The 282635-nt window shown below is 50.3% G+C and overlaps 4 protein-coding genes across 14 annotated transcripts; 3 read left to right on the forward strand and 1 right to left on the reverse strand.

Moving 5' to 3' along the window:
• Positions 1 to 73025: 73025 nt before the first annotated feature.
• On the reverse strand, positions 73026 to 150881 carry ANTXR2 (ANTXR cell adhesion molecule 2). Its single transcript, XM_084205133.1, has 17 exons — positions 150587 to 150881; positions 149895 to 149966; positions 147963 to 148034; positions 142215 to 142296; positions 141162 to 141269; positions 140996 to 141064; positions 140087 to 140167; positions 126786 to 126846; positions 125709 to 125804; positions 122960 to 123029; positions 109828 to 109906; positions 107479 to 107574; positions 103052 to 103093; positions 102371 to 102466; positions 99416 to 99583; positions 98461 to 98541; positions 73026 to 74863 (listed from the first exon to the last, which is right to left on the reverse strand). The coding sequence occupies exons 1-17, from the start codon at positions 150715 to 150717 to the stop codon at positions 74825 to 74827; spliced, it is 1443 nt and encodes a 480-aa protein (XP_084061259.1). The 5' UTR covers positions 150718 to 150881; the 3' UTR covers positions 73026 to 74824.
• Positions 149955 to 177763, forward strand: PRDM8 (PR/SET domain 8). 11 transcript variants are annotated; one of them, XM_084205123.1, is made up of 9 exons: positions 149955 to 150078; positions 151116 to 154892; positions 156517 to 156632; positions 157710 to 157792; positions 167285 to 167622; positions 168950 to 169102; positions 174838 to 175058; positions 175285 to 175516; positions 175720 to 177763. In XM_084205123.1, exons 7-9 carry the CDS (start codon positions 174840 to 174842, stop codon positions 177099 to 177101), a joined length of 1833 nt encoding a protein of 610 aa, XP_084061249.1. In that variant the 5' UTR covers positions 149955 to 150078; positions 151116 to 154892; positions 156517 to 156632; positions 157710 to 157792; positions 167285 to 167622; positions 168950 to 169102; positions 174838 to 174839; the 3' UTR covers positions 177102 to 177763. The 11 variants fall into 11 exon arrangements, 10 of the variants coding, with proteins under 10 accessions (XP_084061249.1, XP_084061252.1, XP_084061251.1 ...); XM_084205126.1 differs by having other exon boundaries at positions 151116 to 154715; XM_084205125.1 differs by lacking the exon at positions 167285 to 167622.
• Positions 177764 to 184454: 6691 nt separating this feature from the next.
• FGF5 (fibroblast growth factor 5) lies at positions 184455 to 190183 on the forward strand (the record flags this gene model as incomplete). Its single annotated transcript, XM_084204831.1, has 3 exons — positions 184455 to 184734; positions 186887 to 186990; positions 189842 to 190183. 3 exons carry the CDS (start codon positions 184455 to 184457, stop codon positions 190181 to 190183), a joined length of 726 nt encoding a protein of 241 aa, XP_084060957.1.
• A 68674-nt stretch (positions 190184 to 258857) lies between these two features.
• BMP3 (bone morphogenetic protein 3) lies at positions 258858 to 271774 on the forward strand. The gene is made up of 3 exons (XM_084204593.1): positions 258858 to 259834; positions 267000 to 267892; positions 270052 to 271774. Exons 1-3 carry the CDS (start codon positions 259519 to 259521, stop codon positions 270241 to 270243), a joined length of 1401 nt encoding a protein of 466 aa, XP_084060719.1. The 5' UTR covers positions 258858 to 259518; the 3' UTR covers positions 270244 to 271774.
• Positions 271775 to 282635: the final 10861 nt, after the last annotated feature.

Consider the following 282635-nt stretch of genomic DNA (forward strand, 5'->3'; position numbering starts at 1 on the left):
ACTTGGTTTGTCAGCATTTACAGCCTTAGATCTTCCTTGAAGTGCACGAGGTGCCTTACATGTTCAAGAACTAGCAGTAAAAATCAGTACCAAATAAATATTCCGGTCCCATTTCAGCTGACTGCATGTTTCTGTTTATGACAGAGGGGAAAGGTTGTTCTGATCTGGGAAGAAGCAGCTCAGATTTCTTATTGCAGTTTTGCACTCCTCCGGGGTTTTTTGCACGCAGTGCCAGCACTCATGTGCACGCTACCTGTGATCCCGTGTGAGAGCTGTGGTGCACAGTACAGGTGTGAGTTCTTTAGTGGTTACCAAGTGAAGCTCTGCCCAGAAGCCAGGGCTCTCTGAATGCACCTGGAGCTGTCAGGCTCAGAGGGCACACCCCAGATGGTGAAAGGAAGACCCAGACAGCCTCACACTGTGGTTTGTTCTGACATTTCTCTCTTGTTGTCCCTCAGAGAAGGTGAAGAGGGAATGCTGCTGCATGGACCTGTGCACCTGATCTAGCTGAGCTCAGCCTCACCCCGTGTGTGTGGCAGTACGTGTGCTCGGCCCTGTGCCTGGGGGGATACCTCTGAGGGGCTGCTGTCCAGTCCTGTGCAGAGGGAACTTGCTTTCAGGTGTGCTCTCCTCGGGGTGAGGGCTCCTGCGGAGCTCTGTCAGAAGGGTTCTAGGGTACTCTGGGATGCTGAGCCCAAGGGGGGCTTTTCCAAGAGCTCATTGCTCTGTTTGGAATGGCAGTTTTTCCTGTTAGGAATCTTCCTGGAACACAGGGACATGTGAAAAGTCTACATGCGTTGGCCTGCAGGGACCATTCAGCAGAGAATGAAGGCAATTTCTTCAATAGTCAGTGTGCACAGTCACACAGACTGACCATGTGGCGCCTCAGTTGCTGTTCTGCAAGTATGCAATGCCTTGGTTATATTGGTGTGACATTTTTCTGTCCTTTGCTGCAGGGTTTGGTGTGGGTCTGAGCTCCTGCCAAAGGGAGTGCTGAGGACTTGGGAGCTCCTGCAGCAATGTGGGGCTTAGGTCCGGGAGCTGTCCCGCGTCACGGTAATCTGCACGTGACTGTGTCCCCTGCTCACCGAAACAGGCTTTGGAAATGTGCCCAGGGCCCCGGTGCAGAGGGGCATTTGAGGCTGCTGTGCTCTTCCACTCCCTCTGATGGTTGTGATGCCCTTGCTTGATGGGAATGGCTGTGAGCGTGCTGCTGGTGCTGTGCACAGTCCTGCCCTCGGCACTGTCACGTGCCACACCAGGGAGCGTTCACCACAAACGCCAGGAATCCATTCCTGCTTGTGTCTGTTGCTCTCAGCTCCTTCTAACCTTCATTGGATTTCTCCCTGTCTCTCCTCTCTGGTTTGTTTCCTTCATCTCGTATGCACTGGCATGGAATACTGATGAGGAAATATTTGGTCTAAAGCCAGCTAGTCAATTTTGGTTAATTAATTGGAATGGTGATTGGCAAAACCCCAGCCCAAATTTTTGTAGGTAATTTATAGCCTAGGTAATCGTTTACTCGCGGATAATTATCTCTACCTGTAGGTAGCAGAAGGTAATGGTTATGGAGATCCAGATGCATCCCTAACAAACGCAGGCTGAGGAAATTGCAAACACTTAGTCTGAGTTATCTATTTAATTACTAGAGCTGTGCACTAACCCCATCCTTCTTGTATTCCTGCACCTCGGGCCAGGTGAGCAGAAGTAAGGGGGAAATGATTTACACTTCCTGGGAAAGTCAGTGTTCCTGTCTGGGCTTGCCTATTAGCTAGCACAGATGCGCTGGCTCCTGGGATGTCCTTATTTTCTTCATATGAAGCGGCAATGAATCCCTGCAGCTCTGCAGGGTGTGTGAGGCACCGGATGATGGGAGAGAGCAAAGTGCTTTGGGTTGTAACCTCTCACGGGCTGCAGATCATGTGTGGGTGTGGGGCAGCCTTTGGCCAGGTGCTTAACTCTTGGGAAGGGATGAGCTCATCAAGCAGGGGCATGGAGCGCCTGCTCTAGAGCTCTCTAGTGCCAGAGTGCCAGCCCATGCAGATGTTTCTGCAGTGCTTGTGGGCCAGGAACACTGTCCCTTGGTGTGTAGCACTCTTGGACCTGGCTTCCAGTGTCACATTCTGCTCTATGAGTGACTTCCTCCTACCACGGACGTAGGAGGTTTATTTTGGAGGGCCATGCCAAGTTGGTGTCACTCTCTACAGGACAGGGGATATCTTTTGTTTGCAGTGACAGTGCTGTGCCCTCTCTTATAGGCAAGAGAGAGGAGTGTGTCATCTCTTGCTTTGGCACTGCTGGAAAATTTCTCTTGGTGTCTTCAAGTGTTTGTAATCCCCCCTGCTACAAACATACCGGAGTTTGGAACAAAGGAGCAGCATATCCTAGTGCATGCTCAGTACTTAAAAGTGACAGCTACATGAGAGGAAGACCAACCAGCTACTGGAATTCCAGACAGCTGTTCCCTTCCTCTGTGAATGGGCTGGACCTGTTTCTTTGTTTGCCTGAAGCTGCTTATTGTGCCTGTGGACTCTGCTCAAGTTCCTGTTCCTTGCTGCAGTGTGAAGCAGAGCCCCAGTACCATCCTGCTGCAGCAGTGGGCTGAAGGGTTGTTTTTTCCCTTGTAAAATCCTTCGAGTACATGGTGTCATTCCCAGAAGGGAGCAGGCTGGATGGCGACATGCCTTGGAATAAGAAGCAGGTCTTCATGCTGTCAGTCTAATTTTGCATTAGTGACAGTATGATTTTCAGCTCTGCCCCTTAAGAAGAGAGCAGAGGCTTCTCCAAAAGGAGGAGAGAAAACCCTTCCATTTTGCCTAGCAACAGAGCAATATCTCAGTTTTGAAAACCAGATTCTACGAGTCCTGTTGGGTTTTTAGCATGCTGGCATTTCAGTTTGGCTGCCTTGCTGAGGGAGTCAGAAGAGAGGCCAGGGGCTGTGCTCAGGTTGGGATGAGGGCTGATACTGCCCCCCAAGCTGTGTCACACCTGCCAGGTCTCCTTTGGTGCTCAGGGAACATTCCCCACTGGCCCCTCCAGGCCTGGTACAAGGGGGGGCTGTGTCAACAGTGACCCAGCAGTGCTGCTGGGCACCCAAAGCCCTTGGGACCACACTCAGAGAGTACCACCGTGTCTGCGCAAACAGATTGACATCCAGGGTTTGGTATAGCCAATGGGATTTCTGTGGATTTTATAGCAGGCACCAAGTTGGGTCTATAGGAAAGCTGCTGGTTTGAGGGGATTGCATATGGCCCAGGAGAGTAAGGAGAATGGGAAACATATGCTTGGCACCCACAGGTACTGCAGAACCAAGTGAGTGTGAATTGCTAAAGCGTAGTTTACATAATCTGGTCAATAATATGCACAGATGGAGCCTTACTGTATCGCATGAATCAGGAGATGCTGAGCGCCGTAAGGGATGGCACAGCAGCAAACTGGAACTTTGAGGGTAAATTGAGAAATTATTTTCTATTCACTGGAGCAGAGGGTAAGAAACCCAATAGAAGAATTAGGAGGTGTTTGCTATGGACAGCAGCGCTGGCCGCTGATGTGCATAAAATGGGTCGTGTTGGGAAATGCTGGTATAAAACCAGTTGGGGTGGGCACTGTGCCCAGTCTGCAGAATTTCCTCACACTGCCTCCGGACTTGAGTGGTTGGGGGGCTTCAGTTGACAGAAATGGTGTTGGCAGATAGATTTGGATGGATGGGAATTCTTCTGTCCTTTTGGTGAACTTGGAGTTAGAGCAGAGCTCTTTCCTTGGTATTGCTGATCCCAAATGTTCTTTGCTCAGCTTGAAGGTGCTTCTTCTCAGGGTTGGCCTGTGATGTCACAGGAAGGCAAAAATGGAAGGCAAAAAATGTGTGTTAAGGCTTGGACTAGAGCCGTGATAAAAACACATTTCCCCCGGTTGTTCTGAACACCTGTGCTTTTGCCAGTAGAACAGTCAGATGCGCAATGGATAAGTGAAAGGTGCTTTTGGGGCAGAGAGCCTTTAACTTGAAGCAGTGGTTTGCTGCCTGCTCTGTTAGTGATTCACAGTGGTGTGGGTGGCAAGGATCAGCTCCAGCCTAGTGGGTGGAAAGGACCGTTGGGTACCAGCGCAGGAACCACTGGTATGTTTGTGGCGTGTGGAGGGTCAGGAGTCCATCAGAAATTGAAATAGGAGACTTTGTGTGTGCAATTCCTTGCTAACATCTCAACAGAGATGGAAGTTGGCACATATAGAGTCTTTGCTTGGATCTTTTGTTTTTATATGCTTTGCCAAAATTTAGTTTGGCTATTTTCATTTTATCTAAGTGTGAAAAATGTTATCTGTTTAAGTTGCTTCTTTGCACTTGTATGAATAAAAAATGGCTTTAATTAAATTAGGGAAGAGCTTTGACAAGTGATTTGTCTATAATACGTACTTATGGTTTGTGGCATTTCAAAGAATAAATAACCAAGATGTTGAGGCTTAAACATTGGCTGCTGCACATGTTCTGTCATTCCTTCATGGAGAGAGAAGTGGTTTGAGTGTGGATTTAGGTCCCCATCCTGCAGATCTTGCATGCTAGGTCTCCCCTTTCCTTCAGAGATAGGGAAGGTGCCTGTCAATGACATGGGGAGGGAATTGAACTGGAAGCAGCCCAAAGGCAAGGCTGGGCAAGGCTCACATTGCGGCTCTGTGGCCCTGCAGGAGAATCAACAACAGTAGGAAACTCGGTGAACTCACATGCAAATGAAGCCAAATAACCTTCAGAAGGTTGTAGGGAATTGCAACTCTGGAGAGACTTTGCCACAGTCCCAGTGGCGCATCAGGTGCAGGGAGACAGGAACATAGGTGATTGGAGGGTGGGGGAAGGAGAGGAGGGGGATGGAGAAAAAGAGCTGATGGGTTCACAATGCCCAGCTCAACAAAGGAGAGCTGCTGAAAAAACTGCCTTCCAGGATTATTGCTTGTTATGGGATTTTTGCTTTGCCTTCTTTAGCAATTCCTTTACTTGGAAAAGACAGCAAAGCCAGGAGAATGGAAGGACCGGGTCGCCTCACCCTGTTGTTTTAGTGGCTGCATTGACATCGTGGGCATTGGCAAGTCCCAGCTCTGGGCGCAGAGGAGCCGAGGCAAGGTGACCTGTCCAGCAGAGCACGGCTGCGGGGCCGGCCGAGAGCCTCTGACCCGGGCTGTGCATGGAGCAGCTCTGGCAGCCCCGGGTCCGGGACTCTGTGGTCACTGTCAGCTGCAGCTCTGCTGGGGCACAGCCCAGCCTTTTATTTATTTGTAGCTTTTCTCCCTGACTCTTTGACACCCACCACCTCCCTGCCAGCCTGGTGTGGCTGATCAAGCTGTTCAAACAACTGGAAGACATCAGAAGTTAAACACTCATTATTTTAATTTGATGCTAATCATGTGTTAATGAGACTAATCCTTGCAATGATTCAGGTAATTTGCTTAATGGCTGCCCAGAGTACAGATTACAGCAATCAGTCACATCTGATAAGATGTCTGTTGTGGAGGATCCTGTCAGGCTGTCAGGTGAATGAGGTGGGAAAAGACTAAGGAGCAAGATCTGATCCCGTGTAAGTCAGGAACCTTCCTGCTGGGAAGGGCATAGGAAGGGGCAAGTCCCCCTGCACAGCCAGGTTTGTGGCAGCCAGGGAAAAGCACCTCAAATCTCTGTGTTACAGGGCTGTTCCATCGGGGATCCGGTCCTCTCCTGCCTGGAGAAGGACTCACACAGCCATCTGCATTGGACACTGTGTTTTTGAGGTCATTTGGGTCATGTCAGGGCCTTTGGGGGTAAGAGACGCCCAACTGATCCCAATGGGTAGTCCTCTACCATAATTACTAGTCTGTGTCTCAGATATTGTATTTGTGGCAGATCCCTTCAGCATGGCTTCTGTTGGCAGTGATGCTGAGGTAGCTCTGGAAAGCTGCTCATAGCCACCTGTTTTCTAGCGGGTCTTGGATGGACGAAGTGAGGTTCAACAGAAATAGTTACCTCAGGTGTAAAATCAGTTGTAATTTAGAGAGAACCCAGCCTGCATTTAAATGAGAGAGTGCAGGTACCCAGTAGTGCCGTTGGTGGGATGATGCTTGGGTGCTTGTCAGCATAGCCCCTGTCCCTGCAGGCGCATTAATTCTAAACCTCCACTTGCCAGGCCTCAGCACCTGCCCCTTCAGAGCAGCACTGGCTCAACCTCTCAAGAAAAACCCACTGGAGACAGTCTCTCATGTGGGAGATGTGAGCCCAACAGCTACCTCTGAACTAGGGGTTGGGGTTTGCTGTGTAAGCCCTGGCAGCAGGATATTGTGTGATTCCTAAAATAAAGACTGTGATAGATTTTAAAAACCTAGGTTGAAAATAGCCATTAAACATGTTCCTGTCTGCAGACTCAGGAATGGGAAGATGTCTTTGGCTGGTCTTCCTGATGGGTGGCAGAAATTACTGTTTGTTCAGTGGTATTTGGATTCCACCATTTGTGGCAAAATATGCTGGGATTTAATCAATTTGCATCTCTGCTCAAGGCCCAAATTGTTACAGGCTTTAGGGGGATGACATTGTCCTAAAGCACTCATTTAATGATTTAGAGCAAACAGATGGTTTTATTTTTTCCCATTAGAACCTTTCAGCTTTTCTAGTTACATAGAGATATAATTATTATCTCTCCCTTTGATTAAAATGCACAGTATTAATGCCTTACTCTGTCGGGTTCCAATTGCATTAGTTCTCTGTGGGTTTATTAAGTGCTGTTGAGTTGACATCATGTCCAACACACTGTGCTGCGCGAGTCTCTGGAAGTCAGCTGACAGGGAATACCAGGCACTCGGCATCCTGGCAGGGCTGCCAGTGTGCGAGCGCACGTTTGGGGCGTTCGAGCAGGAGGCTGGGCTGGGCTGGCCGCTGGCAGGGAGCTGCGTCCTGTGCAGGGGGTGTTGGTCACCAGCAGTAGCTGGTAATGGTGCCTGCTGTGACACAGGCTCATGTGGCCTGGCTTGGAAGGTGTGCGAGCTTCCGTCCTTTTGGAGCAGGGCACACAATAGCGAAATGCTGAGCACGCAGAATTTGGGATGGGAATTAGGCAGGAATTTGTTACGGTCTTGAATTTTTTTTTTTTTTAAACTGATGGCTGAACAGAAATGTTAATTCTGTGTCATAGTGGGTGGGGCTGAGGCATGAAAATCTTTTTAGCAGCTCAGAGGTTTTGGCTTAGGAATACCGTGCAGGAACATCAGCACTGGGACACATGCAAAAAAAGCCCATATGGTTTATTTACAGTGTGTGATGAGTGAGTGGCAGTCTAGTTTGTATGTTTTATGTCTTGTGCTGGGTAGTTTTATATGTTGGTCACTCAGTGATCACTTGACCTGTCATTTTTCAGTTATTTGTGAGCACTTTAGGTTTATCAATTACTTTCCCAGGCTATAAGTTACCTTTTTTGAGAGCATAATTTGTTTATAATATATATTTTTAACGGCATGATTTGTTTCATGTTTGTAATTAATTTTGAGCTTTGAGACTAAAATTGCATGAGAAATCGTTATGGAGAGAACTATTACCTCAAATATTGCTGCTAAGGACTTGTAATACACTGGGACTCTGTCTCTTTTACTGACTTGATTTTAATCATCTTGGTACTGGGATTTAGGATGTTGCTGTGGTGTCAGTGCTTTCCCTTCCTGAAAAGTGGTTGAAAGTTCCGCTGTGTTCCTCTGGCACAGCAGGAAGGATTTAGGGAATCCTAATTCCAACTTAATTTGGAATAGCAAAGGACCTGCCCTGTCTGACAATGTTTTCTTACACATTGTTCCTGGAGCATTGAGCAAAGCCCTTAGAACAACACAATCAATGCAGGAAGTGGGCGTTTCTTCCATTAATATCAGGTTTTCTCTCTTGTTATCTTCTTCTCAAAGACAGAAAACTTTCCCTGAGATGACTGAAAGTTTCTGTTTCCTGGAAAGACAATGATTCCTCTTTTTTTTTTTTTTTCTGGTTTTGTGGTTGTACTATCCGACAAGCCCAAGGAAATACTGAAAAAATTACAGTTTCAAACATTTGCTGGACATGCCCAGAAATATGGCATTTCTCAATGACACTCTGTGAGGCTTAAAGCCTTTTTTAAAAGGGGGTTGTCTGTTGTGGGGATGACTTGAGGGAGGCTCATAAATGGGGGTCTTTGTGAAGGGCTTCATGAAGAGGGTGAAAGACGGCAAAATTGAGTTTCAAGTTAAGTACTTCAAAATGTGACAGTTGTTTTCTGCTTGAGAACATAAAAAACCTTTTCCAGGTAGAACTGGGATGGAAAGCTTTGCTTCAGAGGGTAGTTCTGCACAGTAAAAATGGCATTTTCAAACAAAAACAGACATTGTTACAAAAGGCGTATCTGGAGGCAGTGTCTGTGCTGTGAAATTAGTGTCTGTAAGACCAAGTTGAAGGCAGGCAGCTTGATGAAAATCATTGATAGATACGTATTTTGGGTTTAACATTCTCAGCAGTGCTGTAGGTGGAGGTGTGGCCTAAAGAGCCAGAGGATCTGCTGTCTTCTTTCTGTGCATTTGTGCATGTTTGCTGCTACTGGATGATGGTAACATGAATTGCAAAACTTCTCTATAAGAAGACTTGAGATTTTCATTAAAATTTCATTACTTACCTTTAGCTTGACAGTACCTTAATTTGCTGGGATCATATCCCAAGGCTGGTGGGAGTACATGGAAATGGGAGTTAGAGATTATGTTATGGTTTGTCCTCTACTTCTGAGGTAGATTTTCCACTGACTTGTGTTTGGAAAAGCACACATTTGGAATGTTTGTGTAATGTAAACTATTATCCCTCTAATTCCCTGTCCATCTGTAGGACAAACGTTTAGGCTGTGTGCAAACTATACCAAGTGTATATCATCCATAATGTATGCCTGTATATGAGAATGTGCCACCAATGTCAATTTTTATTTTATTAAATATAAGCTGCTCTCCCATCTGCGCATTGGCGACCCCATATATTGTTTGCCAAAAAAAAAAAAAAAGGCACCATTTCCAAGCATTCAATAATTTCACATGGAACGATATGGAATGCCTCAGTTTCTTCTCTCCCTTACGTTGATAGAACTCCTTGAGTTTTGATTCTTCATTGCCACTTGTTCCTCACTGTGTGAGAGCAGTGCCGTGATGGCCGAGCAGCCGCGTGGGCTCCGCCCGGTTCACCGGCCAGAGCCACCCTCTGGCCCAGTCTGTGGTGCCGTGCTGCCGCCGGCTGCAGAGGTGCAGCTGTGCTGCAAGCAGCTGGGGTTCTGTCCTCCCTCCCAAGCCTTCTCCCACCACCATCGGGCGCTCCAGCCATGACAAGGCCTTCAAATGAGCAAGGAGACAAATGTTTGCTCTTTATGCTCTGGCAGATGAGCTGCTGGGACCTTTAGTTGGCACCTCTCTGTGGTTCCAAAGGAGGCAACCTTGTCATGGCTGCCTTCTTCCCTTTTTTCCCTCTGCAGGGATCTCGCACTGTATGTGTGTGTAAGAGCCTGAGTGTCTGTGTGGCTCGTGATACCCCGCAACAGAGATTGACAGGAACCAGAAGCCAGGTTCATCAAAGGCACAGATTTCTGATCCAGAATTGCAGTGACTGATCTGTGCCAACACAGACCTAGACCGGCCAGATAGACTGAACAGGAGGAAAACGCAATGCCAAAAGGAAGAAGCTGAAACCTAATTAATCAGAAACAAATAAGTCATCCTAATGGCAGCACAGAAGTGGTACCAATTTAATTGGAGAGTACCCTATGTTCCGTGAGGATGACACTGTGCAGCAATTCCACTGCCAGTTACTGCCGTCACAAGTGCTGAGTAGGGAGAACCGAGTGAGTTAGTGCCTCGCATGGGCTGGATTCTGCTCATTTCAGTTTAAGCCCCCAGGGACTGGAAGTTCAAATCCTACTTATGGATTTTGGCCTCTTTTTCTCTGGGTGTGACGTCCAGATCATGGGGCCTTCTCAAATTCATTAGTCCTCTGCATGGTTTAGAATAAAGGGAGAGGATTTCAGAGAAATTAGATCGATGTTATGGTGTGATTTAGGAGGTGTGTTCACCAGGCGAACAGGATGGGGCTGGCTGCTGTCTGAGGCACACCTCAGAAATTTGGGGTATGGCAGGAACTGAAAACAGGTACTTTTTCACCAGAGAAGGGGAGGAGGTGTGTGAAGCATGAGAACAAGTCACCAAAGGTCCCGGTGAAAAGGAGATGAGGGGGCTGTCTGTCCACTGTCTCTGTGGATCCGGCAGCATCCATCACACCACACTGTGCTCAGCAGCTGCAGTGAACAGGGAGGCTGGGGCTTGGAGGATCCCTGTCTTCGGTGTCCAGCAGAGTAGTCCCCCTCAGGGCTTGGAGAATGCTAACCAAGAGGAACCCCACGCAGAAGTGGCACGGCTGCTGTTTCAGGCCAGTGGAGTTGGATTGGTTTGGCGTGAGGAGCTGAGCCAGGCTGGGACAGCATAGCAGGACTCCTTTGCTGTTCCTCTGGATTTTCCATAAGCTCTTCATTACTGTCTTGGAGAAAGGCACTTGAAAAGGGACAGAGCCCTTCTGAAAGAATCAGTGCAGATGTCATGGCTAGGAGGGCAGTAGCCAAGCCCATGGCTACCAGGTATCTGTTTCCTGAAATTGCATGAGCATTTCCATGTTCATATTATCCCAAGGGACTGTGACTGTGTGTCATATCATTGGAGACAGGTAGGGTGTCCTGCTTGGGAGCAGCAGGTATTGAGAGATAGCACTGTCTGGGAGAGCTTGGACTTGAAATGCTTATGGTAGGAAACCTAGGGGAGGGCAGGCACTGGTGCTGGATAAAGGTAAAGAAAGGAGACTGGTATCCTGCTGCTGTGTCGGGAGTACTGGCTTTCTCTGGAGGAAGTTTGGCACTCAGTTTTCAACAGCTATTAGACCCCACAGATTTAGAAAACCCAACCCTTAACAGAAAATGTTGGATGAGAGAGAAAAATCACTTCTGTTTCCTTGGTTACAGAAGAACATGAATAAATTATATGGGGGGAAAAAAACGTCAGTACATTTTAAGTGGTCATTTGTGACAACTGGTCCTCTGAGCGTTTGCGCTTGGGAGGAAGAAGCAAGAGCTCTTCCTCTCTGAAATGGCCCCTGTGCATGGTGTGCAAAGCTGGACAGCTCACCTCTGTGGGCAGCCAGGCTGGCTGGGCCAGTGCTGGGGCAGGGAAGGTGAGGGACCCCTGCCACTGGCAGGGAACTCGGGAAGGGGGAGAGGCTCTGGGACCCCATGCCACACCTCCGCTCTAGTCAAGTGAACTCTGCATATCCAGCTCAGATTTCAGTGAGTTGAGGTCTGCAACCTGATTCATAGATCACCTAATTTCCTGCTAGCTGGGTTTGCAGAGCCTGCGTGTGACTTGGGTATTTCCATATGGAACTGTTTTACCAAGACGAGGTGTGAATTTAAAGTGCCCTCTTGGAACATTATCTTCTAGAGTACGTTATTTTCACAGAAAAATACTTTCTTTGCAATTTAGTTGATGTCACTTTAGAAACTGTTTGAAGGATGCCAGCGAGCTATTCTTAGTGTAGAATAAGGGATCCTTCTGGATAGCTGTGGCTGTTTAATGATCTGTGTTTATTATGGACATGCGCTGGTAACCTTCATTCAATTCAGGAGGATTATGCATGTCTGGGTACCAAACTTGCTTTGGAAATGAGTTAGCTTTGAATTTTCCTAAGCCCCAGTCCTGTCTCCCTTCTAAAGAAGCTGTTCTACAAAGCTGGGTCTGATTTCCTGTTGAATTACCTTCAGAGGCTTGTGGGCAGAAGCTCTTGGTGATGCTACTTTGCTTGTACAGAATGCTTCTCATTCCAGAGGAGAGTTTACCTGTGTATACAGCTTCTCCTCTGGAGGCTGGGCTAAAGGTCATCCATTTCAGGGTGGTGCTCTCAGGCCTGGTATGTGTAGAGGATTGCTTTAACCTTGTTATGACTGCATTCCTTGAACAGTCCCAGAGTGTTTGGAGGATTCTCTACATGGGATACCATAGAGCTCCTGCAGTAAGGGTGTCCAAGGGCCCCCAGGCAGCAGGAGCAAAGGCTGTGAGAGGGTTCACTTTTCAGTGCGTCCTGAATGGTGATTGAGGGGTCACTGGTCTGAGAATGGAATTCCTTCCAGAAACAGGAGGCAGTTCTTCAATGTGGCACTGCAGGAAACACAAGCACACTGTCCTACTGTGGTGGCCTCAGGGTCCTCTCCAAGTAAGGAATGGCTGGGGAGAGTGGGGTGCACTGTAGTAGCCAAAGCCTATTCTGTAGGGATCCTCTGCCACGGGGAAGCTTCTTGGAGCCCTTGGGAAGGCAGCAGAACTCGCTCCAGGCTCTAGGCTGGGAATGGCAGATTCCAGAGTCAGGGCCAGCTGTTCCCGACCCCCAGTATCTGTGTGGGTCCGGCAGCGTCCCCTCACTCGCACTGCGCTGTGCTCAGCAGCTGTAGCAAACGGGGTGCCTGGGGCTGGGGCTGGGAGGATCCCGGCCTTCAGTTCTGCCATTTACAATTCTGAGATAGGAAAAGTTAACACACTTTGGAAGAGTTTTTTTCTTTTTTTCTGGCACTTACAAGTTCAGCACGCTTTTGTGCATTCCAAGCAGTCCTGCCCAGATCGACCACCTGTTCCCTAATTCTGGGTATAGGCAGGCTATAGTTCTTTTCCATATGGGCAGTGTAATTCCATTAAGTAGCAATCCAGCACTCTTTTTTTAACATTAAACCTCGAGAGTTAATCATCCATCTGTGTGTAATCATTGATTCCATTAAGCCTTATGGCCTTGTCAGATTATCAAACATTTTAAACAGCACTTTTTTCTTTTTTCCTTACTCGACAGCAAAAGCATTTGTTGGGGGCACGATTCAAGTGAAGTTTTTAAGCCATACCCAAATCTTAGAGACATTTACATTTCCCAAATCCTCTCCCTGTTCCCAGACACAGAACTGGCCTGCATGAGGTCATTTGTGTCACACACTGGATCATTCAGGTGTTCTTGACAGGCAGTGCCAAGATGTTTACTTGATGTTGACAACTCCCCCACCCCCGAAAAACTGACAAAGCAACACAAAACCCAACAAAAACACCCAGACAACCCCCACACATGCTTTTTTCCCTGATTATTCAACACTCAGGGCATACTCACATCGCCTTGAATTTGGGGATATTACAGTACTTGTGCTGCAGTCAGAACAGCCCCTCAGACTGATGGATGCATCTGACCCTTATTTTTGTAGGAACAGGGCAACCTGTTGTGCGACGGCACGTAGAGTTTTTAGTATGCAAACAGAACCAAAAGCTGTTTCTCCCACGCAGGATTTGAAAAATAGGGACATGATATTCCTGGAATTAACCGTGTTCTGAAGACATTTCCTAAATGTGACAGTATAACTTTGTATAAGCATGTAATTACAGCCCGGTTATTGTCCAGAAATTCCTGAAATCAGAGCTCAGTGGTGGGTCTGTTGGATGAAGAGGAAGGAGATGCTTCAGAGCTGCTTACAAAATATTGAGCCAAGAGGGTGCTGGGTCACTATGGCAGGTAACAGGTTGAGGGGTTAATGGCAGGAGGCACACTTTGTTCCTTCAGGCTTTTCCTTCCTTTCATACTCATTTCTTTAATTGCATTTAGGTGAGCATTCCTGGCTCACCTCTGAGCCAGAAATGCAGTTGCCCCAGACACTGGTGGCTCTGTCTGGAAAAGCAGAGGGTTTCTGTGTCGCTGGAGACACGTCTTGCAGCTGAAAAGCCTTCTCAAATCTTTGATAAAAGCTGCTGAAACAGAGTGAAAGCTCATGGTACAAGGCATGCTGGTAATTTTGGGGTTTGGGCCTGGATTACATTTGCCCTGTGCTTGGGTCAGATAATTTATCCTATGAAAAGTACGTATTCCAACTGGGTTTTTGATGACACTGTTTACTCAAAACTTTTTAAATGAAAAATCTGTGAAGACACTAAGGTGGCTTGGGAGGTGAAGAAAAGAAGTTGCCAGAGAAGTGAGGAGGTTTTGATTTGGAAATATTCTATGAGTTTCAGAATCTGTGAAGTGCTGGCAAAGAATCCAAATACTATGTCTGATTCCAACCAAACCACTGTGATTACTACTGAACCTGATTTAAAACCCGACAAAAATAGCAAGGCGGGGGGGCGCGGGGGGGGGGGTTTGTCTCTTGGTTCCTTGTTAATTGCATTTGTTTCTTTTTTTCAGAAAAATATTAGAGTGATAATTAGGCCACACATCATGTGTGGTTGGATAAATACTAGTTACGTGTTGAGAAAGGGGGCAGAAAGTTGTATCTAATGAAAGGAGCTGGTGCCAAATAGTATAGAGATTTGCGTTTGTCTTGGATAAATGCCGTGTGTTCACCTCGGCTGAAGGAGGAGGTCGTGGGAGCGCAACACGCCCACGCAGCACTGACAGAGGCCGGGGACCATTCTGCTGGCCAGCAGGTCACCAGCTGGGCTCTGGGTAGCACAGTGGCTCTTCTGCAAGCCCTCTCTTTGGGCATGTTTGAGTTGAGGTGTCAGTTCCCTTGCTTCGTACAAAACTGTGGCCTGCTGGTCTCAGCCGTGGGTTGCAGTCGGGCACAAGGCCTCTGGGGTGGGATGAGGGCTGGCTACCTAGGAACAAACAGGAATATATATACGGGATAAAAGCCTGGTGTTTCTGCTGTGAGCGCCTGGTTTTGGCAGGGGTTTTGTGTGCTCTGGAGGTTGTGTCCAGTCTGGCACCCAGGGCCACCGATGGCAACACCGCAGCTGGCATGAGGGAAATGACTGAGCTGTGTTAGCAGGTGTCTGGAAACTCAGCGTATTGTGAATTCTGCATGGAATTTTGTGTACTTGTGCATCGCTGAATTGGAGCAACATGAGGCAGTGCCTGATGGGATGGAATGGGAGGCATTGGGCTGTGCCAGACAGTCCCACGGAGTTCAACATGGTGACTTCTGGCCTAGCGGGAAGCTTGATACTTGGGCCTAATGGATAACTTAGGCAGCAGTTGATGCGTTCTAAGTCCGAAGCTGTAAAAATGAGGAAGTGCTGGATGTTGCAGTTAAGAAAATTGATAATTACATCAGTGAGCTGTCTGGCTAAGGGACTTAGTAGAAGTGTCTTTAGCCCTCAATTTCAAAATTGCTGATTCCCCCCCACTCGCCCGCCCAGTTTCAAAAGTACAAGAGGGGAAGCAAGTTGAATTGCTGTCTCCTAGCATTTCCTTTGAGCAGATAGAAGGTACTTGAAAAGAATTTGTGGTGGGTTTTCCCTTGCTTTAAATCATGCCATAAATGTTAGGTCTTCTGGTGATCAAATAATTACCACACACAGTACATGTGTGGTAGGAAAAGCTGTCCAGTTTGTTTATACCCCAAATCTGCGCTGGGCCCTTTTCTGTGCGTTGTAGAACTGGGGTTTCCTTGTGCCAGCTCGAGGGAGGGCAGAGCCAACCAGTCCTGTTTGGAGCAATTAGAAAAGTTGCCTTTCTCCAATCAAAGAGAGGTATTAGCAAAATGAATGGGAGTAATTAAATCTAATTTAGTCATGTAAATGAGTTTAATTAAAAGAAATCTACCCTTTAATAACTTGAGGGGGAAAGGCGCTCCGCACGGAGTTTGGAGTTTGGTTAAGCTAACGAGACACAATAGCTGAGCTGATGAGCCCGTGCTGTTGTCACCTGCCCTGTGCCCAGAGGGCTCAGGGGGCCAAGGCCTTGGGGTGGGCCCCCTAGGAGTGAGGGCTCTTCCTTTGGCCTTGGAGTCCCACCTACTGACATTTGTCATCCTTGAGCAATTTGCAGAGAAAATCCTCCAATGATTTTGAGTAAGGATTGGCACATGGCTTGAGGTATGGCTTTTTGGGAAAAGAATCCTTGAGCTGCTTAGCTGCTCCCCTGTGTTGTGTCCTACCAGACCTTTTTGTATGAAGCTGTATTAATTCCTTAAATATCGAGTCATCAGCAATAAGCTTTCACTGCTTATCAGCGAATCCAAAGTTGAGAAGCAGTGTGGGGAATGGTGCCAGGGGAGCTCCCAGTTTTCCAGGAGTGGCTGTGTGAGCCACGTGGCTCCTTCCTGGCAGCCTCATCCCATTTTTACATCGCTTGGAGGGTGCTGCTGCCAAGGGGTATCATTTGAGCCCCTTCCTTAGTTGGGCGAGGCCATGGGGTGTTCTGGAGCAGGATGGGGGCACAGAGGTGAGGATGGGCATGGGGGGAAGAGTTCTGCTCCCCGCAAGATGTCATCTTCCTCCTTGGAGAGCAGCTGTCCATCCCCTGAATGTATCACTTGGAGCTTTGACCTTTATTCCTTGTGGTGAATTGGAAGTAATTGCCATATCACTGTGCAGTTCAGCACTGCTGGCAGGGCTGTGGAGGAGTTGTTTGTTCCTCTCAGTATAACAAGGGGACTGACAAAGAGGATTGAGGCCTTGTGCTTTCCACCTGGGAAATGCCAAGGTGTGTTGGAGCATCAGGGAGGGCTGGGGCTGATAAATGCTGGATAATTGCCGGATGCTACATGCCGTGGAGGCTGCTCAGAAGGCGGGTGGCCCCTCTTCTCACATCTGGGAATCCTGAGCATTACAGTGTCCATGTCCAGTGGCAGCCCAGGGCCTCCCAGCTTGGGAACTGGGCCTCTCGTTTGGCCAGGATATAGTGGCCTGCCACATCCACTTCCTCTGGAAACAAATAATTCTGGTGAATCATTCCTTCAGAGTCATTGGTGCTGTCTGTGTGTGTCGTCGGGAGCTGTGATTCAAAGGCTGGAGGCAAGTTAGAAAAATGAACTCAAACAGCAGCTGAAGGGAGCTGAGCAGAGGTGGGGAAGAGAGGCAGGGGCTGGTTTCAGCTCCCTGCCCAAATCTGGTTCCAGATGCTAAGATTCATTGAGATTGTTAAAATGGTCTGGTTTTATGTTCTTGCCCTATCCGAAGCCTGATGTGCACTGCACGGAGCTGTCTGTGCCAGGGAATGCTGCTCGCTGGGTTGAGTGTTCCTCAGGGATGTGGGCAGGTGTGCTGGAAGGGCTGCATCAAACAGGCTGCTTGGAAAAACCCATCAGAGCAGTGGCTCTCATTGGCATAGCTGGCAAGTTATTCCATTCCAGAGGCTTGTAGATTTGTGTGTTTATTTTTCTAACTTGGTTTACACCAGTTGGGACATGTTTGGCCTTTAATTTCTGTTACCTCTTGCCTGTTGAGTAATGCTGGCTAAATGGTGTTCTTGTGGCTTTATGCAGCACAGTTGTCTTGTGCTTAGTGTCACCTCTTCGCCCTGGTAACGTGCACGGTGTGGAAGGATTTTATATGTAGATCAGTTGTGTAGCTAAAAATTATTTCAGTAAGCCCAACTGTATGTGTCAGACCCAACTACAGCCATTAAGTGATTTTTAAATTTGGTTTTCCTTTGAATGTAGCTTTTTGACAACAATTAGCACCTGCACCATCCTATTGTATGTTTTCTCTTTCATGGTCTTTCTGTAAGTAGTCTCTCATAAAACACGTCATTTCTTCTTCAATAACGGTGTGCATTCTGCAGCTGGAATTTCAAGTGCTGGTTCAGATCAGCATGTACATTCTGATGGTATGAAGCAGCTTCTAAAGAGTTAGCATGTGGTTTTAAAAAACAGTGCTTGGGTTTAGCTCCACTCCTGATACTGTCTGCCAGATTTCCTTTCCCCAACAGGCAAATCCTTGTCCAGGTGGACACTTCCACCACCTAAATCCCCTCCCAGCCAGCTGCAGAGACTCTCTTTAAAGGAAAGAATATTAATAAGTCTGATTTGGGTTGAGCACGATGGAGAGTGGTTGCTATTGGAGGTGCTCACCAAAAAAAAAATTACCGAATTTGGATTCCTCCCTTCTTCCCCTTCTCTTTGATACCTCCTCTCTGGTATCAAAGCAGTTTTTTAGAAATGGCTGTTTGAAGACTAAATTAAATTCAGACAGCTTTTTTAATGATGCCCTGCACTGGTTATTTGCTTTGACTTGGTTGAAATTAAGACTTGTTTTCTCTGCAAATTATTTGCTTCTTTAGGGTTTTGTCCAAGCTGGTTCATCCGCACAGCAAGAGCAGTTTGAGCTGTCACGGCTCCACTGGATTTACTCAGGTTTGCCAGCCTGAAACAAATCTGCCAAGCAATCAAAGTAAAATTAAAATAAAAACTTGGGAAGCAAGGTACTGGAATCAGTTGCTAGGAAGAGTTGTCTGAGAGCTAAGCTGTGGGACTCAGCAAGCTTTTGTAGGCATTGTGCTGCATGGTGTATTGATCTCATCCTGTTCTGCTGGCTGGATTGGTGCTGGAAGTGCAGGGGCAGTGCTCTGCAGCACCCAAGGAGCTGTGGGAACGGGGCTTTGCCAAAAGAACCTGGAAACTGCGTGGAAATGTGCATGGACATTCCTCACGCTTGTGTCCATCCTGAGCTCTCTTGCTCCTTGCCAGGAGGCCAGACCCTCAGCAGCCAGGGAACAGGGCATGCACAGGCTCTGCAGGTGGTGTCTGCTGCCGAGCTCAGTGCTGCCATTGATGTTGTTTCTCTGAGGTATCCTCCATCCCAGGCAGTAGTGCCTGCAGCTGCCCTAGGCAGAGCTGCCCCAGCCTTGCTGGACGCTGTAGGGCGTGGGAGCTGCCCAGGAGCCAGGCGTGGGGATGCTCCAGGAGCAGCCATCACTGTGGTTATGGAGATGGATGGGCACTGGCTTTGGCTCTGCCGGTTCGGAGAGATGCCTCCTTCCTCCCAGCTGCTGAGTGCTTCTTTCAGGCACCACGTATGTGTAATGGCAGAGCTGGACAGTGATGGCAGCGGCCACGGAAGGCTATAGAATGAGACTGAAGCAGGAAATACTATTTCGGTAATTGCAGGGGGAAAGAAGTCAAATTGCTGTTATTTACACCCGCTGAAACAGGGATTAAATCCCATAATGAACTGCACTACTCTGGATTGACACCAGAGAGCAAAATTTATCCTGCTAACTGGGTGTCCCTCAGATTCCATCAGACTGTGCTGGCTCACTGATGATAGAGGGCTCTGAGCTTTGCTGCTGTTCCTCAGCCTGTGCCTTGCCTGCCTGACCCTGAGGCTGCTGGAGCCCTGCAGGGTCCCTGCTCGGGGCCTGGGCAGCGCACAGCGGGCTGGTGGAAGGTGGCACAGGCAGGCAGGGACCCTCCTGTGTGCTCGCAGGACGTGTGGGCCCATCCGTCACATCTTTGGGGCCGCCGGGGTTTGTAAGTAAGCCCTGCTCCCCCTCCTGCCGCTCCCCAAGACGTCGGTGGAGCAGTGTGCTGGAGCGGAGGATGGGTAATTGAGCACGGCTGTATCCCAGTGTGTTCGGGGTGCAAAACATCCCTGTGTACGAACAGCGTTTGTGTGTTAATGTGCTTTTCCTTCATGCAGGCCTGGTTCCATTAGGAAGGGAGGCATTGTGTAATATAATAGACATGATTAACTTTAATTGCACTTCTTTGTTGGGAAAATAGACATGTAATTAAAAACCTGACATGCGTTGTACTTTTTTTCTCTGACAATTTACTTGCTGGCATGTCTTCAAGCGGATATTCCGCAAGGCCCTCGCTACTTACTCATGCACGTCTCCACAAGTCTTTCCGAAACCCCAGTGTCTGATGCCCAGACTGAACTGGCTAGTTAGCATATCCTATCTAGCTGGTCATTCCCTTCTTTCCCAAGAGAAAAAGAGCTGTGAGTCTTAAAATGCTGCTCATTTTGTGCGATACTTTGGGGTATTGATTTACGGGAAAATGAGATGCTCTTGACCTTCTCACTGCTGAGGAACATTCCCAGTTCTTGCTCAGTCTTGAGTCCACAGAGGGTGAGGCATGACTCAGGCCAGGCTTCAGTTGTAGCAGTTAAATCATAATTCTGGTTTGTCTGGAGTCCAGACCCCTTTTCCAGAGTCATTTCTGTGTATGCTGCAAAAATATTTTGGGGGTTCTTAGTACCGTTCTTATTTCCCAGGGAAAAAAGGGGAAGTTCAGATAGCCCCAGCCAGGCAGCGTTACCCACGACTGATTTTAGTCCTCTGGCAGAGTCCTTTCCCTTTGGCAACTCCTGTCTCTTTTTCCTGCTCAGGTCCCCAAGACAGGGCTGAGTTACTGAACTGAACTGTTGTACCTTGGCTCTGTGCCATGGAGCGATATGGGTCCCTGTGCCTGGCAGCACAAGGACATGGGTGAAAACCTGAAATGGTCTCTCCTACCAAACACCTGTGGGTGGGTACAGAGCACTACTCAGCCTTACAGAAGCAGGTGAACAGACACCTAGTGCCCGAGTTGTACAGCATGGTGAAACACTTGGGCTGTGCTCCAGGGTTGTAACTATCTGCCAGGGACACTGCTCACACAGGGCAAACTCCAGCAGCGATCCCCCAGGAGAGCTTGGGAAATGTGTGGGCCTCTGTGTTCCTTTAGCTGGGCTGCGCTGTGGTCTTGACAAAATTGCTGCTGTCCTGGAAGACACTGTTGCTGTGCTGATGATTTGTGCTCAGCTGTTCCCAGCCTCTGGGATGATGGGGTTTTATGGACCCCTCATTCCGTTTGTTCTGTTTATCTCTGCCGCACTTTATTTTGTCCATCTTTCCATGGTCTGTGTTGTTTTCTGGTTCTTTTATTGTCATTATTCAAAACATGAATAGAAGTGAATATCCTCTAAGTTATGAATGTAATCAATTTTGAGTCTTTAATTGTAATTTTTTTTCCATAAAATTCTTTTAATTTAGTCTAATATAATGGCACATCAAGCAGTAATGGGTACATTAAATTGAATCATGATGTTCATATACACATTTTATGACACAATCAAATATCCCAATGCATTAATTCATGTCAATCAGTTAATAAAATCAAATAGGAAACATTTCTCTAGTGCTGTTAACTGTGCTTCTCCCTTTTGAAGGGTGACAAGATGGTGAGGGGGCCTCTATATCTTGCCTAGTTCATGTTTTCTTGGTTGTGTTGGAGTCAATATATTACTGACTTGATGAGTACAAATCGTGTCAGTTCCCGTGGCCCCCCACCGAACTCCAGTAATGGGGAGCACAAGGCCCCACCTTTACCTTGTCCTACCCCAGTTCTGTTGGTACAGTCCTGCCCCCAGAGACTCCCCTAAATAAGAAAGGAATATCAGTTGTGAACTCGGGGGATAACTTCTCTTTAAAGATGTCTTCCCTTCTGGTATTGACATTCAAGGACAAAGAGCTGCAGCGCGTTTACTGCACACACTTGTGAGGAAGGAGAAAAGGAAATTTCCTTCCTTAGCAATTGGCTTTGGAGTCAGCAGTTTTTTGGGCTTCTCATTTCCAGGGTGGGTGCCAGCTGGACTGCAGAGGGTGCTGAACCTGCAGTAGGACTCTTTCCCTCCTTCACTTGTAAGCACAAGTTTGCTTTCTAGTAGCCCTGTTCCTTTGCCTTGCTAGTAGCCTTCTGACAGGTGTTTTACCTTTGGTGTACAGTGCTGGATGGAAAATGGACCTTTTGTGCAGCAGCTACTCAGCGTACATTAAAGCTGGACTGTAACAAAAGCAGTGAGATACAAGCCTTGTGGGCTCTCCACATCAGAGGCTGGGGCAGTAGAGTGTAGGTGGTACAGCTCTTCCAGCTTGTGCAAAGAAAGGACTCATGTCGATAAGCAGCTGAGTAGCTGAATGAATTGTGTCTGGATAACCCAGCAAGTGTTCCTGAACTGACATTGCCATGTGGATAGGGTTTGCTGGAGCTATTTTCTCTAGAATGCTTAAAAAGTTTATTTCTTTGCGTTTTACTTTGCTTTGTTTTATGCCTATGTGCAGGCCTCCTAAATGTCATGTCTGATCTCAGAGTGAGAGCCATGATATGGCGACCAAAAGGGGGGATTTCTGGCTCTAGGGAAAGGGTCTGGCTGTGATTTTTTGATTTTATCAAAAATCATAGGGGACGTGTCTTGCTTGCTGCTTATTTCGGCCTGACTTGTCACTGAAGTCTGGCTCAGGGTGTGCTGAGCTTGGCTTCCTGCTCTTCAGTACCTCTGATGTTGTTAGTAAGGAGTAGCCACTGTGGAAATGCGAATGAGAGTGGAATTCAGAGATGAAAATAAGCAAAGCCTGAGACTTATCAAGGACAGGAAATGTTGAAGGCAGCTGTGATAGTCCAAGGTGTGAAATATCTGTAAGCACACAGCGTTTGAACACCCATTTTTCTGCTGAGTAGGTTGAAATCCTTCAAGCCCTTGTGTTTTGATATCATCTGATATTATGGTTGGTTTGAGAACAATGAAGAATGACAGCATCATGCATCTGGATCCATGTGAGTGTGTGTGAGCTGGGAAGGGAAGGGCTGGACTGCGCTGGTAGGCTGGCAAAAGCAAGGGGGTTCTTTGCTGATGGCACCATGTGCCCAGCAGTCCCCAGTGAGTATTTGCCTCTTTCCCCCTTCCCTCCCCATAACACTATATGAGAGAAGGATTTTTAGGAATGTTCATCAGCAACCTAGGTAGAAGCAGTAGATAAGGTTTAAGCTCAAACACTGACCCATGACGGTCACCCTGCTCTGTGCTGTGCCTGGTGGGGTGAAGGTGCTTTCAGAGCAGGATAAAATTCCTTCTAAATAAATAGCTTTGACATTTCCTTCCCTGTATATTGCCTGTGAGGAATAGTACCAGTGGCATCTTGGTATGTACAGCTCTGTTAGGCTGTTTCATGGCCCTGTGGTGTCCCTGGATTATGTCGGCTGTGGGAAGGAATCAGCACCTCGGGTTTGTCGTCTCAGAAGTGTCTGTAGGCTGATGGCTCAGCGCATTTCCAAGGTCTGCTCTGCCTGATGCAGGGGAAGATGTTTAATCAGCAGGAGCAGAGCACAGTTCATGGGCTGTTGGCATTTTATTCCATGCACCACAGTATTTGTTTGCAGGATTGTCACAAACCCAGCAAATCTGTTGGGGGTGCCCACTGTCAGAGGGCATTTCAGAACTGTCTGTTTCGGTACAGCTGGGATTGTGCTTCATGCTCCACTCTACCTCTGTGCTGGAGGGTGTGGGAGAACCTTTGAGAAGGGCTTAGATACCCTTCACTAGAGAGCCAAACTGCTTTCCTTGTCAGGAGAGAGACTTGAAGCCTGGGAGGAAGAGTGGCAGGTGGAAGGGGCTGAGGGACGGGCCTGGCCTGTGCAGTGCTGGGGCTGGGTAGAGGAGAACACAGGCAAGAGCAGGCAGTGAAAGCCCTCTGAGCTGTAGCTACAGGGAGAAATTTGGTTTAGGGAAGGAGGTTCCTTGTTTTATTTGTCCAGGTAACACTTGCGGGTGTCTAAGAGATGGTCCAAGGTGTTGGGTAGACCCTGAGACCGAGCAAAGTCAGGCTGTTCTGAAAGCAGCTGCTGCTGCTGCCTTGGTTAAAAACTCATGAGGAGGGACCAGGGCTGGTGGGAGGGAACAGAATTGGTTCGTAAAAGGACTCTGTTTCTCCATCCCTGTTGCAACACCCCTGCCTGTGCAGTGTGGAAGCAGGATGGGATCCCAGGAGAGCTGGAGGGAGGGATGCAGAAAGGGAGCAAGTGTCTGAGTGGGACAGGAGGGCTGGGAGGTCCCTACTCTCAGAAGTCTCTTTGCAGAGCACAGACAGATGCCGCTGGGTTTGTGCTGCATGCGTTTTGGAGTCCAATTCCCAGCTAAGGCTCCCCTTGGCAATGGAGTGGAGAGTTGTGGAGGCAGGAATAGCAGTCCTCCCACATCTGTGGAGCAGATAAACAGCTGCCATGGGGGCTGGGCAGAGCTTTTTGCCTCAGGCTCGGACCCGTCAGGCATTTTGTGGGAGCGTGCCAGCATCCACATTTGACAAGGCAGTGGGTTGAGGTGCTTTCCCTTCCTGGCTGTCCCTCCCCACTGCCCCTGGACTTAAAATATTTACGGAGCCGCATTGCCTTCCCTGGGCAGCATGAAAAGGCAGAGATGGGTTTGTTGGCAGTGGCGGCACCAGGAACAAGATGTGGCTCAGCAGGCCCATCCCCTCAGGTTCCAGCAGCTCCATTTGGGGCTCTGGGTCTGACCACAGCCCCACGGCAGCTGGAGTGGCTGGGAGCAGAGCACAGCATTGCGCCGCTGGCTCTGACAGCCCTTCTCCAGGTGTGCAAGGGAGCCTGGCTGTGACAGGTCTGTCTGTCTGTCTGTCTGTCTGTCTCGGGGTGTATAAGGGGAGCCCTTTTAAAGGAAAGCCTTGTCCGAGATGCAAAGTGCATATCCATTTCTGCCTCTAACCCAAATTCACAGCCTGCGGGGTGGCTGCAGCAGGAGAATGGGCCCATCTTCTCTCCGCTTCTGTGGTCTCCAGGAGCAGCATTTCCTTCCTCCTGCTTTCACCTCTGGCAGTGGGGACTGTGAGTAGGCCCAACACAGAGCTCTGGTGGCTCAGGCTTTGGGAGCCAAGGACTCGAACACTCCTCTTGGTGTCTGCTTCAGAGCATTGCAGAGGCTTTGAGCTGATGGAAAAAGATTATTGGGATTAACACGTGCTTACTACGTGCCATCTTTTCTACCTTCCAGCTTACCTCAGATCGTGAAGACCAAACTGAAAATGTTTCAGACACAATCCCTTCTTTCTTTCTTGGCGTGGCGTGGCATGGCATTATGGCTGTCATTTGTGCAGTGGTAGATAAACTTACTATCAAGGCTGTAAGATCAGTGAGGCACAACCTCCAGGGCCATGGTGCCTCTGTAGACCAGAGCTGAGGTTCCTCTTGTCTCAGCTCCAACTTCAACTTTGTGGTGTGATTAGTACATGTTCTTTGTTGTTAAAATCTGTGGGTTACCAGAAAAGAAGCCAGCCTAAGGCACTCTGGATCCAGAACTACTGTGATTGCATTGAAATGCCTTAAGGACAAAACTAGTTGTTTTCTAAGAAGCATCTCCAAAAAGACTTGAGGAAAAAATTGACACGATGTGCCCTTGAAAGGAAGACATGAGGTGAGGAGTTCCAGCCTAGATGCAGGGTCTTTCTGTGGGGTCTTTCCATTCTGTCTCTGGCTTCCCGTGAAGAGCAGGATCCCTGGGTATCAAAGTTAGGGAACGTTTCCCTTACAGTATCCGTCATGGTGTGTGTGTGTGTGTGTGTGTGGAATGCTGAGGAAGGAGGGGCATCTCCAAAGACATCACTAATGAAAATATTCGTTCTAAGTGAGAGAAAGGGTTCTAATCAGTCTGCCTCATTTTAGGTTATTAATGTAATTGAAAACACAGTCTACCTAAATCATGCAAATTATATGCAGGGTGAGGATTTTTTTCTGCTATCATAATGATAATCTAAATAAAATGTGGGTTGTAAGTGGAGTTGTGAAAGACTGGATCTGAGATTAATATGAAATGCAAAGATTAAAAAAAGATACGCGTAGTGTAGAGCTGCAACTCTGCTTTTATGACATTTGAAACCCTGATTTATGACCATTGTAACCAGGTTTTTAACTGTATGGAAAATGGAATGAGGTTAAACTTCTTCCTATTAGCATTAGAGTTACAATCACAACACATTACAATGGACTAATAAATGTGACTTTCTGAGTAATGAAATTGCCATCAAGGCCCCGTTAAGTGGAATGAGGTTGTAATTTGAGTTGAGGTGTACAGGTATGGGCAAAGGCTGCCAGAGCACCCACAGCATCCCAGACACCATGGGCAGTCCTGGCTCCAGTCTCTGCCTATGGAGTGCTTCCGTAACACCTGCGAACACCCAGATCTGCCAAGGAGTCGCAGGGAGCCAGAGCAGCCTGGACTCATTATTCCAAGTTGTCTGGGATCTTTTGGGAAGTGGATATAGATTGTGTGTGAAGAGGCCCACGACAGAGTTTAGCAACATCTCTGTGCCATAGGCAGAAAATTCGGGTTGTCACTACATTGGATTGGATTTCAGATTTTATTCCTGCAGGGAAAGGGGCTGAATTCTCAAGGCCAGAGTGGGGATCAGGTGTCCTGCAGCAATGGCAATCCCTGAAAATACCTATGGCTTAACCAGAAGTAACTCCCAGTCCATTCCTGAACAGCTCCAACACAAGGCATCGTGAAGCATCATGGTGAGCTCCCTGCATTCCTCTACTGTGTCCCGTGGTTGGAGCTGTGAGGGACACAGTAGGTGGTATCCAGGACCCCAGGGAGGGAGCGCTGCAGCTACCAACAGCACCTGTAATTCCGTCACAGCCTTGGGAAGCAAAGTGTTCAAAAATATCCATGTGAAAGAATCCGTTCTGTGGCTCTTCAGGGACACAGGTATCAATTCCCATGCATGTCCATGTATGGGAGGTGATCTGAAATGCTGGAGAGTGCAAAGGAACCTTTGTCGTGGGGAGAGCGGGGACCTGGCACCATCTGACAACTGGGTCCCGCTTGGCGAAGGTCTGTAGGCACACGGTTTGTGGCATTGGGAGCGGGGCTGTGGCCGAGCCTGATCCCTAACTGGGTACAGCTGTGAGCAGCAGGTGAACCTTGTTGAAGTAACGAGCCATGGAGTGCCCAGGGGCACCGACCGATCACCACAGGGAGCAGAGGGCACACAGGTGCTGTGCATGAGCCACAAGGGTATAAAAGGCTGGGCTAAAGAACAAGAAGGGCTGATGCCTGCAGCTTTCTGAAGTGGCATGGTGTTACTCTGTATGGGTTGAGGCTTTCTGAAATACTGTGGTGACACTGTTTATGATGGCCATCTTGACTGCGATGTTTGCTGTGACAAAGGTCTTGGTTCCTGTTCCTTTCCTCATCATGACTGGAGCTCTGGCCCACTCTCTGCTGGGTTGCCCAGGTGAGAGGGGATGAGGAAAGGCTGGTTGTGTTCTGGTATAAGTCATCCCTGGATTTTTTCCCGATTTTCCATGGCTGGATGGAGTGGAATCAGACCATTAGATTGTGGTGGCCTGTTGTGTTCAGCCAACGCTTAAGCAGGTAAAAAATTTATTAGATGTCAGTTACAATTTTCAGAGGTAATTAACATGAATTCTGATAAGTGTTCTCAGTCTTTGTCCCAGGATGTCTCACAGTGGGTGCACAGCTTGGCACCAGGTAGGGATAATTTAGCTTGGGAAAGGGCTCTGCCAAGCTGTGTCCAGCAGAACCAGGGTCCTCTGGGGGCTGTAGGGAGCCTGACTGCAGTGGGCACGGGCAGCCAAGGCACTTGGGGGTGCGAGAGGCAGAGGGTGAAGTGTTCTCACCATAAACCGTAGAATCACTGCTCTCGTGCCTGGACTGTCACCCTGGCCTTTTCCACGGGCCCTGGTCGCTAACCCTTGGTGTTCTGACAGTACTTTGCATCCAGGCAACCGCAAACCATCCCCAGCTCTGGCGCAAGCCCACTGCCATGGTAACGCAGCAAGCCCCAGCTCCTCGGGGAGATGCGGACTGTTATTGCGTGTGCTTGAGTGGGACTGAGCCCAAAGCAGAGCACTGACCAACTTCATGGCAAGCATCAGATGGAATTGAGTAGTCCAGGCCGCTGAGATTCCAGCATGTGAAATAGAGATATAATGAGAATAAGGTACTTAGCTGGATGAAAAAGGAAATGCTTTGGTAAATAAGGGGTTTAAGGCCATGAAAACTTGGCTGCCCTTGCTGGCAGCTGTGCTGGTACGGTGGAGGATGCTGTCTGGTTTTTCTCAGAGACTCACCCTATCTGCAGCTGTGGTTTAGGACGTGACCAAGGGTATTCCAAATTCATTTCTTCTGGAGCCTTTCTTTGTGTGCGTCAGATATTGCTCTTTGGACTAATGTCATGGCTTCTGTTATGGAGGAAGGCTGGTGGCTGCTTCCACATGGCTTGTCTCCCTTTAAAAACATTTTCACTACAAGGTGTTTGAAGGTTATGAATAAAATGCAGCCCAAATTGTTTTCATACATGGATCAGCCTGGATGCATTCATGTCAGTACTGCTGTTCCAGCCTGCTGGGCACTGAATCCCTCACAGTGGAGCCACAGCTTAGCTCCCAGAAAAGATTTGCCCCCAGGACTTGATTGTATTCCTGATTCTTTCCCCCAGGAGCCCTATGGGGAGGAGTGGTGTCGCAGTGCACAGCCAGGCCTGGGAAAAGGCTGTGGGAGCGTGTGGAGAATGAAGAGTAGTGTGTAGCATGCCCAGCTCCTTAGAGGTCTTTCCAGGAAAATAAATATCTAACCCTGAGTTACAGGGAGGAGCAGCACGTTGCTGTCCCTGTCTTACATGTCCCAGTGGTTTCACTGTCCCCCAATTAATAACAAAGACGCTAAATTTCCTCCCAGCTTGGCTCCCTTTATTCCCACACTGGCTCCCATTATGTTTGGAGGAGCTGAATTGAATTCTAGTGCAAGGAATTACTTCTGCCATGGAGGGTGGACTTGATTCTGCAGTTTGTCCTTGCTACATGGCCTCCTGCGCTGTGTCCCCCTCAGCTGTCATGTTGTGCTTCTAGCATTTATGGATGCATCTGAGGGTCACAGACCTGGGCGACTCTGGGTCCATCAGAGGATGTTGGGCTTGTGTCTCTCCTGAAATTTTTTCCTAGATGTTGGCATTCCTCAGGGTTGTGTAACACTCATCAGGGCTGAACTCCTGACTTATTAGAATCAAAGGAAGTTGTTTGATCCATTGCTGCTGTTCGGTGCTCATCTCTGTGTCCATTCCCTGGGTTTTTCTGAATGAATATCTTACAGGCATGTCAGAAATGAGCATTTTGTGGGTAATCATTTTGATATCTCCATCAGAGTATTGGTACCCTGTTTCCATTCCTGTGGACAACCCCCAAAGGTGGTTTGTTTTGTTTTTTCAGAAGTGCTATTAATTTACTTTGCAGTTGCCCTTCTAGGTCAGCATCAGGATGCTAAATTAGATCTGACCATACTGAGATTTTGTTTAACCCTTTTGCTCTCTGTTTTCTCCACAAAGGCAAGCCAGTGCAGTTGGTGCCCTGTGTTCACGTGGGGCTGGCTCTTTTACAGGGAACAAGGCAGGTATCTTACATAAACCAGAACCTCCTCTCCCTGCCTTTGTGTGTTACAGAGCAAATGGCCCACACACCTGACAAAATTATGCTGTTTAGTTGGAAACACAGTCACTTGCTTTCCAGAACCTGGTGGTACCGAGGGTCAAAAGGAGATGGTTGCCTGTATCTGTATTTCCCCTGGACAGATGCAGAAGTGAATGTCTGAAGCAGGATGGCACTTTGTGCCCCTTCCCCCTGTGGCCCAGACTCGCCATAATGCAGGCTGGCCAGGACAGCGTGGCACTCACTGTACACAGGCAGGAGGAGCAGGCTTTGTTTGCTCTGGGAGCTCTCCTGGGCTTCTCTTGGCATTCCCTGGGGCACCCTTGCTGCCTTCCCGACTCAGCTGCTGCCACCTCTCTCGCTGCAGGTCACCGCTGGCCGCTGAGCCTGGCTCTTTGTCACTACCACTCAGAGCCTGATGCGCTGCTCACAAGGAGCAGCCTCTCCCGACAGCCAGGCTCGCTGTGCTGCTCCCTTTGGACAGGTGATTGATTCCTCTGTAATAGTCTTAAATGGGAGCTGTATTGGGATCCAGGGCCATCTCCAGATCAGAGAGACAAGGCCTTTAGCAGTAATTGGGCCACCCTGTGTCAGGTGAACTGCCCTGCTTATGGGCCAAATGCAGATGTCACTTGGTGTCACTGTTGGTGGGGACGAGTGCAGCTGTGGGAGCGTCGCTGGTTTGTGGCACAGGTTCCAGCCCCACGCCCGGGAGAGCAGATCGTGCCAGCAGTGCTGAAATCATCGCTTGTGACACTGCTGGTCACAGATTATCAGGGCTCACAGGCAGCAACGTGGGCATTTTTTTGTCGTATGTTGGTATCCAGCTGTGCTCTGAAAGGTGTGGGGCCTCCTAGATTCCTAGCTCTGGTGGCTCTGCCGGTGGAGGAGCACGACAGGTGCTCTGGTGGCAGCCCCGGCCTGGCTCTCACGCAGCCACGCTGCAGTCTAATGTACAGCAGCTTTTTAATGGTATTTATCCTTTTAGTAAGTGTTCCAGTAAGTGGTAAGTGACAGCAAGAGGACACTGTGAGGTGGGAGCAGTGCTGACACTGGGAGAGGTGCTGGTTTTCAGGAATAGCGGCCTTGCAGAGTTTTGTCGTTGGGTCTGCACCAAGGACATGTCCCTGTAGCCCAGTGCTGCAGCCTTGTGGGATGTGCTGCTGTAGAAACCTTCCCAGATGTCTGTGTCCAAGATACCTGAGCTGGCTGTCACCCTGGCTGGCTGAATTTGGGTCTGTCTGTGTGTTCACAAGTGTAGTTACCTCTGCATGTATGCAGAGTGACATAAATTCATCACGTGGTCTCATATACCAGTCAGAGGAATAAACTTTTCTGGCTTCTCTGGTGGGTGCTGATGGTTACTGTAGGATCTTACTACAGTCAGTCCAGGCTGAAATCCTGGGACTGATGAACTTTCTTCCCTCCAATCCCAGGATAGTTCTAAAATCCTGTTTTTTTTTTTTTTTTTTTTTCTTATCTGAAAGTCTGCTGGCCCAGAAGTCAAACACCTGACTCATGGAAATAGAGGGCTCTGACTTTGGCATGTGCTTCGGTGTGATGATGTACCCCAAGCAGACCTGTGGGGTTTAAGTGGTTTGTTAGGGCATGATGATAACTATACAGAGGCTTTTAAAATTATTTCTAGTTAGGTCCCAGGAACTGTTCTCCCCTGGTTCATCCATTCAAAAAATAAATCCTCTTGGTTTCAGCTTCGTAGGAAAGTGCTCAGTGATCCTCACCTGCTCCTGCCCTACCCCTTTTCCTTGTTGTTTGCTCACTGCATCATCCCCTTATCCTGTAATATCCACACTGCTCTCTTTTCTCTGGATCCATCCACCAAGGTCTCTCAAGGTTTGCCTGCTGCACATGCTGCACACGCTCAGATGGGTGCTGGAGCCGTTTACTCCCATTATTCCTTTGCCAGTGGTGGTGATTTATTCAGCTCCTCTCATGGCTGACAGGCTGAGCCTCTGTCAGGTCAGGAGTGTGACAGAGATAGTGCAAATGGCATTAATGAGGGGAAGCTCCAGCTCATCAGCTGGAGCTCTGATGCTCTCTGGTCACTTGTTCTTGTTCCTTGGGCTGTAGGCAAGGCCAGTAAGTAAAATATACCTTGGATCCAGGTTTTGCCATGCTGTGGCTGGCATTCCAAGTGCTTCCCTCTGAGGCCTGGGAGCTCTCTCCTAGGAGCAGCACCAGGTGGGCAGCAGGCTCCCTGTGAGCACGCGTGCTGCTCTGGGCATTCCTGGCACCCTCCCCGGGCCCTGTCTGCCCTTCCCAGTGGCAGCAGGCTCTGGAGCACCCGAGTAATCCTCTTGAGCCAACAGACACCTGATCAGCGGGTCCGGGGGGTTTTTATGCAGGCTTATATCCGATGAAATCTCCCAGTTTTACTTTAATTGCTGTTGGCAACATGTGGTCTCTGATAAAAAACATATTTTCTGTCGAGATTGCATTCATCAGTTGGGCTAATTTTTCCTGGCCCTCCACCCATCAGAGCTTCTTTGGAAAGGGAAACAGCAGCTTGTGGGTTAGCGGATGCCAGGCAACTGAACAAAAAGAGAGAGAGTGAGAGGGGGAAAAGCAGCTCTGTGCCTGCTGCAGAGTGTTTGCGCAGAAAGCCCTGGAAGGGTTTCTGTTGCCCAGAGCCCTGCCGGTCCAGCGCACGCTCGGGTGGCAGGATAAGGGAGTGTGTGGTCCATGGGCCCCTTGGCCGGCGTGGACCCGCACTGGGAGCCCAGGAGGCCCGTCGGGAGCTGCTGCGCAGACAGCTTGCGCGCCTGACACGCTGCCAGCACCAGAAGCTCGCCGGGTATTTCTGTCTTGGCAGATGCACGTTCTGTTGTAAAGGTCTGTTCAGCTCGTGCCTGCCTCGTTCCCAGGTAATGCTCAGCACAGGCTTGCAGCAGGGGCTTTTCCTTGACACCGGGAAAAAAGAGGGGAACTGGTGTGTGATACAGCTCTGGGTGGATTGCTGTCAGGATGTGGTTTCCCAGATGTGCAGCTCCAGCTCTCCAGGCCAGCAGCTCCCAGGCTCGTCTGGGAATGCTGTGGGTGACTCTGTGTCAGCACGTGTTTAAAAAATAAGACAAGAGGAAGAATGTTTGGTGGGCAGGCACACTGCCACTCTCTGAGAATTGCTGTGTTGGCTTAAACTACCCCCTGGACTCTTGAGAACTCGCTCCAGAGGTAGCAGAAGTGGGGGGAAAAAAAGAAGTTAAAAAAAATGGACTCGCATTAGTTTTGAAGCAAAGCTGAAATGTTTGCAAGGTTTGCATGCTGGTCTCCATATGTCTCTTTTCAATTGCATGTGCTGGAAGAAAAAATGGCAACGTGTAAAGGGATCTGTTAAAATGGAGAGAAGGAAGCGTCATGTGCTCAGAGGCTGCGGGAAAGAGCAGGGACCACCCAGCCCTTCCCTTCGAGGAAAATGCATGTTGTTCTGAAGTCCCTAACTTGGGAGTAATGGCTTTTGGGTTCATGTGAAGCAGCATTCCTGTGCTTTCCCATGTCTGAGGAATGGAGGAGCGGAGTATTGTAGCCGTCTTCTCCCTAGCCCTGTGCACCGTCCAGACCGTTCAGTGAGGAGCTGGGAGACAAATAGCAGCCTGCTCCCTTCAGGGGATGGCTCCCACAGCCCTGCCTGTTTTTCCAATGGTTTTCATTCCTAGATGCAGACTGACTCAGCCCTGTGCTAATAAAGGCCCCTTTCTGCCCAAATGCAGGCTTCTATCGTGTGCAGGGGATGGCAGCGCTCCCGCTGACTCTGGGGAGGGCAGGCCTGGGCCATCTGTCCCTGCCGCTCCCGGAGCCACACGCACACCACATCCCGCATATCCCTCCCACAAACTGGTGCCGCTCCGTACAGCAGTGTCTGCGGTTCCTGAATGGATTTATAATCCATCCAATACGGTACATTCGGAATGTGTTACAAAAAGGACAGATTTACAGGAGACAATCTGCCTTCATGATGATTGCATATTGTGGCATTTCTAGTCCATATGGATCAGTAAGACTTGGATAGCAGGCATTTGACCTTCAAAATCATGCAAATGTGAAACCAGACTTCCATTTTTTACAGCTGGGAAAGTCACAGTGTAGCTTCTTCATCTGATTTGGGAGGCATTGATTAAAACACAGTTTGACTTCAAAAATTACTAAGATTTTCATACTGCCTTTTTGCAGAGCTGTGGCTCTAGATCTTTCTCCCTCCTTCCTCACCCCTCCTGGCTAAGCCTGACTCATTAACGCCTGTGACTCAATTGATCATTTCAGAGAGAAGTTGCTAATTTAGAGCCACGGGCTAGCTCTAAACAAGACTTTAAACCTCTTTTGCTCCCGCCATAGTTAATCTGTGATAATAACTCCTGAGAGCCTCTGAAAAGGTCTGAGTGGGGCTTTCTGTCAACAGCATTAGGGAGCTGTACATTTTCTCACTGAGAAACCTTGGCCGTGCCAGATCCAATCAGGGTGTTGGGAGCAGCATTAGCCTCCTAGTTTGCAGAAGAGCTCCCTGGGTTGCAGGGAGGTTCTGCTGTGGCTTTAGGATGGTTTCGTCTGGGCTCACAGTTCTTGTGTTGCCTTCGTGGTTTGCTGAGCTGGGCTGGGAAAGAAGGTCTCTTGGCTCTGCCCAGTTTGAGTCCCATGTACCCAGCCTGGGCAGGGCTCCTCTGTTTGCCTGCTTTCACCACCCCTGCACCCGCAAGCTTTGTCTTGCTGGTGGCGTATCCTCGCAAGAAATCCTACCCAAACTCCTTCATTGAAATCATTAGGTTTGCCCAGTTCCTCCTTTGTCAAGTGAAAAAACCCAAACCCAAGACAGCTTATTTTTCACAGTATTTTGGCTAGAGCCTGAAGACACAATTTACTTTTACCACATGGTTCCACAGAGCTGTCTTGTGCACTCCAGAAGGAATGTGTTCAGGCTGACATGAGAAGAATCTGTCCTGGCACAGGGCAAAGGGAGACCTGGAGATGCCCAAAGCATGTGTGGCTTTAGTTTGTCTGATTTTCCAGTTGCTCTGTGGGTTTGGATTGGTAATTCTGTGAGTTTCCTTTTTTGATGTATTTCTTTTTTTTCTCACTTCCTCCCTAGTCTTGATGCATCTACAGAACTTCATGCCATCTATATATGCTCTATATATGCTTCACACCCTTGTACAGGGACAGCCATGGCAGGGCTGGTGCTACAACCCAAGAGAGAGCGTGTCCAAGCCTAGGGAAAGAAGGAAGTGTTTTATGTGGTCTAGTGTAGTGTTTAAAAAAAAATAAATATATATTTCTTCAGTTTTAAAATTAACTCATGGACAGAAGTTTCTGAAGTTTCAGTAATTTAGTGGCCATATGCCACAGAACTGTTTCCTGCTGTGAAATCTGTCATGGACAAAGAATTGAAAACAGAAGGAAAACCTACACTAATATCACCAGCTCTGTGGAGAAGAAAGAATGAGTCCTAGGCTCTGGACGTTGGCAGTCCAAAGCAGTAATTAAGGGCCAGTATCTACCTTTATCAGTAAAGGAGCACTTGAAGGAAATGTCTTTCCCCAGCAGAAGCAGAGGGTCCAGATATTGCTGTCAGCTGGGTGTTCCCCGCAAACAGAGCCACTGTAGTTCAGGGTACACTCTGCAGTAAGGGCAGCAATACCTAAGGCACGTGTGCTTCCCTGGCCTAAGCAGGCCTGGGGATCTCGGCTGCTCCTTGAGCTCCCCGGACACAGTCTTGCAAAATTAAAAGGAAGAGATTCCCCCCAGACTGTGCAGGCTTTATCCCAGCACTCATTTACCTGGATTTACCTTGCTTTGTGTCCTTAACCACAGGCTTTTCCTTTGGGTCTAAATAATTCTGACAATTAGTTGGAGAAGGTTTGGGTTGATGGGTTTTCTTTTTTTTTCTTTCTGTGAAGTCTCCTTTTTAGAAGAATCGACCAGGGCTATGACTGGACAAAAATGGGAAATTAAAGGATCATTTTCCTTTGCATTTTCTTATTTCTGTCACATTTTGAGTGGCACAATCTATTTTTTTGTCATGGATTGAAGCAAACGGTTGTTTTTTTCTCTTAGTTCTGCCTCTGAGCTGGCAAGTGCCACCACACCATGCTCTCTGTTCCTGCCTCCAGGGCTCTGGTCTGGCACTGCCAGGAGGAACCGGTTTGCCTGGCACCAGAGCCTGGGAAGCCTTTGCCCAGCTCATCAGCACCAGCCCTGGGCAGAACAGGGAGCTGGCAGCTCCTGGTCCTCTGCGCTGAGGTTCAAAGGGAGGGTAAAACCAGGGGTGGGGGAGCTGGCACAGGCCCCCTGTGCCCCCACAGAGGGGCAGTTGGGCAGGGAGCGTCTGCCTTCCCATTCCCGCCGCACTGACACGTGGATTGGGCATTCAGCTGGTCACCGTGAGAGAGCAAGTAAATCAGGGCTTTTACAGGGAATAGTCTGTCCTCAGCCACTCACTCTCATGGTGTCTGTTGTTATCAGCTACCACTGACTGGTAAAGCAACAGACCTTAAAGATAATGATATTTGCTGGAACGTGTTTGTCAGGCAGCCAGCTTTCCTCTAACAGCGGCTTTTATTCTCCCTAAAGCACTACTTGTGCTTAACTCCTGCTGCTCCTGCTCTCCCAGAGCTGTTCCCGTTCCCACAGCCCCTGCGTCAGTGTCAGCACAGCAAACCTGGCAAAGCTGGGCAGGGCTGGAGGAATCCTGCGAACAGCCTTTCCAAAAGCTGAGGCCGAGTGGACACGCCAAGTGCTGTGTCTCTTAGTCATAGGAGTTGCTGATTGCAGTGTTTATTCAATCCACAGGTATCCGCTTTTACGGGAAGTGTTAGGATACCTGATGAAATTGACTCACTGAAAACAGAAACTTGGCTTTATTCTCTCTCTCTGTCCAGGAGAATCAATTCTTTGCCTTTTGTCTGCCTCTTATGTGCACACAGAAATCCATCTTTTCTGGGGCTCTCAGCAGGCTGTGGCTCACTCCCCACCATTTCACGTAAGGACACGGGTCACTCACACCATGTTGTGGCTCTCAGCAGTCTTTCTGCGTCAGTTCCCCCCATTTGGGTTGGGCTGTGGGTCAGTCACCGTTATTTTGGCCATGAGTTGGCCACTGAGGCTGGGGAGATGTGGAAAGAGGATGTGAAAATGTCACCAGTGGAACAGGGTGGAGTGTGGCATCAGCCTCAAGCTGCAAACAGTGACAGGTACTACAAACTGAGCACCTCTGAAATACGGCGCAGATGCAGGTAAAGTTTCTCATTTCTTACCACATCAGGCCGCCTGTCCCCTTTTCCAGGGCACACATATCACCCCTTTTAAGCTGTCCTGTATATATGTTGTTAGGAGAGCTACTCTGCTAGGGCAGCAGTGATCTAGCTCTTCAGTAGGAATTTGGTCTTTTGTGTCCTCTGAAAACGTGCTCTCTCTCCCAGCTCTCCTCAGGCATCCAAGCGTTCTTCTAAGTACAGTGGAAAAGGGTTTCTTTGAGATGAGTTCCCTGGGCTGTGATTCTCTGGAGGAGTGTTGCTGGCAGTGTTTTCCACACTGGTACCAGGACACGTCCAGTTGGCATCCCTCGCACTGCTGGGGAACATTGAGAGCCAGAATTGGTCTCAGGGAGAGAAATTGATTTGCTGGTGTAGATGGAGATTAACCTTTGGGTTAGTGTAGTGTCTGGACCATGCTGGGGGGAAAAAGCAGTAATTTTTTTCAGTGCTTAACTCCCTTCTGCTGGGCAAAATCTACCTTGGCAGATTCTGACTACTTCTGGCTTCACAAGTGTGTGTACATTTTGGGTGGCTGAGTTTCCATGGAAATACAGTGCACCCATCAGGTTCTGAAATGGTTCCACGTGCAGTCTGGATTTGAGAGCAATTGTTAGCCTGTCTTTTTTTTTTTTATGCCACCTTTTGATAGAATTGGCCTCTTCTTGTAAATTGTCGAAGAGCAGTTGGCTAAGTAAGCAGACTCCAGAAGTATCTGCTCTGCACACAGGTACATTTACAGGCGTTGTAGAAGTCACTGTGGGAGGAGCTGCAGGACTTCAGGGTTGGCAATGGGGATACTTCCAAGTGTTCATGTTTGTTTCTGAATAGCTTCAGAGGGGCTGTTTGGTTCCAGTGGGTCAATAATCTGCATTTTTAGAAGAACCTTAGTATATATTTATGTAATCTGCCTTTTAACAAATCCTTAAATTTGTATTTATGTGACAAATCATGACAGCACTGAAGGAGCTGTTTTTTCATTGTCTGTTTTGTCACTTCTAATAGACTTCCATGAGGGATGTTTTCCTGCTTCAGGTTGATGTTTGCACATCTGAAAGTGAAGGGACCAGCAGTGAGGCTCTCAGTACAGTCAAGACCTCTACACCAGGGCCGGGCAGGGAAGGGCTCCTCCTCCTCTCCCTGGCTGTGCAAAGCTGTCGTGCGGTCAGGAAGGTTGTCTTGAACCTGCCCTTGCTGCTGGGTTGGGTTGGAGATGTGTGGGCTGTTGTGCTGGAGCCTGGGCAGGGCCAGGGCTGTGTCTCTGTGGGTTAAAGCCCATCCTGCGAGGACTCCCCCTTCCTAGGCCTCATTCCCTGTTCTCCTGCCTATTACCTCCTAAGCATTGTAATAACTCGGGTAAACTGCCGGGACAACAACGCCGTCTGGAGATCCTGCATCTGCCTGCCTTAATCAGCTTCCTCCCTTGAACAAGAATTTAAATAATGAGTCAATTAATGTTCTCAAATGCCAATGAGATGCAGAAGAGATGGGTGGAGGTGGGAGCAGTGTGAGCTGTTCCAGCACTGGATTTTATGAGGAGTCACACACTAGAGCATCCAGCTGATTATGTGTCCCACACAGATGTGCCCGCCTGGCACTGCTCCTGCTCCCCATGCCTGCCTCACCAGAAAAGGCCCCTTTTCCACAGGGCTGTGCACCTTTCTGCACAGGGCAGACTTGTCACACACCCACAGGCAGCCAGATGGTCTTCCCACAGGGCACAGTAGCTTTGTTTTTTTAATGGGGGCCTTAAAAATGCAAAAGAAAGCCCAACCTCTGTATCCTCAATTCTGCTTCCTCCATGGTGAGGATCGTTTAATTCATCCCTGCAACCTGTACAGATTATTTTGGCAAGCACCTAATCTCTTGTTTGTTCCTTTGACTTCACCTGTGCTCTGGCAGCATTTCAACTCTTCTTACCCTACTTTGCTTATATTGAACAGTAGCAATAACTAATAACAAATAAACCAGCACCATAACTTGTGGGATTTGCTTTTATTTCACAAACTAAATGTAGGCTGGTAGGGCTGAGAAGGGATCTCATCTATAAAAATGGCTGGAAGGAAAAGAATGGTCCCTAAATTTTAGGTATTAACTTTGCAGTTCCTCCTCTGCCTCTCTTCTCCACAAAAATAATTTTGATTGCTTTTTGTCCTGCAGAGTACTTACATAATTTGTGATCCTATCTCGAGCAGAACCAGACAGGTAGTCTGGAGCACATGTTGCTTGTACTCCTCTGACTCACTGTTTTGTTATTGCTGTATTAGTGCCTGATGGGCCGAGTAATGTCCTTAATGTCCCAAATGCAGAACTGTGCTGGCTGTAAACACTGCTGGAGTGCTCTGTGGCTGGGGAAATTTGCCATCCCAAAAGAACAGAATATGGCTGTTCCCTTGCCTTTGGTGGCAGCCACCCATGCTGGATGAGTCTGACATCATCCTTGCTTGTGACAGGAGCAGGAGCTGTATGAGCACCCAGCACACAGGGGTGAGCCCCGTTTTTGGTCAGTAGTTCCTGTTGACCCCCAGAAGGACTCTGCCGGTGGGGTGCTGTTAAATCTGAAACCTCCTTTGCCCCTCTATCTGCATAGACACTGGCTAAAGGCTGTTTTAGGATGCATGGAAGTAAAGGCCAGGGGATGGAGCTGTGCATCACGACTGCTCTATCAGGTCCCAGCAAACCTCCCATTCAATTATTCCTCTGCTGGTGACTTAAAGAAGCCCAGTGCAGAGTTATTCCACCTGACAGCAGCAGCAGAGCAGCCAGGTAAATAAAGATGACAGCCAGGTTGAGAAATGAAGTTGGACCTCAGTCAGATCTAATCATGGTTAGCTCACCTAGAAACTTACCTTGTCAGCGTGTGCAGGACTCAAATACTTTCCCTCCTGGTGAGTTGTGAGCAAGGGAGTGAGGCTTTGGTGGGGGCTTGGATGGGAATTTGCTGCCATGCAGAGGTGCGATGGGGCCAGTCCCTTCAGAGGAGTCCCTCCCTGGATCTGTGGGAGAAACAGGGACACACCGGGGCCTCCAGCACTTGGCCCCAGGTTTATTGGTATCCAGTGGCTTGTGAAAGCACAGACTTTGCCAGCTTCCTCTCTAGTAAGTAACAACCTGTATGTGGAACACATTATCCCTGTCTGTCAGGAGCCCTGCCTAATTGCAATGGGAAATGTAACGTTATCCTTTAACTTCCCATTTATGAAGCAATTTGCAGTGGAAATGGGGGACTGTGTGATGGCCTTTCAGAAAGGAGCTGCAGAGCTGGAAAACACACACAATTTAATAACTGACACATCCAATTGTGAGGCAGAGGAGGAGGGCTGGTTAAATATCCCCTCATTTGCTTGCCCTGGATGTGGAATATGCTGCTGTGGAATAAGCATCAGTTGTTACTGCAGCCTTTGAACTCATAGGGCAGGTGAAGCCTGGGGTGCCCCAGCAGCTCTGCCAGGGAGCCTGTTTACAGCAGACAGAGGCAAATTGCTCTGGCTTGGATACTTGTGTTTGGTCTGAAATGTGTTCAAAGCATGTAGGGCTTGCTTCTAGATTAGATTAGAACAGAATGAACTCCTGATGGAGGCTAGAGGAGCCAAGCATGCCCACAGGTTGTCCAGGCCGCCCTAAGGCCATGAGCTGGGCTGTGTGCTCTGCAGTGGGAACATGGAGCTCATCTAGGATTTCCAGTGCCATTTCCTAAGCAGAAAATGCCAGATGGATTTCCTGCAGATAGGCAAAGCGGGGTGCTTACTCAGGTTCTGGTCAGCAGAGACAGGGGCTGGAGAGGCTGGGAGTCCCGAGAGCATCTGCGGGGCTGATGACCTGTTAACATTTGTGCCCTCACTCTTTGTCCACATTTTCCATCCTGCTCAGCATTTCTCGTTAAAGGAGTTGGACATTGTTGTGAAGCTGCCAGTGACTGAATATAGATATGTGGTGCTTTTCTCTCACCTGTCTGTTTCACCCTCACAGTGATCTCAATCATTTGTGAATGATTTGAGGCTTTCAGAAATGCACTTTGCATAGCCAGTAGCCAGAGGTGTTATTTCTACCAGGATAGATTTTCTGTCTCTTTTTCCTCTTTGTCTCCATGTGTCATTCCAAGGCAGAGTGAGTGATACACTGTGCCACAGCTCAGTGGATTAGTCACTGACCTTTTGCTGGGGGATTCTCTTTGATGTAGCCTCAGTTCACAATGGAAGCGCAGCCGTTTCTGTGCCCGCCAGTGAGTGCAGGAGCTGGCAGACTCCTAACGAGTTTCCATGTACCCTTCTGGGGATCTCTGCTCTTTACCCATGGCCTTGGGTCCGCATTTTTAGTAAGTGTTGGGGTTGCTGAGGCAGAGCAAGTGCAGGAGGTTGCTGCTGGGATTGCAGCGTTGAGAGGGGAGGGGCTGGTTTGGTTTGGAGTTAACGAGCCCTGCTGCTCTGCTTTGGTCACTGGCACTGCACTGCCAGTGGCAGCCCAGAGCCCTGGGCTGCACATGACAAGGTGATTCTCTGCAGCTACAAGTCCTGCTGGCCAGGGGATCTGAGTCTCTTGAGGAGCAAGAGAGCAACTCAGATGCAATCAGAATAACCTGCCTTATCGTGCAGCTTTTCTTTCCTTCGTTCAGAGGCTTAAGATAAACCCTTGGGTGAAGTAAACATGAAAGCCATGTTCTTGAGTGCAGGCTTAGGGGCTGTTGCTGTGCTTGGTGGCATTTCCGTTGTTTCATCACTGCAAAGGAATGTGTGGAAGAATCCACCTTTTTACCTGAAGCCAAGTGAAAAGGTTGGCACAAGATCCCTGTGGGATTTGAAGAAAAGAAAGGAGAGCTATAGTGGAGAACTTGTTGCCAGGAGGTGGGCATCCCATCACTAAACCAAACTCTTGTGCTCCAGAGCGTCTCTGTTGCAGCGCAGGACAGGCCAGTGCTGGGCTTCACTCCCACAGCCTTCGGACAGGAGGCATGGAATTCATGTGAGTTTGAATGGGAGGGCAGACATGGAGGGTGGCATGGGGCTGCTTGGGCTGCTGCCTTTGTGGAATGTCACTGGAGTCCTGGAAACCGGAAACAAACCTAGCAGCATCTGCAGGAGTCTTTAAGGAGCAGCCTTCTCTTTCCTGTTGAAGTACAGCATAAAATGGATGCCAACTTCCTGGCCTTTTCTTCAGAATGGTTTGGGAATCATGTGTTCCTGTGGCTGTCCAATACATTGCTAATTAGTCATATATATCCATAGTGACATGTGCAAAAGCTTTTTGTGATTTGAAAATACACCTCTCACTGGCTGCCTAAGTCACATAGGCATTTTGCAAATATCTCCCAAAATAATGTCTGAGCATCTCTTCCAAAGGGAAGTCGAGCAGGGGGTTTGCTCCCTTTGAGGAGGGGCTGCTGGAAGTGTGATTTATGGACTGTGCCTCCTGGAGTCCAGGGATCCAGGAACACACTTGAGAAGTGGAAGGACAGGAGCAGAGGGCAGGGCTGACCATCAGGTGCATTAATGGAGGGCAGTCTGTCATGTCACTAATGATGGCAGTGGCACTTCATTATGCTGCTGTAGTACCTGTGGCTGCTGCTGAGGGAGGAGATGCTCTTTGATGTGTCAGTGTAACCTCTGTGCCACAGTGCTCTCAGGATACCTCACTTAGCTGAGAACACAGGAATTTCCTCTGAGTATTGGCCAACAGATTTGGGTTGAGTTTTTTGCTACCGTTGTGGCTTAGACAACTGCAGGCATTAAAGGACCATTCAAATTAAATGAGGTTCAGCTAGCTGGAGAGGCCTTTGGAAAAGAGGCAAGCAAGAGGAAGCTGGGAGTCCCTGTCAGCTGGCAGCAGCAGAGCCAGGGGTCAGTTTCTCCACTGATGGAAGAGGCTGCAAGGCATCAGGAACCTGAGTCCTGTGTCTGCCTGTGGCCGTAGGCTCACAAGTCGCAGGGGCTGATGTGCTTTTGGAAAACCTGGACGGAAGATCCTCGTGCTGGAGTGAAATAGGGCAGCTGGCTTAGCTGTAAAATAGTTATGATGGCAAGTGTATCTCAGGTGAGCTGTTGGAGATCTGCAGGTACTGGAAGTGTCCTTTGTGCATGGCTTGGGGTACCATATGCCATTCAGTAAGGGCACAGTTGGTGTGCTGGTAACCCTCATCCAAGATACAGGTATGCCCACATCTCTTGCTCTTTCTGTGCCCCTTGCTGTTGACCCTATTCAGGAGTTAGTTTTTAAACAGGGCAGAACCATATACTCCTTTTCCTATTCAAAGAGGACTTGTGGTTAATCGTGCTTTGTTTTTATTAATAGTAAATCAATAGTGTTTACCTCAGCAGGTTTGACTTCCTTTTACTACCTGACATTAATTTGGTAGGAGAGCTTAGGTCAGTAACAGGTGAAGAGTGGCTGCCTTAAAGCGAATGGTTTAGAAACCCCTCTGATGCCAAAATGGTGGATATGTGAGAAGCTGCCCAAGGGCCAGAGCAGCCTGAATCATCCCTGGCTGATGGGCTCCAGCTCCGTGTTGTCTCCTGTCCTTCTCGTTGCTGGTGAGCTCCAGCTGTGTGCTCGACTCTGTCCCTGGGCTGGTGTCACGAGTTGCTGTTGGGCTGACCGAGAGCTCCACCACTGCTGTGCTCAGCTTTGGGCACCAGGAATGTGCTGATGGTCTGGCTGGGTCAAATGTTAGCGTTCAGCTGAAATCCAAGGGCACAGCCTGGCTCATGCCTTGCTTGCTGTGTTTCCTTTTCTCTGCAGAGATCTGTGTGGGCAGATTTCATGTTGTTTGTGTGCCCCGTGCCCCTGGGCTGAGACCTGTGCTCTCCGTCCCCCCTGAAATCAGCCCATGCGGACAGCAGATTTACAGGGAAGCTCTCCCAAGCTGAGCTGGGACGCTTGAGGTTTTACTGCCCCCTTTGGCTGCTTGTCTCATGCGTGATATGTGGAGGGGCATATAAAGACTGGAGATTAAAAATAGGAAAAAAGTTACCATTTCTATGCGGGAATAAATTCAGAGGCAAGTGCTCTTGGTGTGTGGGAGGAGGGCAGGGCCAGATGGGCCACAGGGGCCACAGCGCTGAGGGGAGCAGGGCTGCCCTCCCGGCCTGGGAATGCAGCATCAATGGACCATAAGTGCTCCTGCAATGGCTCTGGATCCGTGGCAGCTGTTTGTTCAATGTTTCATGCTTTTAGCCACATCTGTTCCAAATGAGTGTTAATATTGCAGTGGCATCCACTAAGGATGGGCTCTGTCAGCTCTGCTGAGCGTCAGGCTGACCCTGGTGACAAGGAAAGAGCAGTTCAGCCCACAGTGCTCCCTCTCCCTCCACTTCCCCCCCCCCCACCCCGTATCCATCTTGCCTGGCTCTGCTCCATCAGAACGCCTTTCCTCCCCACCGAGGGGGGAAAAGAAAAGGGAAAACTAAGGCAGTGATTCTCAAGGAGAAAGATTGCATTTATTCCTAGCACCCTGTCCAGCAATGTCAGATAACAGTTTATTCATCCCCTGGCCCCTGTATGACATTGAAGCATATCAACAGTGACAAAAGTATATTGAATAATTATCTTGAAATTAATACATTATCCCAAACTTAAATAAATGTCATCTGATCAATATATCTTGGAATGGAAAGGGAAGAGAATGTGAAGGGCATCGCTTCATTATTCATTAATTTTAGAGTAATGTAGGCAGATGAAATGGTTATTTCAGAGCACTGCTATTATACTCACTGGCATTTTAAATAACTCCCAAGATTTAACAGTATATATTCCCTTGTCGAAGCAGCTTACGCTCGTTAACACTGTGGGTTCCAGATTTCTCTGCTTGACTGTGCCAGAAAAGACCAGAAATACTGTTCCAGGCCCTTTTTTTTTTTTTTTTTTCTTCTTTTTTTTTTTTTTTTGTGGTTGTTGTTGGTTGGTTGGGATTTTTTTCTCCTTTTATCCTTTCTGTTTCTTCCATGGTTTAAGAGATCCAGTTCCCCCCTCACCAGTACAGCACACGCTGGGATCAGTCCAGCTGAAACATCTGGGCATGACTGTTGAATTCCTGGGAATGAGAGGTGACCCCATTTCATCCATATGTATGGCTCTGGCTCAAAATGAAGCTGCTGGTTGCAGATTTCTCTGCGAGGAGAAAATGGAAGCAATCTTGTGCCTCCTGGAATCAGGATCAATTGTTTGGATTCTGGCTGGCTTTCCCCAGGAGCAGGCAAGGTGACATCCTCCCGTGTGGCTTCACATGGATCAGACAGGTGCTCACCACAGACGTGGCCAGGGACCTGGCTTTGGCCCCTTCCCATTTCAGGGGCCATTGCAGAGCTATAGGGACCAGCAGGAGCCAGTCCTGGGCTCACATGTGTAGGATTATAACAAAACCAAGAAACCACTTTGGCAGCTGCTGTAAAACTGCTTGACAGAGTTGAGTTGATTAACTGAGAATTCTCAGCTGAGAATCCAGCTTGGTGGTGCGTAGTGCCTGTGCTGGCACATGCAGAGCATAGCCAGGACATGATTTTGGTTGGAAGTGGTGGGTATTTGGGCACAGTAGGGTTTAGATGACAGGGCCTTAGTGAAGTGAGAAGAGAGGCCACAGGCAGCTCCAAGTCTGTGCTTAACTCGGGCACATGTGTGTCTCAGCTCTGCCAAGCCCAGTCCCGTGTGGGATTCTCCTGGCCACAAAGGCCAGAATATCACGAAGACCATCTTAGATCAGTGTGACAAAAGCCCCAGCCATGCTGGTGCCTCCCTCCTCCATTGGTGCTGCCTTCACACTTGCTGTGGACACGTTCCCTGGCTGTGCACCCTTCCTCCCACCCCATGTGGACTGTAGTGCCAGGTGCACGCAGGTTGTGTGAAGCTGGGGCAGATTTGAACTGTGCCCCTCCTCTGCCTCACACCAACAAATGTCCTGTCCTGCGGTGCCCAGGGACAAGCATGGCACTTAACGACACACAACGAGGTCTGCAGTGCCAAATGAACCGGGTGGCCTCGATCAGAGATTCTGGGAATGGATTATCTGTGCCCAGCTCAGAGATACTGCAAAGTCATTAGCCAGTGTCTCAGGCTCATGGCTTGGAGTGGGGCTGGGAGAAGAATGCTCTGTCAGTAATTTACTTCATAAATTTAACCTTTCAGCGTATTTAGAATAGATCTTCACAAGTGTCCTGCATGTCACACACCCAGCTATGATTTTGAAGTTACTCAGTGACCTTTTCTGTGTTTCTCCTTCCCTCATCTGTGGCTGATTTCATGCAAATTTCCAGTCAAATTCACAACTGAATATGCTGGAAATTCCAGCTGTTGCTTGGTTTAGGGTAGTCATCTCTGTGGTTTGTGTTTTATTTCCCCCATGAGGGTCTTTGTAGGGGCATCACCTTGTTTGTCATCTAGCAGAAACAAGCCTTTTTTCTTTTTTCCCCCTATGGCTTCAGCTGATCTTTGATCTAGCCAATATAAATATTTTCTCTACCAGGAAATGCTAACTATATTTTTCTCTAGGAAAATAGTAAAACAGGGTGTAAAGTTTAGAGGTGTCATAGTGTGTGTGCACGTGCTTGTGCAGGGGTGTGTGTGAGTGTACTGGCAGAATGTTCCAGCAACCTGCATGCTGTCCTTAGAAGAACTGAGGCACGTTCCTCTGTGTGAAAGGAGAGAAAATTATTTGTTTCTGTGGGGAGCAGGGGGGAGAAAGAAAAAAAATTGCAGTGACACAGCAGAGTGGTGTCTGAGATGCTGATAAATTGGGGCCTTTTGGAAACATTGAGGCACATGTGGGGCGCCTGTGTCGCTGAGGTGTGCCAGACCCAAGAGTACGCTGAGCCAATGTGAGTGTGTTTCAGGACAGAATATCCAGGGACAAATAGAGTGAAGAGCCGAGCAGATGAGGCCCCAGAGCAGGATGCGCCCTCTGCGTGACGCACAGTGCAGCGGATGCCGTGGTGTGTGTGTGTGTGCGAGGAGCAGCCACAGAGCACCCAGAGCCCCGCTTCCCAAAGCCCTTGCTTTGCCTGGCCCTGCCTGCGAGCTGCAGTCGCTGCTGGAACATCTGTGTTTATTTTGCATGACAAACTTGTTCCTGGGCTCTGACAAAATGCGTGCTGGTCTGGGACTGGGGTTTGGGCTCCTCGGCAGGGCTGTGCCGTAGCGCGCGGCTGGCCCTGCACAGCTCTATAATACATATTACATTACTTCATCCATAGTTAATGACAAGTGTGCTATATTTTTAATCTTTATAGCTTTATTGTGTGCAAGTGGTTTTAATAATTGGTGCTGCAGGATGGTTACTTCCCAGAATTACCCTGCAAAATTGCTGTGTTTTCAGCCTTCAGTCGCGCAGGTTGTAAATTATAAACTTGGTTAGTAATAAACTTGGCTCTCCCTCGCTGCTCTGTGGAGATGCCAACCTGTAACAACAGCAAAAAGATAGATGCTGGCAAAAATTCCTCCCTGAAGCTATCCTCATCTTATGCGCATGGCCTGTGGGGTAAGGAGACCCTCTGGTAACCCCTGTTTATGCTTTGTGTGTGTGACCATGAGCAGGAAAATAACTGCAATGAGACAGGGATAGTGGTAAGGAGCAAAGGGGCTTGGAGACTCTCTGAACCTCCCCACCTCCTCCAAGCCATTCCTCAGTCTCCTACCCACGTGGAGCACAAGCACTTCTGCCAGAATTGTGATAAACAAGGCATGTGGTGTCCAAATGCCTCTGTTGGTGTCCTGAGCCTGCACAGCCCTGAAGTGGGGCTCTGGAACGGGATTGCACATGACTGATGCTGGGACTGTAGCTTTGTCTCATGTGGAGTCTCTGCTCATCCCATCTGAGAGCTGAGCTTAGGGTGCTGCCCACCAGTGCAGCACGTGTACTGTAAAACCTGGGGCAAGCAGAACATTTTTATTTAAGAAAAAGAGCGCAAAACTGGGTGACGGTGTTCTGGAGGCTTCCCGTTTCAGCTGGGTCATTCTGTTTGGCATTTCTCAGTTCTCTTTTTCTGGCCACATCCCCAGCAGGCTGATGGTAGTGACTCTCCTTCCCCTGTGTACTGAGGTGCTGAGGACTGCGTCCCTCCCTCCTGTGCTGCCTTGGCTCCCAGTTTCCAACCCAGAGAACCAGGGGCCCAGGTGCTGGGGCAGCCCCCAAGCCCCACACACAGACAGTCCCCAGCATCCCGAGGAATGCTGTCAGCACGGCAAACACACGGCGTCTCTCCGGAGGTGCAGCTCTGGGATGGCCTCAGGTAACAGCAGCTCCTTTGATCGGGCTTGTTGCCTTCAGCCTCCAGCTGCTGGCAACGTTCCGCTGCCTCTGAAACCCTGTTCACCCGTGGGCAATATCCACCTGCTGCCGTCCTCGGAGCCAGGCAGGGGATGCGAAATGTGCTCCTGGAGTGCCTGCAGGAGTTACTGGAATAGCCGATGATCAGCCTGCAGGAAGATGGGCGTCGGGGGGAGGGTGTCGAGGGCCAGGCAGCACTTTGAGCAACCACACAGCCTGCAGAACTGAGCAGTCCTCAGCTGGGAACAGGCTCGAGTCCTAACAGCCAGCTCTGGCTTAAAGCAACACCAAGACTCCCTTAAGTTACTGGGTTTCTTATTTTGGCTTGGGATGAAACTTAGTGTCATTGTCAGTGACATTTTTAAGTCTTACATGGACACAATGAAGTATTAATAGCTGTAGCAAGTCAAGACCTAAAGAGGTAATTAACAACAAATAAATTACTTTGTGCCTTTAGCTTCTTTATTTCCCTTTAGAAACACTGAAGATATGTGGCGTTCCTAATAAAAACATGTATCTTTAAGTCCCCGGGTAATAATGGGTGCAAACATTTTTCATTAGTTCTGGAGCCTTGAGATAGAAACATTTGGTTTTCACCCTTCACTCCGTGTGGGGCTGGTCAGCCTGTAATTGCTAGCAAGTGTCTGGCTTTGGAGGTGGCTGTGCATTTCCAGGGTACTTGTCCTCTGTGAATACTCAAGTGAATTGGGGAATCTTTATTGTTTGACCATAGTGCTTCAGTACGCTTGTGTCTTTAGGGCTCAGGCGCTTGTTGAATGAAAGATTTTTCATTTTGAAATGTTTGAGCATTTTCCTGTGACTTGGCTAACTCTGCACCATCCATTTGCTGGCATTGCAGTGCCTTATGGCCCAGCTGTCTCCTCTGCTTCTCTGGTGACCCAGCACAGCCACAGCGGACCTGCCAGGTGACGGCCATGAGGCACAGCAGGAGGTGAAGGCTAAGGTAGGAGATATTCCAGTCTTATTTACACATTAAACACACTGAAAGACAGTTCACCACTGAAGCACACAAACACGTGCAAACACTGTGATTCCAAGTGCGTTCAGGGACATCCACCTTTCTTCTGATGGCTGGAGCAGAACAGCAATCCTGTTTGAGCAGTGTTGGACTGAAGAAATTGAGGTAAGAGGGAAGGGATTTAAAAAGAAGTAAAGCAGCTTTTTTCTGCGCGTGTGCCTTTGTTGTCTCCTTTTGGATGCTGTGATTTCCATTTTACTGTGTGTCTATTGCCAGTTCTGCAAAACACTGGTTCACTGTGAGCACTTGTCACAATGTGTGTGATTTCTTACTGATGGTGTCCAGCTTGTTTCAGTTAACATATTTGTGGGCAAAGATTTCATTCAGATGTGTGTTCAAGACCACCTGATTTGACAGAGGCTTTGAGCAGGGTTTAATCTGCCTTGTGGAGCACATTGAGGGGGTGCCAGGCTGGGTGGGGAGGTGCCTGTGCCCATGCTGCGCTCAGCCAAGAGCTGCTCTGCTGAAGGCTTTGAGGGAGTTCTCCTCACTAATTAGCCATTCTGTCTGAAACAAATAAGATTATCACTACTTTTTGTTGAATTTTGAAGTCCCAATTATGGCTATGTTTGATGGAGGGGAGAGCAAATTCAACAGTCCTTGTTTCCACTGTTCAAGTGTTCACTTTAACACAAGCTGTTGTGTGTTTGAAAATCAGCGTGTTAATGCTGTGTGTGCCTCACTCCCCTGAGAGCAGCTGCAGTGCTTGTTTCAACCAGTGCCCAGTGTTCCTGGAACTGGGACCTATTGGTGACATGAGGGATTTGGACCCCGCACCCTGTAGGGGTGTGACAGTCCTTGTAACAGTATGTGTCGGTGTGCGGTATCTGGGGGAGGAGACCTTGGGAAATGCCTGCTGCTGTTAGTAAGGTGCTGAATCACACAGGGGAATTGTGCAGGTAAGGCTGGAGGCAACCCAGTGTGGGGCAGGGGCACAGCCTGAGCACAGGCTGTTGGGAGCTGAATGCGCTGAGCTCAGGGCAGGGCTGGGGCACCTGCTGGGCTGCCTAAGTCAGGGGTCGTGTCTCATTTACCTTTTGCAAAGAGTGTAAAGAGACAGAACTGAACAAGGTCCCTCCTAAAGGGGGGTGTATCAGCTTAACCCCCAAATCAGCCATGAGGTGAATCTGGTCTCAAATATTGGGACACCACAAAGCATTGTCCTTAGAAAGTGCGCTTTTCCTCTGACAGAATGCAAATTAGTTAATAGTTTCCAGCAACCATAAATGTACTAAAGCATGATTTGAGCAGGAAGGAAGCCACCAGCAGTGCTGCCACCTCTTTGACAGCTCTTCTAATCACCATAGCTTTATCAAGAAGTCTTAAGTTGTATTTTTTTATTGATATTTAAGAATAAATTCTTACAACATCATCTCTATAAAAGGTTCATCACAGACCAAATACCACTCTAACCTTTTAAGCTTCTACAGTAAAATCTGTCGTCTTTATTTATCTAAGTTTGGGAGAGATACAAATGTAATCATAACCCCCAAGGCAAAATTTTATGGCAGTTTTCAGAACTCCTCTCTATAAAAACTACTCAAAGCTACCAACATAAAAGCTCCCAATAAAATTTGCTTTAGATCCTAGTCGTAAAACATGAATTTTTTTCCTGGTCCTGGAACTACAGGTGTCCAATTGGCAGCACTGGTCGCTGCCGGATCCCCTGGCAATGTCAGGCTCCACGTATCTGCTGGGTCAGGTGGGCAAGGAGGGGCTGCTACCCCCGAGCTCTGCCTTGGCTCATCCCAGCACAGCCTGTGGGTGCCTGGTGGCAAGCATGAGCACAGGAGGTGTGGCTGGAGCAATTCTGGAAGTGAGCAAAAATCTTTGGGTATGCAAAAAGCTGTACTATAAAAACAGGCCGAAAACAAACATCACAGGCAGTAACGTAGAACACGGGACTCTTTCCTCTGTTGCTTGGCTCTTTAAACTCTGGGGAATCTGCCCTTGTTTGCAAGACCGGTGGCCCTCCAGGTCTTACTTTGGTGACATAGGAATCCATGCACCAGAGGTTGCCTTAATTAAAGATTCTTTACTGCTATTTGCACATACAGTGTTAGCAACAAGTAGAAAACCTTTTATGTGCATTTAGCTGAGAAACCTAATCTGGACTCATGGGCCATGAGGTTGGGCTGAGCTGAGCTGGAGGGAACAAGGTTGGGCTCCAGGGGACCCAGGCCGACTGTGTTCTTGAAATGCAGTGCAGGAATAAATCTCTACAGGCTTTAGTGGACTCCTGGCAACTAAAGGTTCACACTTTATCAGCCTAGATTAATTTGCTTTTACTGTGCAGAGTGGATTTAATCCTGCTACCTCACTCTGGATTCTTTCTGTTCAGAGACCTGAACCTGTTCTTCTGAATGCAATTAGGAGAAAATCTAACATAGCACAAAGCTGCTGCTGGTAAAGGAGAGCAGAGACAATTCCTAGATGTGAAATAAAAAGCACAGCCACTTTCTTTGAGGTACACACCTCAAAGCATCCCAGAAATGTCATGATAAGAACAACTTGATATAAAAGTCTGCTTGGATGCAAGTATTTTTCTGAGACAAAATGCTATTAGGTTGATTCCTAAAGCTGCTGTTTTCAGGGACTGCAGGAGGTTGGAGGTGGTCCAGAAAGCCTCCACCTGGTGGCCCACATCTTGTGTTTGTAGGCCTTGGCCTCGCTTGTCATTCTAAGCCCCCGCCGTGTGCTCTGACTATTCTATAGCTGGGAAAAATTAAGTGGTTGCTCGTCTCAGCTGATGGTCCTTGTGAGGAGGGTGGGAAGCCCACAGTCCCATCTTCTGGCAAGTTTCCTTCCCATGGTGGTTCCCAAGAGCTTTTTGTCTTGACTCCTTGTGCTCTTCTGCAGAGACATCCTTGGGAGCTCTAGGACTGCCAGGAAGGGATAGTCAGGGAAATCAGGTAGATCCAATAGTTGCATAACATGTATAATAAAAGCTGTGATTAATGACAGGGCTTTTCTGTTTATTTTAAAGTAGACTTAAATTACAAATCTGTCTTCCCAGTTGTGTGTGATGTTAAGAATTGGCTCTGGGAGCATTCCCAAGCTGGCTGTTAGAGCTGTATTCTGATCTCCCTGTGTTTGCTCCATTGGAGAGGCTGCTGGATACTTCCTCTCTGCTGGGTCTGTGATTACTGGTTAGTTCTGCTTTGTGGGCGCTGTCTGACAAAGGAACTTCTCCCCAGTGCCCATCCTGAGTTATCAGTTAGCTTAGGGCTGCTGGGTCTTTGCTATGTCCCAGCTAAGAAAAGCTGTGTTGAATGTATGTTGGTGAGAAAGGCCAGAGAAAGGATGTTTTTTCTTGTCTGAAGGACTGACAGACTGATACCTTCTCTGGCTGCATGGACAAAACTACACAGCAGCCCCCAGCTCTTTCTTGCCTCCCTTCTTCCTGATGGTCCTGAGGGAGTCTGAAGCATAGAGTATCCCATGAGTCCTAAATGGCCTTCAACAGCCATGTCCTCACAAAGCTATGTCCTGGCAAAGAAGTTAAAAATCCGTACTAAGCTAATGAGACTGTTCCTTGTAGTGGCAACCAACCATAGACTCCCTCTTATGGAACCTTTTAATTATTGTTACTAATGATAGGGGTTTTGGGTCACTGCTTTTGGAAAGAAGCAAACCAGGAAACTTGTTTCTCCTAGAAACAGACATTCCAAGTTCCTGAGGCACAGGCTTAGAGGGCACAGGAGATACAGGGCTCTTTGGCTGGTGCACTTGGGGACCCAGGGCTGTGTTGACTCTGTTTTGTTGATAAACACAGCCATTCATTCCCTGTGCCTTTGTACCTTTTCCCTCTCATGAGCTCCAAAGGCATTTTATTTTACTTCAGTTTTGGCATGGGATCAGAGGGTGGCTCTCTGCTTCTGATCTAAGTAAAATAGTCATAATTTGAGGTAGGTGCTGTTCACATTATTCATCGCTCCTGGCAAAACAAATGTTGGTTTTAAAATATGGCCATTAATATTTTGAGGAAATATTGAAGCCACCTGGATTTTGAGCAGAGCCAGGCTGCTGGGTGGGGCCTTGTAGCTCTCAGGTGCAGACGAGGAGGCCCAGTGATAGCTGGTGAGACTGCACAGCAGCATTCCCAGCCTGAAAGGTGGAAGTGCAGGTGGATAGTCACCACCCTCTACATCCTGTTCAGCTGCTGCTCAAGGGAGAGTGGCAAGGTCCAAGCCCCAGGTGCTCCTGGACAGCAACAGGCCTTTAATGGTTTTGACTTCCCTTGTGGAAATAAACGTGTTTGCAGCAGAGTGTGAAGTGATTGACTCTTGTGGGCATTTATTCTCAAAAGATTAGGGAAAGGGAGGAAGAAGCTGTTGCCAATCTGTGCTTGCACTGAGTAGAGGTTTCTGTGTGAGACTTCTGCAGCTATTGATGGCCTGAGCTCCCCATATCTCTGCCTTACACAGGGCTGTCAGGCACCTTTTGTGAAGGCTTGACAGCATCATCAATACTGGCATTAGAGCTCCTTGTGCAGCTTATGAGGATGGGATGGGTGTGATGGATACGGAGCCATGTGAGAAATTGGGCGAGGTCACTGCCATTTTTTTTCCTGGCCACGTTTGCTTCCCTGAGTTCTCACACAGGGACATGAATTGATTGGTGCTGCTCTGAGTCAATTGGCAGGATGACTTGGGAACCCCCAGGGGCTCTGCCAGATGGATGGAGGTCCGAACTGAGCTCTAGGATGCGGGGCCGTCCGACTTGGCATGCAGGGAACCCATCTGAAGGCTGTCTCTGGGGATAGACACTGTATCTCTGTCCTCTGTGAGGTGGAGTTGTCTGGCAAATTGTAGTGCCCACATAGGGCACTGCAGGAATTGGACTATTCTGTTGGTTCTCTCATCTCCAGTTTCATTTTCCTTTGCTACTGCTGCCTCTGCCTGTGGGAACAGAAAAGGATCCTTCCCCAAATGTTCTCCCAGTTGACTGGGAGAACTCAGGCAGTTTTTCCAGATCCTCATACTGCTCTCAGAGCCTGGCTGGAGCCTGAGGGGAGAGGCTGTGTGGATGTGCTTGAGGGGCTGTACCAGTGCACTCGTGGGGCAGTGAGAGTGGGGTGAGCAACCATATTGCAACTCCCAGAGTCTCTGTGGCTCCCTCGCTGCTCCAGCTGGGAAATAATCTGCACCAGACTTGTTTCCTGGCACCAGCCAGCTTCCTTGGTGCCAGCTCCAATGTGTAGGCTGGCACATTCAGGAACAGGGAATGTGTGTGTGGGGCAAAAGAAGTGGAAACAGTCCTGGCTCCGTCACTTCTGCTCTGACCTACCCTGGCCCCTGATGGCCTTGCCTTCATGGGGTGGAAAAACATCCAGGACAAGACATCCTGCTTTCCTCCTGGTTTATACCATTTCCTCCTATTCGTTTTACCAATGGCGCTTACAGGCACAGAATCCACCATGTTCCAGATTAAGTGCGAATTATTCCCATTCTGCCAAGGATGGTTCATACCAGAAGCGGGAAGTCGCTTCCACTTACCTGTCTGGGAAATACCCCCCCAAAGCAGCTCCAGTTGGGAAGAGCTAGTTTTGGTTAGATTTGGCCGTGTTCCTCACAAGCCAGTGGAGGTGCAGCAGCGTGTGTGGCTGCCGGAGCCGAGGCTGCCACAGGGACCTGACATGGGAGTGAACTCCCAGGCTTGTTTTATAGTAAAGGCTGGCTTGGTGCTGCTCCACGTGTGAAAGCTCCATGGGATTTGCCTTGAACTGTGTATTTAGCAGACAGACATTAAAGTGCTGGCCCCGTCCTGCAGCAGGGTGGCGAGCCTGTGGGAAATGGCCTTTTGCAAAATATTTCCACAAGATTTTTTAATGCTCCCACTCTTTCCAAATGTGTCCTGGTTGACCTGAGGCACAGGACAGGCATCAGCCGCAAGGACGGTGTTAGAGTGGGACGTTCCCACTGCACCAGAGCCGGGCTGTCTGCCACAGAGAGGAGGTGGGATGCTGCCTTATCCTATTAACTGTGGGACCTTCTACCTGGAGATGAAAGAACAAAAGCCTGGGCAGACAGTTAATTATAGCTTCAGCTTCACAAGCAGAGTTAATGAATTTTAACGTGCCTCAATTAATAACTAATTGGGTTTTGTGCCTTGGCTGTGAGTGGAACTAGAGGGGTGTCCAGGAAAAAAATGGTCTAAAGATGAGAGATTTTAATTGAAATACTGTAGGATTCTTGTACAGGGATATGGTTCCTGGTGTTACTGTACGGTTTGAATGCAGAGGGAAATTAAAGGGGAAGTTGTTTCCAAGAGAAAACAAGTGGCAGCCTTACGGTGCCAACAAGACACGGCATTATTGTGTCACCTGTAGTGTACTGTTTGGAGAGTCTCCGGTTCCTGGCATTATTGTGTCACCTGTGGTGTGCAGTTTGGAGAGTCCTCTATTCACAGCATTATAGTACCACAGAGAAGTGGGTCCTGCTGGCACACCAGGATGTTCTACCTCAGAGTTCCAGGAGTCAGAGAATTTAGGTAGCAAGAAATGATATGTAACATAAATATTTTTATTCTCTAGGCTGGAATGTGCCTGGTAGTGCTATTGGTCTAATGAGATATTTTATGTCTGTTTCTGTGGAAAGAGGATTATTTTTTAAGCCTACAGTTAGGAGAATGTCCAGTGTTTTGCTGTGATTGGCATTAATTCAGGCTCTGGTGGGCCAGAGGAAATGACCAGGGGTAAAGGTAGCAAAGGTTAAATTGTGTTTGCAGTAGTTTAAAAGAGTGATAAATCCTGGAGAGTGCAGAAATAGAGGAACACTCTGCATCTCAAGCAGCAGAAAATTGTTGTCTTTTGAATTTGATGCTCTGAGAGTGAAGGAAGAAAGGAAAATATATCTATATGCCATTTCCTCCTTCAGTACCATTTCCAGGGAATATTTATCAGCAGCCTCAGCCACCAGGCAGGAAAACACCCAGAAGCCCAAGTGCAGATTTAGTTTGTTTTGTTTTACTCTTTCATTTTTCTGGCTGTATTCAAACCCCCTCGGAGAGAATGTGGAGTAATAAGAAAAAGAAAAGAAATTAATTTATTCAATGCAGCATTGTCAGGCACCGACTCTCCACCGATGACTATTTACGCTGGGCTGCTCATCATGCCCTTCACAACTGCTGCACAATAAATAATAAAAGATTAAAACCTTAAACCTGGAAAACTTAGGAAAAAAATATTAGAAAATTTTATTTCGGATTATAAAAATCCGTGAATGATTTACTTTAAGGGACAATTTCATTGCTGCCATGTGCAGGAACTAATGATCATGGAGGGCTCCGGATTGGTGAGGAGGCTGCTTGGGAAACATAGTCATGGGTAGGTGATAAAGTCACCTTGCTCCTGCGCTGCCTCACTGTCACCGCAGTGGCTTTCACCATTTGTTACAAGAAAATGATGGTCCATGTACATATTTATACGTGGATGGCAATAACATTGGCAATAACCCTCCCTGAGCCAGCCACCTTGTTTTAGGGAGCCCGGCTCGCTTCCCGGTGCCAGCAGCCCTTGCCCGGCATGCGGGGAGGTGAATGGAGCTTGGGTGATGGACGTTTGCAATGGTAACTATTCTTTGTCACCAAGGATGTTGCTTAAACCGGGAGCAGGTGCCAAGTGTGCCAGGTTACCCCCAGGTGCTCCCGTGGCACCCCCTTAGCGATGAGCTGGGTCTGTAAGAGCCTTCCAGTCCGCTCTGGAGAACAGCGTGTCTGCTGGTACTTGGGTGGCTGGAGTATGCCTGGCTGGGCATTGCCCTCGTGTAAAAGTGGGTTTGTGCTGGCCGTGGAGAAAGGCTGCTGGGTGCAGCACTGGTTCAGCAGCAAACCACTGTTTGAGTTTTGTTTTGTGTTTTTAAACACCCACACACGCTGCGCAATTAGCACCTTCGTGTCAGGGCTATTGTTGGGCAGGGCTGTAAATCGGAGCAGCAATTGATGGTGCCAAAGCCTAGGAAAAATATGACTAAAAGCAAAAGACAATATAGGGTACAGAAGGTAACTGGCTGTGCTTTGGGGCACAGAGGGACACAGCTGTGCTGGTGAATGGAGGCACCTGGGAGGTTTAGTAAGTCTCATTTGGAAAACTCCTCTGTGTGTCCCAGCCCTCTGCCTTGTCCATGTCTTTCTGCATTTATCCAGTCTAGCATATACTAATTTCTTTGCTCCAAATTCGGGATTTGCCATTTTTGTGCCTTGATTTCAGGCGTTTGCCATGTTTTACCCCAGTGTGTCTGTGTCCAGTGGCAAAGTTCCCTGGTTTTGGTGACTTACTAGAGTGTGCAGTTCTGGCTAGGGTGCTTTCTTGCCTTTTGTCTTGGCCTCATGCTCAGGAGGCTGCTGAAACCTTTCTGGTTCTTCGTTACCACCTTCTGTTTAAAAAAAAATAAATCAGTGTGAAATGGTAGGAAAGAGGTTATGAAGCGATGCTACTGATAAGCGAGTTCCTTCCATGAGATGAGGTGACAGCAGATGGAGGTGTTAGGAGACAGTCCTGGTAGCCCACAGGCTCTGGAGCAGCCCAGTTCCACCTTCCCTTCACCTTCTGAAGCGCATGCGGGCTGGGCAGCATTTTGGCACCTGCCTGTGGCTGCACAGAAGGGGCCTGGAGCGGAGCCTGCCAAGTGCCGGGCCCTGGAGGAGCCGCCAGCCTGAGTCCCACAGGTCACCAGCCATGCATGCACGGCGCCCGCTCCCTGAGCGCGTCCAGCTCCGTGTCTCGCAGCCCAGCTCCTGGCTGGCGTCCCTGCTCCGCGTGCCTCCTCCCGAGGGGGCTGCGGCCAGAGGACAGCGGCAAGGTCACCGCTGCCGCAGGTTTGTCAGGTTTGCAGGCTGCGTGAGGGGAGCAGGCTGGCTGGGCTCTCTGGAGCCGTGGGAGCCTGTGTGAGGGAGGTGTCACGGCGTGTGGCTCCTGAGCCCAGAGCGGCAGCGTTTGCACTCAGAGGGGTGTGAAGTGCCCCTCGGGAACCTGTGATTTTCTGCATGGCTCCCGCTGCCGCTCCTCACACCCTGGAGGTGGCCGGGCCACGGGGAGGGCGGGCAGGGGTGATGGGCACAGCCCAGCAGAGCTCAGCCGTCATACGTGGGGAGCCAGAGCAGTGCACCGTGGCCACTGTGCTTGTCACTGGAGCCTGCCGGTGCCCTTGATTCCAGGGCCAGATCAGCATGAGCACACTTCTCTTGGGAAGCACACCCAAATTCTGGGCTGAGGCACAAGGCTAAAGGCATCTCCAAACAACCATGGTCAGGCATGACTGCCCTAGGTGATGCTGCTACTTGTCTTGAAATGAGTAAAGTAGTGGGGGAGACCCCTATCTCAGCCTGCTGGCCATACACAAATTACTTACAGAAGGTTTTACATTTCAGTTGATTCTAAATTTTTAAATTTTAAATTTCACGTTTGTGGCATGGCTTGTGTTTCTGCTGGTCTTAATGAATCATTGCTGATTTAATTTATCCGTGTTGAACGTTTGTTTCTCTTTTGGAAGTTCGATGGGAGTGACGATTTAAGGCCAGCATTCCTTGTTTTCTTAAAGCAAGGTTCCACATCTGCATTCACACGGAGTAAACGTGTAAGGTCCTTCCATGTGGCCAAACTGCAAATGTCATTCAGAGCCAAACCAATATGCAGCGTATTTTTGTCCTCTTTTCTTCTGCTTCGCTTAACACCTGCCAACCATTTCAGGAGAGGCCCTTGGTCAGATCAAACAATTCTTCGTGGGCCACCAAGCACCCTTCCCTGTCAGTTGCTGTCCAAACCCTCCATCCCAGTGCTGCTCTCCCCACTGCTCCCCCCACACCACTCACCCTTGGTTACCTGCAGAGATGGCAGCTGAATGCACTGTGCCCTTGTCAGCACAGGGAGGTTTTGTGCTTCTGTCCTCCCTTTAAAGCCACTCTTCTATTACCAGCACTGGTGGCTTTGCCTCACAGTCCCTGGGGGAGTGAGCTGCTGCAGGTAGGGGTGCCTTGCACTAGATCAGATAGGAGTATCAGTGGCAGAAAGGTGTGATTCAGACAAGGCAGCACTGGTATTAACAGGAGTAGTTGTATCCCACCACTCTGGTGGAGAAACTCTCACTGGCACTTACTGTAACCATGTCTGATACTCATGTAACTCACCCTGATCCCGTGGCGATTTAAGCTGTATTTGACATGAAGTGAAATGGATTTCCATTCACCCATACGCACACTTGCAGCAGTTTAACCAGCTCCATTTCCAAAGTAGTTTTAGGGCATGGGATCTCGGGCACAGCTGCAGGAAGGAGGGGGGGTGGGGCGGGAGCTGTGGTGGCTGAGGAGCCCAGAGGTGAGAGCCCCAGAAAAGTGATGGTGCAGGTACCTGGGTGCCCTGTCCAGCATAGCTGCCAGGTGCTTATCAGAACCCAGCTTTCCTGAGAGGAATTTAGGGCTGTTCCTGCACCCTGGGGTGGGCCAGCACACTCCGTGCTCAAAGCACAGCAAATGGGAATATTCTGCCTAAAGCATTTAAGGTTTCTTCATGTTGTTACTGCTCTGATACTGAGCAGAGATTTATGAGGTACTCCAAGGTGGTGATTGAATGTATCTGTGCTTCAGGACCTAATCATGTAAGCAGGAATTAAAAAGGGGATTTTTAAGAGGAATGCCAACTCCCCAGCGTTTGCCACAGTGGTTGGGGATTCTACCAAAGCCCACAGCAGAGCTGCATTTATTTAATTTATTTTGATATCCAAGTCTACTGATGGAAGGGAATTAGTTTGATTAAGTATTTATAAAAGAGAAACTGGAGAAAAGATGTGCAAGTTCCCCACCCCCAGAAAGATACTGCATTGGCTGTAAAAAGAGTTCCCAGGGTATTCTGTATTTTACTCCCCTGTGTCATTCCTGCTCTGTGCAGAAAGAATCTCTCCTGTGTGTATGTCAGGAGGGTGGCAAGCCAAAAGTGCCATCAGTGCCTGTAGGGAGAGAGAGGGCACTGGTCAGCCCATCCCAGAATGGGGAATCCCAGTGAATGGGATTGGGTTGAAGATGGGAACCACTTTCTGTTCCTACAAGCAGGAGGTGAGGCTTTATTGCTCGTTGATGAATACCCTGAGCTAGAACAGTTTGTAACCCATGAGGAAGGCACTGCCTTTGCTCCTTCTGTTTGCTGTCTTGTGTAAAGTGAGCGGGTGACTTGGAGTGCCCACAGAAGCCCTCCAGATGTGGGATTCCCCTGTGGGTGACTCAAATGTGACTTCTGTTTCTTTCCAATTTTGGTGGGATTTTCCTTGTGGAATCAGAACTCAGGTTTAAGGTCAGAGCTCTCCCTCAAATCACGTCCATGTTGTTGTCTTTCCCAGGGCAGCTCTCCTTCCGCAGCCCCGTGGAGAGAGCCTGAACCTTTCTGTCTTGCCAGGGCTAGAAAATACATGGAGTGACTGCCAAAGCCAGACACTTGTCACTGTCCCCTCTCCCAGCACGTCCCATCCATTCCGCTGTCCCTGGAACAGAATGAGATGGGAGTGGGAGCAACAGAGCATGAACCCCTTGCTGGGATCCCCCCGCACCCATGACAGAAGCTTCGAGCCGTGGGCTGCACCACTGCCGTGTTGTCACTTCTCACAGAGCACATCCCCAGCCCTACTGTTGCATCTTAGCAAAGGGGAGCTCTTTTTAGATCTGTGAACTGGGAATTCCCTTTCTAGAGGTGCTCTTGACTTCCAGTTCAAAACACTTCAGAGCACATTTCCCATTGCTCAGCGTCTTGCCACTAGTTTTATTAGCACCAGTTTTAAGAGCAGCAGCTTTCATATAGGTATGAGTTAGATTTGGGTATTGCTAAATGCTGTAGGGAGACATCCTATTCCTTCCTGTCATTCCATGTATACTTTGAAGAGCTGTGCTAATTGTTCCCTTTGAAGAGTCAAACCCCTTAACTTCTGAAGCACCCCTTCCCTGCCAAAAACACTGTCAGATCTGTCTCCTAAGCTTTTCTGACCACAGATTGCTAAAGCAGGTACTCATATTCCACGGTAGGTCATTCAGGCATTACAAAGCTCCAAATTGTGGGCGTGGAGACCAGTTTCTGGGTGCAATTTAGAGGTGACCCTGAGTGTAGTAACTGCTGCATAGCTCCATACAGAGTGTAGCCCACTGCCTGGCTCTCTGGGTGATCCCAGAATTGGCTCCAAGCTTGTGCCTGCAGCTCAGTAAAAGCTTGGAGCCGAAGTAGAAGTCCAGCAAGCTGGAGGAGTTTCAGGTGAGGTCCCTGCTTGGCCTCGGTGAGCAATAAAGCTGTTTCAGCTTTTCTCTTGCTCCACAGGCTCTTAAGCTGGAACCAAAATCCAGGAGCAAAGGAGAAAGGTGTTTGGGTCCCATAGGAGCCCCAAAAAGCAGAGCTGCTGTGTTGTCTCAGTGCTGTGCTGGCAGCCACTGCTGGGCTCCGCAGAGAGTTTTCACAAGGTCCCTGCATGTGGCACTGACTCACTGCAGCCACAGCCCCTGGAGCATGAACAGCTGGAGCCATTTCCAGCCCAGAGTTTTCTAAATTATGAATGTTTGTGAAAGGAGAAAAAACACTGAAAGTTTTTAAGGATTTGGTTTTGGAAAAGACATGTGGGTTGGAGGTTTGTGTTACCTTGTAAGCATCTGCGTCTTTCGTGTGCTGGTATTTCAGTGCATCACCTGGCTCCGTCTTCGTGTTTGGAGGTTTCTCCCATATGCCTTCGCTCTTACCCCTTTTTTACTGAGCCTTCAGCCTTCCTGAAGGAAAAATGGTTCCTAGCCTTTGTAAGCACCCTTAAATGTCCCCCACCTCCTCCCAGCTGTTCCGTTCTCTTTTGGCTCTGCTTTAGGAATGTTTTGGAGGAGCTAGGAGATGGGATCTTGTAGGACTTACCGGCAGATAAGCTCTGTGCACAGAAGCCCTTTTCCACAGAGGTGGAAAAAGGGTAGCTTCCCTACCTGGAAGTGGGAGGAAACAAATCCCAACTTTCAGCAAGGTCCTATAAAAAATCCCAAGCAACTTCCAGCAAACCAATGACACTGGCTTTTTTCTCATGCCTGTTTCTGAGAAGGATCAAGTGCCATAAGAAGCCATAAGAAACCAGTTCTTTGAAAGGCAGGCTGTGGTTATGTACTGGGATTTTTTGTGCTGAGCACAACTCCAGCCGTGACGTCACCTCTGTGGTCTCACCATCGGTGACACACAGGAATGCCTCGCCATTGACTGCAGCCATAATCCACCATGTGCTAGCTGAAATCCCAGCCTGGCAGCAAGCTTTCCATCATGGTGGCCCAAGGATGGGAGGAACCAAACCTGCTGCGTTTGGTTTACAGAGCTGGTCATTAACAGAGCCCAGCTCTGGTGATGAGCGCAGCGCGGCGCTGGTGCGGGGCCCGACACAGAGAAAAGGTCTTTGCAGTTATAATGAGATATCCATGCATGGCAGCTCCGGGTATAAACTCAGCTGTTACTGTGTGCTTAGCTATGGGAAATGGAGCAAAGCAGGGCTGAACTCATTGCGTCCCACCTCAGCTGCAGCTCACAAATAACAGCCTTGAACACCCTCGTCAGCAAGTCCATTTCCTGTGGCTGCCAGCAGCAGTTCCCAGGCCAGGTGTCCTCTGCACAGAGAGGCGGGCCAGGGGTGACATGGCGCGGTGCGGAACAGTTGTGAAGCATTCACATAGCCTGTTTATGGGAATGCTGATGGTGACAAGGCCATAACGGGTGTCTTGCACTTTGTGTCTCTGCCAGGGGAGGGGAGCTCTGTGGGGGGAGGCTGTGGTGTGCTGGGAACTGAGGCATCATGTAACCAAAGCCTTGTATGTCGTGCAACAAAGTTTGGAGCACCCAGGAAGCCATGGCAAGGGAAAAGCGAGGCTGGCTAGTACCTGGGGAGGTTCCCCCCAGCCTCACAGTATGCCTAGTGGGAAATGGGAGGCTGAAGGCAGTGCTCAATTAAGAGAGACCAGACAAGGGAGGGTGACAGCCTTGTTGCTTTGTCCCTCCTGTTTGCATCCCTCAGACCTCCCTGACTCAGAGACTTCTTGTGTCTGTCCAGACTTTTCTGATGTTTTCTTGGGGTTTGGGGTGGATGCGAGGCACAGGAAGTTAATTTTTCAGCTGAATTTGCAGCACAGAGCCTGACATCTTCCGCACCATTTTCCTGCTCCAGTCCCTTGCAGACTGAAGAGCCCTCCCTGAAAGGCTGGATGCTTTGGCAGTGCTTCTATTAGATAGAGCTAGAGGTTTGCTGCTGATAATCCTGCCACAAATTCAGAATTAATCACAGCATAATGGAATCTGGTAGTGCTGGTTGTTAATTCTCTATTGAGTCTGCATTCCTGTGTTTGTTCTCATTTGTTCTGATCAGGGCCATTGTCTCTAATATTGCTGCATAAAGGGTAAGAAATAAATCAGCGGTGTTTAGCTTTCCTAACCATCTGCTCTGGCTCCCATCCCAAACTCAGTTTTTAAGTTGGGCACAGTTTGTGTGATTTTGCCTTGTGACAGAGAACGTCTCTTGGGAGAGGAGGAAAAAGTGACTCCTTATCTCACCCCAGGGATTGATCATTCCAGGGACGCTGCACTTGAACTCACCAGGTTTTTGTTGTCATGCTCGTGATTAGGCTGGGCTTTGGTAGAGATGACGAAAGGAGCTCCTTTCTCTCTGGTATAATGGGATTAAGGCTTTTAACAGCAGTGTGGGTCATTGGAGGTGTGAAGCACTTGGTTTGGCCGTGGAGTTTGTGTGCTTGGGTGGCATTCTGTCCCAACAAGGTCAGTCTCCAACCTGTGTACACTGTGATGCCCCCCTTGGGTTGTTACTGAACCTTCCTGTGGAGCGCAGCCAGTTGGTTTTAAGAGGTGTTGTTAATGCGGTGAAATTCAGGGCATTTGGGAGCTGCTGCATCATCACAGATGGGACATACATCTTGTAAACTATAAATTTTTAAAAATTATTTAGCATCTCTGTTGCTGTGTGGGCCATGTGGCAGTGAGCATGGGATAATTCCACAGCTTTCATTAGAGCACACATCAAACATTTAAAGTCCACGGGTGGTGTTTTCAGGAACTATTATAATAATTAGGAAAGGAGAATGGGTTTAATAAGAGTTGTAAACAGTGATCAGCAGCCAGACCCCATCCCTCCCCGCAGACCCATCTGCACGGCACATCTGGGCACATGGAACAGGGAACAGCATGTTCCATCCCACCTGCCCTGACTCTCAAGGAGGGGGGGTCTGGGGTCACTCTGGGACACAGCAGTGACAAACTTGAGGAGAAAAGTCTGTAAAATACACAGAAAAGCCTGGCCATACCCTTCCTGTAGACACCTGCGCTCAGTCTCTTGGCAGCTGTCGCTGGGTGCTCAGGGCTCACAGGCACAGAGTCCTGTGGACCCTGGGCTGTGCTGGGCGGGCACAAAGGGATGTGCCCACCTGTGAGGACCTGGGGCCAGGTCTGGCAGCCAGTGGGATGCAGCATGGCCTCACCCTTCTCAGGGACCTGGACACGGCGTGCCTGAGCCAGGCTCTTGCGGTCAGGCCCTGCTGTCCCTCTGGAGCCCAGCAGATAGAGGTCCTCAGTTTTTTGGTGCATTTCAGCTGTCAAGATGAGACACGAGAGGTAAAATCATGAACTCTTAGTTTAAAGTCATAATGGGCACTCTAATCTACCTAATCGTGCCGAGCAGTGTAATCCCTAGGGGACACTTCTTTCGATAGGGTCCATTGTGGTCTGGAGGGAAGCTCTGACAGCTGGATATCCAGTCAGGCTGTGTTGATCGTGAGCATCTTCTAAGTGATGGGAAGTCCCAAATTATACCCAGTGGAGGAATATTCTGGAAAGTGGGTTCCCATGACTGAAGTTTGATATTCCATATGTAACAGCCATAGTCAGGATTGCTTCCTGTCCCTATGGGGCAGTTTGTGGTGCTTGTGCTCAACCAGTCTGGTCCCCATTCCCTAGTGCTCTCTGCAGACCTTTGGAATTCCCTGGGGACAGGCAGCAGCTTTGTTCAAGGTGATGGAGGTCCTTGTGTAAGACGCTGTGGATAGGAAGGATGGTTCCAGTGCAGCAGCGAAGAAGCTGTTGAGTAATTAGCTGCTTGCTGCAGCTGCATTGTGTGTCCTGCCAGGTGTTAAATGGGCAGTGCTCAAGTCAGCAGATCTGTTATGTCGTTCCAGGCTCTTGAGAAAGCAGCCAAGGTGCAGGCCTGGGAGCCAAAAGCTGGCTTAGAACACTTCTGCGCTGGATAGTCCCCACCTAGGAAAGGCCCTGGTTCAGGTGGTGCTTCCAGCTGAGCTGTCCTTTCCCTCCCTGAGCGCATCCTTCCCTGGCCCGGGTACGCAGAAGCACAGCTGTGGTGACTCACCCGTCACCCAGCCACCTTCCGGACAGGCCACCAGCCAGGTCTCAGCCGGGAGCTTTGCTGGAGCCACTGGTGGCTGTCACTGCTCTGCCACACCCTGAGGCGCACTGCCAGGCAGGGGTCACTGTGGGATGGAGGGAAGGCTTTGAGCTGAGGGCTTCTCACGGGGCGTGGCAGCCAGGCTCCAGATCCAAGGAAGCAGTATGGTCTCACCTGCCCCGCGGAGAGCAAGCCCCCCCACAGGGGCAGACACCCATGGCTGGGGTCCCCTCCGTGTGCGCCCCCACAGCCAGCCCAGCTCTCCAGCCTGGCATGGGACAGCTCTTGTCCACTGACCTAAATTGAGGCTGAGCAAAGAGAGCAAGCAGCTGCCCCACTGCTGCTGCTCTGTTTTCAGCACGGCTCGAGCCTCCCTAATCCCCTCGGATTTTGTATCTACCAAAACAGCTTGGGCCCATCAGTAAATTGCAGTGGCATATGGTCCAGGTTTATGAGTAATCTGGCACACGCTGAAGGCAAGGAGGACGTCATCCTTCAGCAAATACAGAAAATATTGGGGGGGAGGTTATGACTGTATTTAATATAGTTGATGAGAAAGCTGTGAGAAATGTTTACCTTTGAAGCCAGTCCTGTTTCAACTTGAGCTGCTGGGAGAAGCTGCTGTGTAACAGAAAACAAATAGAAGGGACAGGGGAGTCTCTTTGGTCTCTGGAAGGTTTTGTCACTTAAACTGATCCCATGGGGTGTGTGGAGTTGGAGGGGAAAGCAGGCAGCCGGTGCCACCAGCTCCCCTGTATACAACCAGTGCCACAACTGGAATAGTCCTCATCACCTCCTTGCAGGCCAAGTTGCTCTAGCTGGTGCATATGTCAGAGGCATAGCTTCATTCCTGAAGAGAAGAGGGAAGTGCAGTTTTAGCAGCTCTGGGAGGAGGAGCCTGGTCATGGACACCTTGGTGGGCCTGGCCTTGTTTTAGTGGCAGTGGATGTCCCAGCATGGTTTCCAGATGTTCTCTCAGGACACAAGAAACACCTCCCAGTGTCAGTGTACTCAGTATTGGCTTCATCAGGGCAACTCACCTGAGGAATTCCAGGTCCTGGTCGAGGAACCCTCTGTGCAGTCCTGTCCTGGCAGGGAGATGAAGCTGTGGATGTTTTGAGCTGCACCAGGCAGCATGACGGCCCTTCTGCAAGGGTTTGGGACATCCCTGGGCTCAGCTGACATCCCCAGAGACATCTGTGTGAGGACTGGGACATCTCTGCGAGCAGGAGGATATGGAGATTGGAAGGGATTGTGTTGGGTACAACGCAGCAGCAGCGCTGTGAGAGCTTTTCCTTGGCCCCGATTGCCCTCGGTGGCTCAGACCAGCAATGCTGCTTTTCCCTCCAGCTGGGGTGAGAGCTAAAAGTTTGTGTTCTCTCCTCCCCACTCAGCTGCTGTGGGCTCTGGAGCCCCATTCCGTAGAGGGCTTGAACTTCCTTTTGCTCTTCCCAAAATCCATGTTTCCTCAGTGTGTTTGGAAGCCCAGCTACAGGAACCTCACTCTCTCACAGCCTCCCTACACTGTGTAATGCTTTGGCAACAATAAATGTTTTCTTTGGTTGCATAGACGTGGCTGTGACATTCAAGGGGGAGTCATCTCCAAGAGGAGGTGCATGCGTCCTGTCCTGTGGCCTGGTCGGCAGCATGGGGAGGGAGAACACAGTTGGCTCTGAATGCACTCTTCTCTTGCTGCCAACTGCCACTTGGAAACACCCCAGACTTCAAGGAAGGTTTTGCTTCTTTAATCCAAGAAAAGGCCTCAAACAGCTCACAAATAATTTAAACGTTGGGCTTTTAAAATTTTAAACAGAGCCTTTGGGACCATTTTTGTTCAAATCTGAAATATCTTGGTGGTTCAGATTTTTAGCCCTTTGCTGCAAGCTTTGAAGCAACACAGTGTGCAATTTAAAAGGAGCTTTGCTTTTTAATTGGGAGCTGATTTTTTTAAGGCTGTGAATTGTGTGTTTTCTGTCTTTGTTTTGCATAGTCCAATTCTGCATTCTGGAAACTAAAGGAAATATCTCGTGTAAAAGGGTGGGATGCAAACCATGTGATCTCAGCAGCAAGCTGGAGCAGGGCCCATTGTTCCAGTGGGCGTGGTGTCTTCTGTGGGACCATGCTGAGACATTCTGCCACGGCTGGGGCAAATTGCTGGAGCCAGGAGCAGAAGTTTCCTGCAGTCCCTGGAAATCCAAGGGCATCAGCTCACAGTTCTTAGTTTAAGTGTGTGTTGACAGGATCTTCACGTGCTCCATTGCTTTGCTGCCGGCGGTGTTTGTGTGCTCAGATGGATCAGGGACAAGTGCCCCCCGCCCCTCCAGGTTGCCCTGGTCCAGCAAAGGCCCTTGTTGCCTCTGCCCTGCTCGGTGCCAGGGCCAAGGGCATCTCAGGATCCCATGTCACTCCATGCCTGGCAACGCTGAGCTGCATGCTATGCCTGGAAAACAGGCCCCACAGTGTCCCCTCATGCTGCCACTGTCATGAGAGAGGGCACGGCTCCCAAGAGGAGCCCACTGGGATCTTCAAAAGCAGTTTGGGGAAGGGCTGAGCTTCAGGCGTGCAGCAGAGCTGTGGTCTGCAGTTGTCCCTGCAATTCTTCTCTGCTTTCATGTGGGTGGGACAAAACCAGGTGATCTTTCCAGTTGTGATGACAGGACATCTCAGGTGTTTCCTCTTCAAGATGTAGCAGTGAGTGGTGGTGACTCAGAGTCTGCATTTGTAGCTGTGCACAGGCAGTGTCCTGGTGTCTTCTGCTGCTGCAGGACACATGTGAGGCCCTGAGAGCCGAAGGAGTTAAACAGTTTCCAAATAGGCCTCTTCATGCTAATAAAGTACCTTGGAGCTGGTCCAGCAGGCAGACACCTGGGTATTATCCAAGCATCTGACACCCCTAGAGAACCAGAGCCTTGATGAGCTTTGTACACTCTCAGAAATCTTGGAGAAGAAAGGAGGCTTTCCATGGAAAATGGATTTTCAGGGCCAGCTGAAGGACATGACGTTCAAGATCATTGCTTTAAAATAATTTCAGCTGCAGTTAATGTAAAGCAAAGAAGAAAAGAAAACCCAAGACAGTGAAAGGATAATTAATTCTGAGTTGGAGCTGCAATTTGTATTGTGAAGTGACCCTTTTCCAAATGATACCTGCACTGGCTCTTTTCGGAGAGCCCTTTGCAGTGAAGTGTTGTCCAGTTTTACTTTTACACTGAACGTTTGTTCTCCCCTGGTGTTACAGAGTGACCTTGAGTTCAGCCTTGCAGAGAAGGGCCCAGTGTAGTGAGGGGGTTCTGCAGGGAGCCCTGGCACAGGCTGGGCTGAGCGGAGCCCTCTGGAGCCAGCTCCCCTTTCCGTGACGTGGCAGGATGGTGCTTGGCTGTCCCCTGGGTTTATGGCACCCTGCCATCCATCCTACTTTGTTCCTGTCTTTTCCCTAACCACCACAGCATGCACCCTTATCAAGAGAAGCCCCTTTAGGATTATGGAGTATCCCTTTGGAGGGGCACAGTGTCCCTACTCCCAGGGTCTCACCCCACAGTGCTCTAAGGGTACTTGAGTCAGTGGATCACCCTATCTGGCTCCAACCTCCTCTTGCTGGTGCATCTCCTCCATTCCTAGCACGTGTTTACTGAATTTCTCCAGAACCTGAGAGATGCTTTTTATGAGGAGCTGTTCCAGGGACTGAAGCCTGTACAGAATATGATGTTTATTGCTGCCATTCCAATGTAATTTGAAAAATATTTATTTCTGGCCTACTTGCTCTTCCTTAGCTTACAGAAAAATGAAAAAAAAGCATCGGGGCCAGAGCTCTAATGAGATTCACATTTTGGACATCAGATCGGTACAATAATGCATTTCACACTGTTGTTTCCTAATTTGCCTAATCAAATAAAAGGAGATGAAGCATCACAGAGCCCAACCTCCCCTTTCCAACAAGGCAGCACTGAACCCATCAGTTGGCGCTCAAATTAATTTTCCCCACACAGGTTGGCCAAAGCACATAATTTAATCAGCGTCTTGCAGCTCTGTCAGTAGACACCATCTATCCCAGGGGCTGGCAATCCCAGGCAGCTGTCCCGTGGAACCAGAGGGTGCATGGATAGCCTGGAGAGGTTTGGGGAAAGAGGGGAAGGCGTCTCGGTCCGCTGCAGCCCGTGCTGTCCTGGCAAGTATCGAGCAGTCAGGTTCCGTGCTGTGCTAAATCCCAGGGAAATCCTTGCTCCAGTGCCACAGGTGGAGCAGGTGGGTCTCCCTGGGCCCTCAGAAGATTTTTCCAGGGAAGTGAGGGCTGTCATTGGAGCTTGGGCAGGTGCTCGGGGCCAAGGTGGGGCCTGAGTGAATGCTAAAACCAGTGGTGTGGTCAGGGAGGCATTTCTCTGTGACTTAGTCATGTCTTGTTACATCCCAAAATGGGCAGGACTCGTGCTCCAGGTAAATCCATGTCCCTGAAGGCAGCCTAAGAAGCAGCATGCTGTTTGGAACAAGTTTTCCGAAGCGTCCTGCTGAGCAGTGCTGCAGGGAGCTGGGAGCTTTTTGGGTACTGCCCAATTCACCACCCAGAGCAAAGCAGTTCCACTTAGAGAACCTGAATGCTGAGACCTGGGACCCCTCTCCTGGCTGTGGAGCAGACCTGGGAACCCCGCGAATGCTGCAGGATTGGTGTCGTTGCAGATGCTTTTCTCCTACCGTGTGTTGGAGAATTTAGCAGAATTTGAGATTGTGCTTTTAAAGGAGAACCAATCAATGGGATGGGTTTGGGGTTTTGTTATGATTCACTGGGAGTCAGGAATGGCATTTCAGTGCTGGTGACATCAGAGCAGACCTAAAAATGGTACTAAAACCCCCCAAAGTATAAAACTATGTTTGAGTTCTGTTTCTCAGGAGATCTGTCCTGAGCTCGGCTGTGCTGTACAGTACACCCAGCTTTGCAGGTGGGGTTTTTGTCTCAGAAGATGGTTTGTTTCCAATCCCAGTGAGGATGGCTGTGGTTTGTTGCAGTGGGTCCCTGGGCTCTCCTGGTCCCAGATCCCCGAGCTCCCCAGAAAGCAGCAGCAGCCACAGGCCCAAGCTGAGCAGTCCTGTGCAATCCCATGCATTCCCGTTTGGGAAATTAAGTTCGTTTACACAATCAGGCAGAGCAAGCAAATGAAAAAAAATTAGTGTGAATTGAATAATACAATTTGGTGCAAACATGGAAATCAAATTTTGCTTTTCCATGGGCTGTGGAGCCATCCTTGTAGCATAGGAAGAACCATTGTGAGTTCACTGCCAAAACCCAAAAAAGTTATCAAGTAAAGCAGTTTCTTGCATCCAAAGTCCCTCATTATATTACAAAAAATATTGCAGCACAAAATTTATAAGTGCATCACAGGACCCAATTGCACTGTTAAACAGATGGCACCTACACAGGACCCAAAAATATATAACAATTTTAATGGAGCCAATGCAAAAGAGGTTTGTGAAGTAATATAGGACATGCCAGGTCTAATAAGGCCCTCCCTAGAAATTGTGCTGTTAATTTTGTAAGGGCACAAGAGGTACTCAGAAGCTGCTCTTTAGCAGATGAAGCACTGCCTTGACTCGCCCACTGCAGCCTCTGGAGTTTCTGCTCAGCACACTACCCCTGCTGTAGCTTTTCCTGGGAGTGCTGTGCTGGCGCCCTTGACCACATGGGGCCATTTGCCCAGTGTCCTGCTCTGGTGCAGCTCTCTGGGCCCGAGCCCTGGCTCTGGGTGAGGGCAACAGCCAAGCCCCTCGCTTTGGCACGCAGGAAGGGGACACTGCTCTGGCCACACCTGAGCTTGGTGTCTGCAGCAGGTGAACTGTCCCCTGTGCCCATCCTGCTCCTAGGGCCACGCTGCCACGCCCCTTTTGGATACCCGGCAGCGCGCAGAGGGGAGGTCAGAGATGGGTCCTGCAGCCCAGCGCCGCAGAGCTGAGCTGCCAAATTTCTCCTCAGTGGCTCCTCTGGTGAAGGAGGGGTTCCCTAAGCTGAACTCCAAAGGCAGGTGGTGCTGGTGCCTTTGCTGCTTCCCAGTGAGCTAAGGCGAACGCCTGTCCTGCCGCAGAGCAGGGTTCCTGTAGTGATGAGGTACCACTCAATGACAGAGAATGGAATGGGGATTTCTCCCTCATCGGTAGCACTGGGTTTCCTTCCCTGCAGTCTGAATTGTGACCAATAAAAAAGCCACTCTTCCACAGTGGGAAAGGGAGATTTGGTCTGAAATGACATAATATACAATTTCCAAGTTCCTCCTACACGTGCAGGAGAAGCAGCAGAAAGGAAAAACAGAACCTCCCCTACTTAGAACTTTGACCTTTGTTTTTTCCCCCTGGAGTATGTCATTATGGTTTGAACCATGAGGACATAGTAAGGTGACAACAGTGACTAGGGCAGTCTCTGTCCTGGGAGTTTGTGAGAATCCCAGAAAGAGATGCAAACCCATGAGGACCTGCATGAGGTGCCATTGCTGAGAGGAGTCAAAGATAACTTCATCTTTGCCACTAAACCCCAGCACCTCCAGGAGTGGGAATGTGCCTGTGTGGGAGCATTCCAGTGTGATGAAGCTGATTCAAGTGTGTAAAACAAACTGCAGAGTGGGAAATGCAGAGCTGTGGTGTCACCTTAGGGATGATGAGAAGAAGAGGGATGTAGCTCAGAAATTTCCTGCAGGAAAATCCCCAAAAGGAATTAGTACCAGCCACGCAGGACTGTCCCGCAGTGCCTAAGGCTTGGGATGAGCCTGCATCACAGCACTCAGAATTCCCTTCCATTTTGCCTTGGATCAGCCTGACCCAGCTCCCCAGAGTTACACACAGCAGGCTCATGCCTGATGAATGCTGTAGTTCTTGTTAAATAAAAAAACTGAAAGGGAACATGGCAAAATTAATTTTTCGTTCATAGTAACTCCAGCTAATTAATTTCTGCTATTATGAAAATGTATAAAAATAATCATAGCCTTGTTATACTGAGGATCTCCTTGTTCCTGTGAGTTTTCCCTTGCCTCACTGGTTAGATGAGCCCTTTGGGGTTGCTTGGTGGCATTGCTGGGCTCTTTGTACACAGCTCTTTAGAGTTCTCTGAGGCATCCTGAGCACTCCTGCCAAGGAAGTTTCATTTGTGTCATCTGAATCAGTGGATTTTATATCACCCTATGCCTCTTGCCCCCCAAATTATTTGTGACAGACATTTCCACACTGTGTAATAAGGAAACTCTCAGGTATTATCTGCACCAAAATGCCAAGTGTAATGTCCTGTGATATTGTGCCAGTTAGATGGGAAAATCCATGTAGGGACATGAAATGCAGTTTTGCTTGGGATCAGCCTTTCTATGAAGAACTGCTTGTTTTCAATGGGCACAGGCAGGAAGGACAAAGAATGATCAGTGGATTTCTACTTCAGTGTCTTGGTTGGTTACAAATATTCTTTAAGAGGCAGCAGATAAACATGAGGGGAAAACCCTCTTCATCTGCATGTTGTCTTGTTACGCAGTGCAGCTCAGAACATGAGCCAGCGCTCCAGCAATACCTTGGAATGTCTCGTGTGTACACAGAAAACGAAGGCAAAGTGAGAGGGAGCCAATTGTGTTTTAACCTAGCATCTGGTGAGCTCAGCGCTTCCAGCTGTGCTGCCTCAGCACCTTGAGGAGCACTGCTGGACCTCACCTGTGTCCTGGCACACCTGCCCAGCGCTCGCTCTTGGTCCTGCATTGGGCTGGGCACAGAGATTTAGTCAGGTGCTTCAGCTCGGCCAAGGGCTTGCTGGCTGGGCTCTGTGGGTCAGACATCCCCAGCCCAGGGCCAGTGCCACCCACGCTGTGGTTCTGAAAGAAACAGGGCGTCACTGCGGGCACTTAGTGGTTCTGGTTGCGTGGCTGATGCTCCACAAGGCACGAGCAGCATCCTTGTGGTGTTGGAAGGGTTCTCGCCAGCCCTGGGTGGCCAGCACCCCGGGTGCGGCTGTGGCAGCTTTCCTGGCCACGCTGTGCAAAGGAGAGTGGGCTGCCTCTGGAAGTCAGTACCATGGGTCACCATGGCGCTGGGAAATGGAGGTCTGAGCTCTGGGATTGATGCGGAGGCTATGGGGGAGTAGAAGACGGAAATAATGACTGAAACTTAGATAATAATTTTATTTATAGTCTAATGTGTAGACATGGCTGTTGCTGATGAGGCTACCAGTGACATAAATAAACTCAAGCAGAAGATGTAAGCGAGTGGATAAATGTAAAGGCATCTTTGGGCAGTGCCACGGATTTGGACATGGACCAAGAGAATTATTTCTGTCCCTTGTGGTTCCAATGAAGAGCACAAAGGAGATAATTAGCCAAGGATGCTCCGCATTGCTCTTTCCATCTTGCGCACATTCATGCCCACCAAATGTGAAATGTTCGCCTTTTCCCCTCCAACGTGATGGTTGTTGAACTTATTTTTAGTGTCATTTGATAAGCCTCCCTGCTCGCAGAGAGACATCCCACTGACCCAGCCACTGGTCATTGTCTATACCAGTTCCCATCAAAGCGGGCGCGCTTTGTCAGGTTTCGACTCGAATATCCATTCTGCCTCTGAAGTACAGTATCGAAAGTGACTGGATCATTTGAGCCTTTTTCTTCAGCTGCTCCCTCCTTCCTCCCCCACAGTGTTTCCGCTCACGCTAACATAATTTGGCATCGTCGACGTGACACGACACTGGTTTTTCTAAAAAATTATAATACATACATTGTCGATGTTTGGTGATGGCCGGCGCTCCCATAAATTTAATTTCCGAATTGATGGAAGGAGGTCTTTCCCACTCGGAATCGTACCCAACGCTCGGCACCCCCTCCGCCGCTGAGGAACGCACATACAGTAATAGGTCATTCAATGTCAAAAGGCATAAAAAAGATGAGCAAAATCTTCACAGGCTGCTGCTTGCTGTTGCCTTTAATTATATTAATTAAACTTTGAAATTCTCATGCAAAGAGGGTTGCTGGCTTGTGACGCTGAAGAGCCCTTGGAGATTTGCGGGGGGAAAAAACCCTGAGATACCAGCGTAGTGGCTACTGCTTGTTTTAATCTAAAAAAAAAAATATACAAGCCTACAACTGCTAGGTATGTTTATAGATGATGATGTTTTATGCGCTACTGAACTGTGAATGCAGGAAAGGGGAAAAAACCACCAGCCACAGTGTCAAGGTCTTGAAGCATCAGTCCCTCCAATTCGGCTTGAGATCTCTGCTTACAGGCTGTCTTCCCGCGGAATAACGCTCTAGTAATTCCTTCCTGTCCCGGGTGCATAATGAAAGAAAGGTGTCTTCAAAAACTAAAGGGCAAAGTCTTGCTCGCTACCGATACCTCGAGGCATCCTGTCTACATTTTGTCATGCGTGTGCACTTTTCAGTGTTAGAGTGACAAGATTTCCAGTCAGAAGGTTCCCGTAAGGCACGAAGGAGGGAGCTGGCAAGGGTTGGGGATCTGACATGGCTTTGAGGCACTTGGCTCTGCGCCTGCTTAGCCTGGTGGGAATTGTTATCCTGTGCCCGTGGCGAGTAGTCCCTGTGTAAATACCACGTGCCTCCGCCGCAGCTGAGGAACGTCGTGTTGCCGCTAAAAGCACATTGCGTCCTGAGAATCTGTAGTCCTTAAAAAAACAGCAAATAACAAAAAATAGAAAAGCATTCTCATCTTTGGTGTCTGTGCTGTCCCTTTGGTGTCACACAGAGCCAGGCACACATGGCAGTGCTGCTCTCCGGGGCACGGGCCGAGCACCAGTGCGGATTTGGAAGGCGGGCTCCCGGAGCAGGAATGCAGGAACCTGTGGAGCTTGGGCTGCAAGATGGTCCAAAGGGATGTGAAGAAGGGCTCGGTTCTCTCAGCTGGGTAGGACAGTGGCAATGTGGTTGTCTCTCCTCCTGGTATCTGCTTCTTCTCCTCTACTGAGAGGGAACTCGGGTGAAGTTGATACAGCGGCCCTGAGGGAAGAGAGAAGCTGTTACTGGTGGAGTAGCGCACAGACAGAGGTTGCTGGATGCTAGAAGGAGCTGTAATTGAAATTCAGATGTTTGGGAAAATAACAAACCCATGAAAAACCTTTTAAGAATTAATGGAAATTACCCAGAGTGAGGCACCACATTTGCCTTACAAATGCAGGCTCCAGGCAAGCACGAGGACACGGGCGACACATTCTGACACTCCCAGGCCTTCTGTGAGCATAATTCACAAATTCTGTCAAGCTGCAGTGAGCAAACCCAAACCCATCTGACCGTGGGGAGGGAAGAGCATGGGGAAGGCAGAGCCTGCCCTCAGATCTCCCCTGAGCCAGGTCCTCACGCAGTGAACGTGGATGGATGTGACTGTTAGTTAGCAGAGCTGCTGCTGATCTGAAACTGCATTTTATTAGCAATAACCCTAGCTCTGCACCTACACACCCTGTACGTAGGAGCTGTAAATTGCTCTAAGTCCACGGAAGGAAAAGGGGTTTCTTGTGATGCCATAGCCATAAAGGGGTCCAGGTGAATCCTGACAGCTTTCAGTGTAGCTGAAATGAAACCATTCCAGCAGTGATATCTTCAACCTTTTTTATCCACTTGGAGCGTATTTAAATGCCTAAACTCTCACAGGGTCATGGGGTGTTGGATAGGGTGTGCTGCCTCAAAGCAGCTCTCTGGCACAGCAGCAATTCCTTCCCTTTGGTCACAGGCATCTGTCAAGGATGGTGCCACATGTACAGTGCTGGCTTTGGAGCAGGCAGCACTGCTTGTGCTCTGAATCCTTATTTCTGCTTTAAGAGATGTGCTGCTGGAGGGAAATTACTGCTTGCTTTCTGCTCAAACCTGGGAGATTTTGGAATTGCCAAAATAAATTTGGGCTGGGTTTCATATTCCTGTCATTCATTTAGTTTGATCTCCAGTTTTTCTGGGTATCAAGGAGGGTGATGGCACACGGTTATCTGGCATGACTCAAGCGGGTCTTGGCTGGCACAAGAGGGGCCGTGTTCTCATCAAGGGGTTTCCTGATGTTTCAGTTCCGTTTCTGTCAGCTGTTTAAGAAATATAAAATGGATGAATATAAAATGGGTGGGGACAGGAGCTGTAGGAACTTCTGGCTGGCACCATCTGTATTATAATTGTGGAAGAGATGCAGAGAGATAAATCATGGAATCCTTTAGGCTGGAAAAACTCTTCAGATCACCTAGTCCAACCATTCCTTCATCACTGGCACGGCTACAACCGTATCCCCAAGTGCCATATCCACATGGCTTTTCTGCCAGGATGAGTGGTTCTAGGCAGAGCAGGGAGAGAGGAGAACCTTAAACAAGCACTGCCCTTTCTGGTTCCCCTCTTCCGCATCTCTGCCCCACCCTTCTTTATTCCATGACTCATGGAGAAGGAAGGAGAGAATAAAGTTGTGTGGTCAGGCAGACTGTTACCTGTGTCACTGGCAGGGAAAACACCGTGAGCTGAGGAATCTCAGAGCCCTAAGAAACACCAGCTCTCCAAACACTGTCAGCATCAGACATGTAACATGTAATAACAAATAGACTGTCACTTTAAGTGGAAAGTTCATCCATTTGCATTCTAGATGGGCAGACTGAGGTAGGCAGAAGATGAAAGGCTGATGTTCACTTGTTAGGGGTTTATCATTTCAGATCAGTATGAGCTGCCAGGTTTTCATTACTAGAAACTCAGTGATGTGACCAACATCACTGTCTCCTGCAAACTGGTGTGGAGAAAAAGCTCTGGACTCATGTCAGTCCTTCCTCAAAAGGCATCCAAAACCTCCCATGCAGCAATATGTGTGTCATCATTGAGACCAGCTTTTAGCAACAGAATATTAAATTCTTCTTCTGATTAATCTGACCTTTACAGAGAGAACTATTTACTTAAGTAGAAGCACTATTTACTAAACATTAGTCTCACCAGTCTGGTTTTGGACTTCGCAATTAAAACATGCGTGTTCTATGTAACCAATTTCACCAGCGCATTCTCATCCTGGTGGCATTGCCAGGATACCCCAGTGTGGGGAGTTACTGTTACACTCGTGTCCCTGTGCTCAATTAAATCATCAATCCAACCAATTTGAGTTCTGACGTACCATGCCTTGTAAATCACTGGCTCATAAACCTTAACAATACCAACATGTAGTCCGTATGAAATTGCACTAAATTAGTGGTTTAGCACGAGAGTAATTAAAAAATGAGTTATGCATGTATTCTGTGATCTTTGCAGGGAATATAAGATGTCTCCATGCACCAGATCCAATAGGAAAAACCTCACCCTTCATGCTCACAGATGCACCAGAGGTACTGCAGGGGAACAATGTGGCAGGTCTCTTAACAGCAAGAAGAAAACAGGAAAGAGATCTATAGCAAGGGGGTTTACCTAAGAAGGAATTCTTTTACATAACATCAAAGCCATTTCTTTAGTTGTTGAATTTCTTACTGAATCTAAGGTACGGGTCAGGGTGGAAATTCTCACAGGGCAGGGGATCTCAGGGAGTGGGTGCTCACACCAAAGCCCAGGTTAGCACCTCACCTGGCAATGCCCAAAACAAGGCACCAGGCGCAGCTCTCCCCCTCATGTTCCTCTCCAAGTCCATAAGGCTCTGTGGGCAGTGCTGGGGGCAAGGGGGGAGGAGAAATCACTTCAGGACAGTGTCCACCCTGGGCCTGGAGCTTGGCCATTGACTGCAGCAATGCAGGTGTGATGAGCACTTCGGGGTGTCTGTGTGTGTGAGAGCAGACACGTGGTGCTGTCCCGCGATCCCAGCAGAATTCTGGGCTCCAGCAGGGGGAGGAGAACACGGCATGGGCTCCTCTGGAGCCCTTCCAATGTTCGTCAGGAATTAACAAAGGGCCGGTGAAGCAGGCTGGGTGTGGGATGGGGTGTGACTGCACTGAGCCTCCAGGCTGAGCTGCTCCGCCTGGTCTCAGGTGCTTGTCCTTGCGTGTTTCCTTTAGCATGCTGAGTAGTTGTACCTGTGGGGAACATTTCCATGGGTGGCATTGCTGGTGTGTTCAGCATCTGGCTCAGGACTAAGAACAATTGCTTTTCCCACAGGAGCACTTGGCAGTGCTGTCTTGCCCAGACAGTCGTTGCTCCGTGTGATACCCAATGTCCTAAAAGCTTGGTTTCTCCTGGCCTTGGAGGACTGAGATCCCCACTGCCCATTGCCGAGACTCGTGTGCTCCTACCTCAGCTGCAGCGTCCCATGAGGAGCACACGCCCTTTTGGGATTTGGCATTGATCCTGCACTCTGTGATCAGTGCCTGCAGAGCCACGAGGAAGGACAGGGCTTCAGAATAATGTCCCTCCCAAGACAAGTATTGATCGCTGCTGTGTCGTTTCTCTTGCCCCATCCTCACAGCACTACCAGAGCATCTTCCATCCCCCATGGGCACATGGCTGTGAGCGCAACCTGGCCCCAGGAAGCGGTCTGCTCCCAGCAGCTCCCCAGGACAGCCTGCCCAGGCTGCTGCTGCAGTGTGGGTCAGCAGGCAAGAACCTGCTCTATCTGATTCTCTGTCTTCTCACATACACCCTGTGGCCCAGCCTGCACTTTGCCTCCCTCTAAGGATTGGAGTTGAGGGCATTGGATTTTTCCCTGTAGCCCTTGCACAAACAGGACTGTGTACACCTCTTCCGCTTTGGTAATGCAAGGAAACAGGCCATTTCCTGCTTTCCACACCTCTTCAGATTCATTACCTCCCCATCTGCTGCTCACTGGGATAAAGCATGGGCGCTGGACTTGCACACTCATGTGCAATAGTGACAATAAAAGGGAATTCTATGGGAGTATTCAAAATGGGCACTGAGGTGCCAGTGCCTGGCAGCACCTCCACAGAGTCCTGCTTCCTTGCTGAATTGATCCTGGCACTTCCCCTGGGCAGTGGGAGCAGAACCATAGTGCCTGTGCAGGGCCAAACCCCGCTGTCTGACAGGACCCTCAGTAACCTTCCTGTTCCAGAGGTGGCAGAAGCAGCATTATCCACAGCTTGTGTCACCTGGCCCTTGTGGGCACTAAAATCCCTCTGGCATTAAATCTGACCGCTCCTTCCTGGCTCCGCTGCCTGGGATGTATTTCAGTTACAACACTCAATCACCCCCTAAATACCCACTGACAAGTGTACAGCTGAAGGGACGTTTATTTATTTTTTTTTTAAGACCACTCTTTACTGTGGAGAAGGGCTGCTAACCCACCCCATTCTCTGCAGTTCTGAGCAGCCCTCAGGGACTGGATGCTGGCATCGTCTCCCTCCCCTTTGCTCTTTGTCCCCCACAACGTGGGGACACCTGGGAAGCTCAGGTTTTGGGCATTTCAAACTGGTTTACCATCCTGCTGACACCAAGCCAAGGGCTGTGCTTCCAGGCTCTGAGCACTCAGACCTCCTCTGTGTCCAGGTGTGCTGCCACCAGCATGTTTGATGTCAGGCAAACTCATTGCCAGTTCTTCCTGTCACCTGTGGCAGAGCCCACACGCCGCCATTGTGCAGGTGGCACCTGCAGAGGTCCCAGTGAGCAGCCCTGAGCCATGGTGCGGGAGCAAGACTTTACCCCCGAGAGCTGCCTCACAGCACGACCTGCTGCTGGACAAACCGTCTGTCACACAATTCATCAGCAGTCACTCCTTACAGGAGTGCTCCTGAACCACTGATACTGCTGCAGGCACCAGGATCTGTTCCTGGGGCTCCTTGAGGCAGCTATTTCCTAGAATTCCTGAACTGCTGGCTGAAACACTTGTGACAGAGCTGAGGTGAGATCCGAAAACACCACAGGGTGGGCTCAAAGGCCTCTAAAAGTAACACAACAACATGAAAAGAAACAAACTTCAACTGAATGGTGCTATTTGGGCCCTAGCAAGAATTTGGTTTTTCACTTCAACAAATTTTTGCCAGCAGCCTCAGTGGAAAGGGACATTAATTTGTGGATTTTCCTCAGATTTATGTAATGTAGCCTCCTTAGCTTGTGTGCATGAACCTCATGATCTTTCCCCGCAATCCCACTGTCCTGGATGTCAGCTTCCGAAGGTCACAGGGTCTGGGGTCCAGGAACTGGTTTCCCAAGGGAACCCAAAAAAAGGCTGCACAGCTACAGATACCTCACAACCACCTTCCACCCCCTGGACCTGCTTTAGCTGCGGGAAAAAAGGGTAGGAAGACAGGATGGAGTTTTTTTAAAAAGTAGTTCCTATGTTTCACACCTGATAAATGCTGTATTTTGGAGCACAGGCCAACAAACCTAACCTGCCAGGGAGAGGTTCCAAAGAGGTGGTTTAATGATGCTAGGTTGGAAGATTTTATTTTTCAGTGCATGTGATTTAGATGTGTGTTTGGGGTACACACTGAGGAGGGCAGGCCATGTTTATATGTGAAATGCTGCTGTTGGCACGTGGGGCGGCTCGTACCCACTTGGTACTCACTGCATGGATGTAACTGCACACAGCTGCTGCTGCCCTGGGAGCCAAGGGTGTCTTTAGTGTGCTGGCAGCTTGGAGGAAATGCCATTAGAGCAGCTTTGTACCCATGAGCAGCACTTACTTGGGAGCTGGGCATACGGACAGCACAGTTGCTCCATCTTGGCAGTGCATGTCACCAGGGGTGTATCCCGGTGGGACCTGGGTGCAGGAACTCTGCAGCTCCCTGTGTCTGTGGCACCCAGCGAGAGCCATCTGTGCACCGGAGCCCTGTCGTGGGCAAGGCGGAATGGAGATGGCACAGGGCTGTGGGCAGCCAGGGAGCGGGCAGGAGCGGGCGCTAGGCTGGCGTCAGCACTGGCCGTCCTGCCCTGATGGGTTTGGGTAGCAAGAAAAGGGAGGGATTTCTTTCCTTTGCCAAGTTTTCCATGCCTGCTGTATTCAGCAGTTGTCCAAATAAACTCCTGCCTTGACCGAGAGTGGTTGTGACAAGCTGCCTCTCCTGCGAGCCGGCCTTCCAGGGCTGGGAGGAGGGAGTGCTGAGCTGCTGAGCGGGCCCGTGGGCCTTGGGGGAGGATAAAACTGGCTGCGTTTGTAGCATCTGCTTCAAAAGGAGGTTGTGGCAAATATTTTATTCAGCAGAGCTGGAGGTCTCCTGTCTCTAGAGGGCAGGAGTTTGTTGTTTTCCTCATGCAAGGCAAGCGTTGCTTATGCAAAAGGAAAGGATGTGGAAATAGCCTGCAGAGTCCCTGTTTTTCCAGCACGGATCCTTTGGAGCAAGGGTCCTAGCTCACGCTTCCTGACCCTTGGCAGTGAGCCTCTCTTACTCCCAGCACTGCTTCCTCCCTGGAAGTACCCCCCTGACCTGGCAGGGTCTGGCCCTTTCCTGAAGGGCACGTTCTCAGTTCCGCTGCAGGCACCTGCCAATGGAGGGCTCTTCTCCTTCATCTCTCCTTAGTCCTTGGAAGGCAGAGCGAGGCCGGGTCACTGCCCAAGGGAAGGTGCTCCGTGTCCTGGCGCCGGCCCAGCGCACACCTTGCCCAGCACCGACACTCAGCCGCTCGCACACGTGCTGCCAAAACCAGGACACAGCTCCTGCCATGTCCACAGTGACGCGCGGCACTGTCCCTGGGACAGCTCCCTCTCCTCCTGTGGGACACTGCGGGCTCAGACTGTGATTCATGCTTCCAGGTGAAGCTCCCAGAGCCACACGTGCAGCACTGCAGCGTGTGGGGAAGGACAGGGGAGAGGTTTTCTCTGAGACATGTCTCAGCTCTTTGAGCTCCTCCCAAATTTTCTGGGACAAATCCCTGCTGTGAATGGAGACCCCATTAAGTTATAGGGTGTCTCTAGACAAACTGACACCAGGCCTGATCTCGAATGCCAGTTTTCTCATGTCAGCATCCTGAACAACTTCCTGAGTTCAGTACATCTTTTTTAGGAAAAAAAGAAACAGCATCTGCTACTATAGAGGCATCATGCTTCAAGTCTCATAGGATCAAGCATTGGCCTGGTGAAACCATAAATTAGCAAATCCTAGTGCTTTGGGGCCTTTTTTTATCTATGAGGACAAAGAATATCAGAAGTATGGAGTTCCTAGGGATGGCACCTCTATAGCACAAGTTAAAGATTCTCATTATTCTTCCTTCCTCCCCTCTGTGCAGCCCCTGTGAGAAGAAAGCAATTTATCCTTCTTTGAAATCAGGTGTAGGAACAAAACAGACAAACCAAAACTGTCAGAAGACCCGTTCTCCTTAAACTCCTCTTCTGCTCTATCATGACCTCAGCTCAGGCCTCTCCTAAAATCCCTTTCCTTTAGGAATATTTCACCGTGTCCTTTTCCTGATCAGCTCTCTAATCTGGGCCTTTCTGAAGAGACTCTCCTCTTCAGATGGCCCCGAGATTTAAGACCCAGGCACTCTATGGCTTTAGGTGTGTAAGTCATCCAGGCACATGTTGTGAGCCCATAACAGAGCAATGGCACAGCATTCAGATCCTGGCCCACGGATTATACAGCATCTGACTGGCATGTGGCAGTTGCTTGAAGGAGAGAAGGCAGCCCGTGGTATTTAGGACACTATGGAAATCATTTTAAGCTAGTTATCAAACAAATACTATAACCAAAAAATCCATTTCAGAAATTCTGTGGGAAGATGTCAATCTGTTTGAAGCAGTAGGCAGGGTTTAAGTGGAGGCTCCTAGGAGGAAGACCAGCAAGGCTGCGGCAGGAGGGTGCAGCTCCCCGAGGTTGTGCCCACTTGGCTGGGGCTGGCTCTGGCTCTGCAGATGGGAAGGGAGAGCCCAGCAGGACCCTCTTTTTGCACACACACAGTGCACGTGGCAGCCCTCTAGATGCCACTGTCACCCAGCGGTCCCAGCCCTACAGCTGGTGACAATTGAGTGCTGCTGACACCAAGCACTGGGCCAGGAAGGACGCGGGTGCCAGGCTGTTCTCCACCCCTCAGCTTGCCTGATAACACAAGAGTAAACTCTTCTTCCTGCAGACAAACCCCCAGCACATTTTTAGGCTTTGGCTGGAATGCCAAAGGGATTAGTAATTCACACTTTTCAGGTATTTGGGCATCCCACTCCCCAGCAGCATGCTCTGGTTTTGTACTGCTGAGGCATTTGCTACAACTCCCCTGTAAGTAAGCAGTTCTGTTAATTTTTAGGCTCTGCTTCTCCTGTGCACCTTGCTGAAAATGAGGAATAGTTCCTTTAAAGGCAGCTGCGTAAGGCTCATGGCACTGGGATGTGAAGGTTCCTTGGACTGCGCAGTGACAGGGTGCATGCAGTCTGTCCGGGGCTCCCTCCTGGCCCCCCAGGATGGCCTGTCACATACAGTGCTGGGACCCCCCAGCATGGGTGCACTGGGATGTCCTCTCTTCCTGCCTTGGCAATGGGGCCTGGGAGTGGAGGCTGATTTCCCTGAGATGCTTTTTCCTCATTAGAAGTCACTGCTACAGATGTGCCTATGGAGATGCCCCTGTTCTCTAGCAGTCAGGAGAGGTGTTCTGTGGAACACCATCAGGCTCAGTGTACTCCTTTCCCTGTGCATTCTTCCTAAATGACTACTACCAGTGTCTACGGGAAAAAGGGATTTGATGGGGTGTTTGTGTGCTCCGAGTGCTGAGGAGGGACAGGGTATTTATGGAATTTACTCCATTGCTGCCAGACCCCATTCAGATCCCCTGACTCCCAACCCCTCAGTGCTGTGTTTCAAACACGGGAATCAGAGCAGACTGCTGAGTTTTTCAATTCCCGCCTTTGCCTTTTTGCCTTTTTTCCTTCGCTCAGTTTAATTTGTGTAATGAGTGAGGGCTTTGGAGGGGCTTTGTTACACATAAACCCAAAGACGGTGGCATTAAGTGCATTTGCTAAATTAATAAAGAAATCTGCGCGTTTGCTGTAGGGTCCTGTTGTTGATTTGGGAACACTGAGCTCTTGCAAATCTCAGCTTTCACCTTGCCAATCCCCGTATCCCTCTAAGTGCACTGCAGCTCCTTGGAACCTGTGGGGGGTTGGTGCTGGCATCCCTTCACTAGATCACATTTATGCATTAGTGCCATCTGTGCCTGCTGCACCTTCTGTGAGCCAGCCCGGCCAAGTGACTGGCAGTTATCTGGGACTACACACAAAAGGAGAGGGAAGAGAAAGGGGGAAGGAGGAAGAGTCAGTAGAGATGGCACCTGAAGCTTCCTGTGTGCTCGTGGGTCTGGGGAGCACAGACCTGCCCTAGGGTCCCTCCCTGCCGCTGCTGAGTCCTCTCTCTCAGTAACAGAGAATACCTGTCTTGTGGCATTCAAGCCAGTTCTCCCTGTCCTTGTGTTCTGGAGGAGAGACGAAGTGCCGGGACATGGGAAAAGAAGCTGCTGCAGTCTGGGGACAGTTTGGGGACAATGCTGGGCTTTGCACTGCGCGGTGTTTCCCTCGGGGCAGGGCTGTGCCCGAGTTCTGTGAGCAGGGGAGGAGCAGGAGGGAATGCAGGGGTGGCTGTGCTGGTTTATGCATTTGTCTTCTGTTTGGGGTCTGTGCTAGTAAAAAAACCTCGTGTGTGAAATGGCCTCTGAGGAGTTCTCCCCGTCAGTAACAGGAAAGGGGAGCATTTGCTGCTGTTCCTGTGCAGGGAGCTGAACTGCTCCCAGCACCCAGGTCCATATGGATGGAGTCTGGACACTTAGAAATCATGAACTCCCAGCTGAAAGTCTGGATTGATCTGTCCTACACAGGCAGGTATGAAGTACAATAGCAGACAGAAATACAGATGCAAGAGTTCTTACACTGAACATAACTGTGTGCTAAGAACTTAGCAGTGAATTATCTGGCTTAGAAATTATTTAAATCATTGCAGTGTCAGTCTGTCAGTCTGTCCAAAAAAATAAGGTGCCTTACCCAGCCTGACTTTCATCAGGGAAGGAGCACATGACCTCCTGGCAGGGGTGGTGAGCAGCCTCCTGAGCTGAGCACCCTTCCTAACAAGGCTGGGGAGTCATACCTTCCTCTCAAACCAGGACTCACCTCTGTGTGTGCCTGGACACTCCTCAGAGTGAGGGACCTCTCCTTCTCACAACTGAGTTTATAAATATTTACATATAATAAGTACATCTTCCTGATTTTTTTTTTTTTTCTGAATGACCACTTTCACACTGTGGAGTCTTTTCCACTTAGAATACGATACTTGAAATTCAAGATTTGCTTTTTCATTCTTTCCATATGTTCTGTGTTAAACATATGCTATACTTTATATTTAAAAACTAGCAGCAGCAGACTGAAAAAAATTGCCCACACCACACCACAAAAATATGTTTGCTTCGTTATCCAAAGCTTCTGGGTTTCTGTAGTTTTTTACCAGGCAGGGGGAAGCACCCTCGAGGCCACTCAGAATGGGAGATAACTCAGAGGAGCTGTGGAGAGAGGGAACATCTGGTTCTCACTAAAGCGTGGATAAGGCTGGCCAGAGCTTAGAGCTGGACACAGCCAGGCTGAGATGGTGATGGAGTTGTCAGCTTTGGGATTAAGGAAGGAAGCTCCTCCAGGTAATTGAGGAATTGGCCTTGAGTGCTTGGATAGTACTTAAACCGGCCTCTCCTGAGGGGCTGCACTGATGCAAAAGGAAAAGGAGCAGCGTGTGCCGGGTGTTTAGGTCCCTGCCCAGTGCCCTTCCCCTCCTGCCTGGGCTGACCCAGATTAGCTCCTGGCATGGGAGTGCAGATGGCTTGGCTTGGGGGGGCACACACCTGGGCACAGCACTGGGCCAGGCCAGGATGGGCATCCATCCAGCAGTGCTGAAACACCATGGAATGCACTCCCCACTCTTTGAGATCTGCCCGGCCTGGAAGGCTCGCTGGGGCTGGGGGATGGCACTGCCGGGGACAGCGTGCTCAGGGGCATTCCCAGAGCCTGGGGCAAGGCTGGGAGCTGATCCCAGAGGCCAGCCTGAGCCCTGGCTGCACTGGCCGTGAAGAAGGGCACAGTCAGATCTCCCCAAAGGAGCTGTGTACCCTTCAGAGGATGTGTGGGCACAGCACAACCCCCCCTCAGTGTCACTGGGAGCCTTGCTCCGAGCTGCCTCCTGCCTGAGGAGACTTGGAAATGCCACCAGGAGGAGGACACTAGAGTTCTAAAGGATTTGACCAAAATTCGAATTATCCCACCTAGAGAGATTCAAGCTGCCTGAGGGATCAGATTGGTTTGATTGGACAAAGGAGAGGAACAGCCCCCACAGAAATCCCTGTGTGAGAGCTGGGAAATGGCTGGGAACAGTTAACTGGAGGTAAAGTGTAGGAATGCCGTGATAAATGGTGAATTTGGGAAAGGTGGTGGGGTTTGTCACAGCTATTACAGAGCCGAATGAAGCATGGTTGCCATGGCAACGCCGTGTTTATTGTGCACAGAACTGAGCCGTGGGCTGCCCAGCACCCTGCTCCCCCCTGGTCTGGGGCTTTTCCTGGACTCTTGGACTCACAGTCTGGGAGACAGGAGGCAATGCCCCAGCATCCTCCCGCTAGGTATGGATATTTTGAGCTTTATGAAATCACTGATAATTTAGACCTTGTCTCTGGAATTACCTGGTAAATTACCACAGCAGCATTCAGGACTAAAAAGCAATGAGGTGTGCACAATTACCTTCCGAAGCTGCAGCCACACATGGACTGAAGCCTGAATTTAATTGCAACACGGGTAGATCGGTGCCTTTTCTACATCCTTTCACTGATGAGCATGTCAACTCTTCGGAGTTGAGAGCACAACAGAACCAAAGCCTGCACTGGCAAATCAGAAACTTCTATATAAAAATTCTCTGGCAAAAATGAAGTGCAGGTTCAACTGTTGTAATTCGTTGCATATTTCAAATTATATTTTCAAACAGGTGTAGTTAAATCAGTAAAAATAGCTTTGTGAACTGTCCTCAAATGGTTTACATGCATTTAACTGCAGTTAATGAAAGGCTGATTGAAGCTAAATGATTTCTAAAATTTTTTAATGACCCACGCATGTTGTAAGGGGCCTTGTACCAGCTGTAATCAAATTCAGTCCAGCTGGTCTGTCCTTGGCCCTTGCAAGGCCTTACTGACATAAACGGCCCTTTTAAGCCCACTTTGCTTGTGTAAAACCCCCTGGCTCTAATTGTACCTTCACGTGAACCAGAGGAGGTTTCAGAGTCTGTGAATTACATCTGCCAAACAAGTACACAAATTCAAGCCCTCTTTTTCCTGGACTGATCCCGGGGCTCACTTCACACAGTGCACAAAATCCAGCAGTGTCCTGTAACACTCCATTAGAATGTGTGAAATGTAAAGATAATGGGAAATACAGTTAGGAAATTACACTTGTAAAATCTAGCCAAACAATCAGGATAAAAAATTCAAACTTGAACAAACCAAAATCTAACAAACCAAAAATGCCAGCAAGAACAGCTGGAATGTGGTCAGTCTCTGCACTGATTCCAGAGCAAAGGCTGTTCTAAAGTAAAGGCCCCGCTACCACAGCATTATAAATTAATGCCAGAGATGCCAAAAGGCCCCTTAAGTAGAAAATGTCAACATGCAAATGTTGAGCAGGAGATTCACAGGAGCACTGGGAGCCTCCAGGTCCCGCTGGGACAGTTCCCGCCCCATGAAGCCCTGGGAAAGCCTGAGCCCCCGGCCCTGCCACGGCAGCTTTGCCGGTGAAGTGCATTCCCTGCAGACCGGGGAAACTCATGGAATGGCCACTTCCCTGCCATAGGCCCTGTGGGGCAGTCTGTGGAAAACAAATCTTCCACCCTGTGAGGAGCACACAAACTCAGCCAGGGCCTCCACACAAAGAACCAGCTCATGCCTGTGCAAAGCTGCAGCCTTTGGAGTGGCTGGCTGGGAAGAAGGGAACGGGAAACATAGAAAGAGGAGCACACAAAAATCCTTTGCTGCTAAAAGCGAGGGACTTACGCTTCATTGATGGCAGCGTTTGGTAAGTTGGGAAAGCTTAGTAGGAACCTCTAATGTGCTCAGGGCATAGCCTGTGTGATCTGTGTACGGTTTGCTGTAGGTGGAACACGAGCAGGACAGACCAGACAAGTGATGCCTCTCCGTGAAGTGTTCCAAGGCCTGTGCATGTGGCACTTGGGGACGTGGGTCAGTGGGGGCCTAGGCAGGGCTGGGAAAGTGGCCAGACTTGATGATCTGAGAGGGTTTTCAATGTGACTGCACCAAAAACTCAGTGCTGTAATGGGTCATTTCCTGGTGTCTTAGTGAAGTGAGAACTGTATAAGTTAGGTGGGAAATGACACCAGGAAACACTCAGGGAAAGCATTTCTGTGGAAGACTGAGGTTTCTTGTACCACAGCATTGGCTGTGCTGTGTAACCTGTCCAGCCCTGTTGGTACCTCTTTGGGAGGACATTCTCACCACGCCCTCATTAATACAACTAAGAACAGAAAAAAGTGTTGCTGTTCTTTATCTTTTTCTTTTTCTCCTTCCCCCAGACAAACTGATTTGGCTGTCCCTAATTAAAATGAAGAAAAAAGTGGCATAAGCTTAATTAAGATTTTAATTCAGATAGAGCCTATAGGAATAAATCACTGCAGACTTGGTAGTGACAATCAGAAAATACAGTTCCTCCTCTGCCACAGAGATGGTATAAATGATGGGAAATCCTGAGATAGGTATGCAAGAGCTTACAAGTGCAGGTGTGTCTCTAACCCAGGTAATAACCCTGTGTTTGCACCCACGCTGGATCAAAAAGCAGTGAAACTGGCTTTCCCAAATATAGGTACAATTCCCAACTCTGGTGCTGGATTTTTTGGTGGGATTTTGGGACATGGACCCGTTCTTTGTAAGCGTAGGTTAGAAACTGCAAAAAATGTGAAACACTGTGTTTTTCCTAAGCAAAATGATGCTTTCCTTAGGATTAAGTAGTGGTGGTGAGCACAAGAACAAAACACAAACACCTCTCAGCTGATGGCCTGACTGTGGCAGGTGGGGTGAAAATGGATAGAAATGAGGCCCAGGTAGCCTCTCCTCCTGAATCCGTACAGAAATCCTTTTACTGTGCTCACAGAATAAACCTAATGAAGATCCCTGGCACAGAGAGCTCCTTTGGGCAGCGCTTCACACTGTACGAATTACAGGCACTTTAAAACTGAAAACTGCAGTAATTTTAGCAGTTCGATAATTTTTTTAATATAGGACTGTATCTTCGCTCCTTGGCTAGTAGATTCTCTCCAGCAAGTCTTATTCTCAGACTTTTAGTATAAGTTTGCAATTCCAAATCAGGAATCCCTTCAAATTCCTTCCAAGAAATTACCAGCACGTTATGAAGGAGAAGGGACTGCTGGTTTCACAGGACGTAAGAATACACAAAATGCATCACAGAATATTGAACAGGCACAGGACAAATGCACTTCATTTTTCTTGACTGGGAACGGGGCTCCTCCCTTGGCTGCTAAGTGTTCAAGTCCAGGTTGAAAACTTTAGGCACAGGTAAACAGAACTGAAGCCAAGGGTGGCACCTCACCTGTGCAGGCAACAGCACAGGTTGTATCCCCAAAAAAGCTGTTCCCCCAATGCCTGGCCTCAGGTCCCAGGTCACTCCCTGCTACTCTCAGGTGGGCTGAACAGTCTGGCCGCCCCCTGGGATCATGGCACTGACAACACTCCCAGATCAGGCAATTTCATATAGAAAATGCTGTCCCTGAACAGTGACAGCGTTATTTGAAACCGAATGTTCCTTTGGAATCAGCCTCGCTGCAGTTTCAGTCACACACTCATACTCTGTCATGTGAATCACAGATCCCCGTTGGCTGGGTATTCCCCTCTTTGCTTTGATGAAGGGAAGAAAAAGAAACTACAGCAAGAAGAGGCAGAGGTAACACCCCCGTGCTGTGGCCTGTCCCCTCTGTCACTGTCACCCCCGTGTGGGAAGGAGGAGTGACGCCAGCGCGGGCTGTGCCTGGGCAGGCTCCTGTGCGAGCGCCGTAAACACCTCGGCCACTCACAGGACCCCTTCCAGAGGTGACACCCAGCGCCTCCCGGGGCAGGGACGGGCCCCGGCTGGCTCCCAAGGCCACAGGGCTGTTGTAGCACAGAGTGCAGTTGCATTTTCACCGTAATTAGGTGCCTAATTGTGCGCCTGGGCCGGCCTGCTGTATTTGCGCATGGACTTAATGATGATTTATCAAGGAGCTCTCTGGCCACACCTCGCTCTCCAGCCTGGCAGAGGCAGCCACAGGGTGAGAGGTGACCCCAAGTTCTGGCTTCTCCCCAGCTTTTATTTTAAACTGAACGCCTGTTTCTCTTGGGGTTTTTAAACCACTGGAGCAACGGGAGAATTCCAGCTCCCAGTGTCACTGGGAGACAAGCGCACTGCTGCACTCCCAGCTGGGAAAAAGAGAAATTCCAGGGAAGAGGCCAGGGCCAGGTTAATAAATGACATTTCCATGTGAGGCATCCAAACAGTGCTGATGTTGAACTTCTCCAGTGGTGTGCTGTCAGGCAATAAGAACCTGTACCAGCCAAGGTCAAAAGGGATCTTCTTTCAAGAGGGATAAATTCTCAGTCCTCTCTCAGGATCATCCAGCTGCCTTTTAACTCAGAACTGCCTGAACTCCAGCACTGGAGTTATCAGGGCCAGCTCAGCTGCACAGCCACGCAGTTGGATGCTTAATAGACACAGCACTGTGAAAATGTCTATTATTTCTCTTCCCAGTGAAACACTTTTTAACTACAGCATCCAATCACTCTTTATGGCATATGATGTCAAAAACACTTACTGCACAAGCAGAGATCTGTGTTTCTTTTGCCACAGACAATAAATCTTTAGTGTCTTCTCTTGCCACGCATCACTCCACTTGCTCTCAGGAGGCACCATACGTCTCTCTTCCCCTCTGCCTCTTCTAGCAAGGTCACTTTCCAGTGATGAAACAACTTTTCCAGAAGGTATAGTGTTCAATAATTAATACCTACTGATAATAGCTTCCCAAAGCAGTGCTTTAAAGCTCTAATGCTCATCGCAGACTTGCAGTGGGAAGAACTCCTAAAATAGATCTGAGTAGCACATCTGAAAATATCAGCCTCAGGAAGGTGGGGTGCGTGTGACCGAACTTACACCATGGAAACAGACAGACCTGTAGCCCTGGTGTCAAAGGAAGCCCAGCCCTGCCTCGTGCACCAGGCAGCATGGCTGTACTGCAGGCGTGAGCAGGTCACGTCACCCCCATGCGCGTGCTCTGGTGTCACCTACCGAACAGGCACATCTCCTGCTGCTCCCGCAGGTTCTGTGGGAACAGGGTCCCAGTGGGAGGATGCTCGGGAAGGTGCCCAGCTCTGTGGGTGCTCAGGCCATGTCAGACAGGTCGGGGGCAGACCCTCATCCCAGAGTGGCAGCGCGCCCAGAGCACCATTTCCCGCCGCTGTTGTGGAGTCCCTGTCTCCCAGCCACCTCATTAGCACCAAACTGGCCTTCCCAGGCCATCTCCAGTGACAGCAGCCTTTGGCAAAAGCATCGCAAACGCTGTCCCCGAGCATGCACTGAACAAACCAGTAGTTTCAGTGTTTCTCCTGGCTGACAGGGGGTGCCACGTGGCTCAGCCTGAATGCAACAGCTGGAACAGTTATTCCTAAAACTGCTCTTCAGAGCCATCTCAAGAACAAAGCCTTTGTGCCACAACTTCTTACCTAAGCAGGGCAGTCCTTGATAAATGCAGGGGGGCTTTGTGTAGCTCATTCTAAACTGGCATAAGATCTGACTTGGTTTGGCTTGTGTCTGTGTCCGAGGTGAAATCTCTGTGCCCTAAGCTCCGCAACAAGTAAGAGTGTATTGGTGGGAGAAAACCAGTTTTATGTTGCTCCTCTTTGGCCCCAAATGCCCTTGTCACAGTTTTTACAGTTTAACCCTCCCATTTTCATCCCCTAGAAATGCACTGTGAACCCCTTTAACTGCATCCGTGACCCTCTGCTCTCAGCTGATACTCAAGGCTCACCAGGGGCATCTCTCCTTCCCCCTTCTGGCCACGGGCTTGTTTCATTACTGGGGGCTCACACCACCTCTGCACGTGTGCCTCAGTTCCCCTTGTCCCTCGGGAGAGCCCTGCTGCTCTGCCCAGAGGACACCCTGCATTTAGGGATGTATGGCCATGGCCCAGTCCCTGTTGTGGGGGGGACACAGCACACTGCGTTACTCCTGACTTCTTCAAGCCAAAACCTAGTATTACTCTCCTTTCTCTATGCAGAGCATTTATTGGTTTATAAATCAGGACAGACTGACATCAAACATGCCCTCAGAGTGCCTCGGAGCATTCACAGACTGCCAGCTGGGCATGTGGCTGACTTGGGAGGAAAGGGCCTTAATTACAACCAGCATAAGAGGAATTTAAGGAAAGAGGACGAGTTCCTCCAGAGAATTCTCACAGTTCTAATGCACAGATTCCTAAGTACAATGGAAAAATTTTATCCATTATATTCTCCTAATCCTTCAAACACCTTTCCTTTCTATAGTAAATGTTGTTATCAGAGGGAAAAACTTTACTGAGCCGCTGTTATCATGGAGCCAATTGGCCCCAGTGACCTATAACCACCTGCTGGGGCACGGCCGTGTCACCAGAAGGGACTGGTGGCTGCTCCACTGTGGGAGCAGGTGGGCTGGGATGGGCATTCCCAGCGTTCCCATCATTGCCCTGGCCACTTCACTGGGAAGCCTTTGTCTAGAGATGTTGTTTTAGTAAAGGCATGGCAGCAAATGGCCTGTGACTGGTTGTGGCTGGGCTGTGGGAGAGACTCCAGGTTCGAGACAGGCACCCACAGCTCCCCAAGGGGGCAAATAGAGACAGGAACAGGGCAGCAAAGCAGTCCTGAGAGGCAGGGAAGCAGCCCTTGGGAGAGGGGGTGCTCTCAGACATCCTCTCTGTCTCTCCTGGGCAAGCAGGGGGGCACTACTCAGAGTTTCTGGGGGATTCCCAAATTCAGGGGTGCTCAGCTGGGCTGGGAATATCCTTCCCAGAATGGAGTGATATCCTCAGAGCCCCTGGGTGCTGCTCTGAATGTTTAACTCTAAATAACCAATTTACTCTTGGATCGTATTACGCTTATTCTGCCCATCATTTTACAGCCTTTCCAGATTTTAGTAGGTTCTGTGTTTTACTATAATGTAAAATAAAGAATCATCCATCTACCTGGGTACAGAAAGACGCAAACATGCTACAAGCTCCTGTGTGCTTTGTACCCTCACTTCCTCTCTGGTCAGATAGGCAGAGTTTGCATCCAGAAAGAGAACTTCTATTTCACTCTAGTAAAGAATTTCTGTTGTTCCACTGGAAAAAGGTGATAATGAACTCAAAGAAAATCTATTCCTTTTTCATTCGATCAAACTGTTCTACACTGCTGCATGTGGCCTGCTGGACTAAGAAATGAAGACAGAGCAAAGCTGTGGGAGAAAACTGCAGACAGAAATGTGTCTGGAGAACAACCATCACCTAGGAAGGAGCAGTACTGAGCCCCAGAGGACCCACAAAGCTACAGCAGGGAAGTGCTCTCTTAGGGAGGCTGCCACCCCATCCCCACGACTGTGTTCACAGCCAGATGTGTCACCCATCCTGAGGCTGCAGGCCAGGGACACTGCTCCCCTTCCTTCGTCGCCTGTCCAGCACAGCTTGGAGCCTGGCAGGAGCTGAGCCCACCTGAACTGCAGTGGTTGATCTCATGTAGCATTTGCCCACCTTTCCCTAGAAGTTACAGAATTCTTTTTGGAGTGACTGGGAGGGGACAGACCTGTGTGCACCCACAAACCCTCTGTGACAGGGAGCAGCATCGGTAACCACTGCTGCACATTGCATTGCCTTCCTTGGAGCCTGTGCTGAAATTGCAGGAGGCTGTGGCACAGCCAGCCCACAGTCAGTGTCAGGAAATGTTCTGGCTGGGGAACACCTGCCCAGTTTAAAATGCAGGCAACTCAAGTGTTATGGGGGCTTTGTTAATGCTTTATGGATCTGTAGTTCAGAATGCACTTAAACATGCAAAAACTGATTTCAGAACAAAAGTAATCTTGAATTATGGGAATGCAATAATAAGATTGGAGGCAATAAATGTAATTGTGGATCACTTTTCCTCTCCCTCTCCCCACTGTCTGCCTCTCCCATGCAGCAGTAACATCCAGCAGCATGTGTGCTGTATTTCTTCCCAACTTTTGAAGAGCTGTAGGGGAAAACAGCTCCCTCCCCCTGCCTTCTTTTGGATGATGTTGTGCATAAAAGGACTAACATATGCAACTGTTTACAGGCTTTAGAGCCCCAGGTCGGGCAGGGCCTGGGTGGGCACATCTGAGCATCCTCTGAACTCCAGTAGCTGCAGTTTAGCACAGGTCTGTAACAACTCGCCCAGGGTTACTAAACGAGCTCAGGCTGCCACAGCTATGGCTGGTGATAGCACAGCTGCCAGGTGAGACATAAACTCACTTTGCAGAAACAGCTTTTCCAAGGTGTTTTCACATGCCTTTGTTGTTGGTTAGAGGAGCAGAGCCCAGTGAAGTGACAGGGAAACCAGCCTAGTTCTGTTCACCTCATACTGTCACTGCCTCCCGTCACAAAGCCTCTCTGGCTCTGGTCACTTATTTCCAGCATCACCTGACACCTATTATATCAAGTATTTGTGCTGGTCTCCTCCAAAATGGCAGTGGAAGCACTACAGCCTGGACTTTCAAACGTTCCCTGTTGCTGTGGAAGAACACTGGGATCTCTCACTTAAATCTGCCAAACCAAGAATGCCATTGGTACACTAATCTAGATAAATGGCACATAAAATTGATCTGGATTAATACACGTATCAATATAAACAGAAGTATGGGAGTTCATCAGTGGGAATGCAACCTTTGTGCGAGGTGTTTTTTCATTTCCATCCGAGGTGTTTTTTCATTTCCATCCCCTTTTGCTGAAGAGTGTGTGAATGCGAACGCTTCCTCGGCGCTGCGTGCGCGTTACCCGTGCGAGCAGCTCCCATAGAGCGATGTATGTATGTGTAAATTGTGTGAATGTAAATATAGATAGGCCATATGTCCCCAAAGTCCCAAAAGAGCATCTGATGTTGATATGTAGACAGTGTGTTAAGGACCTTCCTAATTAATAAGCCAGATTAAAAACCTCTTGGCAATCAATTAAGATTAATGACAGAAGTCATTCTGTCTCCCCCTCCGCCCGCGTCTCGGGCTGTGAAAACCCTGGGTCGGGAAACTTTAATCCTGTTATCTGCTGCCTCCTTCATCTGCAAAGCCTGGAGATTAGCTCAGCGGCCATTCCCGAATCCCGGCCAGCCGCTCGGACAGCTGCCCTGCGCCGCCAGCTCACAGGGGAGGAATAATCTGGCCAGGGGAACAGGCCTGGTGCAGCTCACTCCATGGGAAAGGTGTCGTGAGGATGAGGAAGACAGATGTGTTTGTTGCTTGGGAATCCTGCGCAGTGAAACACTCGGTGATTGCCAGCCCCTGCCCTGCCCAGGAAAAGGTTTCCTTTGGCTCGGCTTGGGGGGCTGCACTGCTCATGGCCTGGCAGGGAAGCTGTGGGACACCTATGGCACATCCGTGCTGCCCCCAGCACTGGCGCTCCTCTCTTTGTGGCTGCCATCCCATGCCGTGTGGCCTTGGAACTGACCGGCAGGTTGGCTTCTTCCTGCTCTCTCATTCCTACCAATGCTCACAGAGGGATGAGTCCCCAGGGTTCGTTTAAGAGAGCAGCAGACTCATCTGCACCAAGGGAGGCAGTGCCAAGAACTGCTGCCTACGTAGTTGGGAAAATATCCCTGTTTCTCCTGACACCAGCACAACATCCTCTCTTCAACAAGATGGTCCCTCCCGCTTCCACTGACTGACAGCAAATCCGACTGCCAGGAGAGCCACGCTAGTCGGGATGGGCACCTGCCAGGCAGCCAGCCAGACCCTCCTGACAGCAGCTCGGGCTACAGGGAGAGGCCACGACTCAAGTGACCAGGAGCTTCCTTTTGGAGGGAGCACTGCTAGCCACATCTTGCATGTGCAGAATGTATTACTTTTGCATTATGCAAAGCTGCTCAAAAGTTTAAACAGATGTTTGTGGTAACTCTGCAGCCATTATTAGAGAAGACCTTTAAAGCAGGTAAATACTAACAGGCTTAAAAACATGTACAAGAGTCTTCCTGTTTAAAAGGCTTGTTTGTACATGGAAGTACAAGCTGGAATCATTCTATAGCTCTCCCCTCTTCTCATTCTTCTAGAATGAAGTACAGTCTTTCTTTTCTTTTACTACTGACTTCTATTTCCATCCTAATAGGGCAAAATCTTCACTACAAGTGCCATGGGCTATTTGTGAACTTAAAGATGTCTCAGCCACCATCACATTGCAGCAAGCTCAGACAACGAATCCAAACCGCTGATGATCACCTTGTGGTGCTAAACTGTGACTTGGAAAACAAATACAAGGATTTAGAGGAAAAGCCAGGCCCCTGAGGCTGGCGCTGTGCCCTATGCCAGGCTGTGTTCCTGGGCAGCCCCAGACTCCTGGGAAAAGAAGTTCAGTACAGACCCCTGGACACTGAACTGTTTATCAGAGTAGCCCAGACTCCTATGGCTCAGTCTTCTTTGCCCCTTTAATAAAAAAAAGAAGGAAGTCTAGCTAGGAGCACAGACACAGGGTAATGCATCATTTATAAATTACCTTGTTAGCGCAGAAAACACCACATGGCTCTGCAGCCGAAATCTCCTGCTGCGGACTTGCTCTGTTTGATGGGAGCCCTTCAAAAGCGCTCGTGGCTTAATGGAGGCTGTTTGTGGGGCCCTCGATCCATACCTGCTGTCCTCATCCCTCACTGGGAGCCCGGCGCAGCTGCCACAGCGTGCAGCTGTCTCTGAAGTGGCTGCGTGTCCTCGGCCCCCAGCACAGCCAGCCCGCGTTGGATCTCTGGATTTGTGCCTGAGGCGAGCCGGGGAGCAGCTGTGTCCAAGCCGTGCTACCTTTAGTGCTGCAGCCCCCGGGCCCCACGTGCCCCGGCCTGCCCCGTGCTCCCGCGGCCGCCGCACAGCTGTGCCCGCAGCCTGCTTGGTGCGCCCACACCTGGGCGCTGCCCGCCTCCGGCAGCCGCGGTCAGCTGCCTGATCAGGCACTCTAATTCAGCAGTGAGGTCTTTTACAAATGGAACTGACAAGTTCCTAAACAGTAACAGAAAGGTGATGAAATAGAACAACTCCACACCTCTGTGTGTGTGTCTGTCTGTCTTTCTGTGCACACTCATGCACTGACACACACCAGGGGCCCAGCACGGGAACTGCACCCAGTGTGCTAGGAACAAGGAAAAAGATACCATTTTTTCCCCAAGACTGCAAACACTGCGCTGACAGAAATGGCACTCTGCAGTGGCACAGGTCACACCTGACCCACCACTCCTTTAGGCACAAATATCACTCCTTCTCCCTTGAGCTAACACTCTGTTTTTCACAAGCTGAGGTGCTGGCAAGTGTTGCTCCTGTCAGGCCCAGGGAAGGCAGGTATCTGACTGCACAATGGCTCAGCAAAGCCTGCCCCCAGGGCAATCCTTATGGTAACTCCCTGCCTTTAGGGACAGAAATCCCCAAAACGAGTTCTGATTGACACTTTTTTAGCCTTTTAAGGCACCACTTTTATGTTCCTGTTTACATTGAATTCACCCTGTTGAACTGTATTGTGCTATGCATTTTGTGTGTAGATTGCTGTTCTTGCTGCTCCGTGTCACATGCATCACCCATGCAGTGACTAACCTGCCACAGTAACAATGGTAACAGCTGTATCCAGCTGTGCTCTCCACCTGCAGCAAGGCACTTGGCCATTCTGTTGCTTCCAACACTTGCCTACCTTAGTCTCACCTCTTCATGCTTTTGAACAGCACCAAACTTCATCCCAGAAAAACAATCAGAATTCCTCTTACCTCCCATTCCATCACATGTAACTCCCTCTCATCCTTTTATGTGGCCTTCATGTTGTATGGTGCACAGACAGTGCCCTGTAGTACGTGAGACTGTGACCTGCTGCTATCCTGTTTAAAGTAAAGCATTTGCTTCTGTGGCTCTTCCCAAGAGCCACAGACGGGAAGCTGAGTGGATGCAGGAGATAAATGCTGACATTCAAAGTGATACTTTCCTGAGGAGCAGCAATCAAAAATACTTGATCTGCTTTCACTATCAGAGGTGCAAACAGCAGCTCTGTGTCCTCAGCAGCATTTGGGGGAGAGGTCCCTTTTTTAGTGGCCACAGATGTTCCAGGAAAAAAGACTGTCTGAGAAAACACATTTCTTCACATTTTTCTTCCGTGAAAGGTGTCATTGGTGTGCAAGTGCAAAGCTCTAGGAAGCAACTTCCATGGACATTATTGCCAGCCTCTGCTGTTACAAACAGCAAGCTGGGTCTGAGAGCGATGTGTGTGCCTGTGACAAGAGTTTACCCTGCACGAGGCCGTGTTCCTGTTCTTCCCCTGAGCGCACACCACATCCAGCATCCGTCCCTCCGCCTCTGGCAGCCCCGTGCCAGTGCCGCGCATCCAGGCTGATGCCACGCCCCTTTTGCCACACGGATCGCCCGCTGTGTCGTGTCGCCTTTCCCCGCCGTGTGTCACCCTTCCCGCTGTGCCACTCCGGTGCCCCTCTGCCCCCCCGGGGCCGTGTCCCGGCCCCTGGCCGGCCGTGCGCCGCGCACCCACCTGGTCTCCTTGCTGAGGCCGCATCAGCGAGACTCTGTCGTACTGGCGCCGCAGCAGCGCCCACAGCGCGTCCAGCCGGCCCTGCGGGGACACGGGGGCTCAGTCAGGGGCAGCGGCACCCCCACCCGCACGGGGGCTGCCCGGGGCATCCCGGGCACCTGCAGTGCCGCAGTGCAGCACTGCTTCCCTGGAGCCAGGCGAGCAGAGCTAAGCCTGGCCTGCGTCACCTGCAACCTCTGTGGTGCTGCTCCTGCCCACCTGGAGTTCCCAGGGAGCAGAGCCGGTTAGGAGCATCCCACTCTGCACGGATGGTTCCAGACCTCGCCTGTATGTCTGGACATCACGGCTTCGGGGCTTTCTGGGGGTCAGAAAGGACTGGCAGGCACTTGGGAAGACAGCAGTATCCAGAGCCCCAGCTACACCTGGGTGTTTGCTGCTCTCAACACCTAAAGACAAGGTGTATTCAGACCTACCCTCTGCCTGTAGGCAGTGCTTGTGCTCTCTTGGCAGGTGACTCAGAGCACCGTCCTTATGAGCCAGACAGAACAATGCACTTTTTATCAGAATTCTTGCATTACATTGTTTTATGTAATTTTTTCTTTTCTTGGTTTGTCATGACAATGTGTGTTTAAAACTTAGTGTAGCAGCTACAAACTGTGCAGTTTTGGGTTTAATTAGCTCTACTAAGCCAACAAAGCCTCCATGGATTTTAATGCTCTCATTGTACAATATGTCCCTTTTTAAGGGGAGGCAAACAAAACGTGGCGGTAATGATCAAGTAATGCATTTAGGACTACAAACTGCTCCTGCCATTCCTGCTGAGTAGGTGTTCCCTTCGAGAATAGCACATTACACTTGAATGGGAACACTTGGGAAGTAAGGCACAGCTCAGCCTGCATAAGGCACAAAGAATCCAGCCCTTAGTAACATACCGTACCAAAGACTGAACAGATACCTTGATTGGTGTGTACCACTTCTGCTGCATGGCAGGTGAGGTAGGCTTTCGTTTAGGTGGTTTAGGGTGAAAAGGTTCTTCTGGTTCTTCTGGGAGTTTCACCACAGCATTCTTTGCTTTTTCCAACCTGGCCCCTTCTTCTGTGGAGCCTTTGTCGCCCCAGCGCACCTGAGGAAAGGCAGAGGTCAGGTGTGAGTGCACCTCAGGGCAGGGAAACTGCTGCAAATAACAGAGGATAAATCTGGAAGAGGTGCTGGATAAACAAGAGAGGAGGTTCTGAGGAGAACACTATCTCTTCATTATGGTAACAACAGCCTTAGGTAAATGTCTGTAAGTAAGTCTCAGTAGTGAAAGAAAATCCTATCTTGCTTCACATGGGCAACTGGGGATCTGTGAAATCTTCTCTAAGTAATGGTATAAAAATATAATTTCCACTTCTTATTTACCCTAAAATACCAGACCTTAATCTGGCACCCATGAAAGGCAAGATTTCTGAACCCATGTCTCCTAGCCCAGTGAGTTTTCAAGAACCCCAGTGTAGATTTAATGTGCTGCCTAGGGAGATTTGAGCAGAAGCTTCCTGAACCTGCTCAGGTTTCCATGTTGTCCTGCAGGAAGATACACAATGGAGAAGTGCAGGTGAAGCACTCTACCCTGCCTAAGTGCAACGCTGTGTATGTCAATGATACCTGTGTAAGTTACACTCCTCCAGGTGTATAAAATATATAGAGAGTTGAAAGAGAAGGAAACCAGGGTTATCACTGCCGGGGAGACAGACAAGATTTCCCACTTCCCTACAGGCTGTACTCACTACCGCGCTCTGGAGATGAAATACATGGAAGAACCTCCCTGCTAAGAGGGATAATACACCTTGCTGCAGGAATCCTTTCACCTTGTAACCGGAAGCACCATGCAGCAATCTGAGCAGGGGTGTTCCCTTCTCATCCGAAAAGGAACAGCTAAAAGATTGAGTCCTTAGTGAAAGTGGCCTGGATCATTTCAGCAAGACTTGCCAGAATCATGCCATTTGCTGTGATCTGGCCTGCCAGGAGGCCCCGTACACCTGTGTCTTTCACTGTCACGAATGGTACTTTTACAGGGCTTGTCCTGTGGCTGCTAAAATGTATTTTAAACACCGTTAAAACCATTAGCTGCTGCATCTCTCACTGAAAAAAATTACCTTCTCCTTCAGACAAAAGCCAGTTTACAAGAAACCGGAAGTGGTGGAGTCTGACCACCCAGTTTTGACATAAAAATGAATTAACTGTAACAGGTGGGGTCAGGCAATGACATCACAAAACTTTAAAGCAATGCCAAAAGACAGAGCTAGGAGAGCACTGCCCAGGCTATCTGGGATTATCACAGAGGGTGGAGCTAGTGGGGAAGGCAGGAGTGGATGACTACCCGCCCCAGCACAGGAGTGGGAAGTGCAAGGGTGATGGTTCAGTCCCTTCCCTTCTCCAGAAAGGGAAGCTGCCAGAGGAATCAGGCTGCTGAAGGAATGGCATAGGAAAAGAAGCCAGAGAAGCAATAAAAACCAGATGACTCCACATGGACTGCAAACATGGAAGAAATGTCATGACCAGCAAGCTTGTCACTGGCCATGGCACAGAAACCACCTTTACCTGCTAGGTAAGGAACAACCTCCCTTAAGGTGTGTTTTGTCTTGCTTCTGCCCCAACTACCCAAAAGAGCAGCATGCATTTCTGAGCCAGGGAGAGCTGTGAGGCCTGTCCTGCTCTCCCAACAGCCTGAGTCCATCTTCCCAGCCCGTGCCAGACACAGCAGGGCAGAGGTGAAGCTCCCCAGTCAAACCCAGAGGCACTGACCATCGGTGGGGTCTCAGGGACAGACAGAGCCACAGCCCCACACAAGGGGGGCTTTTTTCAAGGGCCCATGACTACGCTGGTTAACTTCTTTAGCCCTTAGTCCTGCACAAAATTCCTACCACAGATGAAAAGGTTTTCTAACCTAATCATCAGTTTCTACCCTTGTTTGCATTTTTGCCATGGGCCGAACATGTCTGTCTTTGTGGTCCTGATGTCACTTGTGTTCACGAGGTTTCTGCTCCATTGCGCAGGATCCCATTTGGGAGCCCTTCCTGGAGGCTATCATAGTTTCCCTCAAATCCAGGCTTTTAATTCTTGATCTTGGAAAGCATTTCCTAGTTTGCTTCTGAAAAACACTGCACAAAATGTTTGCTTTTTGTGAAATCTGAGGCTCTTCTAAATTAGCAATTCTGAACTGCTGAAGAAAATGCATGTAAGTGACACAGCTTCAAACCTGCATATTCTGCTTCTGCATTTAAATAGTACTCGAGCAAAGCTGATTAGGCCAATACCTTTACAGTTTCACCAAGACACCTCAGTATGGCCTAGGTGGGTGTTTCAGACAGAGACAGCTTCCTGGACTACAGTTAGGAACTGCTTTGCACATTCCATATAGGCTGACTTGACTACAAAACCTGCCATAAGGATGTGCCCATAAGGATGCACATTCTTCATTCTGTTTTAATTAACATGATGCTATCGTGTCTCTTCAAAGACAGGCTCTGTTGTCGCTGCGAGTCCCTCTGGGATCAAGCCTCTCCTCAGCGTCACCATTGTCAGCGCATTTGGCTGGCCCACACTTGGGGGACTTATGTTTCACTGTAATCCCTTCCAAAACACGCAGAAAAGGCTCTCACTCTCTCTTTCTCATTAGCGTGATGGAAAGAGCATGTCTTGAGGCAGCTATTTTAAGTCCCAGTCAAATGGAACTACTGAAAGCTGTTCTTTCAGAGGCAAGGTCAGAATTGTTCGATATGGTAACGAATTTTCCAAGGCTTATGCCAGTGGGAAGACAAGCACACATTATGGCCTTGTATTTTCAGTGCACTGTCAAGTCTTTGTTTCCTCACTTGCAGCCTCAGAGAGCTCGTGCTTGAGGGAACTGCCATCTCCAAATCATACCAACCTCCATCCTCTTAATTCCCCCAACTCCTCGTCCACCATAGTAGGAAGCATCCACCGTGGGCCACTTCTTGGAAGGCAAGGGCTCCTGTTCTTCTTCCTGTAAGTACATTCAAATGGTGTTTACTTTTAAAAGATGCTTCCACACCCACACACTGAATGTCCTTTCCATGTATTTCACTGGAGTTCCCAGAGTGTTGGTTGTGAAAGGGGTGCAAACACTGAGGACAGCAGAGCCTCCAGTGTGTTACTGCCTGTAAGAAGGAGAGGAATTCCCTTGTAAGGGGAATTCTTCAGTGTCTGGAATGACAGAGCAGGGGGAAAATGCTGCCTAAGTCCTACATGAATCTTTAGATGTTGGAAAAGGGCTATTCAAGCTTTCTGCTTTCAGTGCAGAATGTGGATAACAAAGCTATCTTGGAATAAAGGCCCTAAGTGTTTCTGTGGATCTGGGCTTAATTCAGGCCACACTGAGCTGAGGCCTGTGGAGAGAGCCCCAGATCCCGATCTGTGAAAGCAGAGATCTGGACTTTAGCAACCCTATTCTCCACTGAGGGCCTCTCCCCCAGGGTAGTCCTTTCTCCAGCAGCACTCGGACAAGGAGCCGGACATGCAGCGCGCAGGGAAGCACAGGGGTGGTTCCACGTGAGTGCAGTGCACTAAGATGAGCACCATCAGACCATACCTCTTTTGGGGCTGGCGGAGGTGGAGGGGGATCCTTGATGACCTGAAAGAGCCAAACACAGGAAAGAATAAGGTGCTGCACTGGCAGCAGCCAAAGGCAACAGACCACGGTAAGAGTGACCCGCTTCCACCCGAGCCCCCGTGACCGCCAGTGAGCTGGCAGCCTGTGCTGCCCGCTCCCCTGAGCATCCATCAGCGAGGCCTTCTGGAAATGATCACCATCCGTCTGCCAGAGCTGCCATCCCCAGCCTGCAGACACTCTGGGCAGACGTGTCTGCCACCGTGCTTCCTGGCCGGATGAACTTCAGCCGCTGTGAGAACAGCCAGTGCCGAGACCCCCCAGAGTCCATCAGCAATCCCGGAGGAAAAGCGTCCGAGGCCTGTGTGAGGTCCTGCACAGCCGTGGGCCGAGCTGCCGCTGCTGCTGCTGGGGAGTCTCTGGCCCAGTGTCAAGTGTGAAATGCCTTCTGGCAGCTCAGGCTTCACCTCTGGATGTCCCAGACGCTTCCGCAGCCCTCTCATTTCCCACCTCCCAGCTCCATGACTGTGCAGTGCCTGCACTGCAGTCACACTCCCACACTTCTGACACTGCTCCGGGTGAAGCCCACCCCCGGGAGCATTTCTTACACCTCTATTTAAATCTCCCTACAGTCTCTTCCCATTCCCTTTGTCACATCCACACTGTAAAGCTCAGAGAATGCCCAGCACTGACAGTCCCAGCAGGGGAGAGACAGGCAAGGGACCCTCTTCACTGATTTGGCTGCAAACTGAATGCACAGGCATTCCTCCACAAGAAAAGCAGGTTTGCAAGCTAACCTTGGTAAGTTTTTTGGTGACATTGGGCCATGTTTTGGGCTTGGGTATTGCCTGGAAATTACTAAAAAATACACCATGAATATCAAGGAGTCCGTTCCTGCTATGCCTTGATATTACACAAACATGTCCAAAACTGTGCATTGCTGACAAACAACTCAATGTAATACAGGTTTTAACTAATTTAATTGAAATATGCCTTACTTTAGTCACTCTGTGCTATTTAATTTTAGTACTTTCAATAAACACTGCCTATGAACAATACCGCTGCAGAAGGTCAGCATTATACATGAAAGAAACATATTTTTCTGATCAGTAGAGTTTTCCATCCTGATTTATATTTCAGTTATCCGTGCCACCCAGACATTTACTACTGACTGCCTAAACAGGCTGTGGACTTTCAGCAGTGCACAAGGGAATTCTGCCCAATAGCAGAAATAACTTATGGCACCCCTGGAAACAGTTTTCCACAGCCTTTCAGGTTTAAGTTACGGAATGGCACATGTCAAGCTCAAAGTGCTTTGGGTGGATTGGAAAGTAACCTGTGGATTTCAACTTTGAGATATCCCTTTGCTATTAGGATGTTGCAAAACCATGCCAGACATTGCTTTTCTTTAAATAGCTCTGAACACTTTTTCTTCCCAGTCATCAGGAGTTTCCAGCATACTTAACAGAAAGTAATTATTTAATTAGTGAAACATTCCTGAGAGCCGCACTGGAATCATTGCCCTAACTTTACATGAAACAGCAACACAGAGGGATCATGGGACAGATCCTGAGAGATACTTGGATGCTGAGTAGGATTTGCCAAAGCCTGGAGATATTTAATTCTCACTGAAAGCAATTGGGAGACTGGAGAAACAGTAGAGCAGGACTTTCTGCCAATGAAGGGACACCTTATTTAATTTCTGTCCTTATTTCCATTTCACCTGTCCCTAACCATCATCCCAAAACAGTCTCTGTCAGGCCTGCCAGCTGTACCAGAGAAGGTGCTCCTAGGTGGATCTGTATGAAATGCCACTGCCCTTCCCCATCTACAGCTGTGCCACTCTGAAGCCTCACATCTGTCTGAGCACAGACAGCTTTGCCCAGCAAACCTCTCCATGATGTGGGATAGAACTCCTGCGGGCCCAGTGCCCATTGGGAATGCAGGAATCACAACTCCCACCCTGGACAATCAAGGGAAACCCTGACTGAGCTTACTGTGACTTCCTAAGGCAATAGTCAATGGCAGCTTTTGCTCATCTCCTCAAGTGGAGGATCTAATCCTTTGCCAGCTCCTGAACTTGCTGAAGTTTGAGGGGAAATTCAGTTTAAAGCCAAGCAGTCCATTAATTAGCTGTTATTTCTAATGGCTTCAGAAAATGAAACTTGTTTTAAAAGTGACAGTGGTGTGAGAAAATAATCTGCTTTGAGTAGCAGCTCCTCACCCTGCTGACAGCACTGGAATGTCAATGCCTGCATCCTTATGCTTCCACAGGCTCTCACACTCACACACTCGAATCACACGTGCACACACAAGGATTCTTTTCAATCGTGTGATATTCCAAGTGAAATCAGTAGAAAAGCTGTTTATGAAAAAGAGAGGTCCAAGGCACACATGCAGCTCTGCATAGAGCAGCACCTAGAACTGCACAGAGGAAGACCTGAGTACAGTAAATCAACTTTCCCTGAGCTGGAATCAGATTGTTTCAATGATGAAGCCTCTGAATAATGCTGCTGTCTTATTATCCTCATGGAGAGATGGGCTGCTTCCTCACTTTGTTTGGTTTTATCATCAGCCTCTCCGGGCAAAGCTCCATCTCATTTAGTAAGTCGCAAAGAATGAAGGTTTGAGTTTGGAGAAGAGCTGATTTCTTTAAAAAAATCATTAAAAAAAGAAGTTGGTGCTTGAGGCAGCAGTGCCTCTGATCCACTCATTAACACTTCTCTGCCGCTCCACGATGTGGGCATTAGGAGATGTCAGCACAGAGCCTACAGCCAGCTTGTTGCAATCATATGTTCCACAGCGAGGGACAAGTGACAGAACTGTCACAGCGAAACCCTTGAAGGTGGGGGACAAGGAAGGAAAAGGAAGAGGAGTCCCCCTGGCCCACCCTCTGAGTGTCCATGGCACTCGCACCACGGAACGCTGAGACCAAGCCCCAGCCAGGATGGAGCTGGGTCCGTGCGCGGGGGAAAGCCCACCCGCGGGGCTACAGACATTTGCTGTGCCCACAACACCCCGACCTCTCTTTTCCATCGGGATCTGACTCCTGTGCTCCTGCTCCTTGTTCCAGGAAACCAGGGAAGCAGAGCCAGAGGAAGGGAAGAGCAGGTCCTGCCTGGCCCTAATGCTGCCTCGTTCCTCAGGGACGCTGCCCTGAAGCCCAGCACTACTGAGCCACAAGTGGCCCTTCCAGGTGATGGATGTCCAAGACTCATGTGCACGACAGAAAGGCAGGAACTGAGGAACAGCAAAACCAGAAGGAAGGATCAGTGCTCTGCAGTAGTGCAGTGCAACAGCGTGTGACTTGGAACTCAGCCGTGCTGTAGCAAAGAGGCCTAAGGTTACTTTTTCTTTTGAAGTAGCAAAATAGTATCCACAGTAGGTGGAAGGAAACACGGAGGGCACAAACATTTGAAGAACTATGGTTTTATAAGGCTGAAAATTGATAATATAGAGCTATTCACTGGGCTGCTTCATGTAGGAATTTTAACTTATGAAGCTGGTTTATGAATCAAGGTTAGGTTTTTTAAAATAAGATTAACAGGAGCTTGCTTCTTACTGATTTGCAATGTTCCTTTTCCACAGGGAGGCTCTTCATATGAAACAAAGTGGAGGTAAGGTGATAAACAGGAAGCTCCCTGGATTTCTGTTGGGCCTGTGCTGTGGAGAATGAGAACAAGCGAGGCTTTTTGTTCTCACCTCAGGAAGCCCAGACTGTGAGAGTGCAGATGGAGGCTGAGATTTCCTGCCCTTGGACAGCCAGGGCCCCGACGGACCCCCCCTGGGTCACAAGGGCTGCAGCACGGTCAGGTGAGAAGGCCGCTTCCTCTCTGCCCCACATTCAACAAGCCCCGGACAAGAAGAGGTACCCGGACCAGGGAAGCAATTTCCATTGCCCAAGTCCTCCATGCTGTCTTTGAGCTGAATGAATAATAAACTTCCCTGCTCCCCCAGAAAGGAATGGCAGGAGGCAAGTAACCAACACTGCTGCTGCTGGGGTGAGGATAGAGAGCACACTCAAATAAAGAGATGGATGTGTGCAGGGATTATGAAAAAAAATAGGGATTTCCAACCTGAGAGCCCATAATGGACTACAAATACCAATTTTCCTGAGAGCAGTTTTAAAATGGTCCGTCCTTGATTTGAGGGTAACATCTGCACACCATTAAGGCCACCCCATTCCCAGTGACAGCACCATGCTGGACCTGGTTCCTGTGCGTGTGACTCAGACAGGCGAGGCTGTGCCCAGTGGAGCCCCAGCGCTGGAGCTGCTCTCCCCAGCCCTTTCCTGCCTGTCACAAGGCCCCCCAGAGCTGCCTCCTCATCACTTCACCGGCTTCCTGCAGGATCTCTGTTTCCCACCCATGGCTCAGGGTGCAGGGGCTGTTCCCAGGGTCTGTACTCACCACTTTGCAGCAGAGGGGCCAGAACCACCAGAGCAGGCCGAGCGCCACCAGCAGCAAGAGCACGAGGACGGCAATGAGCGCTGCCACGCCACTGGACTGCAAAGACAGCAGGGACAGCGTCAGTGCTGCCCCACCCGCTCGCCCCACAAGCCAGCAACAGTTCTGCTCAGCTCAGGGCCTTCCTTCTGACGTAAAACTCGTACAATTGACAGCCCCGAGATCAGAACGAGGCCCAGCTTGAGGAAAAGAGTCCACTGCCTGCTAGGGAATGAGCCATCAGACACCGACAGGGGAAGTCTCATCCTGGGCCTGTGGGTAACACAGAGGTGCCCTGCTCCTCCATGAGGACCCAGGTCTCACACATGGACTGGGGAGCATGCAGGGAGGTTTTAGGGCATCTCTACAAACAGTACACCTGTGAGGCTTTGATGCTGATCGCTCAGACTCCTGCACAGACTGTGGCGCGCTGACTCTCTGCAGCCATGCTGTGGGAACCTGAAACTGAAGGAGGGAGTGCTCCTGCTTTCAGCAACACTTGAACTACAGAACTGAGCAGCCCACCTGCCACACGTCCAACCCACTTCCTGGGGGAGTCTTTATTCCTACACTTTAGGCTTTTAGAACAACACTGACAGAAACACAACAGCATCTCTAGGAAGATAAAAGTTATTCAGACTTCAGCTGAGAAAAAAACGACAGGAGAGACATAGAGGACCACTGAAACTGGAAAACTGTGTGAGCAGTCCTGACCCAGCGGTTCTGCACTGCACATGGGGGTGGAACAGAGCCATATCCCAGGTGCAGTCAGGCCCACAGGTACGGTGGCGCCTGGGTGCCTAATGCCATGTGATTTTGTTTGTTTTCACTGCAGTAACGTGTGTTTGTTGGGAGGCTGTAACTTGTAACTCATCTCCCAGTCAGCCGTCAGCTGCTCAGCTCCCAGAATTAGTGAGCAGTTCTAGCAGTGACCCATTTCTTGAGTTGCCCATCTGCTACTATGGAAACAGCAGTTCTTGTGTGGAGCTGCCTTTGCTGCAGCACAGGCCAAGAGCAGAAACCAGAAAGAGACAAAAAAGGCTGTGAGAAGCTCTTCCTGCTGCTGTGCACATCTGTAGCTCTCTGCTTCCTGCCAGGACAGGCTGTGAGCACAGAGCAGCAGAGCTGCCATGCAGCTCGGTGGGACGGCCGTGCCCAGCACCTCTCTCCGAGCTGCTTTGTGTCAGGGCTTTTCTGTTCCTCTCTGTGCACTCCTGGCAGCTCCTACAGGGGCACCATGTGCTGCCTTCTCTGCAAGGGCTGAGGTGCAGCAGGCTGCAGCTGGGCTGCAGCAGCTCATGTGCTGCACAGCCCTCAGCCACCCTGCTTGGGCATACGGCTGGCACACTACCGACTGACAGAGGCCCTGAAACACAGAACTGTGATTTGGGCACTGGGTGTTCCTTCGGCTCCCAGCTCAGTCAGGCTTCCCTCCTCAAACTGCAGGGCTGCACTGGATCTCTGATCTCTACAGCTGCACAAATGGAGAGGTTTTAAATTAATAGAATAAAAATGTCATTTTCTTTCGCTTTTAGGTTACTGATCTATGAGCAAAGAAATCCTGTTGGGAGCCATGCATGGTGCTGGGCCAAAGAGATTCTCTCTGTGCTCCACGCCCAATGGAAAAGCTGCTCTCCAGGCACACGTGAGGTAAGACACATTTAAAGGCCCACATGCACAGCACATGCCCAACACTGTGGGCTCATGTCTCTCTCTACAAATTCCAGCTGTCCTGTGTAATACAAAAGGAATTAAAGGACAACAAGAATGTGAGAGTAGAAAATATATGGGTTAAGTTAGAACGGTCACTGGCTGCACAAGTGTGTGGTCTCTCCCAGAAGCAGTTTTTAACTCTTTTATAACCCGTGATCAGACTTAGCAGGATGTTCACACTGCCTCACTCGCAGGTGTAAGCAGGACACTGGCCTCTGCTTGGACAGGCCATCTCCCCAGATGAACAAGAGCTGAGAGCCTACACTCCTCACTCGGGCCCCAGAGTTACAGAGCATTAGCAGCTCTGCGGGCCTGTAACCTCTCTCCACACACGGGCTCAAGGGCCAAGCCTGTGCCCCTCTGCTCCCTCCAGTCCTACTCGAGGAAGAGCCATGCCGGCATGGCACCCAGCTGACTGTCACACCTGGCCCTCAGGACAGGTCTCAGAGGGCAGGGAAGCCTCCCAGTACTTGGAAAGACACAGCTTTGCACAGCCAAGTGGAAGCGGAGGCCCCGTGCTCTGATGTCTTGCAATGGCAAAGTGCAAAGAGAAACGGGGTGTGGGGATTTTACAAAGAGTGACAGAAGTCATTCACTTACACACTCCGAAGCAGTGATGGTTAATGAGCTGGACATGAAAGACTGGCCTTCATTCAAACTCACCAAAACCTCCAGGGTTCTGCCAAGAGACAAAGAAGAAACATGAGCTGCCACGGGAGAGCCAAGAAGGGCTCATACCTGCTCCACAGGCCCTTGTACCTACAGCCTCTGCTCCACAGGGAGTGTCCTCAGAGAGGAAATTGAAGCCTGTGCTTATTCCTGTTTGGGAATAAGTTTGGTCTCCTTGACAAAGAGCTGTCCAAGTAGAGAATACCCCTTCCCCATTCCGCAGAGCAGAAAATACTCCCAAAAGTTTTCCATAAAATAAATTGAAGTTCAGCTGCAAAAGTAGCATTGTTTTGTCTGTTCCATAACCATCTCCTTAGTCATACACAGACATTATGGTTAAAGATGTCGGATAATTATAAATGGTCAGGACTTGCTATAAATAGCCCCGAACACTGCATACAAATAGTATGTGGTTTACATTTTACAAATTAACCCTACAAGAAAACAACACATGGTGGATGTTAAACAGAATAAGACTCCTCAGCTTCTCTGGCTTGGATTCCCAGGATTCAGACAGTTTATGTTATGCATAGATGTAATTAAATAAAAATGTAGATATCCATGAACTAAAATGATTAATCATTTACACCGTTCTTACATGTCATGAGTTTCTATTCTGGCACAAACACTGTAGTCAATATGGAGTTCAAAGCTATTTTAGCTAATTTGGCTCATTTCTTCTTCAGTTTTTTCAAAAATGAAGTGAGTTGCTTCCACTAAACTCATTTTTACATGATCTCTGTTCTGAATAATTGATCCAACAGAAAGAATAACTCTAATTTCCTTCTAATTGGAATTCACTGGAATAAGTGAATCAGAACTGATAAAAAACCCAAAACTATTTGATTCCCTTGCAGAGCAATAAATCCAACCACAGTGAAACTCTGGTCAATGATGACTTTTTTAAAGATGCGGTGTTTTTTATTATTTTTAATTCCAATTATTTCTTTTGGCATTGTAATGAGGAATGCTGGGGGAAATTGCAGCGTGAGGATTGTGCTCAGGTTTGGCCAAACACTCCTGGAACTGCAGGGCAGGAGGGTTTCCTGCTCCCCTGGGGGAGAGGAGGACCCCCAGGCTGAGCTGCTCACACACTCCTGCAGTTGCCCCGCCAGCCCTGTGTGCCCAGGCAGCCCTGCCTGAGTCCTGCCTGGATTGCCACTAGTGAGGAATTAGGCTCTTTTGGTAGATGGGCTTTGCTAGCAGACGGAGCAAAACAGGGACACCAAGCACACCTGGATAAAACACGTAAGCCACACTAAAGCAAAGGATCATTCCCTGGCATCCTGGGGACCCTGGCATGTTCTTGAGCTCACTGGGCTGTATGAAACATTTTGTAAAACAGCAAAGATTTCCCAGGGGGCTGGTGCCCCTTGTACACCTCACTGTTTGCAACACAGTACCCGTTCCTAGCTGTACTAGGTACCAGCCGGGATTGCATTTCCCAGCCCACGCTGTGCCCGCAGCTCTGCAGCCCCACTCCTGCTGTCAGCACGCTGACAGATCCCAGGGAGCAGGCTCACTGAGCAATCAGCTCCAGCACGGACACGCTGCAGGAGGGCAGCCCTGCCCTACTCGCTCCCACCCTGATACACCGCTGCAGGGATGAGCCACTGGAGATGTCACTGGAGCTGATCATAGCCGCTCCGTTCTGGAAGCCACAGAGTGAACTCACACAGATAATTACCTCATCTTCAAAAGGATGAACCTGTCAACACACTAAAGCACTCCTTCCCTGAGACTGTCATGGCTGTTGGGGATACTCAGTATGTCCTTTCACTTCTTGAGCAGCCACCTGTTTGCTGGGCTGTGGGTACTTGTGATTCATACAAACACTGCCCCTTCAACTGGGAGTCCCAGAAAGAGGTGTCCTGTTTCTGCTGCTCCTTCAGACACGCCTCAGAGACGGACACATACACAAACACATCCTAGCGTCTACCAGCAACTGGCCACGTGCATGAGACCTTCAGCTCGGCATTCTGCTGAAACTGAAAATATTCTGAGATGAAAATGACAAGCAGCAGCCATCCCATTTCTCAGCCCCTCCATTTCCCACTGGTGACTGTCACTGCTGTGCGAGGGCCGAGTCCCTCCAGCGGAGCTCAGAACAGCCCAGTCAAGAGAACGTTCCTGTCCCTGCAGCCAGGGACACAGCCCTTGGGCACAGCCCTGGTTCACCAGAGAAGGGCGAGGCTGTACTAGTTTTGTCCCAGCATACATCCCAGCTGCGGGCTGAGCTCTGGAAAGCTGCCACAGAGTGGGATAAGTCCTCAGAGCCCCTCAAATAAACCCCCTCTGGAGCCGGGCAGTGTTGTTGCCACAGCCCCCCCGGGCCATCCCGCAGGCCAGGCTCCGGGAAAGGCAGCAGAGCCCTGCTCACCCCTCCTCACAAGCCCAGCAGTGCCCACAGACAGTGGCTTTCCAGGGCTTTGAGGCAGGATACTCATTCCCACCCTCTGCTCCCTCCCGACACCGCACCTGAGCGAGGTGGAAGCCGAGGGCTGGCAAAGGAGCACGAGTAGTGACAGCGCTGTGCAGCACAAACCCTACTGCTCTGCCTCTACCTCAGCCCTAATGTGTGCACCTTCCTGGCAGTCTGTACTTCAAACCCGCCTCACTGTACCAGGAAAAACTGCCTTCCATTTACAGTTCATGGCCCTTCCTCCATGTGGAAGGGATTTTCCTATCCTCTGTCTGTGCAATATTACTTTTTGGATGGGAACCAATCCTGGAAAACTGAAGTCTGCAAAGAGCTTTTTAAAAATGTTCTGATTTCTGACCAAAGGTAACCACAAGACTCTTGCAACTTGAAGCTGCCTCGGTCCTGGCCCACTGCCCATCCTAATACACAATTTACCCAAAAATGTAACTTGAGGAGACCGAACAGTTGCAATTCCTTCCCTCATGCCCACTGCTGGTTTATTGTGACAGCAGAGGGATATGGCCCAGCGCCATATGTCCCTGCAACTCTGGTCTAAAGCCTCCCGTTCCCTGTGAAATACAGCTGACATTTCCATCCACGGTAACCTATTTGCAAAGTATTCATTTGCTCCTTACTTTATGGGAAGCTACTAAAAGACTGCCATTTTATGACCCATTAAAAAAGATGAAAAAATTAAATACAATTGTGAAAGACATTTGCTGTAAGTAATAAATAATTTACCTCCAATTTTCACGCACTGAAAATTAAACTGGCAACTGCTCAAAAAGTTACTAAAATTACGGTGACAAAGGTACTTCAGAATCAAATGCCTGTACTAAAATAGCAAAAATGCTGTACATAGGAGGAAGGCAAAAAATAGGTCTGTATATTTAAAGGGCACTTTCCCTTCCGACTCTGCCTTCATGAAATAATGGATAGCTTTATAATAGGGGCTCCATTTGACCAACCTCACTCTGATTTCTTTGGGGACTGCTTGCTGGGTGCAATTAACATTTACCCCTCCATTCTCCCTGACCCAATGATTCCCTGGGCTCTGCTAACAAACACTCCTGGACCACAAAGATGACTCTGCATCCAGGGACTCATCCCTTCCCCAGGAGGAGGCAATACACACAGGAAGGGATTTCCAGCCCAGGCTTCTGGATGTGGTGCTCTTCGCAGACAGCAGCCCCAGCTGCACAAGGACAGGGACAGCTCTCCTGGAGCAGGGTTCCAGCCCTGCCTGTCCTGTTAGGTGCAGTGCCACAATGCCACAGGCCAGCTGTGCCCGGGGAGCATGGGCACCATTCACCTAACTCAGGATGTGGCCTGCAGTTAGGAATGGTCAGAGGTGTTTTCCTCCCATCAGCCACACAGGCATAAAAAGGAGCACTGAGAATTTTCCTGAGGATAGCGAGACATGCTCATCCTGGAATTCATTATGGTGTTTGGGGATTCTGGTAAAGAATTAGTACAAACTCATCCCCCTGCCCTTCTTGGTGTAGCTTAGCACTGATATAAATTCAGATGATGGTTCTTTAGGACTCCCTCTTGTTACTGCAGAACCCTCTAGCTTTTCCAGCCACATATCTACATGTCTGGGCTTGAATTTCCACGGAACAAGACACAAACTTTCACTGCTGGGAACTCCTAGGGAATGTGAGAGAACTGGAAGCCAGCGAGGAACTAGCTCTGATCTTGTGGAACCATGGGAACCTACAGTAGCAGGGTATGAAACGTCATTATTCTGTCAAAGGAGACCATTAATTCAGCTCAGGATCCTATGGCCACTGCATGATGTGCAGCACTTAGTTCTGCTCACGCAGTCCTCGCTAATGCTCTGGGAACACTGCATGCCCTAGGAGGGACATGAAGGACTGCGCCAGAAATTACTACTGATCTTAACACCACATCCATATGGCTGAGGGGCCTGTTAGCCTGTACAATTCATTGAGGATGTTTCCATCTGTGAATAGGTCCCATTATACCCTAATTGTGTCAGACTAAATGTATTTCTAAAATATTTGCAGAAGTTAATATTTATGACAGACATTAAGCCTACTCTAGCTCTATTTCTGGCTTCCCCCCACCTGAGTTGGTTTCCCTGGCTGTTCTGGAGGGGGAAGGTTGTCCCACATGAGCACCAGAACATGAGAACTATGTCCCATGGGAGCACCAAACGCTGGGAACCATACTGTCTTCTATTTTTGTGGGAACAAAATGTTGTGTAGGGAAGTAAAAGACAATGCCTACATTAAACACTTCACCTCACAGTGAGTTTGGAACAGGAAGAATCGGTGCAGGTGGGAGCAGATCTGACCCCCTTGGCTGCCTGCCCAGGGCTGTAGGGGAAGCCCAGCTGTTTGCAATGAGGGGTAATGCCAATATCCTGCCCAGGTCTGGACTGGCCATGGGCACAGCAGTAATGGGGGGGGGGGGGGTATTGCCTTCACCTGAGCACAGGGGCTCTGCAACGATGAAAACAACTGTGAACAGGTGAAACCAACCTGACCTGGAGTTGGCATCCTACCAATTGCTGAGCAGCAGGAAGTCAAAAGAGACAAGCACAGGGGCTTCCTTTTTGTTTGGTGATGGGAATAGCTGTAACTCCTACATCAAAGAACTGCTGGCAAGGCTGGAAGAGGACTGAGCAGCTGAAAGAGCCCGGAGTTCATCCTGGGGGCTGGGAACTCCAGCAGCAGCAGGCTGCCTGCTCTCCTCCATTCAGCGCATCTCAGAGGACAGCTGGCTTCTGAGAGGTAACTGGGCTCTTTGTGTTTTTGCCTTCTCACACTAGTGACCACTGTTATGTGGAATGGGAAATATTTTAGTCAACAAGCTGCCTCTTAACTTGGCAATCCTATCGAATTCTCCTTTTAATTGGTCCCCTTGTCTGTGAACCATGTTTTGTTCCAAGTGGTATGTATTCACCATGTAGGTTTCACACTGAGGATGGGGCTTGGAAAATTGGTCCTTTAACCCACGCTTGCATCCTGACACCAGCTGCCAAGCTCTCGAGTGGCTCAGCACTCAGCACAAGCACTGCCCCTTACGTTAGTGAGTGAGTCAGCTCTGTGGCCAAATGCCACCTCTGTCTGCACTGCCACAAAGGCTGTGCTAAGGCTACTTTGTAAACAGCACGACAGAAAGAGCTCAGTGCCATTGGTTAGAGAGAACAGAAATGCTCAACACAGCCACAGCATATTAATCCTTTCCTGAGTGACCCTGAAAGACATGTGATACTGAGCTGCAGCTTGCAAACATTCTGACTGCCTTTGCTGACAACAGCTTTTCTAAATTTTTACCTTTCTCAGCAGAAGAAGAAGTGACAAAACAAAAATAACAGTAGTAAAGGTAACCATAGTAAGCAACAGCGCTCCTCCATCTCACTTCCATGTTATCAGAAAACTCACTTAAGTTCCACACACTTTTCTCAGCGCTCATTCAGACAGGCAAAGGGATGTTTTGCACAATTCCATGACCCTGACCAAGTTCTGGGCTTGTCTGACTAAGTAGGTGGTGACATGTGTGTGTACCTGTGTGCACTGGAAATCACAGGGATTTATGTACTTCAGTATTTGTGGGTGGCTTCTGTGGGAGAACACCTGGGGGGTTGTCAGGGACATCTTTTAAATGTGAGTTTGAACTTTGTGATAAGACAGACTGTCTCAGGTTAATGCTGTTGTCTGTTTGTCCATCTGGTAGAACACGGTGAGACAAAGGTGAGGTGTAACCTGCAGGCGTGCCTGAGGTTACCAAGTAACCCGGCATTGCAGAGGGGTGTTGGGTGAGCCCCCAGTGAGTTCCAGAGTTAGATGTGTGTGAGGGCAGTGGGGCTGCTGGATGAATCCTGCTGTGAGAGGTGTGGCTGGGCTGTTCTGCCAACACTGGGCTAGTGAGATATGACACTGGCTGCCAGGTCAGGTGTAATTATAAGCTCGTGGCCTGCTTGCTTTAGGGGCTTGCACTGTTAGAGGGAGGCACCACTGTGCCATGCTAACATGAGGCAGTGACACTTGGTGTGGCAATGTCAGTGTGTCAGCCCCAGCAGTTGAGTGCATCCTCTGAGAGCACTAATGGTGCCGGATCGGCTCGCATGCTATTCAGATATTTATTTTGTGTTTGCTTGAAGAATCAGGCCAATGTTTTTGAAAGCACATTTAACTATACCATATGCCTACTTAAATCATCCCTATCAAACAAGTTGTGGGTTGCTGCTCTGGTTCATTCTGTTCTGTTTTCCCTCCCTTCCCAATGTGTTTATGTGTATTTATCCAATTTGCTCTGTTCCTCGTGCCAAATGGCAGGTCTGAGATCCCAGCCAGGCAGGGGCAGCTGTGCTATTGTTGGTGTCTGACAAAACAGAGGTCATGGGCTGGGCCTGCAGCTCTAGCTCTAATGACAGCTTGTGTGGGACATGATGGGGCAGTTACAGTGTAATCAGGGTTCATGTGCCCTCAGAACTAGGAATAAACCTTAACTTGCCCCTTGCTAACTTAGAACTTAACTCTCATATTGAAGACGTAATTCCTGACCAATTAGCCTCTTGCAAAATATTCCGCTGCTTGTTTACTTCATTGCCATAACTGTTTCCTCTGTCTGGAAAACACCCAACTTTAAACAGCCCCACCACAAAAAGACAAGACCTGAAAAACCAGGCAACAGCCTCAGTGGAAGCAAGGGTCTCTCCCGCATGGAACTGATCCTAGCTGTTCTTGCTTCTAAGATTGAGGAGAGTTATGAGCTCTGCCAACTGCCCATAGAAAGGAGTAGGCTTCTGTCCTCCACGGGAGGACTCTTCCCTCCCTGGAGGGTTGTTCCAAGTCCAGCCCAGCAGTTCCAGGCACTGACACAGCAAGGCGTGATCATTCCCAGTGCCCGCTGTTCAGCAGGAGATCAATCTGCAGGGCTGGGTAATTCTAAACTTTCTGGTCCTTGGGTGGCCTGACGCTTTATCCCCTGTTCCTTCTGCCTTTCAGCCCAGAGGGCAGGAGCCTCTAAGCTATTGAGAAGGGTGTTCCTTGGAGCTGCATGCCAGCTCTGAGGCCCCAGAGCAGGCTGCCACGGCTGGGCAGCTGAGGAGAGGAGGCACAATTCCCTGGAGCCACTCGGGGAGCGCGCAGCTGTCGCGAGGCTGCCTGGCTCTGGCTGCAGCACTGCCGTGCTGCTCGGCGTGGAAAAGGGAGCGCTGGGGAAACAGCACATCTGTCACCCAACGCACAGCCACAGCCTCCACTCAGGGCAGCACCAGATGTGTTTATTCGAAGCATGTACTAACTAGCTACTTAATGGCTTAGAATTATTAGCCACAAGTTAATTAGGCAAACCTATTCACCATCAGTCACCTTACAAAGCATCGCTTCTTCAACAGCACTTTTACTTCCTGAGTGCCTTTATCAAGCACAGGAAACAGGAGGGGAAAACTACCAATTCCATAAAGGAACTGTAGCAAGAAATAAATGTGTGAAAGGGGTCCACGGGGTCTTAATGAATGCTGGAGTGCACAGGTAATGCCTTAGCTGAGCGCCTATCCATGCTGCCAGCACAGTGGCACAGGGGAGGAAGCAGTGAGACTCAAGAGGCTGCAGCTGATGGGGAAGAAAAGGGAAGTAACAGTGAAAAAATGTATTCCTCCGTATAGTTCAGTCAAATTTGCAAAGACTGACTTCCCTGCTGCTGCGTGTACTGGGTATGTGCCTGGGGATGCAAGTGCTTGCTTGGCATCCTGCCTGCACGATGAATTTGGGAGCCCCACTGTCCCAAGGGAACAGGATCTGGTTCCCCAGGATGCAAGACACAAAAGCTGTTGGTCAGTTCCTGGCTCCCAGGTCACAGGCTGCAGTGAATGGAGTCAGGGCCGAAGAGGATCTATCTCTGGGTACCAGGAACAGTCGGGATCCCTGGTTAGGAGCCTGCCATGACAACCACTCTGTAGAGCACCTTCCAGCTGCTGTCCAAAGGGACAGCTGTCTAGAAACCCAGTGAGGGCATCTGAAGGATGGAGCCCACAATCCATTCATCTTCCCTCTGTGTGTTTGCTTTCATGTGTCCATGCTCTTCCCCTCACATCTGCTGCTGGTATTAATAAAAATGGCACTTAGAAAATGGGAAGCAAGATTCAAGGTACTCCTGTTCCACTGTCATGGAAACATGTGGCACCGAGAAATCTTAGAGCCCCTAGAGCTGAATGTGAGGCATGTGATGGGTAACAGATTACCTCCTGCACTGCTGTGTGCTTTGTGCTAAGTGAGCTGCCCCAGACTCCATCAGCTCCTTGGAAACTGCAGGTAACTGTGGGGAGATGGAATGTAAGAAAATAGTGCAGCAGGTAATCTCACACCTGAGGAGTTGCTGCAGAGCCAATTACTAAAGATTAGAAACAGGCCCAGCTCTTAGCAAGCCATACCTGTATCCAATAAGGGCAAGCACTACAAAAGAGCAGGTTGGCTAGCTGTGGAGAGAGCTGCAGTTTGCTAGCTAGCTGTGAAGAGTGATGGTGATTTTTGGCTGTGCTGAGAGGAGAGATGGCATTTGTTGGCCGCACTGTGAAGCGAGATGGATATGTTGGCTGTGAGGAAGAGGAGTCAGATGATTGCTGCAAGGACCAGGGACAGGCAGCGCATAGAGGAGCTGCGTTGTGAAATAACTTCAAGGAGGTATGAGGCCCTGGAGATATAAAATCCCTTGCGCTATAATGACCCTAGAAGTCGTGATAAGACGACAGGTAACCAAGAATTTGGCAATACAGTAGTCTTTTTCCTTCCTATCACCCAGCAAATAACTCCTATTGAATCTTTGCTCTTTAAGTGCCACCAGCTGTTTGTGTTGGACCGGATGTAGGAAGCGATAAATGGAAGCTGAAGACAGCAGCATTTCAATAGAGGGCAAATAAGGTCACTAACAGCAGCAGTGTGGACTGTCCCACCTTGGCATGCAAGCTGATCATCAAGTCAAGGTACCTGTGAGAAAAGTTTCACTTAGACTCAGGTTTCGGCTGGGATTTTTCTTTTTTGGCTCTATTCTTTCTTAAGCTTCTGAGCCCAAGGAGAAGGACACTGCATTCTTCTATCCTAGCAAAACCTGAGTTCAAGTGCAGGATGCACAAAGATGGAAGCTGGCCAGCACTGCAGCTGTGTGAAAAAAGAACCTTCTGTAGTTCCCTGAACTATTTTAAGAACAATGACAATTGCTCAGCCTGTTGGTTAAGTTTGAATAATCCACTGCCTGGCCTACATCCATCCTTTCCTGCCTGGCTTAGAGGAGAGTCTGCAGAAGACTGGATGTTTGCAGTAGGCACCATTTGAAGTAAAATGTTATTGTGATATTCCAGTAGAAATGAGAGTTCAAATAGACTGAGATAAGTAGTAGTCACATAACTACGCAGTAGAAGCATTTCTGTAAAGCAGTGTTTGGTTGTGCTAGTTTGAGCTGTGGTTATTGTCACCCACTCACCTAATAAAAGCAAACTTGTAAGTGTTGAGGCAGTGCAAGAAATGCAGGTTTTCCCACTGGCATTTCCATGCAAGGCACAGGGGGTTTCACCAATGCCTCACCAGAGCAAAGCCAGCTGGAGGTGAAGCCAAGCCTACAGACAGATTGTTCTGAATGCAAACTCATGGAGTTTAGGGCAGCGAGAGAGCAGAAGTGAAACTATCAGGGAATGCAGACTTGTAAAATAGCACTGTTTTTCCTGTGCTAGTGTTCAGGGCTAGTGATCACTAGTAGTCTCTTAAAAGAGACAAGGGCTCTGATTGCCTTCTGAGGCACAGTGACAACACCAAGATGTACAGTAAGGGAGAGGTCACAGCCACCTCTGGCTTGGTTTGATTGTCTCAAGCTGTGCCAGGACAACAAATCCAAGTCCCTGATAAAAAGGGGAACTGATTTTTCTCAAATATTCTGAGACCTTCAAAATGTGACTTTTAAATGGGCAGTGCAGTAGAATCAGAGTCCTGTTTACTAACCAGCTTGACTGTGTTGTTACACCTGTCATCACAGTGCATAGGTGATCTCTCAAAGGAATTCAACCTGGGTTAGCCTCCTCACCTTCCTGCCAGGTGTATGTGTACTTGCCCTTTCTGCTGTATTTCGAATTCCTAATGTGTTTTATAAGGCATGGGGTGCTTGTGTGAAAATCGTGAATAGTTGTCAGCTGTTAGCTGATCAGGAGCCTTGTAAGTGGGCTGGGTTTGTAAGCAGACTATGGAATTTTGCACTTTAGAAGCAGCATGACAAGAAGGGATTTTAAATGGCACAGGCAGCACAGTCATGTTGTCACCCAACCTAAGGATGATGCATCCATCTGCTACAGGGTACTGTGGAAAAGCAGACTGAAAAAAATGCTTGGTTTAATCTACAGCTGGCACTTGGGAAGCTCCAGGCTCAATGCAGCCAACAGCTGGGAAGGAAGCAGAAACACAGCATGGCCAAATTCCAGGAGAGTAGGGGCTCACCAACCCAACATCCTGAATATTTTTGCATTTTATCTATTTTACACAGCTTAGTACTGCTCTGCATGTGAAAACTGCTAATTCAGCAGGCAACAAGAAGTGTCTCCAGTTAGGAAAAGATACGATGAAACCTGTTAGGTGAGTCTTGACTGGTCACCCACAAACTATGCTGCAGGTTTAAAAGCCACACAGTGCGCTAACTCAGACTGCTTGCATTCTCTTAAATCCACCCAAAAGAGCACTAGAAAAGAACAGAGCGGTTGTTGCTACATTAGTGACTAATATTAGCTCCACTACATGAGGAATTACTGGGAGATATCCAGCACTAGTCTAGGCTGTGCCAATGGGAAGTCAAGAGTTCAAGTACATACATATCTTTCATAGCTGTCAGTCTTCTACACAGTAAACTGCTCAGCTCTGGGGCACAGCTCCAACTCCTTCAATAGTATGTCAGAGAACTGTGTTTCACATGGTAGCTTGGGAAAAGGTGTTTTCCTGTGAACCTGTAGAACTCCAAGTGTTTTGTGCTGAGGTGCATATTATCCACACTGCAGTTCCAGGGGGGCAGCTCCCTGGTTCAGTACCACTCCACAGTGTAAGGAAAAATGCAGCATGTGCAACTAACTTCCACAGCTTTAACCTATGCAGACATGTGGTGTACTTGACACGCATTTGGCAGGACTGGCTGTTTATGTACCGTGGGACAAAGCGTGTGTGGAAAAGCCTTTACAGCATCAGCTTTTGGGGAGCTTCTTCCTGGGATTGTATGTAATGTATGCTTCATACTGGCAGTGTATGTGATTTGCTACTGCTCTTCTGTTGTACAGTAACTGCCCTGAAATACCTGGCCTGGGGGGGGAGGGGTTTAAACCTGACTGGTTCACATTGTCCTGATGACAAAATCAGTTCCATAATAACTGGTGGTGCTGACTGGTTTTAGCTGAGCCAGAAGCTGCTGCGCTGTGGGATGCAGGCCGCTCAGCCGGCACAGGGGGCTGACACCCTGCTGCAAGCGTCACGCGATGCATTGGTCACACAGCTGCGTGGAAAGCAGCATCGGGAAACAGCAGTATTGAATCCCTCACCCTCCCTCTGCTCTGCATGTGGCTCTGCTCCGTGCTTGCTCTCCCTGCCATCTATGATGCAGCTCGGGAGGCAGACCCCCTGGCCCCAGCTGCCCCACTGGGGTCAAGCACTGAACACTCTTCCTCCGTGGCTTTCCACTTCCCTCCCCCAGCCTGCTGTCCAACACACAAACCAGATGTGCTTCTGGAGCTTTGCTGTCCATTTGACAGCACAACTGAGGCAACTGATTGTTGCTCAAGTCAGAACTGTAGCTACAGACCAGCCATATATATAACACACCTCTTCAGCTCCTGAAGTGCCACAGATCAAGGCCAATGCAGAGCTGCTGTGCTTCCCATTAGATTAGCATTAGCCTCATGCCTAGTAAGTCTCTGGGAATTACTACTTGACGAGCAGGGAGGAAGCCAACAGACAAAGCCCTGGCCCTCCCACAGGACCCAGATCTGATGTGCAGTTTTCTGACTTCAGATTAGCTTAGGGTCTTCAGAAATGCGCACAATGAAGTCCAAGTGATCATAAGGCCCTGAGGCACCTTCGAGTTGGAGAGGAGGAGGGTAGGATTAGTTCTCCAAGGGCCAGAAGTAATGTGGAGCCCTGGCTGGTGACGCTGAGAATAAGGCCAGAGCTGCAGTTTAGCCCCAGTGCTGGAGCTGTTAACTCACTGGATCAGGATGCGTGGAGCAGGGGTACATGTCCTGACACCTAATTTTAATAATAGCTTGTAAGTGTCAGTGGTAATGTCATCTCTTTAACAGTGGGCCTGGAGATGATCTGGACGAGAGCATATTATGCCCTGTTAAAACAGCTCATCTGCATAGAACTTATGACAAGCCAGATCTTTTCAGTATTTTATAAACTGGCTGAATATTCATTTTTAAGGCACTGTCCAAATGGGTTTGGTCACAGATGACTACTCCAAGTCCCCTCCAAAGCTGGCATATGCACCAGGGAAATAACACAAGAATGGGGGGAAAAATGCAGCAACAAACCACCCCCTGTAAAAGCAACAAAATATTGCCTTCAGCCAAACCCCTCCCAGTTAACGTCAGCTACCATGGTGCCAAATTCCAGCAAAACATGGGCTGGCATTTGGTTCAGTACTTACTGGCCGCTTTTGTACAGGATCGGTGCAGGGCAGAGCAAAAAATCAGATTGTACTGTTTTAGGCCTTTCATCTGAAAAACAAAAGTCACATGAGCTTACTATGCTGTGCAGCTTAGGTGAGCAGCTGCCATGTGAATGTGCTGTGAGGTCCCTCTGCTCCCATGCTCCCTACTGGTCTGTCCTGGCTGAAACTGGCAGCAAGGCAGGCCCAGGGTAAGGAACAGAGAGCCCCAGAGCTGGCTGTAAATGCCAGGTGAGCCCATGTTACAGTGCTTATTGGAGCTACTGGATTCAGCTCGTGCTCTTCCAGAGAGAACATTTCCTGGAATCAACACCATCTTTGTGGAGAATGAGAGCACTATTAGTAGTATCCTGGTAGTTGGAAGATGAAGGTTTGTTTCTAGTTGGCTCCATCCCTGTGCGCTGCATTGCAGGACTGTTTTATTAGCTGTGACTTGAGTGTTTTTCTCTGGTGTTTCTTCTGCTTTTGAGTCTGTGTGATTTGCAAACCTCTTACATTTACGAAGCACCTATTTGTAGAGCACATGAAGCACTTATTTGTAGGGCCTTGTGTCCAGTACAGCATTTCTGTCCTGCAGATGTGAGATGGGGAGGATGGAGAGTTTTTGCCTCACATGTCTGGTAAGCTGGGGAAAATCCAGCTCCTGTGTGCAGAATCATCAGCCCAAACTTCTCCATGGCAGGACTGATGAGTTCTGTGCAAGGACTATTTCCTGACCGTGGGGTGAGAGCAGACAACTGATCTGCCAGATCAACTTGGAGATGACTCTGTCCTGCATTTCAGGAACAGGCAGACAGACAAGCAGTTCAGGGGCAGCTGAAGGAGGAGCTGTTGGCATAAATGAGCTTTTCATATGTGCTATAATCTGCACTGACTGCTTGGCCTAGATTTGGGGCTAGTTGTGAGGTGGGGAAGAGGGATTAGCACATTGCCATATGTTTTTGTCTTAATGGTATGTTTCATAGATTATTTTTCTATCCCACAGCTCCATTTGGCAGGTTTCCTTTCTAGCATTTGGTAATGGTTCTTTATAAATGCAGAACGAGAAAGATGCCAAATGCATCCTTTAAAAGCAGGGGAACTGACACAGTAAGGGTGTGCTCAGAGGCTGGTCCCAAAGAGAGCCAACGCTCTCAGTGAGGGCAGCTCCAACACCAGCAGATCCTTGCCCCAGTGCCCTCACATACTGAGGGTTCTGCGGAGGGACTGACTGCCAGTCTTCTGTAGAGGAGACTGCAATGACACGGGGATGGTTGCCCTTCTCTTGGGACCATCTCTTTCCTCCTACTACTGCTCCAAGCACCCTCCCTGTCTTCCTGTTCATCCTGGCCCCACTGGCCCCCTTTAGGCTTCCTCTGAAGCAGGCAGTCAGAATCCAGCACAGAGCTGTAGAGAATGACCTCATGTACTGTGGGAAGGACCATTTGACATGTCCCACTTGAAATGTCCCTGTTTTCTTCCTGTGCTGCTCCCAAGCTGCTCACTGTTGTCCACTGCTGAAGACATGGACCGGGGGGATGTAGCAGGCCCTGGCAAGACCCCACAGAGCAGATTGTGTTTTTGTAATCAATACATCACTGTGCCATTCCCCTACCCTCATGTGCTTCAGCACACCCCTTTCTGAAGCCAAGAAAAAACAAGCAGCCCAGAGCTGTAGTTGGCAATTCTCACATCAGATGGTAGCAAGTGTTTGTGGGCAATGGGAAGCAGAGGTGACAATTGTAATGGAAACTGAAGGGAAATTTATACAAGCGGAATTGCCTTACACAGGCTGCCTGCGTCCAGAACTACTGGGTTACCCTGTTATTCTGCCAAATTATTGTAGGTATTTAACAGTCAGGAGAAACTGGCAGCCCACTCCACTTTATACAATAACCAGGGTAAGGAAGAAACTGCACTGGAAACACAAATTCAGTTGTGTAGGAATTTAAGACACGCTAATACAGAAATCAGATGTTAGGCAGAGAAAAAAATCAGTTGTAGTTTTTCCTTCAACTTCTTTTTTGGTCTTTTTCAAGTCTAGCTGGCTTCAACTGAATTCTGTTTAGAGCTGAAAGTTGGATGAACTTATCCTAGCCATCCATTTGAGCTTCTGGGTAGAAAAAGCAAACTCAGATATAAACTAGCAGGAAGTGTCAGTAGAAGGTGTCATGGTCACCATCTGAAATGGAATTGCTTTGTGCTATGGCTGCAGTCAGCCCTGATGCTGGGCAGAGAGAGCTCATGGACCGTGACAAAATACACCACTGTTCTGACGTGGCCTTTCTCTATGCTGTTGCAGGAGGAGGACTGACATGCCCCTGAAACCCACAGCGCACCTGGCACACCACCCAGGACCGGCAGAGACCTCGCAAAAAACAAGGTAAGTGCCTCTGGGAATTGCAACGAGATGTCTTGGCCAGGATTCACTGCAGAAAGGGACCTCAGTCAGTACACTGCAGCCATGGGTTGGTTCATCAGCAAACATCTGCTTGCCCAAATGTCAGGAGCCAAACACTTCTCAGCATGCTAATGCCCACAGTGAGGGGGTTGCCAACACTGCTCACAGCTAAAGGCACCTGGTGGCAAATTGAAACCACTGAGCAGAGTGTGAAACAACTTTCCTCCCTTTACTAATCCTCTGAGCTTTGCTATTCTCCTCCTCTTTGATCTTTTTCTCATTGAGTTGTCATGAGCTGAGCTAAGTGCAGGGCTACACAGGCAGGAGATGACAAATGTCCGCACTTACGGATTGTCGTTCCGTTCACTTGATAGGTGCAAGTCACACTGTCGGTTCTCCCACCCAGGGTTAAGCCGCTTCCTCTGAGAACAACTTGAAACTCCTCTGGAGGGGAAAGCAAACACACAAAATCACCAAACTGCAGTGCACTGCAGGAAGCTACACTTAGACCAGGGCAACTTCACTTAGTCTGCAATAAACAAAAGCACACCGTGGTAATGCTTCCAACTTAGTGAGATCTCCTTTTTCCTGAACCCTTGTACTGAATTCTCCTTATAAATCAACAAAGGCAAGATTTGTTCCCAAATCTTTATTGAGACAGCCCTCTGAAACTGGAAGTGGATTCAGGCTATCAGTATGATCTGGGGCTCAGCTGCATAGTAAGACACAGTTTCTCAGTGAATGAGAAATGAGGAATAGGGGACTCAGAAGAAGAAGACTCCCCAAACCCAGATCAGGCTCACTGAAGGTACCAGATGAAGAAAACATTTCTCCTTAGTACTACTTCTCTGCAAGTTGCCTAAGGGCCATGCTTTCTGTGAGCTGTGCAGAGGAGGAGTGAAAAGAGTTTTTTTTACCAAGGCCACTGACTTCATCCAGAGCATCCGCATTTTCACAGAAATAGCCAAGTAATGTTTTGCAGCTACCTTATTTTGATTGATCTCCAGCTATGCATAGATTATGAAGCTTAGAAAGAAGACAACGACTTAAAATTCTGTGCAACTTTTCTACTTCATTAATATATTTCTTTTGCTGCCCAAAAATGCAGTCACGTGCTTTGTTCGTACACTCTACAGATATTGGGGCAGAGTCGAGACAAGTGCAGAGCAGACTCAGGGGAGAGGGGCAGGTAAATCCTCTCCAACTTCCATATGCCTTACCCAAGCTATGGAAGCAGGCCCTGGTGGTCAGCTCCTCTGAGGAGAGCAAGAAGGCAACAGAGAAATCTCATGTTTCTTTAACTTCTTGAGGACTAAAGGTAGAGATGCTTTATTCTAGAGACATGCAGTTTTCCTTTGCATAAAACAGGGGAAAAACCACAGTCCTATGATAATTGAATAGTATATTATAATTATAAAACCTTACCTCCTACACAGACACTGGATGGCTCCAAATATAAAATCTCAGTGCATGATTGTTTCAAAACCTATTGCAAAGGAGGAAATAGTCACAAATAGGTTTCATAGCACTACTTCAATGACCAATCTTAGTTTAAAAAAAATGCTTTTCCCTAGAAGACACATACAGCTATAGGTCTGGTTTGCTAAGGCCAACTTTGTAGGACATTGCCTGGAGCATGAGCAGTTCCTGCACACCTGCACAGTCAAGTCTAGGAGTTCCTAAGGCTTGGATTAGTTTGTTAAGCCCAGAGAGCCTTTGAAATATAATGATGCACAGATCCCTATCCTGATTTTCCATGAACCCCAATCCTAATGTTTAAGCCAAAAATGAATCACAAGGAGCCTGATCCAAAACCTAATCCAGTGAAAAGCAGTGTTCCAACAATGCAGCCTGGTCCGGCCAAGTGCACGTTACTGCGAGTGCTGGCACCTTGCCCTGCGTGGAGAGGCACAGTGACAGCGGTGTTCCTGACTGCGCTGCCTGCCCTTGGACAGGGATCTCAATTCAGCTCTCCCTGTTGTACGTGGGATTTTTAGCAGGCATTCGTAAACATTCCATGGCATCAGTTCAGCTCCCTGCAATCACGTGCGCAGCAGAAGGTCCTGTTACTGTCCCCTCTCTAGTTCCACTTGCCAGGTGTATGCCTGCTGCTGAGCTGCACTGGCTTCCCAGGCATGTCTCTCTGTCTTAACTCCCGCCTTCCTCTCAGTAGGACTCCTTACACTCTGTGATGTTTCCCAGTGGTTTGTGTTGCTACATACCCAGGCCCAGCAGAAACAATCATGTGGGCACTGTTCTGACAAGAAGCACGCCAAGCTCCAAGAAAGAGAGCATCTTGCCTCACCGAACACTTCCCCTATTGCCTCTACCCCCACAAACTGTTGTGCACAAATTAATCTTTTAGTGCTTTAGGACCCATGTTAAATATTAAGTAGTATTTTAAAAAATAGAGACGCCGCAGGCACATGCATTTGGATGAGACACAGCAACAGAGATCTTAGGAAAGAATGTAGCCCAGAGTTCAGTGCAAGCCAAGCAGTTCATCTTAGCTGAGGATCTTGCTTCCAAAAAAGGGCTTTAGCCTTTTGATCACCACTGCAGTGTGGAGACAAGTTATCTGTGGCTTGTTTGGGGGCTGGGGCATATTTTGTATAGCATTTTATTCCTTTGCTGTAAAAGCATGTTCAGTTGTTCTCATTCAAGAGTCAGATAAACAGCTCAAGTGAAGCTGAGAATGGGGGCCAATTTTATGTGCAGCACAGATTTCAGTAATTTTGTTTTTAGAGGGAGAACCTTCCAACCCCTGTCCTGGCCCCATTTGCCCAGTGTCTGAGGAAGGGTCAATGGCATGACCTGGAGGTTGGGGAGAGGGGAAGAGAGTGTGGGACAGGACCTGACTTCCCTTGCAAAGCAGTAGTTCTCCGGTTTCATTACATCCCAGGGTGAATTTTCTAACACTGTGCTTCCAAATGCAACATAAATCAGGAAAAAATCTACCTGAATATATTTAACCTTTGGATTTAAGAACAAACTAGGAGGGGCAGACATGACAACCCCAATTGAGCTGAAATGCAGCGTAGATAAAATTATCAAAAATCATAAACAAAAGCAAATTTCAATACGGGGGTCAGGATACACTGATTTCTTCCATGGAATCCATTTTCATGCATGCTCTTGGCTAAAGCAGAAAATACCAGATGTTAATACTGCTCTAGAAATAACTGCTTTTACAATAATTTTTCATAATTTTTATTACTGCTGTCCTTTGCTTAGCTTAAGCAAGCTGTACTGTTTAGAGACTGTCTCTTTGCAAGGGTGGTGGCCTAATTCTACCATTTCCCCCAAACAGAGCTTATATTGGGGTGAAAAAACCTCTGAGACTATTCAAATTTGGGTTTGTAAGTGTCAGGTTGTTTTCTATCCTTCAAAAGGCTTCTTGGTAGTCCACACTTGGGGGGAAAAAAAAAAGAATAATATTGGTAGAGAAATGTGCCTTGTCCCCAGAAGTCCCTCCCCTCAATGATCAAGTTAGTTTAAAAGGCAGACATGGAACCTCGTCAAGGACTAACTGGATTCAGGTGGAGCCCATCAGAAGCACATGGATATGGTTCTTTCCTTAACCTCTGCTGCTGCTCTGGGTTTTCCTTAACACACTGCTCAGAACAGAGATTCCCCAGAGTTAAACAGAAGCCATCACACTCTCTGCAGGATCTGAGCCCATGAGGTGTCCTGAGCACCAGCCCTGAGCAGGGTTTGGCTCACAAGGATCCTGCAATCACCAAGGGAAGCTGAGGAGAATTTCAATACAGCAAATGCTGCATGTGCTTTCACGTGTGGGGGAAATGAACGCATTTGCACGTCTTAGGAGAAGGTACAGAAACCTGTCACCTTTCATTGCTCCCACTCACTCTTTTCTACCTGTTTCAATCTTTTTTTCCCTTTCCATGCAAGCTATTCCTTCCAGCCAGCACAGTGCGCTTCAGCACTCCAATAGAAAGTTTTTTTCCCCTGGGGAGAAATGATGTGAAGGCATCTTAGCCATTTTCCTTATGATCCATGTCCATTATTTAACATGCCTTCACACCCCTGTCCTTGAGGATTTAAAACTAACTTTAAACTGTCCTGATGTGGAAACTTGGGCTGCAAAGTCTTTAAGACCAAAACAAACTCCACAAAAATCTATACAATGCTGTCTTTTCCTGTTCAGGATAATCCAAGGCACTGCAAATTCATTATTTAGAAACCTCCCCACAAGAAAAGTTGGAATAATAACTCTATAAGGCCATCCTTGGATAGGATAGTTAAGCACTCTGCTGACATAAAATAAATTCAAATAAGACAAATAGCCTTATTTTAACAGCATGCAAGGATAGATTCTGAGAATTGACGTCATCCACTTTGTCTCCAGAGGTCCATACCAAATATAGGACTCTGCTCCCAGGCTCACAAAAGGCTTTTCTCTCATCCCCTCCCCTCCCCCTCCTCCCAGTGCTGGCTTTACCAGGGAGAGCCAATTCCCCACAACCCCAAGTGCATAATAGAACAGAAACCTGTCAGCCTTTGTCCTGCTGTCTTGCAGCTTCAGCAGTGGAGAGCTGCGGTAAGACTAGAGGGTGTTCATGGCCTCCTGAGGCGACCTGTGCAGTGCGGGAGTGGTGCCAGCTGGAGCCCGAGTGAGCTCGATAACGAAGGTGTGGCTGCTGGGACAAGAGAAGGCACTGCAGTTCTGTTCTTAGGCAGTCTCTTGGACTGTATGAAAATGAGACGTGGAATCCATGCCCCAAATATCCACTTGTGCAACAGCAACACAACAGACTGCTGAGGAAATGATTCTGTAGCTTCTCCATGTTCAGGACTTGTTACATTGCTGCCACACTGCCGCAACAGCAGCCAAGGATCTTATGTTTTAAACCCCGGTGTTTTTTAGGGGCAGGTATTAGAGCAGCCAGCACAAGAACCAGTGGCACGAATGCAGCTTGCGCTCCACACTGACTCTGCTGCTGAGCACTGCTCCGCAGGGATGGATGTATGCAGGGCAGTCTCCCGCCCAGCCCTCCAGTGAAATCCCTCCTTATGGCTCTTGAGTGGACCCTGTGCAGCTCCTACAGCATCTCTCAGTAAAGCAAGTTAGTAATTTCAGAACACTTCTGAGAGCAGAAGTTACCAGAAGAGAGGCATCCAAGATACCTGGGGGCACTCGCAAGCAAACTCATCCTCGATGCGAACTTGCTGGCACACCTTGGGTTGTCCTACCTGCCCAAACAAGCTTTTCCTTGCTGAAGGGGTCACCTGTCAATCAGCTGCTGGGCTGCACAGCTCCTCTGGGAACACCACGGCCATCCCAACTGCAGCTGTGGAGCTTTAAACCACCTGTCTCCAGGCTATTTCAGTGGCTTACAAGTAAGGACACATGTCAATCTTCCTAAAACAGTTGTAGGAAGTTCATTTATCAGGTCCACTTATCCATTACCAAAAGCTTTACCAGCTTTTCCATGTGGCCCCACTTTTCGCCTAGTGCATTTTTCCCAGACTTTTCTGATTGTGAAGGAATACTTAAAATCCATATCCGTCCTCACAGCTTTCTATGCACTTCCCTCTAGAAGGTTCCTGAAGGCTCGCAGAAACTTCAGTTCATCATTTCTAAAAGAAGTAGTCTCCCATTTTTGTCATTACTAACACATTTCCTCCCACCAGAGCTGTTGGAGAAGCTCTGCCTGTTTCTGACCTGCAGGTGTCTGCACTGACCGCACACTGGGGTGTTGTCAGCCCCGAGCTGCAGAAACACCCCACACCCAAATTCTGACATCAGTCAGCACTGAAAGGGCAGATGTCCCTGCAGCACGCTGCACGAAGGCAGCCAACTAACAGGCTGACATCAAGTTCCCCAGTGCTCATGGTCTTTTCAAACTCCACCCTCTGTTTATCAATTCTGCCTGGCCAGAGATCTTTCCCCTGCTTTATGCAATATTTCTTCTTGTGGAAAATGTGCTTTGTGGCTCTTCCAGGCCCTCTTCAGACTGGGCCTGGCTCTCCTGGACTCTTTTTTCACCCTCACTGCTGCCCCTTACAAATTCTCAGTGTTTAACAGCAAAGCAGGATGGCTCCTGCAGCATTTTGAGTATTTAGCCTGCCGTTCCCTCAGCACGTGCTGTGGAACAGTGCTGTAGCAGGCGGCACAACGTGACACAAACAACAACTTTCCCTTCCAGGACACTAATGAAGGTTGTGTTCCATGAAATTGTGAGAACAATGCACTATTAAGAAGCCATGAGCAGCCCACCGTACAGAGACAATTAACAAAATACGCTAAGTGTCAATTTCTCTTGCAACCTCACTCGGTTTCGCTTAGCCCCGTATGCAGTTCAAAAGTTTTTGGCAGCAGGCAGCACCATAAATCATAACTTGCATGGCATCTGTTCCTGCCCAGAACCGTACACTGCATACAGGGTTTGGGTAGGTCATCATCACAGCTGGATTCTTCACTGAACCACCGTAATGGTTTCAAGTCTTGAAAATGCTCCATGGCTGTGTAAAGCATTTGCTTCCTGGGCCAGAGATCAGAATAACCAGGAACTGCTGGAAGGAGACAGCTGCTGATACTTTCTGGTCAGACTTGGCATGCTAACGACTCTGAACAACTAAGGATTTCTAGGGCCGCCCGTGGCCTTTTCTCCCTGTGGTTCCATTCAAACTTGCACCTCTGTTTACATCAGTGCTCGCCGGAAGCTGACCACAAATCACGCTGCTGTGATTTTTGGGGAAAGGCAGCGTGAGTCTCTGAACCGAGTGTATGTTCTGTAACAGAACAAATGCATCCAACTTGCTATTTCCAGAACCTGTTGTTAAAGAAGAGAAAATGTTCACCTTTACAAGCTCATCTCTGTTCTACTGCCATATGGCAAGGCCTGTGCAACACCCCCTGACAGCACAACAGGATGCCTTCCACACTCTGTGTGTGCACAGAAAATGCCCCTGCAGCTTTATCTCCTGGTCGGCGCATTAAGCCATCCTGGAGCGCAGTCCATGGACACGCTGCCAGCCAGAGTGTGCACAAGCCAGAGACGGCAGCGCAGCTCCAAAAGCACCCTTGCATGGCACCCTCAGAGCTGCAGGTAGTAGCAGCTTTTCTGTGGAGACTCCTTTCCTTTCCTCTCTCCCTCCCAAACGTGGGATTAGCATCCCTAACATCTAGGGATGCTACAAACAGAATCGCTGGTGAGCAAAATTATAAGCTCAAGGAAAAGAGAGCTAGAAACTAAACACTGTTGATGGTGTGACAGGCCATGAGGATGTGCTTTACTCTTGTACTGTGCCAAGCTCCTCCCTCAGGTAACCACAAAACCAGCCTCACCGAGAGGTGCGTCTCTCATCTGGATGCATATTTCAAGACACAGTGGTAAGCATTTATCTCATGTACTTGTCACTGCAAGTGACAGGGATTGTCAGTGTCACCAATTTATGGCAAGTGGGGGGCAGTAATGGAAGGTGATGTCTGAGAGGGCCCTGATAACATAAAGAGGGTTTAAAAATACGTTGAGCATTCTGTGCTGCAGCCGGATCTGTGCATGCAGGCAAAGCCTCAACGACTGCCATCTGTGGGGCTTTTCTTGATGAGGAATTGCCTGCACCTTGAGGCTCCTGGTTTAGCCGCTCAGAAATGCCACTGGGTGTGGGGGGCAGCTATTTAAATGGTAGGCAACAGCAGGGCTCCTGCCTATACAGGTGGAGCAGGGTGTGCAGATGGGGTCCAGAAGCCCAGATGAGAGCTGGGGAAAGCTGCCCCAGCCGACAGAACAGCGCTCCTGAGCGAGGCCACTCTCTGGGGAGTCAATGCCTTCTGGAGCCCCATCCCATCTCGGGGCTGTGGAGCCCCTCAGAGCAATGGATAGTGCAGGCAGCATTGTGCCGGTGCTGGCTTAGCTGTGTCCAGTCAAGCTCACCCAGGTGCTTGGTTCAGTTCCTAAAACTATTCTGCTTCATTCCTTCCAATTGGCTGCAGCAGGACTGGGCTTACCCCGTGTTTCCATGTAGGTTTGTTTTTCTATGAGTCACTTAGAAGTATTACTGGCAGCTTGCTTCCTTTTTTTTTTTTCTTTTTAACTCAAAACTTCTTTTTTTCCACTACTGCTAAGACAGTAAGAAGGAAAAAGAAGTAAAGCAGGAGGTGTAAAATTGGTTTGCTGGACTCACTGGTTTTGTTCTAGAGAATGAAATGCTGACTGTGCATTGAGCAGGACTTGTTTGTGCTGAATTCAGAGACTCTTATGGCATGTAAAGTCAACGTGTGTGAAATGAGGGTGATGAAGAATTTAAGGCGTTTGTAGGCTGGCATTGTTACAGGTTGCTCATTCAGGAGCTCTTGTTTTTTTAACGCAAATAGGACTTGTGCCCACCCATAGTGTGGCAGAATTAGGTTTTAACAAAAAAAAAAAGATCTAGAGTAGGTTACAAGAGGAAATAAATTTAAGTAAGTTCTTGATTTCTGTGATTACACTCCAAAACCTTTATCAGACTTTTTAAGTGAGAAGCACCTTCGCAGCCTACCTTCAGCTCTGGACAGGCCAGCCTGTCCATATAGCAATTAAGGCTTGAACTCCCTGAAATTAACTGTTTCCAAAGTGCAGCCCTTCTTCCTTTCTAGTGCTGGTTTCACATCACATGCCTCTGCTGTGTTCAAGCGAGCTCTGTCATTTATCTCCCCAGCGCCGATCTGTGCAGAAAGGCACTAGGCAGCAGGACCACCTCACACTAAAGGGAAGGCAATCAATTCAGGGTGACTTGGAATGAAACACGTGCTTTTCAAGGAAACACCATTTTGGTGCTTCTCTGCCACAAAGTGAGAGCAGGAACTGCAGCAGTTAATATCTAATGGTTCCTACCTTCCTCTGCTGCCAAACATCTGTGCCTGTGACTACACCTCGCTGCCAAGCCCGGCCTGCTCCCTGACACTGCTTGGCAGTGCTGTGGACAAAGAGCGAGGGGAAGGGGAAGGCTGCTACCCTGTCCCTTATCTAAGTGAAAAAAATCCCTGAGACATATGGTCTTGCATAAAATCACCACCCGAGAGAAGCCTGGCGCGGCGTTAGGTTAGTGAGAATATTCTAATTACACCAAGGCTGAGCAGCACCTCATTGGCAGCCACTGAGGAAAGCAAATGGAGATGACAAAACTGCGGGTCATGAGATGCGTATTTTAACAGCATTGGAACCTTTACCCCCAAATTACTAAAAACAACCCTAAACCATTACTTACCAAGTAATGTAACTAGGAATCAAGACAAACTGTTACTTTCCATAACAGGAAAAAAAGTTGTTTGGGCTATTTTTTTTCTAATTAGTAAGAAAAATCTGGCTCAAAGAAACTTCTCACTAAGGAGCGGCTGGATTTCATTTGGACCTGTGGCTGCTTCCTTTGGAGCCAGTTGTGCAGCATCCCTTATGTAAGAGAGCTGCCAGGCGTGCAGGGCTGGCTGACAAGTCCCATCCCAATCACAGGGCACGGGCACGCTCACTCTAACCGGAGTCGTGTCAGTGCCGGTGCTGGCTTATCAAGCTCACTGTGCTCCAGGAGAACATTATATGGTTTGTAATATGTCAGAGAATGTCAAACTGAGGGCTGCACGGCAGTGAAGGGTAGAGCAGAAAGCATTCTATTCCAGGCCATTGATTCCTTTTAACAACTACATGCAGTAATTCCCAAAACTATCTCCTCAGTCTCAATCACATGGAAAACATAGCGCAGCGTTAGTTCTGAACCTTGCACCCAGTGCAGCTTGAAGATTAGACCGTCCAAGGGGATTAAATAAGATGACTGATTTAATCAGAATAATTCTTTTAATGATAACTTGCTGCATTTCTCCTCCCCCCACCTCCTTAAAGGTCTAATAGTTTGCTTCCTGGATTCCCAGTGCATAAACCGAGCATATTTTCTTCCTACAGGAAATGGTCCAATTAAGTTGATGTATAATTGATAATGAACCGTTTAAGCTGATTTTGGCCTTGAAAAATCTTAACCGCGTCCAGTCAGCTGGCTGACCCCCCTTATCCACGGTGGAGGGACAGGACTTGGGGAAAGGGAGGGAGCAGGCTGAGCGCACTGCCCAAGGAAGTGCAGGGAGGCAGCATAGCTCGAGGGGGGCTGCTTGAACATCATGTAGTCCCTGATTGCTGCTCAGTACCCGAGCTGCAGCCTGGCCCCTGGGTTTGGGCAGCGGAGGTTTGTAAGCAGCCAGGTTAGAGGCACGGAACCGGCGTTCTCCAGTGCCTGATGCTGGAGCACCACTACAGCAGCTGGAAAGTTTCCCACCCTCCCTAAATACAAATTCTGTTGCCTTACAGCAGGTACCAGCGGGCGATGCTGTTGGACCCCTGGGAGTTCAGTAATTCACCCTCCCCCCAGTGCCAAAGCCAGGTCAGCCTGAGGAAGTGCTGCTGACAGCACAGCAGGCAAAGAAGGCAGCAGATTCATGGAGAGAGCCTGGAGCATATCTTTGGGAAGCCAGCGCAGTAAGTTTTATCCACATAAAGGCTGAAATTGTTCCTCACATGAATACCTCTTGCCTACCTCAACAAAACTGACACCCTCTCACTAGCCTTTGGTTTTGTCCCTGCCTGGGCACCACCCGGCCGTCCAACATGGTTTGGGCGCTTCCCTCCCTGCTGTGCTAGCACGGCAAACAGGGACAGGCCTGCTCATCGCCAAGTGTTGTCAGCAGCCTGGGGGCCCCTGTCCCCCGTGTGTGCCGAGCACCGGGGCACAGGCGTGGTGACAGTGAGCATCACCAGGCTCCAGATGAGAGGTGGCTCGGTGCGGTACCGGCAGCACTCAGTGTGCCGCTGCCACGCGCGGTTTGTGCAGCAGCTCCCCGCGGGCCCTGCCGCGCTGGCTGTCACCGAGCCGTGTAACTCCAACGCAGCCATGCACTGCCAGGCACAGCCAGTGACACAGGAACCATCCAGCTGACATGGAAACCCCCAGGGTATTGCATAGATACCCTTCGCTGCTGTCCTAAGGGATTGGAATGCCAGAGGGGTTTTGCCAACTGCTCTTTGCAATAGGAGCAGACTTCCCTCCATCACTCACTGAGTTTTACTGGAGAGAATATAAACTTTTACAGCAAACAATTTTTTTTAATAGCAATCCCTGCTTATACCCCTTTAGCCAGAGTCTGACCCTGGGCAAATTTAGTTTTTTAAGGACCTTGTGTGCATTTAATCCTTTGTTTGGCCTCACTGTTCCCGGGTGCACTCCTTGGATGGGTCTAAATCAATCCATGACAGCCTGGGAGCTTGCTCCCTGCAAACCCTGAGGTCTCCTCACCAGGAGGCAGATCCTCAAGTATCCCAATTTGCAGTTTTTCCTGGACAAACCGACAGCTTTATGCTGAGGCATAGGGCTTTTTCCCAAGAGGCTCAGCCAACTTGGAGAGAATTTTGCTTCAATTTACACTGCAACTATTCAGTTCATGTGATTTGATCTATTGGTTTTTTTTGTCCCTTATGTTTAACAGTGAGTTTCCCATGTAAGATTAACAAAAAAAACTATGGGCACCTGTAAAATGAACAAGCAGAGGGAAAGATTACCAATTCTATTTCTAATCCCTTCCAGGTAGAATTTTTAAGAAATTTTGTAACGCTGCAAGATAAAACAACTCTAGGCTGACCCTTTTTGACCTACTTCCTCAAAAGTTCTGCCTCTATCAGTTCCTGTAGTCTTATATGGTAAGTTTTTGTGGCGTTTCCTAAGAACAAAATATATTTTAACTTCCTGTATTAAGTGCTGTCAACTTACTTCAGTATAAAAATGTGTTTGTCTACTTAGAGCTGTCATGCACTGATAATGTTACTTAAGTGAGTTTCCTTAATGTAACTTTTCAAGGTACCAGCCTTGTCCAATTCTGCCTGCAGAGACAACCAGACAACTTTCACTCACAAATCAGCAGAACTTTAGTTTAATTAAGGGTTTCATTTCCCTATCTAGTACTGATCTGCTGCGTGGTGACAGAAGCTGTGCCCTCCCAAAGCCTTCACCCTGTCCTGGCTCGCTCACAAGGCTACACTCCGTGCAATAATCAGCCAAACCCCATCAGTGACTGTTCCTCAGAGTGCAGTAACTTGCCTTCAGCGTTTTGCTTTTAAGCTCTAGAGTTTTGCTCAGATTTATTCACACTGACAATGCTGTTTAGTTATGACCTTGTAAGCTAGGTATGAGCAATGCTGGCAGAGCAGGAAACTTTGCAAAGCAGCCCCCTCTTCACAGGTCTGCACAGCCTTTTAGTAGTGGATGTTAGTAGTGTAGTTGGATGTAGTTAGTAGCACAGTAGTGGATGTTATCCAGCAGAAACTATGGCAAGGAGGTGTGTCAACCCTTCTCACTTCCCTAGGGTTTTATCAGAACTAATGTCAAAACATGGCACAAGCTCTCCGCCATGTAAGCCAAGGTTAGTCTAAATGTTCATCTCGACTGTCCTGAATGTTAATCCCTGGTCACGATTAAACAGACATTGTGTAAATGTCCAGAGAAAATAAATTGAGTAGTTGCTTATGCTGAAAGCAACTGCAGGAGCAGGTATGACAGATAGTCTGTGCTAAAATCATCCCTTTTTTTTTTTTTTTTCTTTTTTTTTTTTTTTTTAACACTAACAGACGTGGAAGTGCTTAGCTCTCCAGGAATACAGTGCAAAAGTAACAGGATAGCAGCCAAATAGTCTCATACCTGGAGTGATCAATGTAGTAGAGGCTCCTGCATCCCCTCCTCAGCAGTTCTGGGCTCTAGTTTTGCTCAGGGGTTTTAATTGCTGGGTTGCTACCATTTCTGAAGACTATGTTTTTTCTGAACAGAAATTGTTCAGCAACATTCACAGAGGATTTCACAACTGCACCTTTGACTCTGTACTTTGAGCAATACTGCTGCATGTTTGTGACCTATCTCCTTTTCATCTGGTTCAAAACTAGCTTTCCCCTTTAGATCAGTGTCTCTGAGTCTGTATTCTCTAGCTAACTCGAAAACTGAAATGAATTTATAATAGCGACTAAAAAGAAAACTCTATTTCCTGTTCAATTAGATCTACTTATCAGTGCTCTAATGCTATGAGAATGAGTTGTCACAATCACTCCACACCCCTGCAAGGAAAAGCATTAATTACAACATACCAAATATCCTATTAATACTGCCACCACACATGCACTACCAAAAAAGCTGCCCCCCACCCCACACACACAGAATCCACAAAATCCAACCAGAAACCCTACTGTGGATACTTCCATCCATGCTCTGTGAGAAAAGCAGAGCGTTGATGTCTCTGGTGGCCGGGTTGTAAATAAAGCCTGAACCAACTCAGGAGCTCAGTCTGCAGAAGCAGACCTGGCATGTAAGCTGTCGAACAATGTGCATCAGTTGGCTTTTCCTGTCACTGCTAAGCTGTTACCTTGAAACAGTGTGCTGCCATTCTGTGAGCTTGGTCCTGTTCTACAGCTGTGATATGCCCAAATCTGGGATTTTTACAGCCGGCTTTTTCGTACATATCAGAGGCAGCTGGGCTGAGGCTTGTGCAAACACAACAGGCATATCTTATCAGAAAAGCCTCCTGCCCTGCTGACCCAGAAGTGAAGGTGCTTTCAAGTTCTGGGAGGTATGGACGCAGCAGGCCGGCACTGCTGCTAGACAGAAACTGCCCAAAACTACCTTGGGTGATGGGACACCCTATGGCTCACTAACCCTAACCTTCCATGTGTGTGAGATTTTCAATATTAAAGGCTACATGGGCTGCCCTGTCTTTTCAGGAGAAGAAATGGCAACGCATCAAAAGATGGATTGTTTTTCTTTAGAAAGTTCAAGGAAGATTCTGGAACTGCATTTATTTTAAGTAACAAGGAAAATAAGTTGCTGCATTACGGCATTCACAAAAACCACACTGCTCAAAGGAAGTGATAAATTCGTGACTGTGTAGTATCCTGTATGTGAGTAGTATCCTCTTGTTATTTAAAAAAAGAAAAGGAAAGGGAAGTGAATGATAGTGGGCTCTCTCTCAGAAAAAGTATTTCATTATTGCTTTTGACTTCTGCCAGTAAGCCTGTTAGCGCTGCCTGTTTGTGCTGCCTACATGCACCAGTAGCACTGCTAACCTTGCATAAAAGATACAGCCTTCAGTCTAAAATGAGACAAATAAATTTTGTGTTCACAACCACAGGTGTCTTAACACACAGCTGAAACAGTGTCAAGCCACTGATCACAACCAAAGTGTTTCTCTTCCATCCCCTCCTGCAAACCACAGTAATCAGCTGAATGACCTCATCTCACCGACAGGAGTTTCTCATGCCATGCTGAAAACTGGAACTGAGTCTTACCGCTTTTGGGATAACAAGTGGTTAAAGTTATGGATTTAAAACACTTCTGCCTGTAAGTAAAGGTTAATTCCTAAATTGCACTTATTCCCCAGATTTTAAGCAGTTGTTTGTTCTCAAGTCTCCCAGTCTCCATTTTTTCCAGACTAAACCCAAAGCAGTCATTTATCAGAGCATCCCCCAAACTTGGCACATTTACTCCCCTCTCCTTGTGAAGAGTCCTCGAATTCTACATGAGGTCTGAGCCTGAATAACTGCAGGAGGCGCAAGCAGTGCTCCTTTACAGAACTGCCTCTCTAGGGTAATGGGGAGGGAACTTCATCTGCTGCAATTCCTGCCTTAGGAACCAGTTGTGCCTGGAAGTGGGACTAGAGAGTAAGCTCTAATCTTGACGAAAGGTAGAACTTATTGCCTGGTACTCACAGAATTGATTATCCCCTTAAGTGCTTGGAATCCTCCAGTGACAGGGAAGACTTGCTCTTTCACGTCAGCAATTCTTTCCAGCTTTGGAGAGAAAATGCATGCAAATACATGAATCATCTGGCAAACTAAATTCCTCACAGTGCTTTACACCCTTAAAATTTAAATGGATGTCTCAAAGCAACCCTCATCTCAATTGTGCAAGGAGAGGGAAACTTTAGAGCTCTCTCTTTAGAGCTAACTAAGAGTTTTCTGAACTTAGGACTTACCACAGCTGACTGCAGCTAACAAAATGCATGTCATCATGGCAAGCATCACACTTTTCAGCTTTCCAGAGGCTGCATCTTGGCAGTGATTTTGTACCTCTGTCCAGAATTACCCCCCCTGTTTGCTCTGCCTTTCACTAAAAACCCTTTCTCTGCATCTTCTACAGCAAGGAGCCTTTCATGTACCTCTCCTTGAAGCCACTTTGACTGGAGTAGCTACAGCGTTCACTGGGACACAGCGACTCTGGAACAGCTTTCCGGTGAAGGACATGAATCCCACCTTCTTTTCCTTATCCCAAGACTGTTACATATACACTGCTTGAATCTTGTCTACAGTTCCTCTGTTCGTGTGATCAGTACCCTGACCTGGCTGCCATTCCAAGGAGAGGGGCTTGCCTGCACCCTCTCGTTGGCAGCTCCCAGCTAACAAGGGGATTTCCAACGGGTCTCCTTAGCAGTAAGCATGACACCCACGCGTTCTATTTATGTCTACATACGCATCCGAGTGTGTTTCCTGAGCCAGAGAAGACATTACGCTGCCCAATGTAAGTAAAATTAAATTTCTGTACTACTTAACATCAACTCTGTAAAACTCTGGCTTAAGGTTCTGCCTAGAACTCTGTAATAGTAAAGGTCTGATTCTTACCTGTTCCTGTTCAAAGTCCAGGACACCAACACAGTAAACTCTCGCTCCCAGCTCTCTGGATTTCCTTGCCTGTGGCATCATAGAACAGAGAAATGAGCATTTTTTTAATTCAACAAGGCAGCACCCAAACTCTGCCAAGCGTGACGTGTTTCCAGCTCGTGCTCACCTCCTTCTCTGCATACAGGGGAATCTGACCGTCCAGCTTGCCATCAGTCAGCGCAATGATGATACTAGAGAACCTTGAGGCTCCTTGCTTCGCAATTTGCGCATTGGCCTGAAAACAGCAAAATTGGTTATCCACCTTTAAACTACACCTAAGCCTTTAAACATGATGCATCTTCTAAGCATTTAATACAATATCTCTCTCATGGCAACCCTCTGCCTCCCTTGAAATTGCTACCAGCAGGGAAACCCCTCATCAGTCCTTTCCAGCCACCACTGAGCCCACCTCCAAAGCATTCGGGTCACTGTCCCATCAACCCTTGCCAACATGCAGTTCTTCCAGGACAGGCCTCTTCAAATCCACTGTTAGGATTTCCTTTGCTTCCCAGATTTCAAACGCAGTCAGTAGGTTCCAAGATATTTAAAAAATGGCTTAAAACTTTTTTTTTTCATAGCAACAAAATTCCCTTTGCCCAGCTTTTCATGGCGCAGATCCGGGTTACAAACATGGCTCTACAGTCACAGGGGAAGAACTGACTTATCTGTTACAGCGAAAGCTTAGATGCCCACCTTCAGGGCCAGGGCTTTCATTAAAACTACATTTTTTGAACAAAGGGAAATATAAGCGGCTGGGAACTCCGTAATTAAGAAAGCCCAAAATGAAGAGCATTGATCTCTGGATTACTGCTCTGTGCAGTAAACCCTCCCCAGGAGAGCACTCTGGAAGGCAACGCCAGCCCTGCAGCCCTGCCGAGCTGTGTGTGGCTGTTCACTGTATCACTGGGATGCTGGCTGAGCTCTGAGATCGACCCCACAGACCCCTGCTCCCCGAGAAGAAGCGAGTCAGGGAAATTCCACAAGGCAGATTCCTGTGACGGCTAGTCATCTTCTGCATGGAATTTGCACAGTGTCTGGGCAACACTGGGACCACTCAGGCAACCAGACAGATTTGAGCGTAACAGACTGATAAAACATAAATCTATTTATGTTACAGGTTGTTACCCGAAAGGGTGAGAACAGAGGATGTGTTGATTGCAAGAAGATGAGTAAAACCTACCTGTTTTAGTCCTTCATGTATGTATGTCTCACCTGCTGGTGTCACCTCCTCCAGATCCTTTAGACCTTTTTTGATTTTCTCTCTGTGAACAAAAAAAAGGTAAGAGCCTGTTTGTGTGACCTGAAGTGTGAAAAGGGTGTAATTTATCAATTGAAAAAAGGTAATTGTCCTCAAGGAGAATTGAAATGAAAAGCTGTAAATTAGAGCCTTTAGCTAGGATGCCACGTGGAGGCAGACTATGTGTTCATGACAGAAGTGGCAATGTGGGAACAGGTATTTCAGACCTATCTAACACAATGTGCTTCAGTGAGCCAAAAAGTTGGAATCAAGGAAAATGTCCAGGTGGAGCAGATATTGCAAAGAGGTAGGGAAGCCCCAGCATTACATAGCCCAGTGGAAAGTCTGTTGCATTAGGTCTATTTCGCTACTTTAAACCAACTTTGCTTCCAATCACACTGCAGTCAAAGAAATTGCCTAAAACAGCAGTTCTAGTTCAGCAGAAATCTTCCAGACCAGTATGTACAAATTTAATCATATAGAACTGAACTTCAATAATTAAAACCTTTGCCCTGAAGAAAATATCAATAGGCAAATGCAGCATTTGCAAGACACCTTTTATTCCCATGGGAAAAGAGCAGGATTGAGGATAAATTTAAATTTTGACTGTTACAACCTTTTCGTGTGGCCTTTCGTAAGGCATCCCACACAGGTCCACAGCTCACTTAAATTTAACAGGAGAATGCATCTGCACCATGGTTTTTCACAAGCAGTACAGCAGATCCACCTGCAAGATGCTCACTAACGGTGGGGCTGAAAGCAGAGAAGTTGACAGATTGCACCACAGGAATTATTTCCAGTGACATCAGCACAAGTGGGGAAAACCAAGACAGAGAGACTAATGAAATAATCAAATCCGCAGGTTCTTCATTCTTCTGCAAAACCAGTTTCAGCCAAGTCCATGGAAAGTCAAGCTAGGGAAGGATGAGCAAAAACTAAGAAGGGGCAAAATTTGGGCCAGAATATATAGAACACTGTGACAAATCTAGGTGAGAAAGAAGAACCCAGCAGGGGTGAGGAGATGGAGGGAAAATACATCGCGGGATGCGTGAAAGCTTTCCTTAGGCCAGACCAAATGAGAAAGAATGCATATGCCACACTGCCTGAATGCCACCCACTCGTCATTTGTTCCACGGATGGGCTTCCTCTATGTTTAGCAGCTCTGTTCCAAAGTACAATCCATAGCTGGAATAAGCTCCCTGTCACAGGATCCACTGATACGATCAGGGAGGGGAGGGAGTAGAAGAGATATGTGGCATTGAATGTATGGAAGGGAACAAGTTATGTAAGATAATACAATCTGTTTGATCCAAATATTTTACATTCAGCATCTATAGAAACAACTTGCAAGTGATTATGTAGGAACGCAGATTATAAACCACAGAGTTGGTGCTTGCCAGAAATGAGTGGCAGCACATCACAGGCGTTAGTGCTCTGCTGCCAAGAAACAAGCAGCAACTCAAGTCCCAGTTTTCTGAAACAGATTTCATTTTGCAAAAATAGCTTTCGTACAATCAGTTCGGTTTTATTTATCTGCAATGTCTTGTGACCCGGTCGCACAGCAATCTCTGGTGTTGCCAGGCCTCTGCCTACAAGGGGTTCCAGGAAAATCTTTGGCAGCATGAGCTCTTTTAGCTGAGTTTAATCAGGCACCATCTCTTGCCCTCAGGGCACAGCTGCACTAGACAGACCCAGCCAGATGTCAACCAGCTCCCGGCATTCTCCAAGCTGGTCAAGTGCAAGCGGGTCCTGGTCTGGATGTCAGAATGCCAGTGTGGATGAAGGACTTAAGGCCCCAGAACCAGCAGGAGAGGTAGGCTCCATCACTCTAAAACCCACCCCTGGCTGGTTTGAAGGCCGGGCACGGGGGCTCGTGCCTGCCTGCAATGTCCTGATAATGAATGGGACTCAGCAGTCAACCAGCTACAGCACTCAGGACCCCCATTCCTGCTCCTTAGTGCTCTCACAACTTCCCTTTCTCTAGTTTCTCTAAGGCTGCTTGATAGCCATGGAAGTCCCCGGGGAAGTTCTGGTTGTATAACTCATCTACACCATGACAGCAGAGCCCTCAGCCTGGACATCCCACGGCACAGCTCGGGAACACGAACAAAGGCTGTGAGGGCCACTGGCTTTGTGGTGCAAGTCAGAAAACGGATGGAGGTGGAAGAGGCAAAACAGAACCAGCAACTTGCAGCCTGTCTGTGTTTAGGCTGAATGAGTACAAATTTAATATTTTTTACCCACTCAGCATATGTGCTGCAGCCCATTTCTGTGTTTAAGCACAGGCACAACTAATTTTTAATAGCTACCCCGTCTGTTCTCTTTCTAAGCTGTGTAACTGCCTCAGACAGCTCCTCCAGCAGCAGCCAGGCAACACAGCTGCTAATATCCATGCAGATTCCAGAATGGGCGTTCTTAGCCCCTCTGAGTGGGGGACAGCACTCTGTATGTCTTTTCCGTGTTGCATGTCACCTTTTGAAGTGGTGGAATCTTGATTTATCTCAATGTGATGAACATATGAGTGCTGGCAGGAGATGGTGGCTCCCACTGAGCATGTATTTCTGGTGAGAAATGAGGCTATGTGCTGTAAGGCAACGGGCTCATCCCTAACAAAGGAAGGCAAACAAAACAGGTACTTGGGGTTGGTTGCTAAGAAGGATGTGCAGTAAACAGGAAAACACACACACACGTGTCAGTGAAACCGAGAGGGGAAGTGTTCTTTGACAAAAAGATAGCTCCATCTCTGATGAGGGGAGTTGTACTGGTGAAAGAAAACCCTGCAATGAGCCTCCTCAGATGCATCATTTGGAGGTGGCTTATGCCTTTTAGGCCTCTTAAATACTACAAAGGGCTGATTCACTTAAAATAATTAGTCTGCTTCAAACCTGAGGTCTCCTGCATGGGCTCCAGATGAAAACCACATCAGTGGCCAGCTCTGCTGTACTTGATAGACGCAGCAGAACGCACTCTGCAGATGAGTCTGTTTTGGCAAGCTGCCTTGGACCCACGCGCAAGGCCAGCTCACGTGACCGAGGCCCCAAATGCATCCCTGTCTTACACATCCCTGTGAAACCAGGAGCAGTCAGCTGGACTAGGGACAAGGGCGGGATGGTTGGTCATATAACCAGGTACTCAAGTATCCTACTGTTCCACCTTCATTAACACCATCTCTGTTTATCTCCAACAGGAGTTTCATCCAGGCAGAGGCAGCAGGGCTCATCCTGGCCACTGGCACCGGTCAGTGCTGCCAAAGCCGGCTCACAGAAACCTGGACTGCTGCTGGCCAGGACAGCTGGCCAAAAGAGAACAAAGGCAACATCATGCCAGCTGCATGGTATTCCTGAAGGTATCCACTGTCCCAAACCACGTGCTTTCCAGCAGTGAGCCCTAAAGGTGAGCGCATCAATCTTTGTTTACCCCTTACTGCACAGTTTCCAGCTCAACTTCACAAACGTGTGTGTTTCAAATGGGCTTTAACCAGTGTGAGAAGGCTCTTCCACCTGGGCACTGTTGTTATTCTAAGGATTTATTGTAGCACTGTGAGTAGTGTGATTAACAATGAGTTCTCTTTAGAGAGTTAGTCACAGCACTGCCCACACTCACAAAATATTAGGCAATTTGGGGGCTTTGGCGCTATGCTGTGGCCTTCTTTATATCCACAGCTTCATTGTGCAGTAAACCCAGCAAGAACTTTGTGCAAACAATCAGAAGCCTAAGGCTTTCCAAACAAAAAATTCTGCCCTACTTTGATCTGACTGCTGGGAAGAAATTGTGGTTTCCTGCCATTTGGGAATTAGCAAGTAAGCCAGGGCAAAAACATGCCTGCAAGTCCAAAGTGCACGTAACAAACCAAGGCCATAACATCCCATAATCACCACCACAAACACCCATCCCCAGAACTGTAGTGTGCTTAGTTAGCATCCTCATCCCCTCTTGGGAACAATGGGGGGCCAGACAGTCTCAGCATTTTTCCTCTGTTGACTTCTTTAATATCTGAAAGGACAGCTGCCCCAACTGTATCTATCTGTCCTTACCTATGTACATATAGTCACAGTCACCAGTCTCCTCCTCCCTTCTCCTTATAATTCCTACTGAGCAAGAATGGTGGCACTTTGCTTCCCCTGACACACTCGCAAGAGCATCGGCCAATCCTGAACTAGAGCCAAGCCCCTCAAGGGAGCCCACTGGATCTGCAGAGGTTCTTCCTGTGCTTTACACGAGAAAAACACAATTCTGTCCCTGGCTCCAAGTGTGCTGGCAATGAAAAAGGCGCTTGTGTCCCAGTGGTGGGCTTCCAGCGCCCTGCCCAGTATTTCAAGTGGTCTGCGTGCTATCAGTGCTGCCTCTCAGGCCTGATAAGCAACAGGCCACTGACAGCCTACTGAAATGGAGAGAAAGGACCTCATTGACTTCAGCAGGCCTCAGAACAGGCTCAAGTGTCCTCTCCTGACCCCTCTCCAGCCATCTGGAAAAATGACTTATAAGCGCCTCTCTGCCCACAGAGAGCAGATCCAATATCCCAGTCCGGATGGGGGGAAGTGGCTGTTTTCATGTCAGACCGCTCTTTAAATGCTAAAACAGGAGGGGCTCAGAACTGACTTTTTAGACATCTCAGATGTCAGCTACATTTCTGCCTGTTGCCAGAGGCAGGTCTTTTCAGGAGGTCTCGTACTTGTCATTATCTATTGTTTTAAACAAACAAACCCACAGCAGAGCTAACCAACTACAGCACACCACATTTTGCACTGACCCTATTAATGGGAGCAGAAAGGAGAGGCCACCTTACTTCCACCCTGCCACAGATGTGTGGAATGATTCCTAAATGGTTTATCCATAGGTTCAAAACCCAGAAGGGTGTGCATGGCGGTAGCTTCTGGACAGAAGGGAAAGGGCAGAGGTCGTGTTGGTTGTGAGAAAGCTGAGAGGATACCAAAGGACTGTGACAGCAGTGCCCCTGTCCTCTGCTGAGCACTCGTTCCACATGACCATCTCCCAATTTCTGGGAGTTTGGTAATTATATTTGCAATATTTTCTTCTCTACCTGTTTCTCCTCCTTCTGTTTCCCCCCACCCATCCTTAGGATAGCCTAGCTGCAAATCCTCACTTGCTTTAGAAATCAGAGTGAGCAGCCTTGAATTCCAACCACTGAAAGTTCAGGCACGCCTGTACATCACCACAGCGTCAGGAAGATGTCACACCCTTCAGGTGGCACCAACCCCAGTGTCTAAAACAATCCCTGAAGTCCAGATTAGGAATACAAAGCAAAATACCTACCTTACGTGAGAATATGAGAAACATTTATTTACCATTCTATGCTTCTCCTAGACATGAAAAAATCCTGATAGTCATTCTGTGGAGGCTGCTTTACAAAAGCAAATGGAAGAATCATTCCCGTGCTGTGCCAAGTGAGATGCAGCGTCACACAGAGATGAAAACATTACTGCTAGTTTTTCTGCAAAGCAGTGGCAGAGGTAACATCAAGGATTTGTTTCCCATCATTCCTCTCCTTCCTTTTTTATGAGCCTATCCAGGGATATGGCCACAAAATTGAATCAGCCCTGCAGGGCGGCTTCAGGACTGGCCGCCACTTAGAGGTATCAGTCGTTGGTGTGTTCCTGTTACTGCTGCTCTGATTCAGTAAGGGCAGAGGCAGGGAGGGAAGGGGGAGAATTAAGAAAGCAGAGCACTGACCTGTCTCCAGTTAGCGGCATAATGACATGCGCCTGGGTGGAAAACACGATAAACGACAGTCTCATCTTGGGGCTTTGGAAAAGGGAAAGAAGGCAAAAACACAATTCAGAGAAACGTACAGATGCACAGCATTTCATTCACTTATGCAGTCTCATCCATGTGATCTTTATCCTCCAGCCTCCTAGCAATGTACTTTTGAACTACAATCCCAAAACGAGAGGAGTTAAAGCGTTTTTGCCCACCTTCTCCTTACCCAGCTACTCAGGGAACAAAGCAGCAGGATGAATACTCTCTCCCATGTGACCAGTCTCTGCTGATGTGCCCACCCCATGCACGGAAGGTAACGCTCACCCTTTGGAATTCCCAGGGCTGCTGGTGTTAACACCGAGGCAGGGACACCACTCCCTTCCCCTTTGCTCCTGTGGCTGCTAACCAGACAAGCTTCCCACCTCTGAAACTGACCCTGGCAATTTCCCCTTTTCTTTCAGGACGACACAATGCCAACTTCCAATTCTGTTTATGTTTATCAAACCCTCAGAGTGCCCACTGACTGCCTCAGCCCCAAGAAAGCAGCATGCAGGTTCTTCCAGAGTGAGACTGGGCTTGTTTCTCTGACCAGAGAGCTGTGAGACCTGAAAACTTCTTCCCTAAAAACATCCAGGGAAATGTCATGGTAGAAAGCAATGCTGTATGAATTGATTTTATTGAGGAATTCAATTTTTTTTTAAATTTATTTTTAGGAAGGTTACCTGTCTCTTTGCACAAGGTTGCGGGGAATCATATCTAATTAGCAGTGGAAAGCACTTAGGAGTTGCCAGATGCTCTGGAGGCCCAAGACAGGAGTTTTCCCAAGGTAAGCTGTAATACCTCTCCTGCATAATTCTATTCATCACAATTTTAATATGTTCACTAACTTTGTAATGTACTGTACATGAGTATCAGCATTAATTAATCAGGTCACAGTTAGTAAGGACTTTATACTTGAAAAGCTGAATGGCCATATGTTTTCAGTCCACTGATGCAGCCTAAAACTATTGACATCAAGGGAATGTAAGTACTTTTTTTCTTTTTTTCTTTTTCTTTTTTGGTGTAATTCCAGACAAAACAACAAAACAAATTTCAGAAGTTTCTGTCGCCCCCTGGACAGAAGTTTTACACAAGTTTACAGAAGATTTGCTTGCAACAAGATGACAATAAGCAATATTTATTTGGATCATCCTTTTCTTAGCAAGCCAAGATTATAACTGGGCTCTGCACTGGGTTTTTCTCAGCAAAACCCTACCACACCAGCTCTCCCTGTGTGTGGTGAGGGATTCATTCAGTTTATTCTGGGTTTTGTGGTAGGGCTTTTTAAAGCAAAGCACTGCAATCCTCAGCTGTTTGTACAGAGCAGTCAGCCAGGATTTGCAGCAGCTATTTCAAGAGGAGCTGGGCTTGCCCGACAACACTGCTGACAGTAACAAAGTTGATTATATGTAAGCACAGCAAAGGCACTGTTAGATGGCATCGGCTTCCTCTGCGTTGCTCCCTTCCTTTTGACCTGCACTATATATTAATGCATATGTTTACATGTGTTCAAGACTGCTTCTTTATACCAATCTCCAAACACAGAATTTGAGCAGTACTCCATCAGAAACTAGGCACACGGTATATTTAAAAACAAGTTTAAAAAAAACTTCAAATCACATCTGAGAGTCATTTGAGAAAGTGAGTATCGTCACCTTTTCGAGCTCAGCTCCAAGCACAAGAAAATAAAGTAAAAGTTTCCAATATTTTCCAGCAATTTGGGTCTTAGAAGCCAAACTTTTAATGTGCTTGTGGAACAAACCCCCTGGGCTTGCAAAAGCAGGGGGACCCAGGAGTGGGGGGGGGTTTAACACAGCCCAGAATTACTCCAGCATCACCTCGGGTGTCACAAGCAGCACCACGCACCTCACAAATCTTTCGGTCAGCTGATGTACAAAATCAAATATCTCTCTCCAGTTCGTCGCCACGCTCCCAGACCTACGAGGGAAAACCAGAGCACATCAGCGGCCTGATCTGGGGTGACATTTCGGGGGGGAAACTGACCATATTCGCGCTTACAGACATCTCGAGGTACCGCCAGCTCTCGCCGGTAAGTTTTTTCGCCGGAGCTCCGCTCCCCCTCGCCCTGAGGGAGACCGCGGCCGCCGAACTTCCCCACAAAAGCCCGGCCGCCGCGGCGGGGCGGGCAGCAGATGCTGCCGCCGCTCGTTCTCCCAACGCCTCCGGCCGCAAACGCACCTCCGCGGCGAGAGCTTCCACGGAGGCCCCTCTGCACACCCCCTCAGGGAGGTCCCGGCCGGCTTCCCGAACTTCCCTCACGACGCCTTTCCCGCCGTTTTCCCTCACGAGCACACATCCCCCTCACGGCGCGCGCGGCCCCTCACGAGCACACATCCCCCTCACGGCGCGCGCGGCCCCTCACGAGCCCCCTCCCTCACGGCGCGCGCGGCCCCTCACGGCGCCCCCCCCCCTCCCCCCACCCCCGCGCGCGCGGCCCCTCAGCCCCACGCAGCGCCCGAACAAAAGCGGCGCCGCCGCCCCGATGCCCGATGGCGGTGATTCCCCCATGCCCGCCCGCCTCTCGCCTCGCCGCTTACTTGTCCAAGACGAAGTACATATCGAAGGCTCCGTGGCACGACGGCTCGCCCGCAGCCGGCGCGGCGCCGGCGGGCAGCGGCGGCAGCAGCAGCAGCAGCGGCAGCAGCAGTGAGGGCACGGCCCCGGCCATGGAGGCTGCGGGCGGCGGGGAGCGCAGGCGGGCGCTGCCGTCCTGCCGCTCGCCGGAGTGGCCGCCCCTCGCCGCCGCCACCGCGGCTCGCCCGGCCCGGCCCGGCCCGGCACGGCCCTCCCTCCCCGCAGCGGCGGCGGCGGGCGGCTGGGGCGGGGGACAGGGCGGGCGGGCTCGCACCGCCCCCGCTGGCCCGGCCCCTGCGTCCCCCTTGCGTCCCGTCAGGCGCGTCACTCCGGTCCGCGGTGCTGCCGGCGTTGCACGTGTGCCAGAGAGTAAGCCCCAAATAAATTTCATGTCGAGGGGGTTGGGGATTGCCCAAACACCACAGAGTTCGGATCTTGAAACAAACAAAAAAAAAAAGCCCCGTCCTAACAGTGATCATGTGTCTCCCACAGGCTGGGGAGGTGAATCAGACTGCAAAGAGGATCTTGCTTTTCCCTCCGCTGGAGGAGATGGGGAAGTCAGAGTCATCCTGCCGGAGAGTTTTCCTCTCACCTCGCTTCAGCCCCATTGCTGCTGTCTCTGGATGGTTCGCTGTAGCCACAGCACTCTGACCTGACACATCCGTGTCACGGTGCCTTTTCCACGCCAATCCCAACGCCAAGCCAAGCCTCCCTCTGATGCAAATTGGAAACTTTACCAAAGCCCGTGGACCAACAGTGAATAATGTCAGCCAGAGATCTGGCTCACAAAGTTCTTGATGCCTTTGAGCTAGCAAGGCCAAAGGGTAAGCAAGTGGTGTTTTAGAGTCTCCGTGGATACACAAAACACGGAAGATTAAGGACAGAGCAGCCTGGGCTTTGCCAAAGACCCAGCCAAAAGAAAGGCCGGGCAGAGGCTTGCGAGACAACAGAGGAAGCTTGCTGAGCTTCCCAAAACCAGCTGCACTCCAGCTTTCCAAGCTGCACGAGTCCACCCCAAGCCCCAGGAGCACTCGCCTCGCCTGGGAGTACATGTCATGTTATCCAGATGTTGGACATCTTGCTTCAAGCGCATGTGACCCCGTGTGTTTGGAACAAGCCTCCACTGCCAGTTCACTCTTTACTTGTTTCCAAGTGTGTGAATTCCTCTTTTATCCTGTGGTTTCTGCTGAAGAAGCAGATAAATCATGGCTATTTTGCTGGGATGGCTGGATGAGAGGGAGATAGGCACGTAGGACTTACAGGGCAGTGGCTCATGGCTGTTTGGCTTCATTCACACAAGGGCTCCAGCCTCCTTTCCCAATTCCCAGAACTCATTTGCTGATGCCTGGCACTCTCCCAACCCTCTTCCAGAGCTACAGTGTTGCCCAGCCCAACAGGACAGCCCTTCCTCCCTGTGCGCACACAAGCCCTCAGGAAAGCAGCCTCGTGAGCTGGTATCTCCATGACATCCCAGGAGCCAGATGGGGCCTCAGCAGCTTGCCAATGCCAAAACAGCAGCAGCAGCAGGAGGGGATTTCGGCTCCTGGCTGCAGCAAGGGACCTGGGCCAGCTGCAGACCTCTGCCCAAAGCCCAGTGGGAGCAGGCACAGCTTGTCCTCACTCCCCATCCTGCCCGTCTGGAATCCAGGTCACTTGCACGAGGACCTCCTTTACACCGGCTCCTTGTGCCTGGAGGTTGGGACAGCAGGGAAACCAGGGGTCCAGGGAGAAACCGCTCTCACTGATGGAAAACAGAACTCTCAAAAAAATACAGCTACAAAGTAACCCAGCCCTAGAAGCAGAGGGTTTGATGTGGATGGTCCATGCACAAATGAACTCAAGTTCACTGCCAAGGTTTACTGCAGAGAAAGTAGTAAACAGAGCACTTTACAGCACCTTTGGGGTTATACAGTTCCCTTCTTCACCTCCAGCACTTGCAGATGACTTCCCCACATGTTGTCCTTTAACATCCACCCACTCCCACCTTCTTTTTGGCCCAGGCTGGTCGGGAAGACCTCAGGCAAACGGTGCCAAAGCGAACTCGTCGTATCTGGGGATGAGCAGCTGGAAGCAAAAGTCCCCCTTGCTGTAACCTGGCTGTGAGCCTGGCCCTGCCCGTGGGTCCCCAGGAATGCTGCAGCAGAAAGGTGGGGCCTGCAGGGGAAACCCTTCAGCGCTGTGGTGAGATGACCTCAGGACTGCAGTCAAGCAGCAGCTTGGTGGCCGCACAGGCTGCCTTTTGCATAGACTACAGAGGGTCAGGAGGGCTTTGTTGCTTGATAAATCTAGCCCAGGTCCAGGATACCTCTGCCTGACAGCTGTGAGCCAGCCTGCTTTCCTCAGGATGCTCAGCGATTGCCAACATTTGGAAAAATGAAGCTTGGGTTTGTCTGTGAGTGTGGCTGCAATGCTGAATAATTAAACCCCCTTTCTGACTCAGGTCTGGGATTGCCCTTCTGCCACATGATCCAGGGGCAGCATGGAATGGGACAGCTCCACAGCCAGCTCTTCCAGACACCCTGAGCTGTGCAAATCCAAGGACAGGTGATGATGATGATGGGGAGCCTTGAGCCAGGGCAGCCCACAGGAAAATATTTTTCTTCTCCCCTCACAGGATATGAACCACACATGGAAGTCTCATGGTTTGTAAAAGGAAAGAGAAACCAGAGGGGCTCCAGCAGTTATACAACATGCAGGAGCTGTTTGAAAGCTGCCTCCTGAAGGATTAGCTACAAATCCTTGTTCCTTTTACAGCTGTAGCCTTGTGTCTGTGTGCATACTCTAAAGCAGTGTAGAAATTAATAAATAAAAAGGGCAGCGCTAAGTAACACAGGAACTCACATGTCCATGTGGTACTGCCTGCATCATCCAGATGGAAAGTATCTGTCTAGACAAATCTGGGAATTATGCAAGCTCAGAATTCCTGAGTAGCTCTTCCTTTCCAACATCATGAAGCATTTGCAGTGCCCACCGAAAATAAGCACAGAAAGACAGGGGGGAAAGAAACCCTTCAATTCCAACAGCCAGGAAAGCTAAACACTAGCAGTATTTTGGATGAGAGAAGGTGTAAGTGCAGGACTACGGAGCAGTGTCCCTGCTGTGTGCACGCTGACTCATCCCCGAGGAGCCAGGATGATCCCTGATGATCACTCCTGTCTCAGTAGAAGCGGAGCAAGCTCCCTTGAGCTTCTTGTGGTTCTCTGCTGCCCGATACCCTGGACAAGGCACAGAGACGCTTTTTTCCACTTTTCCAGAGCTGTTTGTTTCCACGGTGCCCAGACAAGCAGAAGGAATGAAAACAAAGAGGGAAAGATGGGCTGTCCTGGTGCAAACCACAACAGCATAAAAATAAATCACTCTGCCTGCAAGAGCCAAAAAAAAAGCAGGACAGAAAACATGGAAATCCCATTCTGGCCCGGGAGCTGCTGCGGCTGCTGGCTCTGAGAAACGCCCAGGGATCACCGGGGCTGGGAGTTCAGCACAACTCTAGAGTTGTAGTGACCCTTTTTGGTGTTCTTGGGAAACAGCGGCCCGGCCAGAGGAGACAGAAGAATGGAGCAGCCAGGAATCCTCGCCGCAGAGCAGTGCAACCCAGGGAAAGGATGACACAATTCTCAATATTATATGGAGAAAAGTAATTTTTTAAAAAGCACAGGTCGTGATCCAGCAGTCATCTGGTTCGTGGTAGTTTTATCACTGACTCCAGGGGGGCATCCCAGGGGTGCATCCAAACAGAAACGTCACTTGTGGTCAGTTTGGAGAACACTGAATGAAAAGGGGCCAACATTTATCCGTCTGGCCTGGCCCCTTCAGTGCTGCAAAGGAGAGCAAGAGAGAGCATTGTGTCAGTTCTGTCCTCCCAGGCCCAGGAGAGAAAGAGTAAAGAGCAACTGGGAGGCTGAGAGATAAAACAACTGCTTGTGCCACTGTTTGGGGGCAATATTTATGCAGGACCAGGGGGCTGCAGCAGGACATCACATCGTGCCTGAGCCACCGTTGGATCAGCAGCCCGGAAAGCAGATGTGCCAATTTCCTGTCCTTGATGATGATGGGCCCTAATTACACCAGAGCTGTGGCAACGTCCTTTCTTGTGTATGACCCCTAATTTGGTTTCGTGAAGTCGTCTGTGCCAGGTTCTTCCGGCTGCAAGGCTGGGGCGAGTGACAGTCACGAAGAGCCCTGTGGTCTGTGTGCCCAAACACCTGGCCCATGCTTTGAACCAAAATTTGGGCAACAGAAACAGAATTTGGGCAACCCACTGGGATTTGGGTCAGTTGCTTGGCTTGCTTTACCTCTTGCTGGTTGTCATGCCTGCTGACAGGGAGCTGTGTGCTGGGGGGAACACTCCAAGACAGGTGTAGGCACTCAGCAGAGACCAGCACTTAGGAGAAGCTGTTAGCTTGTGGGGGGATGAATTTTGGAACTGGAGGGAAAGATCGCTCCCCTTTGTTTTCCCGCCAGGGAGACTCCCTTGCTGGCATTGCTGCTGATGCTTTTTTCAAATTTGCACTATTCCTTTCTGCGATTTTTTGCCAGTTTATTTGGGCCTTTTTTTCCCTTTTTTTTCTTCATTTTCTATCCCGCTCATAATTTGAGAAGCTCAAATTACATTGGGGAGTTCCCCAATTTTGAAGATTGCCAGGGGAGCTTTTTTTTTTGTTGTTTATGTATTTAAACAGAGGCTTTAATAAGTTTGGGAGAGGATTTTTGGATGGTATTGTGGGAGGTTTTTTAGCTTTTTTCTTGAGTGACATTTTGAGGAAGCATCTTGGGGTTTCGAATTTTTTATTTTTTCCTCCCTTCTTTTTCCCAGGAGCTCTTTGTGGAATTAGGCATTTGTCTTTTTGTTTAGATGCTGTTTTGCGTGGGTGGGTGACTGCTCCTGACCCCAGCTGCACCTCCCAGGAACTGTTTGTTGTTCCCTGACTGTGGAACTCCGATTATTGTACCAGCAGCTCCCATCTCCAGCATCTGCTCAGGCCTGGGGATCACCCGGGCTTGCTCCTGCTGCTGGGAGAGGATGGTGCTTGGGCGTTTGGCAAGAGGTGCCATGGAGGGGCAGGGCAGTGAGAGGAGGAGGGACTGCTCCCAGGACATCAGGGATGCACAGCAGGGGCTTGGTGGCCACGTGGCACCTGCTTCTTCCTATGCCTGGTGGAGCAGGTACTGTCCTGAGGAAGATGGAGGCTCCACGCTGGGGCTGGGTAGCAGCTTGTGCTGCCTGGAAGCGGGAGAAGGGCTCTGACCTTGCTTTATGTAGCAAGTGAGGGAAGGAGCACTGTGGAGTGAGGCTCTAGGTGCTGGGCGTGCAGAGTGGGGGGGACTGGAGAGCCCTTGGGAGGGGACAAACAGCTCCAAGGGATGCTTCAGGTCCCTGTGGCATGGCCAGTGTGGGAAGAGCAGAACTCACAACTGTCCCTGCTGGTCCAGGATGCCATGTGCACACTGGGGTGGATGGATCTGGGATCCCTGTGAGAAGGATTGCACTCTGTGCATGCAAAGCTGCTCAAGGGGCAGGCTGGCTCTGTGCCTGAGGCTGGCAGAGTCGTGCAGCTGGCTGTAGGGGAGCCTTGTCAACACACAGCTAGAGCTGAGCACTGGGGCAGGACAGCCAGAGTGGCATGCTTGCTTGGAATCACAATAAAGAGTTGGAAGGGACCCATGAGGATCACTGAGTCTGCTGAGTAAGTAGCCCATGTGGGATGGAATGCACAACCCTGGTGTTTTAAGCACCAGGCTCTCAAGAACTGAGCTATTTTGGGGTCAGCTCACTTCAGTGTTTTAAGGCCTGACTAGATTTTTCTGGTCTGGTGTTGGCCCTGCTTTGAGCAGGAGGTAAACCCATCAGTGGTACTTTCCAACCTGACTGGGTGATTTTCCTTCTTGCCTACAGCCCCTGCGCTTGGCTGCAACGCCGTTCCTCTGCCCTGTGTAATCTCAAGGTAGTGAGATTTGTGCATCAAACTCTACATCTAGAGGATGAGCTTGGGGAAACACCACTTTGAGAAGGTAGGATGGGGATTTCATTGCAGTCAGCTCCTGGTTCTGCTGCTGTCACACGGCAGGGCAGGAAGGGTGCGTGTGGGAGCGTTTGCTGGCTGACTCACGGCCCTGCCTGGTTATTCACCAGCCAGATCACACCGCTGACTTGGCAGGCATCAGCCTTACCCTGTTCATGTGAGCTGCTCCCCTGGCTGCCTGGATGACAAGTGTTTCTGATCCCCAGCGTGACTGCGCTGGCCTTAAGACAGGAGCGAAGTGGCTGGGATGTGTCTTATCTGACTGGTGTTTACATCTGTGTGACTCTGAATTACCTTTTCCTCAATTCCTCCACATGTAAGAAGTTTACCTTATATGCACTCATGTCCTGTTGTCTGCCAGCCAAGGTTTTATCCTTTTCTCTTCTTCCTATGTCTGGGCAGTTAAGATGGGTGGAGGTGAAGCAGTGTTGACTGGATTGCAGGCTGCATTTTCTGCAGTGCAACTGGCAGGGCAGCAAATGCTGCAAGGGCAGGGCGGGTCGTGTCCCTTCCCCCAGGAACAAGCTGGTGAAGCAGTTTGGCAAGGACCTCCTATGTTTTCATGGATCAGCTTCGGGCGGTGCAGAAGACGGTGTGCTTGGCACTGCTTTTGGGGAACAGGTAGAGTTGCCACACAGCATAGCCACAGGAGGAGAGCTGGGGTGCTAAACTGTCATCCCCCATAGGGCAGTATTTTCATGGTCCTGTTGAATTCTTGTGCCTGTAAGAAAGCCCTTTAAAGCTCAGCAAAGATAACCAAGAAGCAGAATAGCTCATGGTACAAGGGTACTATGGCACCACAGCCCAAGACACCTGTAGTGATGCGTGTTGAGCAGGAAGGGCCTTCAGTCCCTGCTGAGGATTTGCAAAGACTGGTTTACTTCCTTGGAAAACTCATTTCCTGAGTCGGAGACAGTGATGAGTCAGTGTGCGCTCACCTGGGCAGCTCATCCTGTGGCACCGACAAGCCATGGTGCATAAGCTCCTCAGTAGCTCCCTGCCAGCCCTGTGCTCTCCCCCCTTCCTCCACTCCAGGAGCATTTACTTCTTTTGCTTGCTGTTCCAGGATTTTGTGCTCCTGCCCTTACAAGAACCGTCAGAACCAGATGCACTTCAGAGAATGAGCCAGAGTCACCGTGGGCTTGAAAGGTACTGGGTGCACAGAGAGCAAAAGAAATGGGAGATGGTGTCAGCTGCAGTGAGTGGCCAGATATTCCAGGTAGATGGAGTATGTTTGGAACCAGGCTGGTGCTCTGCAATGAGAGTTATGCCCTTAGAAATAAAGTTCACTTGGGAACTCATGTGCAAGGATCAGTGTGCCAGCAATGCTTATCCCCCTCAGGATGTGGCATCTCAGCCTGTGTTCTCAGCACCTTCCCTGTTACCTGCCTGTCATCCATCCGGGTGCTGGCTCAGGCTGGAAGCATGGGAAATGGTGGTTTGTCTGGGAGAGGTGAACAATGTGCACCCTGAGTTTGCTGTGCTCAGCATGCTTAGTCCCATTAGTTTTGGAGCGGCTTTGCAGGCACCAAGTGCAAGGTTGGCCACGGGCAGGAGTTACAGAGAGAGCGCAGCTACTCTGAGCTAGAAACATGGCAACTGTTGATCAGCACTGTCTGTGCTTATCTGCAGGAAGTAAGGAATAACCCCCATAAATCCCATCCTATAAATCAAACCCTCCTGAGCTCAGCTCTCATGAGCCACGTCACAGATCCTGGATGAGCAGCAGGGAAAGGTGCAGCTGAGTCACCAGCAGGGAGTCAACACCTTGCTGCCTCAGGGGAGCTGTTTGCACACACAAACATCAGCCTGCTCTGTCCTTGTCTTCAGGTACTCTGGACACACTCTCCCAGATGGGCAGGTACATTAGTGCAAGGTATGACACTGGATGTGCTCGTTAGTAACATGGGTGAGTGAGAATTCTGAGGGAGGCTGGTGTTGTCTGAGGAACCAGCAGGAGAGATCCAAGTCCCCTAGAGACTGCCAGCCAGCGTGGGCATGTGTTAGCAAGGCTGAGTGGCCACAGCTGAGGCACTGGTTCCTTGCAGCCAGGGCAGCAAACCTTGGGGGTTAATATTTACTCTTCCAGGTGCACTTATACTGGAGTATAACCCTCACCTGGAACTGGGAGCCAGCATAAAAATAATGGCAATTTTCTCTGGGGCCTTGGCTGGGGTTCTTCCCCTTGTCCTGCCTTACAGAAATAATGTGCTGTCTCTGCTCCTCTGTGGTGAGACAGTTCCCATCTTCAGGTCTTCAGGTGGAGATTTTAGGGGTGTGCAATGAGAGGGTTCAACTTTCTGTGCCTCATGTGTAAAGTTCCTAGGCATCCTGGAATAAGTTGCATAACAAGAATCACAAAACGTAACACTGAAAACACCAAAATAAAACCCAAGCAAAACAGGCAAAAAAAACCCTCCAAACCAGTTGTGCTGAGGGATTTTTCATTCAGCATCTTGTAGGCAGTGTTTCATGTCTTGCAGAATGAAAGTTACTGAATGTAACTCATCAAGGCAGAATGCTGTGATATAATTTAGAAGCTCATTAGAGATCGTAATCACAGTGACAGATGCTGGTGGGAAGTAGGAACCTTCACAAAGAAAAATAGAGAGCTGTTTGTCATGAGGGTACTAGATCATATGGGGGCAACATTTTCTGAGATATCTAAGGGATTCGATTATCACTTGGAGGTTTCCATCTAGATTTCTTAGTGTATAAATCGCTTGGAAAATAAGACTGAAGCACTCAAAAATGGAAAGGCCTTTTTAATACTTTGCTTGCAAGAGCCATAAATTGAAATTGCGTCTGCTAACCCATGTTGGAGCAGGGCATGCCCTTCTCTCAGGTGAGCTATGCATGCCACAGGCTCTCCGAGTGTCAAATGCTGTGGGATGAGAGCTGTGCCTGCGTAAGGAGCAGTGGAAGCAGCTGAATTGTGCAGGTAGCTGGAACATGGACTGGTGGGATGTGCTGCAGAGAAAAAGGCTTTTAAGGGTGACCAAAAGGTGTTATTTGGCCTGTTACCGGGATAAGCACGAAATCATCACCAGATCTGGAGATGTGTGCTCTTCCTTTGTGCCGCCCACTTCCTCTGAGTTGCACCATCGAGGTTGAGACAGACTCTGCAGACCCTGTGCACGAGCAGTGACTCGGATGTGGCTGCCAGCGCGAGAGGCTGGTGTGCGTGCGGTTCCGTGGGGACAGAGCGGAAAACCTGGCCTGTCGGAAATCCTGGGTGGCAGGGCCACAGCAGGGGTTGAGCCCCCAGTCCTAGTGCTCCTGTGTGGTTTGGAAGGGCAGAGATGGAAAGGGGGCCGGTGGGCAGCCTCGGGAAGTGGAACTGCGGGTCCTCAGTAGTGGAAGTAGGTTAACAGAATCATCATTGGGCTCTGCTGGCATGTGGGCTCACTGGGGTGTGAAGTCACCTGATGGAGGCATTGCCCAATAACAGAAATCCCCTAGCAGAAAATGAGCTTTTGTTGCTGCAGTGCTGTTCTTCTGAGGTGTTCCATCTGCTTTACAAAGAGTGTCTGACTGAGCCCAGCAACGCTTCTGTGAGAACAGCATCTCTAGTGACAGCTTCCAGCTGTCTAGCAGATGAGAGCACCCAGGTGTCGTGGCAAACGGGGAGGGAATTATAACCATCCCATTTCACTGAGAGGGGGATGCTCCTGCAGGACAAAAAGGGACCACCTAGTTGTTCTGTTTGACAGCTGAATGTCCTTAAGTAGGCACTAAAAATGAGCGTGCTGTAAGCTCATACGAGCAAATGTAAGAGAATAAGTCAGAATAGTTGGATTAATTTTATCTTTGGAATGTGGGCTAGGCAATTTTAGGCAGTTACTCCAAATGATCTTCAAACTTCTGTGTTAAAAAGAGGGGACCCAGCAGGACCACCTTGGGGCTCAGCCTGGCGCAGCTGTCCTGACTCTCGGTGGCCCTGGCAGGGCAGGAGGGGCTGCCATGTGCCATGGGGCACAGAATGCAGTCAGAGCCCTGTGCTGGTGCTGTGGCACAGATGATCTCCATAAACTGTGATGACATTAATCTAATGTATGCGTTCTCCTACGAATGTGAATACCAACAAATACAAATCCCATGCAAATCAGGCGCTCACGCAGTATGTGCAAACGGCTGAACATCTGAGGACTCAAATATTATATGAGAAGTTGTTCGCAGACGTGCCTGTTCCAAAATTTGCTGCTACACTGCCCTTCTGTGTTCCCATGGGAACTCTCAGGTGAGGGAGAAATGTGCTCCCTGCTCCCCTTCAGCTAAAAGAAGTTCGTGAAGTAAAGCCTTGCTTCCCTGCTGGATTCCTCCTCCTTCCCAAAGCCTGCAGCTCCTTCAGATGCCTGGCTGCCAGCAAGGACTCCCCCAGCCTCTGTGGTTTCCCCTTGGGGTGGGGGAAAGGTGGATGTTAAGCGTTCCTCAGAAAAGGAAGCGGTACCCTCTGCCAACTGGCGAGGAGCAAGTGCTGGCACAAACTGCGGGAGAGAAATTATTCACTCATTCTGCAGGAGCGTGTATTGGGAATCCCTCTTCCAGTCCTTGCCTGGCTCTTCCAGCTGTGCCTGCTGCAGCCCAGGTGCTTGAAGGGACCTGGTGGGGGGGGGGGGGTGTACCCAAGGGGCTGGGAAGCTCCCTGGGATGGTGTCTCTCAGGTGAGAAATCCTTGCATCTCTCAGCTGAAAGAAGAGGGAAGCCGAGAGCTTTGCCAGAGGCTGCAGGAAGGGAAGGAGGCAGTGCTTTTACTGCCCCTCAGCCAGCACCATGGGGTATTCAGGATGCAACAGGAAAAGGAAAAGGTAGGAACAAGGGTGAAGTGTACAAGAACACCAAGCGTAAAACCCTTTAGTCCATGTTTTGGGGTTATTTTGGTTTGGTTTTTTTTGTGTTGCTGCGGAAAGCTCAAGAGTTTGAAAATGGTGCTGGATTTTGTAAAATGAAGTCTGATGGATTTAGTAGCATTCACAGAAACACCCCAGGAAGAACAAGGGAAAAAACTCCAGCAGCTCATGTACAGGCAGTCAGAGGTAATGCTATCCAAGTGGAGGGACCAAAGTGCAGAAACATGGGCCTCAATGAAAACAAGTAAGAGGGAAGGCAGAAGGATGTGTTGTTGTAAATACCCAATTCCTCAGGTTATTTTTTCTCCTGAAACTATTGTTGCTTGTGCAATCAAGATGGGATTTAGGAGAGAGAGCAAGCCTGTCCAGGGGATTATATCCCACATGAAGACTGGTCTCTCTTAAAAGTGGCCAGATTTTGTGGTGGCACAGGGAGACTGCTGATAGGAGCTGTGAATGGCCCTGGAGAGGGGCCTGTCCTGGCAGTGGGTGCTTGCCTGGCTCCAGAAAGGGGGTGCCTCCAGAGCACAGGAGTACAGCTTGGAGGGGTGGTTGGGTTTTCCCTGCTCATCCAGAGCTCACGGATATGATGAACAATGTACCATGAAACCCCTTCCAGCTTTCCCCTCACTATTCCCTCTGCGCACTCAGCTGCTCAGAGGGTTCCAGGGTACTGCTGACTTCTGTGCTGAGAGAAAATAATCTGGTGTCTCTTAGGCAGTGGCAAATTGTGAGGGCTGAGATCACATTTACTCTTAGCCAAAGCCTGCAAGTATTCCATGCATAGCCCCCCTTAATGAAAAGCCCCAACCTCTGCCAGCAGGTTAAGAGTTAGGGCCAGCAACCCCTGGCACGTCAATAAATCTTCCTCCTGAGCTCATCAAATCCCCAGCCTGCCTGTTCAAGAGGGATTCACAAGAGGCAATACCAGTCTGACCTTTGTGCTGCCATAAATGCGGGTGCACATGAGCCAGCTCCATCAGCGGACTCGTTTTTTTGGCTCCCTTCACTCAGAGTGGTTTGTCTCACCCAGCAGCTGCAGGATCACTGCAGCATCCTAGCAGCATGGTGTGAGGTGCTTGCCTTTCCTAGTCCCCTCCTTTGTCAGCTCCTTCACGTGGCTTTGCCCAGGCCTCCCCTTTTTGACCCTGTGGGGCTGTTTTTCCTTCTCCCCATGATTTCCTGTCTTTCAAAATACTTGGTAATTTTGACAATGTTGATTTTTACTGCAGTAAGGGAAAAACGTGGCCTTTTTTGATAGCCAGATTGCATGTTTGTTTGTTCTTTTATTTTTGGCTTCTTAGAGCTTTTTGCCACTTTTCACTTTCTAATTGTCTCTTTTTCTAGTCCAGGCACTTATGCTCAAAGCCAACATTTCTTATGGCAATTTTTTATCACCTGCTGGCTAGAACAGAATAGGAAAAAACAGATTCTGGCTGGAGGACCTACAAAAGTAGGAAACATAAAGGTTTATTTGAAGGATTTCTTCTGTGATAGAATAGAAAAGAACAGTGTTTAGAGGTGAAAGACCTGGCTGCAGGCAGAAGTCTGGCTTAACCTTTAGAGCAGAGTATCTCTATGACTTGAGGGGAGCAAAGTGGGATCCCAGTTTATGTCGCAGGGGGAAAAACCTACCAAAAAGGAATTGCTTGGGCACACAGCTGGTTTGCAGCTCAGGATAATGCCTTGGGGGCTGGCAGCAGACAGGAGGTAATCAGCAGGTCTGATGTGCAAGGGAAGTCAAGCAGAGGCGGTGGTGGGCACGGGACACTGTTGAGGGAGGTTGTGCTTGCTGAAATGGGATGCTGCGGTGCAAGACTGGCCAAGAAAGGAGAGCAGTTCTTGGTCTCTTGGGAAAAAGGCATCTGTGTGTTTTGAATAACACTGTCCTGTCTGGAGATGGCTGAATTTTTTCAGGACCCTGTAGGATGACAGCATTTCGCTGGGACTGTGTGCAGGGAGTCCTGGGTTCGTTGTTTTTAACAACATTAAACATTTAACAACATTAGGTAAGCAATAGATTGAAAAAGCCACGTGTTCCATGGAGGCACTGGTATCTGTCCCCTCCTCCTGAAGTTCGCCTGGTCCCCTGGTGTCACTGGGAGCTCTGGGGATGTCAGGAGCCATGCTTCCGAGGCAGCAGCAAGATGCTGAGTGACCTGTGAATGGGCTTGGTCGCTCCCACAATTTCAGCCTCTGTGGACGCTGATAAGCCGAAAGACAGAGGCAATGGTGGCAACAGGTAATGTTAAAATGTTTGTCATGAATGGGGAGGCTTAAAGCTAAACAGCACCGTTTTGGAATACTTCAGCACAGCAAGATCCCAGGCAAAGGTGACAAGCTTTTTCTGGGGATGAGAGGAGCACCCGGCATAGTTCTGTCAGAGGTAGGTCATGGAATTGGGCGTTGATTCCTGTATACCTGCTGGTGCTGGCTTTGGAAGGAGGGCTTCTGCCTTGGCTGATGGGGTCTGAAGCCTTTAGTGATGCACAGGTGCTCCACGTGAGCCCTGTGCACTGCCCCGACACCTCGGTGTTGGTGCTGCCAGCCCTTCTGGGAACAAGCCCCCAGCCACGGGGGGCCATCCGCTTTGTCCAAGCCCTGGCTCACCAGGACCAATCCCAGCCCAGGTCAGAGTTTGGCAGCCACCATCCACCTTGGGCCACATGTCTGGAATCCTCTCCTTCTATCCCAGCTATTGTTTCTGAGGGCCTGTTGGCAAAAGCTTTGTCTGCCCACTCGCTTTGCAGTAGCCCGTGAGCAAGGCCAACCCACCCGTGTTCCCTGGGAGATTATTCCTGGCTGAACAAGCTTTGCTCCATGCAGCTGATCTGCCTAAGTGCATTTCCTTGCCTTGCTTTCATTCCACTAGTCAGGCTGCAGAGATAACGTCTGTCTTTGTTCTGATGCGAGACCCTTGCGTAGGTACACAATCTTCCCCATAGTGTGTGCTTCAAAATAGATAAAACGCCTTTTCTGAATTGCAGTTTAGATGGATTTTGATAGAGAGGATGGGGGAATCATATACAGAAGAAAAAAATCTTTTAAAATGAGAACGGAAGCAAATATAGTTTAGTAGTATACTCGTTACAGAATGAACAGCATATTGTATGTGCTGTGTTAGAGGTATGTTATGAATAACAAAAGCACTGGAGCATTTACATATTTGTTTTCAGAAATCCTGGCAGTTGGATTTCACCATTCTGCGCCTCTTTGCCAGAATCACTAAACAGTGGTACATATGGCTTCTGAAGTACCATATGCCGTGGAAAACGTTAGCTGATGCCTATACTGATGCGACACGCTATAGTCTTTATTTAGATTTTCTTGCAGTTTTGAACAAAGAATATTAGATCATGCAAAACATTGTGCAAGCAGTATGGAGTAGTAGATACAGGAAAACATAATGCCTTGTGCCCAGAGAAAAGCCGGCTAAGAAAAGGGGAAGAAAGGGTGGTGTCGGGAATTAGAATGTGCACGTGCCAAGAAATGCATCAAAGGGTGGGACAGGGCTTTGTGCGGCCAAGGCAGGAGGTTTTGCAGTGCTTGAAGCAGAGTCAAGAGCCAGAGCTCCGTGGATGTGCAGGTTTTGAATCAAGTTTCTAAGAGGTGCTCGCTGTTAACAAAAAGTAGCACTCAGGCTTAAATCTAAGTACGTGCTTGAAATCCTCGGAGAGCAAAGGAAACCACGTGCATGAGTGCTTTCCTAGAGCCCTCCTGTAAGAGAGGGGATAACTGCTCTCTCTCCCGTATCATTGTCTGAAAATGATGATGATGAGCACAATGAGATTTGCGAGAAGCATCTTGAAAACAAAACAAAATATAGTTTCCAACACAGCGACCGCAGAGCCCAACCTGGCATTAAAAAATGAATCCAAGCTTTTGTTTTGACAAGTTTTTAAAGGACTTCCCCCACACCCCCACCCCCCGCCCCGCTTCATCTCACACTCACATCCGCTGAACGCTGAGGGGAGCCTGGGGCTGTCGGGAGTAGCCAGAGGAGAGGGTGAGCCCGAGGGGAAGGAGAGCGGGGAGGTGTTTCTTGCCACCATGGCTCCCTGCCGGAGCAGCGCCTCGCTCTCCCCTTTCCCTTTTCTCCTGGCTCCTCTGTGTGCAGACCACTGCTCCGTGAGCACTTAATAGGCTTGACTTTAAGCATCGGAGTAGATCCAGTGGGATTACTCACGTATTTAAACGAAGGTATAATGTTTGGAGAGGAGGGAGAAGCATCGTTTCTCTGTCTCTTGATTTGGCTCCTGCCCTTGCAGCCACCCAGTTCGAGCATCTGAGGATGGGGGTTACGGGGTTCACACCGCCTCTGCCAGAAGGGTGTCGGGGTGTATGTGGTACTGCGAGCGTTAAACCACGAAAAGGAGGAAATTGGGGAAATCTCTTATAATGTGCAGACATTTGTTGGTTGAGGCTGACCAGCTAACCAGAACAGAGACAAACCCGGCGCAGAAACAGAAGGTGGATAAGGCTGAGTCCAGAATGCAGCCGGAGCAGAACGACTTCCTGGGGAGGCGAGAGCAGAAGGAAAGGGCTCACAGCTGAGCTGTGCCACAGATGGCCAGGCAGAGGATGCCGGGCAAGCCGCTGCCTGTGGGAAGAGCATGTGTGGTGACAGAGATGGGCTCCACTGCAGAACATTTGTGCTGACCTGGGAGAGCTCTTGGTCTGCATGGGCATTTAATAGCACAGGTAATGGCAGAGAGGCCAGTGCTGGGGGAGAAGCCTGTGATTCCCTGCCTGGCTGAAAGAAGCATGAAGGGCTCTGCAAGCTGCCAGTGGCCTTTCATGGTGCAATCAGAAGCATTGGAACATTTAAGAAACTGAGGATGTCACAGGAATTATCTGTGAGGCAAAAGCTGTGTGTGTAGGTAGGTAGCATCTCACGCACTTTATGAACCACTACCTGAATGGATGTAGACAGAAATAGAAGTCAAAATGGGAAAACAGGGCTGAGGGGAGCTTTCACAGAGCATCTATTTGAGGTTGCCTCCCAGGCTCTCTGGAAAGCACATAGTGGCTCAAAATCAAGCTTCATTATGTGGTTGTAAATTTGTTAAATTAAGAGGGGAAGATTAACGTCTTTGCATCTATCTCCAATCTAGGTGTTTTAATTCCTTTCCGGGAAGAAATACCTTCCCAGAGCTTCTGAGCAGAGGAAAATGGAGCCTCTCTTCCCAGAGGGTGATGTTTGTAGCAATGCCAAGCAGATGCTCCTTCCTTCCACCTCTGGTCTCTACATCTCTCGTAGGGCAGGATGGGGAGTGCCCAGCCTGCGCTGGGTGTGCAGCTGCCCCTTTGGGCTGTGAACCAAGCTGTCAGGGCCAGCACTGAGCCCACTATGTCACGGGCAGGGCGGCTGTCTGGGCTGCAGCAGGTAGACCCCCAGAGGGGCAGGACATCTGAGCCAGGCTGTCCCCGAGCAGGTCGGCACAGCTCCCTCCCCTGGCCCCGGGCGCTTTTCCCGGCTGTCCTGGCACCGATCTCCCTGCGTTGTTCCCCGTGTCCTCCGTGAGCACAAGCAGGCCATTTGCTGGATTAGCCTCATCATGCTTCCTTTCCAAAAAGCGCCCACCACTGTCTGCCTTGTGGTTTGAAAAGGGGTTAACGCTTTCCCCTCCCAAACCTCAGCTCACCAGCACATCTCCCTTGTGCTGCAATTATTGAATGACACTTCACAACTTCATCTCCTCTCCTGCTACATCTGCTTGCTGCTCCCATGTGCAACCTCGCTCACATCCCAAACATCTAAATGCATTGTTTCCTCTGTTTCTCCTGCCAGCATGGAAAGGAGCCATCCCTGAAGCAGGATTGCCTTTGAGCTGGCAGCAGACGAGTGATTGGCATTGGGCAGCGCTGCTGAGACTCTGGCAGGCCGTTTAGTAGAGAACCTTGGCTAATGAATGTCATCCACACCTAGCAGATGTGCCACTGCCTGCCATGCCAGATTTTTGACATAATACAGGGCTGCTGGACACGACAGTGCTCGGGAAAAGCCAGGGAGCGACTCGTGCCTTCAACGTGGCGTTTGGTCCTGCTCGTGCTCTGCGAGAGAAACGAAACCTGCGGGGGGGAGGGAGGCACAGCCGCGTCTCCCGGCCCTCCACCCTGGTTTTATCGGTGCGTAAATCGTATTTGTGTTGCTTTCACTTCTGTGCCAGGGAATCTTAAAAGGGAAACCCTCCACCTTTTCTTTTTGGTGCCTTGTGCTTCCAGCCCCGGCTCCTGCTGGGCCCTCCAGCCTCCCGCCGGGTCCCAAGATGGGGAACCGAGCAGGGGGCTCAGTGCCCCGCGGGAGCAGGGATGGCTGCGGGCAGGTGTCCGGCACCTGCATCTCGCCGCCGGCAGCATCCCGAGCTTCGTCTTTCCTCTCCTGCCCTCCATCGGAGGGAAGCAGCATTCGCCGGGCACAGCGGGGGGCCGGGGGTGGAGACCGGCCCCCCGGGCGCCCCGAGGCCCTCCAGGTTTCCGGGACTCCCCCTGACCCCGCCCGGCGCGGGAGTGCGGACGGGGCCGCCTCCTAATCCCGGCGTAATCCCGGAGAGCGGCAGCAGAGCGGGCGGCCGCTAATCCCGGCCCGCTGCCGCTAATCCCGGCCCGTGGCCGTGGGTCCCTGCCCGCGTTCCCGCGGGCTGGGGGCGGTGTCCCCTCCCCAGAGCGTGCAGTGGCGTCCCGGGTCGAAGCCCCGGCTCTCAGGGGACGTAAATCTGTTAATGACCTAACTCGGTCATTAACCCGCTGCTTGCCCGGCGGGTGGCGGCGCGGGAAGGGGCGGGGGCCGCTCTCGGGTGGGCGCTGCCCGCCCGGCGCTCCCGCACACCCCCCAGGCTTCTGCACCCGCTCTCCGGTCCGCCACCCCCGCGCCTCCCCGCCTCTTTTTTGGGGTGACATCGTTGCCGGCTTTTTCTGTGCTCCTAAGAGCAGCGCGGCCGGCGGCGCGGCGAAGAGGGGCCCCCTGAAACACCCTCCGGGGGGACAGCCTGGAAGGCCGGGGCGGCTGCGGGACGTGTCCTGCATCACGGGGAGCTCCGGGGGGGGTGCGCCTGGGGGTTGTTTCCTCCCAGCCGGCTGCCAGCCAAGTTCAGTGCGGCGTGGCCGGCCCGAGATGCGGCCGGGGAGAGCGTAATGGGGGGTCGGTCCCGCCAGTATCGTACCCCAGTCAACGATACTCCGGCTCGCTGGCTGCGAGAGCTCAACCGCCGATGCACCGTGTAACGCGGGTCGCTTTGCCACTCTCTCCAGGTTTTTTTGGTGTTTTTTTTTTTTTTTTGCTCGGCCTCTTTATCTTTCAATTGCAAAGCAATTAAAGGTTTGTATGAATCTGCGAGCATCCCTCCCCGCGGGGCCCTCTGATGCCCGCTGTATTGCCCTTTAGATGCCTCTTCCTTTTTTTGTTTTACAATTGTTGTATCAATATAATGCTTCCTTTCTTCCTCTGTCTCTATAGATACAGATATACAAGGCAAACCAAAGGTTTCGGCTGCTATTCAGTGCCTCCTCATTTGTCCCAGAGCCGTAACAGTGGTGCCCTTTCTCTTCTGGCTGCTTTTCCCTGCTTCTGGAGCAGCAGTTATGGGAGAAGCAGATGGCTACTGATTGGGTGAGCTTTGTGGCTTTAATACTGAATACTTTATGGAAAAGGACTTTATCATGCTTGGTTGGTCAGAGGAACAACGGGATGAGATTTATGACTACAGAAAATAAATCTTTTTAAGTTTCAGGCTCCTTCACACACCCCACGTCAAGTTGCTGCAGCAGAGCTGGAGCTGAAATCCTCTGCATCTTTTTTTTTCCCTCCCCCCCCCCCGCCCCGTCTGTCTGTCCTTTCACTGCTCTCCCCACCCCCTCTGCGCCGGGCTTTAGCAAACCTTTCTAACTTTAGGAACTGTCACTCGCCGCAGAGGCCGAGGCCTTCAGAGCCCCCGGGCAGCACCCGGAGGGGAGAGGCCATCCGTGCATGAGGATTATCCACCTGCGGGAATATGCTGGGCACTCAGCTCTTGCCCTGCGTAACTCAGCGGCCACCCAGGGTCCGGTGGGGAGCTGTGAGTGACATCCTCACGGACCCGACAGCAGAGAGTTCGTGTGGCCACCAAAAAGACGTGCAGCCCACCACTCCGAGCTCAGGTGTCCTGAGGAGATGGAGCCCAGCACTGCCTGACCCCACGCCGGTCCCAGCATGGGACATGCTGGTGGCACACAGGTACAGAAAGGCCCCAGGGTGTACAGGAGGCAAAGGAAGATTTCAGTCCTGCAGGGATTCCCCTTCTTCCATTTCTCTCGCTTTTCTGTCCTTCGTAGCCAATCTTGTCTTCTGTCAGGCTGTTAAATGTTTGAAGGAAGGTGAAGCTAGGTGAAAGCTTTCCAGGTTTTAAACCTTGATGCTGCTGTCAGGCCAAGTAGGGAGAAGAAGCAGAAATCCTGAGCAAAATAATTCTGAAATAGAAAATCAGCAGTGATAGAGGGCTATGTATGAACCGTTTAACCAGCCACCTGTGTTATGTTCGGTGGCCTTCATAATAAGAAAAATTTCTTTGACCCTTTGGTGAATATGCAAATTAATATTTCTAACCAGACTCTGTGTTTGCTCAGAAGAGGGTAGAGGGGAAGTTCGGGCACCATCAGGGATGAGAAAAGAGCTGAGATGCCTGTGGTGTGTCTGAACCATGAGAAAGCAGGTAGGAAAGGTATGTCGGCTTCCCCAGGAGCAGGAGCATTTCTCCTTGGGGTGAACCACAGCTAAAGGTGGTATCCAGCCCCTTTTAGGGATTTGTGATTTTGTGGCATGGCAGTGATCTGACCCTGGAGTCCAGCACCGGTGAGGTGTGTCTGAAGGGTCAGAGGCAATCGGAAGGGACAGGCACCCCAGGTGTGTTTGGGAGCTGGACTGGAAACAAGACAGAACACTGTGTGTTCTGAGGTGGTGTGCCTCAGCCCTGGCAAGCACCTGGAGGTAGGCAAATGTTCATCTGGTTGTGGGTCTGAGGACTCCCAGTGGGCTCCTCATGCAGAATGAGTAGTGGGGGAAGCGCCGCTCCTCTGTGCGCCGTGTCTGTAGCGTGATGGGATGTCTCTGGCACCCCAGCACAGGGCTTCCCCAGGAAGGGCGCCATGCACGAGCCTGGTGACAAGCAGAAAGGATGGTTTCAGTCATTCAGCTGAGGCCCTGATTTATTTCCACTACAGAGGCCTGTCTGTCTCCAGGGAAGGGAACCATTCTGGCTGCATTTCTCCAGGCACCAGGAAAGCTTGTGGCTCCACATTTCTTTTTAAGTGGATTTTCCGTTCCACCTGGTGTGCACCTCCCGGGGGCCACAGCTGGCCCTGCCCCTGGCAGCAGCAGGCAGAGAAGGTAGCAAGGCAGTTCAGAGCATCCCTTCTTGCCCCCTCCCCACGGTGCCCTGGCCCCGCAGGAGTGAGAGTGGCTGGGCTCATGTGCTTCTGGGAATTCGTGTGTTCTCTCGGTGATTTTATTTTATGAGTGATTTTATTGCAGTCACCTGGGAGCTGACTCTCAGCTGTGTACGTGTCTCCTCACGGGAGTAACCACACACCCGCAGGCCTGGTGCCTAATACGACTCAGGCAGTATTTCCCAAAGGATGCAGGACTGTTCCTGAGCACAAGTTGAGCAGCCTTTCCTGGTCCCTCTCCTGTCCCCTTCCTGCATGAAGGTCAGGGAGGAAAGAGAAGACTGACACTCCTGGGAGCAGGTGCTCTGCCCCTTGCAGCCGTCCCCGCAGGAGCTCATGGCAGGCAGAAGAGGGTTATCACGGTGGTTACTGATAACGGTGTCCAAGCATGCAGGCATCCCCATGCTGCCAGCCCTTCGGCCCCTGCAGCCACCTGAATCCCACCAGGTCCCCGCCCTGGCTTCTGTGGGGATTTGCCTCGCCAGCCCAGCCCCTTCTGAGCTCAGGTCCCGGGCTTGTCCGCTGCTCCTGGGGCTTCCCCTTGCCCGGGAGCTGGTCCCTGCCGCGCTGGTGCCGTCGAGAGGGGCTCGGCAGAGCAGGGGCTGTGCTTTTGGAGGGCGGGGAGTGGCGGGGGTCTACCGGCTGCGGGGGTCCATGGGAAAGCGGCCGGAACTCCTCAGCCCGGGTTGCCCCTGGCCCAACGCAAGAGATTTTCTGGAAAAATACGCGAATAGAAAATACATGGATGTACCGAGACAGGAGCGTGCGGCGGCGGGCAGCGATCGCACGGCCCCGTAGAGTGACACCGCGCTCGCTGGCAGCGCGGCAGAGGCAGGATCGGGCCTGGCGCACCTGCCCCGTGTACCCCAAAAATCCCAGTGAAGCATTTCCAGGAGGCCGGGAGAGCGCCGCCGGCGCCAGGCTTTGCGGGGTTTGCGGTGGGCGCACCCCCCAGCAGAAACTCCGAAAGAAAGAGCACGCGTCCTTCCCAAAGCCGTTCTGCGGGTCGAAGGACGCTGTTCCCTGGGATCCCCTTTTGGAGTGGCATCAGAGGCTGGATAGAAGCTCGGAAATTCCTCCGCGGTCTTTTCCAGTTCCAGGGAATTTCGGTAGCTTGGATCACGCCGAAGCGATGTCGAGATCGTATATGTGCTGTGGTGTCCCTTAAAATTCTCGCGAATAAAATCAGCGCGTAGGTTTTCTTTCCCCCCACTAATGACAGTCATTCGGACAATTTATATCTTACAGCGAGAGCTGCAGCACTGACGGGAAAAAAAAAAGAGAGAGAAAGAAACAGGAATAGGAAAAAAAAACCCCACCACATTTGAAGGAATTGACATCCAAATTTTTACAGACTCCCATATTTTTAATGTTATGAGAATCTCCCTTTTAGGAGATGCAGCGCTTTGTCGAATTAATAAGATAAATGTTGAAAGCATATTATATGCAGCCTTTAATCCTAATGCAAGGAAAATCGTAATTATGTGGAGGATAAGTGAATTTGAAAGCCAAACATCAGCCCACTCTCTGCAAACCCCGCTCCGTTCGTCCCTGGAAAACGCTTTGTCTCTCCTTTTTTTTTTTTTTTTTTTTTAGTTTAAGGGGTTTCAAATTCTATTTTTAATTATTCTTTTTTTTTTTTCTGTTTTGTGTCTGAAATGACGGCGATCAGGGAGGGACCGGTAAACACTTTTCCACGCGATGAACCCCTTATTTCGGCACAGAGCATCCGCGTCTCTCTGTTCCCTGAAGCTGCGCGCCTGTCGGTGGATGCGGGAGCCCCGCGTCTAGATGGGGAGAGCCCGTGGCCGCCCCCCGCCCCGGAGCGGCTAGGAATGGGCGGGGGGCTCCGGCCGGGGCTGCCCCCTGCCCCGCTCTGGCGGGGAGCGCGGTGCTGCCTGGTGCCGCTTCTCGTTACGCCGGGCCTTCGCCGGCCGCCGGCAGCGCAGGAGGGCCGCTCCACTCCGCGGAGCCGGGCACGGGCATCCCCGCTCGGCTCCGTCCCGCCGAGGAGGTTTTCTCCTGCGTGTCGGATTGCCGCTGCCTAGCAGGTGCGGGGACAGGGCGTGAAGCCGTCGCCGGGATCCCGGCGCCGGGCGGAGCGGCCGTCGGGCACCCCCGCTCCCCGCCCCACACCCCCGCCGGGCCGAAGCGGAGCCGCGGCCCCAGACGCACTCCCATGCCCCGCAGAGGGTCGGTGGGAGAACGCGCCCCGCGTTTCCCACCCCCTTCCCCGGTGGTGCCCGGTGGCGGCGGGTCCAGGTGAGGGGCGGGCGGGCGGCGAGCGGGCAGCCCCGAAGGGGTTAACGGGAGGGACGTGGGCTGTCACGCGTCATTGGGCAGATTATGTGCAGCAAACAAAAAGTGTGTGTCTGCGTGCCAGCCCCTCACTGCACCGGGTCCGTCTGCACCGCGCACCTCCCGCTCCGCCGCCCGCACGGCCCGGCCCGGCATGGAGCGGCGCTGAGAGCCCGAGGCAGCCAGCCCGAAGCCGCCTTTGTGCCACTGTCGGGGCGAGGATTATCCCCACCGTCCCTGGTGAGTAACGGCGGAGGGGCCCCGCCGCCCCCCGCCGCCCCGGAGCGGGAACAATGCCGGGGATGGCCGTGCTGCCGGCGGGCCTGCCCGGGCTGCGGGGACCGGCGGGGGAGCCTCCGGGAGCGGCCCCGGCGCCGCCCGGCCCGGACAAAGGGCGGCCGGGGGAAGGCAGCGCCGCGGGGCCGGGGGCGGCCCGGGGAGCCGGGGGGATGCGGCGCCGTGGGGAGCCGTACGAGGCTCGCCGCCGCCGGGAGGAAAGTTCGGCGGGGGCCGCTCGCCTCCGGTGGTTTCGTTTGGCGAAATCGTTCCTTCGGGGAAGGGATGCGCCGGGCAGCGGCGGAACGGGGAGGGCGCCGGGGAGGCGGCCGGAGCGCCTTATCCCCCGGCCTCCGTTCCCGGGGAGGGGCCGGGACCCCCACCGCCGCTCCGGGGGGGGTGAAGTTCACGGCGGTGCGGGTCGTACCCCGAAATCACGGGGGGAGCGGCGGCTCGGTGGAGCCGTGCCCGGTGCGAGCGGCGGCAGCCGTCAGCAGGCGCACCGGGAGGAGCACCGGTCTTTTCCCGAGCCAGCCCCAAATGACGGATTTCGATGGCAGATGGGGCGGGGGGAGGCAGCCGTGCGCTAATCTGGTCGGGAAGGGCGAGGGCACCGCAGCCGGGCGCGATGCTCCCTCCCCGGCCTCGGCGGCGCCGCCGGCCCCGCACCCTGCCCGCTGCCCGCGCCCCGCCAGCTGCCCGCCGTCCGCATCCCTCCCCTCGTAACGCGCGGCAGCCGGGGCTCACCCTGCTCCATAAATAAGCGTGTCGAGGTAAAAATAATTACCTCTGCTTGCTGCTTTTAATTAAAGTCTCGGAGGGAAAGTGCTGGATTATGATAATGAGCAGCCATACGTTCCCCTTGTCGCGCGGAGCGGGAGGTGAGCTGACACGCAATCGGCGACAATGACAAGCCGCTGGAACCCACCCGCTCCCCCGGTATAGCCCGCAGCCCGGCCCGGCTCCGGGATTGCACGAGGGAGACTCGGCGCCTGCTCGGGACAGGACCTGGCCGGTGGGATTCCCGGGTCCCTGCTCAGAACCAGCTCCGCCGTGATATCTAAAAAAATAAATCGGCGCGGCAGAGTCCCCGCACCTCGCCTCTGCTTGCAGCTCCGAGCCTGCTTAAAATTTTTTTCAAACCGGAGAAACCGCTCGCCTCCGTTTTTTGTCTTTCTTTCTATCTGTTTGTTTTTTTTTTAATTGCTTTTTTATTTTTGGAGTTTTTTTCGTAATGTTTTATTTAATAATTCAAGTCGATTTTATTTTGTTTTTCGGGGCATCCCGGTGTACCGCTGAGCGGGACCCGCTGCGGTAACGGCCCCTCTCTGCCCCTCTCTCCGCTCGCAGGGATGGAGGACGCCGGCGTCCAGCGGGGAATATGGGACGGGGATGCCAAGACGGTCCAGCAGTGCTTGACTGACATTTTTACCAGCGTTTACACCACCTGCGACATCCCGGAAAATGCCATTTTCGGCCCCTGCGTCCTGAGCCACACGTCCCTGTATGACAGCATCGCCTTTATCGCCCTCAAGTCCACCGACAAGCGCACCGTCCCCTACATATTCCGGGTAAGAGCCGCTCGTCCCCGGGCCCAGCCGCTCCCCACGTCGGTCGGTGCCCGCACGCGTCCCCGCCGCGGAGCGCAGTTCGGCCCGGGGAGCCCCCGCCGCCGGGAGGCTGTCCCCGAGGGCAGAGCCGCTTCGCCGCCGCTCCTAGTGCTGCCTGGCCCCGTGCTGTCGGTCGGTCGGTGGGTCTGTCTGTCGGTCCGGTGGATTGATTACCGCGGGGTTTCAGGTGGACACGTCGGCGGCCAACGGCTCGTCGGAGGGGCTGATGTGGCTGCGGCTGGTGCAGTCGGCGAGGGAGCGGGAGGAGCAGAACCTGGAGGCCTACATCAAGAGCGGGCAGCTCTTTTATCGCTCCCTACGCCGCATCGCCAAGGACGAGGAGCTGCTGGTGTGGTACGGCAAGGAGCTCACCGAGCTGCTGCTGCTCGGCCCGGCCAGGGCCCCCGCCCGCACCAACGGTGGGTACCCCGGGCGGGAGGAGGGAGTGGGATCCCGGCCGCCGGGGGGAATCGGGAAGCGGCGGTGGGCTTAGGGATGTCCCGCTCCCGATCCCCCAACTCTCAGCGGACATCCCGTCGGTGGCCCCGGCTGACGGCTCTCTCTCTCTCCCTCTCTCTCTCTCTTTCTCTCTGTGTCTGTCTGTCGTGCCCCCCCGACGCAGGCTCGCCTCCCTTCGCCTGCCCCGAGTGCAGCCAGCGCTTCCAGTTCGAACTGCCCTTCGCCGCACACCTCCGGTTCCGCTGCCCCAAGAGGCTGCACGGCCCCGACATCGGCCCCGCCGCCGAGGCCGCCGCCGCCAAGGACGGCGCCGGCAAGGAGCAGGAGCCCGGCAAGTTCGGGAAGCCCGGCGGGCCGCCGCACCACCCCTTTCCCGGGCCCGACGGCGGCCCCGCCGCCAGCACCAAGCCCTCCACGGACTTCCACAACCTGGCGCGGGAGCTGGAGAACTCCCGCGGTGGGCGCGCCGGCTCCCCGGGGCGGCCGGCGCCCCCCGAGGGCGGTCCTGAGACGGCGGCCGGGAAGGCGAAGCGGCGCTTCCCCGAGGAGGAGGAGCGCGGGCCCGGCGCGGCGCGGGGCCGCTTCCCGGCGGAGCGGCCGGGGCTGCCGGCGGCGCCCAAGGAGGAGCCGGGCTGCGCCCCGCAGCAGCAGTACCGCGCCGCCGGCTCCTACTGCGGGCTGGAGGAGGGCGGGCGCCTCTTCGCGCCACCCAGCCCGGAGACCGGCGAGGCCAAGCGCAGCGCCTTCGTGGAGGTGAAGAAGGCGGCCCGCGGCCCCGAGCCCGACGGCGGCCCCGAAGAGGGCCCGGAGCGCGGCTCCCCGGGCGCGGGCGGCGCGGAGCCGGGGCTGTGCCCCCGCGGCGGCGCGGGGGGCCCGCTGGCCGCCCGCCTGGACGGCGGCAGCCCGGCGCGGGGGAGCGCCTTCAGCACGGTGCCGCAGCTCGGGGCCGGCCCCGGCGGGCCCGGCGGCGGCGGCGGCGCCGACGAGAGGAAAAGCGCCTTCTCGCAGCCCGCCCGCTCCTTCCCGCACGTCCCGCCGCTGGTGCTGGGTCCCAAGCTGGGCGGGCTGGGCGAGCCCTGCCCCGACGGCGCCGCCGCCCCCGCCCGCCTGTACGCCGCCGAGGCGCTGGCCGCCAAGCTGCCGGGCGGCGGGGAGGCGGCGGGCGGCGGCGGCGGCGGCGGGGGGCTGCCCAAGCAAAGCCCCTTCCTCTACACCACGGCCTTCTGGCCCAAGAGCTCGGCGGCGGCGGCGGTGGCGGCGGCGGCGGCGGGGCCGCTGCAGCTGCAGCTGCCGTCGGCGCTGACGCTGCTGCCGCCGTCGTTCACCTCGCTGTGCCTGCCGGCTCAGAACTGGTGCGCCAAGTGCAACGCGTCCTTCCGCATGACCTCGGACCTGGTCTACCACATGCGCTCCCACCACAAGAAGGAATACGCGCTGGAGCCCCTCGTCAAGCGCCGCCGCGAGGAGAAGCTCAAGTGCCCCATCTGCAACGAGTCCTTCCGCGAGCGCCACCACCTCTCCCGCCACATGACCTCCCACAACTAGCGGGGACAATCCCACCTCCGGCCCCGGGACCCCCGCGCCGGGGACACCCGCGCCGCCCGCCTCTCCCACCCTTCCCCTTCGATGCACGCGTTTCCACAGTCCGGGGAGGGGCGGGGAGGGCAGCGGGTGAGGATGAGGAAGGAGGAGGTGAAGAAAGAAGAAGAAGCAGCAGAAAAATGAAGGTAAAAGAAAAAAAAAAACAAACAAAGAAAGAAATAAAGAGAGAGAGATAGAAAAGAGAAGCACCGGGAAAAAGGAAAAAAAAATCAAATTACTTAAAAATACATTTTTTAAAATGTCATATATTGCAACATATTGATGCATTTGTCATACGTTTCTACTTAAATTATTAAGCACTTATGGTTTAGATGTAATAATAATTCTATGTCAGGGTAAATTTTTATTTTGGATATGAAGCTAAGGGCGAGGGGAGCGCGGCGGGGCCGGCGGGCGGCGGGCCGGGGTCCTGCATGCACCGGGCGCTACCCCCGTCCGGCCCCGCCGCCCGCGCCCCTTCCCCCCGAGTGTCACTGGTGCCCGTGGAATGGAGTCTCGGTAGTTCCGTGTTTACCTTCCCTTTCCCGTTTGGGTTTGGTTTTCGGGTTTTTTTTTCCTCGCCCCTCTGGAAAAAAAAAAAAAGATTTATTAAACTTTATAGTTTATCCGGGTATGTTGGATGCTTTGACAATAAATGACTTTATTTTCTTCAAAGCACCTGGACGTTAATCGATGCGGGGGAGTGGGCGGTGGCGAAGGGGTGGCGAAGGGGTGGCAATGGGGTCCCCGGCCGCACCAGGCCGCAGGGAAGGGCAGGAAAGCCCGACCTGTTCTCTGCGCCCTCCTTCCCTGCTCGGCTGCCTCCCTCCCTTCGGCCCCTCCGACATCTGTCCGTCCTTCTTCTGTGCGTCTTTGCTTGCGTCCGGCATTTTATTCAGCCTTTATCTCTCTCCTTCATCCTGTCTTTCCTTTCCTCTCCCCTTCGTCTTTTGGGTTGTCCTTAATTTCTTTCATTTTGCCTTAATTTTCTTTTTGCCCGTCTTTCCTTTTCTTTCTGTTTTCCTGTGTTTTGCTCTTTTCCCACCTCACCTCTTCCAGGAGCCCGTATTCCCCCCCACCCTTGACACGGCTATGGGTGGTCCCCAGCTTGCAGGGTGGGCACAACCACGGAGGTTGTCCGGAGGTTTTCTGGGGTGGCAGGACCCAGGGAAGCCCCAGCCCGCAGTGTCGTGGGGTAGGGAGCCCTTGAAGGGGCCAGGGGTGGGTCCCCTCTGTCCTGGTGTATTACCGGCGTGGTGGCATCGCAGCCAGGGACACCCGCGAGGACCGAGAAAAGGGGGACACTGCCGGCCACGGGTGCGCAGCCGGCAGCGGGCTCATTCATTGCCAGCCCCGCGTGCTTTGGGGCACGGGAGGGCACCGGGGGACGCACAGCCCGGGGATGTGCAGGAAACCCATTTCCACACGCAGGCTGCCATCACCCCGGCACCGACGCTGTGCCAGGTCACTGGTAGGGAAAATATCACAAAGCCGGAGCTGCGCAAGGCCGGAGCCCACAGCGTCACATCAGTGGGGTCCAGGTGCCACCGGCGTCGGCTGCCGTGGCGTTTGGGGTTTGCGCGGGGTACCCGGGCCTGCTGCAAAGCCTTTACAGGTCCTGGGGAGGTGCCTGGGGCTTCACGTAGGACAGCCTAGGAAAGTCCCCGCCGCGGACAGCCCAGCTTGCCGCTGATGTTGCTCGCTCTCTCAGCGCGCTGACCCCGGCACCCCGGCACCAATAAGCCCCAAGCCGCGCCAGGATCCGAAGCGGCCCCCTGCTCTCATTCCCTGCCTCTGGAATACGCATAGCTTCACCTGCTGCCGTTAATTGCGGGGCCGAGACGCTGATCACCCCGTGGATTTTCCTTAAAAAGCAGTGCCACCCCTGCGCGTCCCGCTTTCGAGGGTTCCCCGGGATGCTGCCACGGGGCTCCGGGGGATGCGGGCGGGCTGCGGGGATGCCGGGGGCGGCAGCGGCGGGTGGGCACCGCCACCTAGCGGGGCCGCCGCGGGGCTAGCGGGTGCGCTGGGGGCCCGGCGGGCTCCTTCCCCGGGGATGGTGCTCCGGACTCCTCTAGCGCCGCAGCTTCGCTTCTCCGACAGCCCCGGGCCGGCTTCGGGGCTGGCTCCCTCCCGCAGCCGGGGAGGTTCATCGCGGCGGTGTTGGTGATGCTCTCCCTGGCTCCCTGGGCTTGTCCTGGTGCTGCTGTAGGGATGGTGATTCCCCTGCAGGGAGGTGCACTCGGGAACCTAGCACACACTGCAGGTTTCACAGTCTCCTCCATCCACCCCAAATATTGCGTGGCTTTTCACAGCCATGTGGTATGCTGTGTCCCTGCCCTGCACTGCCCTGCCCTGCACTGTCAGCCTCCTGCAGCGCCGTGCTTTCTCTGTGTTCCTTGGGACTCTCTCAGAAGGCACTGTGGACTTGTGTGGCTCAGAAGCCGCAGGACTTCTCCCATTGGGGCTGGATCAGGGGTTGCAGTCAGCGCCCTAAAAGCACTGTTAGACTGGGCACGTGTGGTGCAGTGGGTGCCTGCATTGTTGCTCCCACACAAAGCTCACGCTGTTTCTGGCTATAAGCACAAAAATCTACAGACTAGGAAATTTAATCCAAGATTTTGTTTTGCTGAAATTGGATATTGAACTCCAAAGTGATAAATCAAACTCCAACTAACGCTTCTTGCACAAGCAGAACGTACTGTAATAAGGGCAGGCAGTGCCCATGATCCTGAGGAGTTGGATGTTGCATGGAGAGGGTGCACAGAAGTTCCCTTTGGGCTTTTTGGGATCAGGGCTTGGCCACAGCACGTCCCTCATTCCATGCTGGCTCTCCTCGGATAAGCATGGGTACCAGTGCCACATACTGCTCCTCTGTCATCATTTCTGCTGCTTGGGAAACAGGAAGAGGATCTCCCTTATTTTTTTTTCTTTTTTTCTTTTTTTCTTTTTTTCTTTTTTTCTTTTTTTCTTTTTTTCTTTTTTTTTTTCTTTAAACTTCTTTCCCCGTCCGTGGTTGACACTGTGCTCTGTGGAGACACAGCAGAGAAGCTGGTGGGGCTGTGGCACCAGCTGGCTTTCCCCTGTGCAGGGTCCTCACCCGACACCACAGCCCAGAAAATTCCCTTCTTGGGCATCGCCTGGGCATTTCTCTGGGGCAGAGCTGCCCCTGCAAGCCTCTGACGGAGCCCACAGATGCATCTGCCTCTGAAACCCACCCACAAGGGGCATCCTCGATGTGCTGCAGAGGAACAGCAAGTAGGAGCTGGGAATAAAGACGAACAGCCTTAAGATTTGGGGAGCCCCTTCCCTGTGTCCTGCAGCACTTAGACTGCTCCATCTTCCCTGTGGCTGGGCCACACTGCAGATCATAACAGTGATAATAATTCAACAAATCCTGATATCAGTGCTGTTCCTGGGGAGCAGAAGGCAGCTTTGCACCCTCAGAGGTTTCTGTTTGAAGGTAGCCACGGGCAGCAGACCCACAGCCTGTGCACATGTGGGCTGGAGCTGGGGGTAGCTGCCTGCCTGGGGGCCTGATCCCCTCCTGCCCAAGCCGCAGGAGCTGTGCCTGTGTAGATTTGGGAATGGATTGGCACTGGGCAGCTGCATACAGGCACTGGAACTGCTCCCCAGTGTGGGCACGGGCTGTACAGAACGTCACGTGGATTCTGTCCCTCAGGTCTGAGAGAGGTGTACAGGTGAGGCTCTCACAACCTCCGAGCACCCTCACAGCCAGCCTGAGGAGGCCGTCCCAAAATGCGTGCGCTGCGTTTTGTGCTGTGCGTGGAGGTGCCGAGCAGCATGCCGGACAGACGGACATCTGCTGCCACTGCTCCTCTGTGCACAGTGCCTATCTCCAACTAACCTCTAACTGGCTACATTTGGGAAAGCATCTACTGGATTTCACTGCAATACTGTTGAAAACGTGTTGTTCAGCTGTGGATGTCCAAGAAAGGCTGAAGTAATTCCCTTGCTCGATAATCACATGAGTGTTTCTTCCCTGCTTTCCCTGCTGCCAAGGACTGATCTGGGGAAAGACCTGGCCCAGCACAGAGGGTGTTGATGGTGTGCTTAGAACAAGTACAAGGAAAAACCAGAGTGCAGGGGCATGTTTCTGTGAGGTACACTGCTGTCCTGCAGAATGCTGGAATGCCTGGAGTGCTCTGAACTTTATTTAAAGAGACAGTGCTTTTCGCTTGTTAGAATTTGTTCTCTTTGCTTATCCCGGCTTGTGAGGTGGTTGCTGAGTGACATTTGTTCCCATGGGGCATGTTAACCACTTGCACCTGTGCTTCCCTCACCACCTGAAGGTAATAACCATCTTAATTAAGTAAGAGGAGGACAATCATCTTAACTAAATTCACCTGTTCTCATGCACGCCCTCCTGGTAACAGGGCAGGTTTGGACAATCATCGTGATTAAATTGACCTGTTTTAATGCCCCTCCGCCTGGTGGAGCGTTTGGTTCTGCAGAGCTCCTGGAGCTGCTGTCCTTCTCTGTGTTTCCAGCGTCGGGATGCTTTCAGTGGGGTGTGCAGCGTTGCCTGGGGACCAGCTGTCTCTGTTGGACTGTGGTGAGTCTCCCTCAGGTACATCCTTGTTGCAGGGGTTTCCTTTCCCGGCTCTGCTGGCTGGTCTGATGTGTTGCCATTCTTTGCCTGGCAGGTTTTTAAGTGGCAATTAAGCAGCACCAGGCTGGCATTGGGAGGGGGGAGCACTCCTGTGGTGCAGCTCACAGGCCCGGTGCTCTGCAGCACATCAAACAGGCTCAGAAGAGTCCTCCTCATCTTCAGTCGGGGAATTTTACACTTGAAACGCAGCTTAGCCTCTCCATTTGCTGAGTTTTCTCTGTAACAGAGCCCTGAATAATTTAAATGACATAACATCGGCATTAGGCTGCCGAAGCTGCTGCTGTGTGTGAGTGAGGGTTGCTACTGCCAAAGGCAATTACACACAATTGCTCCAGGAAGTTCACTATTACGTCTGCTTATTTATTTAGGTTTGAACCTCGTGTTTGGTTTGTTTTTGTGTTGGTGTTCTTTGGGGCTTTTTTCGAGCTGTGCTGCAGGAGCGCCTGCAGTATTTGAAAGGGATGTGTTCGGCAGGGCAAGAATTAGGAAGCATTCAGAACCACACAGGACTGCTTGTGAGCGCTGGGAGTGTCACAGTGGGGATGAAAACACGTTGTAAGCCACGGGGGCTTGTGTCAGTCACTCCTCCACTGTAGGGATGGTGGGGTATTGCTCTGATGGGGACAAGGGAGTCCCCTGAGAAAGGGGATGCTGTCCTGCAGTTGTCCCATTCCACAACAACAAAAAAAAAAGAGGAGTGCAGGTAATGAATGAACCCCCAAGGGCTGTTCTGCCTCACGGGGGCCCCCCCAGAAAGGGTCAGGAATGTTCACTGCAGTGGGATTCCTTCCAAAGTGGGTCTTGGGGACCAGCCTGGGCAAGCCCACCTGGCTGGTGTGACTTCTTGGTGTTCCCCTCCCACCCCCTTCCACCTTGGAAGGTTGAGTTGTCTGGGAATTCTTCCCTGGAAAGAGGAATAACAGCAGTGTGAGTGAGCAGAGGATGCCTGGCAGCCAGGGTGGTACCAGGAGTGCTGTTGCAAACTGTGAGGGAGCACATTTGGGTCGAGGCTGAGGGGCCTGGATGTGCTGGTGAACCTGTGGGCACAGAAGCTTTTCTCAAGGTGGGTATCCCTGGCCTGGCCATGCAGGTGTCTCCTTTCTGCTCCTGGGCTGCTGCCGTGCCCGCTCACCCCCAGGGTGGTAACTCTGAGCATTTTTGCATTCACTTTTACTTTTAGGGGTAGAAATGGTTTCTGATCTGCTGCCCCAGATGGAGGACAGGCATTTTGCTGCTGTGATCCTGTACCAGCTGCAGCCTTTACACCAAGATGCCCAAGGGGAAATCCTCCTGGAGCAAGGTGGCCTTCTCTCCTCAGCTGTGCTGCTACAGGAAGTCTCGCACAAACACCACTCGAGAGGTGAGGAAGTCCTGCAGCTCCTTGTGGATCCGGATTGGGAATCAGCATGTGTGTGTAATTCAAGAGGAGGTGGGTGAGTGGAAGTCATGGCTTTAGCCAGGCTAACCACTACAGCTGGGAGAAGTAAACAAGGTTTGAGTGCCCTGACCTTCCTGCAGGTATGTGCATCTATATATAGGGCCGTCTATGTATACATGTCTATATATAACACGTGTGCATATAGCTCTGTGGATATAGATATCTGCTGAGAAATGGTCTGAAATGGCAGCAATGCTGTGAGATCATCTGCTCGCACCAGCCCGTGCCAGGTGTCACCCTGGCTGCACAGGGCTCCTCAAGTGCGTGTCCCTCTGTGTGCCCCCGACCTTCAGCTTCCTCGGGAGCCGGAGGTCACCCTCCGGCGTGCCACCGGCTCTGCCTCCTTCCTGCCGAACCCGATCCCTGCCCGGGTGAGCCCGCCGGCCGCAGCAGCCCTGGGCAGGCCGAGGGGCAGCTCCTGGCTGGGGTCTGGGGGACAGGCCTGGCTGGCAGGGGGGCTGCGGGCTGGGCAGGGTGTGCTGGGCCCCTGTTGGCTTCGGTCGAGGTGAGGTTTCCCCAGGGGCTTTGAGGACATGGAGCAGCCCTAGGAGGTGAGGAAGGCATAATCCATGTGGAGTCGTGCCAGGCGGATGGATGTGCTGCTGCTGCGAGCTCTCCTCCCGCGCGGCGATGCTGTGCGGTCGTTGTGTTTGTGCTGGGGACACGGGGCACGTGTGCTGTCACCCTGGCGGTGGCAGGAGGCCGGGGGCCGTGTACCCCCTGCCCGAGAACCGAGGAGGATGTTGTGGATCGATAAGGGCAGCCACCACCTCCCTGCAGGCCGTGGTGTCTTTGAGGGGGTCGTGATGGGGACCCCCCGTTATCCCCGAGGGCCGAGTGGGGCCCCACGAGTGAGGGAGAGCGGCTCTGCTGTTCGGGGGGCTGCCCCGAGCCCCCTGCCCGCGGCTGGGCTGGGCGTGCAGCTGCCGTGTCAGCCCCGAACCCCGGGCGGGGGGCTGCAACCCGAGCCCGTCCCCAGGGTCCTGCAGCCCCGCGGCCCCGTCCCGGCGAGGAGGACAAGTTAATTCCCAGATAGATGCGCCCCGAGCCCCGCATCTGCCGCGGGCACGGGGGGTGGGGGGGATGGGGGTGGGGGCGTGGGGCCGGGCACAGGTGCGGGGCCGCCGCCCGGTTATAAATAGCGGGGAGGGGCGGCCCGGCTCCCCCCGTGCTCGGTCCCCCCCTCCAGGGCTCGGAGCGGAGCGGGATGCGGCGCCCTCCCTCCCTCCTCCCGCCCGCCGGCAGCATGAGCCCGTCCTTCCTCCTCCTCCTCCTCCTCCTCGCCCTGCCCGCCCGCGCCCGGCGAGAGCAGGTGCCCGGCGGGGCGCAGCGGGGCCGCAACGCCCCCGCGTCTTCCTCCTCCTCCTCTTCCTCCTCCCCGGCGGCGGCGGCGGGGCCGAGCCGCTTCCCGCGGAGCCGCCCGGATCGGCGGCGGGGCCGGCTGTACTGCCGGGTGGGCATCGGCTTCCACCTCCAGCTGCACCCCGACGGCCGAGTGGACGGCGCCCACGACGCGAGTCCGCTCAGTGAGTGGGGGACGGGAGCTCTGGGGGGGCTGCCGGGGCTGAGCATCCCCGTCCTTGCGGGCTTCCCACCCCCGCGGGGCTGACAGAGCCCCTCGCTCCGGTCGCCCTCGCCCGCGGCGGGCTGCAGCCCCGGCGGGCCCGGGAAGGGGCGCTTGGGGTGCCGGGGGGGGGCCGCGTTCTGCGGGATTCGTGGGAGCTGCCTGTCTGCCTCCGGGAAATGCCATCCGGGGGTTCGCCCGGCCCGGGGAAGGGAGCCCGAGGCGATGGTGTGAGAGCGTGAGGGCTGCGCTGCCACCACAGCCCCTGGCCAGGAACCTGGGGGGGAGATGCTGCCCCTTTTCGGTCCTTTCCCCGTGGGACTTTTCCATCCCTCTCCCTGCATTCTCATTCTCCCAGCACAGTGATAGGATATATTCAGTTTAAAAATAGGACTGAGGCTGACGTTCCCCTGAGAGAAAGCTCTGCTAACTCACGGCTTATCCTCTGGTCGGAGTTGCCGTGATATCCTGCTGGAGGGAATGAAATGGCAGGTGGGGATGAAAAATCCCTTCAGGAGCCCGAGAGCTCGGGCCCGAGGTGACCCTGGCAGCGGCTCAGCTGTCGGGAGCGCTCACTCAGTGGCTGCCACATCTGCCCAGGACCTAAGGCTTTGGGGCCCAGACTGTGCTGTGGCCCCAGGAGGGAGAGCAGCCCCCGGGCAGGAATGCCAGGAGCCCGGGAGCTCTGCTTGGGGCGTGATGGGCACAGCAGGACGCGTAGCCTGCAGGGTTTAGGGGATGGATAGGAAAAGGGGCCCCCCCACCACGGTTGTTTTGGGAGACAGGGCCTTGGAAGGGCTGGCAGAAGTTTGGTGCTACAGCTGTCCTGCAGGGACCTGAATTATGTGCAGTTCCTTCCTCCTTAAGCTGAGCTATCCCCCCCGGAAAGGCCACAGCGACAGCAGCTCCGCACGTGGGAGCAGAGCCAGCCCTGGCTGGGGACTCGCACTGTGACAGGGGGGCAGTGCCGGGCTTTGCCACTCAGGAGGCCCTCGGGAGGAAGAGGATGGCTTTTGGCAGGGAAACCCGGACTTTGGCCTCTGGGAAGTAGGGCTTGACCCAGGGCAACCCCGATAAACAGGAGGGTGTCTGCCACAGCAGCAGGGCCACCCCACAGAGGGCAGGAGGGTTTGGGGTGCCCTTGGGGGCAGGCAGGTGTCGGAGAAGGGACCTTGCCCTGCTCCAGTGGGGCTGCTGAGCCTCATGGCCTGTGGCACGAGCGGTGTGGCAGCCCATAACCCCCCTAAGTGCCCCAGGCCCCTGGTGCTGGGACTGGGGTGCCTCAGGGGGATGAGCTTCCTCCTTAGAATAAACGTGGGAAGCGGTGATCTGACACCCAGCCTTGGGGGGTTTCACATGGGTTCGTGGTAGCTCCCGGCACTGCCCTAATCCCACGGGCCTGTGAGGGCCCGGGGAGATGTTCTGCGGGATCCTTCCTCTGGGGCCGGGCCCACAGAGCCCCTGGGGCAGCAGCGGGACAGCAAGGCCGGCTCCCCGGGGTGCAAGGGGTGCTCTGGGGACGTGGGGGGTGCCCAGCCCTCTGCCCGAGTTAGCCCGCACCGCCTGGGGAGGTGACGTGTGGCTGCTGCCGCTGCGGGATGCTCGGAGGCTGCAGTTCTTGTGTCAGATGAGTTGCAGGTCCTGCGTGCCCCATTAGGGGCCAGAAGCCCCACCATGCTGAGAAGAGTCACGTTATTTCCATGGCTGGGCTGTGAGGGAGCATCAGGGGTGCCTCCAGTCCCGGCCGGCTTGTGGGACACTGACTTCCCAAGCACAGCGTCCGTGCTATGAGCACGGGCAGCTCCGATCCCAGCAGGCTGATGTAGGTGGTTTCCCCAGGGGTTGAGCTTGTTCTACCACAGCCCAGCCAGGAATTGTGCTCCAAAATGGAATTAGAAAAACCCCACAAGTCCCAGCCAGCAGCCTGTATCCATCCCAGAGTGGATGGAGGCAGAGGGATAGAGCAGGAGCTGGGTGGAGCCAGGCAGCTGAGGAAGGAGCAGGGACGTGGGAGAGGAAATGCAAACCTGTCAGACGAAGTTGTATTTATTTTTTTCTCTGTTACGCCGATGTGAAAAGAACTGTGATTTATTCTGGGATTTCTGTCATCCTAGGTATTTTGGAAATATTTGCTGTGTCTCAGGGGATTGTAGGAATACGAGGAGTTTTCAGCAACAAATTTTTAGCGATGTCAAAAAAAGGAAAACTCCATGCAAGTGTAAGTAAACCCCCCCTCCCCCTTACCAGTGTGTGCGGTGTATTTATAAAGGCTCTGTGACACCTCCCAGGCGTCGGCACAGCGACACCGGCGCCGCGCAGACACCGAGGGGACAGGCGGAGCTGCGGCCCCCCGAGCCCACCTTCCTGCCCGGGGCTTTTCCCCGTGCGAGGTGCGCCTTCCGGGGCTTTGCACCAGCAGAGCCTGCTCTCCGAGCGCGGCCGGGCTATTTTTAGCCGCTGCCGCAGATCGCGCAGAAGGGTTTAGCCAAATGTCTCCCGGCAGGCACACGGGTGGCGCCGGCAGCGCCGCGGCTCGGGCTGGCTCTGCCCTCGGCCGCAGCCAACCGGGCAGGTGAGGGCCGGGCCAAGCCTAGGGCGTGTTGCGGCCAGGGTGGGCAAATCCCGGTCGCTTTGCTCGGCAGGGTCTCTGCCCGGAGGCTGAGGTTTGCTGCGGGTCTCGTTATGCTTTTCCCAGCGCCCTGTGTCGAATGAATCCATAAGCTGATTTCGCTGCTGGTTTCAGCCTCGGGATGCTGCTTCCCTGTTTCTTGCTGTCAGCTCCAGGGACCACTTAAGCAAACACAGCGAGTCCCTGTGCTTACACCCAGCTCGGTGCATGTGAAAGGTGTGTACGCGTGCCACGCCACGAAGGGCGTTTGTAAGGCAGCATCTCGTCCCTGAGGGTGCTGCCCAGAGAGCCCGGCCAGGGCTGAGGGCTGGGCCAAGGGAAAATGATGTTAGCCACCCCCAGCTCTCAGACAATCCTCCAGGTGCCAGGGCGGATGTCAGGCATGTGCCTGCGCTGCCCGGGGCTGCAGATCACCTCCAGGGGGATTTCTGAACTCGCCTCTTTCTCCCTTAAGCCTTTCTGGTGTGTTGCTCCTGCAGCCCTACTGATGCTTGAAGGATGAGCCGGTGCTTGCTTCTTGTAAGAAATCACCTGGGAGCATGAATGGGATCTCGGGGAAAAGGGGAATGTCTCTGTGGAGGAAAAAACATGATGTGAGAGCAGAGAGGCAGAGCAGGAGGAGAGGAGAGGGAAGCAGGCAGAGCGCGATGGACGGACCCTCCAGAGCCTTCCCCTCCCCGTACAATGGGCCTCTTATCCGAGCTGCAGCCTTGATTTATGCCCTGGCACAGGCAGAAATTAAATCAAGCCTCGTCGGGGCACGGTTAATTGTTGACACACAAAGGGCAGGGCCGCAGAGGGACCTCGGTCAGGAGGGTCAGGGCAGGGGTGAGGACACGCCATGCCCCGCTCGGGTGAGAGCCGCGAATTTGTAGGAACTTGACCCAAATGTCTGGAGATGGCTGGGCTGAACAATGCCAATAATGCAAACCCGGCATCTGTTGTTCTTTGCTGCGCTGGCAGGACGGGGGTTATTTCATGGCCTAATGAGCGCCGAGCAGCACAAAGCACGTCCTGTGCCCGTCACTCAGGGCAGCACTTTGATACGGGAGTCAGGCCGGCAGGCAGAACTCATTCCTGCAGGAATCTGGGCTCCTTCAGAACTTGCTCTCGGGCTCTGCTCCATCCCAGCTCGGTGTTTCACAGGCGCTGTTCTCCTCCTCCTCTTTCTTTTCTTTTTTTCTCCTTTTTTTTTTTTTCCTGCCAGCTTAATTAAATTACCGAGTGGTTCATTTTTAGAGGCACCAGCTTCAGAAGATGACAGTTATCCCGGCAATTATCAGTTGCGTGCACAGATGGCTTTTTCCTCGTTGGTAAATCCTCGCTCTCCTGTTTGGCCATTTTTAGCACGGAGCGGGTGGGAGGGGTTTTGTGCCTGTCCAGCACGGACCCCGGGGGGACAGACTTGCCCAGGTAATTCTCCCTTCCCATGAGCTGCCACAAAGCCGCATCCCTCGCTGGGGCAAATCTCTGCTCAACTGGATTTTGAAGTTTAGTTGGCTCCAGGACTGCTCTGGAGCTCTGTAGAGCAGGTCCGATGCCAGCCACGTGCTGTGGCTGCTCCCCCTGCCCCATGTGGGGGAAAAAATGGGTTTTCCAGGCTGGAGCGGTGCAGTGATGAGCTGAGAGGCCGGGACGTGGGCAAGTCTGACAGGATCATGGTGAGGCAGCTGTTGGTGCACTTCCCAGGCACACGGGACGTCCTGCCTGAGCACTGGGGCTTCGGGGAGAATGAGGGTCAGGGAAGCCTTGCTGGGGAAGTTGGAGGCCTGTGCATGGGGCCGGCAGTGGGGATGGTGTATGGAAGCTGGGGAGAGCAGAAATGAGTCACAGAGCTGGTGTCCTCAGGATCAGCAAGCTGAAGAAGGCCTAAATCCAAGTGCTACGAGGCAAAATGTGCGTGGCAGGTTGTAGGCTCTGTCACTTGTGCTGTAAGGCTCAGCTGCTTGGGGTAAATCTGGGCTTTTGAACACTTTCCTTGTGCTTACAAAGCCTTTCTGGGGGTTGGGGCTGGCTCTGGATGGCTGGATTCGGAGCTGGAGGGCTCAGCGTCTCCTCAGCGTCCGTGGTTTGGTGGTGTTGCTACGGAATGGAGCTGGGGAAGCTTTTGGGGCACCAGGTACCATGCCCAGGATCAGGTTCAAGCCCGGCAGAGCATTTGGGAGGGCCTGCCAGAAGGTGCAGGTTGGGATCCCGGGGCTGTGGGCACGCAGGTGCAGCGCTAGGCTCTGCTCTTTGGTTTTGGAATGCTTTTTTTCCCAGGAAAGCCCAAACCTCGGTGGCAAGCAGCTACGGCAGTACCTACACCGCGGGTTTTCCAGCCAGTCGGGTGCCTGGTGCCCCGTGTTTCCAGCCGCTCCCTCGGGGCCGGCGAGCGCTGGGGGCGGGGGACAGCTGTCCCCCGGCCCTTGCGAGCGCTGTCCCCTGTGTCCCCCCGCAGGCTCGCTTCACGGTGGACTGCCATTTCCGGGAGCGCTTCCAGGAGAACAGCTACAACACCTACGCCTCGGCCGTGCACCGCAGCCCCCGCTCGGGCCGCCAGTGGTACGTGGCGCTCAACAAGCGGGGCAAAGCCAAGCGCGGCTGCAGCCCCCGCGCCCGGCCCCAGCACGTCTCCACGCACTTCCTGCCCCGCTTCGGGCAGCCGCAGCCCCCCGAGCTCGCCTTCACCGTGGCCCTGCCCGAGAAGAAGCCCCCGCCGCCCAAGCCCAAGGCCGCCCCGGCCCCGCCGCGCAGGAGCCCCGGCCCCGCCAAGTACCGGCTCAAGTTCCGCTTTGGCTAGAGCCGGGCTCCGGGCAGCTTTGGGGGTGACCCCGCGGGGCGCCCGTGTCTCCCCCGCACATGGACACGGTGAGGCTCCCGGGGAGGCTCCGGGCCGTCCCGTCACCGCACCGGCTGGGCGGCGTCCCCGGAGGCGCGCCAAGGAGAAATCCTGCGGTGAACCTGGAGAATTCCTGCGGGAGCACTGGACGGGACCTCGCGTTAGCGTTCTGCTGTTGGGACGAGTAGAGAGGTACCTCCACAGCGAACGTATTTTCTTTTTTTCACGAGTGACTCCTTTGACAATCATCTTCACACGAGAGAGGCGCTCAGAGCCAAGCGGTTTTGTTTGTTTTTCTCGCATCTCCTTCTTGCTGCACTTTTTCCTCCGACCATACCTCAGGCACCGCGCATCCAGGTCTGTTCCTTTCCCTTCTCTCGGAAGCCAGCTCTTCCCTTCCACAGGTAAACCCCAGAGACCACGCCCTGCGAACTCTGCCGCCCTACCCGTGGTGCGGGGAGCTCTCCGACCCCTTCGTTGGCAATAATAGGCGTGTGGATGTATTTTGTGGGGGTCGCAGGCTGGGGGAGGGTGGCTGCTTGTGGCCTGCCCCTGGCGGTCTCTCCCGGTCTTCCCCGGACAGCTGGAGGAGCGAGTCTCTTCCTGCCCATCTAAGGACGGATTGGATGCCTGCTTTGAAATACCTCTGCCCCGGTGCCGGGGCATTCCCGCTCCCTGGAGGAGTCCCCCCCGCAGGTATCCCCACGGGATAGGGATGCCTGCGGCCCCCGGCTGCCCGCCGGTTTCGTCCAACAGTTTTTGCTGCTGATTTATTTTGTCACTCTCAATACATTTGCAGAGGCAGGGAGCAAAGTTTTTGTTTTTCAGCGGGCGTGGCCATGTGGCAATAAGTGCAGTTACGGCTGTTGTCCCTTGGGGAGTGTTTCCCCCACCCTGGCGGCCCAGATGTGGAGCTGTTCCTCCGTCGTGGTGTGATCCGTGGAGTAGCTGTGCACACGGAGCTTGTAGGGGGTGTTTAGCAGGGTTGCTGTGCGTACAGGCACTGGTAGCATCGAACCTCACCGGTGAAGCCTTAATAGGAGCCCAGGTGGGCTCAGGGTGGCAGAGCCCCTCAGGACCTGAGCCCTGCCAGCGTCCGGCAGCAATAATCAGCCTCCCCTCCGCACCCGAATGTGGTGCAAATGGCTGTGTCCTTTGGGAGCGTGGTTCTTCCTCCTTCTGGCAGCCCCTGGCCGGACATGTGTGCTCCATGGGATGGGGACGCTGGAATAAAACTGTTGTGTTTCATTTTATAGCACGGTTGTGTGATCTCTTGCCTTGTCCGTGCCTTCTTCCCTTCTCCCGAAGGAAAAAGCAAGCGGTGACGGGGTGGAGCAGAGCAGCAGGGATGGATGGGGGTGCTCCCTTTGCCGTGCCCCCGGGCGTCCCTCCCCGCGGCTCTTCCGGGGCAGCCGCAGGGGCCGGTGAGCAGGGGTGTCCTGCGCCTCCCGGCACTTCCAGCTGGGCTCCCTGACTGTGCAGGGACCGGATCCCAGTGATTTGTGCCCAGTTCATCTCCGTGAGCTGATGGAGTCGGAGCCCTGGCAGGTGGTGCCCCAGCCCGGGCAGGTGTGTAGAGCTCCCCGGGCAGGTAAGGGAGGAGCCCATGTGCTGGTCCTGCTGCCCCTGCATCCCCTCAGAGGAAACAAGGTATTGGTTTCATCTTCTTTCGTCTGTTTGGGGGAAAAAACCCCAATGCTTGTGTTTTGCTGTTGTGGTAATAATTGAAACATGGTCGTGCAATTGAAACGAAGAGGTCTCTGCCAGGGGGAGAGCAGGGTGGGGGAATCCAGCAGACACTCCCAGTTCCTGTCAGGCACTCTTCTCTAAGGGAATTCACTGGCCTTGCTCAGCAGCAGGGGACTAAGGGCCTGAGAATGTGGCAAATATTGCTGTTAAATTTAAAGTTTGATTTTTTAAAGGGTTTTTTTTTTGCGAGTGTTTTATCCGTTTCCCTGTTCAACCACCTCAGAGATCCCACTGCAGTGCTGGGGAGAACAAGCCAGAAACCCAAGTGTTTAAAGAGGATTCCCAAGTTCCTTTCCAGGCAATTTTCGCCCTCAGAAGAGGTGCAAATCCGCGTGGAGCTGAGAAGGGCGATGAGAGGAGTGCAGCAGCAGCTGCCGCTGCCCCCCCAGCTCCTTGCTTTGGAGACATCCTTTGGCCTTCTGAGAGGAACAAGCCTTCCCATCCTTTTTCACCCTGCAGTCACCCCTGCCGGGGGCGTCTGCCTTGTCCCAGATCGCCCGGGAGGATTTGTGTGTGTCCTGCACTCCCGAATCCATGGCTTGGAGGGAGCATCCTTTAGCGGGAGCGAGAGGAAGAGGATTTCCTACGGAGCTGGCAAGCGTGAGCAGGTGAGCAAAGAAAAACTAAGAAAAGTAAGAGCTGACGAGTTCCTGAGCGATCTCCGGGAGGGGTGGGGCTGGGCGGTGACTAGGGCAGGGTGTGCGCAGCCCCCCGAATTTCCCCCCGGGAGGAATCCCGCAGATCCCCGCCCGTCGCTGGGGGCGGGCCCGGGGCTCTCCCGGCCCGGCCGTCCCGGGAGCAGCGCTGGCGTTCGGGCTGCTCGCCGTGTCCCCCGCCGCGGAGGGTCACCCAGCCTGGCACGGAGCGGGCACCGGGGCTGGCTCTGCCGGGCGAGGGCAGCCTTTGGCCGCTCCCGTCCCAGGAATGCGGAGGAGATCCCGCGCAGGGCTCGTGGAGTAGGATTTGGGCGCTGAGTCGTTCCCAGGGCTCGTCTGCTCGAGCAAGCTGCGCCGCAGCGACATCCCGGGGCTCCCGAGCGCTGGAATTCGCATCTCCGAAACGCGGTGCGCCCTGCTGGGTGCCAGCTCGGGGGGAGCGGGGTGCCCGCGGGCCGTCCCGGCCGCTGGCTGGCCGGCGAGCTCCGGGGGAACAAGGGGGGAAGGCCAAGCCTTTGTTTCGCTCTGGGCGCTCTCACACCCACACGAGGTGCGCGGTCCTTCACCCGGGACGCGCTGAGTTGTCACGGTGTGTCCTCGCTCCTTCAACTCGCCTTGGAAGTCTTGGAACTTGTGTCGGTGCGCTCCCCAGGAGGCTCTGGCTAGGGCAGCTCAGGCAGAGCTTGTGCAGTTTGGGGCTGTAGGCGCTTTTTTGTTGGTGGTTTTTTTTCCCTTTATTTTTTGAGCGGCGCCTTCTCACACTCGTGGCAGGCAGCGTGTGCTTGCTGTGAAAACTGAGCCTGCCTCGGGAATTCTGGGCTTTGCAGCCATCTATTATCGTGTTCTGTGCCTGGTTCCTCCTGATTTTCTGTTCCTGCCCTTTCTCCTCTCTGATTCCCTGGTGTGCACGTCTTCAAACACTTAGTCGTGTGCTTTCCCGGCCTCTTGAGGAAAATACGTTCACAACTACCATAAATAGTAGCTTGGGGGACCTTGCTACGAGGAGCTAAAAAACATTTTTATAGCACTTAGGTTGTCGGCATAGCTGGTGAATGGTAGAGCCACTGAGTAGCTTTGTTGTCCTGTGTGATTTTCCCCTCTTTCTGCTGTTGTGAGATGATTATGGCATATTTTGAGAGCATGTGTCAAACGTCTTTGGTAGCATTTGTGGGCCAGGAACACATGTGCTGCTTAGTTCAGCTATTGCCATACCCCATGTGCTATCCTCTTTCAGGCAAAAACTGACTTCTTTCTTGTTTTTTAATGCCTTTTAATTTTTTTAAAATTGTTATTCTGTAGGATTGACTCTTCACCAAAGACCGAGGACCCCTAAACTGGAAAATTAGAAGTGAGGGAGAAAATGGCGCTTTTCATTTTTTAAGTTTTGTTTTGGGTGTTGTTATGTTAAGTGATAGCACCAAAATATAATCTGAATAATTGACCTTCAGGCCCCTGCAGCTCATTCTTTTATTGTGTTTCAGCGGCTGGAGGTGCAAGAAACACCAAACCCCAGAGCACTTCTACACCTGTAACATCAAGTGCAGCATCTTTAAAACCAAATGCTCAGTGTGGGCTTCCCAGGTGGATGCAGAAAGTCCACACTGGCAGGGTGTCAGCGCTGACACTTTGTGGGTGCTCCTGGCTCCTCAGGAGTCAGGCCAGGCTGAAGGAAGGAGGGAGCCTGCCACAGCTCCAGCAGAGGATGAGTGGCTGCCTGAAACCCTTGGTCCAGGACTGGGATTGCTGCAAGAGTGGCTCTGCTCCTTCTTTCTGTCCATCACTGGGCAGAGCATTAAGGTGATGCTGCACTAATCCCTTTCTTTTGTGTTTGTTTTCCCCCTGGCTTTTTAATGTTTAATCCAGGCGTGATGAGGAAGTCCTGTGAGCATTTCCAGCCACGATCCAGACTTCTGGAAAGGCCCAGCAGGTAGGCAGGAGTTTGTTTCCTAGGTATTAGGTATCATTTGTATGGCAGCTATTTGCCCATGGCTGTTTGCATCAAATTTGGAGGGTCATGTGTTTCCTATCTGGGGACCACTCAGGTCCCTGGGCCTCAAAGTCATCCCTCCAGTACAGAAACCAAGCAATTTTTCATAATTCCAGGTGTTATGTCCCTAATGTTCCTAAAATAATGCAAAGTATCTTTTTAAGCAACCTAGGTGTTTGGTTACCTTTGTGCTGTGGACAGGGCATTTGTCAGGCTGGCAGGAATGATTTCTCACCTGGAGGTGTGGTACAATAAGGAACATAAGAATTAATTAGTTGTCCTTTTTTAGTTTTTTTTTTCTTTATAGTTGGGGAAAATATGTGGCTTAAATGAATCAAGGGATTCCTTTCCAGAGGGGTGCTCTGTCATTTTCTCATGAATCCTCGTGCAAATGGAACTGGAATCTGGATTTCCCTGTGGATTCTGGCAGTTCATGCCCTGCTGGGTGAGGGTTAGTTTGGTCCAGGTAGCTGAGAATAAAGTGTGAGCTCGAGCTGAGATGAGCTAAATACTCACAAAAGAGAGAGTTTCAAAAGAATTGTTTTTTTTTTTTTTTTTCTTCTTGGGTAGTTGTGCCTGAGGCAGGGATGCTCAAATGGCTGTGCCTTATTCCAGCCCCCTCCACCACAGGTGGAACACACGTGCTGGATTTGGGGTGCTGTGTATGAAGGAGAAGCCAGAGCAGCTCCGGGGCTGCAGTCCTGTGCAGAGCAGTTGTTGTCAGCTAGAGACAGAAGGCCAGTGGGCATAGCCAGAGGTCCCTATTCAGAGCTCCACCCTCTCCCAGGTCAGGCTTTTCCTGCCCCAAGGCCGGCTGCCAGCCTGGAAGAGGGTTTTTTTTTGCCCCTATCCAAATTACCATCCCACTGTGGCAATAGTTAAGGAGATGCTTCTGAGAGGCTGATTCTCCAGGGTCTTCCATCGTTGTTGCCCCAGTGCAAGGGGTGGGAAGAAATACATTTGCCTTGGCTTGAGAGCTGGATTGTGTCTCCTTTTCCTCTGCTCATCTGTTCCTGTAGCCTTTTCCTCTTTCTCCTGCCATTCCCCACAGTTCTGCCTCTTGTTGCCACCAAGAGGCTCGGTGCTTATCTTCGCTGTGCTTTTCCTCTAGCTGCCGGCCTGGGGCTGGCTGTCCTGCGGCACACGGAGTGCCACAGCTTGCTCCTTGGTCCCTGCCAGTGCCACAGCCTGCTCCTTGGTCCCTGCCCGTCCTTGGCTGCTGTGTTGGGCCCTGGTGGCAGGGAGCGGGCGTGACAGGCTGCGTGCTTTGTGCACCGCGATGGAAGCACTTGGGGCATCTGTTATTACTTGCGACCTGGCTTAGCTTGTGGGGCTTTGTTTTGGTTGTTTTTCTAGAGAAAATCACAGCAGTAGGTTTAGCACACGAAAGATTAAAGATGTTTTACCAGAGGCTGGGGAGAGTTGTCTAATTTTTCCTCCTGCAAGCTTGAGTTTTTCCTTCCTTTCTCAATGCCTGCTGCATTGGGTGTCCCAAGGAGCGCTGGGTTCCTCGCAAAGAGTTTCAGGAGTTGGTGTTTTTTGTCACAGCTCATTTGGTGATGGGTCAGAGCGGGAGAAGAGAAATGGCTTTTCCCCATCCAGGCACATGGGATAGCTCAGTGCTGGCACAGCTCTCTGAGGAACAGCAGTGTTGGGGAGGTTTAGGCCTTAAGAGCTACTCCACTGTGTCTCAATTGCAAAGATTTGGTCAGCCTCAGAGGTGGATGGCCTGAGTCACTGAGAGGGAGCAGGACGGGGGCATGGTCAGAGAGGGGCTGTCAGACCCCAGCTGGCAGTCTGTGCTGTAGCTGGGTGTGTGTTTGCACTGCAGGGAGTCCATGGCCCCTTCCCAAATCAGCCCCACAGATCCCGAGGGCTCCTAGAGCAATGTTTTATTCTTCACATCTCTTTGTGGAAATTTATTTTCCAAATTGCTATGAGCAATTCTTTATTTTTTCCTGGAGAAAACCGCACGGCAGAGACAGCTTATAGAGGAGCCTGGAGCTGTGTTTGGGGCAGAGAGTGCTGAGAGCGGCGCCTTCCCGCGCTCCTGCAGCTACAGCAGGGACCAACACACTGGGCCACGTCCCGTTTCCCGGCGCTCCCACCCGGAGAAGCCCTCTCTCCCCGGGACACGGCGAACAGGTATTTATTTCCCAAGCGCTCCGGCTGCACTGGGAGCCCTGCGAATAGGAGCACTGTTGCAGTTTATTCCCAGCCGTTTCCCAGCCGCTCCTGCCCTGGATGTGCCCCGAGCCCCGGTGTTTCCCCGCTCGGACAGGACCGGGACCGAACGGTGCCTCGCTGCTGCCGCCTTGCGGCCGCGCTGCGCCACTGCACCCGGAGCGGCGCATGCGTACTGCCCGGCAGGGCGCGCGGTGGGGACCCCTGGCGGCCGCTCCGCGGTACTGCAGCGGGAGGACGCGCATGCGCACTGGTGACAGAGGCGAGCTAGACCACGTGGTCAGTGAGGGCAAACCTGAGCATGCGCAGTGGGGAGATGACGCCCCGCATCACGTGGTGTCTGAGGGCGGTAGCGCGCCATGTGTCATTGCCGTGCGCAGTGCTGCCTCCCTGTGGGGAGCGGGCGGCACTGCAGGGCAGGAGCGGCGGCGGGTCCGGGCCCGGCCCGGCCCTGGGGGCGGCCCCGAGCTGCCCGGCCCGGGACAGCAGGCGCGGCTCCGGCCCCCGTGGGGCGGTGCAGGGGCCGAGCGGGTGTGGGGGCTGCAGCCGCGCTGAAGGTGATTTTTATTTACTCCGTGCACAAACCAGTTGGCTTTCCCCGCAGGGTTCGCTGAATGGGAATGCAGAGCACCCCGAGGCTCCTGGTGCTTGGGGCTGCGGCGTCGGGCAGGCAGAAAACATCACTGTCTGTCTGACCTGGAGTTGGATGTGCATTTCCAGAGGTACTCGGAGTGGGAAAAGGCCGGCAGGGTGGTGGGAAGGGCTTTGTGCCATGTCCGGACAGGGATGTTTTCGGAATATCCCTTGTGTTCGCTTTCCCAGCTCAGGGTGATTGCTGAATAGGGAGGGGAGTGAGCAGGTCTGTGTTGGGTCAGTGGGAGACAGAGAGAAATCAGCTCCAGCAGGCGGAGGGCCATCCCCTGAGACTTACAGGACACTTAATCCAATAGTGACACAAACCTGTGGCCATGATTCTAAGTAAGAGTTGGACTTTTCCTTCTCAGGGTCCCTGGAGAGCATGGGACAAGAACTGAGCCATAACTTCCTGCAGGCCCTGTCAGGGAGAGGAACAGCGAGCTGTGGTGGAGGAATACCCACAAGGACCTGTGAGGGGGATGATGTACAGTTTTGAAATGAATCGGGCGAGGAAACCACGTTATTTCCTTATTTTGAAGGAACATCTCAGGTGGAACAGGTGAGAATGATGATTTGATGAGAGAAATATGTTGATGGTGGGTTTTTTTACCTAAGAGAGCATCTGACAGCACTGCAGGAAGGCGACGGGCGGTTGTGATACCCTCATTTTGGCCGGGACACACTGAGCAGGTGTACCCTGCTGAACTCCTTCATCTCCCTTGGCTCTCCTGCTTGGAATACGTGTCCTTCACTGCGCATGCTCCGCTGTGCCCTCACTGCCCACGTGACCTTTCAGCGCCTCCGCCACCAGCACGCATGCGCGCCCTGCCGCTGCAGTACCGCGGAGCGGCCGGTAGAGGTCCCCACCGCACGCCCCCGGGGCGGCGCTGTGCGCTGCAAGAAGTTAGCAGTCAGGTCTTGGGAGAAGTCATCATTCAGGTCTGCCGCAAGGCGGCAGCAGCGAGGCGGCGTTCGGCCCGGGTCGGACCCAAACTCTCCGCCCAGGGCCGTTCGAGCGGTGCTCATGCAGGTTCTAGCCTCGGGCTGCTGTTCCGAGCGAGCTCTGCCTTTTCCTGCCTGTTCTGTGCTCTGCAGTCACACCTTGGTTTCTCTTAATTTGTCTTTCTTAATCTTCCCCTTTCCCCGCTGTTTCGCTGCTCTCTGCCTCTTCAGACTTCCAGCTGGGTGCTCTCCTAGCCTCTTAATGAAAACAAATTAATAACTCCGGCAACTAGAGGCTTGGGGCGGTACAGGGTGGCTTGACTTGCTCTAACGAGCCAAAACCCACTTTTTAAGCGTTACTTTTGTCAACGTGCTTTGTGAGCAGTAGGGCCTAGGGTAAAATCCTAGCGCAAGCCGCGCGTTTAGGCTCAAAGTGTTTGTTAAAAAGAAATTTTCTAAGGGCTAAGAGCGACCCCAGAGAAGCGCGCAACTCCCTCCCCCCCGGCCCCGCCCCTCCCGCCGGCCCGACCCCGCCCCTTCGCTAGCTCGGCTCCGCCCCCCCGGCGCCCCGCCGGCCCGCCCTCTCGTGGGAGGGGCGGGGCCTGGCGCCGTTGTCCAATCAGCGCGGCGAGCGGCGCCCTGGCGCGGCCAATGGCGAGGCAGGGCGGCAAAGTTGTGCGCCGGTAGCGGAAGGCGCGCGCCCTTCCGGTGGGGCTGTGGGGCGGCGCGGCCGCCGCCGGGCCCGGGGGGAGATGGCGCCGCGGAACGCCGCCGTGCTCCGCGGGAGCCAGCCCAGGTGAGTGCCCGGTGGCTGCGGTGGGAGCGTGCGGCCCCGCCGTCTCTGGGCCTGGTGGTGGCTGGGTGTCCCTGGGCGAGTCGAGCGGTGCCCGGGAGTTAATTCGTGCGGGTGTCGTCTGAAGAATAACAGGTTATATCTGCTCGGGTTTCCATTGGCGTACTGAAATTTGGGTGTTCCTGCGTACGCGGACGTGTGAAATAAGCCCTCCGAGTGCTCGGGGTGCATAGCAGGAAAGGCACAGTAGTGAAAATTATTTTTGGAGAAATGGCTGCTGTTTTGTAAGTTTGAGGAGTTGCTGGGTCGCGAAGAGTGGCTGAAGGTTGGTGCAAGCAGAACAGGGTGAGACAGGGGCCTCCAGTCGGCTCAGCATTCTCTCCTTATACTCATAAAACCCTTACCCCAATAGCGAGCAGGAAACCCGTGTAAAACCAGTCTGAGTTGTACATTTTTTTCCTCTAGGTCACTGGGAAGCGTGGGAGAAGACCTGAATGATGACTTCTCACGATACCTGACTGATAACTTCTTGCAAGGCCCAGCAGAGAGAGGAGCAGCGAGGTGTGCTGGAAGAGTTTCCGTGAGTACCTGTGAGATGATGATAAAACAGCTTCACCATTAATCTGACAAGTGAAACATGTTATTTCGCAGGAGAACCTCAGGTGGAACGTGTGAGGAAGATTATTTGGTTAGGGAATTTCTTGACAGCGAGAAACATGTTGTTCCTAGGCTTTTTTTGTATAACTTCTGTTTGAAGTAGGAGCGTTATTCCTCTCCATCCCTTCTGTGTTCTGGGGTTGTTTTTTATGATATTATGGCTGGGTAATGGGCAGAGGAAACTCTGCCTCAAGCATGGTTCCACAGCAGATGTGAGCAGGGTTTTGTACGGGCTTCAGACGGGTCACAGCTTCTGCTGCCTGGCAAGCGTCCTAGGAGCTGTTCTACTAGGGATTTTCAGGGAGAAATGTGACACAAAAGGTTAAATCTGTGCCTGAGCTGAGGCAGGATGGGACTGTGCTGGGATGGCTTAGGCTTGGAAAGGGAAACACTCCTTGGATTATGTCACGTATTTAGCCTAACATTAGTAAAAAGGTAAAATAGCCGCTGTTAGCTGTGGCCAGTGACTCCCTCGGTTCCCTCTATGGTCAGAGTTTTGTGATCTCCTTGGGAAGGAGCTGCAATTTCCTTCTCTTCCAGCCGGGGTCATTCCAGAGCCATTCCAGCCGGGGAAGGACTCTCTGTGCCGGATATGGTTCTGCCTGTACCGAAGGGCAGCACGATTTACCTGTTACAGCCTGAGAAGGTCTTTTTCCAGGACCTGTATTAATTCTAAAGGGTTTTGGGGTAGTTCTTTCCCGTTTGTTTATTTTTTCCCCCCATTTATTTCTAATTTTTTCTGCTGCTCTGGTGCATATCTGTGATCTGTGGTGTTCCCTGCTATTGGTCCGTGTGTCTTTCTGGTGCTGTCATGGAGGTGGTCCAGACTGTGGTCCTCCTGCGGTTTGCTGATTTGCAGGAGACCCCAAAGTGTTTCCTTGTAACACTTGAAAGGAGTTTCAGCTGGTGGGTCAGAAGTTGCTGTTGGCTGCCATCACAAAGACATGCAGAAGGCGTTTCTAGGTTTCCCTGTTGTGTGCCTGGTGAGCCAACAGGGAGCAGGTGTTCCCCGTGGAGCTGTGGGGTTTTCAGTCTGGCTAGTGCCCTCTGTCTCAGCAGCAGGGCTGCACCTGGAAGCCAGTGCTGGTGTCACGGCCAGAGGGACTGGGCAGGCAGACAGGTCCTGACTTCTTTACACAGGTGTGTGTTTGCCCTGTCTAGCCCTAACCTCTGCTCTGGAATGCACTCCATATTGCCTGTTTATCCAAGGCGATAAGCACTGCTGTTGACAAAAGCCTTGGGGCATTATGCAACAGTCAGGAGCTCCTCCTTGATGTCCCAGGACAAGTCTCTCAGCCACCGTGCTGCTCTTTTGGGAGGGGCTGGCTGAGATGGGCCAGAGAGGAAGGCCCCAGCCTCACTGGTGTGTCTGTCTGAGGACCCCGTGGGCTTGTCTGTGAAAGCTTCCATGGCAATTGAGGCAAGCTCTGGCTGTGGCTCTGTGGGCTGCAGTGCAGCCATCAAAAGTGTTTAGGCGCTTCAAATAATTAGGTGGAATCTGTTGGTGGGAATTAGGGAGCTTGGTAAGGTGAGGATTTGTCTTTTCTCTGCTGTTCCATTGATTGGGAGTGTGGAGGGAGTGAGGGGAGGGGGGAAGGTTTCCACCAATAAAACCAGGCAGCAAGGCATACAAAAACCCCAAATCCCAGTGCTGGTGTTCTCAGCTGTGCGAGGACTGTGGCCAGACCATCAGATGAAATCCAGGCTGAGATAATGGAGGACCCCTTTCAGGTGGGGAAAGGTGCTGAGGCTGAGGATGGTGTTGGATCTCACCAACAGTGTCCTCCTGACACGATTTCTTTCCCCTTTGCTGTTTGCCAATATCCCTAAAGGGTTCCCAATCAAGAAAAAGAGGGCATTATAGGAGTATTCATTTCTTTTAAGCAGAGCCATCTTGGGCGGTTTAATAAAGTGCTATGGAAATGGAATCATAACTAATTTCAAGCACTTCTGCCCTTGCAGTACAGAATATCTGTCAGGTTCCATGTCACTGAACAGCATAGTGTGAATGGCCTGCCTTTCCTGCAGAGGTCAGGTGGCACTTTTCCCTCTGGAAGGCTTCATGTGCATTTCTCCCCCGGGCAGTGGGGGGTAGGTGAGTCTGGAAGTGGTGTTCCTTGCGGAGACGGCCTGTGCAGGTGACAAAGGGAATCTTGTGTGATGCCCTGCCTGTCACGCACCCCACACTGCCCCTCTGACTGCAGGTGTGGGGGAGCTCTAAAGCACCTGGAGTGCTCAAAAATGGGGCCTCTGGGTCCAGAGTCCTCGGGACCCCAGAAGGAGCTGGGGGGAAGCTGGCTGTCCCTTGACGGTGCACACTGCTTTCTGTTAGTTCAGTTACAGGATCGGGAAGCAGAAAAGGGAAAAGGAGCAGAAAGGGAATGGGAAAGCAAGCAGAGAATGTTGTTATAGATGGTAGGACAGGCTAAGGCAGGTCTGAAGTTCATTTAGCTTTTCTTTCTGTTTATTAACTAGTTACTTAAAAAGGACCAATTACTGTAATTATTACTTCCCTCCCTTCCTGAGATGCATCTCCATAAGTGTTAGTAGCACAGACAAATCATTCCCATTGAATAGCAGTGCATGGCCTGTGGATGGTTTTAAGTGCCTAAAAATGGCGTGATTTCCTGTGGTGCACGTTCCCCAGGAACAGGCTGCTGGCTGTGACTCCATGTGGGAAAGCATGTGGACAATAAGGAGAAATGCAGAGCATCTTTTGTTTCCTCATTCTTTGCTGTAAATCGTCCAAGTGAAGTACAAGGTAGGAGAGCTGAGTATCTTTCACAGAGTACAGGATTTGTGCAATTTCAGTGACATAGCAGCCAGGTACTTGTGCTGTGGGGAAGAAGAAAAGCTACATGTCTTTCCTGTCCAGAGGAATTTTGGTCAGTTTCATTACCCTGGGAAATAGAAGCAAAGTCTAAAAATCATAGAATGGAATCATGGAATAGGCAGGGTTGGAGAGGACTTTTAAAAGTCATGAGCAGGGACACCTTTCTTACAGCGTTACTGATTTGTTCTTCCTTCTTGTCCATGACTGCAAGAGAGAAATCCCAGTGTTTGAGGTGGGTCTTGTTCATTCCTCCCTCAAGTTTGGTTTACAAGAATGATCAATTGCATCTCTTTGCAGCACTTAATGTGCTGCTGGACTTGGAGCTCATCTATGTTGATAACAGAGATTTTGGTGGCCTTGAGGCTCATCTTGGCTTTCCAAGAGAGGTCGGGGAGGGTGACAGTGACTTTTGGGTTAGCTCAGTGCCATGGAGCTCAATTCCCAAGGACTTTGGAGTATTTGAAAAGTAGGGCCACATTTGGGGTATAAGAGGGCATAAAGCAAATCCCAGTTATTTTAGGCCTTCAAAGGCATTAGAAAGATGAATTTTGACAGTGCGGGAGATGACACAGGGACTACAAGCCGAGCTGGCCAGGAGAGCCTGGATGCTGCAGGAAGCCATGGCGCTCTGTAGGACTTGCCTGGAGCACAGCATCCGTGGGCACCCCCGGAGCAGAGGGCTTTACCTCGGGGGCAGTCCTGTCACCTCACAGCAGCGGGTGCACCTGCCAGCTCCCGTTGGTGAGGCACAGAACAAAGGGAACGCCCTGCCAGGTGCGGTTCACACCTGCGCTGGCAGCCAGAAATGTGCTCCTGGTTCACATGGGAGCCCTGGGAGTGGGGCAGGGCCCGAGCTGGGCTCTAGCCAGGAGCCTCTGGGAACTGCTCCAGTGAGGTCAGCTGCTGGCCTTCTCCCTCTGCCCCGCCAGCCCCTGGGGCACGGGTGTCTGCAGGCTGCCCAGAGGCTGCTGTACGCCGCTGTGAGCCTGGAATGGGACGGCTGGTGGCACAGGGAGGGACGGGGTCACACCTGTGCTGCTGGGACAGTGTGCACAGAGCACTCGGGTCAGAAGTGTCTGCTGTAAGGAGCTGAGGTGCCAGGGGGGAGAGCAGAACACAGGGAACCTGGCTGGAATGCACAGGTGTCTGTGGACACTTCCTCATCATCCTTTCAGGCAGCTCCTGGAAGCTTGTATTTGTGAGGTATTTTGTGAAAGACTTGGTAGCATCCATACTTGGAGAGTGAGTAATTGTCAGCATAGTGGGGTAGTCGCAGTGCAAAGTGAACCAGGTGGGAGATGAAGCACTGGCACTCCTAAACTGAAAAGGAAACAGCCTGCAGCTCTGAGGCAAACCAGAAGCCTGACCTCATAATCACTGTGTTGATTGTCCCTTAGGAATGTATTTGTTCCATTCCCTACAAATTAGATATTGTCATATCACAAATGCGATAATATGCATTTTCAGACTTGCAATAATCTCTTCTAATATACACTGTTATATGTAGCTGACCAAAGCAGAGCAGCACTAGTAACATGTTTGCAGTACTCTTTGCATTCAAGTAGCAAAACAAAGCAGGAAAAGAAAAAAGGAAAAGTTATCTTTTGGAAATAGTAATTCCCTCCTGAAGTCAGCAGAGAAGCTGCAGTGCAAGCCTAGCAGAGACACTTGAATAGACACAGTGCTGTGAACTGGAGGTCTGTGCTGGTGTTAGAGGGACAGCACACCTGGAGGAGGGACTGGTGGGCTTCCTGGTCAGAGTGTAATCATTTGTGGGGGGTTTCAGCCCTTTCTTGTATTTTCATAATTTTAATTTGAGCTCTCAATTGAGCTAATGGGCTCACAGGACTGTGGGTGACTCTTCCCTGTGCATGAGGTGTTCGTGACACCCGTCTCAAATAGCGTGTCCAAACACTTGGTAGTTTCTAATCTATCCCTTCACTTTCAGCAGAACAATGCTGTTGAATCAGTTTGCCTTTTGGGTGGTGGGGAGAATTATCATTCTTGCTAGAGGAACTTGATGTATTGCTTATTTTTGATCACTAAAAAAGGTGTAAAAGCAAATTGAGGTGAAAATGGTCTGTGTCACACTAGTCTGCTGCTGCTGAAATGGGACAAAGCAAGGGAAGTTCTGGTCTCTGGGGAGATGTCTGCCTATGCCCAGCCTTTTATGTCTTCACTGTTGGATTGAACCCCAAAACCTTCCCAGTTGTAGGTTCTGGTGGAAAGACTGAGCTGAGTAATCTCTTGGCTAAATTGAACTTTCCATGGGCATTTCAATTGCTGAGGAACCTTATCTTTCTCTTGTTCTTTCCTGGCTGCTTTTTCTCTGGTCTTTGACTCTTGTAAATATGTCAGTTTTTCAGTTGCTGAAGCAACCGGTGCCCGAGGCTGACCCATGGGATGCATTTCCAGCATTTGATTTCCAAATGAGCTGAGATGTCAGAGCGATACAGGCCGAGTTTGCACTCAGGAGATGTTCTACAGCCCTCGATTGCTCTCCCAGAAGAGCTGCCCCTAAAGAAAACTCCTGGCTCACAGTGACAGTGTGCAAACTTTAGTGTTGTTCGATTGATAATGATAATAAACAACTCGGGGAGGATTGTTTTGGATTTATGGCTGCTCGTTGTGTTTTGGCAAAATGCAATGACCTAGGTGCTGCTTTCTAACCAATAGCTGTTATGTAGGCCTTGGCTGTTAGCAGCCAAAGTTAAGTACAATATAAGACTTAAACTATTATGAAACAAACCTTATTACTCAGGGTAGGTTTGCTGAGACTGGTGTATGTAAAAGACATTTTCTGGCCTCGGAATGACAGACTGTCTTCCCTCGTCCAGAGCCCAGCTGGAAAAACTAACCCTTCCTTTGATTTAACTCCCAGGGATGTTGTTTTTCTTTTCAGCTTTTTCCCTCAGAATCTATCCATTAAACGTAGAGTGGTGAGGTTTGCTTTTTATGGAAAATATCTATGAACAATGGAGACAGGATGAAACCTTAGTACAGCGAAAGAGCACAGGACCTTCTATAAATAGTAACATTTTCCAAAGTGTGCTGAATGCCTCTGGTCTGAGTGCAGCAAAGCTTTGCACATTCCAGTGCTGTGCAGAGAGAAGTATGTGTCATGGTGAGCCTGGACCAGGGTCTGTCCTACTTCCTGGGGAGGGGATGTGCCTTAGGGCATCTACCTGTTCTCTGGCTGCCCTTATCTCTGGGAAAAATCCTGCTGTTCCTTTGACCCAGGCCGCTCCAGAGTGTGAGATGGTGAAAACTTTTGGTGTCTTGTAGAGCTGAGGGGTTAAACCTTGTCAAGGTTTGCTGTGGCGCTGTCATTGCCTGATACTCTGGCCAGTGGCTGTTCCTGAGCACTGGTGACCAGGACATTACAGACAAGCAATATGCCAGGCTTTGGAGTTTAATATGTCAGGAGACACAATCAGGAGCATGGATTCTTTCTTTCTTACATTTCCCCTCTAGTTAAGAGCAGGTTTTTGGTTGTGGAGTAACTCAGTGTGTTCCTTAGAACAGTCACTTATGTGGAACATGAAAGCTCAGCCAACTTAGGGGGGAAATAATTGCAACAGGGAACAAAGATTTTCTATGGGGTGATATCAGTACTTCACTTAGCAGATAGGAAGTGGCAACTGCTCATTAGCCAAACTAATCCCACCCTGACTCGATTTCCCTGGAGCTGAGCTAGGAAGAAAGGCACATCTGTGCTCATGTCATGCTCCATGGGCTGCAGTCACACCTGGCTCTGAGGTAGCTGCTGGCACCCCGGGGACTTGGGCAACCCCTGGAGGTATGAATTTGCCTGCTGTTGTGGGCTGGGTGTGTTGAGTTGGAATCGTTACCCCTGCAGTTTTCCCCCCAAGAAAAGCTGCCTGGAAGACCCATCCCGACAGAAGTAACCCTACGCCAGCAGGAGGAAGGCTTTCTAGAAATCATTTGTACCCTGAGCTAATTAAAACGAGGGATCTCCAGTGCCAAACCACAAGTGCTTTCTAGTGTCTGGAATCTTGCTTTAAACTGATGCAAATACATGTGTTCTACATCTGTTCTGGAGAGTTCAGCCCTGACATTCTTTCATCCCATGCGGTATTTGTGAAATAAAAGGAAAAAAAGAGGATTGGATGTGCTTCATACAGATAGGATATTTAGTTAGCTTGGAGGTGTTTCCACTGTGGTTTCATTGCTCAGGGACTGCTCCTGATGGCCTGGGTTCAACTGAAGCTGGTGACTGCTTGTGACTGACTCTGCTCCCGCTTTAGTTAATTATTGCAGGTCTGTTGTGGAAAACCAGGCGGAGGGGGAATATACTGGCAAACATAAACTGCAGTGCCGCTGCAGCCCTTGCTCCTTGCCTTTGGAATGCACTACAGTTGGAATGGGCACAGGACTGTCAGTACTTCCACCAGGTGCCTGCCTGTGAAGGGCTTTCCCTAGGCTCTGCTCCAGGGGGTTTTCATACCCCTTCTGTAGTCGTTGGTGAGTGCTCCTGCTTTGTTTAGCAGCAGGAGTCGCTGGACATGGTAAATGTACCTTAGGGACAGACTCCAGCATGTTTGGTCATCAGTAGCAGTGAGATGGTGGCTGCACACACAGCAGCTTCTGTTCTCTGTGGAGTTGTCACACTTGTAGGGGGTGGTTTTTGGTTCAGCTGGCAGCGTTTGACCTAAAAATACTGTCTATCCTGTGATTCTGAACTAGTGCTGACAGTGTTGTCAAAATAAGGTGGGTTAAAATAAAATGAATTTTTCCTTTTACTAGATACATGAAATCAGATAGATCTGTTAATATTATTTGTTGAGTCATTGATTTTTCATCCCAGTGCCTGATTCCCTTTCCTTTGGCTCTGAGCACAGCTGAGAAGCCGGAGATGTGGATATTGCCAGAGTCGGAGGGTCTCAGGGCGCTCTGCCCCCTCAGATGTGCTTACTCCTCGGCCCTGCATGCTCTGTTCCCTTCTTTTTCATCCAGTGTGTGTGTAAGTCCAGCATCCAGTGCAGGTGGGAGCAAAGCCCTGCACAGGAGCAGAGCAGGGTCAGACAATCAGTGCTGCTGTGGAGTGAGCAGCCTCTTGTGGTGCACAGAAAGACAGGTCAGAGCTGGCTGCCCCGTGCCTCACAGCATGGGCGGGGAGCGTAAACCTCAGGGAGCAAAAGGTGCTCTTGGGAGCAGAGATGTGCTGGTCCCATTCAGCAAAAGTTTCTGGCGCACCGTGCCTAGTGATGGGCTTTTCCCAGGAGGTTTGTTTTGGCATGTCTCAGGCACAGACATTGCTGTCACACCAAAAAGGATACAGATCAAATTTATGGCAGTCGCTGTCAGAGATGGGGACTAAATGGGGTAAGAACAGAAAAACAGGCAGTGAGATGACAAATTGTCTTCTACCTCAGGTCCTAAATGTCAGCAGGTTGAGTAAATCTCAGCAGAAAACAGCTTCCTCCTGCTTCACTGTGAGCATCCCAAAGGCTGTGGTTGGGGAGGAGTGGGAGGAGGACGGAGGTGTGCTTCCCCAGGACCCTGCTCCGCCCTAAGGGCTTTCCTTCTCCCTCCCCAGGGCGTGCAGCCTCAGGCTTTGGTGGCTGGCAGGTGGGTGAATGATGGCCACCTGCTTTTTTACAAAAACGGATACTTGGGTCAAATATGAAGAGAGGGTCATGGGAAGCGTTTGCCACCCTTTCTATTTTAATTAAGCAGCTTCCAAACCCTAGCCCAGGCTTAACTGAGAACCCAAAGCTGTATTTGTGATGCTATAAAACCACAAAATTCTATTCCTGAGAGGATTTCACAGTAACACTGTGACTGAAAAAAGCAATTAAACTATCTGTCTGAGTCTCAATCCTCTGGAAACTGTTTCTTGGGCAGCAAGTGCAGAAAAAAAAAGTTTATACCTTGCAAGTGACCTGGCCTCCATGCTGTGTCCAGCGCCTGGCTCTTGGTGTGAGGTTGAATGTCCCTGCACCTGAGGACTGTGTTGTTGAGGGTGTGCTGTGAGTACTTAGATTTTGTGAGTACTTGGAATTTTTTAAAATTTTTGTCTCAGCAGGTTTTCTCTCTGCTCAGACAGTCACCAACCAGGTGCGCCTGGGTACTGGTAAAATACAAGTACAGATGCTTCTGGTACAAACCTCAGCCCTCTGAAAAGCTCTGAGTCTGTGCCAAGTGCTTTATGTGCTGCTGGCTTGTGTAGGTTCTGATGGGCTACAGCCCTAAGAACTGGACACTTTTCCAGGGTAGAACTGCATCGTAGCACAGCTTCTGATCTGCAGCTTTGCCATCTCTAAAAGCAAGAGACAAACTTGATTTTAGAAGGATGATCCAAATGTTGTCAAGCAGAGTCCTCCAAGGAGGCAAAACTGCCAGACCTGCCACTTGTTTCTGCTTTATTAAACTCCACGTTACATCCCCTGTCCTGTCTTTCTTCTTTGCACTCTTACCTGGACACGTGCTCCACTTAGGGAGTTGAAGGTCTGTGCTGTCCTGGTTTGGTTGGTGCTTACCCTGTTTTTTTAGGCACTGTCTAACTCTGAGGTGCTGGAAAGTGTCCATAGTTGACTGGGCTTTGTGTGGGAGGGAGCATTTCTGTTATTTTTCCCTGCTGCTGCTGGAACCCCAGTGAGGTTAGGACCAAAACATGGCAAGGTGCAGTGAGTTATTAGCCTGAGCAGTGGATGTAGGGTGAGCACATGGCCTTCAGGGATGTGCAGTGTCCTCCCCAGGCTCCAGGAACCAAACCCTGAGGTGCTGCGAGCCGTGTCCCAGCCCATGTCAGTGTCCAGAGACCTCAGGGTGTGCACGGGCATGGATCCCTGGGGCCTGCTCCGGGGAGAGTGCTGCTGTGGAAGGAAGGCTGTAAAGGGCAGGTGCTGTGTGAGGAAATGGTACCAAAGTGTTGGAATTGCGCGTGCAGGACAGGAGACTTAGGTTTATTAGCTTAAAATAACATTGACTTGATAACAGCTCCTAAAGGTCCTTCCTGAGGCTAGGCTAGACTCTAGAAATGTGGAGATGGAGACCAGGAGTGTCCTGGAGCATACAGAGGAAAATGAGCTATAAAGTTATGGGCCCAGGAATTCACCAGAGGAAAAAGGGAAATTTTGGGGAAGAACTCTTGACCCTGTATATTTTCAATGTGTATTGGAGCCTTTCTCCAGTTTGGGGTGTGCCAGTTTGCAGCAAGGTCTGTAGAGGTATGGTGGTGCCAGCCTGGCTTCGCAAACATCAGAGACCTGGGCAGGTGAAATAAAACACCGGGGAGAGTCTGAGGGGGCACAGAGAGGGAAGTGGGGAGGGAGGGACTGTGCTCGCACAATGCGAGCGCATAATTCCACATTCTTGGGAGAGTTTTGCTGAAACATCCACTTTTAAAGAAAATATTTGGGGATCATTATTACAGGAAATAAATTTCATGGTGTTTTTAGGCTGTATCTATAAAAAGCTAGAAAGGATACTGAGTAGACAGTCCCGGTCTGGTGAGCGGGCCCCGCAGCTGTGTTGGCTTCACAAATGTTTTGCATGTGCTGTTCTTAAAGAGCAAAGGAGAACAAAAGGGGGGAAAAGCCCAACACAAAAACCTCCTGTCCCCTCATCTTCCAAACCATGAGAATTTTCCCTTTTTTTTTTTCCTATGTGTGTAATAATTGTATCAATTATGGTTTGCCTTTTTTCCGCTAAGTGTTTGAAATAATGAACGGAGGCTTGAGCTCCGAGAAGCCGCAGTTGGGAGAGTCAGGCATAAAGAGAGCCCAGCCATATTTGCGAGATGAAATTGCAATTATGTAAATTGCAGCTACTGGACGTGTAGGCATGGGAGCCCAGGAGAGCGGAACTGGCAAGCTCTCGGTTACAGTGCAGGAGAATTCTCCTTGGTGCTGTAAGGCAGGGCCACGCTCGGCGGTTTGCTCGGAGCGTGAAATCACGTCACGGACGTGTCTGCCTGCTGCTTCTATTTTGGTGTGCAAGTCCAGGGGCTGGAAGCTTCTCTCTTTAATGATTTCCCCTTGTTTGCTCTAGCAAACAGCTGCACCACGTTGTCTGACACCAGTTAGAGTATTTAATGGCCAGTGCTCCGCAGAGACGAATAGGGAGGCATTTAATCTAATCTCCTTGGATGCCTCAGTGTTTGCACTTGGAAGTTTCCTTTTCTGCAGTCTTTGGGCAAGTGCAGAACAAATTAATGTTGCAGTTTGACACGGGCTGCCCTCTAAGCCTGATGACTTCCAGGAGCTCCTGAGGCACGTCTTGAGGAGCTCTTTGCTGTAGGGTACAGCAAGTAGGAAAAAATACCATGTTACCCAGAATTGCTTTCAAGCAGCCAGCTGGGCAGATCTGAGCGAAGTCATGCATTGAGCTCCTTCAACTTGTTAACCAGGCATTTAGACCAGAACATGAGCCTCATTAAATACATGGAAGGCAAGGTTTTGTTAGGTCATTGTTGATAGCTTGAGGCTGCACTGAGGCAGGGGGGGTGCGCAGATCTGACTGGAAGTGAATTGGCAATGCAGCATGGGGGCCCGAGTCCAGCTTGTCTCGGCTGGAATTGTGACCCAACCTAGATTCAGGTTCCCCAGAGTTATTGTGAGGGAGTTCCTTCTCATCTGCCCAATCTTTGTGCTCACTGCAAGCACTTCAGACTGCTGGGAGGTGTCCCTGTGCCCGCCATGTACCATCACAGCTCTCAGTCTGCAGGGAAATCTGCTGGCCAGCAACCCATGGCAGCCTCTCTAAAGGCTGCAGAAATATATGGAAGTGGACAGGCATTGACAAGAGTAACTCAGGGTGCCTCAATGGGCAGCTCTATGTCTAATTTTATGCTGTGCCTGTGTGCCTGTACCTTATTGCCCCAAGGGTTTCTGCTATGTCGAACAAAAAATAGGCAGATGTGTCCCCATGCTTCCTTTTTCCTTCTCACAAAACTGCTTTTCAGTCAAGGTCTTTTTTTCCTGTGGGTCAGTGAGTTTTTGCCTGATTATTTAAAGGCCTGCAGAAGGCTGGAGCTGTGCAGTGTCCAGCCACAGCCGTGGGAGTCTCGGGACACCGATGATGGGTCCATCACCTGAAGGAGCTGCGAAATTCTTGCATCTGCTGGCAGTTGTGAAGGCTGTTTGAATATGAGTGTTGTTTGAATGTTGTGTTGGCTCACACAGTACACGTGGGCAGTCAGAAATAGAAGCGAGCTCTCCTGTACACGGAGATGTATGCTTTAACAATAAAACAATTTGCTTTCTCCATCCAAATCCCCAAGTCCTGTTTTGGAAAAATATCTAGAGCAGCAACTTTTCATTTGTAATCCAGCTTGCATAGCAGACACTGGAGGCTGGGTGCAACAAATCAAGATGGAAATGGCTGGTGCATACTTCTCAGTTCGGCCATATGCTGCAAGCAATGCTTTTGACAGATGCATTTTTCCCTAGGGATTGCACTAGGTTCATCAGCCTTATGTTAAATGTGAAGGATCTGAGGTAAAATTCCAGGGCTCTATCCATTAGCCACCGAGCCCGTGGTGTTTGTGTTAAAACAGCGCGATGGGAAACGTGACCTGGTGCTTGAGAGCTGACCTGGTGCCAGCTGTGCTGCAGCGCCGTGTTCATGATGTCATGCCACACACGTCTGATAAGGGAGGACACGATGGCGTTGGATAAGTTCTTGTGCACGGGGACTCGGCTGGTCGTGTGGGGAGCACTGGTTTTCATTTAATAACCGAGGTATGCAGGTGCTAATTGGAACCAGATGTGTGCGAGGCCAAAGCCAAAGCTTGTTACACCACGCTGAAATGATGGCCTTGCCCCTTTCTGGTACTGGAAGGACATTTTGGATCAATCTTTATTTACTGAAATATTTAGGCAGCTATGAATTCTAGTGCTTGACCTCCTCATTTCAGTTTTGCTTGAAGAGTTAGCTTCATCTGTTTCCTCCCTGCATTCAAAGCCCCTTTGATATGGTCACACTCGAGGAAACCTTCCTGGAGGGGCCAAATTGGTACGGGAGCATCAGGAGGGGATTGGCTGACCCAGGTCTCACTCCCCTGGCCCTCAGTGGTGTTGGCATGGCGTGTCTCTGCAGGGGTTTGCCCTGCACAGAGGCTCTGGCACTGTCGGGATTTGCCTAGCAGAGGCTCTGGCACTGTCACCCCATGTTTGGGCTAAAATAGTCCCATCTCTGGTGCCCCATTCTTTCCAGCAGCACAGGCATCCCATGGATGATGGAGTGTGGTGGGTGCAGGCATAGGTGTGAGCAGGCTGCTGGTACATAGGAGGGGCTGCCTCATTTGGGGATTTAGATATATATATATATATATATAGATAGATAGATAGATGTATCTAATTACATGGAGATGTTTTGTCTTGCCTGCCTTATCCTCTTCAGACAGCAGCAAATAAATAGACGATTTGCATGATGTGATGTATTTCAGTATCATCATCATGCAGGAGGCAGCAGGCTGCATGAGACAGCTGCATGTTATCTTTGGTCTGTAAGGGTGGCCAGTCCAGGAGCCCTGATGTGTTCCAGGTTCATGGAGATAGTGAGGAGAAGACCAGCTGCCACGCATTTGGGTTGTGCCACGCTCAGTGGTGGATTTCCTGTGTTTAGTTTGGATCTGTCAGTACTGTAGGATAAAATGAGGATGTTGAATGAACCATTACCTCTGAGCCCAGAACCTCGAGGCTTTGGAATTGGTAGGAGCCCTGGATCTGCAGTGTGGCTGTGCCGGAGGAGCAGGGGAGGCTGCAGGCTCCAGGATGGGAGTGCTCCCTGTTGGCCTGGGAGGCCTCGGGCAGCCCGGCATTGCTGTTTTCAGTCAGGTTCGTGGTTTGGTGCGTTTGGCCAGTTCTGTCCCTCCTGGTGCAGTGGGAGATCAGAGTAATCAGCCTGCAGATTGGGTATTGACAGGAATTCCAGAGGGAGGCTGCAACCTGAACAGTGTTTTCTCACGTGGAGACTGCCTGGACTGCTTAGATTCTTGTCTTAACAGCAGGTTAAGAGGTCTTGCGTACTGTGAGTTTGAACCTCATTAAGAAGTTTTTTTAATCAGTGTTAACCTCCTGAAATCAAGCGTGTTTTGCTTCTCAGGTTTCTGCTCCTCTTTGCTTTTTCTCTGACTTGATAATATTTGTACGTTCCAGGGATGTGCTTTTGCTGCCACTGTGAAGCATAATAGCAAGATCTGCTCTAATGCTTGCACAAAATTTTACTGATCCTGTTTCAGTGCTCGCTGGGGAGTCTCTTATGGGGCCTGTGATGATTAAAAGTAGCAATGTTGCATTCCATTATGGGTCTGACTTTCCCAGTCACCAGAGTTACAGCAGTTACTGTAGTTTGGAACTGAGCTGCTGATAGTGTGTCTAGCCAGATCATAGATGAGTGCACAGGACTAATTTAACATAGTTGTGATTTTACTGTATGGCAATCACTTTGAGCAGAGGAGAGCACAGAACTGCTGTAACACAGGTGCCCTTTTGGTTGTCGTGTGGTGAGGAAGATCTGTTGTATGGAAGCTGTCATTTCCACAGGCAAAAGGAAGTGTTTTTCATAGGGTGAAATCTTCGGCTTTATTTCTGTGCAGTGTGCTCAATGTGATTATTGAAAGAACTAAAAGCTGAACAATGATGTGAGAGCTGGCAATGCAAGTGCTTTTAGTTAACTCACATAGCCCAATGCCCTCAGTGGAGACATAATTTTGTGTCCAGCTTGATGTGAGGTGTGTTTATTCCAACTGTCAGCAGGAGGGTTAAAAAAAGCTTTGTTAAATTGGCTGTACCTTGGATTCATATCAAACAACTCTTGTCATCTTTTCCTAGCGTCTGTCTGGTTTACACAGCGAGGTGTACACAGGTTCTTGTGTTTTGAAACCTGCATTGTTGTGGGGTTTTTTAGCGGAGTTAATCTTGCTGCGTGCCTTTGCTGTGTACACACAATTGCTGTCTGAACAGTGGTGTGATAATGAACTTGTTTATCATACAGGTGACTGTTCAGTCTATATGAAAGAGGTTGCAGTGTTTCAGTCTTGTTTCTTGTGGGCTTTTTTGGCCACTCCAGAACTGTTTCTTCTTTCTCAATGGAAATCAGTGATTTTTGTTTCCAAGAGCTGTCTAGCTTTATTAGAGGTAGTTGACTGAAATGGGTCAGAACACAAGTGTATTTTTTTAATCTTGGCATATCAGTTCCCTGTTACTTCTGCTCTTTAGCTTTAGTCTTTTGTATAGGAACAGATTTAATTTGATGGCTGAACACAGACTCCAGTGGGAACAGTGTGGGTATAATTTTCCAAACCTTGCTTGTGCCTGGGGGACACCAGAGGAACCTTTGTCACAGAGGGCTACGTGCTGCCAGCCTCATGCTGATGGTACCCACTCCTCTTAGCATTGGTGATCTAGACTAGAGAGAGTGGAGCAAGCAAAATTAGAAAACTTCCTGGTGAAAGAGAGACATGGATTCCTTGGCATCCCATATAGCAGAGGGATCCTCTGCACTTTTCTTCCTATGCCCTTATCTCTGACAGCCATCAAGAAAATGAGGCAGGGGAAGGCTTAAGTTTTCTTAAAAGCTTCCAGCTTGGCTTTGACAAAGGAACATCCAGTGTATCCAACTGCTTTTCTACAAGCTCCATCTCAGCATGAGGATCGTGGTGTTCTGTGTCCCATGCCTCCTCTGCAGTTTTCCTGCTCATCAGGATGTATGTATTATAATTGCGCCTGAACTCCAGGGTTATTCAAAAATGCAACAGAGCTGTTGCTGATAGGCAAAAAGCAGGTTCGTACAGACAAGCAGGAAAATGTCTTTTAGGAGTCTTTTTACATAGCTTCTGTAGCAGTTCTTCTTTGGTGTTTTTTCTTCAGGATGGTAACTTGCCTCGGTGACAGCCAAGGCCTGAGTTCACCTTGTCCCTCTCTGCCCCTCGAACAGGCCAGGTGCAGCACAGCAGCTTACCTGCATCTCCAATGATTTTAGAAAGGACCTGCCCACAATTGCCATATGTAAGTTTCCCTGGAAGTTGTCAGGGATCATCCAGTTTATAGATCCGATAACAAACAGCCAGTGTTGTGTTGGGAAATCGCAGGTCCCTCAGATGAGTTCTTTGGAAAACCCTGGGAGGAGGATGGCATTGGCCCTGTGGATGAGGCTGAGGTTACAGTGACCTGCTGGCCCTGTGAGCTGCAGCCAGGATGACTGAGCTGCAGGAGGGATGACTGCACACCAGCAGCCCCAGGCAGGCATGTCTGGCAAAGCCTCTGGTGTGAAGCCCATGTTTGGACACCTTTTCTGGGTGTTGTTGGTGCGGAGGTGTCTGCACTGCTTTGTTGTATGTGGTGAGGAAAGCATTTCCATAAATTTACAGAGTCGTAGCTCCCACCTCTGCTGCTGCTGTTTCGTACTGAGCAGAAATTCTCTCATCTTGAACAAAACCAGTAATTAATGACACAGGCTCAGGTCACTGACTGTGTTGGGATGCCTCCAGCTCCCTAGCCTTTTGTGGTGCAGCCACAGCACATAAATTATGTTTTATTGCAGGGTTGTCCTGGTTAGTTTTACATGAAAAGATTAGGACAGCTGAAATGATGCCTGGGGGAGCAAAAGCTTATCTCCACCAGGTCCCTGTGTTATTCCCCATGTCCCACTTACACTCTGCAGCGCCATAAAACTTTCCCAGTTTGAAAAGCTGCTCGAGTTCTGCACTCGGAGGCCCCAAATAACAATGATTTTGCTTCTGGCCATCGCTAGATATTGCAAACACGGTGTGCTTACAGCGGGGCTCGGGAAGTCACGCAGGGAACGCATTCTTTGGAATCCTCTTCGTTTTATCGCCGCGGAACAAGCCACAAAGATTTGTGTTACTGCACCTGAATAAATAGCGCTCTGCACTTCCCCCGAGGAGGTCAGCAGCGCCTGTGCCGGGCCGTTCCCGGGGCCCTTCCCTGCTGCTGCTCTCCCGCTGCAGCACCAGGGCCTGGCGCCCGTGCCACCCGAGCAGGTGTCACCCAGGGCATGTTTGTGGAGGCTCCCCCTGAAAGGCCAGCTGCTGGACACCAGCAGCTCTCGGTGCAGCAGTGTTTTCCTAGCGGGCAGGAGCAGCACTCATCCGCGTGTTCGCAGTTGGAGCCACCGCCGTGGTTTTAGCAGCGCGGCCGTGCCAAATTCTCCAAATACTTTGATTTCATTGTAATGCATAATAACAGGTGTACGGTGTAGTTGCCAGTTTCTGCTCGCTGGCTGGGTGAGTGAATTATTTGTTGCAAAATGAGAACGGTATTTAATTGATATTTGAAGATAGCAAGTGCACAAGCTTCAGCTATGAACAGTTAGAGTTGAGTTGCTGGCATTTCTAGCTGTGGTCAATAGCAAGAGGAAAGCACCTTCCTTGAAAGCCATTCTCAGCTGCAGAGAATTGTAAGAAATGTGTTAGGTCAGAAGTATGTTTTCCATATAATTCCTAAGGTTTTGATTACAGGTCTTTCTCTGTCCTTTTTCTTTTTTTTTTCCCCCACTGATTTTCCCCTCTTTTTGAGTCAGTGTTGCTGTTTGAAATTGGAGTGAAAAGCACTTCTTGTGTAGTTCTGCCATGGCTGCTCTGCAAATACATTTTTTAATTTAGAAGTCTGAGCAGACACAAAAAACCAGATTTCCCTGGTCTTGGCTGTGGAGGCTTTTGGGGCTTACATGGTCTGACTACTGCTGAGCTGAAGTCTGATTTTGGAGCCAAACTTCTTTTTTCTACATTGTTCTCGTGCAGACCAGACATTTGTATTAGGCAGGACATATTGCCAAAATATGGAATTGCACCTCTTGCACACAAAAATTATGGAAGGAGTCTCAAAATGACTGCCTTCTGCCAGGTCAGATGCTCATGTCAGAAGGGGAGGGGAAGATGGTAGCAGTGTTCTCAGAGCTGTGCCTCACTGCCTGTGGGGTCAGCCCAGCCGAAGAGGGGTGCAAGCACAGCTCTGTAGCTCACATCGTGCCTGCAAATGTACGTATAACTGGAAGCCCAGAAGCTTTGCTGATTTGCGTTCTTTGAGGGTGTGGTCCCCTTATCCTGTTATCTGCACACAGCTTAGAGTTTGAGGTTCCATGTTTTGAGCATGATGGCATTGCTGCCTTTTATGCTTTGAGGCAGTGTGAACATCAGCATTTCTGCAGTAAGAAATGCAGTCAGTGCAGTTTTCAGCAATTCTTTCTTCAGGGGGAGAGTCTGTGCTCTGCAGTATTGGTGTTTGGAGAAAGATTTGGGACCTTAATGTTCAGTTTCTGAGGGCCCTTTCAGGTTTCCTGAATAATCCCTTTTATCCACATTTCAGAAGGACCATGCTGGGGGCTACAGGCAGAGCTTGCCTCTAAAGGACTTGAAAAAGAGGCTTGTGAAAAGAGCTGTGGTCAGCACCGAGATAAGCAACCTGGCTCTTCCAAGTCTGGAAGGACCTTCTGTTATCCCGGTGTCCAACCCGCCCTGCTCCCGGCACGGGCAGCACATGCCCTGCTGCAGGTGAGAACAGGCTGCTAGTGCTGCCAGGATCTCTGAAGAAACACTTGCAGGAAATCCCTGACCCATCTGGAGGTCAGGGCACTCTGACAGAGGGGTTAATGGCTGTGAGTATCCTGCAGGCCTGTCTGGGGACTTGGGGCTTGGCTTTGGTACGTCTTCAACAAAGCAAGGGACTTTACATTTAATAGTTAGGGATAAGGCTTTTGTTTACACAATGTAGTATTTCATCAAATCCACATTCTTTAAGCAAAAAAAGTAAAAACTGCAGGTTTGAAAGATGCTTATGCTGGATTCTTGGCTGAGGGGGAGTGAGGCAGCAAAACAATTTCAGCAAGACTTCTGCTGTCGCCTGGAATATATGGAGTCTGGGCTGCTCGGTCCAGTTACTCGCCTAGGAACCTGGAGAGGCCAGGAGCTGTTCCTGGGATAGGGTTGTTTCTGTGCTTGGGTAAGGCTTCTCTCTGGAAATCAAGGTGCCAATGGGACTTGTGTCTCAGCGTGCTCACCTGAATATGCAGTCTCTGCTGCTGCCTGCCTTGAGCCTTGATTTACTTTTGAGAGCTTTGAGCCATGGCATTCGTAGGTGCAGATGGAAGTTCAGAGTTTACCTTTTAGTACTGGAAAGTTTTCGGTTTTGAAACCCTTTCTCTGAAAGAACCACATAAACTGCTGCTGGGGAAAGCAGGTGGTATCAGACCAATGATTTTTGTTGTGGGAATGACACAACTTGGTTGTTTAAGAAGTTTACAAACTGTGCTGTGTTTATACAAGGAGCAAAGGCAGCTCATATCAGGAATAGGAAAAGAGCGCAACAAAACACGCAGATCCCCTTCCAATCCACAGCCTCAAGTGAAGTGAAACTGTTTTGGGGTAATTATCCTGAGGGAGCCTGCAGCCACGCAGCCCGCTGTGGTTAGAGCATCCGGCGGTTCCGCAGGCGTAGGGGTGTGCAGGAGCCGTGGGGAGGGCACGCAGACAGACGTGAGCTTGTGGAAGGGCTCAGCTTCCATCTTCCTGTCTGGCCACAGGTATCGCTTTTCACCTTGGGTGAATTGCTTAAAGCTGTTAGTGGATCTGTAACACTGGGCTGCTTCCAAGCTTAGGAGATTCCCCTTTATGGTCTCCTATGGGTGTCAGGGAGCAGCAGGAGTCAGGAGCACCTCTGCCAAGGCAGGGAGCTGGAGCTCTGAGGTGGCAGCACAGTGGGCACCTGGGGCTGGTGGCAGCAGCTCCAGGGCTGTTGGGCAGCAAGATGGGAGCTCCAGAGGGGCTGCAGGTGCCTCAATGCTGGGTTCTTGGATCACCAGGGTGGCTGTGGGCTGGGGAGTTGCAGTTTTAGAGGCTGTTGGCTTTTTTCTGACATTGGTTTGGTCAGAAATCACTACAGAGCCTCTCTGGTTTTAGACTGTCGGTGCTCAGTCTCTCAGGATGTGAGCAGGTTTAACAGCATGACCAAATAACAAGGAAAAGGAATTGCTCATTGCTGGGGTGTCCAGGAGGGAGCCTGTGAAAGAGGAGCACGCTGCCAGGGCTGTGCAGGCAGGAGGCAGATGCTGTGGCTGGGATGGGCCACTGGCACCTGCAGAGTGTGTCCAGGCACTTGGCTGCCTAACTCGGTGTTGGGGAGCTGTGAAACTCGGCAGTGTGCCAGCCTTACCGGGGAGGTGGTTCTGGTGGGCATGGATGTGGAATTCACCTTTTGCTCCAGGCAGCAGCAGAGCCGGGGTTCTGCCTGCTGGTTTCTGTTGGCACCGTGTGCTGGGCAGGCTGCACGGGACCTGGGCTTTTGTGGGACACGGCAGACACAGCCGGCCGGGGAAGCTGTGGTTGAGGTGGCCTTGCTCAGTGGCGTGTTTACAGACGCCAGGTGTCTGACAGGAGGGGCACTGTAAACAGGGCAGCCCACGGAGCTGTGGTCGAGGCACATAGGTACTTTCCAAAGGAGCTGCGGTTCCTGGTCGCTCTGGCTTTGTGCAGAAAGCCTGTCTGCCATCCCACAGGCTGTTTGCAGCCCCTGAGGTACTGCCGAGTGTGTCTGCTGTTGTCATTCCCAGCCGGCAGCAGGGGGAATTTCTGCTTTGCACCTTGGTTTTGGTCTGAGCTCCCTGAGAATAAAAGGCAGTACTCTTAACAGAGCTGCTGATGGGGATCTTTGTTGGCACAGGAGAGGCACTTTTCCCTTCTGAGATACCGAGCTTTCGTTGCAGCTGGTGTGGAAGCGCCTGATGGCACTGAAAGCCCTCCTGCCTTTCCTTGTGAGCACTGGGGTGCTGATATCCCTGCACTGCCAGCAGATGGAAAGGCTGTGACCCGTTGGCCTTGGAGGAGATGTCCTGAGGGAGCCAGGGCAGAGAGGGAAGGACAGGCCAGGTCCGAGCCGCAACGACACGACGCGCTTTGGAAATTGATTTCCAGCCTCAGTGCTAACAAGAGCGAAGTGGTGCTGAGATCCACCCTATGGGAGATGGTTGGTTTGCAGGTTTGTTTGAGGCATCTGCCAGTGCTGATTTAAAGGCCTGTCTGTGGAAAACATGGCAAAATGGAGCACTTGGCAAAAGTAACAAGGGCAGGTGAACAGAGAATAGGGGCAGTTGTGTCAGGTTCTCCCCAGGAACCCAAGACCACGTGTAGGCAGCGTCTGCTGTCACTGCAGTCTGGTGTGTGTTGTGAGCAGCAGCAGTTTCTTCAGGCTGAAGGTGCCCCACAATCAATATTGCTACAATGGCAGCCTGAAAAATTGCTTTGTCTTAAAAATTGCTACAAATTATGTGTCTTAAGTTGCTCATCTTACTATAGAATTAGAGATTATTAAAAATAGTCTCCCGATTTTCAAATATTTGCTTTGATTTAATGCTACTTTTTCTCCCCTTATCTCATGATCAAGGCTCATTATTCACTATTTGCATTCTTAAAAGTGCACGTCTGCTGTATCATTTCAGAAATGCTGTAAAATGAGGGTTGCTTCTTTCCTACTTGGGTCTGCGGGATTCTGCTCTGCTGTCACTAATGGGAGCTATTCAGGGATCCATATTGATCCTATTAATGCCAGTTGAAAACTGGGGTTCCATGTTTCTATTTTCTTTTTTTGACCAGAAACAGGGCTAGGAAATTTCTGAAAATTGCTTTTATTTGGCTGAGTGTGCTATGGAAAGAATGCACCTGCATTTTAGGGAAGCAGAACTTTCCCTTTAGCCTTTAGAGAAGCAAGTGTTTGGTCTGGGGAGATGGCAGCATTAGCCTCCTGTGTATGTCTTTTTGGTAGTGTTCCGTATGTCAAACCTAAGTTGGGTTGTATTTACTCTGGCAGTTAGGAGCTCTGCTAAGATTTTTTTCTCCTCATTTCCTCTTTCATTTAAATAGACAGATTTTACCTGTAGGAGAAAGTGTTTGTCCCAGCTGCCATGGCTGAGCGTGGAGCTGTGCTAGGAAGCTGCCCAGGGCTGTGACTGCCGGGATCAGGGCACTGGTTTGGGACATGCAGCCTCAGGTGCTGTGTCTGCCCTGGAGAGTGCTCTGCGTGTCCCTGTCCCTGCCTGGGGTCCCGAGTCAGGCATCCCTCCAGCAAGTGTTGAATGTGGAGTAATGGTGCAGATTAGCTGCACTGGTCCCAGCAGAGCCTCCTTAGCTCACTGCGCTGCTTTAGGGCCGGCTGGGACGTCTGATTGCTTCTGCAGAGGTTCTGTGCCTTCAGCTTGCCTCAGATTCCAGTGCTCTGCACACGGGGGGGTGGGGGAAGGAAATTGGAAATGTGATTATCAAGAATCTTGAAGAGTTTGACATCCCCAAAGATTTCATGCTCTTTCTAAACTCCGTATTTGCAAGTACACAGAAGACCTCTCCAGTTGTTTGTTGTTCTCTTTACATGTAATTGAGAATTGAAGAATTGTTTTTACGTACCACAAATAATTGTTGTATATGAATTATATGCCTGAAATCCTTTGCCCGAGGCCGAGGTGCAGGTTTATTGCCCCCTGTGGCAGTGTGTATGTGGCAGTGGGGCAGGAGGAGATGGATCAGGAGAGGTTTTGAGGAGAGGGCTCCCTCCGTGTTAACCCAGAGTTGACCTGCAGGGGGGAGTTTGAGCAGGTGAGCGTCAGTCAAAGTGCAGTTCATGTTCTGGGAATGGACAAGTGCACTGCTTTGCATCTGGAATTCATTTTCCGTGTGTAAAATGGCACCTGCTGAAGGGGAATCCAGGTCTCCTGACAGCTCTTCTGTGAGCTTGAAGAGTTTCACAGAATGCGTGTGAAGTCTTTGAAAAGTGGCTGGGGCCCTGCTGGAAATTGCCCTCATCCAGAGCTCTGAGGCTTTTTACCACCCCTGTCCAGTGAGAGCTCTGGTGGGATAAGCTTTGTTTTGGGCTGTGATGCATTTTTGGGGGGGGGTGGTTTCCTCTGCCCTCACTCTGGCTGACAATTTAACGTGTTTTGCTGTTTTGTAATTTATGGCTGAGGAAGCATGGCCCCAACTTTTGCTTTCTCTTCCCTCAGTTTCATCCCATTTGTTTGCTGACTTCTACAGTTCAAAGTGTCAGGTTTGCTTTGCCCCTTCCCCTCCCACCCAAAAGGTTTCTCTGAATCTGTGTTCATTTGGAAAAATGGAATGGTCAAGGAGTTTTTTCACTTAACATACTGATGCAGGCTCAAATATATTGAAAACAAGCGGTTTGAAATGATTTCCAGAGAGGCACCTGGAATTCTCTGCTGTGTTTTGTTTGGTGCCCGGTGTTTAGGGGGTGCCCTGTTTGAGGGGGTTCCTGCAAATCTCTGGCTAGGAGCATATTCCTGATGTGTCCAGTGTCGGTCGAGCCAGGTAACAAGCAGCTCCAAAAGGAGGTGCTGGTTCCTCCAGAGCCTGCTTCTTCTCTGTAAAAGCTACTGAGTTTTAGTGTTTTGGTTTTGTTAGCCCCAGGAGGCCATTACTGGAGGTGTGCATTCGAGTTTGTGAAAGAAATTCTGAACTTGCCAAGAAAAGCAGGATTTGGAGACAGCGTCTCTGCATCTCTGTCTCTCTCCGGTCCTGCGTGTCGCTCGTTTCTTTCTCAATGGTTCCTCGTGAATGCTCCCATCTCCTCCCATGGTGAGAGCCATCAGCCCTGGTTCTGTAACTCAGCACTGCAGCTGGACATGGATCCAGCATCCCTGAAGGGGAAGGCAGCCTGCCTCTTCCCAAGCCCCTCGTTATCAGGGAAGAGTAATTGTCAGATTCTAAAGAATTGCGGTGGTCTGCTAGCTCTTGGTGTGTTATGCACTGTTGGCTGAACCTGGCTGGAGACTTTATCTTGGGCTACTGCTGTGGTGACAGGGTGTGTTTGTCCCTTCCCCGTGGGAATTGAGGTGGAAGGTTTTCTCTGCAGGAGGGTTGTTGTGTACTGACTGTTGGTGACAGGAGGTACATGTGACACTTGTCTGTACAATTAACCAGTCACCGTTTTCTGATTGCCTAAATCTGGAGAAGTGCTAGGAACTCCTGCCTGGCTTGTGGCCGCTCTCAGGACAACATCTGACACTGTGCAAAGGGGGCTGTGCCGCTGTCTCTGTTTCCAGTTGTAGGGAAAACATCACAGGTAAAACTGTGGGCTTCCTTCCAGGTGGAGTTCCGGAGGCCAGGGCAGATCTGACTTGTCAGTTCCTGAAGCACTCCAGTGAGAATTGACCTGTACAGCTCAGAGGAAGAAACCTGGGGGTTTCATCCTTAGTAAGTTTGCGGGGCAAACTGACTATAGTAAATAATAAATACCATGTATTTATAATCCTCCAAAGGCATTCTGTGGAAAAAATGGTTAGAAAAATGTTCCCTATCTTGGACCTGTAGCTGAAGTGTGAGCAAAATTCCACTTTTCAATCCCAGTATCCCTTCAGAACGGTTGGCACTGTGCAGAGCCTAGCTGGTTGCTTTGTTTTTGTCACTGGTGATCAATGCAGTAGGCCCAGTTTGATGTTCAGATGGCACAGGACTAAGGCAGGGTTGGCAGTGAGGAAAAGCCTTTGATGAGCATCCATTATAGAATAGTTGCTGGGGGCTCAGTGTGATGACAGCCCCATAGCACATGGGGGGCACGGCCCACGGGCATCCTGCTGGCCCCTGGTGTCCTCAGCAAGGACGAGGCCCCGAGATGGTGGCGGTTCCTCTGTGTGCAAGGGTGCTGAGCTGGTTAGCCCGGGCTGAGGGATGCTGGAAGCACATTCCTGCACACAACGCTCCAAGTGCTGCTCCCAGACACCAGATGTGGAGATGGAGCACCTCCTGTGCTTCAGCAGTCAGTTACTCAAACCCCTAATACTTTGGCTTCTGAAATGAACCACTTTATGAATTATACAAAAGGAAATGATGGGTGTTGACAGCTGATCCTTTTAAATGGAGTGTAACCAAAAACATCATTAAAAATATGCCTGGAGTTCACCATTCCACAGTGCTGACTCTCATCAAGTTTTGAGCTGCTGTTAGCAATGGCCTGTCTTGCGTAGGATTCCTAATTTTCCAGGTATTGCCCTGTCTTAATAAATCTGCATTTCTCCTCCTCAGAAGTAATTATGATTTCTGGGCACTGCACCAGAAATTGCAGATGTTTTGAAGATGTCCTGATCAGTTGAGATTTGGACACGAGTTTAAACTTTATTTCGTAGGCAGGGCTTCCTTGAAAGGTGGTTCCATGACCTGGTTCAGCAGTCTAGGACGAGGAAGCATGAATGGTTCCCTGTTCATGAGCCGCTTGGTTTCAACACTGGCTGTTAAAAGAACCCCACACAAATCAATGCTAATTTCTTAGGAGAAATCTGTGCATTTCTGCTGACAACTGACCACACTGGAGGTACTGCTCACCCCTGGTTTCTGTAGCCTCTGGTGTTAGCTTTGTGGTGCTGACACCATATTCCCTGTGCAGGTGAAAAGGACTTTCTTCACGTGTCAGGCAAGGTGACCCAGCTCTGTTTGGTGACCTCCTCTCTTTGTCTGTGTTTCCTTGGAAGCTCCTTGGGAGTATTTTGAGCCCGTGGTTAAGGCAATCCCTTGCCATGCTATTCATTTGTAAGGTGTGCTGCACATTCTCCCGTTAGCTGTGACTTTTTGGAGCATTCCTCCACCTTTCATTTCCTTTCAAGGTTGTTGTGTGGTTGTTCAGGAGTCATGAACTATTCATTATATTTCTGAGGGTTCCTTTTCCTCTCACCCTCTCTGGATCTTTACTCTCAGCATTTAAGCTGTTTTTTTGGGGGGATGTATTTTGTGGGGGTTTTTTTGTTGTTGTTTTTTGTTTTGGTTTTGGTGGGTTTTTTTGGTTGGTTGGTTTTTTGTTTGTTTTGGGTTTGGTTTGTTTTTTTTTTTTTTTTCCCTTTTCCCTAAAGCTGACTAATGGTAGAGAGACTGCTTGAGAATACAGAAAAAGCACTCCTGCTTTCAAAACCCAGTGAGCACAGGGAAGGAATATCAACCACAGCTGCAAGGTGGGAAGTGCCTGGAAACCTGAGAGCTTCACCCATCCCATGTCAGTAGCAGGAGTGATCCAAGTGGCAAAGAGCAGCTCCCTGGAAATGGGCCTGAAAAATTTCTTTCTCTCTTTACCTTTGTTTGGTCTAATTTTGACTTTACCTTCAGCCAGCCTTTTCATGGGACTGTTTGGTCTTGAAGACATGCACCTGTTTTTATGCATGTGGAAAATACTAGAATTGTTTTCCTAATGGGAATCAGTGTTTTGTTTTCACCCTGGATTTAAGAAGTAAATTCTGGTTACTGTTCACTGCTCTTGGGTAGTATTTACAAGCCCTGGCTGTTCAAATCTGTGTCACAGGGTGACATGCAGTTGAGGCAGGTGATTAAATGAACACGACAAATACAAATTTTTAGAAATGTAAACAAGAGAAAAGGAAGCGTAAACTGAATTTTCACTGGCACTCAGATATGTCCCAGGGTGTAGAGATGTAGCTATCAGACCTGCATGACAGTGCCTTATGAAAAATGGCTCTCAGACTCCAGTCATCCCAGCTGAGTAACCTGTGTCCCATTCTGAGGTCCAAAGGCCTTTAGGCTCAGGGCTTTTTCTGGCTAAATGTTGTTTTGGTTTGACTGGAAGCGTTCCTTAGTGGCTTTTCCAGATGCCAGCTCCATTCCTGTGCTTGTGTCATCCTCCTGTTCTTTCTGCAGCTGGGATAAGACAAAACCAACAGCCCTGGATCCATACTAAGGAAATAGTGGCAGGTGGTTATGCTGGGTTTTTAGGTTTGTGTGCCTGGTGATTCCAAAAACACAACTAGGAATAAGCTTTTGTGTTTTCCATGTAGCATTTCTGTTCTGTGGGGTTTTTTTCCCCCTTTTTTTACTGCTGTCTACCTTGTTTTTGTACATGAGTCAGGATCCTTCTGGGTGAAGTGTGTGCCAGTGCCATTGATAACATCTGATTGATTTACCTTTGTTACTGCACTTGAAATCTTCCACTTGCAAGCCTGTTCCTGTATTTATAGCGAAGAGCATCCACAGTGAGTTTCTTCCTTGTCCACTCCTCACTCAAGCCACCTTGATTCTCCACACGTGCCTGGTGTTGGCCTGTCAGAGGCCGTGCATGGTGTGCAGACACATGGGGCAGGAAGTTGGGAAGGAGGCTCCTCTGGTTGGAAGAGGGCCGGAGAAAGGCAGGAGACTTGAAGGAAAGGATTTGGTTGCAGTATTTTTCCTTATAAATCTTAGAGCTGCTAAGGAAACCCCCATAGGCACTCAGAGGAGTGCCTGTGTTCTTCAGTGGAGGCACCCTGGCTGCACCATGCCACGCACCCTTAGGAGGTCCAGGGCGGCTCCTGCCGTTTATCCCAAACGGTCCTTCCCCTCAACTTCCCTGCATTCTGCTGGCAGTGCAGTGGGGTTGGCAGTTGGCTGCAGCATCCAGAGCCGAGCTGCTTGCCCTCGGTCCCCGGGATGTTTAGTGGACATTCTAAAAGGATTTAGCGCTGCGGTTGTCAGGAGTGACTCGATCTGTGTAGCGCTGCTGTAATCCTTTGTAAGGGAGATCTTTGTTTGATGACAGTTTTTGTTGACTTGTGTATACACTTTTTAAGGTTGACATCCTTGTGGGGAAACACTTGGACTATAAAGGTGTCAGAAGGGGAGGTGTCCGTGGCAGGGCAGGAAAAGCAAATTGCCTGTTTATCCAGACCTCCAGCTCTGCCTAGTCAAGTCTACCATGTCTGAATATCCCTGTGTTTCCTGGGAAATATCCCCAGCCTCACACCCCTGGCTTGCTATCATCATGGACAGGGAGCATTGTGACACAGTCAGATGATAAAAAGTGGAGATGAAATCTATGGGTCTGTCTTGGCTGAATAATTGGGACACATATGAAAGAGACTGAGACTCTTGAATTCTCCATAGCCGATCAGGAGGGCAATGAGATTATAATCATGATTGTTACTCACAAGCCTTCCTGTTGGAAAGGTGACAAAGCAGACACTTTTTAATCAAGTTTTTATTGTCTGTGTAAGTTTGATACGATCAATTAGTGTATTAAATCCTGCCACAGTAAACACGAAGGTGCTTGGAGGAAAAGGTTTACCGCCTTCCGTGCTCTATTGTGGCAACTGATTTGCTGCTGTAATGATAACTAAGAAGGACTTTGTGTCCCACAAAGTTTATGGCTTGATAGGGATGTTTGTTTTAGGTACTGCATCTCAAAATCTTTGGAAACTGTTTCTGGGAGAGTTTCTTTTCCAGAGCTTCTTTCTGGGGCTTTTTTTTGAGTGGAGTTTGCTAAGGCTTTTCTTTTTAGAGAATTTGCTTTCGCTGGATGTTCTGTCCTCATGAAATTCTCGTGGTGGAAATGAGGATCCTGCTCCACGTGGGTAAAGTGGCAGGGGGCTGTAAGGAAGAGCTATTGCTTCTCCACCAGCCCTGGGATCTCATGCAGGGCTCAGCACAAAGCTTGGCTTCCTTGGCTCTCAGGGATGTTTGAATTCAAGGCGGAGAACAGCTCAGGAGACAGCAATGCCTGGTGAGGCTGTGGAAGTGTCAGACCTTGTGCTGTGAGAACCTCAGGCATTTCTGGCCAGTGGATAAGGTGCCAGGGTAGGGAATGGCCGGCAGCATCTGTTTTATGGCTGACTGATCGCTGGGTAGATGGCTTTTGATGATACAACAAAGACTATTTTGTATCAGTGATAGGGCTGTGGGGTGAGCCGGTGAAATATTTACTTAGCTGTGGACTTCCCTGTGAATTGTTGGGTCCTTCCCACCTGAGTGTGGGGCTTGGCTGAGCAGAGCAGCCGGAGATAGTGTGTGATTCCGGCACAGGACAGTAAGCAGGTGGTTGTTTTGTCACACAAAGGAAAGCCCTGACCTTGACAATAATCTTCACACAAGCCTCGTTGTTTTGAGTGAGGGTATTATTTTTGCTGCCTGGGTGAGCAAAGGAGCCCAGCCCGTCTCGGAGGCCGAGCTCTGGCTGTGCCTGGTGTGGCAGGGTGTTACAGGGGTTTGGTTTCAGAATGTGGGCAAACCTGAGCTGTATTAAACACCTTTTCACATTTATGTGCACGGCATTGCTCTAGATGGGATTGGCTCCTGCAGGACAAGGCTTTGGTTTCTTAGGGAAAATAATCATTAGCAATCAGTAGCTACACAGAACACACAATGTCAACCAGAGACATTTCATAGCATCCTAGCAAAAGGGCTGATGTGCACTTGGCTGGTTTTATTACATTCAATGTCTGCTATTCGAGGTATTTGTGGCGTTCTGTGATGACCATTCTTGTTTTTGGCGCCTTGCTGACTTTATGACTTGTAGAGATCTGAGGTAGAAAGTTTGTGCTGTAAAATATTCAGAATGTGTTTGTTTTCTTAATGAAGGCTTTGGTACCAGGCACTTCACTTCCTGGCATGATCCCTTTAATGCCACTTTATCCCATTTTCTCACCCTACTATACAAGACGGGTAAAAAAAGGAAGACTTTGTGTCATTCCTATACTTCCTTGGTATTGAAAAGGAAATTTGTAGTAACCTGATGTTGACCTGAATATCTGTTAGTAATGTGTTGTTGATGACCTCAGTCATGTTTTGCCCAGTGTGTGTTTTGCCAGCTCTGAGAAGTTTTCTGGACTGCAGGAAACTGCAGATCCACCGGTGATCTCCCTGGTACAGCTGTGCCCTCTCAGGTGCTGTCAGTGTACAGAACTGTAGTGTGGAGACAGGGAGTTCCAAAGAAAGGAAATTACTGAAAGTCATCACATAGTTATTGCAAAAAGTATAAGGGCAGATCAAAGCATTTGCTGACTATTACTTTCCAGCTGTATAAAGAGCACCCCTGCAGCGGCAGAATAATACCTCTCCAGGAAGGCAGCCTTTTGGACAGGGCTCCTGGAATGAAGTTTTCAGAACAGCTTTTCATGCTGCTCTTGAGATGGACTTCAAGTTATGCTGGAAATTGTTTTCATGGGGCACGTTCCCTCTGATTTCAAGTAGAATAAAGTTTAAAATATTTTCTTTGCTTTATATGTGTGAGAGGGAATGGGGTGGAAATTTCTTAAGCGTGTTTTATTTTGCGTCAAATTAATTGATTCTTTTGTGCAAGAAGTTGAACAGAGTGAAAACACAGGAAAGCAGGAAAGAAAGGAGCTGGGGGCAAGGGCTCAGGTAGAGGAGAAGGCTCTTAAACTTGTGCAAAAGGCGTAGTACTGAAGCTACTTCAGCCTTTTCACTCTCCAGGGCGATAAGTGAGTTAGTTAAAATGCCAGTTGATCTGGGTGGGAAGTGGAAAGCCCCTCTAATCCGATTAATCCCAGACCATGGGATGCCTCGCTGGCAGTGTGAAAGCAGCCCCAGCACATGCTCAGCTGTCGCTCTTTCACAATGCGTGGTGCAGTTGTCACTCCCAGGCTCCTGCCAGCAAAAACATCCGCTGGGTTCATTTTACCACCAAATATTTTTACACTTCTGTGCTAATAAATATAAACTGCCCTGGCTGCAACTACCGTGTCCCATCCTACCATTCTTGCATCGCACCAGAGATGCCAGCTGAGCCATGCTGCTGTCCTGTTCGTCCTCCCAGCAGTAAGATCTCTCCTGTCCTGAGGAGCTCCCTCCTGGTGCTGATTTTAGCCCCTGAATCTAGCAGTGAGCAGAAGGGAAAACTTCAAATGAGCCTTTAGGGTTCTAGCCTGTTGGCAGTCTGTCCTGCCTGCTCGTAGGGGAGTCTGGAAGGATTTTCCTCTGGCTGGCTGCTGTTACAGGCGTGTCCACATGTGTGTGGAGGTGCAGGCACTGCTTGCATACAGTGCTTTTTCCCTGGCCTGAAATGGTGCTGTGTTCTGTGGCTAGGGAAGGACAGCACAGCCAGTGCCTCGGCCTGATGCTGTGGTGCCGCAGTGTAGGGAGGAACGTGGCTCAGCAGGAAGGTGGGGACAGCCCCAGGTTCTTCTTTGGAAGGACCTTTCTTGAAGGCTTCATCTGAACTCTCTTTAAGAGCATGCCAAGCATTTAAGTACTGAAAATATACTTGTTTTCCCCGCTTCAGAGGCTTACACAGCTGAACTCTCCGATATTTATGTTTGACGTCAATGGGAACATTGCCTGAATGTGGGATTAGAAGCACCGAGCTGTTCCCTGCTCCATGTGTCGGGAGGCAGCAGCGTGTGCGCACCAGCCAGCCCAATGCCACGGCCACGGTGCTGCTGGTGTGCTTGGCGAGTCCTGCCACACAGGGAGCTCCCCGTGCACTTGGACAGCAATCACAGATAAACACCTGAGCAGGGACTGGCTCTTATTGCCAGTCGTCTGGTGCTCAGGAGATTGCTGACCCACTTCAGCACTGGTGACTCCATCGCTGTAACTGGGTAGTACTGACAGGAGGATGCAGGCTTTAACCAAATAACATGTGATAGGAACTTGTGTGTTCCTTGTGCTCGTTCTCTCTGCTTTTCCAGCTCAGAAAAGTGCTGAGCTCCCTCTCTGGTGGTTCGGGTCAGGAAACAACGGGCTAGGTAAAAGGATTAGGGTATTAATCCGGGCTGTATTCTCTCCCGTTACTCTGTCAAATGAGACATTAATTACCTGTCTCTGCCTTGGTTGAGTTTTTACCAGAGTGATGTTGACAATCAAGACGTTAATGATTAGGAAGTTCTTGACCTCTCTGAGGAGGGGGTGTACTAAGATACCCTGGATGGCTCATTTCCAGAGAAATGCACAGAGAGTTCAAGGAGGGAGGAATTCAGATGCAGGCTTTTTATTGTTCTTTGTCCACCAAATGATTGACAGACAGAAGCGTGAGTGTCTTCTTATTTTATGCCATTAGAAAGTGTGTTGGACAAATGGGAAATAAAAATAGGATCTCAATGTCCAATTCCTTCCTGTTGCCACAGCATAGCTGGGTTCCTCTGTTAGTGTCTAAGGGCCGATTCCAGGTTTGTCTTGCTGGCATAGCCAGGTGATGGAGGTGGCTTTCTCAGGTGGAAATGAGAATGCACTGCGCCTGGGCCGGTGGATTTCTGTATGTTTCTAGCAATTTCAGTTTAGCAGATGTTGGTGCAGACCTGCTTTTCTCCGGCAGTGCTTGTCAGTTGCATCCATGAGACTCCAAAAACCTTCGTGTACAGTCTGCTCCGTGCAGCCCTGTGCTGCAAGCACCAGGGAGCAACTGTTCCCTCTCAGAGCAGAGGAAGTTGTTCTCCTTAGTGTGCTTTGGGCATCAGGGTAATCCGGTCAGACCGAGCTATTCTGCAGCACTGGTTCATACAGAAGCAGAACCTTTTGCTTCTGTAACACATCCTAGAGCACCTTCTACATTGGGTGAGAAAAAAAAAAATCTCCTTTCTGTTTACATCTTACTGCTGTAGTTGTAGCCAATCCGCTGTTCTGACTAGCATGAATGTATTTTCTCCGACACAGATGTTCTAGTCGTTTGCGTTCTGTTGACATCAACATTTAATTTTATGTTTTTAAAGCTCAGTGTGATTTTGCTAAAGAATTGCATAAATAAGAACACGTGTGTTACTGAGCTGCCTCCCTCCCCACAACCTCTTGCAATCCAGTCCTTCACTTCTGGGTGGTCACTGTACTTAGAGGGTGTTTTTGTAGCGGGTATATAGTGGGAGCTGTCTGGTATAAATGAGAATATGATGGAATCCTGTTTACAATTAGGACAGTTGACCTGTCTTGCCTCAGTTGTCAGTCTCTTCCTGTGGTCAGTGCAAGGAAGTTGGTTTGTTGTTACAGGGACAGCTTGGGATGCGTTTCAAAAAATCAAGAAAAGCTTTACTTTGGGGAAGGGAAAACATTCATCCTGTGAGGGCTGAGGATGCAGCCTTTGAGTATCGATGGCAAATAGGAGGCATTAAATCCTTTAATAAGGAAGGGAAATCCCTAAAAAGCTGCATTATGCCTTTTACTTCTTGCCAGTCCCCACCTGTCATAGTTGATTTCTGTCAAGATAGGCAGAACTGAAGTTTGTTTCAGGGTGAAACAGCAGGGACTGTTCCTCATCCTGTCAGTGTTACTGTCCTAGAAGATGCTGCTGCCACATTCCCCTGTACTTGCTGTGCCTCTGGCATCCCAGTGGATGGGGAGATGCTGCCGTACAGAATTCAGTGAGAAGAGAACCGATGTGTTCAAAAATGAGCAAGTTAACTGGACAGCTCATTCTTGTAAAAATCATGGCCATTTAATGAGAGAATCTGCCAGGACAGTGGCCCCAAACTCAGACACTGCTTTGGGTCAGTGCCATGCCAGTGGCTCTGGTAAAAACCCAACCTGCCTGAAATGTTGGTGCTCAAAGTTTGCCAGGACACGTTGCAAAACAGCGTTTGCTGTTTAGGTTTGAGGTAGTGGAAGTGTTTGTGAGTCCTTCCACATCCACTCTTGCTGGTTCTCCTAAAGGCCGTGGCCTGAATCCCTCCTTGTCCCCAGTTGTGTTTAGGTGCTCTGAATCCCAGAGCTGGACCTGGTGAGATCAGATTGATTTCTGGAGAAGCTTTGCCAGGCATTTGATCCTGGCAGCATGCTGGGGTAGGGAAATGGTATACGTCTCAATTTGAGAGATGGAGAAGGATTTGGTCTCACACCCGGCTCATAGCATGCAACGTACCTAACAGCTTGGGGCCGTCTTGTTCTAATGTTTTTAAGGGCATAATTTTAGAGGTCATTCTTTTAATGTGCTCAAAGGTTAAAGAGTTAGCTAATTGTAGATATTAACAGCTCTATTTTATACTGCATCATCTTAATCACTACTTCTGCTGTAAACTCAATGACACAATGTCTGTGGGGAAAGACTGGCCTGTGGGTGATGCAGCACTCCATCCTGAATGAGCTCAGGCTGGAGAAGCTGAGCAAGGAGTGGGTTAGGAATAAACCTGTGTCCTCGACAGACCATGTGGGTTACTGTTTCTGAGGTATGCTCACACTCCGAGCAAAAGGGCTCTGCTGCAGCATTTCTCTCTGTCTGCTCTTAGACACAAAACTCGTTTATTTTGTGCTCTTGGAGCAGTTACTCGTTCATCTCCTCCAGAGGGGATGACTTGAATGTCCTGTGCTCATGCACTAAGTGCAGGCACTGGCGGTATTTAGGTGCACGCCCTGCAGCCAGGCACTTAGAAACTGAATTTGCCAAGTGGAGCTGCTGAGATGGGGAACACCCAGTCTCTCGGAGAGCGCGTCCTAGTCCCCCAAGGCAGGTGCTCCTGCCGAGCAGCTGTGCTCTGAGCTGCACACAGGGCATCTCTGAGGTTGGCACGGTCATCCTTGTGCCTCCTGGCAGCTTGTGATGCCACAGCCTTGAGCTGCTACAAACTCAGCACATCAGACATGTGCAAGGCTTCGGTAGGGATGCTGCTATTGCTGCCTGACCTGGATGCTCCTTATCTTTCTACTAAAATATTTTATTACACTGACATTGGATGTTCACCTTCTGGAGCAAAGCATGAAGGTTCCTGTGTATCCTTGCTGTTGAGGGCTTCTCCATTACTTGGGAAGCCACCTGACTGAGACTGTATCAGAGTTCTAATAGAAGTATTTCTGTCTAGAGGGATGTGGAGTACTATTGACAGAAGGCAGTGACTAAGTGTGAGATAAATCCAAGTAAAGATGAAGGGCACATTACTTGACAGCAGAGCTGTGGTGAGTTGGACTACATTTCCAGTGGGTGCTGTTGGGCAGTAAAGGAAGAGGGCTACTGGAGCTCCTGGCTTAGGAAAGGCTCACACTCGCTCCCAAGGAGAAGGCACTGGACTAGAACATGCTTTTGCTTGATGTGTTGCTGATTTTCTGTTTGGTCTAGTGAAAGGGTAGGAATAGTTCAGAGGAGCTGAAACATGAATAAAAATTATATATTTTTAGGTTTTTTTAATACCAAGTGAAAAATAAGCTGAAGAAATGGGGGAGGAAATTACCTTGTTAAATATGAAGGAAATATAATTAGAGGGCAAGTGGTCAGCTTGGAAATAAATCCCTAGAACCCTAGTGCTGATGTTTTAGGTAGGATCCAGGCTGAGGTTCAGAGTGGCTGTGGACTGCCTCAAGATGTTTGTGTACCTGTTTGGAAAACATTGCTGTGTATATTTTCAGACTTGCACATTGTTTCAGACAACTTGTTCAAATAAATTAGGCAGGGAAAAATTAAGCGGTGTTGGTCACTTGGTGCCAGCCTGCTTAAGTTCACTGAAAGCTGCTTTTTCTCTCTGTGTTTAGATTCTTCCCCAGTTAGGAGAGCTGGGAGATTATATTCAGGGATTAAATTCTTTAATTCTCAGTCAGTGAAGTCGAGGGAGGGTCACAAGAGAACTGGAGGGTAAAAGCTTCTGAGCCTCTCCTATAAAGTGCCACACTGAAAGGGACACGTGGACGCTGTGTCCACTTGGGAGTTTCCCGCTTTCTGTGTTCTTGGTGAACTGCAGTTACTCTGAGGGTTTGGCTTTCAGAAATCTCAGAAATTTCAGAAGCTTTGGAAGGTAAATTAAATTACCACCAACTACTCCGCTTGCTTCCTTTTAAACGGAACACATTCTTTTAAAATTGAAATGTAATTATGGACCTGATGTACTAGGAACATTTCATTGCTTTAAAGCCAAAATAAAAACCCCAACCTAATTTTAGCAGCAGTGTGGGGGAGGTCTGCTAGGATATTGTACGATACATTTTGACAGCTGCTTTTTACTGGAAGGTTGTCAAGACCCTCACAAAAAGGTTTTGAAGTGCTTAAAATGGGTTGGCCCAGGATCTGTAGCTGTTGTGTCACCAGCAGAGTCCCGGACTGGTGCAATGCATTGGGCCAGGGCAAAGGCAAGTTCTCATCTCTTCTGGGCTTCTCAGCTGTGTTCAGGAGCTTTTGCTGAAGTAAGGGTGAAACTGAACCTTTGTTTGGCACATAGAAGTCTCCAAAAATGTTCATTGGAGGAGAGGCATTTCAAATATTTCTAATTTTAAAGCTTGGGCGCGGTGCATCACTGTTGCGGTTGTGGTCCATAGGTCAGTGGCAGATGGGGTGGATAGAACAGTGACTAAAATCCATCCTTAGCCCCTTCCTTTCTTCCATAGCTGTCACCATGTGGGTCCCTGGCACCAGCACCGTGAGTTAGTGCCTCTGGTAATAATCCTAGGGACAAGTCCAAGGACAAGGAATATTCAAAGGCCTTGTGTACACTGGGGCAAATGGTGTTCGATGGCCCTGCTGGAGAGGTGTGGTTTTGACCCTTAAAAATCCCAAAGAACAGACAGAAAGGAAGAGAAGGGCACAGAAAGAACTCAGCAGTTCTCTTCATCCTGTGGAGGTGGCAGTTTGTACTGGGCTTTTTGGAGCATTGGCTTATTCCACAGGTTTAAGGGGATACCGAAAAGGAAAAGCTTCCCTAGGCATGGCTTCAGGGAAAACTTGTCTAGTGAGGTAGCCAAAGATCCCCTTGCTGCCAGAAGAAAAGGCAGAGGCAGTGGAGGACTGCAATTCAAAAGGAGGAAGAGGTGTTCCTGACGGTGGAGTTGGGAATGGTGGGTGTGATTTTCACTTTAATGTGTTGCAGTCTTTTCCAGACTGCCTTTGGGGCTGGATCTTGTGCCTGATGGTGGCATGCATCTGGATAAGGAAAATGAGAATGAATCACATCCTGTATAGTAGCTGTCATTGTTGAATAGAGAACTTTTTCTGTGAGATTTAATAACCCGTGTTGTTCTTTAAAAAAAGCAGAAGATATTTTTTTGATGCCCCTCAGAGGCAAATTAACAAGTTGCACCATGTGTGATTCTGCCTCCGAGGCTGAATGCATTTGGGAATTCACTTGTTCAACAAATGCTCATTTGCATCAACTGACATTGACTCAGACTTGAGGGGAATCAGATTTGCTTTGATTTAGCTGAACTGTGAAGTACATTTGAGATTTTTTTTTTTTCTTCCAAACTGTCTGCTGGTATGAATTCCAGAAGTGTTTACTGGAATTTCAGCCGAGACACGACAGAACTATCCCAGGTGGCCTCTTACTTGTTGTTTTTATTACCATCATTATTCTAAGACTATAATTACTTGGAAAATACTGCTAATTCGGATTACCACATGGCTTAGCAGGAACTGAGAACCAGCTTCTCCTTTTGCATAAGCTGCTTGGTCATGTCTGTCCTGGGTTTCATGGTCAGGAGCTGTGCTTGCATGTGGGGCTGAGGGCGTGGAGTCTGTTTGTTAGCCGTGAGCGTGGAGTCTTTGAGGTGAGAATGCACCCCACCGCCCATGGGACCTTATCACCAGGATTTTGGGTGGCTGTGTGTTAACCTTTGGGGCTTCTGTGAGAGAAATGCCTTTGGTGAGGGGATCCGTCGCTGATGTTTCCAAGCCTTTCGTACACGGAATTCCTAGGACTCGCTTCTTTCACAGATTTGCATGTACAACATGCAGCCAGTACTTGAAAGAAAGGGCTGCGTTTAAAGCACAAACACAAATTGTGGCCTGATTTAGGTCACCTCTTTGGTTTCTGCTGGCTGAAATGAGCTTTCAGTAAGTTACGTGTTCCTGCCCTGGCTGCGTTGCAATGGTTTTTCTCTTATTAATGGGTGATTTAATTAAATGTCAGTGTTTTTAAAATGCATGCACTAGATTGTGAGGGTCTAGTTCAGGGGTGAAGGGCTGTTTACTGTAGTTCTGCTCTCCAGCACTCCGAGGAAGGGACCTGTTGGGCATTTTCCTCACCAAGATCCTTTGGAAGCTGTCATGGTGCTCTTGCAAAGCTTCACCACATGTCTGCTGGAGCACTGCAGAGATTTGGGAGTTAGTGATTTAACTCACAGCAGACCTTGGCATTTACCTGGGTTACGAGTTGTGGAAGTTGGCTTGATCGGTGATTTATAGATGTCGAGAAGATGTTGAACAACGATTTTTGAGGAGCGCTGTAAACAAAGTGTGTTTGTGTTAGGGATTCTTTGAAGTGAAAATCTATTCAGGAGGTGCCAGGGCGCTATCTGAGAACAGCATCAAGACCATCCCGGTGTGTAATTTAGCGGCAGGCGTTTCCTGCTGTTGCTGCCTCGGTGGGGCTGCACCTGGTGCGTGGCACAGCTGAGATGCCTGTCCAGGTACAGCCTGGGCTTTGCAGCAGCGAGCTGGGGAGACTCTCAGGCACGGACAGCCAAGGGGCATCGGGCGGGCTGCTCTGAGCCGGCTCTGTCAGCATCGGCCTCGCACAAACTTCCCAACGGTCAGGAGCCCAAGGAAATGGAGCTTCTTCCTGGGATGTGCGCAAGATTCTCTGGCATTTGTGATTTCAGATGAGAGATAAGAGCCAAGTCACAATTACCCCTCAGGATCAGGCAGTACAAGGTAGCTGAGGGAAGGTGACCAGCGTGCAGGAACCTGTGTGGTTTCAGGCGTGTTCCTCTGGTCTGTGTTGAGTGTTGGGAAACATCTCTGAGTAACCTGGCTACTTTTTAAACTTGAGCTTAGGGTCTCTTTGCTCTGCTTTTTTTTTCAGAGGCATGGCTTATATTTCCAGCTGTGTTTCAGACAAACTGGTTAACTGAGGGGTTTTACTGGTACAAGCAAGCAGGGTGTGCTCAGGAATGCTGCTGACAGGGAGACTCAAGTGGAGTTACCAGGTGGATTTCACTAGACATGCAGAGATACTTTTCTCAAAACAGTTTCTGCTCTACGTAGGCTTTTTTTTTTCCATCTGAGCGGAACACACAGGACAGCTTAGGAACGGATCAAACGTATGGAGTTCATACCGGCTGCAGTTGTTTCATCCTCCGTCTCTGCAAACACTACAGGGATCAGGCGTGCTGATGGAGTGTGGTCAGGACAGTCTTTAATCGTGATTTAGCTGCCGATCAACAAGCCCCACACCAGGTCAGGTTTCCAAGCTGTCCTTTCAGGACTGCTTTGTGTGAAACCAGAAGAGTTTCGCTACTCAGTGGTGTGGATGCCAGGGCAACACGGAGTACCACAGACCTCTCCACAAAACTCTGATTGCATGTGGTGGTATCTCCTTTGGCATCTGCAGTGGCCTGTGAAAAGAGCCTGGAAATTCATAAAGAAATAAGAAAATGGGAGCAATGCTATTCAAGTCTCACTCTTGGGCCAGGATCTGATTTCCTGAACTCTTGATGAAGTGGATGGCCAGGAAATGCCAATGAAAGCTACTGACAGCAAAAGGGAGGCACAGAGCAGCAAAAGGGACACGCAGGCAAGCAGGGGAGTTAGGGCGGAGAGGGCCAGAGCTGCAAACCTGCTCGGCAAGGTCACTGGAGGGCAGTGGTGGCTGGGGCCGAGCCCTCTCTGGGCACATCCAGGGCCCCCGCAGCCATGTGTGGGATGAGTGCTGTTGGAGTCCGAGGTAGCAGCAGGGGTTGGATCACAGAGGTGATCCCAACAGAAGGCTCTGTTGTGACTGGGGGACACAGAGAAGCTGGGCTCCGCTTGTCTACTTGAAAGCCTGTTTCCGCCTAAGAAGTCTGTCCCTTTGCAGCCAATAGAGGCAAGCTGGGTGCTTGGGGGAAGGCTGCAAACGGCTGATATGGGTGTCTCCCTTTTCTCCTTTCCTTCCTTCTTCCCTCTCCAGTCATCTGTCCTCTGTGAGGAAACAGCAGCAGTTCCATAAGTGGAGTCCTGGGTACTGCTTTCTGTCCCAGTGTCACTGGCGTTTAATCAGTGCAGCTCCTCAGTGCCGGCAAAGGAGCCAAGCAGCAGCACAGCAGCGCTTTTCCTCTGGCTTTGATGTTGGACTTAGGGGTGACTTTGGAGGAGCCTCGGAGGAAATCTATGAGTTGTGAAGGAGAAGCCCTCAGAATTAGGTCCACTGGGGAGTCCTTCCTCACACCCTTCCAGTGAGGACTGGGCTTTTCCTGCTGCCAAAACCTGTTGGCAGCACAACACACGCTGCCAGTTTTGGTCATGGCTTGTCTGGACATGGATGCTCCAGGGCAGTGAAGTGCTGAACTTTGGTTGGGGGCAGGAAATAGGTGAAAGACACCAGGAAGTAAATCACTGACCAGCGTGAGGCAGCCGTTTCTGGTGCGCTCCAGCTCAGGCTGCTGGGCCATGACAAGCGTGGGACAGTGCTTCCTGGGAAAATCATCTTCCCTTCCTCAGGCAGCACAGTGTGATTATTTTGGCTCTGCATCGCTCCCCGCTTTCCCGTGCCAGCAGCAGGAAGAGTGGGAGAGTCAGCCCTCATGGCTGGGCAAGGAAGGAGCACCTCAGCCCAAGCTGCAGCTGTGACAGAAGTCCCTCTACCATTCCAGCACCCTTGGTGATTGCACTGCTCATTTTTTCTCTCTTTTTTTCCTGTCAAGGGAACATTTTGTGTGAGGGAACAAAAGCCTTCAGTCTGTCAGCCCCATGAGCTGCACGTGTAAGTCATTGAGGATGTGGCTGTTGAGCATCTCCTCTGTTTGACAGATCTGGAACCAAATGCCTGTGAGTCCACAGAACGGGCTTGATTCAGCCGACCAAAATTATAGGGTAGCTCTAGTTTTCCCTTTTTGAATTGATGGCAGGGTTTTAATGTGGTCATAGTACAAAGTCACGTGATTTATAATCAGATGGACTAACCACTGACTTACGCCTTGTAAGTCCACATGCATACCTTCCAGATGCAAGGCAGGGAGCAGCAAAACGTCTTTAGCATGTGCTGGCGAGGCTGTTTTCTGATAGAAAGTAGGCACCTAGCCCTAAACCCCACTGACGTGAGAAATCAGCCAGCAGACATGTGCTTGACCAGCCCCTATGTCTATTTATAGGCAGCTCTGCCCAATTCAAGGCAAGCTTTTCTCTTTTTTGTCCCCTTCCAGCTACATTTGCTGCCAGACTGTTGTGGCTAGCTGTGGGCTGCTGGAGTTCCACGTGAAGCCGTCTGCACAGCGGCACCACCCTGTAATTACACGGAAAGGGATCTCCGGGCTCAGCTTTGCGCTGCTGGGTTTGTTCTCAGGGCGTTCCACGCGTGGCACTCGCACCCACCCGGCCCAGAGCGGCGGGACAGTGAAGCAGAGCTACCCTGGGCTGCTTTCACCGCGTGAGGAATTGTTCCTGAGGTAATTGAAGTCCTCTTTCCAAAATCCCCAGAGGTGCAACGCACAAGGGTGTCGTGTGCCATGCAGTGAAGGTCATCCACAGGCTTCAACTCCAGCAGGTTCAAATAAGAGATCAGACTGCCAACTTCCCAAGTCAGAGATTGTTTTTCATTGGCTTTTGGTTTGATTTGTTTATTTTCCAAATGAGCTTTTGGGGTGTTTGGTCTGTGCAGGCTGCTTTTTTCAGTCCCTGTTCTGTCTTCCCTTTTTGTTAATTACTGGCACCGTAGTTATGCCCTCTGTGAGGGAATCTCACTTCTGACCCGCTCCCAGTGCTTGATTGGACTGATGGGTGGATTTCTCTTCTGCCACCGCAGCAGCAGAGGCATTGCGGTGGTGCTGAAAGTAGCTGAAGTCTATTCTATAATGATAGGTTTTACAAAACTATAAGAATCTTAGGGACAGGAATGTTAAGAGAGAAAATTACTTCCCCAAAGGCTGCTTTGCTTGCAGGTGCCTTCCTTAAGGCAGAGTTGATTTGGGGCATTCTGCCCAAGGGAAGTGGCAGGCAAAATGTGCTGGATGCTCAGTGTGCTGTTTTTGTGTGTGTTTAATTTGGTGTTTTATAATGACAATCTGCAAACAGCTTCTGCAACTTGCCAAGAGGCGCTAGTGAAAGCTCTCTGCCCTGAGGAGTTTGCAAACTTCCTTTGCTACCCCTCCTCTGCATCGGTGCAGAAGCACAAACTCGTGCTCCCCTGCCTGTCCCCCTCCCCTGACCTGGGGAACAGAACTGTAACTGGCCCGATCTGCAGTGGGACCTTGTTCAGGGTCTCTTCCAGCAGTGCCAGCGTTGAGTACACACAGGGAGTACAGCTGAGGCTCACGCCCTGAGGCTGCCAAGCACATTTTACGGATGTTTCAATAACAGCGTTTTTTGAAGGAAAAAAAAACAAAACGGAAGTCTGGGAACGACTCGCTCATTTCAGCGGTTGGAGGCATGACATGCATTACAGTCAAATCTGTTCAAATATCCTTGGCAAATACCGCAAAGAGTCTTCTGTAGACAGGTGGGTTGCCTTTAGAAGGTCACTCCTTAAACAAAAAAAAAAAAAGGCAAGAAGGGAGAGACAGGCGGTGAGGATTGCAGTCCCATCTGCCCTCTGGGAGAAGCAGCATGGCTGCAGGGAAGTGCAGCAGGTGCAGGACCAGAGCAGCAGTGAGGCTCAGGCTTGGCCTGCCCTCTGGGCAGGGAAAACTCTGTGGCATCAACCTTTGAGAGTCTTACCTCCTGAGCAGGGCATGCACAGTTAGGCAGATGCTTGTAAAATCCTATTTTTAATTAGCATTTCCAAATCAACAGCCTAACTGACTTCTGAGCCTGGTGACACCTAAACTTAGAGCACCTAAACTTTCATATCTTAACAGCAAGTCACTTCTGCTTTGCTTTGATTTTGCTTCCTTCCCCATCGTTCTCCTAGTTCATTTTGGGGATTTTTTCCTTTTTGTGGAAGTTTGAGGACTCTGGTGGAGATCTGAGCTGCTTTTTATGTTTTGTGAGTCTGTCTAGGACCGAGGATTTTAATCATGTTTTGGCTTTCCTGAGTAAAGCTGGTTTTTAACTCTGTCTATAAACCTTAAGCCATCAGTCAGTGCCTGCTGCATTTGGCATGGTTTTTTGCCATGGTCCTTCAGGTCTCGTAACTTGAGAGTGTGAGCACATAGCAAATGTTTATGGAGCTACTAGCCGCTGTCATCTTACCTGGAGTTCAGCTCTCCCGGGTTTTGTGTCAGAGTGTGTTCTGCTGTGTGGTTCGATTCCTGCTTGCTCTCCTAGGCTCCATCAGAGCTGGCCTTAGAAAAGGAGAAGGAGGCATTTTGCAAACTATGCCTAATTATGCCTTGCTGTGACTCAGTTTGGCCAAGAGCTTGCTCTGCTGCTTTTGGAGGAGGATGCTGCTGTAGCTGCTAGCAGCAGTCGGCCCCTCTGCGCCTGCCGGGCACCGGCAGCTCTCCAGCTGCCCCAGAGGCCAGGAAGGAGCACGGGGAGAAGGGAGGCTTTGGAAAAGCAAGCACTTGTGTCCGCAGGATCGCTGCCTCCAAGTTGATATTGTGGCAGTGCAGCGACCAGGGGGTGTTGTCCTCGTTTCAGTCCCCACTGTTCCAGGGGAAGGCTCTTGAAACCTGAACAACTTGTGGCTGTTTCAGGATGTTTGTTGGTTCCCACGTGGCCTCTGGTATCAGGGTGGGCTGCCTGTGTCTCCCTAGGGAATTAGAGGACAGGCTTAGAGTCTGTCAACAGCAATGGCTTTGGTTGCTGTTGCTGAAGAGCAGGAGCATCGAGCAGAGCCCTGGGCCTGTGTTTTACCTCAATGGCTGGAGCTGAGATTGTCGTGTTTGCTGAACTGGTGGGACGTCCTGGGGTGGGCACAGAACAAAATAATGCTGAGGCTTTATAGATTTGCTGGCCGAGATGGACTCCATGTCTTGTGAGTCAGAGCCCTGATCTGGGTAGGATGTGCTGCCATGCAGGATCAGGCTGGGGAGCCTCTGCTCAACCAGCAGATGAAGCAGGAGCATCTGTTCCCCTCACGTAACTTCACCCCCCCGCCCGTTTTTGACTCATTTTGAAAGCGAGAACAAAAAAAGCAAGCATTCACCGAAAGTTCAAAGGTATGCAAATCAATCCTTTACTGTTTTGACAGTAATTTTTTTCCCCACTGGAAAGCAGATTACACAAACGGACCTGTGAGAAGCCGAAGCCTCGGAGCTGGGCAGCGCGTGGTGAACCGGGAACGCCGCGCACCTGCCCCGGCTGGGCCTCGGCTGCCAAGCCAAACAGGCAGCAGCATTTCAGCAGCACCTGCAAGGAGCAGGGCTGGCCCCTGGCAGCACAGCCCCAGCCCAGGTTCCACTGCACAGGGTTTGTTTTTCTGTGCCTGACCCATGTCTGCAGACCTGTCAGTGAGCGGTCCCTAAGCCTGACTTTAGGCGCACCCTTATTGTTTTCTTTTCTCTTGCCTTTAAATTGCTAGATTCGTAAATCGAGTGTTTTCTGGGGAAGATGACTGAATGCCTGTCTGACAGGGACACTACAGGACAGTGAGCTGAAAAAAATCCCATCCTTAAGCAATATTTATGGACTTGTGAAAGTTGACATTCCAGGGAAAAAAAGGCTGCATTTCTTCTCACATTCTTTCCAGGCTAAAATCTTTTGCTGGTTTGTCTAGTGGTTTACCTGTCTAATAACTGCTCCGCTTGTGTATGTGTTAGCAGGATAAGTAGCTGTGTGTGTTTTCAGTGAATCAAGCAGCAAAGTAGCAAATGGCCCCGGTCCTTTGTGAACAGCCATTTCCTGCTGGCCCTGTGGGGCAGTGGCAAATCCGTGCTTGCAAACCTGTGCGAACTGTGAACTGACCATGCTCAGTCTGGGGACTGCCTGTGTTCAGCTGCATTTGCCGTGACCTCTGTGCTCTGACCCACATCCTGGAGCTCACAGGAAAAACTTAATCCAAATCCCCGTGGCTGCCATGCCCCCACACCCCCTAAATCCATCATTCTGCCTCTTGGCTGGGTGCCATGGAAAAATGGTACTTGGGAGTTGGTAGGTGGATCTGGAAGAATCGCACAGGAGCTTGTTTTGTGTAGCAGGCATCAAGGGCCATCCCAAGCAGCGCAACGCTCAGTTCTGTCCTTTACCTCCCATGGGATGTCAGTGGTTGAGCCAGTGGCAGCCATGACGCGCAGCCAGGCTCGGCAGAGCCGTGCTCTCAGCCAGCTCCATGGTGCAGAACGTGGCTCAGGAGCTTCTGTGTGTTTGGGTGAGCCAATGCTGGCTGAGATGGCAGCGCTGCAGGGTGTCCTGGGCTCTTCTGCCCTTGGCTGTCTCTCTGTGTGTGCTGAGTTTGGCTTTGGTTTTGTGTTTCTCAGTCCGCTAAAAGCCTTGTTGTTCCTCAGTGGTTGTGAAGAAAAGCTTGCTTCCAAAAAGGTCCCAGGAGACATCTGCAGGTCTCTGGTTTTGGTAGGCCCTGATTGCAAAGCAATTCCCCTCTCCCAGCTCTGTATTTAAATTCATGAGGGATGGGGAGTCCTCCACTGGGTCTTTTTAATTTTTTTCTGCTCCTTTCTTGTTCATTTCCTTTTCTGCTCCCCCCAATGCGTTCCTGACATGCAGACGACTGCCTTCATGCTTCTGCTTCTTTCCTCCTCCTGTCTCTCCCCTGCGCTCAGAGGATAGCCTGCAGCAGCTCCTCATCACTGACCTGGAGAGCTCTGTCCCCCCGGTCCCTGTGAGCCGCACCAGGGTGCTGCCTTCTCGCTGCTGATGCCCCTACTTGTCTGACTGAGGAAGTTCTGCCTTCTGTGTGCATCTCTGTTTTTAAAAGGCTTCTTTATTTCCATGCTCACAGAATTCATCTAAACTCGGTCTCTCAGCAAGCTGTTCTCAGCCAGAAGATTGTTTTCCAAGTGAAGGAACACCCTGTTTACATAGATAGGCAAATTCACAGTCCACAGAGCTTCTTCCAGTGAGAGCAGCTGTTGAACGCTTCGTGCAAGGGCAGCACATGGTTCGCATGTGCAGCAAACAGTTCTTCTTCTGAAGGGTAACCCTTTTTTATAGTTATTTTTCTTTTTTTGTGTTTTTCTTTCCCCGAAGAGTTGAAAGCTAGAACATCTGCTTCTTGGCCAGCCATTCTTTCCCACAGACGTTACTTCCCAAGTTCAAAAAGCTAGGCTGGGTTATTGTGTGTGGACACGTCTCAGTGCCCGTGTTTCTGGAATCTGCCTGGGAGCGCACCAGGCAGCTGGGAAGCCAGGCAGGCTCTGCTGGCGCCCCGTGTCTTGTGCTTTAGCTCTGGGGAGCCAAAAGAGCAGCTCAGCACGGCGCTGCTGCACGTGCAGTAGGCATGGGGAGAGCCCCTGGGTTACAGATAGGAGGTGAGCTCCTGTCTGTGACTGCCGGTACCCACTGGCGCTTCCATTAGATGTAACCTGAGCTGCAGGTGGCAAACAAGGCCGAACACGGCACAGCAAAATTAAGTTGCTCCTCATTAAACACCTATTTCCACTGGAAATGTGTTTTACACCTGTCCCTTTCAGGGAACTGCACTTGCTCCCCTGGACGCCCACCTGAGATGTTGTCTGTGTGAAAAGGGCTTCCTCTGCGGTTTAGTAATTGGCTTCTAAATATTGTCTGTCCCTGTTTTGCTGTAATCTACCCTTGGTCTGAGGTGCTGTTAAAGGACACATTCGGAGATGGTTCCAGCAAGGCTGGCCTCTTTGCATTTGCCTGTATTTCCTATCCCCATCTATACCACACCTGAGCACTTGGGCCCTGCTCCCAAAGCACATGGAATTGCTGTGCTCTCTGGTTTGTTTGGTGGTCCCAGTGCTCTCCAGTTTGTTAGCCATCTCTCCGGTCCCAGCCCAGCAAAGTCGGTGGGCACGTGTAAAATTCCAAAGTATCTAGTGTGTAGGACATGAAAGACAAGTCTGTATTGAAGTGCTTCCTTTGCGAGTAGCAATGTTCTGCTCTAAGGACAGAGGCGAATGAGGGGTTTGTGTAGCACTCCAAGTTTTCCAAAGGTAATTGACCCCCATCCCTTTAAATCTCAGAGGTCCCTGTGGGTTTTCTGCCTCATGGGGACGATCACTGGCATTAGCCCTCCCGCTCTCTTGGCCGGCCCAGAGCAAAGGTCTGAGCTCCCCTGCAGCATCCCTTTGTGAACAAATGCAGGCAGCCACCTGGTAGGTGGGAATTAGCACAGGTCTGAGGTCTTTCCTTGCAGGCTGCTCTCTACAAACAGCTTTTCTTTCATAAGCAGCATTGCTCAGCAACAGAGCAAACACCCAGGTCAGACTGACCGTGTTAGGGGCCACTCTGGGCAGGTACTGCCTGTGCCAGCAGAAGGACAGGGCGCAGAGGAGCCCTGTGCTTGGCAGGTGTCTGTCCTGATAGCACAGAACCTGATTGTATGGCTGTGCAAGTTTAGTTTGATTTTGAGGATGGCTGGGTGGAAAAACAACATTTAGTGGTGTGGTCAGGTAGGGCTGTGTGCTGAAAGGCAATAGAGCTGTACAAGTAATCCATGTGGTTAAGGAGATCTGTAAATGGATGGATTGGTTATTCACAGTGGTTTGCTGGATTTCTTTAATCTGGTTTGGGGTATGACAATTGATGTTAGGCTTTCCCGAGGATCCTGAGCATATGCTCCTGAAGAAATGCCCTCCTGTTTAGCACAGCCAAGTGCAGCTCCTTCTAAGTGCTCTGCTTTTGTCTATGGGAAGCAGCAGCCGCAAATGGTTTTGGAATAATCAGAGCATTTGCATCCAACAGAATTTGTCTACCATAAAACCATATCACTGGAGATGGAAGTGAGAAAGATAGGTGGGGAAAGGTAGGATCTGGTTCTGTTCCAAATGACAGTTTGCCAGTTTTGAACTTTGTCTGCTGCCTCAGCCTCTTCCCCATGGAGAGATTTATGTTTATAGGAACTTACCGTAAACAATTAAATGAAAATATACAGTATTGACTCCACTGAAATTCCAAGAACTCTGCAGTCCTTGGTGGAACCCCACCTCTGCATGCCTCTAGGGTCTGAGCAGGGAACAGGGAAAGGAAACTTAGTGTTGCGTGGTCATTGTTCCCTTCTGACTCAATGCTACTCTTGTACTCTGTTTTGCTCAAAATTACAGCAAGTGTAAGTCACTTTATTCCAGTGGTAAATCGGTTCAGTTGTTAGGCCTAAAAGCTCTATGTACACGTGCCTTTCCAGCCCCATCACAAACCAAAGCCTTTCTCTTTTTGCCATATAAATTCCTGAAAATTCAAGGGTGGACATGAAACATAATCTTTGCACTTAATAGAACTTCCTGTGTGAGAGACAAATCAGGAGATTAAAGACGAGACTTCTGGGACATTATTTCCCTCTTCATGGATTTCCTGGTATGTTTATTATCTTGGTTACTTTGCTGACAACAGCTGTATCATTTTGGGAGGAAAAAGTGCAGATTAGTACAAATGGTATCAGGGCAAAAAGGTGTGACAAAGTTTGAAAGGAATATAGACAATTCAACTGATTCCTGGTTGAATAAGTGAATATTTCTGGGTGATTAGAAACAAATCACAGGTGAGGAAAGAAGTGATGTTGACAGATGAGAAGCATGGCAAAGAGGTAGTTTTGAGGAGCAGACCTCTGAAGTGTAATCTGGAATGCGTGGCCCTTCCGATATGCCGCCTGCTCTCGTAGAGGCTGCCAAGTGATGCTGGTTGCTGGAGCTTTGGGATGGTGTGTAGCTCACGGTGTCTGGATGGTTTCTAGAAGGCTGCTTTGTAAGCAGCAGGTGCTGGCTGGTTCTCTTTGTGCTGGCTGTGGCAGGTGGTGTTCTTTTAAAGCTCTGATTCCCTCTCAGGTGCCTGGCTGCCCTTGTGCCAGCCTGTGGTACCGTGTACTGTGTGGTGCTGAGTACTGTGTATGTGGCAGAGGCAGTGCCCTTACTCTATTTTTCTTCTTATTTTTCCTCTGGGCTCGTACCTGGCTCTGCAGAGGCATAAATCAGTTGTTCTGAACAGGGAGGTGCTGAGGACAGGGAGGAGACTTGTGTTTCGAGATGGTCAGAAGTACTGCAGGAGGTTCTTCTGGCTCTTCTCATCAACAGCATCGAGGGTACAAAACTGCAAAATGAGTAACACATGTTTTGAAGGAATTACATGTGAAATTGGAAAAGGAAACGTGTCTCAAGTATAACAAAGGCTTGCCAGATAAACCATTACACTCTAGAAATCTGCTGCTGTTAAAATAAAAAATGTTTTTGAAAGGGTTCCATGTGGTATTGTTTCCATTTTCCCATGTTCAAAAAAGAAGTATCACTTGATTTCTGTTGAGTAAAAACAAACATGTGTGCAGCTAACAGATACTCTTATACCTCACCTGTGTAGTGACCTCTGATTTCTGCCCTTAGGGTTTTCTCTGTTGATTCCTGGATGCAACAACCCTTCTTCTCTACTGGTGCTTTTTGCTTTTTGAGCGCGGTTGTGTGAGATAGAGATTTGCCTTCTGCCAACCCATCTCTGTTCAGCTGCCCTGCCCTAATCAGCCTTGCTTCTGGATGTTTTATCAGATTTTGCTCTGCTATTTGTTTGCTTGTATTTAAAGTATCAGATCGTTGCTCTGGAAGTCATTGGCTGTTAGAACAGAAACAGTGCAGGGGTTATCTGACAAGAGAAAGGGCTGGGGAAGGAAGCCTGCTGCGTTCTCTGGTCAGGACACAGAGCAGAGGTGTGCAGTAACCAGCTCCCAGCCCAACACCTCTCTGAAAAAAGTCTGTTGTGAACGTTAGGGTGTGTCAGTCCAGCTTTGGCTGCAGGAGGGGCATTCCAAATAAAACAGTGTTCTCGCTCTTCCTACCCTGCTGGGGTGGGCATTGCGTGGGCAGTAGCACTGCAGATGGCCAGACAAACCAGCCTTGCTTAAAAATAGGTGTCCAAGGTGTCCATTAGACTGTTTGAGTACTGTGTACGTGGCAGGTAGAGCCTGGGGCCTGTGGGAAAAGCCTTCCCATGTGCATCCTTATGGGAGTCTCCTCTTCCCATGGTGTAGAAAGTAAGCTATCAACAGCTTTGTGCAGTGTCATGCTCAGTCAGGCTCCTGGTGATGAGGAGGAGGGTAATGTGCTTTCTCAATTTTCTGAGAGCTTTTTCTGTAAATCAAATCGCTGCCAAGCCTCTTCTGTGGAACCCTCTCATTCCTTGCGGAGCTCGCAGGCAGGACGGAGGGTCGGAGGGGCCAGACTGACTGGTGAGGGGTCTGGGTGGTTTGGTCAGGGGTCAGTCAGCAGAGAGAGACACAGAAATCTCCCAACACAATTGAGGTGGGAAGCAAAAATCTGCATTTTGTGCTTTTAGATCTCAGGGGTGAGCAGACAGTTGTTGTTTAGGACTGAAATACGAATAGGTGTGAACATAACTTTGTGTCTGCTTTGCATAAGTCATCCTTTCTACGTATTAGGAACCTTTTAATAAAACAAGCCTTTTAAAATTCTTGTCACATCCATCAAAGGGGAAATATCCCCTTTGTACTCAGTAGGTATGTGTAGTCCTAGTTGCTCCGAGAGGAGGAAGTCTCATTTCATGTATGCTTAAACCACATTTAACCATTCCCTGGGTATAAACCAGGGCACACTGCAAGCTTGGTGGACAGGTCAGCACGTTCATCCCTTCTTGAGGAAGAATGTAGCTTCAGGTGGTGTTTCATTTAACTTCTTTCCTAAAAGAAATGGAGGAAGAGGGGGTAGACCATCTCCGGTGTCTGGGGTTTTATAGGTGGAATGTAGCACATGCAAAACTACATTTTTACCTTCCCACTGAACATAGAGGGATGTTCAGATTAAGTGCCAGGACAGCTTGTTTGCTTTATTTATGTGTCTGTGTGTGCATGGGAGTTACTGAGGTTCCCAAAATACTGAGAAAGCTTTTGGACACATGGAGGGACAGGTAAGAAGAAGCCCAGGAAGAAAGGCTTGGCTGGTACGGCACGGATTTAAAGATTCGTGTTGGCAGAGAACTGGCCATGTCCCCTGGAAACCTTTTCACCGAGTGGGTAAAAACATCCTGTTTCTTGGATCAAGTCTTATGTGTGAGGCTTACCTGCTGAATCCGGGATTTGTAGTTGGATGCCAGGTTAAATACAGCTGGAGGATTAGACAAGTTGTAATTGCATGGGCTGACATCAAAACTGTCTTCAGCCGTTCTTTAGCAATGTAAAAAGCATTTGCTTACAGGGAATCTGCCCCTGTGTTCTAATCAGGTCCTTCAAAGCCTCCAGGACACTGTTTGCTAATAGGATAATCGACACCTTGTATGCATTTGTGCCTACAGCTTTCAGTCCTTTATTGAGCTCTAAATCAAAGTCTTTTCCTTGCAGTTTTCTTCCCTGGCTGCCTGTGGGTTTAGGCAGACAAAAAGCAATCCTTCCTAGAGATGGCTTGTGTGGTGCCCAGGCTGAAAGGCTGGGCGAGTGTTCCTGTCAGGATGGGTCATTCCTAGGGGCCACCCGAGCAGTTTCAGTTGTTCCACACTGCTGCCTCCCTCAAGAGCGAGTGTCTGGGCAGCTGCCTCGCTTCTGAGCTCTGTAAAGCCCTTGCTCTTGGTCATGCTTACTCTGAGTCACTTAGGAGACTGTAAATCTTGGGTTTTTCAGGAGAGGTTTGTATGGCGCACAGAGATATCAAATTATCTTTTCAATGTGGAAAGGCATACTTTATTGAAATGCATTTCTCCCTTGGCTGTCTGAGGCTGTCAGAAGATATGAAACTTGGTCTTAAGTTGAAGTCTTTGACTCAAGTTCTTGTTCCCAATACAAAGCAGAAATACTGAACAGTGAAGTTTATGTGATGTTCATACTTCAAATCCAGAGGGTAATATCAGAGGCTCTTGTATTTGATCTGCGTGGTTCCTCTGAGTATTTTTGCCATTTTACTGCATCTCCCTATCGAGGGAGTATTATTTATATGAGATAATCCTCATTTGGTTCCAGTTTGTTAAATGAAAGGAATGTGTTAGGCAGTCAGTTCTTAAGAGGTCTGGAATCTGGGCTGTAATTGAATCCATTCCCTCTCAGCTAATTTATGTAATCTGATGAGAAACAAGTGTAGTACAGTTTGTTCAAAGAAAATGGAGAATGTTCACTTTATCAAACCATAGCAAAAAAAGTTTTTTGAATGAAGCTGCGCAACAAAAGGCGACGTTTGGGTTCCCTTGTCTGATCAGCCATGCTTGGGGCATCTCTCCTAATGGAGGAGGATGGAGGGAGTGTCTTTCAGTGGAATGGTACTTTTGGGTTCTGTGTGAACTGCCTGTCTTATCGGTTTTCCATGGGAGCACGCTGGGCTAGGTGTGCTGTGTGTGAAACTGCGAGCTGGGTGCTGTTGTGTCCTCAGGCTTCGCTCGTGACTGCGGCGTTTTCTGTTATTCTCACACGTGCATGTTGTTTCCTAAACCAGAGCTGGGCAAGGAGCCGTGCTACTGCAGCACCTGGCCCCTCGATTTTTCCCTGGACTAATGATGTTCCTCCTTTATCTCATCAGCAGTGAAACTCATTTGCTCTGGGCACAGCACTCATCAGGCTGAGCAGGGCAGCCCAGTCAGGACCCGTGGGCGCTCGGGAGCGGCGCGCTGGGCATGGTTATCACAAGAACCATCCCCTTACCTCTGCCCTTCTCCTCTCACCCCGCTGCTGTGGTCTGCTCGCTGCAAGTGGGCGAGCACCTGGCAGGCAGTCCCTGGCTGGGATTGGAATTCCCTCCCCTCGTGTTCTCGGGTGTATTCAGAGATACAATCTGGTAATCTGTAAGGACCTGTAGGCCAAGTCATGGCCAGCAACCCCTTGCCAAGCATGGGGGAGAAGGCAACCTCTCCCTTCCCTGCTCTACCCTGCGGGTTTAGGAGCAGTGAGGAGATCTGCTGTAGCCCCACAGAGCCCAGCCAGAGTGGAGAGGGAAGGAGGCAGTGGGAGCCGAACGGAGTTCCAGCTGTGCCTGTGGAGCCCAAAGGCAGCAGTGACCCCATGCAGGGGAGAGGGGTGGTAACCCCAGAGTCCAGCCCAAAACCTCTGGAAGGCGTGGGATGCTCTGTGGATGCCTGTCAGCCGGTAACAGGGGCAGCTCACGTGCAGCAGACAGCTGGCACTGTGATCTACCAGCTTCCAGGGCACAGTTTGGGGAAATGGGTGGCAAAGGGCTCTAGCCACAGGCTGGAAGCAGCAGCAGCCTGATGAGAACAAAGCTTGGGTCGGGTGCTGTTGCTCCCAGCCTGTGGCTAGAGCCGTATGGGGGAAAGATATCTTCTCAACATCTGCATGTGGCTCTGTCTTCTCCTTGCATAATGGTGGTCCCTGTGTATGAGACTTGATGTCTGCACTCATGGGTAGTGTGCCCTGATGGTTGAAGATTTTCACTCTCCTGATCACATGTGTTGCCGCCTCTCATTGGGCATCCAGGATTTGTGTCACAATCTTCACGTCTTCGGGAGGTGAAAGCAGGATGCTCTGCTGATGCAAGGAGGTACCATGCAGGAGTCCAGGGGATAATCCCTAGGAATGCAAAAAGCAACAGGAAGCAAGATAGATGTTGGATAGATGCATGGGTAGGAAATAGAGAGTACATTCTGACTCGACGTTTGCATGTGTGAGAAGTAAAATCCATTGCTGCCAACTCTGTAAATGTTTAATTTGGAGATGCATGGTTCCACATCTGGCTTGTCCTTAAATAGAGCAAATAATTCTTTTCACTTTAAATTTCTCTCTTTTTCATAATTTCAGCTCCAATCTCATAAGAAAGATCAAATCTCTTCTGAGGAAAGATGGGCTTTTTACAACTTCGGATAAGCTAACCCTATATATTTGCAGTAGGGAAATGGAAACTACAGACTACTGAAATCATAAGGGGAGAAAGAGTTGAGATGTAGGGAATATGCTATGCTGCCCTCCCTCTATTGTCTGGCTTGCTGTCTGGGCATCAGCCAGAGGCCTGTGTGCTGCTCCTGTGATTGCTGCCACGCACAGGTGTCTGAGGAACCGCTTTCCCTCTGAGATCCGCCAGGAAATAGCTGTGGCTGGCATCTGGGATGTCCAGATTTTTTTAGTGGATGGCTGAATGGCAAAACTAGTACTTTGTTCAGCTGGCAGCCGTGTCCCAGCAAAAACAACGGTGAACTCCTGGTGCTCAGCACCGATCAGTGCCGCTGTTACTCGTGGTGCCAGCTAGCTGCTGCAGGTACAGGTGAGGTTGTGGCACACAAGGTGAGGGCTTCTCTGGAGAGCCACCTCTTGCCAAAGGCGGAGTTGGTGCCTGATGCTTGGCAGGGCACAGCCCCAGCCCCTGCAAGAGAGATCCCTTGCCCGTGCCTGCACCCAGGAGGCCAGAGGCTGTTTCTTGGCAATTGACTTGCAGGAAACCCAGCTGATGGCGTGGGGGGAATATCTGCTTTGACTCCTTGAAAAAGCTTCCAAAACGGCTATTTGGAAAAGACCTGGCATCTCTAAAATTGTAAGGAGAGGGAAGAGCAGGAAGAGGCAGAGAACAGCCCCTGATGAGCTCGGGGTGGGTCTGCGATTACTGGCTTTTGTGGCTGCGTTTTCCAAGCTCTGCTGCCTAAGCTATGTCAGTAATTAAAGATCCAGTGAAGAACGGGTATGCAACTGCACTTCCCACATCCTTGGTGAGGTCTGAGCAATCAGGGTCTTGGAATAAACATTTGGTTGAAAAATTCCTCAGTACCCCGAGCTGAATCTACTCATCTCTCGTACTGCAACAGAGATCTGCAAGTAATTTGATCGCATTCAAAACAGTGTTTCAGTAAAAAGTTCTTGTTCAATATTGCCATCCTTCCCCTTATTTTGGATTATTGATCTTTTCTCCCTTGTAATGCCAGTTAATTTTCCTTTCTGTGTAAATGTCTTGTGATTAATGATTTCACTGCTCATCCTTACATCTCATTAGTAAAAGGAAAGTATTTTTATGAAAATCATCCGTGTCTTATAGGATGTTCAAAATGTGGGCTGTGTGATCTGCAGTGAGGGAACGGTAGTCAGGAGTCATGCACAGGATTGCTGGCTGCTCAGGAAACCCATCTGCTTCCCTGCCCACCTGCGCCTGCATGCCAGCTGCCCTCCTGGTGTTGTGTCCCTTCTGACATCGGAAGCCCGGGACCCCCGAGTGCTACCACAAAATGGAAGCTCCCAAGTGATGTGCTAAAATCTTTGCCAATAGTAACTGGATGAAGCTCTAAGGGGAAATCTGTCCCCAAACCCTTCTGTGGTCTGGCGTGCGTTCTAAAGGGAAGGTTGATTTTCTTAGACAAACAGGACAGAGCATTAAAAAGTAACTCTAGCAGCCTTAGGCTCCATTTCCCTGAAACGTCTCTGGGTGTTGCTCCCAAGCTCTTGTCACTGTTCAGCCCTGATCAGACCCGACTGGAGTAGACATGCACAGTAATCAAGAGAGAAGCATTCCAAGGACTGATAACCACATGACAGCTTCCTGTGCGTATTCTTAGGCCTTGTGGCTTTTTAGCAGAAACAAATGCCAACTGTCCAGCCCAAAACGACTTCTCCCTCTAAACGTGAGGTGCATGGAAGTGACCAAGTTTTTTTCCAAAAGGAGATTCTGGTGTTGTCTCTGATTGTGACATTTACGGCAGGTACAGGGTTTGCACGTTGCCGTAAGGGAACTGATTTTGGGCATTGATGGGCATTGACTGGATCCCTGGAAATCTAGATTGCTTATTGGTGGGGAGAGTTGTAGGTCTTTTTCCAACACATCAGAACTGTGTGCATCACTTAAGGTCTGCAGGTTGTATTACCCTGTGTATGTTTTCAGTTTTTTCTATTCCTTCAACACCCCACCAAAATCATTATTTCATTCTTGTTATGTGACGTCCGGATCCTTGGTCTTGCAACAACGTGAGGATCTGTTGCTGTGGTGGTTGTTTTGGATCAGAATTGAAGCTGGAAAGTAGCAGGAGGTTGGTGCCGAAGAGCTTCATTCTGCTGAGCCACCAGCACATTCACAGCAGAGTTGTTACTATTTAGTAGACCATGTTTGGTCATTAGATGTTCTACTTTGCACCCTCTGTGAGAGAGGCAGCTGGGGAAACTGTACCCTTAGCTCCATTTCCCCACGCAGAGAAATCAGATTACAGATGACTAAAACCTTTGGGCAGCTCTCTGCGAGGCAGGCAGGGACAAGCAGTGCAGGCCAAGCCACAGTTCCCACCGCAAAGAAAACACAAACACAGGTGCCGAAGGGGCTGCGGCCACGCCGATGAGCCGTGCGTACAGAGCACGGCTTTGCACGGAAGGGGAGCGTGGTTCTTCTTCCTTGGCTGTTGTTCGCTCAAGCCGTGCTTTATTCCGGCTTGCCTCCAGGCAGAGTTCTTGCCGGTCCTGCAGCAGAACTTCTCTGTGGTGAGAAACGTGTGATCCCGGGGCCCGGGAGGAGAAATCCTGCTGGAGGGCCCCTCCAGGGGGAAGGCTGCTGCTGGCCACCTGAGCAAACACCCAGCCCAGCTGGCGAGCCTGGAAAAGCCAGCACAGGGAATACAGGGAATGGCTGTGCACCAGGGGGTTCGCTCGGGGCTTCCCACCTTGCCCTGCCTTGTGCAAGGCTGTTCCTGCGTGCATCTCTGGGGCTACGAGCAGGAACACGGCAAGGGGCACCTGCCTCCTTGTTTCCAGTAGTGGGAGAGCCAGCGTGGACTGTTCAGGTCCATGGAGCACGATGCCGGATCGGTGCCGTGGTTCCAGGTGCTGCTGGATGATGAGCTATTCAGCGCTCTCATTTGTACCTGGCGTACCTGGAACGTGTGTGTGTGTGTCAGGGATGCAGGGAAGCGATACAGACCAGGGCACGGCGGTTCTGCAGAGCAGATGGCCCCAGGGAGACGAGACACGGTGCCTGGGTGCGGGACAGCGCAGCTGAGCCGTGGGCTGGGGCAGAGCTGGTGCCACTGATCCAAGGAGTCGGTGCCAGGAGCCCTGCCATGGCAGAGCACACAGAAGCCCTTCTGAGACGGCCGAGCAGATGTGTGGAGGGCTGGTGCCAGGCGGAGCTGCAGTGAGGAATTCTCCAGATGACAGCCAGGAGAGCTGGATGTGGGAGCCACAGCAGCGGAGGTTGCTGTGCTGAGTGAGCTCTGCAGCAGCTGAGAGCCAGGCAAATAGCAGCACGAGTGTGGGGTTAGCCTTCACATGCTGAACAGATTTTGCTAATATCACTTTGTTATGCAAATATGTAATTATTTCATTTCCTCTAGAAGGAGTATTTGTGGTTTCCTGTTCCCTGGGACTTCCGAGTGCCTGTGTAAAGGGAACAAATAGCTGCCAAGCTACTGGGCTGTGCACTCTGTGGCAAGCTCTGAGAAAGTGATAAACCTTGAAGTTTTGGTGGAGGTTTGAAATGGCACTTTGGAAGGGGCTGCTGGAGGGCGGTGAGGCTGGCCCTGCCAATGGCACAGGCCTTGCTCTCCATTTAAATAAACTTGATTTGGATTGAAGCCTGCTCTCTGCCAGGGCCTAAGGAGTGAAAAGGCCAGGTCGCTGCACAGGCTGGAGACTGTGGTGATCAGGATGGATCTGCTCTGGCCCAGTGGGGCCTGGAGTTGTGCTGGCTGTAGCTGGAGGGCAGGATAACTGGTTTGCAGCCCCTGTGTGGAAGAAGCAGGAAAGGAATAGCCAAGAGGCGCAGAAGTGCTGTTCCCTTGGGGGGTCAGGTGTGAGAGTTGGTCAGCTTTGGAGAGGAGCTCCCGACTTGGTTTGGTTTGGATGGTACACTCAAGGGGCTCTGGCATTTAAAAATCTCATGGAGTGGGGGATATTCTTAAACTTTGCAAGCTGCAGAACTCTGTGTAATGAGTGTCTTGATGTGTCTCAGGGACAGCTCATAAAGCGAGGGATTTTGGAAACCCTGTGTGTGCCTGCGGCGGCTCTTTGGAAATGGGGGATTCAGAGAAGGCTCCTAATGGCCTGAGAAGCCGCCTTTTCCTTTGTGTTTCACATGTAGTGTCCTCTTTCTCTCTCCTTGCTGGCTGTAATAGGCTTGTAAAGGGCTACCTTTCTATTTCAGACACTTAGCTGCAGTCAGGTGCTGGGGTGGGGTTCTGGGAAACGAATTTGGGTTTAATTTTGTGTAAACAGGGCTTTCTGCTAACACTCAAAGGATTTTAAATAAAAGCTCAGCCATAGGGTGCTTGAGCTTCCATGTTGAACCAAAAGTAGTTCTTGTCTAATCCCCTTTTGCTTGAGGATGGTGTTACAGATACAGTGTCTCTGAGGGTTTATTTAATTTTTTTCGTCTCAGGTAATTCTCAGTTTGCAGTGGTCTGATCTCAAAAGTCAGGAAGCTGCTCAGAGGATGTGTTGGAGATGTGCAAAAGATGACATCTTCCAGCAAATGGCTTGGTGCTCTAGGTGTAGGACAGGATTCAGTTATGCCAGATTTTATTTAAAGACTTGTGGTGTGTTGTTGCTTAGGGATTTTTTTTTTTTAATGTTGCTTCTTTCAAGAGTAGGAAAAAGCTGAAATTCTGAAATTTTCCTGAAATGGTAATTTCCAGTTGCACAGAGATCCTTCTTTGGGACTGATAGGTCTGCCATGGATATAAGCCAGGGACTGCTGCTTGTGTTGAATTTTTTTAGCCATCAGTTTAAATCGTTTTGCTGTCTTTCTGTGCGGATCCGCATTGGTTTTATTACTTGTGTCCAAAAAAGAAAAGGCAATTATACCTTAATGTTTTCATTATGAACTTATTAGTTATGTGTATTTGTATTGTTAGCTTTTATATTGCATTTAATGTGCATTTCTTACCTAGTGAGAAATAGAGGTAATGGTACTAGTTGCATGGATAGTGACGTGGTGTGTGTGTGGTGTGTGTTTCCACATCTACTGGTAGGAGATGCATGTGGCAGCTTTGGTGCCTCAGCCCCGTTTGAAGATGTTGTATCACTGTTGGATACAACCCTCAAGTGCCATGGGTTGTATCCAAGCCTTCAAATGTGGGAGCATATGAAAATCACTACTGTGCTGCTGAGAATCCTCACTTTCCTCCCTACCTGCTGGTGGGCACTCGCCTCTCGTAGTTACAGATGGGCTCATGCAACTGCACGACAGTGCTTGCTGTCCATCCTAATTTCAGTGTAATTGGAGAGGCGATACACAATGTGTCCTGGAGTTCTATTTGGGGCTGGATAATGATACACTTGCAGTAGCCCGTGGAAAAGCCGAGTGCCCCTTGCTGAAAATGCCATGTGCTAAGCTCCATGTGCTAGTCTGGTCTTATTATCTCCCTCCCTCAGCTTAGAAACCAAGCTGATCTTGGAAACCAGCAGGCTTATAAACTGTGACACTGCATCGAGCCTCCTCCTCCACCTCCCGCGTGTTCCCTGCCCGTGGTGCAGACAAGGCACCCCTTTGTCGCACAGCAGATGTGGTGAGGGACAGCGTCCCGTGTGCTGGACTGTTTTGTGAGGCTGAGACATTTCTGTCCTTCGGTGCTGAAAGACGGCAAATGCAGGAGGCACATGGAACTATCTCAGCCGAGCAAGGAGCACCTTGCCGTGCCCTGCTGTAGTGGAGGAGTCCTCCGGTGCGGGATTTCTCTAGGTGCACGTCGCCTCCCCCGGGCTCCAGGCTGCTGAGGACACCTCTGCCCGTCCCCGCCGGGTTGGAGGAATCCGAGGGTCGCTCAGCGTGCCTGGTACTCAGGAGAGGCAAGCAGAACCGCAGCACAACCCGGTGAGCATCGCTTCCACCTGCCCGCGGTGGACTGGGCTCCGCTCCCAGCCAAGCCTTGAGACGTTCCAGGGGAGAAGCGTGAGTGCGCTGCTGCTCATGAATTTTTATTGTTTTTTTCTTTTTTTTAATGCGATCGCGTTATTGTACGGCCTTTGGGAGGGGCTGGGTGGAGGCGGGCAGGGGACCGTCCTCCGCCTCGATCGCCGTCCGCCCAGAGGGATGGAGTTTGCCGAGCATCCCCTCCCTCCGTCCCGTCCCGTGGCTGCGCTCCCCTGGGGTGGCGGCTCCCCGCGCTTGGCCCCGCCGGAGCGAGGGCGGGCGGGGCGATCGCGGGGCTGCACCGAGAGCCGGCCGTGCCGCCAGCAGCACCGCCGCCTCTGTCCCGACAGCAACCTGCGCGCCTGGGAATAAAACCCCTCGCTCGCTCCCCGCCGCCAAGGGAGGGCGGCCCAGACCGCCGAGCTTTCCTCCGCCCCGCTTTTTGTCGCCTTTTTTTTTTTTTTTCCTTTTCCCCTTTTTTCCTTTCCCCCGTTTTTCCTTCTCCAGGAGGAGAACGCCCCGAGCGCGCTTTCCGCGCAGTCCCGGGCTCGCCCGGCCGCGCCGAGGGGCCCCGGGCGCCGCCGCCGCGACGGAGGGGCGGGATGGCGGCGTCGGCCCGCTGGGTGCTGTGCCTGTGCCTGGGATGGGGCTGCCTGTGCCTGGCTCTGGGCGACGCGCTGCGGCCGCGCCGGGTCGGGCTGCGGCGCCGCGCCGCGCCCGGGGCCCTGCGGGGCGGCCGCGCCCGGACGGGCGCAGGTGACGACGGCGCGGGGCAGCGGCGGGCCGGGCGGGCGGCGGCCGACAGAGTGGCGGAGCACATGCTGCGGCTCTACGAGCAGTACCGCGACCCGCCGACACCGCCCGGGCCGTGGCTCCGCCGGGGCAACACGGTGCGCGGCTTCCGCCCGCTGCCGGCAGGTGAGTGCGCACCGCGGCCGGGGGAAGAGGGCAGCCCCGCGGGGTCAGAGCATCGCCGGGGTGGTGCCCGGAGAGCTCGGTGGAGGGGAGAAATGAGGGAATCAGAGGAGTATCGCTCCCTGCGGGGAGTGTCGTGTTTGACGTTATGTCCTGTACCCTAATTATTGCCTTGCCGCTTCTGCTGTGCCTCAGGCATCATTGTCATCGTGATTGCTGAGTGCAATGCGAGGGAGGTGGAGTAATTAGCGGATCTTCTCCGGAGTCCCCCGTGTGTTAGTGGTGTTAATGGTGTTCTGCACATGCAGCTTGCGCCTGAGGGAGCCCTGAGACGGCTTGGGGTTTACTGACAGTGAGATGCAATGGCCGATGAGTTCAGTCGAAGCACGACTTTGGTGCAGTAAATACTTCATCTTGGCGTCTTTGGAAGGGGCACTTAGATTTCTCTGTGATTGCACACCGGCATGCACAGGTAGATGGATGAAAATGTAAAAACTTTTTCTGTAAGGGAGGGTGACGTGTTTAATGTGCCAGCATCTCAAAAGAACCATGTCCTAGCAGAAAGAGAAGTCCTCACTGTCTTGATGCTAATCCTAACCCTTCCCTCTTGTGGTTTTTGTGCATGTGAGCTCCGCAAGGGATAAATGTAATGGGCAGAAGCCATAGATGAGCATGTCCTTGCCTTATCTGCTGCACCCCAAAACCTTGCTGCGTGTGGGACAGCTGTCACAGCACACACAGAAGCCCCATTTGCCAGGCTCTCTCTTTTCTGTACACCGGTGCACTGACCCAGTGGCTTTTTCTTAGACAAGCATCTGTCAGTAAAAGTGCGAGCTGTCTGTGAGTTTCAGTGACTCGCTTCAGGTCCTTCCTATCCTAGGAAAGAGCTCTGGGTGGCAGGCTTCCTTGCTTCTCCAAATGACCGATGTCTTTTATAAGGCAGCTCTGTGTAGAGATGAAGTGCGATGAGGCGTGAGTGGCTTTGGTGTCTTAGGTTTCAACCCTGCAAGTATTTCGGTCTGCAGGAGAGGCTTTAGGGGAGGAATTACCCTGGGTTTGGAGCACTGAGGGCCAGGACTCTGCCCAGCTGCTGCTCTTACAGAGCTCTCTTGCCTTGCTAACACGACTTTGCCTCGTGAAGTCTCATGTCCATGACTGCCACTGAATTAAGCCTACCAAAAGAGGGGAGGATGTAATAATCACAGCAGTTTTCCCTTCCCCCCCCCCCCCACAAAAAATGGGGAGGTGGTTAATGACCCTAGCAAAGCAATATTTTGTCTGTTACAGATATCTGATTAAAGCCATTTATTGTTCTAAACCTAGAATGTTCTTGGTTGAAATCCCATCTCTGTGGTCTTTCTGATTATATTCGTACTCTCACTTGATGTTGAGTGGCAGCAGTCCTATAAACACACTGCTTACTAATCCCTTTCCTCCTCCTCCAATACTTTCACAGATTCAGTGCCCAAGCAATAAATTGGTTTTAAAAATTGTTGACACTTTAATAAGTATTTATGCGAAATATTTAACCTGTTAATTTTTTTTAAATTATAATATTTAACCTGTTAATATTTAGCTGTTGTCTTTCTCTTGCTGTTGCCAGCAGCTGCAGCTTATTTTGTGTGGGTATTGATGGCAGAAAACTCTGTTTCCAGAAAGCCCTTATATTTGATGTTCCTCAGGGCAGTGCGTGCAATGGAAAGACTTTTTCTGACTTCTTCCTTGGGCCTGACAAGGCCTGCCGTGAAAATGGCACATCCAGCAGTATTCCCCTTTCAAGGTACTTTGTAGATCCTCTGCTCTGACTCTTGCACTCCTTGGCTCCAAATTCCACTCTCCCATGGGCTTCCCCTTGTCCTTAATGGGACAGATCAGGTAATTTAATACGTGACGTTTCTATTGCTCCTTCACATTTTACCAGTCCCTCTGCCAGCCCCTTTGGGACTCAGCTTTTTGTCTGCTAGGAGCAGAAGTTCCCCCAGATTCCTCCTGTGTCTCCCCCATCTGCAGCAGGAGGTGTTGAAGCAAATTTTCAGTGTTTCATTTGCAGTTTAACTTTGCAATTCAGTCTGGCATTTTCAGGAGAGAGGCTCTTCCTTTTCCGAAGCACAAATTTTCTGAGCTCTCAAGCGTAGCTGTGGAACCTTTTTGTCCTTGCTTTTCCTCTGCAGGGGCTTCTGCCTCTTCTGCAGCACATGGGAAGGGCCCTTCCCAAATCTCCCAGGTAACGCAGCAGACAGATTTTTGAGGCTCTGGAGTGTTGTGTGATGAGACCAAAAGCTCGTAGGATTTGTTGGAACTCATCCCTGTTTCGAGTCAAAGAACAGTGGTGGCAGCCTGTGGCCCTGTTACCAACAGCCAACAAAACCCAGCTAAGACTGACTAATCAAAACAGGCACCCTCATTCTTGTTAAAAGCAAGTTTCTCCTGCTGCAGCTCACTTCTCTGAGAGGATGGGACCAGAGCCTCAGCCCTGTGTGGCACCTCTTTGAGGCTTCCTGCCCTGAAATCTCTCATGTACCAGACTTCACAACCAGCCTGGACTGTTGCTTGTTTGAGCTGAGGATTTTGGCCATTGGTTTTGATGAATGTTCATGTCATCATTCAGGTAAATTTATTTCCTGTCAATCTTGCTAAATTATCTGGGAGCATAGTTGTACAGTTTGAATAGCTCAGGAAAAGGAACCTGTGCCTGTGACAAAGCTGAAAAGAAACCCCAGGGCTGAAATCCATGAGGAGTGCAGTAAGGATGTACATAGACCTTTCTCAGAGTGTTCAGTTACACTTTAACACCGTTCTCTCTCATGGACTTAACTGCTCTAATTTGTTACTACATATTTGAGTCAAGGGATGTTCAACCTGTGATTTCTGCAGCAGCTCTTCTCACTGTTGCAGGACATTTCCGGGGTGACTCTGGCAGTCTGTGTGTTGCTTTGGACAAGCCTTTTCCAGCTCTTCACCTGTGGGTGCCACAGGAGTGAGTGGTTTTCCATCCCTTGTGGCTCTGAGAGACACGCAGGAAGAATGTGAGCCACAGTGGAGCTCTGGGGCAGTTCTGGCAGGGGAGCTCTGAGGCTGTGCTCCTGCCCATGCAGTGGTGTCTGTGCACTCTGCTCTCTCCTCCTCAAAGAGACCTGAGCAGAAATGTGCTTACCCTCAGCACTGCCTCTGGAGGTGTGCTGGTGGCTGCCCAGGCTCAGGAGTAGGAGGTCAGATACAGCACGAAAGAACAGAAGAGAGCGGAAAGATGAAAGCCTCAAATGCAGATTAGGTTTGCTTCTGAAAGCATTTTTAATCCTAGCATCACTTAGGGAACATGGCTTGCAAATGAGTCCTGCCTTTAATTGGAAGGTCGTCCTAATGGTGTTATAGTAAAGCTATACAGTCAGAAATTACTTTAAACTCTTTTTTATTGACTGAAGTTCAAGTAATTTCAGGTATTACACCTGCCCCTAGGCCAATTCTTGTGGTTTTAGAACTATGTTCTCCTCCCTTTCCAAAGGCCTGCCTTTCCTTTCTTGTGGTGCGAAGCGCCCACGCCAACGGGGGAAATGGAGCTCACCGGGCTGCCATCAGCCTGCAGAAACCAGTCCAGGCCAAATGCTGGCCCCTCTGAGCACCAGTGGTGTCAGGGGTCCTCTGTGACGAGAGCTTTACAAATATCCACTCAGGAGACTTGTGGTTTTCCCTTCTGTGTGTTTCTTCTCTCTTTTTTTTTTTTTTTTCTTCTGCGCCCCTGTAAATGCAATGCAAGCAGCAGCATCCTGGTATTTTTCAGGAACTTGACAAACATTAAGATTTGGGCAGATGGGCCCAAATCTGCAAGCTTCTGAGGCAGATGGGCAGGATCTGTAGGTTCAGCCTCTCAGGACCAAATTTTCTGGCTTCTGTCAGTGCGTGTCTGAGAGCGGTGCCATGCGCATGAGCGATCTGTGTTGGCAGTTCCCTGCCAGTCCCTGTTTCTAGAACACATTGCTTCAGCGTGATGAGGAGCTGTGGCATCAGTCAGAGGACAGGCTGTGCACAAGTTGCTCTTCACCCCAGCAGCCCGAGTGCCATGACTTGTGGCTGTGAGGAAGAGCAAGGTTGGCTCTTGTGCCTGGATTTGTGTCTGCTGTGGATGTACCCCCTTAGCCGGCTTGGCTTGTGCTAGCCTCAGGCTAGATGTTGTGTTTAGTTCTCACACCTGCTGTGGCCCTCCTGCTTAAAATATTGAGAAAAGAGATGAAGTGGCCACTGTGCAGCACGCTCAGGCTGTGCAATGTGCAGATTTGTGGGTTTCATGTCATGAAACCCTCGAGTAAGTTAGGTCCTGGGTATGCAGCTATGTTGTTTCTACACAAGTTGTTTATTTGAGCAGATGAGAGCTTTAGTCCATGGTGAACTTGTTGCTGTTTTATATCAAGTTGCTAGCTGCTGTGATCTTACCTGCTTTGCCAAAAGAGTTAGTAAAACCAGTTTGGCACCCAGTCCTATGTGCTTTCAAAAAGGAGAACTGCATCCTATCTTTTCCTTTTGCACAGAACACAAATTGGTAGCTAGGAAGCAGCAGCCAAGTAAGAGGAAGATGGGAGGAAAGAGAAAATCTGGTTTCCAAATCTGTTTTTGTTGAGGAACTTGTTCCTGTTTCCAGCTCCGAGTGTACTTTTGTATGTGGGCTGTGAAGCGATGAGAACAAGATTTTACACGGGAAACGCCAATCCATTCTTAACTGGGCCCTGGCACAAGGGCACCTCTCGAACATCTCCTTTAAATGATGGCTAACGGTGACTGTATAACTAAATAGTCCTCGTTATTGCATCCTTGTTCACCCGTGGGACAGATTTGGCAGTTCCTAAAAATGTCAGGGCATCCTCTGTAAAGGTGAACACACCACATGTCAGCTGACTCGTTCCAGCTTATTGGTGCCTGAAATCCCCCTTGTGACAGGAACCTGCTTGTGCCAGCGACGTAGGTCTGGACAGACCAGCTGCACTTCCTTAAAAACACTTTTTTAATGCCAGTCACAGGCCTTCCTTGCAGCTGTGGGTTGGTGTGGGGAGGTGAGGAATTGCGAGCCATGCCCCCGAGATCCAGCAGGTACAGGATCTTGAGCTGCAGTGCCGGGAGCAGGTTCGAGTCAACAGTCTGGAATGGTTTCCAGCAGAGCACATCTTGTGAGGCAATAGAAGAAGTCTTGTTTCAATTAAAGGAACTTTTCCTGAGCAAAAGACACTTTTGTCATTATTTTAAAGCTTCCTTGATGTGCCTGTAATTTTTAAAGGTAATTTCTAGCCTGGGGAACACTTACTTCACTGCAATGCTCACACCTGGGAGTCAGGTATCGGCGTCACACAAGTGGTGTGTACTGGACCCGGTGCTCCCAAATTTTGATGGAACCCCGGGTCATGCAGGTTGGGTTTCTCGAGGCAGATTCTGGTGAATCCACAGATAACTGTGCTGGCCACTAGTAACTTTTTTCTGAGGTGATGTTGCCGATGAAAGTTGGGAGAAGTCAGAGCTGCTGAAGCTTGGAGGTGGTTGTGTGGGGAAATAGCACCATCTACTGCAAGTGCTCCGTCTTGGCATAGAGCTGCAGGCTGGAATTCAGCTTTTAACCAAAACTCTAGACCCCCTCTGTGTCCACCCCAAGCTGTCCAGAATTTCATGATGAACAAAAATAGCTTCCTTTGTCTTCCAATATGCCAGTTTAGAACAGGCTGGATTTTTCAAGTGGCATTGGTAATAAAAATGAAGATCAAAACTTGTCCTTCAACATACAGCAGTGATTCACATCATAACTTCTCAAACAGGTGCCCATGAGACACCATGAATTCTGGCTCCTAGGACTGATCTACGCTGTGCTCTGCCAAAATATGTATTAACCTTATTGCATCAGTGGTTACAAACCAGCAGAGATCAGGTCCTCATGTCTGTCTAGTGCAAGCGTAATCAAGGGCTGGTTTTGGCTTGAGGAATAAAAAGTGGGATGGAATTCCAGGTCAATCTAGTTCCCTTGGCACCTGCAATAGTGGTACGTGAGTTTTCAGCACTTGGGAAGTTACCTCTGTGCTCTGCTGTCAGATGAGGCTGAATGTGTAAAAAAAGACTATTCCCTGGGTTATATTTGGCCTTTCCCCTGTTTTGGTCCTGTTCCACTGAAGAAAACATGGAGTTATTTTCCATAGTTCCATGAGGCAGTGCATCTGCTAAGTCGGGGAGAAGGGTTCTCTCTTTTTAGTGGGACCAGTTCCTGCTTTTTTAATGTACTGATTGGAATACTGTGGCACAAAAATGGTCAGAAGAGGAGGAAGCTGCTTGGATTGCTGGGGTAGGGATGGGGCAGCACAGGGAGAGTCCAGGCTTTTGCCACGCTTAACTGAATGGCACAGGCCATTGGGGTACTGCAGGCTGGAGGCACTGCATGTCACAGAGAGCATGAAATTGTCAATGTCTGTGAAAAATGAGTCCTGGAAATGGTGTTTTCACTTGCCTGGGCAAGGGACTTCCTACATGGTGTGGAGGGTGGGAGCGCTGTGGCTGGTCATTCCTAGTCCATGGCCATCTCTGTGCTGGTCATTGCTTGGACTGACCCTTTGGAGAAGCTTTTCACATGCTGTGGTGTCCAAAAACCATTTAATTCTGCATGCCCTCCGAGTCAGGATGTTTCCAGCCCTTTGGGCGGGGCTCCAGACCATATCTTAGCTACACTGTATTTGACTTTTCCCTGCCAGCCTGCTTTTACAGCTTAACGTTCAGGTCTGTATTTCTCTTTCTCTGAAGGATGGACATAACTGCAGCCCACAGGGAATTTTAAAAGAAAAACTACACCTTCCCCTTGAGCCTTGCTGCTGCACCTTGTGGGGGTTAGAGTCCCCCACGTGTTCCACCCCACGACCCCTCAAATCTGGTTTTTGGGGTGGCTTTCTTTGGGCTGCCAGGGATGCTGTAGTACTGTCTGCCCACCTTCAGCTGTATGAAGTAAATAGCTTCTAACTCTGGCATGAGAGCTGATGAAGTGTCCAAGATGGAATGACTAAATGGACCCAGTATAACTGATTGTTCTAGAGGGAAACTTTGGGCATGGGCAGTATCTGACTTAGCCAAAAGGCTGTGAGAGCAGCCTTGTGTCCCCTCTGGATGAGATTGTTAGATGCCCGTATTCTGACGTGATTCCTTCTTTTTCCAGGGAGCCCCGAGGGCCAGGAGATGTACGTTTTTAACCTGACCTCGCTCACAGAGTCTGAAAATGTCCTGTCAGCCTCGGTGTACTATTATATTGGCGATCTGCTGCATGTGAAGTGGAACTGTTCCCAGCCCAGCGGCTGTTCTCATCACTGGCACAGGAAACCTGAGATTCAGCTACGTCTTTCACTTTGGACCTTGCCTTCAGCTGGGAACGGCACTCGCAGCCTGGGACATTTCCTCATCAATGTCTCCTCTGCTTACCAGGATGTCCTCTCCTGGCAGTGGAAGGATATCACTCGGCTCCTGCACGAAGCAAAGCAAAACAATGAGCTGCTGATCCGTGTTAGAATGGATCTGCCCGGCCATCATCCCTGGGAAAGAGCATCTTCCTCCTACGAGCCCTACATCCTGATCTATGCCAATGATTCCGCTATCTCCGAGCCAGAGAGCGTCGTCTCCACTCTGCGAGGACACCGTCATCCTCTGGCCAGGGTCCTTCCCAAGCCAGAAGGGCACAGCAGGAGGAGGAAACGCTCTGCAAGTGTCCTGTTGCCGCTGCAGAACAATGAGCTGCCAGGAGCCAAGTACCGGTACGGGGAGGAGCAGACGTGGGAGGGCACAAAGCCCTACAAGACCTTCCAGCCGCAGCTGGCAGACAGGGCCAGGAGTAAGAAGAAGCAGAGGAAGAGTCACCTGCAGAAGAGCCAGACTCTGCAGTTTGATGAGCAGACGCTGAAGAAGGCGAGGAGGAAGCAGTGGAACGAGCCCAGGAGCTGCGCCCGGCGCTATCTCAAGGTGGATTTTGCAGACATCGGCTGGAGCGAGTGGATTATTTCCCCCAAGTCCTTTGACGCCTATTACTGCTCAGGAGAATGCCAGTTCCCAATTCCAAAGGTATTACGCTTTTCCACTGTCTGTCACCATGAACTGGGCGTTTTGTGTGCCATGTCAGTAAAAGGCAGCCAGGGACACAAGGTAGATCTGGGAGGCAGCGCTTGTTGCGGTCGAAAGGAGGCCAGAGCCCCCCTGCAGGCTGTGGCAGGGCTGCCCCAAGGGCAGGGAGCTCCAGCTCCAGGCACTGATGGGCGTGGCTGGGGTGCTGCAGTGTCCAATGAATCGCTTTGGATTCACTGGACCGAGGGGATCCAAAAGCCATGGATCCAGGCTCCCTCACTTTCAAAATATCCTGTGGCTTGTATGAGCATGTGAGTAGCAGGGGAGGCTGGTGTGCTCCTAGCCCTGTGACCTAGATGGCTGAACTGTGCTCCAAATGTCCAGTGTCATTCTTAACAACCTTCTTAGTAGGTCTTGGAGGCTGCATAAACCTGGGAGCAGGACATGGGGTCTGAGTCTGGCCTAAAACGAGGGGCATGCACCAGTAACAGCTGCAGGGAACATGAGTAAAGGCAGGGCTCTTGGGCTCACTGCAGCGTTTCATGCCAGAGTCTTTGGTCGGGCTGCAGTGAAGCCACAGCAGTTGGTTCCAAAATGTATGTGTCATTTCCGTGGCTTCAGGAGCCAAGGGAGTCGCCCTTTCAAAGTGGTGGGTGGGAAAACTGCACCAGAGGGGATGGAGCCCAGGCAAAGCAAGCTGTGGAAGGTGGGGTCCTCTCTTTGGAGGAGGAGACTATGTGCCTAGCTCCTGCTGCAGGGGCAGGCTTCAAAGCTGGGCATCACGGGATCTGCCACTCCTGAGACGTTTTGCAGGAGGATACCCTGACCCTCAGGCAGTAACAGACTTGTTTGTGCCTCTGGGTTCATCACCTTCCCTTGCTGAGGGTGAGCCCCTAGAGTTAACAGCCTGGTGGGTAATGGAGAGCAGATGTGTCCCCCACACCTCCAGATGTGCGTTTTTTCAGCCGTGCCCTGGTTCTAGTCAGCTGGTTTGACTGCTGTCAAACCCTCCTCTGTTGGGGGCGTGACCTGGCATAGAGCTTTCCCACGGAGACGCTCTCTATTCGGGAACAGGAGCTCGCAGCTGCCTTTGTGTGCCTTGCTTGTGACCCAGCTGCAGGGACACTCTACAGGGCAGTGGGTGTCCTACCTTGTGGCGTGTGATCAGCAGGCCCAGGACAGCTCTTGGGCTCCCAGTTGTTCTGGGGAGAATGCTGCCCAGCAGCTGAGTAAGGAAACGTGGCTGGGCGCTACCAGAGCTTTCACTTCCGTTTGAAGACAGAAATGATAGAGAAATCTGAGTTGTATGATAATCCAGAACATGTTTTTCAATCCCTGGCTGCTACTGCTGAGGAGTAGAGTTACTTGTGAATTCAGAACAAACTGACAGAAATGTCTTTGATCAGCTTAGATGGAGACTTAGAACTTTGTGTACTATTATGCTGTGCAAACCAGACTACGAGCTGGAATTCACAGTTACTCCTGTGCTTTTTGCAGGTCCATATCTAAGTCCTAAGACTGGCCTTTTTTCCCCAGAACCAAATCATCTCTCATTGCAGCAGAACTGCAAGTTGAGCCTTTGGCCACAGTGACCTGGTTCTGTGTCATTCTCAGCAACATGTGATAGGATACGCACTGAGCTGTTTTGATTCCCAGGTTCTGTGTGTAAGAGCAACTCTTAAAAACTCAGGCAAAAGTCCCTGGCTAAAAGTTGTATCTTCTGCATTTTCCATACCCAGCTATCTCTTGTACAGATGCTTGGATCAGGAAGCATTTAAGGGTTCAGAGAAAAACTTGGTGCTTTTCATTTCTCTGTGTTGTTTCTTCATTTTTATGAACACCTTAATGGCTTCTGGTTTTGTGACCAAGCAGTTACCTTACCAGGCAGATTTGCTTTCTGTGCAGAGCAAACCCAAGCGTGTCCCTTTTTATAAATTTAGGAAACTTTGCCTTAGAAGTTTCTCCCCCGAGGAAAATGTCACTTCAGGATGAGGCACAGCTGTCTTGGAGGTTCGCTTCCTCAGCAGTGCCACTGGCTGCAGATGTTCCAGCTGAAGGGTCTCAGCAGGGCCCTTGAACAAAGCAGTGTTGTTGTAGAGCACATGAACCCGTGGCAGTGTGGGTGCAGTAACACGTTCTGCCGTGTCCTTCTCTTGCAGGCCATGAAGCCGTCCAACCACGCCACCATCCAGAGCATTGTGAGAGCCGTCGGAGTCGTGCCTGGCATTCCCGAGCCCTGCTGCGTTCCCGACAAAATGTCTTCTCTCAGTATCTTATTCTTCGACGAGAACAAGAACGTGGTTCTGAAGGTGTACCCCAACATGACAGTGGAGTCCTGTGCCTGCAGATAGCGCCTCGGGAGGCCTGGGGGCGCTGCCGGGGGGTGCCTCGCCGCTGTCTGCGGGAGGGGGGCAGGCAGGGGTCTCGCCACACCTGCTTCGTGTTTGCACTGCCACTGCAGTTCCTTTGGACGAGAAAATGTAAAGACATCCAGTCAAGGAGAATGGGAGCAGGATGGATTCCAAGGAAAGCGAACACCAGCTTTGTTCCTCTGTGATTCTGACCGAGACACAAGGCTTGGGAAGGGGACCTGACCGTACCTGTTGGAGGCGAGAGGTGAAGGAAGAATCTGCAGATGTTTGGGACTGGCCAAAGGACACAGTGATCTATTTCTGTACTGGGTTTTGGAAGCAGCACAGCCCGGTGCTTCTCGTCTCTGTTCTAATGGTGACTAACGGCGGGGGGAGGTTAGAAATGTAATAGTCTTCATTTTAAAGCTACATGTCTTGCCTTAGGTGTTAGAGCAGTACAGCAAGGCAGCAAAGCCAATCTGACAGCCCCAAAGCTGCAGGTAAGCCCGGGTGACCGTGCATCTCCCTGGTGCGAGGTTACCCGCCTCGAGTGCGAGCTCCTTTTCACTGACACGGGCTCTGGGATGGAGCTCTTGGGAGCTCGGCAGCCCCGAGCACAGGAGCTCCAAGCAGCCCTGCTGAGGGCATCCCTCAGGATTCTGCTACAGGCACTCAGCAGGCGGGGCTGTGGAAATAGCACCCTCAGTCAGGCGGCCGAATGAGTTGTTTGCCACGAGTTCTAGAACACTTCCAAAAAATCTGTGGGCTGTCTGCCTGCGAGGGCATTGTGGCTGGGTGGTGCAGGGGCCTCTTCTCCCAGGTAACAAGCAATGGGACCAGGGGTCCCATCCTTAAGCTGCACCAGGGGAGGGTCAGGATGGACATTGGGAAGAATTTCTGCTTGGAAAGGATGGTCAGGCAGTGGGAAGGGCTGCCCAGGGAGGTGCTGGAGTCACCCTCCACAGAGCTGCTCAGGAAAAGGACTGGACGGGGCACTCGGGGCTCTGATTTACCTGGCAAGCTGGTGATTTGCTTCTTCCATCCTCTGGGGGCCCTGAACTCATCAGCAGCAGGGTGTCACTCCTGGGGCAGGGCTGGTCCCAAAGACTGGCACCCTCAGCTGAGGAGAGGCTTGTGGGTTTGCAGGGTGGCTCCCTTTTCCTTGTGAATCCAGCATTTTTAAATGATTTCTGGGGAAAGGTTTATCTGTGTACAGACTGTCAATTTTAAAAAGTGAAAATCAGCCCCAAAAAGGAAAAGTTATTTTGTATATGGAAAGAAACTTTTACAGATGCTTCTAATTTATTTTATATCCATGGCCCTCCTAATGTATCCTCCTCTATCTGAACACTCTTCAAACCGTGCAGTTTTCTCTGTCAGTGCAAAGATGAAGTGCCAGGACTGTCGGGGAGCTCCAAAGGACGGGTGTACCCGCAGTGTGAGGGGCACGTTTTGCTGCTGATGGATAAGCCTGTCTGGTCTGTATTGTTTTCCTTAGGTAATGTGGGTGTTGAGCTGGGCATTCTGGAGAAGCAGAAAATAAAATGGCTTTAAAATGAAAATGTGTGTTTTCCTGTGTGGCACTCAGAGGTTTCCAAGAGCATTCAAGGCTGCCTGGGAGAGCCTTTCCTGAATCTCCTCAGGCTTCTGGTGCTCGGGGCTGTGCTGTTTGTTGCCCAGAAAACATCCCAGGCTGTCTGCCCCAGGTCTGGATGTGCATTTCCACGTTTCCTCCGAGTGGGAAAAGGCCAAGAGGCTGGTGGGAAGGGTTTCCTCCTGGGCCTGGGCATCCTTGAGATGCCTCAAGTTTGGTTTTTAAATGTTCGTTCGCTTCTGCTTACCAGCCCAGGGCTAAGCTGGAGAAAAGGTGGAGAGGGTAGCAAGTGGGACTCCCATGTTTAGATCCATCCTTGGATTCCAGGTGCTCCCCGTGGGTCTGTGCTGCCTAAGGGAAGGAGATGTTGGGAGTACCTGCTTGTTCACCTGTTGAGCTTGGAGGAGACACTGAGCAGCAAATTGCAGGGAAGATGTGGAGAGCCATGGAGAATCTGACAGGAGAGTCCAATGCACAAGTGCACGAGTTTTGCCTTTGGCTTGGATTTAAACTCGAAAGTTGTAAGGAATTTGGGAATGAAATGGCACATCTCAGAAGAAGAAGGAGGAGGAGGAGAAGAAGTTGTTACAGCCCTGGCAAAATCTTTTGTTCTAGCTAATAAAAGAAGTTAATTAAAAAAAAAAAAAAGTGTGGGTTTTTTTCCTTGAATAATATATTCCTTGGTGGTATATGCTGTGTTATTTTCTATTTTGGTATTATGAACTCTGTGATTTTTGTTTTTTGAGTGAAGCTGACTTTATGGATGGCTTGGTTTGTATTTGAGGTAGGATTAATTTCAGTAGGTTTCTGTAATAGACTTCTGATATGTATTATTGGGATTTTGGTTTTGTTGATTGTATGTGTAAACATAGAGATTTGGTAGGGCTAGCTCGTGTGCTGGAGTTTTGGGTGGTAATTGATTAGAGGGGTTTTGTTAGATGCAGTTTTTAATTTTTGAAAGGTTTTTTTTACTGTAGTGGTTTTAGGGTGGTTTTTAAGAATTGACTGTATTTTTTTTTAATTTCTGAGAACTTTTATAGATGATTGGTTATTACTTGTGATTTAGCATAAAGGTAGAGCTTTGGGGGCTTTTTGTAGTAATGTTTAGAGTCAGTAGTGCAGTTTTGAATTGACTGAGTTGGTTTTTTTGTTTGTTTGGTTGGTTGCTTTTTTTAAGAGGGTGTTTGTTTTTATTGGCAGTTATTTCATTTTCAGTGTGTATTTGGGTTTTTTCTGGTTTTGAGATGCCGGTTTAGGAGGAAGTTTAGGATTAGGATGTGTAGAGGTTTTGGGCCAGTTCTAGTGGGGGTTTTAAATTTCATTTCTAGTTGGGGCTCTTTGAGTTTTTAGCAGGGTTAAATGCTGTGGGATCTCTGTTCTGCTAGCAATAGAAACGGGTTTTGTTTGGATACGCTGCGACGGGATGAGCGCGCGCTGCGCACCGGTGCTGACCGAGGGGCAGCGTTTCTGTGGTCCTGATTTGCTAGGTAAGTGATCTTGTATGGTTTGATCCATAGTTTAAAATAAAAACAACTATAAACTTAAAAATAAATATAATAGGATAGTGGTGAACATAAATATAGAAAACAGATAGATAAATATATAAACCTATAGTGTAATGTATTATTGTAACATTGTAATCGATGAAAATTTTAGTCTATGATATAAATACAGGAATATACAAAAATAGATTGTAAAGATAAAATGTTTCCATGTAGTTAAAATAAACTGGGGATTTCTTTTGGTTTTATTGGGTTATAGGTTTGGGTTTTCATAGATAATATAAAAACTATAAAAATATCAATTCACACATGTAGCATATATACCGATACCTATAAATACTTAATATAAATAAATATTAGTAAAAGAAATATCTAATAGAAAAATAAAATATCTATTATTATATTAATAGGTAATCTAATATATATATAATATCGATAAGTATAATAAATAAAAATAGTAAATTTTTAGAATGATGAAAAATGAAATTATTTTTAAGTTTAAATATGATTTAAATAAAGGGATGTCTTTGTTTTTTATTTGGTGTGAGGCAGGGTTTTTATTTCAAATAATATAAGTATTATAGAAATGTATATCTAAAGATATAAACAGATAATAAATATATAAAGATATATAACTGTAACTAAAGTATAAATGTAAATATAAATAAATGTAAATAATATGAAGAGATGTAATATTGAATATAAATAACATTAAATGGCAATATAAATTATAAATATTGTGAGTATAAATATGTAAAAACTTTTAAAAATATTTAAATACAGTTGGAAACAAAGGAGTTCTATTTGGCTTTTTTTTTTGGTAGATGCAGGGAGGTTATTCTAAATAACGTTAGTGTTACAGAATGTATAAATAAATCTAAGCAGTTGAATACATGTAAAATAGAATATAAATTTATATATAATCGAAATTTTTAATTATAAAGGTATAAATATTAGACAACAATATACATTAGAAATGGGAATATAAATATGAAAAATATAGAAATAAAATCTATTTAAATATTGTTTAAAAGACAGGTTGGGGGTTTTTCTCAGCTTTTATTGGGGTAGAGGCAGGAGATGTATTTTAAATAATAAAAGAGTTACAGAAGTAAAAATCTAAACCAGAAATATATAATCAATTTATAAAGATATATAATAAATAAATGGAAGTAATAGGAATAGATGTAATATAGATTATAAATTGATTTAGAAATAGAAATGTATACATGAATAGAATATATAATCTTCATTAGAATATAATCTTCATTATAAATGTGAATATGAATATAAAAGAATATTTTGAAAAAAATATTAAAAAATATTTCAATATATTTTTTAAAGATATTGTAAGGTGGTTTTGGGTTTTTTTTTTGTTTTTGTTGGTGTTGTTGTTGTTGTTTTTTAATCCTGTTGGGTTAGAGGCAGAGGTTTTTTTTTCGGTGTTGTTTTTTGGCGTTTATTTCGGAGGAGTTTTTGGCGGGGCTCGCCCCCGTTCTTTTTTGCCGCCTTCCCTGCCCGCTGCCCCCGGCTGGGGTGTGCGGCAGTGCTGCCACCCTGTGGGCAGAGCGCGGTACTGCAGCGGCGCAGTGGCAGGCAGCCGCCAGGCCGCCATGTTGGGAGTGGCATGCCGCGGGTGTCGCGGACTCTCTTGACCTTCTCAAGATGGCGGCGAAAAGCGCGAGCAAATTGAAGCCCTCTGTGTCCGTCTAACCGAACTGCCTGATCAAAACCCCGACGCCGGCGCGGCTCGGACGAGATTTTTGTGGCGTTACAAGTGTCCCGGACGCGGGCTGTGTGGTCAGCGGTGCGTCAATCTGGCGTGATTCGGCGGGACTCTGACAGGCATCTGCAAAAACGCCTCTCTCTGCCGGGGTCCTCTTCCGGTCGCCATATTGAGTGTGGCGTGTCGCGGGTGTCGCGGAGCCGCTTGACCTTCTCAACATGGCGGCGAAAGCGCGGGCAAATTGAAGCCCTCTTGGTTTGTCTAACCGAATTGCCTGATCAAAACCCCGACGCCGGCGCGGCTCGGGAGACATTTTCTGTGTCCTTTCAAGGGTCCCAGACGAGGCTGTGGGGTCAGTGGCGCGGCAGGCTGGCGTTATTCGGCAGGACTCTGACAGGCATCGGCAAAAACGCCTCTCTTTTCCGGGGTCCTCTCAAAGTCGCCATGTTGGGTGTGGCGTAGCACGGGTGTCGCGGAGCCGCTTGACCTTCTCATAATGGCGGCGAAAAGCGCGGGCAAATTGAAGCCCTCTGGGTTTGTCTAACCGGATTGCCTGATCAAAACCCCGACGCCGGCACGGCTCGGACGAGATTTTCTGTGTCCTTTCAAGTGCCGCGAACGTGGGCTGCGTAGTCAGGCGTACGGCGGGCGGGCGTATTTTGGCGGGACTCTTGATAGGCGAAAACGCCTCTCTTTTGCTGGGGTCCTCTCGCGGCCGCTTTCCCGCGCTCATGGAGCCGAGCCGAAACGCTGTGGCGGTGATGGCATTCCGGTTCGCCTGCATCGGGCAACGTCGCGGGAAATTGTTTCTAAGGCGCCGTGTTGGTGTCGGCATTCTGATCAGGCAGCTGGCAAGACGACTACGCCTCGAGGTCTTTCCGGAGGCGCCGGGCGCTGGCCGGAGGGGGGCGCCGTGTCGAAACGATGACGTCATCGGGCACTGCTATGCCTGCAGGGCTCCGGGGCAGACGGCAGGGGGCGCTGTGCCTGCAGTGCGCCGGGGCAGACGGCAGGGGGCGCTGTGCCTGCAGTGCGCCGGGGCAGACGGCAGGGGGCGCTGTGCCTGCAGTGCGCCGGGGCAGACGGCAGGGGGCGCTGTGCCTGCAGTATACTGGGGCAGGCGGCAGGGGGCGCTGCGCGGGCTCGCAGGAGGGGTCCGGGGCGGGACGTAGGGGCGGTGGCAGCAGCGAGGTTTTTGTTACGGGTGGGCTTGATGGTGACCCGTAGCTGTGGGAATGGATTGCCTGTTTATGTAACTGTGTAATCGTGATGCAATTGCCTCTTTTTTGTGCCATTATTTGACTGGGAATGTAGATGGGAGTGCTGATGATGGGGTTAATGGATATTGCTCTTTGTTGCCGACAGCTGGAGCAGTAATTGGGGCCCTCAAAAGTATATATGAAAAGGAATAAAAGCTATATGTCTGGTGCAGCACTAGAAAAGTTCAGGCTCCCAGGGAGTAAATAGTTTTCTTTAAATCATTCGAGTTTGGGGCTTTTTTCACTCCCAGGTAGCCTGAAAGTTTGTACTGCTGCTTTTTTATTCTAAAGCTTGAAAGGAAAAAAAGTTACAAATATAAGGTAAAGACAGAAAGGAACGAAAGAGAGAGAAACAGAGAGAGAGAAAGAGAGAGGGAGAGAGAAAGAAAGAGAGAGGGAGAGAAAGAAAAGGAAGAAGTAGTCTGCAATAAACAACTCCACGTGGGCCTGGATGCTGATCCCTGCTGCTGGTCAGTGAGAGCATCTGACAGGTCAGATTTCAAACTGCTTTATTTAACAGGAAACTGGTTTGTTCCTTCTTGGGAGTGGGATCGTTGCCCTTTGCATGGGCAAAGACACTCCAGATGTTCCAGCTGGGAACAGAGTTAGGGAACTCTTTTCAAACGTAGTCCTGGAGGTACTGAGCAGCTTGGCTTGGTAATACTGTGGGGAAACAGAAGAATATCCGTTCTGATTTTTCTCTCTTCCACAGCTGCTTCTGTGTTCCTGACTTCCATTTGTACTGGGGACACGTGGCTTGGAGCACAGGAGCTGGATTTAGCCTCCCCGTGTCAGGTGGGTGCAGGTTGCGAATTACAGGGTGACTTGGAAACTCGGAAACAAAGGGAAGAAACAGGTATGTCTTTTGGCAAAAAAAAAAATTGGCCTACATCGGGGCAATAATTCAGGGGACTGAGATCATGGTGAGCCCTGAAAGCCTCCTGAGCTGTTCTCATACAGACCTACCTTGTTTGGTCACAAAAATCAGCATTTCATTACTGTGTGCAAACTCGGGGGGAAGATTTTATTCAACATCTCTCAGAGGGACATTAAAGCTCCACTTTCCCTTTTCTTGAACAGCTTGAGAGCATACTACTCATGTAATATTTATTTCAGGCATTTTTATCTTTTTGGAGAGCCAGAAAGACTGTTTGTGCATGTCTGTGCATTTAGTATCCACCCTCTCTCTAATACAGGACGGGAAAAAAAGGCTGCAGAGTTTCCTACAAAGGGGTGTAAGTGCGAAGAAGGAGGAGACAGAGGAAGACTGGACTCGGCAATCAGGACGGTCTTCTTGGGTTTCAAAAGCTTGAGTGGCACTTCAAAACATTTCCATCAGACCTGGTTCATTTTTATTACCCTTTTTCAATTAACAACCAAACAAACAACCAGACAAATAAAACCCTGATCCATCGCTGCTGCTGTTGCCACGTGCAACACAAACCCATCTTCCCTCTGCCTAGAACAGGTGAGAAATGGACCTAAACCCCAAAGGATTTTCTGCTCAGTGATTATAGGTGAGTTTGATTGGGAACTCTCTGAGAAATCTGATACATAGTTCTTCAATGTGGCTGTGAGGGTAGTTGAGCGTGCCAGTCCAGATCTGCAAACAAGTGGTGCCAGCCGAAGTGATAAAAAACCAGAACTGCCCATTGCTTGTGGTATGTATGGAATTTGGGGGGAGGGGGGTGTGTGTTTAAATAAAATCGAGACTCAAATGAAGGATTGCTTGTACGTGTGCATATTCTTATCCTACAGGAGCCCTCAGCTGTGTCCCGAGAGTTAAGTTAAACTGACATTTCTTTAAAAACCCGCAAGCCTTTTGGACGTTGCAGTTTGTGTCACGTTAGAATTCCTAGGGACTGCTGCCGTCAGGAAATGTGTGAGCCGAGTCCAGCCGGGCTGGGCCGAACCGAGCCGAGCTCTGCCGAATGTGGCCGAGTGTAGCCGATAATGGCCGAGGGTAGCCCGAAGCGCCGAGTGTCGGCGACGAGCCGAACCTGGCCGAGATTTCCCGAAGCAGGCGGGTTCAGACCAAAAGCCGAACGGAGCCGAGTGGCACCGAACAGAAGCGAACGTCGCCGCCTTCAGCCGCATCGAACGAGCTCAGCCGAACAAAGCCGACGTCGGCCGAGCCGAAGAGAACCAAAGCGGATCTTACGAGCTCGGCTGGGCCGAACCGAGCTCCGCCGAACCCAGCCTCCTGCTTTCATAGGCATGAATTAGCGTGAGTGCGGTCACTGCCCAATTAGCTCCTGCCCAATTAGCTCCGTCCGTGTCCGTGCGATGGCCGAGCCCGCGGGACACGGCAGTGGGAGAACATCGCGCTGTGCGAGTTGAACGTGAGGCGGTGCCGCTTTCCCGCCCTCAGGGAGCCGAGCCGAACCGAGCCGCGCCGAACACACAGAGCGGCGGCGAGTTGGGCCGGAGGGAGCCGAGCTGCGACGAAGAGCCGAATGCAGCCGAGAGCAGCCGAGTTTAGCCGATAATTGCCGAGTGTGGACGAACGGAGCCGAGTGTCACCGAACCGAGCCGAGCTCCGCCCAGCGCCCCGTCCTGGGCAGGCCGGGGCGGGCTCGGGGTGGAGCCGGGGCTGTGTGGGGCTTCCCCGCCTGTCCCTCTGTCTCCCCCTCCTTCCTCCTCCCCGTATTCGCCTGCTCTCCCTCCCTTTCCCTCGTTTCCCTCTCCCCCCACAAACCCGGCTCCTTCCTGTCCTGTCCCTACCGCGCTACTCCCTTCTGTTCCCCCTCTCCCCCTCCTCTGTCCACCCTCCCTCTACCCCCCTCGCGACCTTTCCCTTTCCCTCCCGCTTTCCTCCACAGCCCGACCTCCCCGCCTGCCCTTTCTCATCCCCTGCTATCGCCCCTCTCTCCCCGTCCCCCCTTTCCTTCCTTCTCCCGCAGCCGCGGGGCTCGGGGTGCCGGAGAATAAAGCCCCGAGGGCCGGAGCCCGGCGCCCCTCGGCCTCTGCAGGAGTCCCCGCACGGGGCCGGAGGCTGTCGGCGGATCCCCCCGTGCCGGTCAGACACCCCGCCCGACGCCGCCGGACCCGCGGCTTTCCCGACATCACGCTGAGAGAGGCCCCCGCTCTGTGCCGTGCCGTGCCGTGCCGTGCGGTCGCCGCCGTCTGTGCCACTGCCTCTCTCTGCCCCTGGGCCGTGACAGCGCGGCTGGGGAGGAACCTCAACCCTTCTGGGGGCTGCCCCCCCTTTCTTGTTGCAGCAGAATCCCTTTCTGGGGGGGATGTACGTGTGGAAGGGGCTTGAAGGAAGCGCTGCGCTGCCGTCCAGGGTAGTTGGACTCGTTCTCTGCCTTCTTTGGGGGTGAGGAAAAGGGGCTGAAGACTCGGGGCTCTGATGCCATTTGGGGCACCCCAAGGTCCCAAGGAGAGCGAGCCGCACTGCGGTGTGTGGCGAACGACGGGGTCATGCTGGGTGCCGCCCCCCAGAGGGACCCAAAGCTGCCCCCAAATTCACAGGGAGGGGTGGGTGTAGAATGCTAAAACCTGTCAAGTTATTAGTTTGTATGGGTATTGGTAAAGAATAGGAATTCATTTGGGAAGAAACCCTCTCTCTCTCCACTCTCTATCCAGCAATGTAGGAAACTCTGACAAGAGATGGGTAGTAGTTTCGGAAACATTGCCGTAACGTTTTTATCTAGGAATGGACCGAGCTGTGCCCTGAAACCATAGGAACAGCTGCAGGGGCTGAAGGGAATAGAAAGGGCTCTCGGGCACCTTTGGCCTCTGTTCTCTGGCGGTCCCCAAACCGTGTGGCAGTCCCGGAAGAGGCGCTTGTCATCCAGAGTGCCAAACCCACGACCTGTAAAATCCTAGCTGTGCCTTGTGTTTCATGTGGTTTTTTTACTTCATATTTATGTCATCACGTGTTTTAATTGTGGAACCAGACGGACTAAGAAAAGCCAACACGCGTAGCAGATTTCTGTTTGCTGTGTGTCTGTGAGAAGCGGGCTGTGTGCCGGACGGGGAGAGGCGCTTTTGGAGGGCGGCACCAGCGCCAGGTGTGAGTGTGAGGATGAGGACGGCTCGGAGCAGCCCCAGGTGGGAGCTGTGAGGATGATGAGGGCTCGGAGCAGCCTCAGGTGTGAGCTGTGAGGATGATGAGGGGCCGGCCCGTGCCGGGGGCTGTTTTAGGGGGAGGGTTTCCCTCATCTCCCTTTTGTGTGGAGCTGCTGAGTCGAGGGGTTTATGGGGCTCCCGGGGCTGTCTCATGGAAGGACGGTGAGAGCTTCTCGCAGGGTCTGGGGGAGCACCAGGATCTGCACCTGGATGCGTGGAGCGTTGCCTAAAGGAGGTGCCGAGGGACGAATGTTTGTAGCGGGAAGCAGCATCCGAACGGGTGAGCCCGTGTGGATTTGGAGCGGGGACTTTTGTCCTTTCCCTTTTCAATTTCATCTTGCCAATCCCTCCCCGGTGCCTTCAGGAAAGAAAAATGGAGCTTATGAGGAGAAAAGAAATGAAGGAAAGGGAAGCAGCTACTCATCTATTATTGTCTGTGTTTGAGCTGGGGAGGGATCCCCCTTCACTTGTGGTTTTAAGGGTGTTGATTGAAGGTAAACCTGGCTTTTCCAGGCTGTTAGGGGTACCACAGGGGTGACAGGGAATCCCTGCGTTCTATTTTAAGGGGAATGGGGAAAATATTGTTGTCGTATTATGGGATTGATTTGAAGGTTGCCACCCCATTTTCATCATCCTAAGGTTTAAATGGAGGAGGGCAGCCCTGTTATCCCTCCTTTTAAAGGGTTTGTATTGAGGTCAAAATCCCCCTTTTCCCATAATTTGAAGGATTTAATTTGAGTGACACCTCTTCTTTTCTGCTATTATCGGGGATGAAATTGAAGGGGAGAACACGTTTATTTGCCCTTGTGGAAGTGAGGTGAGCCCCGCCTGCGGGTGAGTTTCGGGGTCCAATTGCAGGAAGCTGCAGCTGTCGCAGCGTTCGCAGGGTTGAAATTGGGGCCGTGCCGCCGCATTTGAGGGCGCTTCTTGTGCCCGTGGCCCGGCCCGGAACGTCGCCGCTCGGGAGCCCTGCCGGCAGCGGCCGGGCACTTGCCGAGGCGGCCGGGGAATTTGGCGCGGCCGGGCTGCCGCGGGAGCGCCAAAGCCGCGCCGGTGCGGGCCGTGCGGAGCCGAGGGGAGCTCGGCCGGGCGGGCGGGCGGGCGGGAGAGGCGGCACGGGCGCTGCGCTGGCCCGGCCGGTGCCGGCCGCTCTGCCCGCTGCGGGCGCGGGGCTCGGGCGCCGCCGGGGCGCGCAGGGCTCGGTGCCGGCCCCGGCGGGCAGGGGGGAGCGGGCGGGGGTCTCCGGGGCGGCGGCGCCCCTGCGTGCCGGAGGAGCCGCCGGAGGAGCCGCTTTCCTGCCGGGAGCCGCGCTCCGTCCTGTGCCGGGAGCGCGGGCTTCGATTGCTGAAAGGTCTTTGGTGTCGTGGGTTTGAGGTGGGTTTTAGCGATCTGTTGTATCGTTTGGTTCTGTCTGCAGTTGGCGTGTGCCGAAGGCATACGGTGTTCTTCCTGACCGTGATGGTTCTCGGGTCAGGAGGTGGTGATAAGGGGTTGTTTTTTATGGTTTTATGTTGTTGTCGGGTTTATTTTTTTTGTTTTTGTTCTCTTTTTTTTTGTGCTGAGGTACGGAATGGTTTTAAAGGTGTACAGGGGGTTTTATGGCTCGTAGCGTGAAGCAGAGATTTTACCTTCTGTTGCGGTGGCTTTTATTAGCGTGAGTGTGCAGTGTTTCTTTTGGTGGGTTTGAGGTGGCGTCGTGTAGTTAATAGGTGAGGGGTTTTTAAAAAATATTTATCATAGCGCTTTTGTTTATCATCTTACAGGGCTTTTACTTATTTGGTCTGTTTGATTGGAGTGTACGGTTTATCGTTTCGGATCTTTTGGGAGATATTGTTTATGGTTACGTTTCTCTTTAGGCTTTGTCTTTATTTCTAGACGGCATTTTTCTTTTGATAAATTGAGGCACTGTGGCTTTATTCAGTTAGGAATAATTTTTTTGTTGCAATTTTGAGTTGATTTAGTTTTAGGGATTTTGTTTGTTTGTTTTTGTTTGTGGGTTTTTTTTTTTTTTTTTTTTTTTTTTTTTTTTTTTTTTTTTTTTTTTTTTTTGTGGTGGTGAGCCGTTGTTTATTATTTTTATTTTCCGTAACGTGGGTATTTATATGGCGGGTCTTTTTAGGCAGTTTTTTAATTTGGGTAGTTTTTTTTTTTCTTTAGTGGTGTCGGATTTTATATATTGTTAATTACTTTGTGTTTTAAAGTTATTTTTATAGAGTTTTGGTAATTCTTTGTGT

Source organism: Fringilla coelebs, assembly GCF_963513975.1.
Source record: "Fringilla coelebs genome assembly, chromosome: 4".
Lineage (NCBI taxonomy): Eukaryota > Metazoa > Chordata > Aves > Passeriformes > Fringillidae > Fringilla > Fringilla coelebs.

What these genes read in the sequence shown, in the direction of transcription:
- ANTXR2 (XM_084205133.1), bottom strand. Translation starts at nt 150,717, where the DNA reads ATGGCCGGGGCCGTGCCCTCACTGCTGCTGCCGCTGCTGCTGCTGCTG. An exon ending in CCCTGTATGCAGAGAAGGAG is followed by an intron (nt 141,065 to 141,161) that starts GTGAGCACGAGC and finishes ATGATGCCACAG; the next exon opens with GCAAGGAAATCCAGAGAGCT. An exon ending in AGTGGTACACACCAATCAAG is followed by an intron (nt 98,542 to 99,415) that starts GTATCTGTTCAG and finishes GTGTCCCCGCAG; the next exon opens with GGCCGGCTGGACGCGCTGTG.
- PRDM8 (XM_084205123.1), top strand. Translation starts at nt 174,840, where the DNA reads ATGGAGGACGCCGGCGTCCAGCGGGGAATATGGGACGGGGATGCCAAG. An exon ending in CCGTCCCCTACATATTCCGG is followed by an intron (nt 175,059 to 175,284) that starts GTAAGAGCCGCT and finishes GCGGGGTTTCAG; the next exon opens with GTGGACACGTCGGCGGCCAA. An exon ending in GGCCCCCGCCCGCACCAACG is followed by an intron (nt 175,517 to 175,719) that starts GTGGGTACCCCG and finishes CCCCCGACGCAG; the next exon opens with GCTCGCCTCCCTTCGCCTGC.
- BMP3 (XM_084204593.1), top strand. Translation starts at nt 259,519, where the DNA reads ATGGCGGCGTCGGCCCGCTGGGTGCTGTGCCTGTGCCTGGGATGGGGC. An exon ending in CTTCCGCCCGCTGCCGGCAG is followed by an intron (nt 259,835 to 266,999) that starts GTGAGTGCGCAC and finishes TTCTTTTTCCAG; the next exon opens with GGAGCCCCGAGGGCCAGGAG. An exon ending in GCCAGTTCCCAATTCCAAAG is followed by an intron (nt 267,893 to 270,051) that starts GTATTACGCTTT and finishes CTTCTCTTGCAG; the next exon opens with GCCATGAAGCCGTCCAACCA.